At 37.9% G+C, this 268,330-nt stretch overlaps 8 protein-coding genes across 17 annotated transcripts; 6 read left to right on the forward strand and 2 right to left on the reverse strand.

The window, feature by feature from the left end:
* The first annotated feature begins 32,193 nt into the window (after window positions 1-32,193).
* Window positions 32,194-102,858, forward strand: dapk1 (death-associated protein kinase 1). Its single transcript, XM_026931274.3, has 26 exons — window positions 32,194-32,378; window positions 32,918-33,045; window positions 59,039-59,260; window positions 62,410-62,548; window positions 63,315-63,444; window positions 65,529-65,577; window positions 65,671-65,697; window positions 67,082-67,234; window positions 70,434-70,479; window positions 70,568-70,657; window positions 71,029-71,121; window positions 74,517-74,636; window positions 77,402-77,500; window positions 78,359-78,457; window positions 82,108-82,206; window positions 83,219-83,416; window positions 83,923-84,120; window positions 85,634-85,732; window positions 90,516-90,593; window positions 91,033-91,249; window positions 92,553-92,738; window positions 93,477-93,674; window positions 95,724-95,862; window positions 97,199-97,319; window positions 98,479-98,667; window positions 99,631-102,858. The coding sequence occupies exons 2-26, from the start codon at window positions 32,951-32,953 to the stop codon at window positions 100,894-100,896; spliced, it is 4,350 nt and encodes a 1,449-aa protein (XP_026787075.1). The 5' UTR covers window positions 32,194-32,378; window positions 32,918-32,950; the 3' UTR covers window positions 100,897-102,858.
* Window positions 102,859-104,632: 1,774 nt separating this feature from the next.
* On the forward strand, window positions 104,633-109,003 carry ctsla (cathepsin La). The gene is made up of 8 exons (XM_026931382.3): window positions 104,633-104,769; window positions 105,585-105,719; window positions 105,840-105,962; window positions 106,498-106,650; window positions 107,128-107,352; window positions 107,500-107,668; window positions 107,896-108,013; window positions 108,381-109,003. The coding sequence occupies exons 2-8, from the start codon at window positions 105,594-105,596 to the stop codon at window positions 108,478-108,480; spliced, it is 1,014 nt and encodes a 337-aa protein (XP_026787183.2). The 5' UTR covers window positions 104,633-104,769; window positions 105,585-105,593; the 3' UTR covers window positions 108,481-109,003.
* A 754-nt stretch (window positions 109,004-109,757) lies between these two features.
* fbp2 (fructose-1,6-bisphosphatase 2) lies at window positions 109,758-125,426 on the reverse strand. The gene is made up of 7 exons (XM_026931008.3): window positions 125,171-125,426; window positions 122,100-122,262; window positions 120,142-120,234; window positions 118,069-118,209; window positions 116,868-117,005; window positions 113,470-113,589; window positions 109,758-110,549 (listed from the first exon to the last, which is right to left on the reverse strand). Exons 1-7 carry the CDS (start codon window positions 125,341-125,343, stop codon window positions 110,361-110,363), a joined length of 1,017 nt encoding a protein of 338 aa, XP_026786809.1. The 5' UTR covers window positions 125,344-125,426; the 3' UTR covers window positions 109,758-110,360.
* A 599-nt stretch (window positions 125,427-126,025) lies between these two features.
* On the reverse strand, window positions 126,026-132,378 carry fbp1a (fructose-1,6-bisphosphatase 1a). The gene is made up of 7 exons (XM_026930955.3): window positions 132,090-132,378; window positions 128,978-129,140; window positions 128,779-128,871; window positions 128,401-128,541; window positions 128,120-128,257; window positions 127,045-127,164; window positions 126,026-126,604 (listed from the first exon to the last, which is right to left on the reverse strand). The coding sequence occupies exons 1-7, from the start codon at window positions 132,257-132,259 to the stop codon at window positions 126,416-126,418; spliced, it is 1,014 nt and encodes a 337-aa protein (XP_026786756.3). The 5' UTR covers window positions 132,260-132,378; the 3' UTR covers window positions 126,026-126,415.
* A 3,125-nt stretch (window positions 132,379-135,503) lies between these two features.
* Window positions 135,504-183,217, forward strand: kank1a (KN motif and ankyrin repeat domains 1a). 8 transcript variants are annotated; one of them, XM_034298885.2, is made up of 14 exons: window positions 135,504-135,813; window positions 151,119-151,223; window positions 152,161-152,224; window positions 164,252-164,374; window positions 171,734-174,388; window positions 175,970-176,113; window positions 177,037-177,136; window positions 177,257-177,454; window positions 177,557-177,644; window positions 178,364-178,583; window positions 180,685-180,827; window positions 181,070-181,270; window positions 181,492-181,590; window positions 182,285-183,217. In XM_034298885.2, exons 4-14 carry the CDS (start codon window positions 164,338-164,340, stop codon window positions 182,345-182,347), a joined length of 3,948 nt encoding a protein of 1,315 aa, XP_034154776.2. In that variant the 5' UTR covers window positions 135,504-135,813; window positions 151,119-151,223; window positions 152,161-152,224; window positions 164,252-164,337; the 3' UTR covers window positions 182,348-183,217. The 8 variants fall into 8 exon arrangements, with proteins under 8 accessions (XP_034154776.2, XP_026786748.3, XP_026786747.3 ...); XM_026930947.3 differs by lacking the exon at window positions 152,161-152,224 and having other exon boundaries at window positions 135,504-135,822; XM_026930946.3 differs by lacking the exon at window positions 152,161-152,224.
* Window positions 183,218-185,375: 2,158 nt separating this feature from the next.
* On the forward strand, window positions 185,376-207,686 carry dmrt1 (doublesex and mab-3 related transcription factor 1). Of its 3 annotated transcripts, none has more exons than XM_034299199.2 (5): window positions 185,376-187,332; window positions 187,998-188,175; window positions 190,112-190,269; window positions 195,320-195,494; window positions 195,929-196,385. In XM_034299199.2, exons 1-5 carry the CDS (start codon window positions 187,108-187,110, stop codon window positions 195,976-195,978), a joined length of 786 nt encoding a protein of 261 aa, XP_034155090.1. In that variant the 5' UTR covers window positions 185,376-187,107; the 3' UTR covers window positions 195,979-196,385. The 3 variants fall into 3 exon arrangements, with proteins under 3 accessions (XP_034155090.1, XP_026787233.1, XP_026787232.1); XM_026931432.3 differs by lacking the exon at window positions 195,929-196,385 and adding an exon at window positions 206,080-207,686 and having other exon boundaries at window positions 186,712-187,332; window positions 195,323-195,494; XM_026931431.3 differs by lacking the exon at window positions 195,929-196,385 and adding an exon at window positions 206,080-207,686 and having other exon boundaries at window positions 186,718-187,332.
* A 5,262-nt stretch (window positions 207,687-212,948) lies between these two features.
* On the forward strand, window positions 212,949-216,872 carry dmrt3a (doublesex and mab-3 related transcription factor 3a). The gene is made up of 2 exons (XM_026931430.3): window positions 212,949-213,504; window positions 215,203-216,872. Exons 1-2 carry the CDS (start codon window positions 213,156-213,158, stop codon window positions 216,153-216,155), a joined length of 1,302 nt encoding a protein of 433 aa, XP_026787231.1. The 5' UTR covers window positions 212,949-213,155; the 3' UTR covers window positions 216,156-216,872.
* Window positions 216,873-221,722: 4,850 nt separating this feature from the next.
* dmrt2a (doublesex and mab-3 related transcription factor 2a) lies at window positions 221,723-225,085 on the forward strand. The gene is made up of 4 exons (XM_026931146.3): window positions 221,723-221,924; window positions 222,158-222,563; window positions 223,018-223,120; window positions 223,682-225,085. Exons 2-4 carry the CDS (start codon window positions 222,243-222,245, stop codon window positions 224,761-224,763), a joined length of 1,506 nt encoding a protein of 501 aa, XP_026786947.3. The 5' UTR covers window positions 221,723-221,924; window positions 222,158-222,242; the 3' UTR covers window positions 224,764-225,085.
* Window positions 225,086-268,330: the final 43,245 nt, after the last annotated feature.

A 268,330-nucleotide genomic window follows, 5' to 3' on the forward strand; every position in this document is an offset into this window, starting at 1 on the left:
AAAGAAATCAAATCTCATATCCGTATCTTGTTTTGAATAGTTGTGTCTCCAAGTTTTGTTAAGAATGTTCATTGAATTAAAGCCAAAAAATAATGGATACAGTTTGTTTGGCAAAATTTTCTTTTTAATTATATATATATATATATATATATATATATATATATATATATATATATATGCACCCAATATTTTAAAAGCTGTCCATTGGGAACTCAAGATGGGCTTAGCAGAGGGGAAGACGGGTCACATGACGCATCCCAGCCGCCTGCCTGCTTTCTCCTGTGGAGTCTGGAACTGGTTTTGGGTAAACCGCAGCAGTTGGAACAGCTTTTCGATTTGTTCCCCTTTCACCGTTTGTCCCCACTTACACACACACACACACACACACACACACACACAACAGCAGCAGCAGCAGTCCTATGAGCACACCCCTCGATTTTCGAGGATAAATCTCGAAATTTGCCTTTGAGGAGCCTTTGTTCCGAGTGCCTCTAATTGCCGGGCGCCTGGATAAACTGTCAGTGCTGTGCGATTTCTTAGGCAGCCATCTTGGCCTTCCTCTAATAGGCCATTAGTCTCGCTTGCAATTCTAGCACATTTTTGGCTCAACTACACAGAGCCGCCGAGATAGCATGCAGCTGACGGCATTCACGATCCCAGAAAATGCCACTGTGCCCACCGCCAACTGTGGAAGAAAAAAAAGGGGGGAAAAGTCAAACAGCCTTCATGGTTCTTATGTTTTAGGCATTAGAGAGTAGGGGCTTTTTTGTGGCTAATTGATGGTGAGGCTAATCGTTCTCTCGGTTTTCATTCAAATATAACTGGCCCCTATCATTCCACCCCTCACCCAGTGTCACAGCATTCTCATGGCTGCTCGAGCAAAAGGCCGTGCAAAAAAAAAAATATGCTAAACCTAAAATCTTGAAAATAAGCAGTCATAAAAACTGACTGAAATCCATTTACACATAAATGGATTTGGAACTCGGTCTTACTCCCACATAACTGTCCAGTATGCTTTAGCAATCCTCCAAATTGAGAAACAGCTATTATGAAACTCACATACTTATCCTACTTCGCTGTTTTTTGAAAAAAAAAAAAAGAAAAATCTGCTGTCAGACTGTGGACATTTTTGGACTTGTGTGGACTTTTTTGCTATTGATATATAAGAAGTTTCATCCCAAAATGTTGCTTAGACATAAAATAAAAATATAAACTTGAAATATTATATCTGCTTTTATATTTCTGAGGGTCAAAACTGTATAGGTCAATCACAAAATTTTCAGATATTACCTTATAGATCCAAGGTCTTGAAATGTTTTGTACAGACTTCTCCCCCTTCTCTAACCCTTGTTTTATATACTGTACATATTACCCTTTGTCATCTGTTTGCAGTTTGTGTTGTCTATTACATAGCTGTAGATTAATTATCGTTTTGCAGAAAAATAGTGGCGGGAAAGTGGAAAAAAAGAGACAACTTTTATTTAAATATTTAAACTTACTGTCTTTGACCACTATGGTTCTTGTTTTAGGTAGTGGCCAACAGGATTCCCTGATTTAGCTTGTAAAGAAAAACTAATTTCAGAATTAACTAAATGTGAGTTTTTATCAAAACCTTTGTTACATATTGCTACATAAGTGAATTACTTATTCTGACAGACATTGTTGAAATTAATATATTCATGTACTGTATAATCCACAGGCCTATAGCTGCATATAAGGTTAACACATGAAGACTTACACAGTACTCAGTTTATTGCACACATTAAATAAACATTCTTCTATGCTCACTGTAGTCAATACTGACAGGGTATACCAGAGTCCTCATTCTGAAGCATTACTGTAATTAAAGCGATACCAGTTCCATAGAGGATCTAATAGAGACCCAACAGTCTTTCTCACTATACAGTGAGTCAGTGTATTTGTTTAAAATTAAGGACCTGAGGAAGTCTGGCTTTATATCTCGTTTCAGTTTAAGGTCAACGCAACATTTGCAATGGCGAGCAGTGTTCAGTTTATTCGACATTCTCAAGAAACACTTTTTCTTTCCTTAAAATCTGATATTCTGCCGAGGGCCTCTTGACTTCACCTCATTACATGGCTTATCTATTTCGTGCGTTTACAAATACTTACGCTGACTCCCAGCCCAAATGTCAACAGAGACCCATTCATGAGCTGTAATGGCTACACCCAGGCCTCTGGTGTCTGAACGTTCAGTCTCTTAGGCCAGGCCAACAAAACAACAGCTACAAACTGAAGTTTACTCTCAGAAAAGCCACAATTTGAAACTCAAACAAGCTTCCTATTGTGCAAACAACAGAGCTTCTTTGTGCAAGAACAATTCAGGCAACATCACTGCTGCCTTTCCAAAAATGGTGATTTTTTTCCCTTCAGAATTGGATTAGCATTTGTGATATAGAATTTCACTTTTTTTTAGACTCATCTGTCAGAATGTCTTAAGTCTCTCGTCATTCTATTTCAGCGACAGTCGTGATGACATTGTGGTAGCTTTTAGTTAATTATTGCACATAATCTGTAATGTAGCAGTGAAAGGGAAATGTTGCTTTTGAATACACTCTTTGTGGTATATGATACCACGCGTAAGAACGTGATGATATTTATTCCTCAGAATTCCGGAAAACTCAACAACTCTTAGGGGAAAATATGGATAAATCAGATTGGCTGGACTGTATTTTCAATTCGTTGCCATAGTAATGTTATGTTTCTTTGGCAGTTATTAGCCCTCACATTCCACAACAAACTTGACTCCGCTGCTGGTAAGTATGATTGCCTGTTTAGTTTGGCACCTGTGTGGAATCTTCTGCATTTTTTTCCTCTGATGAATAATCAGTGTAAATACATTAGCTCTCTCTATTTCTCCCTCACTCTCTTTCACAGCGCTGGCAACTCCGAGATTTCTGTGTAAATTAGGTTCTGTGGGATTCTCACATAAAAACAGTTGCGTGGCACCACAACCTCCTTTCCCGAAACCCCAAATTTGTCAGTCTCATAAGTGACTGCGTGTGTGTGTGTGTGTGTCTGCAAGGTGCAGTATAGGTACTACTAACCACAAACCACATGGCTTCGGTGATGCAGATGTGGTTAGAGGCTTGCTGCTCTACTCTAGGACCTGCCATAATTCTGTGGTCAAACATCCTTTTTAATTAAATTTTCAATATAATTTCAATATTCAAGTTAATACTTTAAAGGAAAATTCCACCATGAAACACATTAAATATTTTTATATTGAATGATTTGTGATGTGTTTGGCCATTCTGGTAGTAATTTGTTGGTTGTTGCTGTATTTTCGTTATTCTTGGGAGAAGTTAACAGCTGGTGTCTCACTGACGTCACAGCGGGACATTGCTAATGCAGATACAACAGTGTTTAATAGGAGAAAAAAAATCAGTGATCTCAAACATAAGTAATAACTGTCAGGTTTGCTGTTAGTTCCTAAAAACAAAAGCACACGCGCTCCTTTTCTCACTCATTTCCAACAATGTTCAGTGTCACATTAATGAGATATCCAGAAGTAGTATCCAGATGTAGAAATAGTGGAGACAGCAAACACTGGATTCAAAATGCGATGGTGTTGATGGTGGTATTAGCATGAAAGTTGAAGCTTTGGAAGCTGATCTCTTTGAGCAAGAGCGAACAGAGATCTGAGGAGGTGAGAGATCTGGACAGACTAAAGGACTAAAGCTCTGCTGCATCACTCTCTTTAGGTAGACATAAAGCAAGAGATAATCCCACTGGCCCCACTATCAGCAAAGTAGGTGAACAGCGTTATGGGTAAAGTTAACGTTAACCAAAGTGAATACAGACCAGGAAAGAAGATGAAAGAAGAGACCATGAAATACAGACCATGAAATTCATTAACAAATTTTTTTATGTTAATTATAAAGATTAATATGCAAGTTGTTCAGAGTGGATTTTTCCTTTAACAATAGATTGTGTTGTTCGAAAGAAGCCTTTCAAAATTGTTAGAGATTCTTTCTGTATTGTGCCAAAAACAGAGTACTTCTTACAAATGAACTTGTTGTTACAGGTCACTACTGACAGACTGTGATTTATACGCTGCATCCATGAGCGGACCAGACAACACGGCTCCTGCTCCCTCGGAATGAAAGCTACTTTATGTATTAGCAGCTTATTCAAAAATATATTACACTGCACTATACATTAGAATAACACAAATTTTAACTTAATAAAATGAAGGAACCATCTACCGACTAACACAAATGTTTGTGTTTTAATACAACTTTGAATCTCAGCCATGCTCATGTCAAAGCTTTCATAGGATATGATGGGTGGTTTAGTTCCTCTATTCCTGTCAATATCGTCAGAATATTCTAGTTAACTGTAGGCACATATACAGTATATGTGGTGGTCTGAGAAAATTTGTTGAATGTTTCTGTGGCTAAATTCTAGTAAGTGGCCAAAAAAGACTGAATGCCTGTAACCTACTTTGACACCTTAAGTTTAATAAACCATAAATATTTTTCACCAAATCAATTTGGAAATGTTTTTCATTTCCTTTTAAATCTTGCCTAGGCTTTCTGTAAAGATCAAGCTGTGTATATAGACATAATTATATCATCTTCTTTGATGTTGCATATCTTTTTAAAAGATACAGATACATTGAGTAACTTCACATATTTTAGAGGAAGCACCTAGAAAACAAGTAGGGATTAGTTAAGACTAACATTGTGAGAAAACTATAAAGAGGGAAACCACAAAATCATTAAGACATCCCTGGAAATAGAGAGCCACTTCCCACTGTTGTGTGTCTGATGTTTCATGCCTGCAGGCATATGGTGGAAAGGTCACAGGAGGAGGGGAAAACAAAGCCCCCATCCACAGAAGTACCTGACAGCAACACATGCAGGCTTCTCTTTGACATCTGCGTTAGCTGTTGCATGGGGCCTGCCTCTACAGGCTTCTCAGTCTCTCCTTCTTTCTTTTTTGCTTTCCCTCCAAAGCCAACAGGAAGCTCGAATGGCTGGAGAACATGCCGAGTCGAAGTGGCTAATGCTCCAGGAACAAATCTCAAATCCCGACCGTACCATCATGCAGATGGTTGGCTTTAAAATGACCAAGACGACCGAGGAAGGTTTAAGCAACTTACCAGGCAGTGCATTCAGCTAGCCAAAGTTTGCTCTGTAAAGTATTTCCATATTGTCTAGACAATGCTATCACATCTATGAAATCTGAATCATAGCCAACACACACAATCACATACACACACACACACAACTAAAATAGCCACTGATGAGCAAGTTTACACAGGTCACGCCATGTTGCTAGGCAACCAGCACGCGACTTTGTTTGATTAGGCTCTGACACGGAAAGACATTGCATGGGAGAGGGGGGTGAGACGGAGAGATAGAGCTAAACAAAGACTGAGAGAGAAGAAAGAGCACAGTGCATGTCGTTTTCTGAGCCTCATTAATGTGTCAAGTGCAGGAAAAATATCGTCAGAGTGTGACTGTGAGGAAGGAAAAAATGAGGCATGAGAAAAAAGCAGTTAAGAGGCTCTGGAAGCATTTTTCAGCATTCTTTTAAGGACCGGCCAAAGTTAGCCTCTAGTCCTAATCTGGGGTCGTTTGCTCTCGATAACTCTTAACACTCAGGGGGGAAAAAGTTCTGCAGTTTAGGGCATAAAGTAATGAGACCTTTGAAGACCAGCTATAGTGGTACATCACAGGTGATGGAACACAAAGCTGAGCTGATAGAAGCCCAAGGGAGAACAGCTGTCCAACTCAAACTGCGTCAAAAACCACAGGTTTGATTATTTTAAGATGGGGCCTCTTTGAAATTCATCACCTGGAGTGTGTGAACATCTTATTTAGCTTGGTTTCCATACCACTCTATTAGACTTTAGGGGCAGATGTCTGTGAAATTGCATTAATGCTCTTCTCCTCACACCTAGGAAGTTATTATCCACACAGCAAGGACATGATCATTAAATACAGTTTTCTGAATATGGTACATGTGAATATCAGCGTCATTAAGAATAAATTATGAGCATTACTTTACTTCACATTAGAAATAGCTTTTTTGATATAACTAAGTTTATTGCTTTTACTACTTTTCTAAGTTTCTAAGTTTCTCTGAAGAAACTTATTTAGATTAAGGTCCTCAGAAAAATATTTATATGAAGGAAAATCTTATATTAAAGTTGGTTTTACATGACACTTTTCATTTGTTTGTTTGTTTGTTTGTTTTATGCTGTTGTCTGCTCTTGCTCTATGCTCTACTTCTGGTATATGAAGTCCCTCAAGCTTTGTTAAGATCAAAAATAAGGGAAAATCTGAGGTAGAGCACCCTCTTGTGTTCATGAGGAATATCATGAATGTACTCAACAGTCTGACTACTGAAGTTCTGACTACTAGACAAAAATCTTTTACCTTGTCAGAATTAACAGCAACACTACTATAAGCTCCACAAATAGGCATATATTAATACTTAACTAATGGTTTCATAATGATCAATTAATACAAGCACTAATACAAACACACATCAGGAAATAATGAAGCACATATACTTTAACAGCCTCTGGGTCATATATGAATTGACATTAATAATAGTTATAGTTGAGTATTAACATCTTGTTAACTCATTCGGTTTTAATATATTGAGTTGCAGTATTAATAAATTACTAACACTTATAATGATGTACTGAGAAAATATTCATAAACTATTATTTACATTATTAAGGGTGAGTTCAGAAATAAAATATAATGTTATAATGTTCAGGCAATTTGTGACCCTTTTGTACTTTTGTTTTCCAGCACCTCCAAATCTAATCTAAACCCTCACACAGGATATATTATAAATACAAGTGAAATATACATGCACCGACCACTTTATTAGGAACACCTGTCCACCTGCTCATTCCTGAAATTATCCAGTCAGGTAATCATGTTGCAGCAGTGATACAGGTCATGAGCTTTCACATAAAACATCAGAATGAGGGAAAGAATGTGATCTCAGTGACTTGGTGACCGTGGCGTGGTTGTTGGTGCCAGTTGGGCTTTGTGTATTGCAGAAACTGCTGATCTCCTGGGATTTTCACACACAATAGTCTGTAGAGTTTAATGGCCAGACTGGTTGGAGCTTAAAAAAAAGCCTGCAGCAACTGAAATAACTATCTAGAGTTTACACAGAATGTTCTGCGAGCAGAAACAGCATGTTGATGAGACAGGTCAGAGAAGAATGAACTAACTGAAACTAGGCAGGCTCACTGAAACTGGGCAGCTGAAGACTAGAACATAGTTTTGCTGAATCTGTGCCCATCATATTCTCAGATTCCTGTGTTTGGCTGATAGAAGTGGAACCCGATGTGGTCTTCTGCCGCTGTAGCCTGCCTCAAGGTTTGACATGTGTGTGCTCAGAAATGCTTTTCTGCTCACCACGGTTGTAAAGAGTGGTTATTTGAGTTACTGTAGCCTTCCTGTCAGCTCGAACCAATCCGCACATTCTTCTCTGACCTCTCTCATCAACAGAGCTGTAATTCACTGGATGGTTTTTGTTGTATTAATTCAGGTATTAATTCATTACTTTCTGTATTAATTCATCATTATGAAATGAATTATTAATATATTCTTATTTGTAAACGTACCTTATAATGAAGTGTTACTAAAATACATTTACTGTGCATATTATTTAGTCTTTTAAAAGTGCAAAAACTAATAATCTACTTGGGTTTTGATGCACTGTATCAATCAGTTATAAAATTAAATACTATATATATATATATATATATATATATATATATATATATATATATATAATAGCAACTCTATTAAGTACATTTTCTTTGTATATGCACTGACAATTTCTCAGGTACACCTGTCATATACAAGACTTTAGTAGGTGTAAAATTACTGACTGTAGTCCAACTATCTACACTTTGTGAGTGGTGCTGCGGTGAGCAACTGGCAATGATGAAGCACTATAACACACTTAACATAAATTGTGCACAGAAGATATGAGCAGTAGTGTCTTACTGTACACCTACAAACTCTACCACCAAGGGAGGTGTGTGTCATAAAGTGTACATTAAGAGTACACAGTGTTTCAGAAAGTCTGCATCACTGCCATACTGATACAAACACACACTAGCATGTGCTGAGAATTCAACTGTAAATAGAAAATGGTCTATGATTGTAGGTACAAAGTAACTAAAAAAACTTATAATTATATTACTTATAATTATAAACTTATAATTATATCCTACAGTATGTGTAATATTACATTTGAGAATAATTAGTAGTGAAATATAACAACAAATAATAGCAATTTATTGTTAATTTTTTTTTTTTTTACATAAAATTGACTTAAATTATTGAAAAGACCATGTGATTTGTTCTGTCGTTTGCATATTATACAAACTATGAAATAAATAAATAATCCCCATTTATTTATTTATTTATTTATTTATTTATTTATTTATAAAAACAAACGTGTACATAGCATTTTTGACCCCTTTAAGCCTATTGATTAATTACCCCAAAACCATTTTGGTGCATTTGAGAGGAAAAAGTGGAAACAAAATAATATATATGGTTTAAAGATTGCATTAGAGTAAAACTTCCAATAAAAAAGGGAGAAAACTTTTAAGAATTAACACTGATAATATAGATCACAGTTACATAAACTCAAATTCCCTTCCTTGTTTAAGCAAAAGAGGCTTGGTTTAACAGGTGAATTATGATTTATACAATCTAAAGAGTGTGAAAATGTTTATCTGGTTATAGTCATTTGTTTATTCAACTTTCTAATTTATTACTGAGGATCTAATTGTTGCTTAGGTCACCAAACATTGCTAATTGTCTCTAACTCTAAAACATACAATTTCAAACTCACCAGAATGAAATTGCTTCACTTTAGATGTTTTACTAAGGAGGCTTTTTTATGTGTTATTGCTGAACCCTAGACATTTGGTATCTATGTTTCACATGTTTCACCTCAGAGATGTCAAATGCCAAGACAGAGCCTTAGCAAAAAAAAAAAAAAAAAGAAAAAAAAGGAAAAAAAAGGCTGTAGATCGATATTTATTAGCTAGATAAGGATAGTCAGCTATTTGGTTTTAATGTCTTGTACCTGTTAGTGTCCAAAAATGATGGTGTCTCACTGCAGTGTTACGTCACATTCCCGTGCCCCTCATTGCTTAATACTTCCAAACATAGATAGGAAATTTCCAAACTTCCAGAAATAGTGTTTTCTGTGTGCTCTGGTAAGGACCCAATTTAAAAAAAAAAGGTATTAACAAGCACAAAATGTCCTACTTTCTGTTAAAGTAGTATCACTGTCCTTTCAATGGTGGTAATGTAAAAGTTATATTAGTCCTTTTAGCATACTGCATACTGAAGACTCCTTACAGAAAGACAGAGAAATTTCACATTAAGTGATTGTAGGTTTTTTGTTTGTTTTGGTTTGGTTTTTTGACGTGTTGTTTAGCATGATTCTTTTATTTTCACATGTTCATTGTTCACATGCAGGGCATGTGGTTTCATTGTTCTGATGTCATTTTCTCATGTGAATAATCCTTTTTTCAATTGTTCACATGATATCATGTGTCTACTTGCACGTTTTTCACATGATCACATATTATTCACATAATCACCTCTGAAAAAATAGATGTAATTTTTCCATAGAGGACTAAAGAAGAACACAAAAGGAAAGAAATTGCTATTCCAACCTACCCAATCATGTTAATGCTAAGTATTAACAGAGTAAGCATGAAACATTCTAATGACACCATTTCCTCCATATGAATCAAAAACATCAGCACAATATCATGCATATGACTGCCAGAAAAACAGGCAAGGCTCTTAACTCTAAACTGCTTAGCTATATGCTTGGATTGGATTCTGTCTTACTTTGTAGGTCACATAAGATCGAAGCATCTGTCAAATGAATGCATGCAAATGTGAAACTAAATGAAGAAGCATGTGACTCATACAGTTCTGGTGTGTGACATATGTGGTAAATGTTCACACGTGCATATTTGAGCATACAGCTGTTTGTGTCTGCGCCCTTGCGTGATTAACGACCCTTTCTTTCCCAGTTCTGCTTTTTTTTTTTTCAGGCAATTACTGTAAAGTTTTTCCAGAGGCTTTACTCAGTGTTTTGGCAGCCTAGGAGTGTACTGTAGGCCCACAGGAGACCTCATTTAGAGCTGTAATGGAGGTGTACTTAAAGGCCATTACTGCGATCAGAGCATAGGTTGATGAGGAGCGCTGGGGCCTCTCGCACAATGAGAGGCCACCTGCCCGTCTGTGTGGACGTGGGAGATGGATGGAGGGTTGAGGAGAAGAGAGCACAGCCCCAAGGCCTGCAAACACACCCGGTCAGAGAGATATGCTCAGGTTCAGATATAGAAGGATTAATAGTTATTAGACTACTGTGAGATTTAGCGTATCCAAGCTTTGGTGTAAAAATCAATATGTCCAATCTTCATGCATCGATGTGTTATGAGGATTAAATGAGGATGAATCAGCAGCGGTTGCTGGTAAACATGGAAAATAAGGCAGGAGTGTGAAAAGTTACTGATAACACAAAGTTCTAACAGAGGGTCAGGGGTGAGATCAGTGTGTAATTGTGGATAACTGAAATTACAATAAATAACAATCAACAACTTCTTTCAGTTGGTCAAGGCTATTACTGAATCAAAGGAGTGAAAAAGTAATCCCTTTGCGAGGGAGCACATGCCTCAAGAATGATACATACATGACAGTTTCAAAATTGTAGAACAGCATTGTTTTAAAAAATGCCGAGTTTATTTGAAAACCAAAGGTCCAAAGGATTTTGGTAAAACATTTTGTAAAACTTTCTATGAAAGCCATAGATGTAATGAACTATATATACATTTATACCATGCTGTGATGTGTTTATCAGACATTTTATATAATACATTATGAATTGTTAACAGGATGCATTATAAAGAGAGTTCATAACAAGTAACTGAATAAAAAATACATTTATGAATGAAGATTTTTGACACACACATGGTATTATAATCTAAATATTATAACTTGTATGTACACATATACACTCCACCTATTGTTCGTATCTGCATTCACAGTCATTTAGGACGCATTATTTGTTCAATCCGAATAATGTATTCATATTCGGTTACATCACTAATAAACAGTATATTAAACCAATGTTTCCAATTATTTTATTCTTCTGATGATTTTCTGAGAATGTATGTGCTATTATCAGGAGAGAAAAAAGTATCAAGGCAGGTCAAACATAATGCACTATACAAAGTGGGGTTGAGTTTCTTTGGTATTGGTAACGCATAATGATGATTGCCAAAATAAAGTGCAGTGCATGTTCATAAATAATTATAACAATGTGTACAGTGCTGTACAGATGCATTATAACATGATAAATGTACAGAGTGCGTTGTAGATATGGCTTTTATAGAAAGTGTTGCCAAGATTTCCTTTTTGGGTATTAAAGTTAGGGTTAGGGATAGTGTTTATTGTTGCAGTAAGTGTGTGTGTGTGTGTGTGTGTGTGTGTGTGCGTGTGTGTGAAATTACACAAAAAGACAAGTGCCTTCAGGAGGTCAAGAAGAATCAGGATCATGTTTTAATAAATCCTAAATGACTGCAGGAATTACAGAGCAGCTAAGGGCTATGATTAAGCAAGACTAGGCAGGGGGTCTCATGGGAACCAAAGTACCTTGTGATGTGTCTAAAGCAGAGGATGGGGTTGGCATCACAAGAAAAAGACGAATCTCACACGACAAATCATCTGTTCCCATTCCCACATGTTGTGGGAGGCTTATTAAACACAGTGCAAAACAAACACAAAACAGAATGTGTGTAAGAGTTATGAATGTGAAATAAGATGGGTAGATAAACTGACGTAAACAAGACACGCACACAGATTAGGAACTAGCAATATCAGAAATTAGTTACACTATTGAAATAGTCAGAAATTAGAGCATATATGTAAAATCTAATCAATAATTCGGAATAACAACAGCGTATATAGACATGGAAATACACTGGGAATTAAGAATGACTTATAGAAAGTCCTTGATTAATGCAGGTGTTATTACTCTAGTGAGATGGAGCAAGCACAGGGCTGTTGTCGAGGCATGCTGGGACATAGAGTTCATTACCCACCTTAGGCTCCTAATGATAGGCTCATAGCATTTTGTTAACTTTGCTGTGAGCCAAAAGTTCAAACTGATTACAGAATAAGATTACAGGAGTTGGGTGATTATCATATCACTGAAAGAACAACTTAAAACATTTGATATCATGATGTGATACGTTAAGAATACTTGGCTACATGTGGACTTAGAAAACATGTGAAAAAGGTTCTCTGATCTGATGAGATCAAAACTGAATGTGCTACATTTGGCAGAACCCCAACACTGCCCATCACCTTGAGAACACTATTCCCATAGTGAAGCATGGTGGCGGTAGTGTTACCTTTGGTCACCTGGGTGTTTTCCTGACTAATGCCCTCCTTACTCAGTCATTGATTTTTGTTGGACAGCTTCCTCTAGTCTCCTTTAGTTGGGAAATGCACCCCTTAACAGTTAAGGTTTGGGTCAGGGTTCATACATTTTTGTACAAAATGCATTTGATAGAATTTCTGTGAATTTAGCATGAAGCTGACCTAATGCAAGAAAATGTTGACTCAAAGCATTTTGCTCTATATCACAAAAATGCTTTAAAAATCTCTATTTGGCAAATAATTTAGATGTGTTCTTTTGACCAATGGTTTTATCTAGAACACCTTTAAATACAGAATACAAGAAAATACAGTAAGGGGAAATAAGTATTCAGTCACTTTTTGTTATTTAATATATTTCCAGTGCCTATAACCACTTCAAATTTAGACACATAATGTCGTTTGACTTTGTACTTACAAATATGAAAAAAAAATGTATGTAGCTATAAGTATAACCAAAGACAACATTATTAAACAACACTTAAATGAAAAAAGCTACAGAGCCATAGCATAAACAAAGACCTCCCTGTCAGTACAATTGGTTAAATAACATGTTAAATAGCATGCAATTTTATGGAAATCATGCCTGGACAGGTGTACCATGCAAGATTTCATAACATGCTCTCAGACTAATAACAACGAAGGTAAGAGAGAAGCCAGCAGTCACTTGAAAAGAATCGCAGGATGACCTGAAAGCAGCAGGAAGAACAGTTACACAGAGAACAATAAGCAATGAACTGCACTTCAATCATCTCTATTCCTACACCCAACACCAAACTTCTGCAAAAATGAAACACTGAGTTGCATGTCTAAAAGCATTTAGACAAATCAGAAAACTTTTGGAACAATATACTCTGGTCAGAAAAAATGGGTTGCACGTATGATCCCAAGAACACCATACCTACAGTGAAATTAAGGATGTGGCAGCTTCGTTATATGGAGCTGTTTCTCTAAAAACGGTACACATGAATGGAGACATGTACTGGGACATATTAGAGGACAATTTAATCTCATTGGCCAAGAAACTGAAGAGAAGATGAGGTGTTTCAACAAGACAACAAGACCAAACATTATTACCGTCTTAAGTGTTTATGGCGTCCAAATACTTTTTTCAAATTCAAATTTAAACATATCTTTGTTAATGCTTATGAATACATTGTTCATATTCATACATACATTATAAAGTCTAAAGATGTTATTTGTGTAAATTTGTGTGGACATGCATTAGAAGCACTGTATATTAAGTAACACAAACAAAAGTATCTTATACTTATAAGAATACTTATTTCCCCCCACTATATTTAGCTGAACAGTTGAGACTAAAGCCCCAGCAGTGGCTTTCTGGAAGTAATCTGAATTGAATTCAAACTTTGAGTCGCAGCATAAAACTTTAAGTGGGGAATGACCACTTCCTTGATATATGATTATTTACAGAAGGATTAAGACCTAATTATTGGAATAATTTGGCCTTTAGGGGATCCTTTTCATGTTATCATGACTGTACACTGACACCGGAGTGTCAGTAAGCCTATAACCTTCTAATGTCTGATTTTGTTATAAGAAAAAGTCATTAGTCCCACTGCTGTAGCCCACATGAGTCATGGTCTCATGTTGCTTTTTTAGAGTCTTGAAAAAAAAATCCCACACCCAGCGAAAATTACACACTGGCCTTTTTGGAGAAGCAGAACTCGTTACATAAATATGCAAACAAACAAAGCCAAAGCATAGCTAAGGTCGCCAAATTGCTATGTGTGCAACCATCAAATTACAAGGTAACATCATAGTTTATACAGCAATAAAAGCAATAATTATGTATTGTGGCTTCATAAAAGCGTTGAATATCAAATTTAGGTCTAAAAGCCTTTGCTGCTTAATTTGTTCCATCATATCGAGGGGAATTAGTGTTCTTCCACTGGCTTTGCCTCAATAATAAAATCTATAATTTTCAGGGAAATGTTGAAAAAGCAAAATTGACTTTACAGGACTGTTCTTGACCTTTGCCTGACCACTTAGAGTTTTTGTTCAATTGCTGTGTTTAATGGTTTAAAATGGTCATTTTATATGAGTATAAACAGATGTATAGATATATGGTTCTGCCAAACGTCTTTTATGACATGCCTGCCACATACTGTATATAGATTTTAAGAATTACAAAACACTTAAGAAGGATCCTGTCTCTCTGCATTGGATGAACTACTAATGCTACCATAAGTAGCACAAAAAAGCTGACACAGCCTCCATATACTGTAAGTACCATTACTTTCATTTGTTGGTATTTTGATTATAACTAAAGTACCCGACCACAACAGAGCTTACTAATAAAATATTTTTGGTTTTCAGGGCTACAGGGTATCTGATAGCATCCAAAAGCTGTTCAGGTGACCCAAAACATGCTGGAGGCAGTTATAACAGCAAAGGATGGGGATACAAGAAAATATTTGTATTACATTCAGAAAGGGAGATGCAAACCATGCAAACTGGTGTTGTTTAAAATTGGTCACTATTAATATCTTATCATACACTATTTGACCATTTTGTGATAATGAAGGAACATCTGTGAAACTGACAGAAGTTTTATGTAATATGACTTTGTTGGTATATGAAGTGTAGAAGAAGACAATAATTGTTATGGGTAGGTAACAAAATTGCTATAAATATGTATATTTTTGATACTTCCAAGTTGTTAGTTTGTCTTTACTTGAAACACATTCATGAAGCTTTGAGATATCTTCTGTGAAGTACTCTCCAGCCATGTTACCTTTTGGGTAGTGTATCTACTGAATCACATTCATATGATACTCATACTGAATCATTTTCATATGATAATCATACTGAATCACATTCATATGATACTCATACTGAATCATTTTCATATGATACTCATACTGAATCACATTCATATGATGCTCATACTGAATCATTTTCATATGATACGCATACTGAATCATTTTCATATGATACTCATACTGAATCATTTTCATATGATACTCATACTGAATCATTTTCATATGATACTCATACTGAATCATTTTCATATGATACTCATACTGAATCACGTTCATACGATACTCATATGAAGCACTAATCTACACCTTCTACAATGTCATTTATTAAAAAAGGCCATGTGTCAGCTAAATGAATAGGAATGGAATGGTTGCTTCATAGATGTCTTAAGGATTAATGAATGTGCTATTAGTAAAGAGCAACTAATAGCATGCAAGATTAAAAAAATAAAAATATTTACAGTAACTACAGTATGATAATTAAAGCCTCTTCTCTTCTTTCATTTAGACCTCTAATGTCAACTTACTAGTTTTGAAAGAAGCCTTTTATAAATCCTGCAGCATTGCTTTATAAAGGATTTACGCAATGCATATGAATGCGTTATGAAGCCCCAGTGTAGATACCTTTGAAATACAGTGTTTATGATTACATTGTTTACAATTTAAAAAATCTTTTTTTAGTCTTTTTTTAATTCACTAGAATTCAGCAGTGTAATTCACAGTGTAATACTCAATTTTTTTTTTCTAGTGGACCTCCACACCCCTGCTCAAGGCTGGAAATAGTCAGTTTTTGAAAGAAAGCTGGATTGATCTCCTGGAAGAGCTTTCGTAAGAATGCTCAGTTCTGGCTTGCACATGCTGGTGTGCTGTATTATGTGAAGCAGCATGAGAAGACTTTATGGACTTCAGTAAAGCAGTGTCTGATCGCATTAGCCGAGACACTGGGTCAGGATACTGGAACCACTGAAGGAGGCAGAATGGAGTTAATTGAATAGAGGAGAGGAGCTCAAGTGGTGTGTTCTCTGAACTGAGACTCAAGGTCAAGCCTCACTGAGCACTTGGATAGAAGCTAAGTGCAAAAGTTAAATGTCTTTTTCTTATAACCATCCACTCTTAAAACTAAAATGATTAAGGTCTAAATAATTAAAAAATAGAAATGATAGGCCTGTTCATTCAAAAGTATGCATTTCCCTTTCTGAATATAATATAAATATTCTCTAATTCTCTAAGAACGTGTGTGCTCACACTTTGTCTATAACTGCATCCAACCGCCATCATACCTTTTGAACAGCTTTTCTACTATCCTGGTTGTAAAGATAAGCTGCTGCCTCTGTTCTTCCCAACATTCAGTATCTGTTAGGTGTCATACCATAGTATGCCAGATCATATGCCTGAGCGATTCATGTCAAAACCTTCTGAAAAACTATTTTTCTGTTGATTTTACTCTATATTTTAGATTGTTGTCCTGTTGCAAGATACAACCACATATCATTTTTGATTTCTTGAACTTTTTTGGTAGATTATATTGATTAGATTATTTTGTATGTAAATAGACTATTTTGGTAAATTGTAAAACTTATAAAGAAGCAAGGCTGGGGCTGATTTCATTCTAGCCCAGACTGTAGATTCATGCAGATTCATCAGTGACAGTCATGTCAGGTGATCGCACATAATGAAGCACCTCCTAGATGTAATCTCCATCTACGCCAGTATTTTTCAGACTGCTTCGCTGACACATCCATAACACATCATCAGCAGTGATTGAGAAGGCACAGGAGAAACACAGTTGTGGGTTTAATGAATGCAGGCAAGACTATTTACTATTTACAATAAGGCTTTGGAAGATAAACTAAAAGTATATAGACTAAGCACACGTTGTCAAGCCAAAAATGCGAATGACATAAAAATACAGACAAGAGAACCATTTTTGGTTTGAATGAAAGGGTTACAACTTTTCTGTTTAACATGTATGATATTCAGGGGAAAGGTCCTGAAAATAGTAGTGCATTACAAACTTGAAACACTTTTAAAAAAAAATTAGAAATTACAAATGCAGCTTTTAAGTATGCACGTGTGCAATCTTATCATTCTTATTATACCACTGATGTGACCTCTTGATATAATGCATTGTTCAACAATAATATCATTGTTGAGCTATTGATACATATTATATTTTAGCTCTCCTATCTAAAATCCTGAGCATTCACCAGCCCTCCTCTACTTCACCTATCAATGAAACAGATCCACCACAGAAGCACCAATGAGCAGATATCTTTTGGATGGATATTTTTCTGTGTATAGAGATAGTGACATAGTAGTGTGTGTTGTGCTGGTATGAGTGTGTCAGGTAAGGTAGTATTGCTGGGAAGGCAAAGGAAGAGATGTGTACCTATACACATTGGTGGATAATCCCTCATCTGGTATACTGTACATAACTATTACACTGAATAGAACTGCAACACAATATACAGTACTTCTTGCACCTTAGCATTGCTATAGATTTATATGATACATACTATATTGGTTTACTATTTACTGTATATCTATGCTATTCATACATTTTATATTTTTACCTTTAAATTTTCTTTTTCAATATTTTCAATATTTCAATTTATTTTACTTTTATCTTATTTCATCTTTAGTTTATTCTTTCTTTATTTCTTATGTGTATTTGTGCTTTGTCTTTGTCTTTATATATGCTGCTGCAACACTCTAATTTCCCCTTGGGATCAATAAAGTCTTATTATATCTTATCTTATCTTATCTTATAAAATTAGATATATTAGAAAATGAGTATTTTCATGCTGTACCCGTAGGTTTACCACACACCTTGAAGAATAGAAGAACACCCTTTCTCCTGTTTTAACAAGTAGTGCCAGAGGCATACACACTCTATCCTGTATGTGTGTGGATGTGTGAGATGGGTGTAATGAAGGGGGTGCATATTGTTGTGACAAGAACTGGAGGGGTTTAACCCTGATTCATCCCTGCTGGGTAGCCCCACTCATCCGAGCCAATCTGCTGGAAAAATGTGGGCCTCGTTCATACTGGAGGCCACTTCACACAAAAAGCACCTCTAATTTCCTCCATTTCCTTTTACTTCACTGCATATGAAAGCAAAATGGGTGCATCTGTTGTCTCTGGGTACTTTCATTTTTAAAGATGATTTTGATTCTGAAAGGTTTTGACATACTAAAGATGTCAGCAGATATGAGCTTGCATTCTTCTCTGAGTACTTACAACATTTATTCCGACAAGCTGGGCTCTTTCATTGATCAAAAATAAATATAAGATGAAAAAAAAATCCCAAACCTTCAGCCTATTGTAAACCTACAGCCATTTATTTAACGTACTAATCATCCACCCTGTTTGTGGTTACAGAACTATAACATTTTTTTTAGCATGTCTCATTTTATCATTTAATGTTATCATTTAATACAGATCCACCTCTTAAATCATGGGGTAAAAGAAAGGAATTTTATTGAAGTCATGGCTTAAGATATTATTATTATTATTATTATTATTATTATTATTAATTGCCCATTTTTAATATTCACAGATTTAGGCAAAGTTAATCACTCCTTAATAAATATGGAAAGATTTATAATCAACGCATATTCATTTTGTGGTTAATTTATCAGTGAACGCTTCCAAAAGAAATAAAGCTATCGTGATTTGTTCATATTTGAGAATTTTTTCCCAGGGTTTGGCTGAATTCTTGGCTTTTCTCTTGTGTTTTCTTTCCTGGCCCATGACCTGTAATAAAGAAACAAAAGTAAAACTGAGTGGGACTAGCTTCCCAAATACCACAAGAATGAAAACCTTTCCTGAAATATATTTAAACATCCTTTTGTAGCATGCATTTCAAATACATGAACAGTTCATATCCCCTTAGTTCTGAAATATGGCTCCCATATTAACAGATGTCACACCATCATCAACTCCATCATTCATGTCCCACTATTATGACATCCTGCTTGCATTATTCCTAAGCTGTTGGACAGATATGTAGTTGTTTTCACTTCCTAGTCCTAGTTCCCTGGAGCTACATGTCTTCTGTAGCTAAAAGACATTTATTTCTTTTAATTCTATAAAGGCATCATCATGCCTGTTATCTGACTTGAAGTCTAAATTCATAAAATACTATTTTACACTTATATAAATCATAAATAAACAAATTCCAAATTACAATTAAACAGAATTGCCTAAAACAAGATGCAAAATGCAAAGTTATCTCTGTTATTCAGACACCAAGATTGCTAAACCAGTGAAGTAATAATAATAATAATAATAATAATAATAATAATCGCAAGACAATTAGAGTGTGTGTCCACATTTTATACAGACACTAGGCAACAAGTCCACTAAGATTTTTTGCTAAAATAAATCATCGAAATGTTTTATCTGCAGCCCAATTATTGATTGTTGGCTTTGCAGAATACATAATCAAGTCTGTAATACAGATTATTTATTGATCCATATTCTTTTTTGAATAATAAAATATGTGGTCTGTCTATTGTTTTTCTATGTAAATGTTTATCTAAATGGGCTGTCTGTAGCTGGAATGTTAGTTTGAATACAAAAAATGCAACCTTGGAGAAATTTGAGAACTAAGAGAATGTGACAGGAACGCTCCCAGAACGTTAGTTTGTGGTTACAAAAATGACACCCATCTGGCAAATGTCCTGTTATGAAACCATGAAAGAATGTTACAGGAATGTCCCCAGAAGGTTAGTTTCTAGTTACAAAAAATACTGAAAAATAGCTTTGGGCGATAGTTCCTTTTAATGAGGCGGGATACAAGGATCTGCAATAGCTGTTCTACGATAGAGCACAGTTTAATAAATAAGTATTGCTTGCATTAAATAGTGCAGGTATTGGACTGTATACATAGAATAAACATGTCAGTGGTGGAGGAGGAGTACAAATAATGATTTTTGAAAGAGGTATTTTCTTGCATGTAAAACGTTTACAAAAATAATGATTTTACCCTTTTCTCCGTGATTTTATAATGATCATGTTCTCACTTTGTTTCACCTCACTGTAGCGTGAGACAGGAGACATCAGGCGATCACATGAACAGCGCATGACGGGTCCTGAAGCTCGAGAGGGAGTGTGAGGAAGGAGAGTGTGTGTGTTATTGCCAATAACACTGTGATTCCAATGTCCATTGTTTCACTGACTTTAGCTCAGTTTAATTTCAACCATATTCCATCACAAAAAAGTAATTCCGTCACATAACAATATCGTTTTTTGGCAAGAAAAAAAATACATTTTACAGTCCAATCTTTACACACAGCCATCAGTGTAAACTTCTCTGTCAGTGTTGGAGAAAAATGAATTGCTGTTGTTTGCCATCTAGCAGTAAGAGTGATTAAAGATATGAAATAATACCACAGCATGATCTAGATATTGAATCTGGACATTCTCTACAAAACATGAACTGCAGGTTATAACATTACTCAGTGCTCATATTTAAAGTTCAGAGTAAAATTTTAATAATATTGCATATGGATGGCTCAGTGGTGCAGTTGGGAGTTTTGCCACCTCACAGCTACAAGGTCCCTGGTTTGTTCCTGATGGTTACTGTCTGTGCAGTGTTTTGTTTTTGTGTGGTTTTCTTCTGTGCTCTTCAGTTTCCTCCCACCTCTTAATCTTATGACTCCTAGGTGTGAATGTGTGTGTGCATGGTGCACCATGTGATGGACTCACGTCCGACTCCGAGTGTGTTCATGCCTTGCTTGCAGTGTTAACAGGATAGACTCCAGATCCACCACAACCCTGCCCTGGATAAAGCGCTTACTAAAGATGTATAAATGAATATCATCAATATGTTGTCTTTTCTCATACTCTATATTAATTTATTTGTATTCGTTAAAGTAATTGTTAATAATTCAAAACAGCTTAGTGTATTGCAACTGTTTCTTAATTACTTGTGGACAGCAAAATGCTATATTTGGTGAAAGAACATTTTAACAAAGAGCATTTCAACAAATAAGAATCCATGGCCAAAACTAACTGTTGTATATGCAATGATTAAAACATGATATGATGAGTCCCAATATAACCGAGTTTGAAATATAACAATATGGAGAGACTCCCAAACACCTCACATTACTCACTCCCAGCTGTTATGAGTTCACAGTGTGAATAAATGTAATGACTGTCTGCTGACAATAAAACGCTGACTATAAAAGTTGGCTATCATTCACGTGCTTCCTTAAGTGATCCGAGCTGTTTGTTAGTGTGAATGGTAAAACATGTTCAACTCTCAGCTACGTGTATAAGGCAGCATGAGAGGACCTGCACTGCTGTTGTTGAAGGTGTTTGTAGTTAAGTGTATGAGCAGAGGTGATCAGTTATCAGGATAAATGGAAAGGAATCTTCTTCATGAAACTCAGACTTTACAGTTATTTTAAGGTGTAGTACATTTTTATTTTTTTTTTAAAAATACAGCCAAAGAAAATATATTGGTCATTATATCACAAACCTTTAGAAAAATAATGGCAATGAGCTGTTGGGGGCTGAAAGAGTTAGCTACTCAGCTCATTGCCATTAGTTTGTATCTTGTTGGTGAGCTGAGCCAAATGATCTGACAACCAAAGAGTCATAATTCCCATTGCTATTGTATAATATCAGACTCTTTCACTTCTTCACTCACATTTATTTATACACTCAAATTCTCTCTCTGTGCCTCATATAAGCATAATTCATGTGATCTTGAAATCTAAGTAGGACTCTAGGAAAATAAGCTCTCTTATAAGTATCTTATTATTCAAAAGCAATTAATTTGGCATTCCTAGCTTTGTGGGAAATAAATGCATTCCTTTTAATTCTGTCTCATCTCGAAGGAATGTTTGCAAATTCTATTAAAATATTCTTTTTGTTGTGTAAAAGACAAATAAGCAGCTAGTGATATTTCTAAGCATCTTTCTAAAGCTGCTGAAAGCATCTCTTTGTAAAACCAGAGTTACAATAGCTCACTGTTTCCAAATTTCCCTTCCAGGATGCAATCATTAGGGGCTTGTTCTTGATATTGAACCCATTCGTTTGATCAGGAGAAGGCTAAAAGGTGGTTGAAGTGTGAAATATAGTCTTATCCCTTGTTTGGCTTGATCAAAGTGGTAGTTTGTGCCAAAACTTTCTAGCTTTGTTAGATCATGCTCTTTTTATATCAAAAGAAGCAGAATGACAGCAATAAGAGATTGTATTACATAAAGAGAAGTGTAGATACAAAGGCAGGAGTCATCATTTTCTATCTCAGATTTAAAGGGTAAAATTCTTGTCAGGTTTATTTGTAATAAAGAATGGACTATGTATGTGTTGGTATTTATTGCACAGGTTTTACTACATATCATATCCTTTCATTTAAAATATTTTGTGAGAGATCACACATGTTAGAAACAGACTGATTAAACTAAACTTTTGGACTGAGATAAATGTAATAGAGGAATGGACAGTATAGTCCCAAAATCTCAGCAGATGTGTTTCAGCAATCAAGACCAGAGTTCGTGATGGCCCTAAAAGGATTTGTTACAGCAGCCAGACTCAAAGATTATAGAATGGCTTAGGCTTTTATGACTGAAACAGCCACAGTGATAGTACAAAACCCAAGGTTATTATAGAGATTCATGCATTCATTCATGTTTAGTAACTGCTTTATACTGGTCAGGGTTGTGGTGGATGCAGAGCCTATCCCAATCAATGAAATTATTCTGATTAACCCCAAATAAAGTTCAGCTGTTTCTGTAGGATTTTCTTGATATCTTCTTGGTTTCATTTGACTGCTGGTCCTCAAAGACCTTACAAAGCATATAAGGGATCTCATTGTTGAAAGGTATCAATCAAGAGAGGGGTACAAAAGAATTTCCAGAATGTTAGATGTACCATGGAACACCGTGAAGGCCATCATCAACAAGTGGAGAAAATTGGGCACCACCTCAACATTGACAAGAGCAGAATCTCCCACCAAAACTGACAAAAGGACTAGATGAAAACTTATCAGGGACGTTGCCAAGGGAAACTATGGCAACATTAAAGGAGCTGTAGGAATATCTGGCAAATATTGGTCACAACAATCGATCATATTCTTCACATATGGGCTAGGGTGGTTAGACAGAAGCTTTTTCTCATGAAAAAATAGCTAAGCCTACCTAAATCATCCCAAACCATGGTAGAACTTTTTGGGCATAATTCTAAAAGATATGTTTGGCACAAAAACAAGACCATGTATCACCCAAAATACATCATACCCATGGTGAAGCATGGTGGTGGCAGCATCACGCTATGGGCCTGTTTCTCTTCAGATGGGACTGGGGCTCTAGTCAACATAGAGAAAATTATGGATAGCTCCAAATCCAAATCTATTTTGGTACAATATCTGCAGGCCTTCCAGCATGATAACACCCAAATCACAAATCAACAAAGGAATGGCTTCAGAAGAAGAAGATCAAAGTTTTGGAATGGCCCAGTCAGAGCCCGGATCTAAATCTGATTGAAAACCTGTGGAATGACATGAAGGGGGCTGTGCACAGGAGATCCACTTGCAATATGATAGATCTGAAGCGTTTTTCCAAGGAAGTGTGGAATGAAATTGACAGATCAAAGTGTACTAAGTTGGTAGACTCCAAAAAGACTGAGTGCTGCATTACAAGCAAAATGTGCTATAATGAAGTATTAGTTAATGGGTGTGTGCACTTATGCAACCAATTTATTGTAATTTTTTTTCTTTTTCCCCATAAAATGTTATCGCATTCTTCAAATGTTATTAATGTTACATTAAAAGTGGGGAAAAACTGACTGATTTATCTTGGTTTCATTTTGGTTTCAACTTTAACAGGAGTGCATAGTTTTTATATCTACTGTAGTAAGTGATGTACCAAAATGATGAACACTGTATGCTGCCTTACATAATAATGTAAATGTGTGTATTGTGTGTTATGTGCACACCCACCTTTATGTGGGTGCTCAGACAATCATGTGTATGTGTGTGTGTGTGTGTGTGTGTGTGTAGCCATGGATATGACCAGCTGTGAAAACACCAGTGATTAATGATCACACCTGTGGGGAGTTAATGGGCCGAAGGATGGTGAGGCACTTCAGTCTCTCAGACGTCTCTCAGCCTGCACTTGATCTTGTTGTTTTAACACTGAGTGTCTTGCAGAGATGCAGAGGCCTGGAACTGTGGGCCAAGGGTGGCTATCCATCTGTGGTCAAGACAAGACTAGCACAAACTTACTGTTATGTTAGAAACCTTCACCCAAAAGCACCTGTTCTGCACATACGTTTCTGTTGTCATTAGAAAAATGCTATAATAGATACTATGTGCCTAGAAAAGTAGTGGGAACCAGAGAAAGTAGATTTTATTCAGGGTTTTCCTAAATTCATGTTCAAAGATCATAGCAGGGGACATAGTTTAGACAGAGTTGACAAAGGAAAATATCATAATACACATTTAAACACACAGGCAGACAGGGGGTCAACATTAGAAACTATGAAACTAAGAAAACTATAAATGATACTAATAAATACCGTGAACTAGTTTGCCATGAACAAGGGGAAAGGCGAGATATGAACTCAACGCTGGCTTAGAAATGCAATGTACCTTTTAAAAAAAAAACATCCTAAAAGATTCCTCTGCTTGTCTGTCTGAGTATTTTAAGCCCTACACCAGAAGGTTTACTTTAGCAAAAGCTTTAAGTAGAACTCTTTTAGAAACCTGGAACAGTTAACCTTCCAACAACCCCATTAGGAAGCCTTTTTCTTGGATATGGAATGGATATGTATACACAACCAACTGAGCCCTAACAAGACCAATAACAAGAAACAGATGACAATTAAAGTTGGATAAGGCAGAGGTGGCAAAGTGAGGAAGTAGACAAACCAAGCAGGACCCAGGAAGTTACTAACCATTTTTACCTAAGGAACTTGCTAGCTAAGTTAACCAACAATGTTTGCTGTCTCCTATGTGTTCTTCATTTTAATATACAGTTCATTAACTATTGGAGGTCCATGGTGCTTGATAGGATGGGTTAATGCAAAAAAAATGTCCATTTCTCCACACTTCATTTGTATAGCACCTCATCTGGGTGTTTTCAGTATACATTTCCTGTTCTCTCAGACACTAGACTATTTTGAATGTGCAAAAATCATCTAGAACAGAACATAGTAAGTATATATTACGTGAACTGAGACATAGATACTGTCCCACAACAGATATCTCAGCAGTTGAAGCATCACAGGAAATCTGATCAAATCAAATACTGAGAAACTTCTCAGATCAGATTTAGAATAGGTTAGAATAGGATTGGAGTACAGATTCAAGATGAACAGAGTGGGATATACAGCTAAAAATGCAATCACCCAGTGAAGGATGGAAAAAGAGAGAGGCAAAAGGAGAGAAAGAGAGTAACAAAGAAAGACAGAAAGAGGAACTGTGTGTATGAGAGAGGACGTGTAAGAAGAATTGTGATGCTCTGGATTAATTAAACAAAAGAGTGGTGGAGACCACACATGCACTCACTCACGCTTTTTCTCTCTCTCTCTCACTTTCTCTCTCTCATTCTCTTATCCTGGAGATCATCCCAGCAAAACTAACAAAGATAATGAAGGAGACAAACGTCAAAGCATTAGAAGAAGCACTAAAATTCATCGCAGAAGGGCACACCATCCAGAAAGCTCAAGTGATTTCATATAAACACTAATTCTTAATTATTAGGGGCTATGTGAATGTACCATGTCCACACAGATCCCAGGTATCGCTTATTTTAATAAGTTCTTGACAAAACAGAACTGATCTGCCATCTCTCCTATGCCCATAGAAACAGATACGACTCTTGGTGTGATTCTAGATGACCAGCTCAACTTCTCTGATCACATCAACCACCAGAGTCTGCAGAATATGACTTTTTCCTAAATACAGAAACCACATAAAACTCTCATAAAAAAGTCTTGTTTTTTCCCCCTGGATTTCTTATTTCCAGTTATTCCAGGTATTTCCATTTGCACTGATGCAGTACACTGAGCTCAGCCGGCATTTTTGGCTCAAAAGTGGCTCATTGCTGGGTTTTATTCCCCATAATCATTGTTTAAATTGTTTAAATCCTTTTGATTATCAAAATAGAGCAATACTTTGCATTGCATTTGTTATAACATCTATTTAAATACACATAAAAAAGCTTAAAAAACACTCATTCCTGCGTTATTATTGTGATGTTGTCTACACTTAATTGTTGTTAAAGTACAAGTAAACAATTGAGAAGTTGACATTTTTCGCTGGATACAATCACAGTCGCACTGTACGTGATTAATGGTGTTAGAGAATTATGAATACAGAAAGCTAAAAACTTTCTGGAGAGATAGTCACAGGATCTATTTATCTTGTCCTCATTTGCAGAAAAACTGCTCAGTTTCAAATTTCACCTAAAAACCTAAAAGAAACAGCACAAATGAAGCATTACTAGTCTCTACTTGCTGGTCTCTTTTCATATGCTACAGTCAACTCCAGAAATATTGGCACCGTACATCAAAATGAATTAAATTGATTAATGGCTTCAATATAGCCCCAAAGCATCAAAGTCCCAGCACCATATTTTACAGTGCATATCATTTTCTTGTATGCCAAAGATGGTGTATATATATATATATATATATATATATATATATATATATATCTTCACCACGTTACTACATACTCTGGTTCAAGAGTACACACCTGCATGCCAGCTCAGGTCTTCAGACCTCTTGGCATGTCCTTCTTTAAGATATAGACATGCTCATAACTCAAGATCTCGCTGCTTTAGTGCTCTTCTTCATCCGAGGCCATCCACAAATATCTGAAAAACCTAGCACTTTGTGCTGGTTATCCTGTATTTTCATGCTCCATTTCCTCATACATCTGTAAAAATGCCTGAAAATATAAAGCCATATAAATTTATGTTCAGTTTTGATGTTGCTAGTTGCTAGCTTCTGGACACACCGTGAAGACATTGTGGATAATTGTTGAGTTCAAAACTTTAAATCAAACACTACCCTACTAATCAAAGTAGTAGCAATGGTCCGATGACAGACACGATGTCTGGCTGCCTGGTGAATTTATGTCTTTCTGGCTTTTAATTAATAGGATTAAAACTCTCACCTTCTCACACATCAACACTTCAGCTTCTGCATGGAGACGAGAATGAAACCCCGTCATTGAACATCTGAATAAACCTGACACCATGGCTGCTGGGACCAGCAAGTGTTGAGTCACATTTCAGTCAACACATTCTATCCTGTCAGCTTGTTTTATGTTCTAACTCATGTCTTTGTGCTGTTGGATAAATTACAGCCCAGCTCATAGGATAAGATGTGTTATCATCAAAGGTATTCACACTAGATTCGCTAACATACACAGGTATGACTGCTGACATGGACACAGGTTTTTTTTTTATAATATGTAGAACACATACAATTAAATATATTTTGAGCTTAAACATATCGTGACCTTTATATTTTAAGGTTCTATCTCTCATTCACACTTAATCCAGATAGAACTTAAACCATAATATTAAGGTCACAATATGAGGAAGCTTTATAATCCAATTATAATGCAATCATTTTTCAAATATAGAATGTTATCTAAACTAGTGCAATTTCTTGTTAAAATCACTGGTTTCAAAATTATCTGCACCCCCACAGCACATCATCTTGTAATATTTACAAGGTTTGAGACATATATATATATATATATATATACACATATATAAAAATACCCAAAGCCTTAATTGCTGATCTTCCACTGCCCCCTTGAGGAACCAAGGACAACATGCAAAACATTTTAGTATCATATTCTTCTTTTTGCACATCTGGACTGTCCTCTAATTTAGACTACATTTCTTCAGTACTCTGGATATTACAATGTTTGAGTTCCTTTTGTTCATTCAGTAGTTCATTCAGTCGTACAATATGAATTACAAATTAAGTATTAATACGTTTGCACTAAAATGTAAATATCTTCACACTCACATGTGCCTTGAATGTCTATAGTGTACATATTTTATTTTATTTTATACACCATGGGTCTGGGGTAAACGAAATTTCAATCCTCTGTGTGTCCTGTACATATAGCAGAATTGACAATAAAGTTGACTTTGACTTTGACTTGAGCTGCAGGGGAGAAAGACATGTACATAAGGCAAGATGAAGGACTCATTTCAGAGCTCAAAGCTGAATCAATAAAGATATTACATTAAAGACATTAATTCTTTGCTCAAGAATCTCTCTGGTTCTCTGGCAGTCTTGAGATTTTGACCCATAAACTATGTTAACCACTGAGACACCACTGTAATGTCTAACAGTGGTGCAACATACAACAGTACATGTATTTCATCCAGAAGGGCTTGTGGAATAATTTATAGTGATTAATTTAGTAACCTTTCTGCCCTCTATTTCATTATTGCAACAACACAGATGCAAAAATGATTTTGTCATAATAGTATTAATGATATTGTACATAGATATAATAACAAATGTATTACCTTAGCTATACCTTTGGTATTCTCTAGTTATTTTCTGGTCATTGCTGTTTGCTGAGATCACTTCACAAAATTTCCAGAAGGCAAAAATGCTTGCAATGCCCATATCTGCCACTAGATGGCGCAAGTGTATTGCATGTTATCTATCAGGACCCTGCCAATTTGGGTGCTGTATATCCTATATAATTTAATATAAAAATTGTTATATAAATATGGCACTTTCCACATTTTGTAACCTGGAAATTAAATGGACTTAATTGGGATTATATGTTATGAATCTACACAAAATAATATTTAAGAGTAGGGAAAATAATGTAGTTTTCAAAATTATTTACTAGTTAAAAAAAAAAGTAAAGGTTGTCACTGCATAAGTATTCACCTCCATTGCTGTGAAACCTAAATTAGTTTTGGTGCAACCAGTTGTGAACAGAAATCACATAATTAGTTGAATGGAGGCCACTTGTATGCAAATAAAGTGTCACATGATCTCAATATAAATACACCTTTTCCTGGAAAGCCACTGAGTTTGTTAGAGGGCATACCTAAAAAAGAGCAAGAATCAGGTTTTGGTGACAAAAATCCTAAACTTTGAACATCCAGCAAAGGACCATTAAATCCATTATTTAAAAATGGAAAGAATACTACATGACAACGATTCTGTCTAGACGAGGCCATCCACCAGAAGTCAGTGACTCGGTAAGGATAGGATTAGTCAGAGAAGCAACCAAGAGGGCAAGGTTAGCGCTGAAGGAGCTGTAGTGATCCACATCTCAGATAGGATAAGCTGTTCACAGAACAAACAAAGCCTGGACAGTGGACACTCCACAAAGCTGGGATTTATGGAAGAGTGACAAGAAGAAAACTATTATTGTAAAAAATCTATATGAAATCCTGTTTGGGGAAAAAAGTTATCTGCTCTGATGAGACTAAAATTTTACTTTTTGGCCTTTTGTCACAAAGCACTCTGTTTAGCAAAAACCTGACACTACTCATCACCCTGAGAAAACCATCCCCCAGTGAAACATGGTGATGGTGGCATCACAGTTTGGAGATGTGTTTCATAAGCAGGGACTGGAGAACTGGTCAGGGTTGAGGGCAATCCTAGAAGAAAACCCGCTCCTGTCTGCAAGAGTACTGCATCACAGTAGCGGTTCAAAACGAAGAACATTAATGTGTTCGAATGGCCCAGTCAAAGCCCAATTTGAGAATCTGTGGCAATCTGTTCGCCAATTATCTCCATCCAATCTGGCAGAGCTTGATTTATTTATTTTTTTTGGCAAAATGAATGGGCAAAAATATATGACGATCCATATGTGCAAAGCTGATAGCGACATATCCCTGTAGATTTAGCAGTTGTAATGGTAGCCAAAGGTGATTCTACCAAGTACTACCCAGGGGGGGAATGCTTACGCAAACAACAAATTTCTGCTTTTTTGTTTAAGTAACAGAATCTAAATACATTTTACATAATTGTGGATAACTGAAATTGCAATAAATAACAATCAACAACTTCTTTCAGTTGGTCAAGGCTTATACTGAATCAAAGGAGTGAAAAAGTAAGTGTGTGTGTGTGTGTGTGTGCGTGTGTGCGTGTGTGTGTTAGACATATTAAGGAAATCAAATGGGACAAATCTTAATTTAGTTTCAAATTGTATAAAATTACAACATGTGGAAAAGCTCAAGGGGGGAACATTGTATTTATTTTGCTTATGATTTTATCCAAAGCTCCTTACAACTGAGGCAGAATACAATCCAGCCAGTTAAAGGGTGCTAACGGGTCCAGCATTTGGCACTCTGGTAATTCGGGGAATTGAACTTTCCTCTCAAGGGTTCTTCCTTGTATCATCTCAGAGTTTTGTCCTTGCACCACTGTCACATTTGGCTTGATCATTAGGGATATAAATCCATGTACTGATTTCTGTAAAGCTGCTTTGTGACAGTGTTTATTGTTATTCATTGTATCTACATGAATAAAATTGAATTGAATTGAACTAGCAACATTCTGGTCGCTAGCACTATATACTGCCTATATACTGTAGACACAGTAATTGTGTAAATCCCTGCTGAAAAAAACAACAGAAATCATGGTTTACACTACAAATACCATTACAAACGATCAGCTAATCATTAAAACCATTACCATTACTGGTCCTTAATGGTATCCACTAGACATAACATGCCACCAATAGAAGGCACCAAATTACCAGTAGAGACCCATAGGGATTATTACAGTTTCCATTAAAACCAATACAATTCCCAATATAACCATTAAAATCATTACAAATTCTATGAGGGTTTCTATTATTTTTTCAGCAGGGACACTAAGTGCTCCAGTAGACCGGTTTGATAGACTATGTAGTAGTGGAATAGTGCACAGGGACACTAAGTGTACCTGTAGACTGCTTTGATAGGTTATGTAGTACTGTAATAGTGCACAGGGACACTAAGTGCTCCTGTAGACTGCTTTGATAGACTATATAGTAGTGTAATAGTGCAAAGGGACACTAAGTGCACCCGTAGACTGGTTTGATAGATAATGGCGTAGTGTAGTAGTGCACAGGGACACTAAGCACACCTGTAGACTGGTATGATAGATTATGGAGTAGTGTGATAGTGCACATGGATACTAAGTCCAACCGTAGACTGGTTTGATAGACTATGTAGTAGTGTAATAGTGCACAGGGACACTAAGCACACCTGTAGACTGGTTTGATACACTATGGAGTAGTGGAATAGTGTAATAGTGCACAGGGACACTAAGTGCACCTGTAGACTGGGTTGATAGATAATGGAGTAGTGTAATAGTGCACAGGGACACTAAGTGCACCTGTAGACTGGTATGATAGATTATGGAGTAGTGTGATAGTGCACATGGATACTAAGTCCAACCGTAGACTGGTTTGATAGACTATGTAGTAGTGTAATAGTGCACAGGGACACTAAGCACACCTGTAGACTGGTTTGATACACTATGGAGTAGTGGAATAGTGGAATAGTGCACAGGGACACTAAGTGCACCTGTAGACTGGGTTGATAGATAATAGAGTAGTGTAGTAGTGTAATAGTGCACAGGGACACTAAGTGCACCTGTAGACTGGGTTGATAGATAATAGAGTAGTGTAGTAGTGCACAGGGACACTAAGCGCACCTGTAGACTGGGTTGATAGATAATAGAGTAGTGTAGTAGTGTAATAGTGCACAGGGACACTAAGTGCACCTGTAGACTGGGTTGATAGATAATAGAGTAGTGTAGTAGTGCACAGGGACACTAAGCACACCTGTAGACTGGGTTGATACACTATGGAGTAGTGGAATAGTGCACAGGGACACTAAGCACACCTGTAGACTGGGTTGATACACTATGGAGTAGTGGAATAGTGGAATAATGTAACAATGGCGCCCCCTGCAGGCTGAAGCACTGCGTGTCGTTTCCACACAGCGCTCCCTGCTCAGGCAACGCCGCACACCTACATTGTTAGAAACCTCCCATTTCCTTCAACATGCCATTTTCGTGTCTCTCTCGGACGGTATGCCGGTTTTAACGCTTTCCACTGGACTTTAGCCGTTTTCTGCGCGCTGACGACGGCGGAGGAGTCGAGGTAATATTTTCTCTGGTTTTTATTGAGATGTAATGGCCAGTGTTCCGGGTGAGCGTATCTTACTCCGCTCCTCGGTGCTTAAGTCAAATGAAGAATACGACTGCGTTTGTTTGGTTGACATTAAACACAACATTGGAACATGGGCTTAATGAAAACCCGAAGTGACACGGCTGAAAATGCAAATGCTCTCCGTTCTTGAGCTGGCACACTTGTGTACGTCGTGGTTGATAGTGTGGTAATGTTCCTAACACACACACACACACACACACACGCACACACACACCCCTGTGTAATAGCGTGTTCAACGCGTTCACTAGGCAACTGGCTGTCTAATAACCGCAACACTTCTTCACAAAACATCCCATAATTTAGCTTTTATTTGTCGTTCTAATGTACACAAGTCGCTCCATTGTCGAAAAAAAAAATCTCCAAAGTGACGCGGCTCGAGCTTAACCAGGCCGGTAGAACTGCAGAAATAAGAGACCTCCCTTCCTTGTTTCGTCTTAAATCGGAGATTTTGTGTGTCTGTCCTTTTTTAGGTCGAATATGAGCAGGTTTCGATGTAAGCTATCATGAGGGTGCAGGTGATGGAAGCGCCCAGCACCATGACCGCCTTCAACCAGGAGAACGTGGTGGAACATTACGAGATTGGAGAAGAGCTTGGAAGGTAAGGACCAGAATTTCCATGTTTTCAGAAAATGAAATGGTCTTTAGACTTTTTGGGTGAAGTTGTTTTTTTGGTGAGCCATCTCCATCAGGTTGCATGGAGAACCCTAGCTCTAACTGCTTATAATTCTTATGGATATGTTTAAATGCTCCATGTGGACAGTTTGTAATAACCCAGAGAGAGAGAGAGAGAGAGAGAGAGAGAGAGTGAGAGTGTGTATGTGTATGTGTGTGTGTGTTTTGAGGGAGTGTGGATCATGTAATGGTCCTCCATGGTCTCCTGGTTGAAGGCGGTCATGGTGCTGGACACGACCATCACCTACTCTCTAATGATAGCTTACATGGGAACCTACTCATATTTGACCTAAAAGTGGATAAGAAAATATAGAATTTGTGAATAAACTAGGAAAGGAAGTCTGTCTTTTCTGTGAAGGTATATTCATTTTATTGACCTTGTTTAAGCATCATGACCACCTTCAACCACGAGAATGTAGAGGACCATTATGAGATTAGAGACGAGTTTGGAAGGTAAGGACCAATATTTCCTTGTTTTCAGAAAATGAAATGGTCTTTAGACTTTTTTGCGTGAAGTTGTATAGAGTAGGCAGTTTGTAATAGGCTACAGAGAGATTGTTGGCATTGTTATGAGGGATTGTGGATCTTGTAATGGTCCTCCACAGTCTCCTGGTTGAAGATGGTCGTGGTGCTGGGAACTACCATCACCTCTTATGATAGCTTACATTGAAATCTGCCTATATTCAACCTAAAAGATGATAAATACAGAAAATATAGAAGTTGTGAATAAACTAGGAATGGAAGTCTGTCCGTGGATGTGGTGGTTTAGTGGTTAGCACTGTTGCCTCGCACCTCCCAGTGTGTGAGTTTGAACCCCACCTCGGCCCAGTGTGTGGAGTTTGCATGTTCTCCTCGTGCTAATAGGGTTTCCTCCTTGTACTCCAGTTTCCTTCCCCAGTCCAGAGGCATGCGTTGTAGGCTGATTGGCATTTCCAAATTGTCCGTGGTGTGTGTGTGATTGTGCCCTGCGATAGGCTGACACCGCATCCAGGGTGTGCCCCGAGTCCCCTGGGATAGGCTCCAGGCTCCCTACGACCCTGTTTAGGATATGCGGTACAGAGAAGGCAGAGCAGATGGAAGTCTGTGATGGTATATTCATTTAATTTCTTCAACTAGGAGAATGTGGAGGACCATTACAAGATTGTAGAGGAGCTTGGAAGGTTACTAGATTTTACAAAAATGAAATATCATTCTCTACATCTGAGACTGGGCTTTTTGGATGAGCATGACCTGCTATGAAGCATGTGAAGGAATAAGAAGGAACCATGATGTTTATGTGAGCCTACACTATGGACCATGGAGAACCCTAGCTCTCATTAATATTGCTTAATATGGATATGTTTAAATGCTAAATGTGGACAGTTTAAAATGGACCAGAGAGATACATTGGCAGTGTTGGCAATGTTATAAGGTTTTTCTAGTATCAGTGATAGTATCATCCAGTGATTATGATGGTATACTAGACATCTACTGCATTTTAATGAATTTATCTGTATGCCAGTCATATCAAATTTTACTAAGTCACAGCTGAGCACTAAGCCATGGCTTTTATTGGCTACGCTTTTAATACGTTAACTCCTGTGAAGTTGATGCTCTTCGAATCATTATCATCGATTTGCACGGTCTACTTCTTTCTCATTGGTTGTCACTTATATTATGGGTTTACTGTCTGGCCATTGGGTCATGAGTTAGCTTCATTTGCTAAGGTGACCTCCCTTTGGCCACCTGATCATTGTGTTTGTTTAATCACGCGGACTGTGTTTCTAGTGAAACCTTGTCGTGCGTGATTGGAGATGGGGTAAGACTCTCCAGCTGAATATCACAAGCTTGTGCATTCTCACTCACTGCCAGGCATGTGGGTGGTGTTGCTCAAGCCACATGAAGCTAAGTCATGCAGTGGGCTGCAGCAAATTGGACTCTATATGTTTAAAAGAAATGGTTTGTGTACCAGCTCTCATGTAACAGCCTATAAGGAGTGGAAAATGCCCTACATTTTGATATTGTGTGGGATAAGTGGTACTGTGCCAGTAAGAGGATGCTTAGAGACTCTTGAGCTCACTCTTTTTCTCTTCAGTGCTACAAAATGCAAGCTTATATCTATTAAGCTGAACTGATTTGTGTAATTGATTCAGTATTGCTGTTATGGAGGTTCTGTAGAAGATGTTGCATTCGAACAGGTTCAGTAATAGGGAAACCACAGGACTGTATTTGATTACATTGAGGAGGAAATGATACGCATGCTTTCTCTTGCTCTTTCACACTCTCCTATTTCTGTCTCAGTGCTAGGTACGGTGTAAAATGTCTCTTTTCGGAATATCTAAATAAACACTGATTACAAGGTGAATGAATGCATTTCAGTCCATTTCTGTCCATATATTATGTATACTGTATTATAGATAGGTATTAACTGTGTGTCTTGGGCCTGTGCATGTTTTGCAGCACATAAGTGTGGATTTTTAATAGTAGACGCTTTTACTTTTCTCGTCTGTATAGCCATTAGACTGTAACACCATGCTATTGATGCGCAAATCCTCAAACAGCGCTCAGATTTGTCTGTAGATCTTAGTGCTGAATATTTTTGTCTTGCACATTTTACTAGCAATACATGAGCACTTGGTAAAATGATCATGCTTATCCAGACATGAGTAGATCCTTCAAAATCAGTACGATCATTGACATTGACCAAAGAGGTTCGTCACCTTTGTTATCAACCACAGGCCTCCAAGAAATAAAGAAATCTATGGTGCTTATATAAGTGGATCAAAATATATCCGATCAGCAGTATGCAAGTGATCAGAAGATTGTGGGATTCAATCCCAGGACTGAGATTTGCTGTTTGGCTTATAAGCAATGCCCCAAACCTACATGGACTGGACTCACTTCTAAGATGATTTGGATAAGTGTCTACCAACTGAAACCAAATCCCAGGTTCATAGGAAGTGAACAAAAAGCAATATTGCTAGTCATTGCTTGTGGTTCAGCTTCAGCCTTCTGGTTTGTCTTTAATGATAGCATCTGTATGCTCAAGCCTTATCTCCCCCCTGCATTCAGAGCTGGAGCCTTAACTAGCCTAAATCAGGTTCCAGGGTTGAACACACAGGCCCATTTGATGGGCTTTAAGAGACTACAGCCAGGGTAAACTCTGAACACTAAATAGGGAGTCTTTATTTTGCTAATAGGCCCTGCTCAGGGTGGTCCAGCTGTAGGGGAAGAGCACCAAAGGTTTGGGACACCTTAGTTGGCAAGAGCATTCATGGATCTGGGCTGCGTTGCTACTTGGACACGATGCTGGGATTTACGACCAGCTTTTGTATGTCAAAGAAAGTTTTACTGGCGTTTACGATTGCGTAAGAGGGCTTTTTGTCAAGCTGTCACCTTGATGAGGGCTTAATATTGACCAGATTGAATGTAGTACCACACTGCTTCCCTTATTAGGGGGTATTGACCATATTACACAACAGAGATCCTGTTTAAATGCCAACGAAAGAGAAACAGAACGCGCTATACTAAAAGCAATGGCTAGACTGAATCAATGTGGCTGGACAAATTGGTTGCATGCCAAATTTCTCATTACGCGTTAATTCCGCTCTCACCTCATGCGGCATGGACAGACTACACAGTTTAACATCAAGTGTTTAATTTTCTTGTACAAGTTTCATTCTGCGTTATTGTGGCATGTTGTGTAATATGTAAGAAAAATGATGGACAGTTTTGTTTTGAATGCATACAGCACATCTGCATTATAGTTTATGGGATTCAGGCAAATGAGAGACGAAGAGAGAAAACCTCAATAATATTGACACCATTGTGTAATGATATGCAGAAGATGCTAAGATGCATGTGCTATTAGAAGGTGCAGGCTGGACTCTTGTATTAGCAGATGAAGGGAAACCCCATCCCCCTAAAACACACTTAGGCCTATTACATCATTCTGGTGAACTACAACTGATATATGATAAGGATCCGGTGCTTGGAAGACTGGTCATGGTCTGTAAACTGGAGCGGATGTGTAGACTTTCTGTGGATGTTTAACAGGCCGGGAAGCTAAACATTTATTTGATCGCTGCAAAGGGTTTCTGAGGTCCCTCCTTCGATCATGAATGAACATCTCATGCCACCTTTTTCATTTTTAATTCCATAAATACTTCATTATTAGACTAAATCTTTGGAGTATGGAACTCATTTGGGTTGAATACGAGGCATTTTTGGGTACATTCAGATAAACTCTTTCTCTAACCAGATAGTGCAGCCTGGCTAGTAATTTATCTAGTGTTTTCCATTCAAACTTCATTTAGTTCTGTACTGTCATTATGGTAGATTTTGCTCTTTGGAAGTCTGTGTGTGTAAAACTGTGTGTTCTTGTGAGGGTGAGATGAAAAGAGTGTGTCAGAGAGAAATAATTTTCTTTTGAGACAAGTCTAGTGTGAAGGGTAAGCGCTGACCAGCCAAGCATGTCAAATACCAGAGAAAGAGGATTCAGCCTTCATTGTTGAATTTCTTACTGGTGTGTGGAGCAGTAGAGCTGGGCAAACTGACAATATACTATTAATATCACAATATATTTCATTACAATATGAGCGAATCATTAATAACAAGTAGTGTGATTAATTTCGCATCATTTTTGATGGATCAGACTATACTCTTCACAGGTTTGTTAACTGTGGTGGCACTGTTTCCCAGGCACTGAAATACATACTGTATATTGAAAATTTGAAAGATTATATTAACACACATGTTCTGATACATTATTGTTTCTTTAGTAACAGCTCATTCACAGGGACTTGTATGCCAGATGGTCTACATAATCTAAAGCTAATAATAAACAGATTAAAAACTTTACAAGGAAATTTGTATAATTGTCATATTTTTGTACAGAGATATTTATTTAACATCCATGTAAGGAGTCCCCTGTGTCAGCACTTTCTAAGTTTTCCACCATGGGAAAGTACAGAAGACTGTCTCTGGTAAAGTTAGTGATTAACAGGAACTAACTTGTCTCACAGATGTTCCATAACATTAAATGCAACTATTAACGATTAAAAAGCACAGCTTGTCATTCATTAATAAATTAAAAAAATGCATTGGCAAATCGCTTTGGTAGAAGGGGAATAAAATATTTCAGGACGTGCTTTTATTGGAAATCTGTATCATACGTCATATAACAGCATGCCTCATCGTTTTATTCCTTATATATACCGCCTTCCCCCTCGACCTCTAGGAGCGTGAAAAATTCGATTCTGTTTTGACCATCACATTAGCCATCTAATGCAGGTTCTCCAATTTTGCATCCATTATTCAAATTCAGATTCAAATTTTATTTGTCACATGCATAACCATACACAGTATGACTTGCAGTGAAATGCTTATATATATATATATATATATATATATATATATATATATATATATATATATATATATATATATATATCTATCACTATTTACAATATTTACAGTATTTACAATATTTACAAATCAAACATATTCTTTTATAATCTTTTATATTCTGTATAAGAATATATAGAATATAAAAGATTATAAAAAGAATATGTATGATCATACTGTAAATATTGTAAATACTATAAACTATTAGCCACAGCCCAAGGGCACACGCAGCCCCGAGGCGACTAAATACTTAGGAGCAGCACCTCTGTTTTTTAATCATCGAGTGGCTTGTTCCAGGCTTGGGCTGTTTAGGTGTAAACTGACATCCTAATCAAAAGGCCCAGACGCAGGCTATTGTGCCCAGCTCCAGTCTACTGTGATTAATGAAGAGCCTGGTCACAAAGGGATTGCCGTGAGCTTAGACACAGGAGACGCTGTGAGAGTGTGCGTCTGTGTGTGTCAGTACACACTTCCTGCAATGACCCACTCTTAGCATATAAAAACACTAACACTAAGTGTGTGATTTTATGGGTCACACATCCTGTCTTGCAATCTATCGTCCGGGTGTGTCTTCTGACATGGCTAGAGCTTGACTGAGCATTTCAGGATCACACAAACTTAACATGTTAGCCTTGTCAATATATTTATGGCTCTGACTTCCATAAATACAACATTGTCACCTATTTATAGACCCAGTGCTCTCGTAAATTGATGCCGTGTGTGCTTCTGCAGGCTGTTTTATGGCAGCATCATTGTCATGATCATCTAGTGCCCGGTGCTTGATGGAGACAGCATGTCACCCGTCAGGTTTATAGCATATTCACACCTTGTCAGACCTGAGCAGTGGAAAATGAGCGCATGCCCTTGGGATACGACAAGTGATGAATCACGTTTGCAATCGCAACCGCAACTGATAGCTCGAGTCCAAGTGATACAGTGGCTTGACCACAGGGCTGGGAGCAAACATACTGATTTATTAATATTCGGTAACAGTTCTGCGTCTCATACAAGAGGCTGATAGCAGTGGTTACGCTGTTGCTAAGCTACAGTGGGAGTGATATTAAGTAGCAGGAATTCACACTCTTATAACACAGAGCACACTTTAGCTTATTAAGAGACAATTTGTGGGCTTAATTCTCATTTAGGTTGTATTATTAGCCTCAAGGTTTTTTTTGGTTTGTTTCTAAAAATAGCTAATAGCTAAAGTAGTAGTGAGTTTACCAGTTTATCCAGTGTAGCAAATGTAATATCTACCATTGTACTGATTTGGGACACTTTTAGAATACACTGTATTACACTAAATCCACACACAACACAATGTGTCAGAGTGAAAGACTGATGTAAAAAGAAGAAATTGCAGTGTCCACACTAGGCTTGTGCGATGTAATGATATTATCCTCCCTACACGATATTAAATTGTGAGGATATCCGGTGATGTATATCGCTGATTATATTATATTACCAGATCTGGCAACCATTATGCGTTTTGCGTAGGAGCTCCGCAAAAACTTCTGAGCGCACTAGTACGAGTTATCACTCATAAAATGCCTAAAGAGCATTCTTTTTTCCTCCATAAAAGAAGAGATAAGCCAACAAACACGTGAATTTGGAACGATCTGCGCAGGTGCTTTGAACTCTCCAATATTAATAGACTTTTCCTGGAAGCCCCGCCCCCTTCCCCTACCTCATATGCTCTCTGTTTCCGTCAAGATTAATGGTAGAATAGTTTGAGATCAATAATAATATGAAATAAGGCGTCAGGCCACTACAAGCCACGTAAACAGCTTCAGCGCACCTTGGCTTGGTACAAGTCTCTGGATCTGTAATGGAGGGATGAAATCATTCTTCCAAAAAAAAAAAAAATCGCCTCGGTTGGTGTTTTGATGATAGTGGTGGAGACGCAGTGTAACACCTCGGTCCAAAGTCGCCCACAGGTGTTCAACAGAGTTCAGATCTGGTGACTGTGAGGACCATAGCATATGATTTACATCATTTTCATACTCATTAAATCTCGTGCCCTCGTAAGCCCTCGTGCCCTGTTGCTGGGGGCGTGGTCATCCTGAAAGAGACATGATGCATCATAGGATAAAGATGATCAGCCAGAATAACTTTATTTAATATTGAATTGCGGAAACTCTTCCCTCTAAGGGCACAAGCGGACCAAAACCATGCAAAATGTTTTTGTCCTTTAGTTTGTCACACATCTCTCTCTCTTGCGTATGTGTGTGTATATATATATATATATATACATATATATATATATATATATATATATATATATATATATATATATATATATATATATATATATATATGATCATTTTAAGGTATTCTAAAAGAAGTTCTCTCTTTTAGAAATTGCTTGTGACGTTTTTGCCAGTAGACTGTGTGCTATATAAAAAGCTACATGATCACTGTCTCTGCTGTCATGTTTTTACAGTAAGCATGCAGGCCGCCTCGAAACCAGGCGAATGTCAGTTTCAGTCTCAGAAGTTGCCCTTTAAAGACACCTTTATGGCTCTGCTTCTTCTCCTGTCACTTTACCCAGCCTTCTTACCCCACCTTTATGCAATCAGTTCAGCACATGCATCTGTGGCTCATCCCTGATTAGCCTCGCTCTCCCTGGCTTGCCTCGTGCTGATTGAAACGGCTGAGCACGAGACACACACTCTGCCTCCAAGCTCATTTAAAAGCACAAAGCATCCTCCAATGCTCATTTTGTAATTAGTTTCACCAGTTCGATAAAGTTACAAGTGAGAGCTTGTGCTTTATGGGGTGAAATTTTTTTTTTTTTTTTTGGGCACATGGCAGACTAATTGCCTTTTCACATAATGTGCCCTTTGTGGCCTTAAATTCTCAGGAAAGGAGCAAATTACATTCCACTGCCATGTTGAAGGCCTCGTTCTTGTTAATCATAGAAAAAAAATTGCACAGCTCCTTGTGTCTATGTCCTTTATCTTACTACTATAAGTATAGCCCAGGGCTGTCAGGTCTGCATTATAAACTGACCCAATGGTCAAATAACCAGCCCAATGCTAACGCTCAGAATACAAGCTTCCAATCCACAAAGTCCAACATCATGACTATAATTGCTGAACTTATGATAATATTTGCTACAATATATACTTTGCGCCCTTGTCAACAGTTATGAAAAGATATTATTTGAGTCTGACTAGCTGGTGACAGCTTTGCACTACAATTTATTTGGCTCGGTTTCGTCAGTGTTTTCACATACCTGTGTGTTCCTGATTCTGAAAAGAACATCGGTGAACATTACACATAGCTGATGTGTGTAGTGCAGCAGGTGGTGGGACGCGCAGCCAGTAGCTTAGTTACAGCAGCGAGCTGCGTCATTCCATCTGAAAAATAAAGCAGGTTAAGTATAAAAATATGCACACCAAACAAAACCTTCTGTTGTGCAAAAGCCAATAAGGGATAGGATTTTTTCTGGTCCACCAGGCAACTACATTTAAAAAACAAATAGCCTGGACATGAAAAGTACTCGTCCTGAGAGCATGGGCTACTGATTTGTAACCTAGAACATTATCGAGACACACGTATCAGGGAGTTCACTTTTTGTGTAGAAATAGTAGAAATTTAAGAGTACATTGCCCATTTCTGTAGCAATGAAAATGCTTCCCACAGGTATGACCTAAAGCTACTAACTTCATGCTACTAGCTGCAAACAAAATGTCCATGACGTTTGTTTTCTCTCCTCGTTAGTTTCTGTCAGATTATAGCTGCTCTGCTCTCTCTCCCTTCTCCTCATGCTGATGTTGCATTCGAAATAACTCAGAAGTGGGAATTATGATCTCTGAACTATGGCATTTTCAAGTTTATCATGTTCAAACTACAAATTGGGGAAAAAATAACATTGATGCCTTCATGAAAGCATGTTTTTTTAACAGCAAGCTGTCCAGCTAACATTAGTGATCATGAGTTTATAGTGTATTTCCGTTCTCAAAACAGCAAACTCTCTGGTCAGTTTTATAGATTTAACCAACGAATGTGTCTGTGTTGATTGATCTAAAGAAAATGTTAGAGTGAGTATGATCATTTCACATAATATTAATGTGATCTATTTAAAATAAAATCTTGCGAGGATGTTGGCGCTGACGGGAAGAAATAACCATAGTATTAAATTTACATGATCATATCATGTGCGGTAGAATAGTGCAGCGGTAAACGTTGCTGTTTCACAATGCCAGTGATCTGGGTTCGATCCTGAGCTCAGTGAGAGTGCCTTGATTCAGGGCCTTGAAATTACATGATTAAATTATATTGGATGTACGAAAATAAATTGTGTTAATGTAACTCAATTCAATCAGGTGGAACCAATGTACATTCCCGACTCTCTGAGTTGAGGTTGTGTTTTTTTTTTGTTTTTTTTTTCTTTTCTTTTTCTAGTTGGAGGTCGGAAATTCTGAGTTACGAGCTTCAGATGAGCACACCATGACCTGGAATTTTGTAAAAATGGGACATTTTTTTAAGGAACTGTGGGAAACAGCAAATGTTAGTTTCTAATGATTCTGAGATCCGAGAACAGTCCCTGTAGGATTTGGGTATAAGTAAATTATTTTATGTGAATGTAAATATGGTTTCTATATAGCTATAACTAATCAAATGTATGCAAAACACCCTTCTCGATGATTTTAAAAAAGAAACCTGCTGTTCAAAGTAACCCAATTCCACAGGAATAGCAAGTGCTCGACCAAGACAGCAAACAAAAGCACTGAGACACCAGTTAGAGAGTTTACTAGATGTCATGAGAGGATGTTAAAATGACTTCTTTACCCACTCCAGTTCTGCTCTGTAGCTTAAACCAACCTGAAAACCTGTTTTTGGCTGTAAAGTGTGGTTGAATTTGGAGTGTGAGTTTTGGGTAAAATAGGTTTATATATCTATTTACTGCAGTACATGTAGAAGGGAGGGTATTCACTTATGGTGAAATTCATGCACCATGTTTACATCACCGTGTTTACATCTGACATGGTGTGTTTGCTCAGTATCAGACTGGGGTTCATCTGAACGCTGACGGAAAACCCATCCAGTGGTTCTGGAAATAGTTTCTGAGTATGCACCAGGCACACTACTGTGGTGAGCACTTATTACAGGCTTTTTGCATTAAGCACAGGTCAAGGGTTAATATCGCAAATTATGTGGATCTCCTCTCTCAGTTTCTGTTCCTGAAAGAGGCTTGCCTGTGAGAAAAAAAAATGTGCCATTTAAGCAGTTTTTTTGGCTGCAGTCAGGGGAGTTCTGATAAAATGGCGCCAGGGGATTTTATTTGGAATTTCATCTTTGCTTGTAAAGTGATGTAAAAGGGAAACTAAATGTACACGCACGCACGCACGCAGCCAGCCTTGTAAGCAGCATTAGAGATCAACTCCTGCTGCTTGCCTGCATGTGTCTCCGGTAAATCCCACCAAAATTTTGTCTTCAGCAAAAATGTTTGTGTGTATGTGTGTATATATATGTGTGTGTGCGTGTGCTCCACCACACCACAGTTTCCTTGGTTACTCCAGAGCTGTTGCATAATGCGTGTGGCTTTGGCACGCAGATTAGCCGGCTCAGGATCTGCTCTCCCTGAACCGTCCTCCCACACTCATTTTCCGCTAATGAATCAAAATGACTCACGCAAATAAACCATTAATTCAGACCATGCATATCCATGAAGACCCCAATATGGGACCTGAGGTCACTATGCTGAGGTGAGGAACTGAGCCCAAACTGTTTCATTAGAGATAGAGGTGCTATGATTTGAGGATTTCTTTTGCCATTGTCAGGTGTAACATGATGTTTAATGAGTTATATCTGAGCAGATGTCATTAGTCTGATTTGATACTTGAGGTATGAACTTGGGTGTAAACAACCTAAGGCTGTTTTCACACCTTGTTTGTTCGCTGAATTCTTCCCAAGGGTTTTTGTTGACATTATATTTTTTTTTCATTTCACCTGATTGTTTGCAGTTGTTTGTACATGTGAGTGTTCTTTGCTCCTTGATTGGTCATGAATTGGGCAGGGATTCAAGCACTCAGAACCTTTTCAGGTTTGCCGCATTAGTACCTAATGCATTATTTTGTTTTTCCTTTACTGCTCATCTGGCATTATTATCAGCAGCTCATGCTGCAAGAACAGCAGGAGTGTCTGTCAATAGTCCAGTGTTTGATCTGGTACATTATGCGGACAATACAGCACTAGTGGGCTGCTAGAAGGGAAGGGAAAGACATGCTCTGATGTTCTCTCATTGCCACAAGGCTTGATTTGTTACACTGGTGTAATAAAGAATATCCTCTTTTCAGTATGATAGACATTAAAAAAGCCTTACAGGCGGACCTCCTATAAAATTCCACTATAATACAGATCACACACAATTCATAATGCAGTACTACACAGACTTGCCTTTTTAATAGGAACACCTGTACCCTTGCTTACTTATTCAGTTATTCAGCCAATCATGTGGCAGTAGTGCAATGCCTCATACAAAATCATACAAATACAGGTCAAGAGTTTCAGTTAATGTTCACATCAAACATCAGAATGGGGGAAAAATTTGATCTTAGTGACCGTGGCATGGTTGTTGGTACGAGATGGACTGGACTGAGTATTTAAGAAACTGATGATCTCTTGGGATTTTTACACACAACAGTCTCCTACATTTACACATAATGGTGGGAAAGCCACAAAACATCCAGTGCGTGGCATTTCTGCAGGTGGAAATTCCTTGTTGACGAGAGAGGGCAGAGGAGAATGGCCAGACTGGTTTGAGCTGACAGGACAGAGACAGTAACTCAAATACCCACTCTAAACAACCACGGTGAGCAGAAAAGCATTTCAGAATGCACAACACATGGAACAGCATAAGCTAAAAAGGCAAGGGTAAGGTGTAAGATAGTAGTATGTTGGAATTTATTATTTGGGGCACAGGTAAGACGGAGGAATAAGACAAATATGAGAACAAGGTACAGTATCGAAGAATACATTAAGAGATTCTGAATTATATAGAAAAGGAAGACACCAGGACAAGCTTCCAGGCAGACTAACATCAAAAGAATAAACAAAACCAAATGCTATTTATGGTACAAGCTACTTTAACTACTAAAACAAAAACCAAACAGAAAGACAGTTAGCTTACCTTAGAACCAGTGAAATACAGCAATATATGGAAATGTATGGAAATGTTTTACAGGTTGAATGTTTACATAGACACGTTTTACAAAAACCATGTGAGTGATAGAGCAATAAAGGAGCCAAATATGGGTAGGGTCAAAACCAGACACATCAAATATAACTTAGCACAAAGCACATCCGAATGAACGCTGAGTTAACACTGATCCAGACTCAAAGCTTCCCACAGCGGCTTAATATTGCTTAAAAGCAGAAAGTTAATATAAAGAAAATCTTATCTGATTTGAACTTATTAAGAATCAATGCTTCATGGCTTAAGATATTGAAGTCACAGAATTGCCAGACAGAACTTTAGAAATCAAAGGTCCTGATTTTTCTACACTCTTAGAAAATAAGGTTCTATCTAGAATCTTAAAGTATTCTTCAGCTTGTCCTTCTGTGGGAACCTTCTAAAAGGTTATATACAGAACCTTGCAGCAACAGGGTTTCAACTGCACAAAAGGTTCCAGATAGTAGTCCTTAATAAATTGAGGACCATGAAGTATCCAATAAACCCTTTCTTCTGTACATTTCTGTAACTGGAGTGCATGGCCATCGTAAGAATGTTTCCACCAACAGAGTACGGAACCATGGTTCATGTGGTAGGAAGAGGACCAAGACCCTAGATTGGTCTGGTGGACAGGATTCCAGGTTTTTTTTTTTTTTTTTTTTTTTTTTTTTTTTTTTTTTGGTATGCACATGGAGCATGGAGTGTTTACACTGGCTGGAAAGAAATGGCCTAATGAAATTGTTGGATTGGTTAGCCTCAGAGTAGTTATATGTGAAGGCAACCTGAGAATCTGCATGGAGTTAATATAGCAGATATTGGTCCAGTTGTACAGTTAGTGTAAGACATGTATATTATTACTAGCCTAAGACTGTTCTTGGAGATATATGTTGGATAATGATATCTGATGATGGGTGTATGGATGTCTGTGCTGTGCTTGGTTGATAAAATTGTCAATTTCCCCAGTTAGTGAAACTGGTCAAAATGGCACTTAATGATGTAACAGGCCATAGGCAGGAGATATTGAACAATCAGAGTGAACAAATGATCAGTCAAACTAGAAACACTGTCAATTTGCCAGTTGTTTCCAATAGACTTGGGTCCATTCCAGCAAAAATGGATTTAATGGAAGAAAAAAATGTTTGCTGCTTTTAAATCTAAACTTCATGTGCAAGAGTTCACCGGATTGTTACTCTACTTGGGCCTCCTTCTTCAGAATACTCCTCATAGTTCCTCATCATATTAAGCCTAAAAGTCTCTTACCAAATTGCTTTCTGGATAGATTGAGCGTTGAGTGGAAAGTTTGACCTGTAACTTTTGATCAAGGATTTATGGCTAGTTAAGACAGCTAAAATGAAAATTAATGGGGCCTTAAAGTAAATTGGTCTTCTTCACATCAGAAGGTCCAGCTTTAACTGAATCACTATTGGAGGAAAAACCTAATTGCTGAATGAGAGATCAGATTAGTTTGCAGCTCTCAGGGGGATGGAGAAAGCTGGGCCATGAGCCTGCAATCTCCCGGCTGTCAGAATCCCTCTGCTGAATCTGACCGAGACAATCGTTTTACCATTTTACAGTTATGCACATTGATGCCGAGTGAAAAAGAAAAGCAGTGCAAGAACTCTAATCTTTTTTGAAGACATACGCCTCCAAAGTGAAAACTGGGCTGCTTTTTAAAAGAAATTTTACAAATTAAAAAAAAAAAAATCTGATGGTTCTTTGCCTTTTCCATTCTTCGATCCAAAGTAATATCTTCCAGGAAAAACTTTTAAAAATTACATTTTCTGCAGTGTGTAACGTAGGTCCAAGTGCTATAAAAACACATGTTGTGTTTTAAGTCATTTTCTGATGCAGACTGTGTCTTTTTTTAAGCTCATTACCTTGTTTTGACACGATTAAGGTTAGCTCTTGTAACACTTAAAACACTTTTTTCCCACAACATTGAAACTAAGAAAACATATATTTTACCATTCAGAAATGTTTTAATCCATTTTGCTCTTAAATGAGGAACAGATTTGAAAGTAACAGGGTTGAGTTTTTTTTTTCTTTTCTCTAAAGCATGGAATTAGCAAATACACAAAAGGTAGATAACTACTATCCATGCTAATGGTACGAGGACATTAAGGACATTCTAAAGATTTAAATTAATAATTTACTGCAAATCTGTGAGCCAAATAAAGTACCCAAATTATACTTTCAAAGTGACCTTGTCAGACAATATCACTGAAAATAAAGAAAAAGAGTGAAAAAACTTCATTTTCGTTTCCCAGCCATCTTCAGGGAATTCAGATGACGTAGCTTCCTGTCGAACATGTGACTTGTGGAATATTCCAAATATTTCATAGGCGTGAATGTGTTCAGGTAACAGGGTTGATGTACTCTTAATGTACAGCTGAAATGTACATTTTTCATAACCTATAACGGATGACCCATGGAAAAGGATGTTTCAAGCATGAGCTGTTAAATGGATTCACACATTAATGCAATAATATAAAGATTTTTAAAGCATTTCAGCGATTATATTTCAAGATAACGTATAGTTACGGAGGGCTGGGATATGGGCTGGGACAGTGTTAGTTTCTAAGTGTTGTAGGGAGGTTTTATTATTGGTTTCGAGGTATTTATCTGAAATATACACATAGATTGTTGTGGAGGACACAATACAATATCTTATACCTTCAATTTCTATACATATGTGTAAATGGCACACCGATCATGGAATCACCCAGATAATTTATAATTTAGCGCCAGTTAATATTGTTTCATATAAGGTTGTCATTTTGTGTTTCTAGCCCACCAGCTGTTTTTGCATATTCTTAATCTCAAATGGGCTTCATACAGAACCTTGGTCTATTATTTGGACAAATTTGTGTTAATCAGTAAATCAGTTATGAGAAATCTGAGGCTCTGTACAGTAGAGATCAAGCTAGCTAACAAATTCAGTCATGATCACATCAGTACTGCTTGATTCATCTGTGGGGGAAAAAAAGTCCAATTCAGTTAGCTCGTAAAACACCATGCTTTGTGCCTAATGATGTTAGCATATGCATTTTTGTCATAATTGGAATATTTTATGCCACAAAGCTTCTTAGGGGTTCTGTTGAAAACGTGCCAGTTAAGCTGAAAATCTCCTAAACCTGTGGTGCTACATGGCTAATCTGTAAGTTGGCTAATATGCTGGAATATTCCTGGTGCAATATATTTTTATCCGCATGTCTCCTATATTCTTTAATGTCATGCTAGCAGACCAGACGTATGATATTATGTGATATTTCAGCAGTATGGCATGAGCAAAAAGGCAGGAGTTCTTGAGTGAGCCGATCCACATGCAAGAGAAAAATCATGGAACATCCCTGTTGTTCACTGTGTACATGTGGACACACACTTCTCTCAATTCACCCAGCCGTCTAAAGATGCAGCAATGTCGACTACCATTTTCTGCACCGCCTGTATAACGTGCATTGTTAATTTAGCCGTAACGGATATGAGCATACCCATAGTCTTTAGTTTGTGCATTCAGTTGCAGTGTTGCTCATTCTTGTTTTAATTATTGAGTAATATTTAAAAAGGATTGCCTGAAAATCATTCAGGCCATCGTGCCAAGCATCTGCTCTGTTGTTTTTTTAGTATCCTTCCTGCAGTTAATTGTCAGCCAGTCAAGTCAAGCACCAAAGCTTTTTTTTTTTTTTTTTTTTTCTTACCATGTGTACTTGGAGGAAAATTCAAGACAGACCCTGTCTCTGTACAATGCCTGAGAAACTCACAGATAGCAGTTTGGCAGGGGAAATCATTTGTCTGAGCCTTGCCGCAGAGACACAGCTCTCTCTCTCTCTCTCTCTCTCTCTCTCTTTTTTTTTTTTAATTAACGGTGCCAGGCTGGACAAAAAATGGCTCCAAGAGACGTGAAGAGAGTAACGTAACAATGCTGTCGAAACAGGACGGCAGTCCCAGGTGTTTCCTGTCCGTGTAGAATTCAGAAGTGTGAGGTTTTAACCAAATAGAAAAAAGTACATTAATGCATGAGTTGTTATTAACCGCAAACATCACCTGACGCTTGGGTGTGTAGTGGTTTGGGCTTTTTCAGATGTGACGGCTGGTGGGGGCTGGTGTTGTGTTGACCACGCTGGCACCCCACTGAGGAGCCATGACGGGGCAGTGAAGGGCCAACACAAAAGCAGCTTTGTCGTGAAACTCGCAGGGGTCAAAACCCAGGCGACGTGATTTATACAAGTGGGGGTTTAATCGAAAGACTACAGCCACAGGCCTGAAATGTAATATCATTTACAAGAAGAAGTGTATATTCTCTAATCTGTGAAGCTGACAGGACAGTGGATATGTCAATAACAAGGTTCTCTGAACAATAGCTCTACAAGAAAACACCCAAAATCTAAAAGCTCTTTTGTTCATACATCTGGTGCCTGACTGACTCTGGCAATCTTTCTGATGTGCCTTCAATATCGCAATGTCTGCCATTCAAACTAGCCGAACAATGTGTATGTGTATCATATGAATATTGAATATGTTTCTCCATGTGTTGTGAAGGTTTACTACACACCTTTGTCCCAATGCATATCCGTTTGATATGTTATCTGCAGCCGTCGTGAAAGGAGAGCCTTTGTGATCTCCAAAGCTTTAGTCCCACGGTTGCTTTTCTGAGCTCGCGTGACGTTAGTTTGGCCCCAAGTGAAAAAGCGGCTCATGCTCGCAGGGAAAGTAGACCGTCTACAAACGACCTGGGAACAAACATGTTATATACCAGGTACATTTTCCCATCAGAGCACAACCATTGATAATTAGTTTTATGGAAATGGAGACAAAATGGGTAGCATGCTTTGTAGCAGTATATTCTTAGACATGCACTTACTGGCAGTTTTATTAGGAACACCTGTACAGCTGCTCATTCATGCAGTTATCCAATCAGCCAATCGTGTAGCAGAGCAATACATTAGAATTGAATTAGAATGGGGAGAAATGTGATCTCAGTGATTTGGATCATGCTGTGGTTGTTGGTGCCAGACAGGCTGTTTTGGATATTTCAAAAACTTCCGTTCTGAAGATTAGAAAATAGACCAGGTGACATTTTTCCAATCATTGCCCTTTGTGGTCATGACTCATTGACATTGTGTGCAGAATTCAATGTATGTTTTGAAGCATTCATCCCACTTACTTTGACTCGGATTATGGCAGGATTGAGGCTAAAGATTACGGCGATGATTATTTTGTGTTCTTCAGTCCCAGTGTTGTGCAACTGAAACCTTGAGACTTGAACTAAGGTCAGGATGGGACTTTTTTTTTTTTTTTTTCCAAGCAGGAGTCTGGGGAACATGGTACAAATGCTGTGAGTCAGCTAGTGTCAGCTGCTTTTGGGGTTTTTTTATAGTGCAAGATCTGGTGATGAAGTCAAAAGTCCCTAAGTGAGATATTATACTACCTCCTGAAGCATGTGGGAATTTTGTGCATAATCATTTCATCACGATATAAAGGTTTAATAGTCTTTGTCTTTGTGTTAAGAATGGATATGTTGTTTCCATTTGGAAATAAATAAATGTCCAATCTTCACACGAGTCTGTGGGTAGACATGCTGCAAGGCACTGTGCGCTGCATTTCAGGAGATCCGCAGCAATGCTCTGAATACTAATGCTTCACTATGGAGATGAGGGGAAAATTGGTAGAGAACACAGGAAGGGGAACACTGCCAGCTCTAGAGGAGAAAATGATTTCTCTACTTCCCTTCAAACGGCGACATTTGACCAAGTCCTGTTCATTATTGTTTCTGTACAAATTGCCCTAGCACAAGGCTGGGTTGATGCTTGTGGTTTGGAAGAATGATATTCAAATCCAGTATGAAGGGCAAGCCACGGCAAAGCTGGTTCAGACATTATGCATCTCCTCTGGATTAGTATTCAGAGCACCAGCTCTCCTTCTTTTGGCTGGCTCTGCGTACGTTTACATCACTAGACAATATGATATAACTGTAAAAAATTAGACAACTTTTGGCAATAATTGATCCAAAACTTGCATTTAAGTAGACTTGTAATGGAAAAACTCCAGATCTACATGAGTTAGTTATTAATCAGATTTTCTAAATGCATGTATGCATCTCTTCAGTTACATTGCAACTACAGATTAAGGTTTGGCAATAAGGTATCAAGATATCATTATCATACTACAATACAATAACAAAAAAAACAGTGGCACTTTTTATAGCTTGTGTGTTGCTCACTGTAAACAGTAAGTGACTGGATATGAAAACTAGCTTTAGACCATTTGTTTAATTTTTTTCCCATCCTTTACTTTGTAAAAATTCTTTCATTTTTGAAAATGTTGGACATATACTGTATATCTCCGAATCTATATCCTTGTCGGTGCTTTGTTAGCAAAACTTCAACCAAAGTATATCAGTAGACATATTGGGTATCATAAAGATGTCTTCAAGTTATGCAATGATATTGTTGACATATCGCCCACCCCAACTAGGGATTCACCAGTTATCAGTATTGGGGCTGATGCTGGTTTGAAACGCTGGATCGGTATAGGATTGGACAGTTTCCAATCCGATCCACTCACATTTTAGGCCCTTAATGCATGTGCTGTTAACTAAGACAACACACCTGCATCTTGCGTTTAACACTGAACCCATCTTGTCTTAGAGCCCTTCGTCATCATGCTTCTGTTTTGCGTAATAGGACGAAAGCTGCTCATGGAGAGTGGGCGTGGTTAACAGGATGTATTTAGAATGATACTTAGAGCTCTGAAGTTGGGGAGACAAAAATGATTGGTTAATATATTTTTATAATGCATTAATAAACTCACATAAAAAGCAAGACATGATGTAAAATTCAAACTTGCTGCTGTGTTGTTTTTTTAAAAATTGATTGACTTTACCAAAAAAATATTTCGAAGTGTTTTGTCATTGTAATATTGTTTAAATTGTACTTAATACTTTCTTCAAGCTGTTTGTGGTGTTTCCTGTGTCTGAGGCAGATCTTTCCTTTCTGCTTATGTTTGTGTATATACGCAGACATAGAAAAATAATCCAATTACTGCTCACTATCAGTGTTGGTTATGCAAACTGATAGTGTCCTGGAAAATGGAAAGCAGAGGGTTCTTTCATCTTTAATATCACCCTTCCTTAATCTGCTCCTTGTTTCTTTTTTTTTCTTTTCTCCTTCACTAGATGAGACATTTTCATTCAGTGTGTCTTTTCTTCATGGCGATAAATTTCTCATCTTATCTGTTCAACATGGACTGAGCTTAAGTGTAAGGATTGTTGGAAATGCAGCTTAAGCATGTACAGCGATGGAAAAGCTACAGACAATCTTACCACTAGGATGGTCTACGATGGCGCATCTTTTATGGCAGCCATTAACGGCGTTACAGAATGTCCTAGATAATCTCTGGTACCAGTACTACGAGAGTGCGATCAGTTACTTTCCCCGTATAATAAATGCTACTGCAGATAATACATATCTAAATAGCTTAGCTACTGTAGCATCGGATCCAAACACACAAACTCCACCCACTGCTGTTTAATGCAAATCTGTCATAGTTCACTGTGCTTGAGGAGCATCTCAAGTAGCCTACCTAAAAGTACACAGAAAACAGCACTGCAGAGGAGAAAAGGGTGTTGACGTCCCTGCTTCCAGCCCTCCCCCCATGGTCCAGCTCAAGTTTCCCTTTCAGACAAAGTGGGCAAAAGTTGGAAGCCCCATCCCGAAAATGTAACAAAGGACAACACAGTTCTGTGGTAGTTAATATCTTTGTCTGGGTCTCCCACGTTCTCGAGTCCATGAGTAAAGGCAGAATAATGGATATTATTTGCTTAAATGCTAATTAAATCATTAATCGTAGTTAAATGTTTTGCCCAATTGAGTTTAATTCAATGTGGCCTCTTCAGAGGATCCCACGGGTATCATTAGCAAGAGGGATTTTCTGCTTGTGTATGTTGGAAGAATGTGTGTCAGTTAACTCTTTTGTGTTGGAAAAGCTTTTCCTCCTAGCAGACCTGGAGGACGTTATCAACCATAACTCTCCCGCTCTCTCAGATTCTTACCAAGGACAGCCTAGGCTAAGATACCTCCGCAGGGAATCACTTTCATTTGAACCACTGCCAGTTAGTCATCCCTAATAACATCTGTGAGTGTGTTGTTGTTGTTATTGTACATGTTCTGCTTTCTCAGTAGTATTACTCAACACTTTTTTTCACATAGTCACAATTACATTAACTAGCCAACGCTAGAGGTTTTCTAATCTTAGATTCAATACTTTTTTAAACATGCCTTCCAGAAGTTGGTTTTGCGATCAGAGAATGTTTTCAGATTTTTCGTAGTGATCATTCATTGATAAATTTTCTAGCTAAGACCTAACACAAATGCATTGGCGCTTGTCCTCATCTGACACAAAGTTGAAAGTTAAAATTGAACGAGTTATGGGTGAGACGTGCACAGTGGCTTCAGCAGCTAGTGCATGGAGAAAGAAAACAGGTTTCAGGCCCTCAATATCAGGCATATAATTAACTGTTTTTCCTGTGTGAATCTCATGACACTGTATTTGCTTCTTTGAGATTGCCATCACAAATTAATCATCACATTTTTACTTATCCTAATTTTGAGTGATTGGGGTTTAAAACAGGAGGGTGTTAAACACTCAATACACTGGAACATTGCATGCACACTGTGCATCATGGTAGTGTCTCCTTTCACTTGCTCCACCATTAACGTAATAATACAATATATCATACACTTGTCCTCTTCCAACTAATAAAACAGTAAAATAATGAAGTACACTTACTGGTCATTAAATATCACCTGATGTTATTGTTAGTTATTACTTTTTCTATCAAAACTGTTTACAGTATAAAGTCACCCACACGGCGAGTTACATTAATGTCCCATACCCCGTACAGTACATGAAAAATACGGGTGGGGAAGCTTAGAGACGCTAATGCCATGGGCTGTGGGAAACCTTTTGCCTTGACCGATGCACATCAGCGTACACATTCACTTCTGCAGTAACTTCAAATGTGAGGAAATATCTTAATACAGTGTTTTTACATAGAGAGCACAACATTGTATTATTATATTAGATGTCAAAGAAATATTGAAATGTAATTTCACTTACCACTTCATCAAAAAACACTACGTACTGTGCTAAGTAGATTTTTCAGAGCCCACAGTCATTACAGGCAGTAGGTAATCAGTTATTTCCATTATACAGATGGAAAATGCCAAAATAGTGTACAGAATACTGTTCTTTTACCCAGCTGGCCACTAGTTTTAGCTTACCACTGGTGTATTTTGGGGTTATGCAGGATTTTATAAGTATAACTGCCATAACTTACATTATACTGCATGTGTTTAGGGAGAACTTGACATTAATGCTCAGATAAGAGCAACTTACTTCTTGAGTCCTGATAAACAGTCAGCACTGTTTGAAATTTTTTTAGTTACTTATTTGTTTAGTTATCTAATGAAGAGCTTTGTTTTGATAAAAAGTAGGAACGTTTAATTTAACACTTACAGTCTGAATTTAGAGTATGTACCATTTATTTATTTATTTTTGCTCAATGCATCATTTCAGTATTGGTATCAAAGTACTCAAGTGACTTAATTTTGAATTTATTATGCTACAGAATTACACAACTTTAGGATGAGCTTCCTTTTAATTACATGGCACAAAGCTTTTAGAATTTGCCGAGGCTCTCACTTCAGTATTGGTGTTTCCTGGTCATAAGATGCAGAAAATGTGCTGAATTTATATGTTCAAATGGAGCTCTCTGTTACACATCAAGGCTTAAAAAAATCATAGGATATTAAACCTACATTAGTACACAATGGTTTTCAGCTGTGCTCATTACATTTGTTATATAGATTAGACTTTTAATATTAACATAGGAATAGTTTTGGAGCAGCAGGGACAAGGCTATGTTTAACACCAGGAGACCCATTGAAGGTAGATGGGTACCAGTCTCAGTCTCGGCTTGATAATGATGCGCTTGTAGATTTGTACAGAACTCCCATAGTGCCCATGCTGGAGAGTACTTTCACCAGACGAGGCCTTTGAACATCCGTCGTGTTTAACGAGGCTCTTCATCACCATGGAGCTCCAAATCTTAGGAGCACAAGAGCCTTGTCACACTGACGTCTTGATAGGTTTGCCCCATCTCCTTTTCAGATCAGACCTGGATGGCTCTCAAGAGGGCACTGCTTCCCTAACGGGCCGATTCGCATGAGGGGAAGACAACATCGTCTTCTTTGTCAGGTGGTTGCTGGGCCGCTGGTGACGCTAGTTTGCAATTCACAGTGTACAGCAGGGGTTGGCAGCAATTTGCTGTATGAAGTGGACTGAGGAAGCAATCCCTCCTTTTTTCCTTCCATGTTACTACTACCATGGAAACCGGCACGGCTGAGGAAGCCTTGATCCTCTCATTTAAGGGTGTCACTGACAAAAGCATTCAGCCGTGTCCTCCTGCCAAAAGCCAAGCTGGGAAGGTCATGAAGGATAGCTGTGTGTGTGTTTTTTTTTTTTCCTCCATGCAATTATTAAGCAATAACCTTGCAACTGAAATGGACAAATGTATGTCTTCTATCTGTGAACCAGGTACCACTATTGAACTCTCGGTCATGATAAAACAATATAAAACAGTCCTCATAACTCTCAAATTATTTTGTTTATACTAAATATTATTTCATCAAATACTCTAATGCATACTTTCCAGTACATCAGAATATTCAATAAGTATAAGAAAAGCTCAAGGGTGTATTGTTTTTAATGATTCAGTAAAGGAAATCCGGCAGTAGAATACAAATTATATAGGCTATACAATCTAAATTAATAGCTTTAAACATGTACTTAACCTACATTGTTAAAAAAAAATGAACTGAAATTGGTTACTTTCTTTCATGTCTCTGCTCACATCCTTGTTTGAGGGCTAAAATCTGTCTACCAGTATCCACGCCTCAAAACCATTGAATCTGAAGTAGTCGATAGATTCAGAGCATGGCAGAGGTTTCCAAAATTACCCACTTCAAACCATGAACAAGGCAAAATGCTTGCTTAAGTTATAATATGAAGCAAAAAGACACTAAATGTCAGTTATAGATGGTTATTAAATTACATTTCCAGTGAGTTTTTAACTCACGTTTTTTCCACTGTCTTATCAAATAATGTTTTAATTACATTCTTCTGAATTAAATACCTTGCATGTTAATGGTAGTTTTGTTGCATCACTGATAAATGATGAATGACAGAACAGAGCTGTAAATAATAAATGAGATTTCTGTTGGTACCAGATCACACGCTAAACTCTGCGGTCTCGGTAAACAATGCCAAGTTTCCTACTGCTCCAGAGAGCGAGCTAACACCTTCCTGTTTACTTGCATTCAAATTCAGCAGCTCAGCAAGGCTAGATATTGGACTGGAGCAATTTAGGAAACTCCTTTCACCTGGCGTTAACACTGCCGGTGTCATCTTACAGTATGTGTCTAAAACATGGCTCCAACAAATCTGTGTACCACTCACATTATAGCAGCTACAAACAGTCATTCCCTCTTTCTCTTGAAGTTAATAAGACAGAAAGATGCAGCTTGTTACAAAGAAACTTTAAAGCACAGACTCCTCTGTTCTGAAGTCTTTCCCATGAAGGAACAGCTTTACCTCTGACTGTTACTTACACTGACACTGGAGACTCCTTCTATAAATATTAAATAAAAATAAATAAATAAATCTCAGTCACTATATGGCCAAAAGTTAGTGAACACTTAACCATCACACCCATATGTGCTTGTTGAACATCCCATTCCACCTTTAGTCCACCCTGTGCTGTTATAATAACCTCCACTCACCTGGGAAGGCTTAACACTAGATTTTTTAGCGTGGCTGTGGGGATCTGTGCTCATTCAGCCACAAGAGCATTAGTGAGGTCGGGCACTGATGCTGAGAGAGGAGGCCTGAGGTGCAGTCGGTGTTCCAGTTCATCCCTAAGGTGCTCAGTGGGGTTGAGGTCAAGGCTCTGTGCAGGTCACTTGAGTTCTTCTACACCAAATTTGGCACACCATGTCTTAATGGCGCTTGCATTTGTGCACAGGTGCATTGTCATGCTGGAACAGCTTTGGGCCCCTTAGTTCCAGTGAAGAGAAATTGTAATGCTACGGCATACGAAGACATCCTGTACAATTGTGTGTCCAACGTTGAAGATATGGGTGTGATGGTCAGGTGTCCACAAACTTTTGGCCTTGTAGTGTACCTAAACAGTTAGACAGTTTTCTTTGTTAAACGTGTTTTTAATACATTGATCATTAGTAGCTTGGATTATGTGGAGACTTGCAAGTCCCTATGAATTAGCCCTTACTAGAGAAATGATAACACATTAGAATGATCACATTAATGAACCTGTCATTTACCTTGTGATTTACCTTGTGATTTACTACTGTTACAGAAAATTAACCAACACTTCCTGTTAGCATTTTGAATTTAAGCATTACAGTCAGATAAGACAAGCATCCCCAGATTCTGTGTAGCAAATCTTTGGGGTTTCTTTCATAAACATTGATTTGCAGGAGTCTGTGCTTTGTCATAACCTCCTAAGGCCAAGATAAAAATGCAAATGTGCTGTCTCTATCTGCTGTGGGTCTTTTTGGTACTAGGGTGACAAAAGGTGGAGCCCAGTTGAATGGAGGTCATTAACATGAGAAAGCCGCAATGAAAGGACTATCTTCCTTCCCTACATTGTTCGAAAATGTTCCTGTTCCCAAGGCAAAGTGTTACTTCCGCCAAAAGTTCATATTTGGTGTCAACAGCTGTTCAACAAATATATACTGCATAGAGCATATGAATAGAAAATACGTAATAAGTCATATATTATAGTTAGTTATTAGTTATTCATGTATTAAATTAAGGTCCTGAGTCAACCAGTGAAACACAAGAGTTGTGTCCTGTTCTACCAGTTGAGCTGAGATTAGCAGCAGGCCTGGTTTTTACACGATGTCTTCACGACTTGGGTTACTGTGAGCTTCTGGCAGTGGCACTACGTCTTGGAAATTGTTCACAGCCTGCATCGTGACTGAGAGGAGCTGTAAATGTGGTAGAATAGGACTGTGAAGTTCTGCAGACTGAGAACATGGCTCAAAGTTGCAAGATATAAAAAGCTTGTTCCCAGTTGAGAGATTCTGTATTTCACATTGTTATCTCAACCCTGCCTTTATGATGTTACACATAATCATGGTGATAGCTCTATAACAAACTATAATGATGTATTAATAAGACATAAGATCACTGTGCTCCAATCGTGATGAAGGCTTAAATTATTATTTTTTTTGTACCAGTGCATTGACTTGACCACAGATCTGTCGTTCTTCTTCAGTGGTCAGTTTGCCGTGGTGAGGAAATGTCGCAAAAAGAGCACAGGATACGAGTATGCCGCGAAGTTCATCAAGAAGCGCCGGAGCAAATCGAGTCGGCGTGGGGTTTCCAAGGAGGACATTGAGAGGGAAGTGAGCATCCTGAAGCAAATCCAGCATCCCAATGTCATCACTCTGCACGATGTGTTTGAGAACAAGAACGAGGTCATTCTCATCCTTGAGCTGTAAGTATAGGACATTTTGACTTTCAGAACGCAGACAGAAACAAGATTTGTAAATGAATTTACAGGCTGTTAGTATTTTGTGTGCAGAAATGTCAAATAGGTCTAAATCTCAGAAATTAGTTGAGCATGTGCAACATGACATCTGATTCTGGACAATGTTCAAGGAGGGAAAAAACGAGTGGAAATAATTAGGCTGTTAGTCCTTAGGTGTTTTCTTTTCTTTTTACGCCAGATGTTGTATTGTTTCTCCACACCAGATGTTTTTAATATTTAAAAGAAAAAAGGTCTCTAGTGCAGCTGTCAGAAATAATATACACTTTAGCTACTCAGCTAGAGCACAGTCATTCCTCTAAGCAAACTCCGAATACAATCAGTCCGTTACATTGACCTTAAGGCAAACGTGTCACGTGGCTCTTGAAGAGCCAGTTCCTCAAGCGCAGAACCAGCCTGGCCTGTTTGTGCAATCGCATGCAATCTTGTAGCAGCACATGACGAACAGAAAAACACTCTTTAATGTCTGTTGCATTTAGGCTAGATCGCTCTGCAAAGATGAATGCAGTTCAATTTTCAGAAGGTTTAATTGTAGTAAACCCTGTGACAATGCCCTCTGGGAACTCCTCAATGTGTATATGCCTTTGTTTACATGCTAAGCCTTTATTTGCACAGCCTTTTATAGGTCAGTGTGTTACGACTGCTGACTGAAGAGGTTTTGTGCTGAAAGAGTAACGTATAGTATCCTAACCTCCAACCAATGTTGATAATGGGCCTCATTTTTAAACTGGATACAAATACATTTATCTGTAAATTGTTCACATGAGTATTTACTCCAAAAATGTGGTATTCAGGGAAATTCCAGTTTGTTCTAAAAGGCACTCGTACACTACGAAAGCTTCTGAGTTTGTGTAAATGTAAGGATATAAGGAGACTTACTAATGTCAATCTGAATTGATCAACTTCAAATCATATAATTGGCATGAGTTACTGCAATTTTATATATTATATATATATTAAAAAATATGAAAATTGTAAATAATTTAATGAAACTTAATGAAACCATTGCATATTAATGACTTGAAAGAAAGCCATTCAATTAAGACAAAAGAAATGCTGCCATATAACAGGAGAAAGAGTTGGTGTTTGTTTGTGGTAGCTGATGCACTGCAGTGGCTGAGCTGCATTACTGGAAAATTTAACGCATGCTTCACTGAGGAGACGCTCTTTCTTTCTTAGTCATCATTTTTGCTGTTTTCAAACAACAGCTTTTTTTTCTTTTATTCAGTTTTATGTGGTGTCACTTGTGACATGAATGCACTTTACACTTTACAGCTGATTGGTATTTTTTTTATCAACATGCGTATGCGACTACAAAGGAAATCAGTGTTACTGAAACTTTTTGAAATCTCTCTGGAATTTTTTGTTAATTTTTTCCAGACTTGTTTTAAACACAAATCTAATTATCTCAGGAATTTAGAGTAAATGTCTTAAGGCACTTATATATGTGATTGTACAAGACTTTCTCTGCTTTACAATAGCATTTGAAACCTTCAAATGAGTCTAGGAACTTTACCTGTGCATGAGTTAACTTCTTTTAGTATGGAGCTTTTTGACAGGATTGTAATTATGTTCTGACGTTTCCTCATTCACAGCTATTGGAATGTTGAATTGTAACATTGTAATGCAACTGACATGAAAATACACATAATCATATAACAGAGTCTTACTGTGTTAGTTGTGCATGTGTTTTTTAAAGTTGAACCTGTTTTCAGTTATAAATTGATTCCGGTTTCCTGTTTTGTAACCAGTACTGTATTCTCTGAGCTCATATTTTACATATAATCCATTAGCGATGCTACCTTTTTTCTCACACACAACCCTGGAGAAAGGGCGTGACTGAACTGTTGCAGCCTAGAACCTGAAACTTCCTGTTATAATGCTTACACAACACCGCCACCCATCTCTAGTGAAGTGAGGAGGTGTCACTTTTTTGAGCATTGGCGTTTTCTGCTGGAAGGGAGAACAGAAACCTATCTGGGGCGATTGTTTTTGCAGCAGAGTGACTGGTGGCTGCTCCAGCTGGACCTCACCATGAGCAGCCCAAATTATCATAGTCACCACTGCACAGCTGCTCCACTGCTTCCTCTTCCTAAATAAACACACCCAGATCCTGTCAGCTCTCAGCCAAAAGCCATGATTACAGCTTGGCCAACGTTTTGATTTTCAAACTTATGTGTTCTGACACTGTCTTATCTGATGCCTTTTGTTTCATAAAATTTCATGTAGAATATATCATATAGATATTAATCTATATTAAACCTAGACTAAAATGGCTTTTTTTCACCATTGGCATAAGTCCAAGGTTTTAATCCGTTGTTCAGGAGTGTGATGCATCTTGTGCATCTCGTTAGGGTTTGGAGTAAGGCTGCAGCAATTACTCGGCAAAATTTAAAATTGGCAACAAATTTTATTAGTGATTTTTTTGGTCTTTCTTACGAAGCATGCTGTGGCGCACGCTGCGTCACCTCATTTAATTTAAAAGCACATTTGATGGGAAAAGGCTGAATACAAAACAAACAACAGATACAAAGTACAACCAAAGTGCTCCAATGTATGGGAACATTTTATCTTCTACTATAGGAATAATTCAACTTGTTTTTATTCATTTGTGCTAATGTGAGAAACTGAAAGCGCAGTGTTCCCATGTAGAACCGTGTTTATTAACTTCCTAGCATTCTCCTTATTAAGGCTGTAATACAGTATTGTAGCTAGTGATTTGGTATTTAATTAATTCTAGTTAAGTATTAGTTGATAGAAATGCTCAAAAGAAATACGGATCTTTTGGAGTGTTTAGTACCTTTTTAAATAGAATAATTAATAGAGTAATCAAATCAAAGTCAAAATATTCATTATTCATTAGGTCTAGTTTGTTCTGCTTAGGATCTTTAGCCTTCAACCAGTTGTCAGATTACTGTCTTGGGCATGTTCCATGCTGCTTGGCAGCTCAGACTGTTGATTCCTAAATCCTGTACTGAACTTTCTCTATTTTTTACATATAACATTCTTAAATTTCTCTTGCCATAGACAGGTTATTTGAGAGCTGGCTCCTCTGAACTGGAGTACTCCTTTGACAAGTGTTTTCCCTGTTTTCTCAGTGTGGCAGGTGGGGAGCTCTTCGACTTCTTGGCTGAGAAGGAGTCTCTCAGCGAGGAGGAGGCCACCGAGTTTCTCAAACAGATCCTGGACGGCGTCAACTACCTGCACTCCAAACATATTGCTCACTTTGACCTGAAGGTATGGTGCTAGTTTGAGCTGCGGCGTATTTAATTCCCACCCAACCATGGATCAGCCAGAGTTGTTTTGCACCTGATGACTTTGTTTGGTTGGCGTTAGTGTAGTAGGGTTACAACGTCTAAGAGAATGTGTAATGATCCGTGACGTTTTTTTTCCCCCCCATGGTTCCATTAACTTCTCTTTCTAACTGTCATGAAATCCTTAATCGTGTGACAAATCAAACCATACCTCCTCTGAGCTAAAAAAAAAAAAAAAAAATAGCTAACATATTAAGCAACACAAAATGTTCACTACAAAGTAGTGGAAAAAGTGGACATGTCTTCTGATTTGCATGTAACTGATACACACTACTCCTAACCCACCTTGCTGTTATTGCCTGTCTAATAAGAGCTGCCTGAATTCCGTAAGTATTTCTTAACATGTCAGTTTGATATTTTTAAGTCAGTAGAGCTTTTAAGAGATTAGGCTGTGAATAATGCATTCCAAGAGGAGGAAGTATAATTCTCCTGGAATGTCCAGAGAGAACGTACTCTACTTTCTAGAGAAAGCTTCTGTAGATTTGCATGTGATTTCCATGTGTTATGGCATATTTCCTGATCCTTTGTCTTGCACACACTTTCACTTTTTATGTTTTTTTTTTTTTTAATCTCTCTCCCTTGCTCGCTGGATTTTGTCTTTTCCACTCCTCTTTCTGCACAAGAGTTGCGCTGATCACTTTGTCATTTGAATGACTTGAGCTTTCTTTGTTTTTTCTTTCTCTCTCCAGCCGGAAAACATCATGCTTCTGAATAGAAGCGTGCCTCACCCACGCATTAAGCTCATCGACTTCGGCCTGGCACACAAGATCGATTTTAGCAACGATTTTAAAAACATCTTTGGCACACCGGAGTTTGTCGGTTAGTCTTTTAAGTAATTGAGTAGAGTTGCAATTCCTATTCTGTCCCATTTTCCCTCCACTCCCTTCTATCGTAATCTGAACCGACAGTCTGACATAACTACAGAGAATTAAAGTGGATCAAATCCCGATGTCCTGGAACATCGCTGGGGTTCAAATGAGGACGCATTGGCCATGTTTTGGAAATTAACTCAGACTTTGAGTCAGGCCTTGTCTCACACTCAATACAGTCTGCTCCAAACCACATAAATGTCTTGTTCTACTCATGAGTCAACTCTGTTTGGTTTCTGAGCTGTAGCTGTAGCCCCACCCTCCCCCCTCTGGCACGTCACCCAGCTTTGCTTGAATGGCAGCCAGCATAGCCGCCGGGTGTGATGAGACAGCAGAGCTAATAGAGAGACAATTATCTTCCCCAGATTAACCGAAGGCCACTGAAGAGTGGCATCTCTGCCTGATATACCATCGTAACATGGCCATTAAGACAACAAGCCAATACACAGCTACAATATTTACTCTATATATTTGCTGTCATTAAAGCAAAAAGGGGGACATACCAAATACTGTAATTCTGAAATTCATGTAATATTTCTAATTTCTTTTTCAAACTTTTCACTCTTCACACCTTAAGGTCCAGGTTTAAGAGTAATATCTATTTGATAAATTCTATACGAAATTCTCTAAAAACAGAGAGGCATCAGATAAGACTGCATCTGTGAATGCATAGGTATGAAAATCCAAGATGTTGTCCAAGCTGTTGCTGATAATTTAATTTGTGATTTAAAAAATGTATTACATTAGAATAAAATGCAAAATGGAAGCATTTTATCAAATGGTCTCAGACTTTTGGAATCCATCTGTATGTAAGTAGCGTTTACCACAAACAGTAATTTCAAATTTTTCTATACTAAGGAAGGAACAGAAAACCCATTTATGCGAAGCGTGTTTAAATAACAGTCTAAGGGCAGCTGTTGGGGTGATCAGTAAGCATTTATGCAAAATGTATTTTTGTAGAATGCCTTCTTGCGCTCAAACCAAAGGCATGTGTAAATGAAGCTCCCAATCTGTATAATTAATGCAATTATAGGTGGTTTCTTTTTTCAGAGCGACAAATTTCTGGTTATGTGTTACCAATTCAGGCAGTGCTGTTCAAAATATACTTGAAATTTCCTCAGTTTCAACTTAATTGCACATGAAAATGGACGCCACAAAACCTCAGGCGAATTGCATTTAACTAGAACTGTTTTTCTTATTGTATTGCTCCTGTGATGGATAAAACTCTTTACAATGAGGGGATATAAGTATTCGGACACTTCTGTTTTTATATGCACATCCAGTGCATATATCCACTTCAAATCTATATACGTAATACCTTTCGACTTTGTACTTATGATATGAAGAATATAGTATGTATTCATAAGAATAAGTCAATATATGCACTGGAAGTTTATTAAATAACAAAAAAGTGTCCAAATATGTAGTTCCCTTCACTCTTTACCACAGCGCTGCTGAATTTTTGATTATGATTGGTCAGAAGATGTTGATTAATTTTCCATATCAGCAGCTCCGACAATAGTGTTGGCTGTAATTCAGATCACATTTCTTGAAGAATTTCAACAGCTGCCCTGAGACTTCCATTATAATCGAATTCTGTGCCAACACATTTTCCTTTATTTTTGTCGATACGTGTAGTAGAGGTAAACTATTCAAATTCTTGTCCATAGTAATCTACCATATGATAGGTCTGGGAGGCATAGAGATTAGGTTGAGCAATAAGTTTTAGCCCCCTGCTCAGTACTCTTTTTAGAGCTTAGAAGCTTATCCTAATTATGATGAGGCTCACAGCAAGACTTCCTTTTTATTTAGAATCAGCTCATAGACACCATATTCTGAGTGTCCGTTTTTATCATTCACACATCAGAAACTGAGATTTCCCCACTTTCTTAACAAATGACTCATTTCACAGCTCTAATATTTCAGTGTGAATAACAGAAGCCCCCCCACCCCCTTTCACCATTGAGTGTTCCAGACGTGGTTTTTTTTGTACGTTTCAGACGTTTTGGTTTAAAATATCTCTCCTTTTTGCAGCTCCAGAAGTGGTAAACTATGAGCCGCTGGGCCTTGAGGCAGACATGTGGTAAGAAAAATCTCTTTGCAACAAAATGAGCTAAGATTATTTATACCTAATCATCCTATTAGTTAATGAGTTCTCTTCCTCTCTTTTTTCCAGGAGTGTTGGTGTGATTACTTACATACTGTAAGTATTTCAATATGACGATGGTGATGGTGAAATACACCTACATTTTATTCTTTTCCCTAGGCATTGAGTGGCACATTTGTGAGAGTCTGTTACATTTTTACGGAAAAGAGGCAGAACTAGTTTGTTCTCTAGTTATTGTGAACTAGTTTGCAATTCTGGCAGGCTATAAGGCTGGATCGGGAATTATATTAACCTTGGAATTTGATCTGAGTAATATTTTTTTTATTTTTTTTATTTTTTTTTGCTATGGTAGATAACAGTAGATTAATTTGTGTGTGCAATGTGGAAGTGTCTGGTAATAAAAAGTAGTATACCAGAAAATAAAATGCAGCATCACTTTGGTGTTTTCTGCGTCTGAAAACTTAATGAAAACGGTAGAAACTGACTGCAGCTGGAGATAAGGACCAGTGGCGGTGGGAACTTCATTTCCCTCCACCTCTAACGCAAACAATATTGATAAGGCTCTTTGAGCAAAGGACATTCTCTCGGTGACCTGTAGCGTGTGAAAGGGGTTTCTCATTTATTTCTCTTCCTTCTTCTTGTTCTGTCTTTGCTATTCCTGTTGTCATGCCACCTTCTGTTTCTCTCAACCTTTGTTTGGTCTCTCTCACCTGACATCCCCATCCTTCCTTTTTCTGCCTACCCAGGCGAAGTTCAATTCCAGAATAGTTCAAACGCGGCGAGATTTCTTTCTCTGTCTCTCAACCGCTCTCCTCCCATCCCACAGTGCTGTCAGTGACACGCTAAAAATAGAGCCACACATCAGGCTGTTATCATTCCCACCTCTGTTTGCATCCACACCTTTTTTCTTTCATCACATTCATACTCTCCTAAGTTTACTGACTTAACCCATTGGGAATCCCTTTAATTGGTTGTTTTCTCCAGCACAGCTGTGATTAAAATGTATCCATTAATTTACAGTTTGCCATAAGGCACCAAAATGACATTCACTTGACCTAAAGACCTACCAGTATTTGTCCAGTTTAGCCCTATAATTAGCAGTAGAGATCTCGAATCTTTCAGATGCCTGTAATGTGAAAGGCTCACCCTGCTAAATTACCCACATGCTTTAAATTCCTCCCTGTATCAGATTCCTGAAAGATCTATGTGGACTTGAGATTAGCTGCTTGCTTCTCATTCCTTCCTTCTAATTCTCTGCTTATGTTTTGGTACTGCTATAACACACCAATACACTCATTATATACTTTTTGTGTCTCTGCTAAACAGAATGCTCTTCTCCAACTTAAAGCACTAATGCCTTGCTTTCTAGCAGTCCGTTGACTGAGCATTAATTAGACAAGGGATGAGTGAGTGTCCTGTTGATGGATGTTTTTTAAAATCTGGATTTAACAATGAATTACAGCTGATTTATGTCTTGTAGATTAAGCGGCGCTTCTCCATTTCTGGGCGAGAACAAGCAGGAAACTCTGGCCAATGTGTCGGCGGTGGACTACGAATTCGATGAGGAGTATTTCAGCAATACCAGCTCTCTGGCCAAAGACTTCATTGCACGGCTCCTTATCAAAGACCCGAAGTAAGAGCCAAAGCCATCTGTACGAATCACTGGTTTCTATTTTGGAGAGTCAGATTCAGAACTGAATGTTACCATGGAGTTTAGCATGGAGTATAATTTGTTTAAAATGGACCTTCAAGTGGCGCAACAGAAGAATGTTCGCATTACCGTGACGAGTTCAAATCCCAATGATGCCACAGCCACCCGTGGCCGGAAGTATAGAGCAAAAGTGGCAGAGGGATGGGGTTACTCTCTCACCCTGTTTAGGTCACCCGGTAAATCAGAGCGACACTAGCCGATAGTAGGCATCTGTGAGCTCATGTATGTGGAAAAGGGCAGATAATACTTTCTTCAGAGTGTGTTGCTCTGCTCTGTGATCCAGCATGAGCAACAGGTTGTTAGATTCACATGTCTTGGTGGAAGCGTGTATTTGGGGGAGGCGGTGTGTGTGGGTGTGTGTGTGTGTGTGTGTGTATGTGTGTGTATGTGTGTGTATGTGTGTGTATGTGTGTGTATGTGTGTGTGTGTGTGTGTGTGTATGTATGTATGTGTGTAATCGCAATGGTCCAAAACATTTATCTACTGATCAGCGCACTAATAATAATGACCAGAGCTAAGGGGCTGTTTACACGACAATGTTTTCAGCCAAAAACGGGAAACTTTTTATGCGTTTTGCCTGTTCATTTACACGACAACTGCGTTTTGGGGACTGAAAACGCATATTTTTGAAAACGGGTTTCAAAGTGCAAGTTTTTGAAAACGCCGCCATTATCATCTCCATGTAAACACCCAATACGGGAATCTTAGAAAACGGTGACGTCATGCGTGTGCGTGTAGTACGTGTCAGGTATGTAGACATGCGCAGTACGTGTCTATTGTAAAGGCAAGTGCGAACAACTACTGGCCTGGCATATGTAATACAGCGTTTTTGGCCGTTATCGCGGACATGTGTAAACACGAATCGTTTTGAAGACATTTTAACTTTTCGAAAACACAAGAGAAAAACTTTTCCGTTTTTGACTACATTGGTGTCGTGTAAACGTGGCCTTAGTCTACAAATAATCAAATAATAAGCCTTAATAATAGAGCACTTTTCAGCAAAGCGAAAAATAAATGATAAATGTAAAATACATATAGATATAGACAGGTGCATTACGTGCTCTCTTTTTGAGAGAGCTGCAATTTTGTATAATCAGTCAAGGATGTCTTGTATAAGACTTGCTAAGATATATTTGTGTTTTCTTCCATCAGGACTCACAGTTCTACATCTACCACATTCCATGCATAATAACTCTGACCTCTATAATGAGGAACAGCCAATAATGTATAGTTAGGAACTAGCTGAATATGCAGAAATTGAGGACAATAACATTTCCTGTTTTAGCTCTTTGTTCGGTCACTCCACTGGACCGTTTGGTCAGTCAGTCTACTTCCAAACTTCCCCCATTTAGTTCCACTTCACACTGTGTTGACCTTATTGAGATCTCATGTGTTTTGTGTGTGAACAAACTTGTTCTGTGGAAGTCGTGTTCTTGGTACTACCATTCACCACAAACAAGTGTCTTTATCCGAAACGCTTGGGAATCCATTAACAATGTGTGATCAGTTTTGGAACAATATTGTATGCTCAGTGGTATAAACAGTCCGTGTGCCATGACCTGTTGACCTAAAGTTCATTAGATGTTTGGAGTTTTATTATCTCATGGGATGATGTGAGATATTCTGAAGCAGTGTTTGCTGTTTCCAGTTCTCAGGTGGCCTCTCATGTTACACTGTGGTGTTTTTCCACACATTATAAACACTTGATAATTATCTGATGAGCTCAACTAGGTGTGTTAGACTGGGAAAACCCAGGCGCACATGTTTCAGGGCCCCATATGTCTTGGTATGTCCCTTAACAAATACGAGATAAGATTACGTGTACCAGAGCTACTAATTCCAAACCGGTTAGCTCACATGTTCATCCGTGCTGTGTGAACTTTATTATACTGAAGGATTCAGTTGTCTGAGGTAATTGCATATTTCTGTGATGACTGCCAGATATATTAGGTTGTGAAACTGCAATAAGCAAGTCAGTGTTTGGCTAATGAGATTATTTACTGTGGCCACTAACAATTTTTTTTTTTGTGTGGATAATGTAGTACAACTTGAACGTAATTTAGTTGAAGGAGCAGCACAAAATCATGCTTGTACAATTTACTTGTGCTCTCAGTTTGTCTAAAAAAAATATTTGACCATGTGAAATTGGTAACAATCCAGTTAATCCAGTTAGTTAACTCAGTAATCCATGGAGGTAGTACGGCTCTAATCTCTTTTAAAGCGTAAATCTTTAAGGATCGATTAAGATTAAGGACGGAGCTAGGGTTAGAGCAATAATGGTATGCCTTGCAATATATTAGAACAAACTGATGAACCTACAAATTGCCAATTCCCCAGTTTATCAAAACACCCAACGTGAAAGATGGAATTTCTGAGAGAATCAGAAAGCTGTCTAATCACAAAACATGGCTTGTTCAGCTGCTCATTTTGATATTACTGGATTCTGTTATTACAAATGCTTAACAGGGGTGAGACAAGAAGGTTACATGTCACGGCTTTTTTATATATATATATATATATATATATATATATATATATATATATATATATAGTTCCCCGGCAAACATGTAGGCTCAGTAGGCTAGTGCTAACAGTGTGTTCAAAAAAAGAAAAACCCTTCCTATTGACGTTCACAAAACAAAACTCTTTATTTGGTATGTATATTTTTAAAAATTGAGCTTCATGGTGGTGCGACACACCTCAGTGCTTGTCCTATAAATCTCCAGCTAGCACAACACACAATCACTTTCATGATTAAACATATCGAGAAATGATAAAGACACTAGCCAGACTCAAATAATGTGTTTTGTGTGTGATGTGAATAGAAAACAGTACAGCTAATAGCTAAGTGTTGGCCAACAACTTGCTGACTTTTTGATGACGGTGCAAACATGATGCGCTCCTTTCTTAGAAAAGGATAATGACTATTACTACTGTTTAAATATACCATCTGATGAACAAACAGTACATTATACAACCCTACCGTGTATTGTGCAGCTCTTGATCTGTAAAGCCACAGTCTAAAGCATAATTGATTTCCAATGGTCATCTCACTTGTGAGAGACACCACCTGAAAAGAAAGACCTAAAGTGCTGACTAGTCCTTCTTTTGTTTTCCACAGAAAAAGAATGACAATCCAGGACAGTCTGCAGCATCCATGGATCAAGGTTTGTCCGTATTTCAGTGGCACAATGTTAGCATAGTCACGACACCATGAAAACCAGTTCATTAAACAGAGATGTTTTCCTTCTTCAGCCGAAAGACACTCAACAGGCACTTAGTCGCAAGGAATCGGCAGTGAATATGGAGAAATTCAAGAAATTTGCAGCACGGAGAAAATGGAAGGTAAATATGATTGAGTTTCAAGCCACATTAGCATGATTTACAGGAATTTCAAGGAACTTCAGTGTATTAGTGCTGACATAAAAGTACATGACAGCGAATCAAGAAAGGCAACTAAACCTTGCCAGAAGCCCCGTCACTGTTTCAGTACCCTCAAGTGCAAAATATCATATTCAGAATTGTTAGCTAATCATGTTTAGATCGTTAATGGGTTTCCGACTGAGAAACCTCTTTTATTTAACGCAATCACATATAATTGGGTTTCATATTTTGCGAGACACATCACAACCAGAGATTATATTGTTATCCAAAGCATGAGCGTCTGTTATTACTGTCTATTGATTTAACACTGTTTATTTTTGCCTCTTTGGCAGCAATCAGTGCGTCTGATCTCGCTTTGTAACCGGCTCTCCCGCTCCTTCCTGTCCAGAAGCAACATGAGCGTGGCACGTAGTGATGACACACTGGTAAGATTCTCAGTGAGAAACGTCTTTGAGACTATCATGGCTTTCTGGCTCTTTAATGAGGGCCAATCACATCTTTTTCAGCCACATTGTTTGCAGGTGAATGTAGTGTTGGGTGTTCTGAATAATTGCCTCTGTTACTGCGTTTGTTTTGATTTCTTTTTGTGTGGCAGATTAGACAGTGGTGATATGCAGTAAAATATAAACACTATTAACCCATAGTTCTGCTTAATAATTAGGGATTAGTTCTGGTTAATAATTAGTAAGATATTACATGGTCATTAGAAGTGTATTCTATCACGGACAGTTAGATACAAGCCGTTTGTTTTATTCAGTGCTTCACTGGAAATTTTTATGTTTTATAAACATGAGTCCAAAATAGCTTTATTCATGTTTAGCTTAAGCTTCACACTGAAATACTGTTGTTACTGCTACTGCTACTTCTACTAGTACTGCTACTACTGCTACTGCTGCTACAGCTACTACTAGTACTACTTCTACTACTGCTACTGCTTCTACAGCTACTAATAATACTGCTTCTACTATTGCTACTACTACTACTAATGCTGCTACTACTATTGCCACTGCTACTAGTACTACTGCTACTACTGCTGCTACTATGCTACTGCTTCTACTGCTACTAATACTACTGCTACTACTAATACTGCTACTGCTGCTACTTCTGCTGCTACTGCTACTGCTATTAGTACTACTGCTACTGCTATTAGTACTACTGCTACTGCTGCTACTGCTACTGCTATTAGTACAACTGGTACTGCTATTAGTACTACTGCTACTGCTACTGCTATTAGTACAACTGGTACTGCTATTAGTACTACTGCTACTGCTGCTACTGCTACTGCTATTAGTACAACTGGTACTGCTGCTACTACTTCTGCTGCTACTGCTACTGCTATTAGTACAACTGGTACTGCTATTAGTACTACTGCTACTGCTGCTACTGCTACTGCTATTAGTACAGCTAGTACTGCTATTAGTACAACTGGTACTGCTGCTACTACTACTGCTACTAGTACTACTGCTGCTGCTGCTACTAGTACTACTACTACTACTACTAATAATAATAATAATAATAATAATCATCATCATAATAATTAATACTATTGGTCTGCAATTATTTCTACAAGGTTAAGGAAAAGTACAGAGATATGATATAGGTGAAAGTATAGATAATGTGTCAAAATCTTACTCAATTTAAAGTATCCAGCCAAAAATGTACTCAAGCGAAAGTCAAAAAAGTTGCTACTTTAGAATGTAATCAAGTATTATAAAGTAACGTCAGTTACTGTCGTCATCTCATGTGAAAAATAAATTCTGCTGTATATCTGAAACTGTTAGAAGCTGATTTTTGTTTTAAAGCAACTACGCCATTCAGTCTCTGTAAGTTGCTGGTCATATACACGGCTAACACTGCATAGTTAGCTAATGAACTAATCAGACGTACACTGTCATGTAAATAACCAATATTCACCATTAGCTAGAATTTGCTGTCTAGCCAGTTATGTTATTTACTGGAATTGATACTAGTCTAACCTGGCATTAGAAAAGAAACCAGGCTAGCTTAGTTAAATCTAGCTAGTTAACTTTCCTCAGCGTGCTTTTTCAGATTAGATGGCGTTCATGCTTTCTAGCGAGGCAAATTCTTTGCTCCACACTGCAGTCTGGTGGATTATCCGTATTCGAATACACACAGATAGCTGTAGCACTGTCTACATTGTGTAGCCTCACAGCAGTTGATAAATTGGCATGAAACTTGATAGTCTTTTTTTTTTTCCATTCCATAAACTTGGTTACTAAACTGCAATAGAGTTTACAGTTATTGGCTGGATGAGAGACAAGAACTTCTAGATTTGTAATGAGTATAGAAGTAAAGAGTAAAACTTTTTTTTTTAGTAGCAGTACATGTATTCAATTTCAGTAACACTCACATAAAGTATAAATACACTAAGTACAGTTACTCAAGTATTTTCCACCCATGCGTCTCTGATCATCCTTCTGCTAAGAAAGGTGTATCCAGGAAATGAGCTCATGTGTTTGTGTGCTGTTGTGTGTCTGTGTGTGGGTGGGTTGATGGATAGGAGTGTGTTTTGCAAAGGAAATGGGCATGTGTCAGCAATTATTCTTGTTAAGTTTTGACACCCATCCTGCTTGCTGTACAGTGGATGATAGGTGCTTCTGAAAGCTACATGGTTATTATGCTTCACTCTAGTCATTAATTTCAAATGCAGAAGACATCACTGTCATGTTGGGTTGGCAAATCCTGCTCTCGTTATATAATGGCTGAGGTGTCGCTCCTCATCTTCATCTCTCAAACTGCGCTCATCTCGGCAAATTGGAATAATCCAGTTAGAGCATGTTCTCCTGTTGACTGCTTCAGTGGTCTATCTTAGGGAACTCGAAAACTCATATTTATAATAATTCTGGTCGCTCTTGAAGGCAGCATAAGAATATGAGGATTTGGTTGTAAGCATTGCATTAGTAACATTCAGGTCAACTAAAACCTTCATAACCCTGTGTGTGTGTCTGTGTGTGTGTGTCTGTGTGTGTGTGTCTGTGTGTGTGTGTCTGTGTGTGTGTGTCTGTGTGTGTGTGTCTGTGTGCGCGTGTATGTGTGTGTTCCGAAGCTGTGGAATGTTGCAGTGTCCACATGGCTGCACACATACACACTTTACACTCTTTGCTTACTTTGCTTCATTTTCTGTTTCCTACTTTCTCCCTTCTCCCCCAGTTCCTCATTCTATGGCCTGATTGTCAACCTATAAGCTATTGTTTAAAGGTTATGAACTCGAATAGCAGTGTAGCTATAATCTAAATCAGAGGAGCACCCCCCACCCCCACCCCTCCCTGCATTACTCAATAAGATTAGCAGAATACACTCCTTTTTGGTTTGGAGCCTGGCTCATTGACGGCAGCATGAAACAAGATTTGGGCAAAATAGTGACTGTTAAAGGAGATTTGGCATTGTTTTCTCCCCAGTAGTTCTTTCGAACATGGCAAATCCTGTCATTTCTGTGAAACTCTGTTGTTTGATGCTCTGGAGCTGTGTGTAATATCTTCTATCAGCTAATCTTTATACTGTGAATAGTGTAAATAGTAGTGGAGTGTTAGAATTGGAGGTACAGAATGAAAATAAGTAAATTGTTAAGCCTTTAAATACTTTGGAAAAAAAGATATACTCTACTCTGCTCTTTATTGCTTACTGTAAGTTTTGTGATTCGTTTCCCTGTTTCCCAGAGTCTTTGAGTAGCCATATTATCGCTTTTCCAAAGCAATGTGTATACAGGAAATATAACCATGATACAGGAAATACCATTACCCTCCAATATTTTGAGAATATCATCTTAACATCCTCATCATGGTCATTGTTTTCTGTCCAGGATGAAGAAGACTCATTCGTGATGAAAGCCATCATCCATGCCATCAACGATGACAACGTGCCGGGTCTGAAGCACCTCTTAGGTTCTCTGACAAGCTATGACATCAACCAGCCCAATAAGGTGAGACCTCCGAACAAAGGAAGCAAAAAAAGAGCAGGAAGATGAGCAAACTGAGTAGAATCCTGTTCCGGAGTATCTGCTTGGCTTCATTCCAAATAGAGCAGCAGCCAAGGCGAGCTCGATTGACCAGCCGATAAGCTTCTCGTTTACACTTGTTATGACATCTGAGTCACCACGCAGTTTTCATGTCGTCTTTTAAGAGCAACGCTGATATTCAGTGTGTCTCAGTACGAGAACACTTCTTGAACTCTGTCGTACCCGGTTTAATTTTCAGCGCAGTCTTGATTGGGTTGTAATTGTAATGTATTAGGAGGTTTGAACAGAGTTGAACTGTAACTTGGTGTTAATCATTATCTGATTAATCACGACTTGGCAGTGTGTGTGTGTTGATGTCAGGGATACAGTGGGTGTGAGTGCTTAGGTTGAATGAGCTTTAAAAAAAAGTCTGCTTGTTCTATAGTGAAGAAAAATCTTTTTTTTTTTTTTTTTTTTTAATATATATATTTTTCAAACCTGCATTAGCCTGTTGCATTTGTTGTTGTTATTTGTGTTGGAACATTCACACACTGTTCATGTTATTAATAGCAGATTGGAGCCTCTATCAAGGTTGGACATATCGTTAGACAAATAACAAAGAGATTTTGTGTCTCAGCTATTAGCTGTTTATTTGTTCTTGCCTGGACACATTGCCTAAGGTGCAATATGGTTGTTAGTAAAGCAATCTATAATTAATTAATTTGTGTTCATGGATCAGGAACATGCAGGTTTGTGTAAACTGACAAAACAGAGCAAAATAATGCACAGTCTAAAGCTGTTACGTAACACATCTACGAGAACATGCACAATACGTCAGCTCACAGTTAAACATATAGAAAGAAAGTAAGGACACTAGACTCAAATAATGTGTTTAATGTGCAAACACCAAATCGCTGGCCAGTGACTTACTGTTGAGGTCACAAACAGGATCAGAAGTTAGTCCTTTGTTAGAAGAGGATAATATAGACTATATAGACTGCATTTCACGATTTTGCAGAATGCAATTTCTGGCAATAAAATGATAGTTTGCACTTTTTTTAGTCTTGCCATCACCATGCAGTTCCAGCATTAACATTTGTTTATATAAGTGACTTGTTTTTCTTTCCCATGTTCAGGTATGTTAATAGCTCATCCCCATAACACAGGCCAGTAAACACTTTACTCAAGGCTAGTTTTCATATCGCTCTATGGCATCTGCGTGCACTCTTCATGACAACTCATATACAGCTATATAAATATTTATAAAGCTTTATTTCATTATTCTGATATGTTTGAAGTTGAGAGAAGGTTGTTATTATACTTTTATTATTTATTTTTATTTTATTATTTTATTGTTATTATACTTTTATACAACTGACTTTGAAGTTTAATTACTTATGGTATGGTGATGACGAACATGACAAAATGACGAAATGGCCATGCTTATGGTATCGTGATGACGAAAATATATATTACTCTGTCATCATGGCGTCATGATTGTTCCAGTTAAGAAGTACATTTTATCAGGTAACGGTGTTACACATCAGGTTTTTATACGCTGAAGTTGTTACCACCAAATTCAGGAGACACTGTAGAAAATCTTTTGGAATTACTTGTTCGATTGTTCATAATTAAACCTTAAGTCATGTCACATCATAACTATTATGTGAGATTGAGATATCAGAAGTGCAATATCATCATAACTCGGACTCAGGTGTTATGTCAGATTGATAAAAGCACTCTTTGTCAGATAAGGCGTTTTGAAATAAGCCATAATAAAGTTTATTAATAAGCAATAATGTTTATGTAGCTTTATGTCAGTTGTCCTGCAGAATTCATGTTGGTGTTATAACCACTACCCTTAGTAAAATGTTATTTGTAGGTCTGATGTCTGAATCTTTAGGGATAGCGCTAAAGTAGTAATGTAGTGTGTATATACTTACTGCACTTTGTTCTTTAAGTGCGTATTAAAATGGTCAGGTTTTGGTCTGCAATAGAGGTATCTAGTGTTTATAGCTGTATTGCACTCCCTCTCCGTGTTATGACAATCATCTATTCAGTACTCAGGATTTTCCCATTGTTCTGTTTGATATAAATTATCCACAATATTCTGTGTAATGGGAAAGTTATTTGAAGAAGCATTTACTATGACATCAGTTTATCTGTCACATGCACAGTGTGCAGCTTAAAATTTCAACAAACCGGCTTCTTTCTCTCTGGTTGAGATACTTCAGAAGGGATTGTGTTTGTCTTTAAGGAGAAAGAAAGAGATAAGAGGGGGCGGCGAGGAAACTCTAATCTATCCACCAGAGTGAGAAGCGAGGCTTGCTGTTGATTGCCTTGCTTGGAGCTGTCCAGTTGTGTGTGTATGTGTGTGTGTGTGTGTGCGTGTGCGCACACTCTAAAGAGCATTCCCACGGCTAATGCATTTATGCATGCCAAAGTATCACCTCCAGTCACATATAAACAGCTGTAATCATGGGCATCAGCGAGAGCCTTTAAGCAATCGCATTTAAGCCGAGTTCAGCAGAAAGCCTGCTTTCCACAATTAAAACCGCAAAGCAAACATGGCAGAATAATTAAGGCTCATTTGAATGACAACGTTCTAAGACTGACTCTGCTTAATTAGAGACAGGGTTGTAATACCTGTCCTGCTATGAGGAACTGCTGGAACTCTGTGTGAGCTTAATTAAGCCATATTGTTTCTCTCTGTCTCTGTATGTGTGCGTCTGTGTGCGTGTGTGCCACAGCATGGAACGCCTCCGCTCCTGATCGCAGCTGGCTGTGGGAACATCCAGATCATAGACGTTTTGATAAGAAAAGGAGCGGAAATCCAAACCCTTGACAAGGTGTGTCCTTATCCCACTGCTTAGTCTCATCAACTGCAGTAAGAATCCAAAACACACTCACTCATCATTCCTTAGCGTATTCTTAATATTAGCTCTCGCTTTCATGGTAAACTTACCTTTGTCTTCGAAAGAACGAATGAATAATTGAAAGATTTTTATTTCTTTAGTTAGTTTTCTTCTAAGTGATTAAATTGGCCAGGTCTATATTGGGAGTAAGTGATGTCCGTTGATTTCGTCAGAATTTATGTAACAGTGCAAAACTATTCACGCTATCGTCAGGAGGTATTTGTACTAGTGCACTAGTGGATAGTTCTACTTCATTTGTTTTTACAAGCTGCAAAAGGAGCAGGAATTGTGTTAATTAGCCTGTGGGTGCAGCTGTGGTGCCATCAAGGTGGTGATAAGCAGTTAAAGTGCAAGTACGGTAAAGCTTCTTTTAAATCAGAAGAGCAATCAGCATGTTTTTACACCATTGCAGTGCTGCTTGCATAATGGTGTATGAAAACTGTACCTCGTTTTGCAGCTTGTAACACACATGCCTTTAGATACATGTACAAAATACACTCTACAGCACGAGTATTGGATAAACTGCCATTGCCAAGTATTATGCCATCTGACAATCCAGCATAATTCTGATTAGCTTTTATCTATAATTAAATCTTTGATTAAATAGTAATTAAGGATTTTATAGTTTAGTATATGGCTAGACACCATCACTGGTAAATGCTTATTAAGAACAGCCATTTGGTGTTAAACAGTTATAATGTTTGAAGAGGCTTTAAACACCAGTTCCTGTGCAAATGAAAAGTGAAGGGCTTTTAGATGCAGCCAGAATAGCCTGGTTTTGCTGTCTCGCAGTCTGGAGCCAACGCTATCTACTATGCAGCTCGACACGGCCATGTGGAGACCTTGAAATTCCTCCATGAAAAGAAGTGCCCTCTGGACATCCAAGATAAGGTGCCTCTCTCTCTCTCTCTCTCTCTCTCTCTCTCTCTCTCGGGCTCATCCACACACGCGCGCACACACACACACACACACACACACACACACACACACACACACACACTGCCATCACTAATAGTCTTCTGGCAGAGGATACATCTGAGATTTTTATTCCCCATCCTTCCATATGTGACACATTTTCACCTTTTCCCACTTTCCCTTTTCGCAGTTTCTATGGTCTCTTTGGACTTTTCGCAGTTTCCATGGTCACTCGCTGGGCTGAGAGCCGCTCACTCTATAAAATAATCGTTGCTCTGTTTACAGAAGCACCTCTCTAGACTCAAGAGCGTGCTCGGGCATACCAAATTGCAGCATGAAGTGCTGTCGAGTTTCTGAAACACAACAAAGAGTCACGCTTTTCAGTGTGTGTTCTTTTATTAGAGATGGAAATTGCAAGTCTGCATGATTCACCGGGCTTAAAGTAAAGTAGCCCCACTAAATGCTCTTATGGCTTTAGTCATGTTAACATATAATGCCACTGCTGGAAAAGACCGCTATTTTGAACATGTGTGATATATGGTGTAAGTCCGACTGGAGTTTACCTTTGCGGTGCAGTTGGAGTAGCTATTTCACACAGCGTATTTTTAAAATGATCAGTGTTTGAGTTGCACTGACTGATGTTAAATTAAAAGGGTCCAAAAGTCTAAATCCACAGTTAATGATCAGTGTGCTAGATTTGTAAAATAAAAAATTAGTAAAGGCGAGTCAAAGATGTTATAATGAAGTCAGTAAAATGATAATACTTAGAGCAGGGCTTGTGTAACCTTTTACAGCCAGGGACCCCTTAACTGTGTGTGTGTGTGTGTGTGTGTGTGTGTGTGTGTGTATATATATATATATATATATATATATATATATATATATATATATATATATATATATATATATATATATATATATATACAGTCAGGTCCATAAATATTGGGACAGTGACACAGTTTTGGTAATTTTGCCTCTGTACACCACCACAGTGGATTTGAAATGAAGCAGTCAAGATGTGACTGAAGCGTAGATTTTCAGCTTTAATTCAAGGGGTTTAACAAAAATATTGCATTAACCGTTTAGGAATTACAGCCATTTTTTACAGAGTTCCTCCATTTTCACAGGCTCAAAAGTAATGGGACAATTGACTGATAAGCAGTTTCATGGCCAGCTGTGGCCTGTTTCCTCCTTATACCATGATAAATTAAGGAGATAAAAGGTCTGGAGCTGATTCCAAGTGTTGAATTTGCATTTGGTAGCTGTTCATGGGAACTCTCAATATGCCGTCCAAAGAGGTGTTGATGCAAGTGAAGGAGGCCATCATTAGGCTGAAAAACCAAAACAGACCTATCAGAGAGATAGCAGAAACTTTAGGAGGGCCAAATCAACAGTTTGGTACATTCTTAAAAAGAAGGAATGCACTGGCGAGCTCAGCAACACCAAAAGGCCTGGGAGACCACAGAAAACAACTAAAGTGGATGATTGCAGAATTCTTTTCTTATTGAAGAACAACCCCTTCACAACATCTAGCCAAGTCAGGAACACTCTGGAGGAGGTAGGCCTATCATTGTCAAAGTCTACAATCAAGAGCCACCTTCATGAATGTAAATACAGACGGTTTACCTCAAGATGCAAACCGCTGGTAACACTCAAGAACACAAAGGCCAGATTAGACTTTGCTAAAAAACCTCTAAAAAAAAAAGCCTGACCAGTTCTGATGCAAGATTAACTTGTACCAGAATGATGGGAAGAGAAAAGTATGGAGAAGGAAAGGAAGGGCTCATGATCCAAAGCATACCACATCATCCGTCAAACATGTGGAGGCAGTGTTACGGCATGGGCATGTTTGGCTGCCAATGGAACTGGGTCACTGGGGTTTATTGATAATGTGACTGTTGATAGAAGTAGCAGGATGAATTCGGAAGTGTACAGAGCTATACTTTCTGCTCAGATTCAGTCAAATGCTGCAAAACTGATAGGACAGCGCTTCACAGTACAGATGGATAACAACCCAAAACATACTGTGAAAGCAGCCCAAGAGCTTGGAAATTAAATGTTCTTAAATGGCCGAGTCAGTCACCTGACCTCAACTCAACTGAGCTGCTTTTCACTTACTGAAGACAAATCTGAAGGCAGAATGACCCACAAACAAGCAGCAACTGAAGAGGGCTGCAGTAAAGACCTGGCAAATCATCTCAAGGGAGGAAACTCAGCATTTGGTGATGTCCATGGGGTCCAGACTTCAGGTAGTCATTGACTGCAAAGGATTTACCTCCAAGTAATAAAAATAATCCTAATATTTATGATTATATTAGTTTGTCCCATTACTTTTGAGCCTGTGAAAATGGAGGAACTCTGTAAAAAATGGCTGTAATTCCTAAACGGTTAATGCAATATTTTTGTTAAACCCCTTGAATTAAATCTGAAAGTCTACGCTTCAGTCACATCTTGACTGCTTCATTTCAAATCCACTGTGGTGGTGTACAGAGGCAAAATTACCAAAACTGTGTCACTGTCCCAATATTTATGGACCTGACTGTGTATATATATATATATATATATATATATATATATATATATATATATATATATATATATATATATATATATATATATATATATAAAAGAACATAAATGAATAAAAATATTGGGCCCCCTCAGCACAGATTTATTTTATGAACATAATCTAGCTGTTCAGATAATAGACTTGTTATTTATGTGCGCAATAAAAATGGAACTATTCATTGGGGCCATATAGCCTTGTGTTCGTGAACTTTCCATTTGCAGAACATATTTTTATTAATATTGTCTTTAGATTCAAGTCTAATTTATCTAGTTATTTGTAAGACTACTTGTTTTTGAGTAATTAAGGTTTGGATTGATTGGCTAATAACTATATGAATTCAATACATAATACATAGTAATAATACTAACTAAATAAAAACTAAAAAAAAAATTACAGACCCCCAGCTATGCTTCACAGATGCCACTTTGAGAAACATGGACATAGAGGACCATACTAATGGAATCAGCATCAAGTGTTGGGGATTAAGATATGACAACATGACACGTTACCATTTCAACTAAGTATTTATTACAGTTTAAAGCAGCTGATGAAAAAAATAAGGCGAGTTATATGAGGATATTTTGATAGAATTCTGTTTCATAAGAGGATTTCTCAAATGAAATGATTTGTCTCGGTTTCAAATAATGTACTCTAGAAAGATTAGAATTAACGGAGTAAAGCTATAATGAGATTTTGCAAAATGCTGCAATAAAGATGATGAAATAGTGGACTCCAACTTTGTAACCCATCGTATAAAAAAAAAAACAGGAACAGATTACGATTCGAAAATATATGATTCAGGTGTTTTATATCAAATTACCCATTAAATAATAATTATTATTATTACAGTTACTTTAAAGCTGCAATTAAGGCCTTCATGAATCATATAAAGTATAATAATGATGCACATTTTACTGATTGATGTTCAAAATTATATGCTGGATTTTCTTGTCGTGGATTTCTCAGATAGCTCACTGAGCCATATCATATTAAACCATTAGCTTTCCAGTAAGCATATTATGAATCTTACAGTTTCCTTTTTTCCTTTGTGCTGCAGTCAGGGGAGACGGCTCTGCACGTGGCCTCTCGATATGGCAACATGGATGTAGTTCAGTATCTTTGCAGTATTCACGCCAACCCTGACCTGACAGACCGGGTGAGTAACACCAGAGAAACAGGAAAGTACAGAATACTTCACTTAAAAACAGGAATAATGTCCTACACACAGTATTACTCTATTAAAAATGGAAGTCCAAAGAAAATTCAGTTTACATTAAAATACTACAATTAGGCTATACTGTAGTGACAAAAAGTTGGAGGTTATTTTATAGGTAATGCTTGTAGGATGGTGCCTTGCATAAGTATTCACCCCCCTTGAACTTTACCTCATTTACTACATGGAACTTAATTTGGAAATGTGTTCAAAATTAGAAGGAATGAGTTAGAGTATAAATATAATATAAGTACAGTACAGGAATAGAAGTACAGTAATGAAGAATTTGTCACCATTCCTGTGTTAGTTCTGTAACAGGAATGGCTTTTCAAGCAGAGTTTCATTCTTCTGTATTACATTACTTGTTGGATTTTGGGGAGGGGGGGTTAATTATGACATTCTGCATTTTCTGTGGTAATTTCCATGAAAGCACAAGTCTAATACTAGCAGTTCTTGCAGAATTAGCTGCAAATGTCATTCACTAACTTGATAATTATGCTCAAACAGCTTTGCTAAAGCTGAAAGCACAGATTGATTTAGCACTCCGTAGCAATAGCACGCAGATTTAGCTAATCTTGTTTGTGCTTCATTTCACTTGGCATACCTTCCAGTAGTGACTTCAGCACACAAATAACAGCTGTTCTTACCCAAGATTTCAGGATGATATGAACAGAGACATGAAAGCAAGATTTTCAATTTCATATACAGATTTAAAGCAAGAAGTACTGTTAAATCTGTTGTGTCAAAATGCCATGAACTCAGTATCTTGTTATGAGGTACTCTCTAGCCATTTAAAATTGTTGATTATAATATCAACATTGATTATATTATAATCATTTTTGGAGGAAGCATTCTATTATGGAAAAGAATAAAGTTCCCAGTATTTAAAGCTCTTCTACTGGTTCTTTGCCCTTTCAGTATACGACTAACACATTCATTTCTCTTTGTCCTGCAGGAGCAGGAGACTCCTCTGCACTGTGCTGCATGGCACGGGTACTCGGCAGTGGCACGGGCCCTATGTCAAGCTGGCTGTGATGTTAATGCCCGTAACCGTGAGGGTGAGAGCCCACTGCTCACAGCCTCGGCCCGTGGCTTCCGTGACATTGTGGAGTGTTTGCTGGAGCATGGAGCTGACATGGACTCCACTGATAAGGTACACGCGCACACACCCACACACACACTGGATAAGCAATAGTGAAAATGAGTGCTGTCTAAATCAATAACAGAAACTGAGATCAGACCTCTTATGAGATATATACTAGGTATATGAGCATTTGCTGTGTACTAGGGCAGCTCCTATATACCAGCACTTTTATGCCATTAGAATATATGAATTATTCACTCTCAACAACACTACTAAAAAAGTGATATGGATTTTAAACAGTACAACATTAAAGACTTTAAACTTTTGTCTAATTATATTGCTAATGTCTAAAAAGAATTTGGTCCATGGAGTTTAAACTTTATATCACATTGTATAGGAAAATGGGCTCCTAGGATTGCAGGGTTCCTTAATTTCCTCTGAAGAAATTAAGCATCTATAGATTGGAGACATGTTTGTACAGTAGCTACACATTTGGCTTTGGATTTGGAAATGTCTCTCTGACAATTTTCTTCTATTAGCAAGTTCTTTATTTTGCATGTGCATGTGTGCTACAGGACAACCACATCGCACTGCACCTGGCCGTACGGAGGTGTCAGATCGAGGTGGTAAAGTGCCTCCTCAGCCACCACTGCTATGTGGACCACCAGGATCGCCATGGAAACACACCACTGCACATTGCCTGCAAGGATGGCAGCCTGCCATTGGTGGCGCTGCTCTGTGCTGCTAAAGCCAATTTGGACATTCCAAATAAAGTGAGTAAAGTGGAAACTGGTTCAACAACAGCAGCACGCATATGCAAAGTGACCCTTTACTCAGGAATAATTCAAAGATCCAAGAGCATGCCATTCCCTCAGTAATCATCAGACATTAGGTGGTTATGAAGTGCACACAAAATGGTATATAAACATATAAATTTTTTTTTAAATAAACAGTCTTCTTTTCAGTTGTTATGTTCATTTAAAGACTAGTTTTAGTTACAAGTAAAGGAACTATTCTCAGATTAGTTACTGCACATTAATATGCATACATTATCAGATCTGATTCGATATAATATACAGTATTTGAGTCATTTTTTTTTATAACAGTAGCTCTGACAGTAGTAACTACTATAATTCAAATCACAAGTTTATGTTAATGCATTCATTCTACTACAATGTTTCTGTAATAACAGCTTTGACAGGGACTTTTATGGCAGACGATCCATGTAAGTGGATTGTTGATATTATGAGATTTTCTGTGAGGAGATGTTTAGTTATCATTTTTGGAAGGAGTCTCCAGTGTCAGTGCTTTTTAACAGTCAGAGGTAAAGCTGTAACTTTAAGTTTTCCGCCATGGGAAAGTCTTCTTTGTGCTTTGCGGTTTCTCAGTAACACTACAACCTGCATTTTTTTTGTCTTATTTTTTTGTCTCAAGGGAGAGAAAAAGAGAGGCTGGTGAAGGAACAACTTTTTATAGCTGCTACTACATAAGTGACAGGATCTAACTTGTTTCGCAGACATGCACAATATAATATCTATATAATATTTTTTTTGTTGGGATGCTTTATTACTATTTGTGTAAAGTGCAGATATTTATTCATAATATACAGTAGATACAGTATGTTTCCATCGCTTGTCCCTAATAGACAGCGTAGGTGATGAGGGTTGAGGGTTTACCTTCATGGTTGCCTTTGCCAAACTTTTAAAACACATTATATTAGCATTTATTTAAATAACTTGCCAGGATCATTGCAAGACTTTTAATACATGGACTAATATTCCACATTTTGTCCACAGGCATTTATCTTACTTGAGGGTTTGATGGAATGTTATACTAAATAATTAGATTTCCACTTCCTTTGTTTCATGTCTGTCCCTGCTTCCTTCCTTTGTGTTTTAGTTTTCTGCAAGATTTCAACCATTGCATGATTTAAAACCATTTGTTAGAGCTATGATCTGTTGAACAAATGTACTTTTTGTTCTTTTGTCCTGAGTTTATTAGAAACAGCACTTCCATTAGCCAGCAGGCAGAAGATAGATGGTGGCTCTCATTCAAAGCTTTAACAGGAACAAAATGTTATTAGTGTAAAATTGATCTGTCAGCACCAGGGTTTCTTCTGAGCCATGAATGGAAAGTGCAGGTTTTTTTTTTTATTTCCATTTTAGCTGTTGACTTTGAATTTTTAGAGTCCCCTGACTACTGTTTTTCTGTATTTGTTATTAATGGGATGTTGTTTGTGGAGTGGTATAATCTTAAGTCTGGCTTTGTTTTGTCTTTTTGTCACAGTTTGGGAGAACTCCTCTCCATGTGGCAGCGAGTAATGGAGGACTGGAGGTGGTGCGGCATCTCTGCGTGGCCGGAGCTAACACAGAGGCCATCACTAATGTGAGTCACGGGACTTTCCATAAATCCATGCTTTTACATGTGTTACCAAATAATTTAGCAAACCTAAGGTACAAGGTCTTCAAAAGTAGAAGTAAACAAGCAGATGACAATTCAGAGATGTATATAAATGCACTAGTAAATCTGAAGTATGAAATAATGGAATGGTTTACCAGCTGTTGGCTTTCACAACACTCCTGCTTAGATGGCCCAGAGATCGTTACTAATATGAGTCACCAACAAACCCACCAACGTTCAGACATTTCCGATCAGAGGGGGATGGGCTAATAAAAAAAAAAAGAACTTTCTGAAGTAAGAGTGCTGTTACTTTAAACACAGATTCCCAACCCTGGTCCTGGAGTACCTCCTGTCTTGTACAGTACTGTGCAAAAGTCTTAAGCACCCTATTTTTTTAATACAAACTTTGTTATCGATTTTTATTTTATGACTTCTACATTATCAAGTCAGTACAAAAACATTTTAGATTTCCAAACATTAGTTTTCCAGCACAAAATTAAATGTTACAGAAAAATGTTTGTATGTGAGTAAAGAAAGCAGCATATTACATAAGAGACACTTTTCAGGTAATAAACATAGTGAAGCCTCCTGGGTTTTGCTGCAAAAATAAGAAGCAAGTGACAGTCAAAGTCTCCAGAAGAACTGTGGCTGCTTCTGCAAGATGCTCAGTAAAACTTACAGCTCATTTCCTTATAAAACTGCACAAACTGTACCTGAGACGACTATTTTTTTTTTTTAAAGCGAAGGATCGTCACACCAAATATTGACTTTGTTTCATTTATTACTGTTTACTGCTCTTTATAGTATTTCTTTTATGTAGAAACATTTAATTTCATTATTTTTGAAGGCATCTTTGCTCTACAGCATTTCTTTGCATGTGCCTAAGACTTTTGCACAGTACTGTACATTTTCGTGTTAGAGCAGAGAGAACTAGGATTGGGAACCTATGTCTTAGAGAACAATGACTCATGACTCATAAAAGCTGACATCCTAATAACTGGTTGAGTAAAAGGAAGGAAATATCTGCTGAAAAAACTACTTAAGTAGTGCGTTACTCATTACACAGGATTGGATTTTCAGAGTAAGCAGTGGTGGTATTAGTAATGAGACAAAAACCATTCACTGCTGATAAACGGAAACCAAAATCACATACTGCTTATCTTATGTATTGCATCATACAGAAAGGACACCTCTTGTCTGTTAAAGAATACTAACAATATGCATAGTCTTCTCTGCTAACTATGTGACTAATGTTAGCAGTCACCATTTTCATAGGCACAGCTGTGCTAGGCTTTTCACGTGGGGCATTTTTGACAGTCGAGAGCAAGGGCTGTGGGCCATCTTGGATAAAATCTCACAATAAAGGAGCCAATCACATTCCTTATTAATTTTATAAGGTTCATTCAAATTTGTGAGAGACTGCCATATTCTGTGATGTTCTTACTACTTTGTAATGGTATAACATTATAATAACAGACGTGGTAAAAACCAGTCTTGTTGATATTTGCTAACCATCACAGCAGCATCAGTCTCTGAGTGAAAACAGACTTTTTGAGAACTTTTTGAGAGCTGCAGTTAGCCTTGTCTGTCCATAGCAGCACAGTCATACTTTTTTTTACCATGATTGGTTCCATAGTGCGTTTGAATATCACATTGTTTGGGCACAACTGCTTGGTGGGAAATGCAGTAAAGCAAAATGTTTTGTGGTTTATTTTCCAGGAGAAATATGCCATTGTCCATTTCGCTAGAGCACTCAGCATTCGGAATCCACCTTGCGATTCTACGACAAAGCATTTTTTTCAACGCATTGCAAAATGCTAGCCTGTAGCTTTATGCACGACGGAGACAGAAATGGTGCAAAATAATGCCAGGAATGGACCAGATCAATAACTACAAATTTTAAAATGAGCAGAAACAGCATAGTCAAATGTAACAAAGAAAAAGAAAATGTGTCTATAAATTTACCCAAGTATGAGTGAAAAGTGCTCTTCATTATGCTACTCTTGTAAGTGCAGTTTATTATTTGTGTAACATAAATGTAAGGCCGTAAACGTAAATGTTACTTCCCAACTCTTTTTTCAGTGTCTGACAAATGAGCACATTTAAGCTTGAGAGGGAATTAGAGGTCGTATTCGTCCTCTCTTTAGCCAGAGCTGAACACCGAAACTTTTACCATTAACATTACTGATCATCTTATGCGATAAGTGTTGTAAGAGTATATCTGAAGTTGTAGTTCTTCTCTAAGGTATCAGTATGACAATCTGGAAGTAGTCATGTTCAGTTCTATCTGTATTCAGCTCTGTGCGTAAGAGGTATTTTAAGGGCCTCTTACATACAATTATTAAATTATTCCATAAATGTTGTAGTGCACTAACATTCACCTTCCATTACCTGAAATCCAGTCCCTGCGGAAGCTTAGGAAATAAGATTAAGTCAAGGGAAAGCTAATTGGCGCATGTGAAATTGAGTTTCCAGTTTATTTTTTCCTTGGTATAAATGACTCCTAAAAGAACACAATTAAGTATGTAGTTCAGCTCTCAAGCACTGATTGCTCACTATTACTGGCTATATGCAGTTCTATAGTGGAATTATGACTGTGTGACTGAAGAAGTATGAAAACAGTACAGGTTGAGGTAGTTGGGTCTGTATTCATGTAATCGACTGTGGAGTGTCTGCTTCCAGTAGAGTGTGTGTGTGTGTGTGTGTGTGTGTGTGTGTGTGTGTGTGTGTGTGTGTGTGTGTGTGTAAGCTTTTCCCTGGGGAGCAGGTGTTATTGATGCTGCTTAAACAGTCTCCTTAAATGTGTGTGTTTGTGTATGGCATTATGCATCCACTCGATCATGTGCAGATGATTTGTGCGTATATGTGATGGAAAGAGAAAAGGTCTGTATCTTCCCACTGTTCTGTCAACCTTGAGCGATTCTCGGAACTCTGTGGCTTAATTAAAGCACATCAATTATCAGCACAACTCAGCCTCTCTTTGTAGATCTACGCTCAACACGTGAAGGACATCAAGCCTTACCCAATCTCTCCGAATGTCATTGCAGCCGTGTTCCCCATCACTAATTCTCACTGGCCCTCATTAGTCAGGCACCACTGCGCTCCCAGGCCAGCATGCAGTTACACTGTCCTAAGGAACTGACATAGTACTGGATTCAGTATTGTGTTTTTGTGTTTGTTAATGTACATTGATGGCTGATACACTATTCATGGACGTTAAAGGATGTCTTTTGGTCTGTTTGTGTCTTGTGTGCTTTCCAATCTGTATTCCTCTGTCAGTATGAGAACCCTAGCCTCATTGTGTCAGAGGAGTCTTGCCCTCTATGAGCACTTACCTCAGTCTTCAGCTTGGAAGGCACCTTCAGATGTTTTGAGACATCTAGTCGCCCATAAATGAAGAAAAATACCTCCCTCACTGGGTACTGTACAAGCATTAGCCTGAGAAATAAAGCAGATGGAAAAGAATACATTATAAAAAGAATGGGAGTAAAAATAGGAAGACTGATGGACAAAGATGTGGCTTTCAACACACGACACATGCCGTTCACACGTTTCTGCAAAGACATCTGACCTTCAAAAGTAGTTTTATAACTGCAAACAAAGAGCTAAGATATCCTGTCTTAGCTTACATTCACTAGATAGCTAGCAATATTCTAGTGAATTCCCTCAGAATTAGCTAGTTCCCTTAGCTAGCTAGCTCTAGTATTCACACTAAAATTATGAAGTTTTTTGAATATTTTGTAAAATTCTTCTCCCTAATTGTCAGGTTAGATTATACTAGCTAGATAGCTAGCATTGGTAGTTAATATTAGAAACATTTATTAAAATTCCTCTCAGAAATCCTGTCAGGTTAGGTGGTATTAGTTAACTGGCTCACATTCATGTTTATATGCAAATAGTTTGAACTCAAACACTATATATTAGTTAGCATTTTTGCTAGCAAGAAAGCTTTTTGTTTATCAAGAAAGCATTAGCTAGTGCTATGTTCTAGCACAGTAAAGCTGTGGTTTTTAACCCTTCTTTTCTATTCTGTTCTCTTCACTTGTGGTTATACTATGGATTTTCACACCTCTCTCACATTGACTGAATGTTTATTAGTGTGTATATGTGGCTGTGTAATGGAGAACGTTGTCTATTCAGAGTGCAGCTTTGAGAAAGAACCACAGCTGTTTTTTAGCTGTGTGATTAGCAGTATGCTTGTGGTCTCAGGTGCTGGCTGATTGTATAGAAGGGTGTTTAGTGTGGGGACTTAGGATTTACTGGTTTCCTCTGTAAGCCCTTGAGGTTTTTGTGTGTGTGTGTATGTGTGTGTGTATGTGTGTATGTGTGTGTGTATGTGTGTGTGTATGTGTGTGTGTGTGTATGTGTGTGTGTGTGTATGACATGCTCTTGGCCTTTCCTATTAGCAGGCAGCATTCCCAACACCCTGCGCTGTCCTTATGCTCATAAATCCAGTCTGTCTTTAGTCACAAAAAACCCAAATCTGCCATTGTCTTTGTCAGCTAACAGCTATCATCCTTCTTCTGGACCTCTATAGCGAATCAAGGACTCGCTGTTCGGATGTAACACCCTTTTTTTTTTCTCTCTTTCTTCTTCCTTCTTGTTCTTATAGTAGCATCAGAGCTCTGTAATAGGGAAACTGAGTTGTAATTCAGAACACTAATGGACTTTTACTTTCTCAGCCTTGCTCATCTGGACAGCTCACATCATTCTTCCCTGAAGCTTATTTCTTTTTGTCATCTTCATTTCTTCTTTTTTTCTTTTATAGGATGGAAAGACAGCAGAGGAAGTGGCAATTGCAGAACAGCAAGAGCATATAGCACTTCTGTTGGCCAAACTGAAAAAGGTTTGAGCTTTGTTATCCCATCATTAAACTACACATATGAAACTGATTGCTTTTGGTGGTTCTGCATTAATTAATTGTACTTTGATCACAGTTTGTGTGTGTGTGTGTGTGTGTGTGTGTTGTGCATATGTAGGCTCATAATCTATAATAACTGATTTCTGTTGTTTTATTATTATAAATGGCAATTGGCTGAATAATTGTGATGAACTATCACAATTTCTTAGGTTGGGTCCTGGTTTTATAAGCTATTCTAATATTGCATTCTTTACACCTACACTAATGCTGTAGGCAGATTTTCAAATTAGACGCAGGTCACGTTCGGCCTCTGAGATGCATAATATATTGTTCAACATTTTTTTTTTTTTTTTTGACTCTGCTTAAATCTGGTTCCATGTGCACTAATGGCTTCCTTTAATTTCCTCTGTGATTGCTCCCCTAGGACAACCACAAAGGCGGCTACATCCAGCAGCTGAGACCCACTCAGACACCTCAGCCAAGGATCAAGCTGAAACTGTTCGGGCACTCTGGTTCTGGGAAGAGTACGCTGCTAGAATCTCTGAAGTGTGGCATCCTGAGAAGCTTCTTTAGGCGTAGGAGACCCAGACTCACCAATCCTGTGAGACACCCAGCCTCACCTGCCACATCCAAACCTGCAGGTATGAAAGGCATTGCCACTCCAAAGAAGCCATTGTTCATGCTTCTGAGAACCGCCCCAAATAAGCGTGGAATGTTTATGGATTTTCAGAGTAGTAGATGGTTCTTGGTTATTGGTAGGCAGACCAAACAGCAGCAAGTAGTAGTATTGTACATGCCCTTTGCTTAAGAAGTTGAAACTTTAAACATACTGTATCCGTAGCCCCTAACATCTTTCATTTTACATTTCTGAATTTGATCATTTTTCAGTTTAGTACACATACACAGCAGATGCAGTGCATTTCCTTGTACAAGAGACCGTCATGAAACCAAGCCTCTTAAAAGGAAATGAAAGTTTCAGGGAAAGAAAAAGAGTTCTGTGGAAACTGTTGAGTGCGGTAGAAATATTCAGCACAGTGTGACTAACACATTCTCCAAATCCTCATGCAGGTGTAAGAATGAAGCCTGAAAAAAAAAATCCTTTTTTTGGGTGACACTGATAAGAGTGTTGACTGTAGAGCTGCTGCCTGTTATTCCACTGCTCCAAACCTGACTCAAGTCTGAGCCGGATTGGTTGAGTAACATTTCCCACAGTGATGTCATTCCTGGTCTGTCTTTGCAAATCAAAGAAGCCTGGGTATCGTGTGCTGTGACGCACACCTGCTTTGTCAGTCACTCTGTAAGTCTGTAAGGGCAGTGTGTGATAATCACTGAGGATCTCTTTGGAACATTCTTAAAGCTTTACATACATATATGTGTATATATATATATATATATATATATATATATATATATATATATATATATATATATATATATTATTATTACATAATCATCTTTGATAGTAATTAGCACAGTGATTTAAAAATTTGCCGGGTGACTTCACGCCCACTGTAGACTTTGCGCTCTGTACTTTGCATCACATAGCCATAGATAATACAATTCAGTTGTTTGAGCACTTTCACTCATAGGTGTAAATGCTTGTGGTCTTTAGACTAAATAAGATTTTTAACCCCTTAAAATCTATGGATACAGTCTTGCACTCATCACTCTTGTAACAATGCTTTTTCCTGTTAGGCTCTCTATAGTCACTAAATAATTTAAGATAGTAAATAAATTGTAATGGATCACCGAATAATAAGACGGGATTTTAAGAGGTTAAAGGATTTTGAATGATTGTACTGCCCCCTTCTGATTATAGGTTGTTACTGCACAATTACCAGGATAATCCTTTGCTAAACTTAATCCTTTAAAAAATATTACAGTGATTTGTCAGTGTTTATTAAATTTGTGTGTGTGTGTGTGTGTGTGTTTACTCCCATCCAGTCTCTGTGAGTATCTCCAACCTGTATCCAGGCTGTGAGAATGTGAGTGTGAGGAGTCGCAGTATGATGTTCGAGCCCAGTCTGACTAAAGGAGTGCTGGAGGTGTTCACTCCCGTCCACAGCAGCCTGAACACAGCCGATGACACGGCCACCAAGGCCATCGACATCCACACAGCCAACGTCAACGGTTAGACGCCCACTGTCCTCCTGATTTTCCTCACTCATTTTGTATTTTTATTATAAAACCTCATGAGTCATGTTATAGTCTGGATACAAATCTGAGATGCTTTCTAACATTTTATTGTATCAAGAAATGATTTGCTAAATGAATTGAAATATTTGCCAGAGTTTATATAGTGTCTTTATTATTCATGTGTCATTACTAAGTTATGAGCATCCATAGTTTTCTGTCAGAGTACATAGAATTATTACCTTTATCTGCCTGTAGGGTATAGGTAATGACCCCAGATTAGAAAATACATTCTGCAACTATATAATTAATTCAGAACTATTACACTTGAATGATATGGCTCATTGTAAGACATTCTAATTGCACATCCCAGCAGTACAGTAAAAATGCACTTCTGTGTTTGCACAGTGCATTAATATAAATTCTACTCTCTGAAAAAACAGTGCTATCTCTCAAAGGATTTATATAGAGATTTCGAACAAATACCTTTGACTGAAAAATTAATGAAAGTGTCTTAGAATAATATGTGATTCCCATAAACATTGATTGACCGCACCAATGCTTGCTCTTAGATTTTTTACTAAACCATTTTTCTGTCCTTTTCTCCGTACAGCATGTATACGCTATGGATGTAGTAGATAGAGATTAGGTTGGAAAATAAGGAGTCAAAAAATTCAGATTTAAGGAAATTGTGAATTGTCTGAATATTTCTGTCTACATGTGTGTGTGTGTTAGGTGTTGGAGACTTCAGCGTGTGGGAATTCTCTGGTAATCCAGTGTACTACTGCACCTACGACTATTTTGCGGCCAATGACAGTACAGCCATCCACCTGGTGACGTTCAGCCTGGAGGAGCCGTATGAGACTCAGCTCAGCCATGTCACCTTTTGGCTCAACTGTCTCAAGGCTCTCACGCTGCCTGAGGACAACATCGGTGAGTTTGGGTTTATGTGTGTAAGATAGTAAAGTAAGAGCATGTTTTGAGTTTATGTGTGTAAGATAGTAAAGTAAGAGCATGTTTTGAAGGCCTTCTTTAACACTACTACAGCAGGTAAGGTAGGACCAGACTATGTACGGCTGGAAATCCTTTTTTAAGACCATGTTAATTCTGTTTCATCTCATAATTCACATCAGGAGCTCTCAGCAGTGACCTGTGTGTCCAAGATTGAAATCATGACTTCAAGATTTTTATTAGAATTGAGTTTGATATCAATAGTTTTTCTGTCCTTACAGGGAACACAGGCTGTGCATGTGATATATAGAGATTATGCTGCAAAATAAGGACTTGTAATTCCTTATTTAATAAAAGTCACTTAATGGTTTAGGGGTTAATTTATGGAAATTGAGAATCATAACACAAGTACACAACTATCCAAATGAAAGCCTCTAATTTGTAGAACATCCAGAATGGATTTGGAAATAAATGTTCAATTAAATTAATGATTTAATGATGAAACATTTCCATCCTGATAGTAGAGGTCTCTTCCAGGATGAGCCTGCCCACATTCACAGGGCACGAGGGTTCAGTCAATGGTTTGAATATGAAATTGATGTAAATCATATGATATAGCCTTCACCAGATTTCAATTCAACTGAACACGTCTGGGAGACACGAGTGAAATGTTAGTGCTCTCCACCATCATCATCAAAACCTGACTTGAGGGAATATCGTTTGTACTGCTGTTCACCTCTCCGGTACAGTTCCAGAGCCCTGCAGAATTTATGCCGAGACATATTTAAGCTGCTCTGGCGGTTTGTAGTCCAACTTTATGTATAATTTCCTTTATTATGTAATATATACCTACTATAAGTACGTTAAGTACGTGTAGTACTACTACATTATGTTTGAATATTCAAATAGTTATGTGCCCACCACATGTGCAAGAAGATTCCAAAATTACAAATTACTCTGAAAGTTGACATTTTCTGACGGTGTTGACATTTTTTAGATTCCATGCTCTGTTTCGTGTTTTCCTCAGTTACTGCTTAGCAACCGTTGCTATCTGCCATCATCTTGGTCATGCTTTCAGCCCTTTAGCAAACACATTATCATTTCCTTGGTTATGTTTTGTATTTTAATAGCTAGAAACAGTCAAAAGACATGTCTGGGGGACTCATAGTAGTGAGTAGAGAATCTTATTTTCTACTTATTTCCAAATCCAAAAACAAATAGGACAAAATTGTTAGCTTTGGATTTGTGTGTTTAGTAGATCTCACTATCAGCTGAACACAGACACCAAAATTAAATTTCCCTCTCTTTGCTTAGGCAGGTCGTTTCATATGTTAAGTTGGATATATGAACTGGGTTTGAGTGAAGAATAAATACTGTGCATGAAATCCTCCATTAAAACACCAGTGCCGTAATAATTTATGATGAAGCGTAATCACAGTGTAATTCTAGCAATACAGAGAATTGCCTGTATGCTCGTCATTGCTTTCTCTTGCAGCTGATATATGAAATTCAATTTTCTGTGAAAAGTATCGAGACAAAAAATGGAAACCTTTTGTCGTGAAGACTCTTCTGTGGTGGAAAACGTATTGACTGTTAGAAAGCTCTGACACTCGAGACTCCACAACACAGTGGTTTATCCATTTATTGTTAGGCTTAAATTACATAGATCATCCACCATACCAGTTCCTGTGAATGACTATAGAAACGATAATGTAATAAAATGAGTGCATTAATACGAACCTATTATTACAACTGAAAGTATTTATACTTTCAGATTTGCGAATTCAGCACCACTGCGGTATAAAGCAACTTAAACAGAGCATCATTGTACTTCCAGCACCAATCTCTAACAGGATTGAGTGCAGTAATCATTAATGCTCTGCACTCTTTATGCTCTATGCTGTAAAAAACACATTTTGTAGAAACACTATCAGTCCATTAGGCTGCAAGACAGATTCTGGATTTCTCATTACTTGAATGGTAATGTACAGTCTTGAATGGTAATGTAATGGTCTTCTGCTGTGTTTCTAGCTTTTGGAGGGAAGATCAGAAATCCTCTGCACGTGGTGCTGGTGGCCACTCACGCCGACATTGCAAACCTGCCTCGCTCTTTTGGTGGAGAGTTCAGCTATGACAAGGAGAGATCTTTACTGAAGGAAGTCCGTAACAGGTAAGATTGTTATAGGGAGGTTGTATCTAAAATGCACAGATTACCCTTCACATTCACCCGTGCGTTACACGACATGACTAAGATCTGTGGAAAGTAGTCTGTCTTTGTAAAAATAATGATTTTGTTTAACTAGCTTCAGCTCTTTAAAATCAAGTAGGCTTTATAGCTGTATATTAGCTTTATTTTTCCATAACTGAAGACATCAGATCTTTAAGGTGAGGCAGCTGAGGCTGGTTAAAAGTGCCATTGATGCAGCTTTACTACAAACAAAGGACACCAGCATATAGTCTAACAGTACATGACCTATATACACCCTCATAATAGAGGACATAAATATGGGACAATACCAAATGCAGAACAAATACACATACTGTACAGTACACACAATACAGATCACTTGATCTTAACATGAGCAGTGAGTGAATAGTAGGACTGTCATGTGACAGGAACAGATGCAAATGCAGGTAACTGAAGTTTTATTTATATAGCTGGCAGACAAATCCAAAGGGTTAGGCAAAATCATAATCGAACAACAAGCAATGGTCAGGTGATCGACAAACCACATGGGCATACAGGATCAACATCAGAGATATGTGAAAGCAAGATACAATAGGCTTGTTAACAACAGGTACGAGACACTGAGCATATACTTCGCAATGAGAGTGAAGTGAGAGTCCTTATATACTGTGAGTGCGTAATAAAGTCCAGGTGCGTGCACTCAGAATGACGGTGAATGTGATAGAGTTTGTGATGGATGGGTGTTGTAGTCCTTGGCAGCCATGTTTGTAGGCCGCATTGTACACTGGGAGTCATAGTTGGACACTGATTCCGGCGTTGATGTGACAAGGACATTAGGCATATTACTAAATATCTAAAGAATTAGTAAAACATTAACAATTGTGTACTTTAAGAGTAATCGGGAAGAATCTCTTCTTAAAACATCGGTTTCAGTTTCATCTACATGAGGAGATCAGTTAAAATGAATGATATGCATACTATGACCAGTAATAAAAGTCAGATTAAAAAAAGAAGAGGATGAGTTCACAGGGTTTTGAATGTGGTTCATCTCGATGTGTCTTCCTCATGTTTTCTCAGGGAGTTTTTCCTCTGGCTTGTTCATTAGGTATCTACATTTCCATAAAGCTGCTTTGTGACAGTGTCTATAGTTAAAAATGCTCTACAAATTATTGTGTGTTGACTAATGTTGTTCTCATAGTAGTTCACTTAGTACACAGGTTCTTCAAAAGTCTTGCCTAGCAAAAAAAAAGCACGTCCCATTAAAGTTTTGAAGGTCTTCAATACTTAATTGTGTGAAATTGATCTTAATCTCTCGCAGGTTTGGAAATGATCTGCAAATAGCTGAGAAGCTCTTCATAATGGATGCTGGAGCCTCTAACTCAAAAGACATGAAGTTACTAAGGAACCTCTTATTAGAGCTGCGCAACTCCATCGTCTCAGTAAGAGCCTTCTGTTTTGGTCTTGTAATTGAGGGTGTGTGGTTTTGTTAGAACATGGCTTTTAACGATTCTGATATTTACACTTTAAATGCTCTAGCATGTACTTAGTATTTCTGTGGTATTTATTTATTTATTTATTTAACTGTGAAGTTTGCACTACTGACATGTGTAATGTGTGTGCTACGGGAATTTTCATGAATGTGTGGCAGCCTGGGAAAACTTTACACACTTTACATAGTGAAATTTTGACATTTTCCACTATATATCGTTCTGAAATCTACAGACTTTCCTGAAATAAAGTATGTTTGTTTTTGCATGTATTTCATCCATGACGTAAAGTCTGCTTACCCCCAAAAGTGAAAAGGGAGAAAATTAATGATTTCATTCTGATAGTGGAGCCTTACAGATATTTTGATAGTCTATATCTGATTACAGACTGAATGGATTAGGCACATAGCTATATAACAACTTGATCAAAGCTTGAAAAAGCAAACTGTGTGAGAATTTCACACTTCACTAGCAACGTTTTAGATATCTTTAGGCAGACTGGTCGGTTTTTACCACCGCATTTGTTAAAATGACTCCTTACCTAACGTTGATATATCATGACCATCCAAGATGTATTAGCCTAAAATGAGAGCTACGTGTAGTATAAAAAGCTTTGTAAATGTTATTAATCACAGTTGTAACATCAATACCATTGTTTTAGAGGAAGGCCATTAGTCACTGCTAACAGTATGAAATAATTCTGTTGAAAAATGTCCTTCCTACTGTTGTTAAGAGTTTGTGAGTCTGTGTGTAAGTGTAGTATGTTATGACTCAATATCAACCCACTCTTAATAATAAGGCCTGCTAGTCCTCTCCTCTTAGAGATATACACAGTCAGATGCCTGTATTCAAAGCACAAAGCCTATCCTACACATTCTCTGTAATGAGACCCTCTCTCCTCTCCTCCTACACCACTTTTTCTCTTCGCCTCCTACACGTACCTGCAGCCGTCTCCACTTAATCTGCCTTTCTGATCGAGAGAACACTGCCTCATACCTACAAGCAATTGAAAGAACCATTTCTTCTAAAGAAGGTGGAATGAAAGAAACATGACGGTTCTGCTGTTTAACATTCCCTTGTGAAACCCGTGTTGTCTTCCTCTCTTTCTCAGAGCTGTAGGCCAATGACTCAGCTAGCAGAGAAATTGTTGTCCACTCTTCCCTCATGGCGTAAAGTGACTGGACCAAACCAGCTCATGTCCTGGCAGCAGTTTGTGGTGGATGTACAGGACCAGATCAACCCTCTGGTCAGCGAGGAGGACCTGCGTGAGCTAGCTTTACAGCTGCACAGCATGGGAGAGGTGTGTGTATGTGTGTGTGTGTCGAAAGAGGGAGTATTGTGTGTATTCGAGTATGTCATATCATGTGCTGCACTCAGTGAACCCTGTTCTGATTGTCTGTTTATCACGTTAATCACGACATACATATACAGTCAATGCCAGAATTATTGACATCCTTCGAGAGAATGGAAAAAATGGTTGTATAAAATTCAAATTTTCCACCACCTCTAAAAACACATAAGCATACTCCAGCCTCATCAGACATTGCATTACACGTGGTACTTTTTCTCCAGGAGAGGTTTCACCCAATATATTCAGTGTAAGATATTTTGTGGGGTGCCAGTAGTTTTGAGGGGGGGTAGTATGTTAAGCATATGTTTGAAAAAAAAAAATTAATTGTACAGTGTCCCCACATGCCTATAACATCGAAAATAATACCAAAATATCACTTATTTGATGTGTTATTAAATTTGGGTGCCAGATATATATAACTGACAGTAGGAATGGTTTTGAGCTCATGCATATTCAGAACATGTTTATAAATATGCATCACTTATATATTTATGTGTATGTTAATGGATGAGCTGTGGGTGGCATTGGTTGAATAGCAATCCCTCTGTTGTTCCAATTACACTGCCTACACTGTTTTTAGCAGTGTAACAACATCAAAACAGCCAGGGTTAGTCATCTGGCATATTATGTAAGAATGTTCTCATGTTGTGCTCTGCTGAACATTTTTTAAAACAATTATTCAACCAAGGACTTGAACTGCTGTTACAGTGAAGTGACTGGGGAAAAAATATTTTCCTGTCCACTAGATGGCAGTATAATGCCATTTGAATCTCTTACCATTTGGTATTAAATTGTTCTATCTGGTTTTAATACTACACCAATGCTCTAGTATTCCAAAGAAAAAGAGATGACCAGCACTGCCCTGCTTGGGGATTTTTACCATTTCTCTCTTTTTTTTTTCCTGTGCATTAGATCAACATCATACAGAGTGAAACTGTCCAAGACGTGGTTCTCTTAGACCCCCGCTGGCTCTGCACCAATGTTCTCGGCAAGCTCCTCTCCATCGAAACTCCCAAAGCCATCCACCATTACAGGGGGCGCTACCGCCAGGAAGAGCTCCAGACTCTGGTCTCTGAGGGGGATGTAGATGAGCTCCTTCAAGTCTTGGACGCCATGGATGTATGCGCCCGTGATCTGGCCAACCCCGGTATGGTGGATGTGCCCGCTCTCATCCGCACCGGTGACCTGCAGCATTCCTGGACTGATGAAGCAGATGAAGAGGTGGAGGATTCTTTGCTGTATGGAGGTGTCCGCATAGTCCCAGCCGAGCACTTGACACCTTTCCCTTGTGGCCTTTTCCACAAACTCCAGGTGAATCTTTGTCGATGGAGTAGGCAGCAGAGACCGGAGGCCGAGGCAGAGGAAGTTAGGCTGTGGACCGGAGGTGCACGGGTAGGAGTTGGTGGAGCCGATGCTTTAGTACTGCTAGTTAATCATGGACAAGGTCTGGAAGTACGGCTGAGAGGACCGGAGTCTGAACGTAGCCGATGCTATGCTTTGCTGGATACTCTGTGTGGAATGGCAGAAGGGCTGCTTGCTGCTACACTACCAGGCCTGCTAACTGCCCGTCATTACCTGAGTCCTCAGCAACTGCGAGAGCATCACGGACCTGTCATGCTTTACCAGCCCAGGGACTTCTTTAGAGCTCAAGCCCGGGGTGAAAACGCATTAACCAACACCATGGGCGGCTATCGGGAGAGCTTTGCTAGCATCGTAGCGCTAGGTTGCACCCAAGTCTACAAACAAGGAACCCTTGGCGGGGATGTAGCTGTAGCTGAGGTTAGCCTCCTGGCTCGACGTAAGCTCAGTCGCATGCTTGACCCACCTGACACCCTTGGCAAGGACTGGTGTCTTCTAGCCATGAACCTGGGCCTTAGTGAGCTAGCTGCTAAGTACAGCCCCGGCACCAATGGAACTCCTCCGGCCGACCCATTTTCTGTCCCAAGCCCAACAGTGGCGCTCCTTTATGAGTGGAGCCAACGTTCAGACTCTACCATTGGTGTCCTGGTAGCTAAGCTAAGAGAACTTGGCCGCCGTGACGCAGCTGATTTTCTGTTAAAAGCAGCACCCGTGTTCCGGGTCAATATGGACAGTCTGGGGACTCCACCAGAACCTTGCGGCCCAGTCTGCAATGGAGGGACGTCTTACAACTCCATCAGCTCTGTCATCTCACGCTAGAGCGCCACCTGTGTGCATGGAAGAACATGTGCAATTTAACCTGTGGAGTGTTGTTATCTTTCAGTTCCTGTGTTACATAAGACTGTAATCTGTGAAGTTTGATACTTTGTACACATCAATCTTCCTGCTCTATTCTTTCTGAATGTCTCATTTCTGTGAGGGTGCCTACTTTAAGAATCATTTTTAGCTCAAGTTTTTTTTGTTTGTTTGTTTGTTTTTAAGTGACAGCATTGTAATATCAAGGAAAATTTAAGGATTTCTCAGTTTCGGATTCTTTTATATGTTTAGATATGTATGGCAATGGTTTTATACACAACCTTTTGAGAAAAGGCTGCATAGTTAAGTGCTCGGCCCTGTTACTTGGTAATGATTCAAGCAATTGAGTGCCTTTACGATAGAAAGCCAATTCTTTATGAGCCATTTTGAAATTGCCTAATGCCCCTTATTGAATTAAAGACCCAGTGTCTTCTAGCCATAAACTTGGGCTTGTCAGTATTTCAGTCATCAACTCTGAAATCCATTTTCTAACCATATTGCTAATTTGATAGCGATTGAGGTTTTGAAAGGTGCAGTTTACTATCATCTTTTTCTCAAGTTTATATTTTCTTATGCTAACAGTTTTAGCATACAACTTGAAACTGTACCTGTATCCACACTGGAAATTTAACTCAAATTTAAAAATAAATAAATAAATAAAGGGTTATTTTAGCCTATTCTCAAACAGTAGCCAAATTAATATTTTTAAAATATTCTTATATACCACAGGTACATTTTAAAGGGTACGGTCCTATAGACGGGGTTTGAATTAACATAGAAAGTAAATGGAAAAACTTTAAACAAGATGCTTTGAGCTTTTCTTTGACATGAAAAATCCTCTGGTTGAATCGAAGGGCCATTTAATTTTGAAAACAACCGGAGGATTTGCTATGACAATGCTTCATTTTTCATGAGTTTTAATTATAAATACAGATACAGACGACGTTCCTTAAATATTGCTCTTAGGCTGCTGTATCTATCTTGCTTATTTAACAAAAAAAAAATGTTTCAAGGCAATTTGTATTATTAATGTGATTCCTTTTTTTCATGTGTTTTGAAGCATGTTCTAAATATTGTTACAGTTATCAGCTTTAATATATCCTTTATTTCCTGTGTGTTAACAGCGTCCATGAGGAGCTCAGACAGTTTGTTTCAGACATGCACTTACAAGCTAATGGTGCTCTTTTCAGTGGAACTTCAACCAAAAGAATGCCTTTCTGTAATGGATTGAAATTGAGCAAAGGTTTTGTGAAATGTTTCCAGTCAAGACAATGTATATTCAGTCTCATTTAGATCAGTGACTTGTAGAAACTACGTGCCCTCATCCGAGTGAGTCTTTAGCTTGGATTAGCTCCCATTCCATCATACTTGTACTATATAGAACTGATTTTCTTATGGAACTGAATGTATTTCTTGTGTCAGTCAACCACAGTGGCAAACTTTGTCTTGGTGTCACACACACATTCTTTCTCTCTCACTTACCTTGTGCGAGAGACAAAGAAAACGACGGACACCAGGAGGCTCCATGAACTTCCAAACAATCCCATTGTAGTTTTTATCACATCTCCATTACTTTCCCAGCTACCCAGTTAAAAATAAAATAAGAAAAGGGAAATGTGCGTACTTGCTATTCTAGAAAGCACATTTTTATATATTGTGATTGTCTTATGTATTATTGAGCATTCTCTTTTCTCTGTTTTCAGTCAGTTGTTGAGGTTCATGCTTTTCCTCTTTTTGAAAACCTCTGTGGTTTCATAAGTGGGAATGTGAACCGGGCGTATTAAAGACTTTGTACAGTCATCTCTTTGCACAAAATGTTTCTTCTATTTATATTATATTCCTTAAGCATGTCTCTGAATGCCATGTCCTTAATACTTCCTTAAAACGGTGTAGTACATTTTTATAATAAATTGTTTACCTGATAAAGTTTGGCTGTGTTTATTTTTTAAATCAGTGATTTCGAAAAGTTGTTTTGAACATCACATGTTCTACCAGTTTCTTTTTTGAAAAACAATGATTGGATATCATTGAACCTCTCTTTGCTGCTGATAAACACGTTGTGATAAAAGATAAGCTTGTCATGCAGGTATCTTCAAGTGTTCAGAAAAGTGCACTGCTGGAAATTTTAAGCAACATTAGTTTTTTTTTCTGTACGGCTACAGTTGGGGCTTTGAAGGTTTTGAGAAATGTGGGTTTTTGCACGAAACTTTTTAGCACCACAACCATTCAACTCTACACTGTTGACAAGACACAAATCCATTTTCTCATATTCTCTCAGGTTTATGGAATTCTCACCATATATTAACATTTCCCCAATATTTATTCATTGTCAGTATATAATACAGGGATGTCATTTTATATATGTACTACTACAAATAAATGGCATTTTCTCATCTAGTTATCTAAACGATATTTGGATTTTATTTTCACCTACTTTTATATAATTCTTAATATTTTGAGCAAAATTAGAACTTCAAAATAAGGACAGATTATTACAGTTTTTCTTAGGTGGAGCCTTTGACAGTAAATGCAGGGTGTATATTTTCACAAATAATTAATGTCTGGTACAGGACATGTCAAGGCATTGGATATTCTCTTATGTCTTCGTTTGTGTTGTGGAAATTATGGCTGACTTGAATTTCAAGCTGTGAACAGCTAGCGTTAACTCATATTGGTTATTTTCTTAAAGGCCACATTTAGTCTCTCTTAAAACTATAAGAATTTGAAAATATACTTCATAAGTGTCGTGAAGTGTATGTATTAAAATAGGCACAAGTTCCATTTGCATCAGAACACATGCTGAAGCATTGTGGCCAGGTTGGCTTACAGACCTAATGCTAGTTCACATCGTGGTTGTCTATGATCCAGTCAAAAGAAGACAATGGTTCTTGTTTGAGAATCTTGAGTCATTTCCACTAAATTATGAGGCTGCCTTAGGAGGAGATTAAGGCGAGTGGTTTAACCGGCAGGTAATGGGATTACATCAGGCACATTAGGATATCAACTTGACGTCTTTTGGTGGCTTTATCTAACCTTTGACATTTGTGTTATCAGGTATATTGACAACTACATCATCTATGCAGACAAGTTGATTGATTGTTGAAAATTTGCATGACACAGGAATCCTAAATTACCTAAACTCGAATCATACTTTTTATGAACAATAGTTCATATAATTTGCTCCTGCCAGTAGACTTCAATGAATGAATGAATAGAAGATATAAAAACAAATATGGAAATTGTTTTTGTGTTGCTTGCCCTATTTATTGATTTAACTGTTATACTGATGTATAAGGACAAACTGGTACACAATGTTCTGGACAAATGAATGTACTCCAGTCTGGCTTTCATTGCCAACTCCAGAATCAGCCATGTTTATTCTGTAAAGTTGTGGTAACAGTTGCAGTACTTGCAATGTTTCAGTATACAAGATTTAAATATATTTAAAATCAAAAAGCCATTACTTGAGTCTTTATGTAAGCTGCTTAGACTCACTTTACCATGCTATTTTTTAATGTGATTTGGGATATCATCCATCTATCCTTTGATTTTTCTTACACAATTTCAGAGATCAACTACAAACGATGATTAAATGAATTCTTCAAAGACGTACCCAAACCCTATGTTTCAACATAGTGTGTGAAAAACACAATCCCATCAGCCGGGAAGTGGATCACGTGCTTTCAGATCACATGCTAGATGATTAATGTAGGGAGGCGGAGTCAAGAGGCGTTTCGACCAATAAGAAAGCGTGGAATTGCGTCTTTGAAGCCAGGCTTTATAAACTTGCAGTTGTTTTCGACATAATACATTCTCTTCAAGTTTACCACAGAGAAGGTAAGAATGGGTTTTTCTTAAAAAAAACAAAAAACAAAACAAAACAAAAAAAAGATTGTGCCTTTTGTGTGCTGTTATATTTTTAATGTTTAGGCTGGCGAGTGTCTCTGCGGGTATGTTTGCATTATTGGTGGTGAATTTAAACATGGCTTTGTAAAGAATGCAGTCTGTATTTAGAGTATGGAGCTGTTTATTGTGTGTGTTTACGGCAGACCGTCGTGTTGTTTCGGCGTCTTGTTTTGTTAGGAATATTTTAACCGTCTACACAGGTCTGGGCTCTTGTTGGTGTTTTTTTTCCCTGGTAATTGTTTTGGCTCCTTTTAAAGCAGAGGTATGAATGTTGTTTATTGCTAGCAGTATTCATACAGGTTGTTTTAATTCCGTGCCTGGGTTTCAGTCTCGTTTTCGTTTTCCGGGAAACTCTTCCGGCGCTGTGGATCCTGACGGCCACAAAAGAACAGCGCGTCCCTGTTCTGTTTTCCCTGCGCCTTTTCTCCCCACACACGCCATCATGTTCTTACAAAAACTCCGTTTGTGAGACGAGTCTGTTGATATAAACGAACCACATGTATCAGCTAAACAATATAAAAGCCAGCCCTGCTTGTTTATGAAGGATATCAGGGTGTTTGTTGTTTTTTTTTTTTAAAGCTAGCTCTTATCTTGTGTACTGCAGAGCCTCATGTGGTGACGTCACACCAACCGTTTCTGAGTGCTTATGATGAAACACTGTGTGTGTAGTGTAGTGTAGTGTAGTGTAGTGTTTGGACTTCAGCTCCATGGAAATATGTTCATATCTTTTTATTTGATTGTTTCAGCTCTTCACCATGAGGCTGTGTTTGGCCGTGCTGACCGTGTGCCTCAGCACAGTGTTTGCTGCCCCCAGTCTGGACAGAGAACTCGACAGCCATTGGCAACAGTGGAAAGTGTGGCATAGTAAAAAATATCATGAGGTATGACTTATTTTTTTTTGTCCTCAATTTTTTAAAATTTATTTATTTATTTTTTTAAGTCTTTTAATAGTTGTACCTTTTTTAAAAATCTGATTGTGGTATTGCTTTCTCTCCTTGTAGAAGGAAGAAGGATGGAGGCGGATGGTCTGGGAGAAGAACTTGAAGAAGATTGAGTTGCACAACCTGGAGCACTCGATGGGCAAGCACACCTACCGCCTGGCAATGAATCACTTTGGTGACATGGTGAGCATGTTAACAAAACAAATTACTTTCACACTGCTATCCTACTAATTGCTTAAGAATGTAATAGCTGTCCACTTGACTCAGTCTCCTAGCGTAGTAGTGTCTCGTATATAAAAATACCGCTCTTCCCTTGACCAGTGCATATTGGTTTATTGTGGAGTAGCTGTTTTGTTGGTTGGTTCAGAAAGACCAAATTGTTTACGATAACTTTAGCTTAAGTAGTATTTTTAATTGGAAGAACAATGATTGCTGTGAAGTGTAGTTGAATGTAGCTTCTGGTGGAGCTTGTTTTAGCTAGCTGCATTAAACTAAAAATTTACACAAATCAAAGACTTTTTTTTTTTTTTTTTTTTTTTTTTTTTTTTTAAACTCATACATGTACTTCTGGTGCCTGTGAATTTACGTGGTGCTATTACACTATTCTACTATTGCAACAGCAGAGAGAAACAAGTTTGTTTGAGCATGTACACTTTAATAGTGTCATAATTTGCATAGCTCCAGGCCTGACACCATGTTTCAAAATTTCTGTCTTTAGACCCATGAGGAATTCAGGCAGATAATGAATGGATACACGCACAAGAAGGACAGGAAGACCAAGGGATCTCTCTTCATGGAGCCCAACTTCCTGGAGGCCCCAAGCAAGTTGGACTGGAGAGAGAAGGGCTACGTTACTCCGGTCAAAGACCAGGTGAGGGATCTTGCTCATCTAGCCTGAAAGACAACTTGACTGTTGGTTCATGTCCACAATTTCTCATTCTTAAAGAATTCTTGTTCTGTAATCTTCCACCAAATGTATATGACCACTTTTCATCTTAATAAATGATGGCCATGAAAACTTCATAGGTAGGGAAAGTTAACCAATGGCAGGTTTCACCTTCCCCCACCATTGGTTGCTACTGAGCAAAAATGCTGGGGCTGTTTAACATGGAAATTTATGAATCATCACATTTGTCTTTAATTCTAATGTGTATGTTCAGCAGCACATTGTGCATTGTTTAAGAGAGAGACTTCTGACATTTAAGATTCTTATAAGGTAAAACTGGTTGCACTGCTTTGGTACAAGGGGAAATCAAGTTCGGAACCAGTGGCCTTTACCCCAGTTGTACTGTGCCTTATGCCTGAAGTAAAAGCAGTATTTACTGTAATGATTTCCTTGTTCCTTTAGGGCCAGTGTGGTTCCTGCTGGGCCTTCAGCACTACTGGAGCCATGGAGGGTCAGCAGTTCAGAAAGACGGGCAAATTGGTGTCCCTCAGTGAACAGAACCTGGTTGACTGCTCTCGTCCTGAAGGCAATGAGGGCTGCAACGGTGGACTCATGGACCAGGCCTTCCAGTATATCCAGGACAATGGTGGCCTGGACACTGAGGAGTTCTACCCCTATCTCGGAACTGTAAGTTGTTACTTGCTCCAAGTTAAACTAGAAGTTAAGGGTGTTGTCTGTATTAGAGTTGTTGTAAAAAGTGTCAAACTGTTTGCACTTATTTGCCAAAAAAATGAGCAAATGTTAATTGATTGTACTATTACATTTGGTTTTCAGGATGACCAGCCCTGCCATTATGATCCCAAGTATAGCGCAGCTAATGACACTGGCTTTGTGGACATCCCCAGTGGTAAAGAGCGTGCTCTGATGAAGGCTGTGGCTGCAGTTGGTCCAGTGTCTGTGGCCATTGATGCTGGACATGAGTCCTTCCAGTTCTACCATTCAGGTGAGGTTTAAGGTCTATTTGCTCTTATTCATGTGACATTTAATGAATTGGCTCCAGCTCATTTTGTCTGCACTAGCTACTATGTATTTTTGGTTCAGCAGTTGAAGGTGCTACTACAGATGTAGCTTAGTGACCTGCTTGTTAAATTGGTGAAGGTTTGTTGTAGTTGTGGTTAACACAATTCTTTTCTCTTTATGTAACAATCATTTATTGTATTTTGTCTTCAGGTATTTACTATGAGGAAGACTGCAGTAGTGAGGAATTGGACCACGGTGTTCTGGTGGTTGGCTATGGCTATGAGGGTGAAAATGTAGATGGGAAGAAGTACTGGATCGTCAAGAACAGGTATGAGTCAGCTTGCAAGTTGTGCAACACTGGCTAGTGGGTGACTCTAGACAAACTTTAGACATTGAGGGGTAGTTTGCTGTATTGAGGGCTTGTAAGAATTGTGGACAGGCCTATCTGAAATGGATATGTGACAGTGTGCACGCATGCAGGTGATCAGGTTGTGCCCCACCCCTCACTGTAGTGGACCAATGCCAAACTGTGCCCCTTAAACTCTCTTAAGGTTGTTTTATGGTAATACTATGAAGCCCAAAATTGAGAATGAAAACAAGTAGTGGCAGTTGCCAGGCTAGATTCTCCCCCCCCCCCCTTGTCTTATTTCCATTTTGCATGCACCTAATTCTTCATGTCTTTGTTCTGTTTACAGCTGGAGTGAAAATTGGGGTGACAAAGGCTACATCTACATGGCCAAAGACAGACACAACCACTGTGGTATTGCTACAGCAGCCAGCTACCCACTGGTCTAAGAAAAACCTCCAGCAAGGCTTTCAGAAGGCCTTGTCTCAATCTGTTCAGTAGTTCACTACCATGAAGTGTCTTCACTGGTGTTGTGACTCACAGCAGCAGTGCAGTGAAGAGCTAGTTAATTGTGATAAAAGGGAAAGTATTCATCCCTAATTATGTTAGTGTGTGAATGAAAGCTTATAGAACAGGACTGTATAGGCTTCTGGTTTTACATGGAACACTGTTTTAGACATTTTATGCAATTGTTTTAAGTAGGTTCTTTTTATTACTTTTTTTTTTTTTTTTTTATTGCTTATTGTAAATATAAATCAGTGTTGCTTGCCAAAATGTAAATGCCTTTCTTTTCTCTCTTTTTTTTTTTTTTTTTTTTTTTTTTTTTTTTTTTTTTTTTTTTTTTCCTCTTTCTTTCTTTCTAGTTTCATGATCACTTAAACCAAACAAGTGCAACATGTGCAATAGGCAGTATCCAGTTGTTTTATTTACATCCTGTGTAAATCAAGCAATTAAACCTTCTACTGGAACTAATTCCATGGTGGTACTTTTCTTGAAGTGGATATGTTTGCTTGTACATTGATCTGCCTTGTAAATTAATTATGTGATAGTTAAAGATTTGCTTTTGATTATGAACATGTACAGTAGCTACCTAAATTATTTTTTTTCCTTAATTTGTTTGTCCTGACTCTGTTCATTTAAGCCAAGAAATTTGGGAAACAGGAAGATTAGTATGCAGTGTCTGAGGGAAGGAACATGACCCTCCCCATTTGGTGCTGTTGCTCAAAAAACAAACGGTTATGAACTTTTGATTTTTGGCTTTAACATTTTATCTAAAGTAAACGGCCTCCAGTACAAGCCAAGCTTGTATACCATTTTACTTGTTTTTAAATTCTAAATGAACAGAATGACTTACAATTCCAGTACTTGAAATGACACCCTACAATTTAATATCATTTTTATTGGGATTATTCTCTTGTGCTCCTTTCTCTTTTTTGCCCCTTTTCTTCTTGCTCCTCTTATGGTTCCTTTTCTTCTTCCCCCTGGCTTGCTTAAAAAAAAAAAAAAAAATTTTCTTCCCCCCCCCCCCCCCAATTTTTCATCCACATATCACCACAAGGGAGCTTCAAGAATATTTATTTTTTTAAAACTCTGATCACTTTCATTTATACCTATGTGACATGGTAGATTTACCTGAAAAAAATGACAGTGTATGTTGACCCTGAATTTTTGTAGATTATTGTCCTGTTTAGTGCAGTGCTGTGTAACAAATGACAATGTTGCAGTGTACAGCATATTATCAGTGTATTGTTTTAACATACAGCATATGCTACATTACAATGTAGCCAGCACTCATTACATACAGCCAGCGTATTTTGGGGTTAGTGAATCTGGACAAAACAGTTGAAGATCCAGGAAAAGGAGAGTTGATAAACAACCTCATGATGAACTTGATAAATAAAGCCAACAACACCAACCACAACATTCTAGAGACCCAAGGCAGGGTGGGAACACTGCCTGAGGCTGTACTCTGGAAACTGAAGGGAAGTGATGACTGAGTTAGATGATTGAATATGATGAATAAGGTTCAAATTTTGAGATGACTGCAGTCAAATACTTCAAAAATGACATGTAGACTCTGGAGGTTACAATTAATGAAATAAGTCACTAATACTAGCACTAATATTAAACCATGTTTTCTAGATTGTTACAGAGCCTAGGGCTTTTTAGACTACAAATTAAGGCGTAATTTCCGTGTGTGATGAGATTCACATGTTCACCCGTTGGTGCATGCCTGTTTACTGGCAGGATGTAATTCACATCAGAAATAAACATAGCTAAACTGCTCATTAGTCTGCAGTGAACAGACCAGATATGTATAGGGAAAACTCTATTTCTGATATTTTTTGACAAAGGACAGGTATTCCTCCACATCATCCGGAGACCCCACTACGAATGGAATCCTCTGATGCACAGACTCGGGCTTTACGTCCAGGACTCTCTGCGTGCCTGTGGTGGCTATTCCTCCAGCCTGCTCCACTAGGAAGGCAATGGGGTTACACTCGTACAGCAGCCGTAGCTACACCGAGAGGGAGAGATGGAGGACGTTTAACACATGTACACTTCAGCCCAAGACTAATCTGCAAACCTTATTTCACTTCCTTCAAAAGGACACACTAAGTTTACTGACCTAACTTTAAGTATTATAATGTGATTTTTACATGGTAACTCCTTTTTGATTGCTTATTTAGATTGATGTTTGAGTCAAATTTGTTGATATAGACCTAAATTTACATTTAGTATTGATTCAGTGAGCCTTAGGCATAATCTTTGATGTCATGTCTGATATGCACATTATAAGAATGGTACAAATTATGGGAGTGGCAATCAGAAACCACAGAATCTCTCCGCTAAGCTAGCTAGCTAAAGTAACTAATGGTATTGATGGACAAAATGATGATTGTATTGACAGGTTGTGCCAAGTTGAAAATATAGAAGCACAAATTTTACAGAAAATACAGATTTAGGTACTACAGTCCCACTTGTATCTACCTATGACACATACAAGCTAGTTTACTAGCAGCTAATTTGCCTGCTAGCTTTTTAAGAATGTGTAGAAGGACATGAGAGCATTTTCGATGCATGTCATGTTCCTAGTCCAATTTTCTTGGCATTAATAACATTAAATAATGTATTATGCTACATACATATGATGTTTGACATTTAATTTGTGTTCAGTCTGTAAACTGCTTTTCATTGAGGCTAGTCAGTTTGGCATGTCAGTTTCAGTCATGCAAAGTTTCAGAACTGTTTTTCTGTCAGGTTTAACAGAAACTTACAACCTTTTCGTCAGTGCAGTTGCCATACAATCCCTATTTTGATAGCTTGCAAACATTTGAAAGGATTTCTTCTCTTGAGACCTTCTTTTGTAACCAAATTGGATCTTAAAGGCTAGCAATGCCACATAGGCTTTTACTACAGTCTCAGATGAACTACAAATGTTTTTTTTTCTCTCTTTCTGCTGAAAGTTTGTCTCCAGTTTTCTCACAACAACATGATACTAGAAAAGACTGCCTGTACCTGCTGACAGGAGCAGATCTGGGTCACAGATAACAGGCAGATCACACCAGTCCTACAATGTTTGTTTCAGCCACTGCTCATTGATGTATTATGAAACACATCACCCAAAAAGTGAGATCTCTTCTATCCTTATAGTGTTTTACAGTCAGAACGCAAACATCCTGATTTGCTGACCGTGAGCTAATCTATGGACTGATTCAGTAGAACACTGCACACAACTGAGCTTCGACATTCAACATAGAGTTAAATATTTACATTTCACAAAGATTGCCTAATCTGTCAGTGCAGATAATGATGAAGTCCTTTCTGAAAGTATTGGAACAGCAAGGCCAATTCTTTTGTTTTTGCTATACACTGAAGACATTTGGGTTTGGGTTTGATAACTGCATCAAGTCGGCGACCCACTGTATATTTCTGCTCTCAAAGTCTTCTTTGAAAGGTGGATTGTGATACTTTCACCTCTGCCCTTTGGAGGTTGTTGGTGATGTTACTGACTGTTGTTTTTGGGTTTTTCTTCACAGCTGTCACAATGTTTCTGTCATCAAATGCTTTTTTTTTGGCCGACCTGTTCGATGTCGACGGTCGTTAGTACATCAGTGGTTTCTTTCTTTTTCAGGACATTCCAAATTGTTGTATTGGCTATGCCCAATGCTTGTGCAATGGTTTCGATTTTTCCTCTTTTCTCAGCTTCAAACTGGCTTGCTTTTCTCCCATAGACAGCTCTGTGGTCTTCATGTTGGTTTATCCTCTTTAACAACAAATGCAGTCTTCACAGGTGAAACCCAGGGTTCAAACCAAGAGTAGCTATTCAGAGCTGTTAATTGTTTAAACAATCAATCGACCAGGGCACACCCGGGCAATAAGAAACAACTGTCAGTCATATGTTCCAATATTTTTGATCACTTGAAAAATGGATGGGTTCAAACAAAAGGCCATGTTTTAAGTTGTTTAACACATTTAGCTGTAAATATCAAGAAATGAAAGCTGAAATTCTGATCTATCGTCTCATATTCATCTTTTGATCTCGAACCCAAATGTCTTCAGTGTATAGCAAAAACAAAAGAATTGTCCTTGCCTTTCCAATAGTTCTGGAGAGGACTGTATTCAGATTTTGAACCTTGGCTTATTTACATTTGTACAATGCAAAATACAAACCTACACATAGCCAAAGGCTAACTAGCAATAATTATAAACGATAATAATAATGAATGTGAATACAATGAATATGTTGGACATGAAATTTCCAGATTGGGGAGACAATGAACATTTTATTTTCACTTTTTAAATAATGCATATTTGAAGCAATTTATTGCAAGGAAGTTGAAGAAATTGGAAAGCTATTAAGCTATTGCTGTTCTTTTTTAGATCCCCAAAGATACATGGGAATTGTAATTCAGGTAATAATATAGGCTTGTGTGGCTTTTCAATTTTGGGTCGAAATTGACCCAGCTGTAAGCGCTACTCTAAAATAATGGCTTACCATGCCATGGTTGTAGTTGTGTTCAATCCAATTCAGTAGAGTTCATCACCATCATTCCAATGCAATATGTTGGCCAGATGTAGAAATAAATGTGAACCAGCATTGGGCCAGCACTCATTTTCTAACAGGGTAGCTGTACTAAAATTTGGAGACATAGCCACTACAACTTCGACTGAAAAATGGAGTGAATGATCAGCTGACGTTCTGTGTTCTTCTTGGTTTGTAATTTAAATTGGCGTCTGTCCAAAGTGACACAGTGAGTTCCTTTCGGCAAACTACAGAATGCAGAAACAGAGGCACATCCTGTTTATGTTCTTAGTGCCTACGCTCTAGTGTCTGGCCTTTAGATGCTTCACTTGTTTCAGCACAGAAACATCAATGCAATCTTTGGCTTTCTCTCACAAGTGCTGTAAATAAATTGCCATGCTAAATAACGCACCTTTCCTTTAGGGCTCTTCTCGTTGGCAGGGTACAAGAAGATGCCGCCATAAGCAATGGTACGATGCACATCTGAAACCATGGAGCCCACGTATCTGGCACCATATGGAGCACTGCCATCCTGCAAGATACAACCATATTTACTGTATTTACTGTACAGATAAAGTATGTGTTTTCTCAGTGCATCTCAGTTTTATTGCAACATAACCCATAGTCATAACAGCGCATTCCAAGAATGCAATGTCAGGGCTGCAGCACTATTACTACATCCAGAATGTTAAGAGTTTCCGAGATGCCAGCTCATGAATTTGCAGGCTTGGTGTAATTTGTGTCATCTGCAAGCCTGTGATACAACATCTTAAACCACTGAACATACTATAATTAAACACAGGTTTCATTTCTGCACAGGGTTCTCATGAGGAAGTGAAATGTGACTATTCCTGTATATTACAACCCAATGAATGTTGTTTTGGTACATCAAAGTATATGCTTTAAACTTCACATTTTCTAGGATGGTATGAAAAGACATCTATGATTGCAACATTAAATTACATGGTTCATCGTAAATGTTGTGTTTAAATGTTTAATAAAACAATGAATAAAACAACCAATGTTAGCCTTTTGTTTATCAAAAAGATGTAGCTTCTTAATTGTCTGACTTGTAGCATATATATAGCTATAAGGGTGATTTTGCAATCAAAGTGCCATTTGACCTTGAAAGGCTTATAAATTAAACTTTTTAAAAGTCATTTTTCAACATTGAATCTCAGAAAACATGTATTTAACCATTTTTTAAAAATGTGTTAACCCATCTCAGGCAATAGTCTAATTTTTCTGCTGATCCTGGCTGTTAAAATAAGTAACATGCTGTTAAATTAATAACATGGTTGAGAGTTTATTTATTTATTTATTTTTAACAAAGAATAAGCAAATACACAATGTTGTAGCATTCATGCGAATGAGTACATTAAATATGAGTTCATGGTCATGAGTACATTAAGGATGTTCTAATGACTTACTTAAAAATTAATTTTGGGAATCAATAATTTACTTTTAATTTAGAAATTGGGTAACAGTGTGGTACGTTCAAAGTAACCATTAATGAACAAAAAAGATAATTTTGAAATATTTTCATTATTATATTTCAAGGTAAAGTGTATTTATAGTTTTTTAGGGTTGATCAGCTAGGGTGCAAACTGAGCATTATTGTCAGACACTTAGACAATGTTCTTTTTAAAATCTTTTTAAATTCTTTTTAAAAGTGTCAATGTTTTCTTTCATTTACAGTGGGGATATTTGAAATAGTGAGCTTGTGGCCAATTAGGTGAGCTTTCTTGATAATGTTAAGACTTAAACAGGATTGAACTGAATTATAATTATAATTGAATTAAAAGCCCGTGAACATTGGAAGACTGCTAATCTTAGTCAAAGAAATAGCAGGGTGAAAAAAATGCTTAGCAACTTAATAAGTTTCTTATTAAGTTTCGATACAGACAGGCTGATGGTGAATCACAGACAAACACTAATCATGATCAAAGTTCATACTGGAAGAGAAGTCAAGATCTGAAATCTTTCTACATCACTTTTCAACATAGCTGTGTGTGTCTGTGTGTGTGTGTGTGTGTGTGTGTGTGTGTGTGTGTGTTTTGGGGGGTGGGGGGGCAGAGGTTGGTCATGTTTTTATATATTAATGTTGTGTATATTAAGACAGGAATATCTGACAGTTTTGACCTTGTGGGGACATCAGTTGAAGGTCCTTACAAAGATAATGTGAGTGTGTGTGTGTGTGTGTGTGTGTGTGCGCGTGCATGGGTGTGTTTGTGACATAACATGTTTGCACAAATCGACATACTTTTCTACCATCTCATTTCTGCTATATCATGACTAAGGGGCACCTGACTTTCCTTTACACACACATACACACACACACACAAGTGAATACTGAGCTCTAAGGTTACCACAATCCTGGAAACAAGTTCCAACATCAACAGTTAAAAATTAAATGTTAGAATCTGTTTTAATAGCAGACTAATATATGGAGATAAGGAATATGTATGAAGAGTATCTTGACATTCAGCATAAATTCCAGCTGTGGCTTAATCCTGAATGAGTTGTTAAGGAGGAGAGGCTAACAAAGTTCAAATGTAAGCTAGCAATGCCACTTAATCATTAATAATCCACAATTTCATGAGCTGGCAGCTGGTAAACTATATAACATCCACATACAGCATTTTTTTTTTTTTTTTTTCTGAGGAGCCTGTATCATCATGTGAGTAGTGTGCTTATGCTGCTGATTCTATCAATTGCATACTGACGCAGTTAACATGTTGTAACCTGTGGGGTAAACTTTACATCAGCACTCTCGGGTGGTCTATCAGTGCTGACTGAGCGTCAGCTGATGCAGGAAACTGTCAGGCACAGAGGAAACTGTGTCCTCACATGTCCACTAGCTGTCTGGGTCAAGGACACAGATTTGCAAATGGACACGACCAGTTTATTCCCTGTATTTGTCTTGATGTGTTATGAACATAAATAATAAATAGTGCTTAACAATAGTAATTGGTGGAGTCCATTAGGTGGACTAATGAAGAACCATTATTGTGCACTGCTGAAAACGGACCTTTGTTTTTTGTTCAAATCAAATGACCCCTTTTATTTCAAATATCATGTATTAAAAAAACTATTATTATTATTCAGGTTATTTCGTGCTAAAAGTAACACATTACAATTAAAATAACAGTAATAAAACTGTCTAGTTGTTGTAAAGGTGAAACAAACAAGTAATTTCAGTCCTTGCCACATGATCTCCAGCTCTTATACTCACATCTGCCATCAGAAGAATCCCTAAGCATACAGAAAGTTGCCATGTCACTATTTTTACAAATACTCTTCATTTTGCTGTCAATCTTTTTTGGCTATTTTAGAATAAATGTCCATTTTATTGCTTGGACAGAACTGGATAGAATTTATTCATATACACACATACACATACATACACATACATACAGTGCATACATGGATCACCATCACTTGCTTGTTGTATGAATGAATGAATGAATGAATGAATATCTTCTGCTATTCCATACCTTGTTGTAGTTTTGCAACTATTTTTTGTTATTGTTATTCTAATGCTGTCCTTCTGCACTTTGGATTTTTGCACATAATTACTGGTGTCTCTTTCTACTGTGTTAATTATTAATATTTGCTGAATGTTATACCTTTGTGTAGTACGTCAGTGTCCTTTGCTGCTGTAGCACCCACATTTCCCCTTGAGGATTAAATCTATCTATCTATCTATCTATCTATCTAAAATTGAACTGAAGGACCTTGGTCAAAGGGACATTGCTAAACAGTAGAGAACATGAGCATTCAGAAATCTGGCCCTGGGTTTACTCCTACCTCAGGAAATTTCTTGTGTTTTATGTACTCGGTCACTGCAGGATCGAAGTACTTGGCATAGCCTTCGTTTAAGCTGTAGGTCTTCCCCTTCTTCTTGATCTTCACGTTTCTGTCTGTTAGGATGAACTCACCTATGGCCTGAAAGAACAGAACAATGTTTATACCTGTGCATTCTTTTTCACTTTAAACTGAAACATACAATATGTGGGAGGTAAAGGGGAAGCGAGTGTACATTTGCAACAGAAGATATTCAGTACTGTCCTCTGAAAGTAGCTCTCAACCAATTAATTAAGAAGTGAAAATAAAATACTGAGCAGCATTAAACCACAAATGAAAATGAGGGCTGGTTCAAGTTCAGCACCACTTTAGCTGTGTGCCATATTATTTTAGATAGAAACCAAGTGTCAGGAGCTGAAAGACAGAGAGTTTTTGGTCAGTGACTTGCACTGGCAGAAATTAGGTGAAGTGAGCAAACTCAAAATACCCTTCCTTCCTTCCTTCCCAAAAACACACCTCCAAAACATTACTGTCTAGGCTAGAACACCTGACATGACTGACAGCTGAACAGAGACCAAAAACTTGCCATGATCGGTTGGAGAACTGCATTATTCCTTGTTTTTTTAATCTCAGAAACTACATCGAGGTGCTGACCTAAAAATTCCTGACCTGGCTCTTAAATCCATTTGCACATGAAATACTAAAAACTAATCTTAGTTCTGATGCATTATTTGATGGATCAGGAGACAGGAGACATCATGAAAACATTCAGTGTGGAAAAATATACTATCACTCTGACAGGTTTAGTGACCATAGGACTTGCGATCATTAATATACAACACAATATGGGCATATGAGCATAAAAAATGAGCATATGAAAGGGTTTCACGTGACTATTTCCATAGATAAAGCTCTGAATTTTTCTTTACAGGTGCATAATATTATATACTCATATATATATATACCTATAGTCAAGCTTTAATGAAGTAGCAGTAAATCAGTAAAAATCTAACTCAAGCTATAAACAACCTCTTTCTTTTTAATAATCAAATATATCAGAAGATCTGAATATCAGCTGAAGCACAAATTGCCTGTATCCATTTTTTTCTCTTGTGAGATAACATGTGACTCAGTGAACGAGGAAGATAGCTCTAGGTATTTTTCAATTTGAAATAAATGCTACAATTGTCTTGCTGGTACTCACTGGATCTAACATGAAGAAGTTGAGTCCAGCTCCAGTACTGAGAGCCACTATAGTGGCACTGCCGTACAGTGCATAACCGGCACACACGATTTGATTGCCTGGTTGGAAAGCATCCTTCTCTGTTGGCTCACCTTCTGAAACCTGGGAGAAGAAGACCAAGGGACAGAAAAATCTCTATAGTCTTTACATCACATAGTGTAAATGAAGTAGGTGCAATTAATGGGACATTAACCAACAAAAATAACCAGACTGAGTGATTTAACAGTTATATGAGATCATACAATATGGATGATTTGTTGGCTGTGTGTTAATTCACACGCATATATACTGTAGGTCAGTGTGCTTTCCTCTGGAAAAAAAACAACCATCTTTTCCATGTATCAAAAACACCTCTTGTGTTACAACACCACCTAGTGAATATTTTTAGACAGAATTATGTGGTGTGTGTGTGGACAAAAATAACACTAACTTTGAAGCAAGTTAGCCAAAATTACAATAAACAGCTGCACACATAATTTATTAGGTTGACTGCCAAATAACAGCATGTATGAGCTCTAAAGAGATGTGATATAGCACTCTGATTTCAAAGAAAAATGAAGCAGCTAACATATTACAAAGAGGCCAGTCATCCATGTTCAGGGAGCCTGTCCCAGGAACGCAGGGCATGGGGTGGGAATACACCCTGGATGGGACACCAGCCCATAGCAAGGCACCATGCACACACACATTCACTGCTAGGTGTAATTTAGAGTAGTCAATCCACCTACTGGCATGTATTTGGGAGGTGGGAAGAAACCGGAGTATCCAGAGGAAACACATACTCCACACAGACAGAAACCTGAGCTCAGGATCCAACCAGTTTCCCTGGAGCTGTGAGGTGGTAACATTACGTGCTGCACCACTGTTCCACCCTTTTATTTACTGTTAGTATTTACTGAAGATTATTCACTGTTTCAAGGGAAAACAGTAGACTTATGGCAGCTTATGTCAAACATGGCCAAATGGCATCAGTCAATTTGTGACAATTACACTGTGACACTATCACAAAGGGGCCTTAAAGCCCAATACGTGAAGATGAAAAAAAACCTTAACAATGCGAAAAAGTAAAGTGGTCTGATGATTCAACTATCTCCATACTTCCTACATCTGGATGGATTTACGTTTGGAGGAAGCCAAAGAATTCCTTCAGCCCATAGTGTCTGCTGCCAACTGCTTCAGCACAGCGGGGGATCCGTAACAGTACAGACAGCCGTCTCATGGAAAACATTAGGTCCAGTGATTGCTTTGATGGTTGTATACCAGCCAACACATATGTGGCAAATTAATAGGACCTGATGCACCCTATGGTGCAAATGTTCTTTCTTGATAATGCCCCCAGAATGCCCCCAGATAATGCCCCCAGAATAATCCTTTCATACATACAGCTAGAATTATCCAAGAGCAGTGTCAAAAACACCAAGTCAGTTTCAACTGCCTTTTATGGCTTCCCCAATCACCACATCACCGAACCTTTATCCCAGATCCCAACACAAACCGTTCAGGACTTGTACTGTATGTCTGCATTCCAAAAAGGATTAAAGCTGCTTTTGAGGCAATGGGTGGCCTGACTCTCTAATGAGCCTATGATATTAATATGTTGTTACACGTTTGTCCACCCACTAGTTTTGAATTTGGGAACTTAATCTGACATATCTTTAACATAACAGGAAATTGATTTAATACAATTATTATATTTTACATATTGGTCTGCAGGTATTTTCCAGAAGTTCAGCTCTCAGGTTTTTCTTAATAGCAAGACAGCAAAGAACAAAATTCCTCTGACAGCACACTAGCCCATGTATCTTTGACATTTGTGTATGATCGAGAAAAGTTTTACATAATTCGATGTACTTGTGTTCGTCACTCTGTGAACTGAAATTGAGCCATAGAAAATTATGTCAAGCACCAGAACACATCGAGAAACATCATAGAGACATGCCATCAGATATTATAAAGAATTTAATCAAGGTATAGTTTAGGAATTATGGCATTGATGTTTGTTTGTCCACTCTGTTACAATTGGTTATAACTCACCTTCCTGTAGATGGCAAAGATGGTGCCTATAGGTGCCAAGCAGTCGATGTTGGAGGAGCCATCCAGTGGATCAAAACACACCACGTATTTACCCTGCAAGCAGGAGTTGGAGTGGAGTTGCAACATACATCATACATCATCTGGGATCAAACTCCAACCAACCAACTAACCAACTTTACTTTAAAAAAAAAAAAAAAAACACCCTGCAAGGCATTTTTAATGCAGTTTTGTTTTTGTAACAGTAGATGCCGCCAAATCGTAACTCCACACCCTTGTTCCCCTCTTAACATGTATTGCTAAAAACATTTAGCTCCATCCAAAGCCCCATTCTTCCACAATATTGTAGATTAGTGGTTCTTTCAGTGGCTCTTCTTCTTCTTCTTTTTACAGTGGTTGGTCATCACAACCCACTTTTATCAAAGTTATTATATTTATTATTGAGTTCTTATTTACTAGCAAGACAAGAAATCAGACCGGTCACTTGAATGTGTTTAATCCAAACCTCAGTCATTCAAAAACAAATAGGCCTCTAAATAATGTCAACCTGGATCTAATATACTCTCTCAGTGCAAAGTTCAGGAACAAAAAGATCTATGGTTACAATAAATAGCCACATATAGTATATATTTAAATAAAAAGCCTAATATTCGATTAGATGGATTGTGTTGAGAAATATGAAATTTATTTTAAAGTAAAAGGGGATCCTGGCTGCAGGATAGTGGTGCAGTTACTATCTAAAGGTTTGCTCTAGCAGCCTAAAAGAGTTCTTCAGTTTGTCCTCAAGGTAAACCCTTAAAGCTACAAAGGTTTACCTTTTAGAAAACACTCAAAACAGAGCCCATTGAGGCCCTGATCAGTATTAACATCTGAGTGATCTGATCCCAAGTGGACAGCCAAGATGGAGAGCCATTTCACACCTACATTCATTACATTCATGTGTCTCTGTAACAGAGTAAAAAATTACTTGTACTGTATATAATGTAGTTTTGTGCAATTCCAGCAAATAGTGCACCATCTACTGTTCGGCTCCTGTTAATGCTTATATAGGACAGAGAATTCTGCAAAAGCAGCAGAGCAAGCTGTGCATGCTGAGTGTACACATGCCTTCATCTCTCTCAAGTAATAATATTAAAACACTCTAAAAAACAAACAAACTTAGTTGTAATATAATTGGACTACTGGTAGAACTACATATATTTAAAATTGAATTCACTTTTCCAGACTTATAATTCTTTCCACTGCGCTAGCATTCCACACATGCAAAGATGCTAACATTAGCATGTTCCATTTAGGCTAGCTTAGCTGACCACTCCGTCATATGTGTCATTTGTCGTGGTTGCTGAATTCTTTATAGCATTGGAATTTTGCCATTTTGCACTGGCTGCAATTTCATATAACTAATGCCATGATGGCCACATTATTTTGTGCTAGCGATTACATAACCACTAGCTATGCTATGGAGCTGTATTACAGAATTTTCTTGTTTCATAAAATTGAAAAGGTAAATATGTATCCTACGGGCTGGGTTAGCTGACCATTTGTTCATATGGGCTGTAGGTTGTGGTTGGGGAATTCTTTGCAGTGAGATACTCAGACTCTAGACACACAGCAGATCGAGGTCACATCTCGAATGGTCACATTTGGTCAGTAACAGGGTTGCCAAATCTGCCACTTCAAAACCAGACCCAAAATACCAGCTGATACCAAACAAAATCTCAAACATGTGTTTAGGAGTGTTCGTATTTAGCTGTTGGATGGAATTTGCTAATTAAAGTGGCGCGAACTAGTGGCGGGGACCAGTCTACTGTCACCTAGTAGTATGGCAGACTGTACAGCTTTTGTTCAGCTATCACATTTTGTGTGATTTTAAACAACAAGAGAGAGAAGTAAAAAAAAAAGAACCATGAATTTAGTCACATTGCAAGCACTATGTCATTCATGCACACAGTGGAACCTACCCGTTTCTCTGCGGAGGTGATAATGGCTTCTTTGTTCTCCTCAGAGACGAGGACACAGGTGCTGTAAGAGGCCTGCAGCATGTTGATGACCAGATCATTGGACAGCACATCCAGCTTTTTCACCTCATCACCGGTGACGTTAATGTGCCCAGCGATGCCCTGACTGAAATATACAGAAATACAGAAAGAACACATGGGTAACTTTTTTCCGGTGTCTTTAGAATCACAATAACCATAATAAGAATCAGGGCCAGTTTTATCAGCCAAACAAGACTCACTTATGAGGAATTTGACAAAAACAACATAACAATTACAACAGTCCAATGAATTTACAGGAATATACTTATATCTGTATCATAAACCAACTGGATGCAAGGATGGAGAGGGATACAGGGATTTGTGGAGGTATGAATTCTTTAATTTAATTTAATCATTTCCAGAGGACACAGTAATGTGCTACAGCAGATAGAAGGTACTGTCTATGTTGAGTTTTGCATGTTTTCCCCATGTCCGTGTGGGTTCTATGGTTTTCTCCCACCTCCCAAAAACAAGCAGGTAGGTGGAAAGGCTACAGTCACTTGCCAGTAGGGGTGAATGTACTTGTATTGCATCCAGGGTGCATTCGCTCCTCACACTATGTTCCTGGGATAGGCTCCAGATCCACCACAACCTTGACCAGGATAAAGTGATAGCTGTCCAGTTTGGTAAAGATTTTTCCTTCTTTCCTTTCTGTACCTTCTCCAGGCTTATAGTGAACATGTTTACTTACAGTTTCCTAGTAGCAAATATGAAATGATCTTTATTACTACCGGAATGGATACGAAAATATGATCTGATCTTCATCTAGTCAAAATAATCAATGAAGACAATATTCTTGAATATTCTTGAATTCTTGAATCACCATATTACCCCATTGGAGAAATTCTGTTTCCAGTCTTCATGGGAAACAACCATTTTAACTACTTCTAAAAACAACATACATTTATTGTGCCTTTAAGTAGTGTTTCTCAGTTACAAAGGTCAGAGATCTCAGCTATCGTACAATGGGTCAAATAAAAAGGCTATGGCTATTTTTAAAACGATTAAATAGAGTAATCCAGGGGGTGAATTTGATAGATTTTGTACCAACATCTTTATCTTCAGAATTCATAATGGCATACATGAACATTTTCTATGTTCACCAGTCACTCAGAAATGATATTGCGCACAACACCGTCATCTAGGCTTCTCTGCAATCTTGCAAGGAAGCAAGTAATAGCGACTTTTGGTAGAATGGAAGGCTATTAGGTGAGTTTCTTCTTTGAAAGGGCACACCAAAGGTCATGCAGCATGGTGGACAAGGCAACAGCCAAATGGCAAATGAGATTTAGGCATGCTTAGATAAGAAGTAAAGACAGCTTGAAATATAACAGCAGAAGACAAGATGGACACAGATGAGTTGAATAAAAGAGTTTTTATCAAGCACAGTACCTCCATCACTGTTTTACTTGTTCTTACTCATTTTAAGATGATCATATATCATATATTCTTAAATACATCATTTTTATGATGTATTTAAGGGAGATATTGTTATTAAACTCATTATCAATTTTCTGAACATAAAGCATGAAAATAAATTTCCAGAGGCATACTCAAGAGTAATTTGCTTCATGCTTCAAGAGGCAATTTTGATTCTTTAATATTTTTAATATTCTTTAATATATCTTTTTTTTAACCCTAATCCATGACTATTGCTGTCGCAACCTCTTGTATAAATATTTTTTTAAGGAAAACCTATTCCTTTTTATTTTTATTAAGATTAGCACCTGACTGCAGAGTGAACATATGTAAGCAGATCCACTAGGACTACAGCCTCGTAAAGAGACAGGCTGAAGAAATTTTCTCCCTTGTCCAAAGAAACAGGTAGCTCCAGTATTGCCAGTAGTGCTGTCTCTTCTTGTGAGGTGCTCTAATTTCTAAATCTGCAGCACTCCTTTTGGCACATTAGAAATGTTCTGACAGGTTTTTTCACAGACATTGCAGCTTGTTTGGCTCGCTTGTTATCAATGTCTCCTCCTTATCACAGGACTGAAAATAGATTGGTTTTTGTGCACAGGAATGTGGCTGTCAGATTTAGTGAATACTAGGTGAAATACAGGCTGACATTATCTAAGATTGGCAAGTAAATCTAATAAATCTGCTATCTGCATGATTGATCTGCATAATTCCCTGGCAACAATAAAAAAACATTTGATGTTTATTTTGCATACATCTCATGCATGTGCTTCAAGATCAATGAATTAATTCATGCTGAGGGACAATGTAGATTTCTATGGATATAATTTTAATGGTACCCCTCGGTTTTTGGGTAAAGTACCTGACAACACCATGGTCCGCATGGTTCTATGGCATTGAGGAACAACATGGTATACTTGGTCAAACCATGGTACTATCATCGTATAAGCATCATAGGAGAACGTTCTGTAACTGTAGTGGGTAAACGCTAAAAAGAAGAGAAACAAGTAGCATTAGAAAGTGTCCAAGAAGCTAACTAGGTAGAACAAACACTGACCATATAAAATACCTTGCCTGTTCAGCAAAAAAAAAAAAAAAACTAATCCCACTTTTCTCTTGGATCTCTTAAATTCTGGAGCTGTCACCACCACAAGCCAGTAATTTACTGAATTTATGGATTTGCACACAAAAGCTGTCATAAATTTTAACTGTATTTAGAAATCTAAAACATTGCATTTGGAGTTATTTTGTTATGTGCTGAAATTGTGTGTGTACAAATGATAACCTGTTGCCTAGCCAAATGCTCTCCCTTAAGAAAAGAGTGTAATGATTTTGGCATACATGTGCATGATGCTATTTGACGGCCATAGGCTTCCATTTCTTGTTCACTAAATCAGCATTAAAGCTTCAGTGCACAATTAAAGAAACAAAATCTGCACACCCAAAACATCTTGCCTAATTGACTAGATTTGAGGTAGGATTTTTCCCTGAAACACACCTTTGGCACAAATTTGACATCATCCAACCCTCCCATTCCTCTTCCCACTGCAATCATAGAACATCAAACTGGGACTTACAGGTGAGCGAGTCCAGCTTTCCTCACAGCAGATGAAATTGCTTTGATAGCTGTTAGCATGGAGTTGATAAGCTGGGTAAGTTCTCCAGTCGCACCCTTGGCTTGTCTCCCCGTCTCCATGACAAACCGTGTGAGAGTCCACACATCTGTGTCAAAAGCAGATTGATCTGACATGTTGCTGTTTTTCAGTTGTTAAACTGAGTTAAGGATGGAAGAGAACTGCAGTCTGGAGTTGAATTTTAACATATGCAGGGCACGGGTAAAAGTCACGGGTAAAAGCCACGGGCTATATTTGTGAGAGGTATCAAGTGACAAAAGAGTGACTTGTGAACTTGGCAAACTACAGAAGAGGGCTTCTTCTCATTGAAATAAGTTTAGATGATAATTCTTGTTACAGTCAATTACTTGAGTGCCTACACTTTAAAGTATTAACATAGAATGAGCATAAAATCCAAAAATGTCATGAGCTTCTATGTGGCAAAGTTAGGAATATAATTGTTAGGAATGCTGGATTAGAGTTTAACTTTCATTAATTTATTCATCCTAATTTTTTATTAGATTTTTTTTTAACTATAGAAACTCATCAAGAGCAAAATTCATAAATGTCAGAAGCCTCCACTTTTTTGACCTTTCCAGAAAATGTTGTGTTTGCAGAGAGCTCAGTCAAGTTCCACTCTCAAATTTGTTCACATAACAGTAAAGGATCTTGCTGTAATCTGCTTACCTGAACTGCAACATATGCATTTGTTTTGTTTGTTCATTCCTCTCTATAATAGCTACTCTTCTTATTTCATTATAAACACAAACTCATTATGGTGTAAAAACCTTAAACACAATGTAACAAACTTTAGTCGACTGTTTTGGCACAGCTGAATTTATTATTTTCCTTCACAATAAAAAAGGCACTTCATTTTTATTGCATAGATATAAAACATGGTCAAGGGAACTGTTCCAACGTGCTGCTATCTCTATCAGCAACACGGTATTCAATACCTACTGCAGTATTACTAAATCACAGATTTGTGACTTTTGTACAAAATGAGTCTTTGTGTAAACATTTTCCAGTGAGTGCAAACGTGACAATGATGCAAATAAGGGGGACAAGCAAAATTTACAGAACGTGAGTGTGATTATTTGGTAAGCATGTGGTAAACTTCTGTGTTTATTTTTTTAGACATTAACTCAGATAACAATGACTGGAATTTGATGTTTGTTCTCTTAGTAGGCTTTTGGTTTTAAGATTTGGTCACTTGTGATGTTTCTGGTAGATGGAGATATACTCTTGAATATCATCCGGGGATCCCAGGACCACCGGGGTCCTCTGATGGATGCTCTCGGGCTGGATGTCCAACACGTTCATGGATCCTGTGGTGGCCATTCCACCGGCCTGCTCCATGATGAAGGCCATGGGGTTGCACTCATACAAGAGTCGGAGCTACCGCACAGAAAATCAAATAATTCTTATAATTCTTTTAATAAAAAGTTGTTAATAAAGGTTTTATCATAACTTTTTGATAATATGAAGAAATATTATCATAAAATTATGATAAAAGATGTTGACAGATTCTCAGAGCTCTCTCAGAAGGTAAAACCTGATAATATTTTTGTGATTACAACAATCTAACAACCTCAGTATCCAGAGTCAGCTGACCAAGGATTAGACTTTGCTTAAGGTATTTCACAAGCAAATCTCATATCAGAGGCCAATGTTGATTTTATGGCAGAGTCCTGTTGATGCAGCTAGAAGGCAAAATTCTGTGGACTTTACAGGGTGTGACGTTCTTGCAATAAAAGTAGAGTAAAAGCATAATAATGATTGGAAGTCTTTAAGTCTTTCTGAAGAAATAAAAACCTGCATGTCATCTTTCACTATACCTTTCCTTTGGGACTCTTCACATTGGCTGGGTAGAGGAAAATGCCTCCATAAACGAGGGTCCGATGCACATCTGCTACCATGGAGCCCACGTAGCGTGCACCATAGGGTGCACTGCCATCCTGCAAAAATACACAAACTACATCATCACATCAGCCACCTGCAGAGTGAATGCTGGCATTACAGTAATATATCTGAGAAAACACTAAAGCATCAACCTATTGACTAAATCTTGCAATGTAAGACTGGGCCTAACCAATGAAGGCAAAATAAAGTCATATGTGATTCAGGCCAGATTTCAGGATACTGCCAAGATTCCAAGATTAGTAAGTAGTAAGAAGTTAAATGGTTCAATATTAATACTTTCAGGAAGTGATATTTATCCACATTAAACTGCTGAAATGCTGATTACAAGCTTAGGGTTAGTAGTACATTTTAAACGATGAAACGAAACAAAAATGAACCTTTGTAAAACATGTAGTTGATGTTATACTTGTAGAACACTTTGAGAGAGCTGTTAGCTGAGCAGACTACATAACATTGCAGCATTGCAAGGTCAGTTTTGTCATGGGACTACTTTTGAGCTTCTGCCAAAGAAAACTGTACTTTCAACACCACCTCATTAAGGTGTATTGCATGGTATTACTTATATCACAGTTAATATTACATTGCATTTTGCAATAGTAGTCGTTCTGTTAGACTGGTGTAAAGGGGTTTGAAAGGTTCATGTTTGGTGTATTGAACTTGTTTTGGGCTGCGTTTTAAAGCAGGCATGGCAGCCCCATCAAACTGAACCAACCAACAAAAAAAAGAGATGGAGAAAGAACATATTTGAAATTTTCATCAAACATGTTTTTGCTACTGCTTCTACAACTGCAAGAGAATGTGTATTAGGTAGAAATCAAGCTGCTGCTCTGTGCAGTGAACATGCGATATTTAGATGAATAATAGACAAGGGAAAGACTAGTAACAAAAGTCGTAGTAGTTAGGAATTCTGTTTGGATGCGCACACACACTGCAAGCAAACCATCTGCTTATATGCTTGCTAAAGCTCTGTGCCCAGGCGCAGGGCTGTACCTCTGGGAATTTCTTCTTCTGCAGGTACTCAGTGACAGCAGGGTCAAAATACTTAGCATAGCCCTCGTTGAGACTGTAAATATTCCCCTTTTTCTTGATTTTCACATCCCGGTTTACTAGAATGAACTCCCCAATTGCCTGCCAGACAGAAAGAGATAAATACACCCAAATAAGGTCATTCCACATGTTAAGATACTTTGTATTTCCTTCCAACAATTTTCTTCAAACACAAATATTTCTAAACTATCAAGTGTAAATTCAAGAACATTTTTTTTACTCACGGGATCCAGCATGAAGCAGTTGACACCTTGACCGGTTGAGAGCACCATCATGGTGGCACTGCCGTACAGCGCATACCCAGCAGCCACTATGTTTCTGCCAGGCTGCAGGGCATCCTTCTTACTTGGCTCATCATCTGTGCACTTGAGAAAGATCAATGTGTGAGAATATTTTACTAAATAAACTGGATATATATAGATATTACTGGATAAATACTGAATCAGCTGAACAGGACTTTACGGCAAGATGCTTGTGCTGTGTTTGAAAATGCTACAGCAACTTCAAAAATCCAAATAAGATAAATAATTACTGTTCTAGTAGAGAATCATACATTACAACTAAAACTAGTTGCAAACCCTTTGCAATAACTCAAACTATACCTTTCTATAAATAGCGAAGATGGTCCCAATGGAAGCCAGGCAGTCAATGTTGGAGGATCCATCCAGAGGATCGAAGCAGACCACATATTTACCCTTTGAAACAACACATGGACATATTTCAGTCAATATTTAGGCTTGAGCAATGAAGAATCTCATGAGCACCAGGTATCATCTATTTCCCTTGTTCTCCGACTCATACCCTGCTGTCCTGCTCCACTATAAGAGCATCATCATTCTCCTCAGTGACCATCACACAGGAAGTGAAGGAGGATTTGATCATGTTAATGACCAGGTCATTGGAAAGGACATCCAGCTTCTTCACCTGGTCCCCTGTCACGTTTGTACTGCCAGCAATACCATACCTATGCAATAACATCAGCAGTAGGGTTTTAATATACATTTTGAACAAACTGAATAGTTTCTGAAAAAAAAAAATACATAGAAAATTCCAAAAATGCAGTAAACATTCATAATTTAAATTGTGCACTGTTCTGAGTAACGTGATGAAATCTTGTGTGGTTCCTCTCAGGATGTTAATCATCCCTTTGTCCATGCTGTATATGTGTATCCACGCTGTATACACTACCTAGCTGTTTTATATAGTGTTCGCTACTATCTGCGGTTTCAGGCATCCGCTGGGGGGCTTGGAATCTATCCCCTGTGGATACACCATTTGAGTATTTATTCTTAAGTATTTTGAACAGTTAACTTTTACTTCATTCACTTTAAAGATGATTTATGCTATTTTGACTGTACTAGTTATCTAAAATATTGTTACATTAATAAATTAATAGACTGTAAAATATTAACATTAAAGTGACTATGGAGAAAAAAATACAATTATTACATTAACAAGGAAATTCAAGTGTAATCTGGATTTTCTGGACAGAAACACATCGATTCTAATGACAGTCACTTGTACTCTTTATACTTTGTGAACTATTAAGTTTTGATACTTTGGTGCAAACAAGAGTATTATTACATTTATAAGTTATTGATATACACAAATCAATTTCCTCACCACTGTCAATAAATATTCCAACATTTGCAAAATGTGTGCCCACAGACTAAAACCCACCTGTCTGGTTTTACTGCACTCTCGAGAGATGTCTCATATTCATCGGTAAGATCTTTGTTGCAAATTTCACCAGGTTGAATTACAAATAGGACATTTACCCAAGTGGTCTTTTGAAATCCATCTTTATGCAAGTATGCAAGTGATGCTGCTGAAATACTGCACTGTATCCTCACAGCTAGTGCAGTGTGTATGATACAGTACACACTGCTTACATTATTTTATTTATTTATTTTTTTTTTTACTTTTTCCCTGTAACTGTCTAATTCACTGCTTTGTTTCAGTTTGTTTGTGTTAATTGTAAAATAGTCAAGACAAATTCCTTGTAAGTGAAATCTTACTTGGTAAATAAAATTCTTTCTGATTCTGATATTTTTAGTATAAAAAATCTAGGGGCGTCACAATATTCTGTGCCATGATAAGGAAATTTGAAATTATTATGCTAGTAATATGACGCTATACCGGTATAGTTGTGTCTATTGAAACAAGCTACAGAATTTCTTGTTTTACATTAAAAATATGTAAGCTTATACAGTGCCTAGAACTTTAACAATCCTATATAAAGTATTGTTATTGAGGCTGATACAGGCCTGAATCTCTTGCAAACACAGCACTGGACATATTTACCAAACCAATATACTGATGCACCAGACAAACAACTGATGATGTTTCACATAGCTTGGCAACAGAAGCTTGCAGAGAGTTAACCTGAGTTTTTATTTATATAGCAATTTTAATAGTAGACACTGTAACAAAGCAGCCTTGCAAGAATTTGGGTCTTGATCAAAATCCATAATCAACAAGTGAGAGGCAAGGAAAGCTTTCTGAGCCAGGGTTAGAAAGAAACCTTGAAAAGAATAAAACTTCTAAAGAACAGAACCCATGAACCACAACAGTCATGCAGAGGAAAGGCAAATAGTATTAAGTGTTTTGAAATATAGGCTCTAAAGTATGAGCATATGAATAGGAGTCTTGATATATGCATTAGGTATAGGTGGAGTGCAAAAGCTTCTAGTCATAGCAGAAGTTTTGCAACACTTTGGATTATACAGGTGAGACCATCTGGTAAACTGTAGATGCAAACAACTCCAAGATGAAAATGCAGAAGGAGAGCTGACAGACACTAAAAGAACTCCTAACCCTGATCCTGGAGTACCCACTGTCTTGTGTATTTTATTGTTCCCCTGCTCTAAAACACACGCACACACACTTACTTTAACTCAGAAAGGGCTGCTAATTAGCTGATTGGATCAGGTGTGTAGGGAGCAGGGATAACACTCAAATACGCAGGACAGGAGGTACTCCAGGTCCAAGGTAAGGAACCTGTGGTGAATTGTATCTTAAATGGAAAAGTGGACTCAATGTATCTCTGCATGTACCACAAAAAGCATGATATTAGGGTGCACAGTTATCATATATTAAATTAACATACCAGTTCAAATCCAGCTTGGTCTGATCCAGCTACCACTACTGCTAAAACACAGACTGACCTGGTCAAACTGGTACACAAACTTTGCCAGGTCAAGCTGGTAGACAAACTTTGCCAGGTTAAACTGGTAGAGTGTCTCTGCAGGTCAAACTGGTGGACAAACTGGTAGACAATCTTTGCCAGGTCAAACTGGTAGTCAATCCTTGCAGGTCAAACTGGTACACAATCTTTGCCAGGTCAAACTGGTAGTCAATCCTTGCAGGTCAAACTGGTACACAATGTTTGCAGGTCAAACTGGTAGACAAACTTTGCCAGGTCAAAATGGTAGACAGTCTGTCAGGTCAAACTGGTAGTCAATCCTTGCCAGGTCAATTAGTAGACAATCTTTGCAGGTCAAACTGGTAGAAGGTCTGCCAGGTTAAACTGGTAGACAATCTTTGCCAGGTCAAACTGGTAGACAATCTTTGCCAGATGGTAAGTGCAGGTAGATGGAAATAGTTTCTGAATTACTGCTACTAAAGGCAACATAGAAGGTAAGTTATTTTTTAAGAAAATAATACAACAGTAAGGAGATTAGAAATCTCAAGCATTTGTTGATCAGTTTACACAAGTGATAACAATGCTGGAAGATCTGGTCAGACCAAGCTGGAGTTTTCAGCAGGGAAGGTATGCAGGTGGAATGCATGCAGAGGTGGATGTTTTCTACTCAAACACAACCTGCACTGGCAAAGTCAGACTTTCAGAGGATTGAAAAGCTGTGTGAGGCTGTATGACTGAGGAGCAGATATTCGATGAATAGAAACTTACAGGTGAGCGATGCCTGCCTTCCTCACAGCACTCGAGATTGCTTTAATAGCCGTACACATGGCGTTCAGGAGGGTCGTCAGCTCCCCTGTGGCTTTCACTTTTCTTCCCTCCTCTAACAAAAATCTGGTCAGAGTGATCGCATTGGTGTCGAAAGAGCCGCGTTCCGACATGTTCAGTGAGGAAAAAAGACACCCGACAAGGTTTAGAAAAGTAAATAAAAGAAGTACTAACTCTACTTATTCAACTATATTTACAGCACGGAACTAACCAGGAAGAGGGCGTACGGCTGAAAGTAGCCAATCAAAAGCGTAGAAACGCCAGAGGGGCGTGGCTGCTGCTACAATGCTGTTTTGTCAAAATTCAGCCAGGAATAAAAGATGCCTTCATGCTCGAAATTGGACACCTGATTTGACGTTTGTTGTGTCACTGTCAGTGTCACGCATTAGATATGTTAAAATTAAACCTAGAAACTTGTTGGGACTAAATAATTAGATTTAAAAAATTATGAAAAAGGAAATTATCTTGTTTAATATCACATTAATAGCACCTAAAGGTACTACAGTAGAGCATGAGACACTCAGTTGCACTGAATCTCCTTAAAAACAACAGAAGCTTTTTATGGTGAAGAGATGTGTTTTTTAAAATAATCCTATAAGGTGAGAAATATATGAATTCCCTACGACAGTTCATAAAACACATGCAGGGCAGCAGCATTGAATATCCTTTATATAATAATAATAATAATAATAATAATAATAATAATAGAGGCATGATACCACTTTTTCTTTTCTGATACTGGTACTGAAACCCTGAGCATCTGCTGATATCGATACCAATCCAATATATAAAAAAAACTACTAACTTTTAAAATGTTTTTTTTTTAACTTAAGTACTTCCTGTAATAAATACAAGGAAATAATAAATAGCTAAAAACTAATTCAAAGACTTATACAAAACAGCAGCTTTTTTTTTATTCAGTTTAAGTCAAACACACAATCACTTACATTACAAATATAAATAAATATAATAAAGTATAAAATATAAATATAATAAAATCAATCCTAACTAAAAATGTTAGTTATTTGTTACAGGATTGGATTGAATTTGCTCCGATATCTGATATGATTTTTTTGCTGGTATCAGCCCCATACTGATCCAAGGTATCAGATTTGTTGCCATCTCTAAATACTACTACTACTAATAATAATAATAATAATAATAATAAGAAGAAGAAGAAGAAGAAGAAGAAGAAGAAGAAGAATACAAAAAGTATCAGTTATCAGAAATCCCTTTTTAATTTAAATTTAATTTAAGTGCATTCAAGAAAATATATATTCTATGCATTTAAGCAAATGAAAATGGCACTGTAACTAATTACGCATCATTCAAATCCTGGTTGTACACTATGTAGTGGGCAGTGTTATTTAATTGTATGCTTCTGTGATCTTGGATGTTACTTAGGATATTATGGTGCAAGTCACTGTAGACTGATTTTTGTAAACCTTCTTCAGACACTAGATGTCAGCCTTAAGCAAAACTTCTCTGTATTCAAACCTGTAATGAAAAACATTTGGTGAAAAATAACCCAGATTTGGAGAATTTCAGCTTGTATAATTGCATCATATGAACACAACAACATAAAATATGAAAATGTGAAATATGAAAACCATTACAGAGTTATGTCCTTCTTATTCTTTTTAACAGTCGCTAGCACAAACAAGTAGTACTGAACACACAAATAATGTGTTGTAACATTGTGTTCAGGGTACAAAACAGGATCTCTTCCTTTAAGGATTATAATGGTTCACCTTCAGGTCCACTGCTCTTAAGATAAGCCTCATTAATCCCTTATGTGAAAGCAGGCACACAGTCATAGTCGTATTAAAGAAGCATTATAATTGTACTATGTCATTAGTAGTTGAAAAAGACATAATGTTTATGGTAAAAAACAAAAAGTATATAAAATGCAAAAATCTGTGTAGTATATGGCTTTTGTTTGAAAACACTCAGTGTCATGCCTCACTGTAGTAAGCTGTAAGACAACACATGCTGTGCTTCTGCAGAATGTTCACTCTCACACTGCAGTAGTAAACTATCTTTTACTTAGGATGCTATTACATGTAATCGAACTCACTGGATCCTAAGCTTTAACACCTTGCAGCCAGCAACAGGGTGGAACAAAACCAACCATGAAAATGTAACTGTAACACAATAAACATTGCTAGTCAGAGAAAAGAGGCCTAGTAGAGTGAGTGTTCATAAAGACCTCACACTGATTAGAGAAGGCGCTGCCCAATCAGATCTTCACTATATAGAGTCTATATCTGAGCCTAAAGATCTTCTATGTATAAGTGAATATCACAACATTGAAACCAATTAATCGGAAATTTAAACGGAAATTTAATAACAGAACGTAAGCTGTGATATTTCAATTAGGTTAATAATAAACACATTTTAAGCAGTTCTTTTTCAGTAAAAGAAATGACCATCATCCTGCAGTAGAGCTTTCACCACAAACCTGCTGGATGAAACTGATCTAATGGTCTGAGTAAATGGATGGATGGAAACTTTCAGAAAAAGACAGACTATTTTTGTAAGCAGTCAGCTATTAGGACAGTATTAGAGCGAGGTGGACTGGAACAAAGTTAATGTTTGCCTGGATGTAGAGCTACGTGTCCTGTGTCTTGTACACCTGAGAGCTGTAGTTGAAGGACAGTTTCAAGGACAAATCTTTTGTTTACTTTTTTTTTTTTCAATATATTTTATTACGTATATATAATCACATCCTTCTAAAAAAATGTCCACAATTCTCATAAAAGCATTAAAAATTAATAAAAATATAATGTGCCCACACTTCAAGTGCACATTGGCACAAGCATAGATGATGATGATGATAATAATAATAATAATAAGAAGAAGAAGAAATATGTTGATTTAATCATAATTAAAGTAAGAGTGCAACAGATTTCTCTTTCTTTAAATGCACATTTTTATAAAGGTGTACATTGTACACATTTGAAAAACTAACTGAAAAAAATTCAGTTCAACTGAAAATAAAATTCAGTTAGACAAATCCTAAAATAATTCTCTATGCAGAAGGACATAATCCAGTTTCAGTTCATTTGCAGAGTCTTTGACTTTTGGTTAAAGGTCATTTCCAGAGTCACTATAAGCTAGTTATCTGGATATGACCAGCAGCAGAGTTCAGTTTATTGCTAACACACAATATGCACATACACGTGTGTGTCTAATCTGTACAAACCTTTAATGCAAATCTAATTAAAAGTCAAAGTAAAAGTCAAACCATGTTAATTCGGCGTGTTTTACAGACAGACTGATAGTGCAGCGCGTGTTTTAATGCGAGAAACCGAGTTGCTTCTCGATGGAGGAGTAATTGGAGCACCTGAGCTCGCGCGCGTCACGCCATGTTCATTGTTGCACGAGAAGCAACAATGCCGCGTTGCGCGCATGCGCACTGAGGAGCCGTTTCACCGGACAGGCGAAGTGAGAATGCAAAACTGGCAGAGCTAATAGGACAGAGATGTAGACTTCTGTAGACGGGGTTTGTGTGTTTGTTTGTTTATTTTTTAATGCTAAAATATATAGATAAAACCAAAAACTTTGGCTGCTTTATAAAGTGTAGCAGTGCCAAATAGCTGTTGGGGACAAACCTCACTACTTCATGCCGGTCCTCCAAAACAAAGCACGCGCCTTTGGAGAAGAGGTGAGTTGAGTAAGTGTTGCTGTGAAATGACTAGTTTGTGCCACTCTGTTAGTGTTTCCATGAGCTTGTGTGCACTATGTAGCGCTCATTAGCTGTGCTCTGATGCCGCTCTGGTCTTTCTGATGGCGTCTGCGTTCACTGGTTTCGTTTTGGTAAGAAATTGTGTGCAGGTTTCTAACACACCTCCAGAGAGTCCAGCTTTTGTTTGACCTAAACACTGCGTGAAGACGCTTAAAGCACTCTGAGTGCTTACTTACAGCGAGCTGGTGTTCCTCTGCCTGTGGCGTGCTTTTCCCTGTGCCTGTCCTCACACACCTGTTCACACACTGGCCATTATAAGCTTAACGTGCTTACAGGTTGCTTTGGTTGGTTCTGTTGGATTATGTTGGTGAAAGCAGGAAAGTCTGTTGTATGCACTCAGTGTGTGACCTCGTGCTTGGACTATTAACCCTGCATCAGGCACGTGCTTTCTGCACTGTTCGTATGATATGGAAAATTGCATGGAAGTGTTGAGAAAACACACCTGGCTGTGAATTTTTAATTGTCAAGTAGGTTTCCCTGATGAGAAAAAAAAAAAAAAAAACAGAATAGACACCCTCATAGAATCTGTAATGGTTATAATGGGAATTGTATTGGTTTTAATGGTTATAATGGGAATTGTATTGGTTTTAATGGAAACTGTAATAATCCCTGTAGGTAATTTGTTGCCTTTTATTGGTGGCATGTTATGTCTAGTGGATACCATTAAGGACCGGTAATAGTTGTAATGGTTAGCTGATGGTTTGTAATGGTATTTGTAGTAGAAACTATTAGAATTTCTGTGATGGTTTCTACTGTTTTTTTTTTTTTTCTTTTTTTCAGCAAAAGCGTTTAATGGTAGGATACTAACTTGCCCTGGAGAGCAATTCAGCATTCCTCCATGTTAAAAGGCTACTAGGGATTTCATAATACCACAATTTTACCCTTAAAAAAAAAAAAAAAATCCTACTTTCATTGTCTGTCATTTATTATACTGTGTTTAAATATATTAAAATACAAAATGGATTGTACGCTTCAGTAGTGTTAATTGATATAACCTTACATACAATACTGAATAAAACTGTTGACCTCAGATTTAAATGCTAAAAGACTCAGAAAAAAAGGGGACAAACCTGTAGCTTTAATTGTGTATCTTTTCCCTAGAAATGTGCAAGTAGTGTAACTGTAAATCTTTACTCTAAAAACAAATCGCAGTCTACTTATGTATGTACCTCAAAACACTACGCTATATCACTATAACTATATATAGTTTCTAGGTGAAAGATATATTAAGGTACAAAAGATGTACCCCTGAGAGTACCACCCCAGCATCAAGGAAAGGTAGAGTTTAGTGCTGTTTTTTCCTGAGAGTCTAGAGCTAATGACTATAATGAAAACTTTTCCCACTGGATTGCCTAAAACAGCCTTTTAATGACAATTTAATACTGAATACTAATGTGCAATCAAGTTTTGTTAACTTATTATTCGTGATTTTTGTGCTGCTCTGCTGAGTCGACTTCACAATTTGGCTTGTCTATCAGCATAACACAGTGTGTGAAATAATGTTAGCTTATTTAAATTAAAACTCGAATATACTGAATTGAATAAGTATTGAGCTTTCAATAATTCGTGCAGCATCTGCTTTTGCTGCTTTTTTTTTCCCTTTTTGTGTAGACAAAAATAATAAGACAAATAAGTTTTAGTTGTAACAGCTATTTAAATTCAATAATAAAATTCTAATCTATAAAATAAGTATATTAATAATGTATAATAATATAATACTAAGTGCAGCACCAGGGTCCCCTGTTCCATCCTGAGCTCAGGTTGCTGTCTGTGCAGTGTTTCACATGTTTGCCTCTTGTCTCTGTGGGGTTCCTCTGGATTCTTCGGTTTCCTCCCACCTTCCAAGAACCGTTCCTAGGAGTGAACATCCAGTGTTCCTGGGACAGGCTCTGGATCCACTGTGACCCTGACCAGGATAAAGCGGTTACTGAAAGTGAGCGAGTGAATATAATACTGTATACTCTAATGCAGTATATAATAATACACAGTTTTCCTGGTTTCATTTATAAATGCTCCTGGAGAGGGTTAAGAAATTCATGACTGCCAGTTGAGTGAAACAGGAATTCCTTAAGGGTCTTCAGATCCCTGGAGAGGATGTAATTTACAGTGTTTTTTGTGAGAATTTCCAGGAAGTTTTCCACTTATCTTCAACACTGACCTCAAAGTGATTTCAGCCAGAAACACACGATGTGTTAAGGGTAAAATTTGGCTTTCCTGTACTGTAGGGGTTTCTAAAATAGTTCCCAAATGCACATCTTTTGTGTGTTGCTCCATATTCAATAATAGAATTCTGAGATTAAATTACTTTTTTGTAAAGGTGGTTGTATTTTGACCTTGGTGTTTGGATATGCTCATTTTTCCAGCACTGAAACAGAGGAACGTAGCCATAGACTGTGTGTGTGTGTGTGTGTGTGTGTGTGTGTGTGTGTGTGTGTGTGTGTGTGTGTGTGTGTGTGTGTGTGTGTGTGTGTGTGTGTGTGTGTGTGTGTGTTAGAGAGAGAGACCTGAACTAAACAAAAACATCATTATGCGATGGTGAAAGGGGTTGTCATCGACTTTCACATGTTATCACCAGAGAAAATGAAGCCTCTTGTTGCGCACATCTGAAGCGTGGGACCGCACTCCTGTATTCTCTTAGCGTTTCATCAGAAGACAATTTTTGGATTCTTTCTTTGCCAATTTCTCTAGTAGAAATGTGGGAACAAGTCCACATCCAAATCTGGGCAAGCCATGTCCTGTAATGTTGGAAGATTAGGGATGAAAATTGGCTCATACAGAGAGAATCAGTTTATTTTTTTCAAGATAAAAAGAATGGTTTCAGTGTAAAAGTTGTAAATCATGCTTTCTTCAAGGACATAATGAGAGACTGCATTAAAGAATGGAAAAAAAAAAACACGTCTTTCAGCTTTTTTGTCTGGAGCCCAAAGATTTTCTTGTACGGAAGGTACAATGGTGCTCCGTGGTGCCAGTCACTGTGTGGCTGTGCTTTATTAAAGGGATAAATGTACTGGAGACATGGAAAAAAACACAAGATTTGTGTTTGGGGCCAGTAGTTGCGTGTGTGAATATTTAATTGTTTCAGGGTGCTGGTTTGAGTTGCATAATTGTATAACTGAGGCTTTGAAAAACCTGTTGTCAAGGTTATGCCTAGTATCTCTTTAACTACGTAACCTGCACATGACTAACATCAAGTGTCAAAGTCAAAAGGCTAAAATATTAGAAAGCTTGGTTAAACAGATGCCATTTGCACAAACATCCACTTAGTGTATATGGAAAGGCCCCAATGACCATTTGGCTGGAGTCCATCCAAGTTATCACCTTGCTGAGAAAACTCTGCATATGGAGATCAAAGATCAAGTGTGTGGACAAAGGAAATGTCACCTCTGGCACCCTGGCAGGCTGTAAAACCGCTCCATGTTTACCCAGGTGAAATTACTTCCACTTTGCTACTTGATTAGAACAGTTTGCAAATCTAGTCTGTGTTGTTTCTGCCACTGCAAGCCTACTTTAATGGGTTTTCAGTATGTGCAGTGTGGGAATACCAACACCTGTCCTGTGTTCCTTTTGAAGAGTTTTGTTGTTCATGATTTATTTTTTTTTTCCATTGTATTTTTTTTTAATTACCAGTTTGGTACAAACAAGGTTTGAAATGAAGCTGATCCCCAGTGTAGTGAGTTTGAAGTTTTTTCTACACCATTTTCTGCCATTTATTTTCTGTCCTATTAGAATTGAAGTGATATCCCAAAGTGGTCAGGGATTAATACTGTGTGAATATTTCAACCTAATCTGTTGCCTAGGCATGACTGCAAATGTACTTCTTGTATAAAAGAAGTAAACAAACCCTCTGAACTCTTGCTGGTGCCTGTTACCTGCATTGTGATTCACTCAATATACTCATATTGTCAGAGCACACAAATAATTAGTAATGGAAAACCAATTAGACTCATCAAACATTGGCGAAACCTGATCTTTTTGACTCATAAGCATTGTAGAACAAATTGCTGAATTTTAGTCTAATCATGGCAATCCCTACAAAGATTGTGATTACTTGAGTAAATTTTACATTGCATAAGCTAAATAAAAAGCATACCTACTGAAGTCTTAGTGTAACACATTAAATTGAGAATGAATACTTGAGAAAAGGATGACACAGTGTTACTGTTTGGAGGTCTTGTCACGGTTTTACCTCTGAATGAATATTATTTAGGATAAATATTATAATTAGAAAATAATAGTAATATATGAGGTGGTGCCCACTGGATTTATTTAACAGTAAGTCATTTAAATTTGGTTTCTTGACAAAATTTGATAGATGTAATATTCTGAAGAAATTAGCAAAGGTGATATAAATATAACTTAACTAACTGTGATGGCAAATGCAACTCAGATGCATGATTTGTTTTGTCTTGCTAGTGAATCTATGAACAGTCGTAAATAGCCCATTGAATTATGTTTAAAATCATTAAAAAGAATAATGTGTTTTACCTCACAGGATGTAACGGGATCTTAAGTAGTTATGTAACTAGTGCCGAGTCCATTGAGTTATGCCTTATCGTTTGAGAGTAGAAAAAGCTTTTGCACGGCACTAGTTAATTTTAGTTCATTCTGAATCCCCACAGCTAAGCCAATTATCAAAGGTTTGGCATCCTGTTCATTTAGAGCTCACTAGATTTACAAGATTACCCAGAATTCTGCCAGAGGTTGATTTGAAATCCTTGTTTGGTGCTTATATTGTGTAATGCAGTCTCTAATTTTCAAATTATGGCATAGGTTTTTATGGAAAAATTCCTGTTCATTCAGTTTTTTTTCTTAGTTTGCTTACATATTGGTTCACAAGGGTATTGAATTACCGAGCTCTCAAATGAATTGTCTTTAGGGTGTTTGTATAATGTTGGAGTGAAATGAAATATTGTCTAAAAATATGTTAGAGCTGGTCTCTTCACTTGTCAGCAGACATGATCAGACATGGCTCTTTAGGGATTGAGAGCACCCTTTTCTTCCATCTATTATACAGGGTTTTGTTGTGTGTGCATTGCAGTGTTTTGTCTTGTTCTTGAAACAGGAACGAGCAAAGTGGATATTCTCGGTAATAACAAGTTTCACCATCCGCCCAGGATCATGGTTACATTGTGGAATAAAGACTGTCTGGAGGCCAAGGTCTGTAAAAGTTGGCTCTTTTCCAGTTTTTCCTCAATGGAACTTTTATGAATTGGTAATCACAATAGCCATCAACAAGGTGGCCAAACAGATCATCCGGCGTAAAGTGAATGACCCATGTTGGTTACACCAGAGGTCTCTTGCTGTGGTCATTGTTGCCAGATAGGCTTGAGTGAAGGGTCTTTTGTAAAGTAGACAGAATCGCACTGGTTCTTGTTTAGCTTTGAAGTCAAAGTCTGAGCTGGAGAGTGTCATGGGCTTTTGTCTAATTGTCATGTCCTCTTGAGGTTTCTGAGAACTGTCAAAACTGTCAAAGAGGGTATATTTCCTTACTTTAAAGTGTTCATAGAATCCAGTTGCTTACTCAAGATCTGATTACATGCATATTCAAGTGAAGGGTAGTGTTACTAGGATTTAAACTACAATGCTTATTTCAAGTATAGTGTCAAAATATTCACTACTAATACAAGAAAAAACCTGTCTGAGCAGCTGATATAGAAACACTTTAGACATAATCCTATCATGATCTGATTTCAGCAGTTATTAGATTATTCAGGAAGTACAAGTAATATCTTAAATCGGATTAAGACCGTTATCATATTTCAAGAAATCTGATAAACACCTGTATTTTAGGTTAATAGATAGGCTATTCATTGCATGTATACTGTTTTTCTACATCTGTACATAAGCACAATAAGTACAAACAACCGTCTTTGGTTGAAACTGAGAGCAGACTCGCTAGCTTCTAGTAACCTTGAGCCCATTGTGGTTACATCTGACAAACGCATAACATGCTAGTTTAACAAATTTTTTGTGTACATTTAAAAGATATAAAAATGATTTTCATGTACAACAGTCTCTAGACTTTACTCAAAATGGTACAATAAAGAAAAAACACAGAGAAAACAAAAATCATCTCACCACACACCAGCATCTCAAAAGAATGTTTCGAACATCTTGTGGAATCCATGCCATGAAGAATTGAGGCTGTTTTGAGAGCAAAGGGTAGCACTAGTATTAGTATAATGTCCCTAATAAAGTGTTCAGTGAGTCCCAAATATGATACTCTAACCCTGATCCCTCAGACAGTGTTCTCCATGTCAGATTATACAATGAAGAGCCGCTAATGACAGACCTGTGATTAAAGAAATTTACTAAGATCTGCTTATGTCATCACTTATCGTGATTTGGGCTTGCATGAACAGAAACATTCTTCAAAGTGAACTTTAGGTAATAAGCATATTTGTTCTCATAGGTGCCTGAGTTTTGCATAATCATCGTAGCAGCAGACGTAGATTTAATACACTTTCAGACACTTCCTAAACAGTGTAAACCCGGATTAGTGTGTGCTAGGTGTGTTTTACATATAAACACATTCATTTACTGTTCTTGGTTTGAGGGCTTATACTCGTTTATGGACGTGTACCCTCAAGTTCCTTTATATAAGACCATGTGGTCTTTACTTTACACGTAATTGAGGGGTACATGTTTAAACATGGAGATGTTATTCAAGTCGAGTGTGACCTCTGTCAGCTGCTAGGATTACCTTGTGTACAAAACTCCTACATGGCAAATTTGTCAGACTTTTGGTTCTTTATGACATTAAGACTTTTCTTGCACAGGCACCATTTTTGCACGCTTAATCACATTCCTTTCGTGTTTGAATAGATAGTGTTAAGCTGTTAAATGATGGGTGAGCTCAATGCTGTGAACTTAAAATGCATGCATGATGGATGCCTAGTTTACAGTTTTAACTCGCGTGCTACCTCTAAAGTTAATGCATGAATGCATTCTTACCTGTTTTGGTGTCCTCATGTTTGTCTACTAATTGATCAATTTATGAAGAGAAGTATGCTCGAATGCTCTATGACAAATTAAATGTTAGTCCAATAAAGATTGTTAAAAAGGTCATGTTTGATTATAAAATTAAAAAAAAACAGATGGGGAATGCATTGTATGCCTGAATCAACATTTCCTTTGTAACTACTTGCAACTTGATGATTAATTGAATAAAATAAAAAGAGACAAGAGTGAAGTCTTAATATGCCCCCTATCTATCATCCTTATGAGCTCTGAAAACATATCCTTTTATAAAGAATGGGGTGTCTTCTTTTAGATCCCCAAAATTCCCATGCAGCACGGCTTAAACTAAGTATTATGGATTTGGTAGTGTGCCACCAGAGCCACTGCAGAGAACCCCTTCAGCTGCCCCGCTTTTCAGCTCGGCTCTGAATAGATTGCCCCTGGGAAGCGTGAGGAGCGCCTTGCTTGATGAGGCCTGCCGTAATTGAATGTTTTGATAGCTCTTTATGATGGAGCTCGCTGAAAACATGAGGGGGTGAGTCAGAAACTGCAGTCAAGCAAGGAATCCAATTGCTTGTTAAGCTTTAAACTTGGAGCTTTCTCTACCATTGCTACTTATTGAAGATTTGAATGGAGTAGAGAAGAAAGTCAAAGGAAGAATCAACCCACCAGAAGCCTGTGTTTAGGTTCACCAGGGAAAGGAATGTAGCTGGGCGTAAATCGAGTTGGTGTATTTCAAGGCTCAGGTTTTGGGCAGGAACAGGCAAGCCTGAAAGAAGAGATTCTCAAAAAAGGAAAAGCGTTCAGATAAACTAAACATTTAAATATAAATGGTGGGAAGAAAGTGTTCATTAGAAGGCTCTAATGCTGTGCTTGGGCCCTTGCAGTCAGTCGGTTAACATATGTAGTACTATTATTTATTAACTTGTGTAATAATATTAATTTACTTATGTAAGCAAAAGAAAAAGTCTTTGCTTCAGACAAAGTAGCTTTGCCTTATACACTCACTTAGCGTTGTTTTACAAGAAATCAAGATTTCATTACTTTTTATGGCACAAAGTATACATCTCGGCATACAACTTTTTTGATGCTTATGTATTTATACGTTTATAACATTTCTGGAAGGATACTTTTTTGTCTTTGCTTAAAAATTCAAAAGTGGACATAGGAGGATATTTAAAAGCAGTCTTACAGTATGTGCTATGGAAAACTGGGCTCTTCTGTATTTAGGCCAATAGGCACCAGTGTCCTCGGGTTTCAGTTGTAGCTGCTTGCTACGCCCAGTCGGCCTGCTCAAATTACCCTGTACTGTCAGCTCTCTATCTGTATGGGCTACGCTGCTGACCTCACACTTGCTGTCCCTTTGGGTATTCCTGTGTTCAAGAGCTATACAGTAATGCTAAGGAAAGGAGTTGAGTGCTCTTTTTTAATCCCACTCCCAATCCCCCTACCCGCTCCCAAAGGAATTCTGCTCCTACTGGAAAGTTTCTGAACTTCAGTAATGAAAATGTATTATTTTAGCCAAAATATATTCTACTTGAAGCCTGTAAAATGCTGTTCAGGCCAGCCCTAGTTCTTTTGTTTATACGATATGCTCTCATACTAACCCAGATGGCCATGTGATAACTACACTATATGGCCAAAAAATTGTGGACACCTGACAATATGTAGTCCTTCGCCAAACTGTTGCCACAAAGTTGGAAGCACACAATGTTTAAGGATGCCTTTGTATGCTATAGCATTACAGTTTCCTTTTTTGAAACTAAGCGGCCCAAACCTGTTCCAGCATGACAATGTCCCTGTGCACAACGCAAGCTCCATTAAGACATGGTGTGCCAATGTTGAAGTGGAAGAACTTGGGTGGCCTGAACAAAGCCCTGATTTCAACCCCACCGAACACCTTTGGGATGAACTGGAATTCCGACTGCACCCCAGGCCTCCTCGCCCGACATCAGTGCCTAACCTCGCTAATACTTACTGTTATGGCTGAATGAGCACAAATCCCCACAGCCATGCTTCAAAATGTAGTGGAAAGCCTTCCCAGAAGAGTGGAGGTTATTACAACAGCAAAGGGGGACTAAATCTGGAATGTTAAACAAGGGTGTGGTGGTTAGGTGTCCACAAGCTTTTGGCAATATAGTGTATTTATGATTTCAGCATCATACTTTTTGAACATGGCTGTCCTTCCTGGCAGACCACAGAAGTATAGCTCCCTACATTAAACTTTCAAATTAACAATGACTTGATTGAACTTCAACACAAAGTTTTCATTTGAAGTTGAGACTTTACAACAACTTGCAACAAGTTTCCGGATGTCTGACTTACACATTTTTATTGTTACTGATCTTGTTCTTTAAGACTTTCCAGCATATGTTGCTTTGTGGCCAGATTTGTTGTATACTATCCAGATGTCTTAGAAGTAGTCTGCAATTAAACATCATACAGTTGAACGCATTGAATCCATGTTGAATCCTACAATCTATACTCTCAATTGCGGTACAGTCTGAAACGGTCACCGTTCAGCCCTGTAATCAACAGATGTTGTGGCCACCCTTCTAATTTGTTAGCATACCCAGCAATCATTGTGCTCCCCTTTTAAACACAGCTGCAAGACATGGTGGAATGTCATATCTCATGGTGTTGATTGGCATGTAGGAGCAGAAGGTGAGGAGGAAGCTTTAAAATCTTCATTTGTGGAGCTTTCAATTGCACATAGACTTGATGAAAGTTCTGAGAATATGTTATGACTCTATATCCTCAGTGTGGTTTCAAGCAGGGGCTTGCAAATGGCACAACAGTAAAGTGTTCACTGGTTTGAGTTCTGATGATTCCAGAGCCATTCATGGCTGGCAGCCTAGGAAATGGGTGGCATTCCTCTTTCCTTTATCAGTCAGAATAGAGCAGTTAGCCCTTTCAGATGCCATATGATGTTGGTTAAGCAGCATTTAAAAAAATAAAAATAAAATCACCCTGGCTTCATACGTCTCAGAGGAAGCATGTATTGGATTTAAATTTTCCAAGAGTGCACATAATTGCAAAACTACAGTAAAGCCTTCCTTTCTAGTTTTTCCTGCCAAAGCCTGCATTAGGCCTCTCATATTTCTGTTTTTTCAAATAAGGCCAGGTTTGCCGTGGTAACAGAGGATCCATGCTGATGATGCCTCCTGGTGGGGTGTTTTCATCCCTCCCTTTCTGTTCCAAGAAAGAACATTAATAAATGTTTACTGAAAGCTCATATCCTTGTGTGTGCTTGTTCAGAGTAATGCTCAGGGCTGTGTTCCTGGATTGAGCCTAGTTTGTTTATTGAAATTAACGTGCAGCGTAACATGCTCAGTTGGTCTGACGAAGACTTGTTCTGCAGGGTTTTTATCTCTTTTCTTGTTAATCGTTTAGTGTTTCCAAAACTATTTCGACAGGAATACTGACATTTTTGCTGATAGTGATGATGGTTCAACAGCTGATTCAACATGGCTGGAGTCCAGATTTTATCGTGTGGCGTTTCCTAGGGGTGTTATTCAAATCTCTGCTCCCATGAGCTTGGCCCTGTTATGTAAATGTTAGGTATAGAATGCTCTCTGAGATCTCTAGGCTTCTCTAGGCTTTAGATCATCAAGGAAAATCTCTGAACCAGATTCATTTCATTTTTTCTTTAAATTGTTCTTCATTTTTTGCTAGTATGCCACTTTCTGTACTGATTCTGGGGACTGGAAAGGTTTTAAAGTCAGGTGCTTCAGCTCAATTGGTTCTTGTGAACCATGTATTGGATGTTCCAGGAAATGATGCTTGGTTGCTTGGTCATGGGACCATGGAATGATGGCTTAATTAAAATTTCCTTGACCTCAGTTGGCAAGACGATCTGCTCTCTAACTCCAAGATGTAAATGTGCCTCAACACATACACACACACAAAAAACAACTTGAAAGACAGTGGCAATTAAGGCAAGTAATGTGGTGTGAATTTAGCACTTTGGAATACAGTTACAAGCAGATTCAAAATTGTTCACCACTCCCAGATCTCGTTTCTTACATTATATTGCAATAAACACTGTAGTTTCATTGCACCAATTACTTCAGCAAAAGACAGCTGAGCTCCATTTATTGAAAAATGTGTTCCAGGTTGCAGTATTCATTCACTGAAACTGTAATAAGGATATTCTAAATTAGTTCTTTTGAAATTAGTGTAAAACCGATATAAGGAATTTCTCATCAGTAATCAAGCCAAAGGGTTATTAAGTGGAAACACTAAAGCATCCATTCTCATGGCATTGAACTAAATTACCTCATGCAATTATTCTCTGTTCATCACTTGTATAGGCTGTGTAACTGGTTGCTGATCAGATAAAAGGAAAGGAACAGTGAATGAATTGCAGGGGACTTGGCAGGAACAGAGAACGACCTCAACACTATAAATAAGGATAATTACATCAACTAGCTTTTACTTACTTGAGATCCTTACACAGATTTCTAGCCACAAACTATTCTGGTCGAGTTTCCACAGTGTTTTTGCAGTGAGCAACTGACAAAAAAAATCTGACCCCAGTTCAGCTTAATACGGCCCTCAGGAATCCGGTCCGCTTTGTGCTCTCAGCGGACAGTGTGTCTGCTAATTTGATCAGTGCTCACTGATTCGTTAAGCCCTGCACGCTGTTACTGAACTCATTCCCAGGCATGGAATTTGGGTGTCAAGGTCATACACTTTGCCTTGTTTTATAAGAATAGACCTCTCAGGGTGCCATGTCTAATGAATGCATCTTGAGTGTGGAGTGACAACACCATCTGACTTGTCTCAGTCTTCTGAAGGAGAAGCGAATTCAGTTTAATGAACCCCTGATCTCGCAAGCCAGAGCAGTTTACACTAGAGAGTCTGGTATTTTTCATCATTAATACATATTTTGACAAGAGGAGGTCTGGCATTGCAAATCACCCACCATATTTATTTGCTACTATTTCAAACAAAACTCTTTGTAAAGACTTTTTCCAGTTTAGTGATTATATCTTGCTATGTTCAAAAGTTGTTGTTTTTTTTTATTTGGCATGCAGAAATGCATATACAGGGAAATGCTGATTACAGATTTCAAGAATCTGAAGCTTGTGGTCAGCTAAGTGTAAAAAATGGTACAAGATGCTGTGTGAGGCACAGGTGCAGTGTCTAAAGATATTACTTGTAAACTCAGCACTGACAATTTTTGAAAAGGAGTGCACAGATTTTGTTCATTTCCCCGATACTGTATAGGCATCAGAGACTTTTTTTGTTTTGTTTTATTTTTTATGAACACTTTCATCTGTAATAAAGAATAAGGCCAGGCATGACCCTGAAGTTCAGAAAATAAAAAAGGAATAAAACACAACAGGGTGTACTGTTATAGGAAAATAATGAACAAAGCCGAAGGCCATTATCACCCTGAAGCGGATTACTTTCCAATATCTTCACATCCCGAAGTGTTTTATTCCTCTCATACCACATCAGTCTGTCAATGGTTACAATTTTTAATTTATTAATGAGTGACACAAATTGCTTTTAAGCATTTACAGTTACATTCAATGTTATAAAATGTCTTTGAAACAAGTTATTTTATGTTAGCACTTACGCTATAGCAGCTATAAACAGTGGTTCCCTCATCAGCCTCTCTTTTATCTTTCTCGTGAATCAACACCTTCTGACCAATTAGATTTGAGAATTCAGCAACCCTATAGTATAGCTAGAATTAAAGAAGATACATTTTTGTATCTGAAACACTGAGATAGTGTTAATGATATAATACTCAGGTGATTTTTCATATACATTACACTTCTTCACCCACTTTTCAACATGCATGTCTCTGGAGGGATTTTTCCTGTGGGAACATCAGACCTGCTGTACTCAGGTCTCATGTAATTGCGGGCCTGGATGAGGAGTGAGGTTTCCACTTTGATGTTTAGAAGCTGACTTCCAGGTCACAAGGTCACTGTTTATCTCCATGGCTCCCTTATTACCACTGAACATCCTCCCGAGAGCGGAGTTCCTCCAGACCTGTTCACCATGGCACTATACAAAGCATTATGTGCATGAGGGCACAGTAATATCATACCATCATGAACACCTGAAACCTTTTGAGATTAGGACTGAGGCACAAATGAATATGAAGTTAAAGACTGATGGAGCTAATAATATGGAAAATATTGCTTTGTTGAAGTCTATGACCATTATTCAGGCAAATATGGGATGTTATTGTTGAAGCATGTACTATGAAGGACAAATATATATTAGGAGATGCATTATGAAAGCCTCATATTATTTCATAATGACTATTCACATCCCTTACACTGAGATATGAATGGAAAGCTCAGCTGTGACATTAGCAGCAAAATGTAAATTCAGCAAATGAAAGGCATTTTGGTTTTTGCCATTTATGTTCCAATAAATACTTCAAAATGTTACATGTTTATATAGATGCATATTTAAATTTTTAATTAAAACATCCTTAAATGCTTTTTAAAAGTATAAACCAATACAAAAGAAAAACACAGCCTTCTTGACATGATAAACGCCTCCTACAGCCTGCACTACTCCCAAACACTGTGTGCTTAGATTAAAAAAAAAAAAAAACGGCAAGATAAACAGGCAGTATTTCGCCGAGGACTGAGCTCGTAGCAAAGAAAGGTTCACGTATTACTCCAGAGATATGGAATTGGTACATGTTTAAAAAGTCAGATGAAGAGGTTTATGTAAAATATAATGCTGCATTACATCCTAAGCAGTAATACACCAGTTGGAATTACGTCATTTTCCACTTCGGCACATTAGACAGACAAAGTGGGAAAATAGACGCCCCTATGTTTGTATTTTGTTAGCAACCAGTTAGGCAGCTAACTCGGATGAGTGATGTACATTTTCTATCTCAAACAGCGAACTGTATCGTCAGTGTTTTAGATTTAACAAACTAATATGTCTGTATGTAGATTAATCTAAAGCTAATTCTTGTATATACAGTATAACTCATTTAAACGTAAAAAGTTTTACTTTGTTTATTCCTGATGCTGTGCGCAGCCATGTTGATTTGACGTCACACTATAAACAGGGAAGACAGTCGGAGTTGAGAAGAATACCCCAAGTTGACTTCTCAGTTGCGGTGGCATCTCATGTCCCGAAAGACATGGTCCGTTTACTCTGTCAAGAAAGAAAGGCTCACTAAGTTGTGAAAAACTAGTGATAGTGCCATCTATAGCAAATAGTGCAAACAATGGTTTTTTAAATATTCTTTCTTTAAAAAAATTTTATTTAAAAGAACCATTGTTTACACTATTTGCTGTAGATGGTGCTATTACTATTTTTGCACATCTACATTTTCCAAAGTCCATTCTAATAAATAAAGAAAAAACTTTAAGTAAATTGCATAATTTTTCAATTGCATTATGTAAGAACAAAAAAAAAATTAAATCACAATTGAGAATCATTCACAAAGTTGAAAAACAATCAAGTTTTTTTTTTTTTTTGGGCCCAGGCCTATCTGGAGGATACATGCTGTATACAAAGGAAACCAAAATGTGTGAGCATTCCTGGTTCCGAATTGTAAATGAACACAGTGCATTTTAGCGTTCTCAGTTCTTTTCTGCATAATGGCCATCACTTTAGATTATGGTGTTTCCTCTCTGACTCCTGATGGGGCATGTAATGCAGAAGAGTACCTAAGGCTTAGGTCTTGTCACAATGATTGTTCATACTCATCTGAGTATTCTTTAGTCCCACTTTCTCTTTCAAATACTACTCATTTGTGATTTATTTTTAGTCTCTGCACTATACAAAATCTAATAAATTAATGAGTTTTTACATGAATCCAGAATTCTGACTTGAATGTGTGGTTTTTTTTTTTTTTTTTTTTTTTTTTTTTGTGAAAAATAATTTTGGATTCAGAATGGCCCAAGCACAATCTGTCAACATAAGTTTTCCAATCATGTCCTGTTTCACTAATTCACAAATTGAAACCGATGTAATAGCATGAATTTGGGAAGTTTTTACATATAATGAAGGAACCCTTTGCATGGATGGTGAAATGTCTTAAAACAGAGGTTCAGTGGCCTTCATTTACTACTATTTGGCATTACAAAATATTGCAAATGACTGAAAAATTTCATAAACATATCTGGAATCGCCTGTGCTTTTTTACAAGTCAGTGTAAATTTCAAGTACAAATACAAACATTTTCACTTTGCCTGTGAGAAATATTTCTGTACCAAAAAGAAAAGCACAATGACTTAAGGTTTGCAACTTTTTCCACTTTTCTTTAGGCAAAAGCTAGCTGTCTATCCATGAAGAGTTTCCTCTGGACAACACAAAACACTTTTAAGGAGTTTGCTTTCTGAAAGTGGAGGGTGCACACCTCTCAACAAAAGGTAATTCTGTCTTATACTTTTCAGTTCTCAGATACTCACTTTAAACGGTTTGTACTGGTTACTTCTTACGCTCCCTTCAACCATTCCTTTTAACGCACTTTGTTGTGCTTTGCAGTCTGATAACTGTATGACTCAACATGTTTGAAGGTCATGTGGCTGTGGGCTAGGCACTTTATGCCGAGTTAGCTGTAGCTGGCTAATATAATTCAATTTGGATGAAAGCATTTACTATTTACATTTTTTTTCTCTCATTTAACATTCATACATACTCTTTCAACATCATGAGGCCTTTTTTCCACATAAAAAGGCCTGATGTTTTTAAATTGGAGTGTCAGTTTGTGGTTTCACCGTCCTACTCCTTTTGCTTGAGCACGTATTCTTAGACAGAGCTCCATTGTGAAGGTGCTATCTTTGTGAATGGATGTCCGGATGCTTTTGACACACTGTCAACCACAGCACTCGGCACACATCATGGTGTAACTGCACACCACAATGTGCTTATAAAAGAGCTTGATTTGCCATAGTGTGTATAAAAAAAAAAAATTAAAGCACCTAAGACATTTCATATTCTTGTGCACTACAACTAACAGAAAAAGGGTAAGATATGTGTATGTGTAATGCTAGTAGCTAATATTGAATCTCTTTCCCAGTATTTAAAATTACTGGGAATCATATTGTCACATTAAGTTTCTATTTGGATTAAGAAAGAATGAGAGGTAGAACTGTGTAATGCTAAGGTCACGATGTATTAAATTATTCAGCTCTGGGTTTGTTTGATTTTTTTTTTTAAACAGGTTAGGTGGTAGACATGTAGAAACCTGTAGGCTTTAAGTGACTCCTTAAGCAAATGTGTACACTAGTTTTTTTTTTTTGTTTTTTTTTTTTCCTTCCATGCCCAACGCTAACATTGTCCAGCAAACTTTTTTCTATGCCAAAGTGCTCACGAAGATATGTCTCCTGAGATGCGCCACCCATTGGCCACAAGCTTCAGAATCTTGAAGGTGGGAGTCTGATTCTGTTTGAGGCTATTCTTTCATTAGATTTGAGCCGATTGACATTGGTATCAGGAATCACTGATAGGTTCCATCTCTCGTGATTGCTATTAAATTAGATGATTTAAATGCTAGATGTTTCTGCAGCTGGGGACAAATCACTCTTTGCTCCACCAGTCACCCTACACTTTGTGTATTAAAAGTCAGAATTCGTGCTTTAGATATGGCAGGTGAAAAATTGTTTGGGACTCTTAAGTGGAGTCCAGAGTAACAATACAACTATAGATAGCACAACTCCAGTGAAAGTTTCAGCCCTCCAGGCTACACATCTAAGAATGAAAACATTTAACTATAAATAAAACCAAAAACGTTTGACCACCTTTCACCTTTTATTGTGTTATTTCAGCCAAATGTAATGCTTAGTAATATAAGGTTCTGTCCTGTTTAAGAATGAACAAGAGATAGAAAGTATGGTAATGAAAATATAATCTGTGGAGGTGATGAAGATGAAACTTAGAAAAGGACGGCCATGTGCTCGTCTTGAGGCACATGTGGAATGGTTTTTGGGGTCGAGCTTGTTTGTACTCTGTGTCTCTCTGCTGCCTGCAGCATTTGTTCCAATGTTATTGTCTTCCTGACATATTGAACAACACCATCTGTCAAGTAGTAGGACAAAGCTATTGTGCACTTCTCCTGTGTGGGTTATGCCATCCTGCCATAATGCCATAATATTCAAGAATTAATGTGTATACCCAAAACAATGGGTAAACACTGCACCCTCGCCCTGACCAAACTGTCCTTAATCTGTGGCTGGTAGAGGACAGATTGGACAATGGCATATTTAACACAAAGTCACAAGCCTGATTTCTGTGCGCATATGCACATATTTGTGCAGTGAAAACCTTTTGAACTTTGTGACAACAAGCTTTTAGGAGCAATATCTAGTGACTGGATTGAAAAAAGTGTAAGACATTCTGTCTCACTGGATACGGGATAAGTCTGAGTTTGGTCGTTTGCAATATCATTCAAATAGACTCCTACTTGTAAAGTACTGGCAGTTCTTGTCCATTTTAGTTGACAGAATGTACTGTACAGTCTAGTGATAGGCTAGGAGACTGGCGTGTGAGAGTACATGAGTTTAAAAACACTGATGTTCAAGACCACACACAAAATGTGAGATTTTAATCTGTCCTATCTAGGGATGTTGTGGTCTGTGAAACTGGCAATCTTTATGATCTTTATCAAGAGCTTGAAGTTTGGACTATTTTAGTAAAGCTTTAACTGGATGGCCATTTCTCTAAGCATAATGAAGTATTTTAAACAGTGCAGTATTTTGATATTATGATTAAACATTTCCTTTTCTTATAAAAACGTTAATTGTTAATGCATTTGACTCGTCAGACTTTTAACCACACCTTTAGTGTTTGTATTGTAATCTTTCTTGGTTCTGAATTGAACATTAATACTTGGAAAATGACTTTAGGACTGGCTGGTTTGCTTAATGTGGTCATTTCTTAAGAAAACATTACATTTTCTATAAACAGGTGTTTTGTCCCTGCAACACGCCCTATACACAACTAGTGCTTCCATTATTGTGCCAGAGGCCATCTTGGCCTGTCTCTATTTTACCACAGGAACTTATTTCTGCTGTGATTGCATGCACCTCCATTCAATCCTGCCATGAGTGGTGATGCAGCACACTAACAAGGGAGCAAACCCCAAAGCCCCAGGACTGGTAGGATAGGGACAACAACCAAAATTGCCAGAGTATGCAGGATGTATGTTCTCTTCCTTTCCACATTGCACTAGGTTGAAAATAGAGCTAGTTATAACAATGTGTTTCATGGATCCATCTTCTGCAAAAAGTATTTAATTATTGAATGTAGATTTATCACTTGATATCACCAAGGTCATATGTCTCAGCAAATTGGAAGTGTCAAGAAAACAGCATCTTTGCTTGTCCCACCCTCCAGCCCTAGGGCTACTCTGCTGTAGGGCTCTGAAAGCATATGACATATTTATTAGCCTAGGGAATATGTATATGCTCATGTCGGTTGGTCCTCAACAGCATCAGTAAGCCCAGTCCAAATCATCATGCCTCCTGATATCTGTCTGAATAGCAAAGAAGGTATTTAATCATCCCTGACCATGATGTCACCTCATGTTGTCCCTCTGGGCTGTCTTCACCACTGAAAACAAAAGGCTAGCTATGACAGGGGGAAATAGTGGGACGAACAGCTGCTCTGCTCTAGCAGATGGAGAGGCATAAACAGTAGATCAGAGTCTTGAATATGGATCCAAGCGAATACAATAGGACCAGCCACACGGCAATGAGCCGTTTCATGATTATGCAAAAGCATGCCTGGTGGAGTCCTGTGTCAGTGATTGTGTAATGCGTGTGTTTTCCAGCTGAGTTGTTGAAGGTCATTATTCTTCTTGTCAGTTGCTATTTGAATTTATATATATATGCAAAGTGATATCGGAAATGGCCATTAAAGCACATTTGAAGACCAATCCACAGGTGATTTGTTATACATGTATAGGGGATGCTTTAGTTGTTTGTTTTAGGAGCATGGGAAGTCCTCCTTTGTAAGGCAGAAAGGGAAACTGGTTTTTAATGTGCTGCTAGCAAAGGGGCTCACATTTGATGGATAAGATTGCCAGTTCCCTAGTTGGTCCTTTAGCTGCACCTGTGGCTCAGAGGTAGTTTTGTTTGCATAGTACCATTTGATGCTTGGCCAGCTCAAGTGACCTGGTCAGACAAATCCCACTTGTTTTTAAACCCAGCTGTGTTTAAAACTGGCAAGGTGAGTTTGGTTGGAAATTCATTCCACTGTAGACTTATGGGTTATACTTTTTGATGTTTTTCAGTTCAGTTTTACCAAAGGTTAAACTCACATGTTCTCACATCTTGACATAATTATTTTCCTTAAGATTTGTACTGAATTGTAATATTTGCTACATTTGCTTTCTCCTCATATGCAAGGCCAGACTTTTTTACTTGTTATTCTCTCTCTACTTTTGGATTCTCTCTCTACTTTTTGGATGATGCCTAGGAATACTGAAAGACGTCATGCGCAGCCATTTAGTTTAAAAAGTCAGACGACTTCTTAAAAGGCTGTTTTGGAATAAACTGGCCTTTCGGTTCACTTAAAGTCAACCATCCATCTCCATAGGATTCCAGGCCGAGGTAACCGGACACTTCACGGGTCAAACAAGCATGCTGACAGGTTGCTGAATACAACAGTTTGAAGTTGGGCGAGCAAAGCCCTCTGTTGTTCCTTGATTTAACTACAGCTTTCTTTTGGAGCTTTGGAGCTAAGAGTGGACGACAAGAGCTTCGGAAGGTCACCCAACTCATTAAGCGGTGGAATTCCTGGGTGCTATGCAAACATTTGCCATTGTGTTTCAAAAGTTAAAAAGTACAAGGTGACCATCTGAATCAAGCTGAATTTCTAGATTGAATCCCATCTGACTCAGTGCTCAGTGTGTATGTTTTTTGTGAAAGGAGGTTAGGGGTCTCTTGTTGTCTCACCATATTTCAGAGCTCTGAAGTAGGGAATACCAGCCGTGGGCCCCTCAGTCTGCCTGGCTCCACCGGAGAGCTAAATAAATAACTGGCTCCAGCCTGTCCTTGGTCAAATGGACAGAGGGGAGCTGATAACAAAGAAAAGGGGGACAAAAGGTAAAAGAAAGGGCATGAGCAGCAAAGAATGACCATGAACTAGACAAAGTGTAAGTCTAGGCGACCTAAGATCTGAGTGATTATTGAAAGAAAACCTGCACTGAGGAAGAGCTGAACTTGTCACGATGTCTATATGTGTCAGAAAGAGAGGGCGTAAGCGATTTAGACACCTCCCAGCCCCTGCAATTGTCTCTTGGGTATGCAAAGGGGGAGGTCGAGCCATTGTTGAATGACACCGTGAGTTTGTCCAGAGCCCATCTGAGCCTCACTGCATGCGGTCTCTCTGTTAGCGATGAAGAAGATAACATCTTTCAAGCACATTTTGCAAGCACATTTTGTGTTCTTCTGAATTGCACATTATAGTTTGGTCAAAAACGTTTCATTATTTCATTTTTATTTGGATATCTTGGGCACCTTTTATTCACCCAAATTCTTTGGACTGTGCTGGAGAATCATGGGACAAAGCAGTTCTGAGGTAATTTTGATCTCTTTTTGTGAATGTGACACCTGTGTGTGGTGGATAGAGACTATATAATAGAGTGAAACTTTCTTTTAGGTTACATTCCACAGTCTCTTAAACAGAAGAAGGCCAAATCTCTTTCATAGCTTGATATTGTCTTGTTAAACATAAATGAGCAGGTGATTTTTTTTTTTTATATATATATATTTTGTCCATGTCTCTAGATGGCAGTGTTGCCTGAGTGTAATCAGCCAAACCTGCAGCAGCAAGCAGCACAAATTAATCTTAACACGTACTGCTTTAGCCCATTAGCTCGGCATAGGTCTAGATAATGTAATGTGTTCAGTAGATTAGATCAGTTCAGGTTTTTAACCTCCCCACCCTGAACAATAGTAGTGTCTTATTCAGTAGACTATATTACTGCTTTGAGAAAATGGCTGGACTGAGGCTTTTTGGCACATGAGACGAAAGAAATAATGAAGGTGCCAGCAGACTGTATATTTAGTGAGTGAATACTCTTTCATCTGAAAGGTCGATGTCTTCCAGCTTTTCTTACACACTGCTTTGAAATCCACATTAAACACTGCATGTTTCTTGTAATGTTTAATTTGTCTGACAGAATCACAACAATTTCTCTGAGGAATAGCCCTGAGAAATGTAAAGTGACTGTGGCCTTTTTCTGTTATTCTAGACCTGTAATTTAGCAGAAAGAAAATCTGTGTTTTTCTGCTGAAGTCATTTTAAGCTCCTTACATTCTTGGAGTTGAGTTGTGTGTGTGTGTGTGTGTGTGTGTGTGTGTGTGTGTGTGTGTGTGTTAGCGAGCGAGCGAGAGAGAGAGAGAGAGAGAGAGAGAGAGGGAATTTTAAATTAAATGAGGCATTGAAATCCAATCCAGTGACCTAATCCTGAGATGTCAGTTATTACTGCCTCCAGACACATTAAAATTCTTTATTCCTATTAGAAAACAACTGATGTTTCTAGCTTAGTTTCGCCTTTCTTGGGCGGTTTAGACTGATCACCTGCTACACCATACCATGTCCACACCTTGAGGTTCTGCCTCTAAAGGAATGCAGCTGTCTTTTATGCAGGAATGTTGCTTGAATGTTAAGCAGAACTTTAACTTGTGCAGAAAGGAGGAAGGAATGCCTTTTTTTTTTTTTACTGTAAACTAATGTGAAATCAGATTTGCTCTTTTAATAATAATCAATAAATGGTCAAAACATCCATAGACCACAGCTCCATTTTTTTTTTTTTTAGTTAAAACTTGGCTCATCGATTACCTGAACATAACGAACTGGTGTTCTGCTGTTTTTTAAGCACCGGCATGTTCAAAGACAGAAATAGGAACGTTTCATGGAACATACACATGATGCCCATTTCATTAATAAACAGACCTTTTGCCTCTCCCCAAGAGAGCTGTTTATTGCTAATACATCTGGGCGTGATGGTGATCAGGACAAAAGTAGATCATGATGAAGTCATTCTCACTGCCAGGCTCAAATGAAGGTGTATATTTAGCATGACTGAATTGGGGTTGGCTCCACTTCGCCAGGCCTCTTTTCATTTTGAAATCCTTGTGTTGCCTGGAGTGCATAGTCATCTTTAGTAGGAGGAGTGTGACTGCTAAAAGATTTGACTTCAACAAATAGATGACAGACATTTTGGATAGCGTTGGTGTATGCTGTTCTGGAGAGTCGGGTAATCCAGTGTACTTTTTAAAGGCAGGTTTTTGACCAAAAGTTAAAATCACAAGATACCCCGTGGTGCCTTGCTTGGGGATTTATAGCCTGTTGATTGGAATAGCTGTGAATTGATTCTTTAGCTTCTTGCCTTAGACTAGCATCGATTCAAAAATTAAATAGCCTTTAAGAAATCCCATTTTAATTTGGAAGCCCAGCCCTTTGAGCAGAAAAGACCTAAGAAGGGAGGAAAGGAGGTAATTCAGGAAAGTGGAAGGGAGAAAGAAAACTCGTCTTTGATTCTGGGTCTTCATTGTTTTCTCGGACGCTTGTCAAGATAATTATATCGCTTTGAAGCTGGATTTGAAAGGAGAGGATGGGGCACGGTATGGTGGCTTTGGTAATAAAAGTGTGGTTGTTGTAGCACTGCTAAGCTCCAGTGCCTTGGCCCAGACCAAGCCTAATGCGAATGCACAGGTGTGCCCTCCTTCCTTTTTTTTGTACTCCAGTCTCTAGAATTGCCATGCTTGGGTTAATGAACTCCAGCTGCCTGCATTCAAAGACAAATAGCTGCCAGTTAAGCTTCAAAATCACGTCTTCATAAGTGGGGTAGGGGTAGCTGGTGAGGGGTAGGAAAAACATGGCGCTTGTATACACCACACAGTTTTTCCATCACTGGAAAACAGCCGTGCATGCTGGAAAATCAACCACTTTTATGAGGTGATAGGAGCAGGCTTTTTCACTTTTTCACAGTGGCTGCTAATGAAGAGGCAGACAGCTGTCTGAGTTTCTGCTGGTAACAAGAAGATGAAATTTGTCTTTTTCCTTCTATTTTGGCTTTTGTCTAAGAAGGGCAGGGAATACATTGGTCATCACTCAAACCTCTCCTGCATCCTTGCATCCACTCTTTGGCTTTGATTAAACCAACTAAGCCTTTAGGGTTTGCACAATTTGCTCAGCGCCTGCAGCCTCCATACTGTATGTCTACAAAGGACGCAACAGTGGTCTTAAGTCAAAGAACTGGCGAATGAACTGGAACGACTATGTGTTTTCTAATGGTAGAGCTCTTAAATGCCACTCCTCCCTCTGAACCTGGGGTTTCACATTACTCCCATCACAGTCTCTTCGTCAGGATAATTGGGTTGAAATAGTTGGTCATGGTTCATAGTTAATTTAGCTTAAGTGTTGATGTCTTGATGGTGTAAAATAGTGTAAAATTGATGCTAAATTGTTTGAGACTGACAGACCATCACTGATTGACAATTCTGTCAGGGATAGATGGACGATTTCTGAGAATTAACCAGTGTGTGGTGGGTCTGTTATTTTTCTTGATGTTTTTTTCTTTTTTTATTAAGCTGGGTTATTAGCTACTACTTGGCTCTGCATACAAGGTGGTCATATGTTATTTTAATTAAACAGGGCACACTTTTAAAAATAATCCATATATCATCGACTTGATGTCAAAAAAGTGATGTCGAATTGGTGTCTTGTGTGGGATCGTTCTGCCATTTTGGTCAGCTTCGTTCTTTGTTTACGATACTTAGGGGAATTAGTAGAGCTTTTGTTCTGCAGTTGACTGTACATGCTGTGCACATCTACACTCGTGGAGGAGGGACAGAGATACTGGGTGTGGTTCTTGAACATTTCGAACCAGTCTGTTGAGTGGTCAAACATGAGGAAGCAGATTTCTGGACAAATGCATAACAAAATTGTGAAAAGACAATGATTATAAAGTCTTGGTTCGACACCCTGAGCTACATTTCAAATTACTTAAGAAGGAAAGTAGGCTAAGGCTAGTAGAAGGAAGTTGGGTGAAAAATACATGAACGAAATTGTGACTGGGTGATTAAGTGGCATTGCTGTTTGCGTCACATTAATGACATTCATGTTAATAGCTCAGGTGGTGTTTGGGACGGCATAGAACAAAGTGTTCAGCACCGATTTACTGGCAAGAAATAAATTAGGGAGGGTGTCTTGTTGGCTGGTGGAATTGTCTATTAAGCTTCACCCAAAATGTAGACGCATTTGGCCACTGAGTGAGCAAGCTGTGACAGGTAAAGGGAGGATGGAAATATCACAGATATGTCTAAATATTTCCATATGAAGATTATGTGAGAAGATTGGATCTGTGTTTGAATATGGGCTCCTTTCTTCAAAGTGGGCCATGGCCTTATGATTAGTCATAAGTAGCAAAAAGCCATGCCATGTGTACCTAATTCTGTTTCAAACAGCTTTAGTATTATTATTATTATTAGCTTTAATAAAATCCAGCATGTTCACTTTTGCAAGAATCTATTTAAATTTCACGTTGATGTCTAGCTATCTGAAATGTAACAATGTTATCCCTACGTTTTTAATGCTCTTCTCCTCCCTGAGAGATCTGAATCAGTACATTGCATAGACCTGCACACGCCTGCAGCATTTTGCCTCTGCCTGGGTGGAACTGTCAGGCGATTCCTTTCAGCTCTTTAGAGACATGGAATGTGTTAGCTGAGCTCACTAGTATGCGTCTTCATCTTGACTGATGATACCTCACACCAACAGAACTAGTTCCACTTTTTTCTTATTTCATGAGAATAGTATTAGTAAGAGATTTGGGGCAGTACAGATTACTCCTGGAAGGATTTTGGTGATCCTGATGCTAGTCACAGGTATTGTTGTACTAGCATGATGCTGTTATATGAGTACAGACTAAGTTGTATTAACATTGTTAATTTAAAAAAAAAAAAAAATCATCTTTTTTTTTTTCTGCAGCATTAGTTGAGGAACATGGCCTGGTCTACTGGTCATAAACTGCACCATGTGTGCACACTGTGCTATTTGACCCAGACAGACCATGTCCAAGTTGATTTATGGATATTTTGACAACACCTGTGATATGATACACCTCCAACCCTTCTTCCACTTTTAAATCTCACTTGCTGGTAATGCATGTATAACCTAAATGAACCTCCCTGCAATCAGGTCAGGACATAACTGGTATTAGACGTTTATGGGTTGGGTGTTGTACATATAGGTGTGCCCTGCAAGTTTACACAGATTCGCTAACTCTCCTGCACATTTTAACTTCTATTAATAAGCTTTAGTGCTGTTACAGTTTTCAGACATGTCTCGATGTTGGTCGTGGCATCCCACCTAGTCCTTCTACCTGAGGGTCTTTTACAGGGTGCAGACTGCTAGACAGTTCACTGATCTGTCCAGGCAGGATGTGTCATTTCCTGATATAGGACCTAGATCATTTCACTGTCATCTCAGCAACTCGGCTAATTCTGGCTGCAACACATTAGACACAGCACTAAGTGCTTTGGTGCAGGACTATGATCGGAGTAGTCTCTGCACCTAACCGTTGAAGAAGTGGAGGGATTTTAGGATGAAGGAGGACGGTAGGTCCATCTAGCTCTGTATTTTGACTATTGTTGTATATTACTACATTCTAAATTAAATTTCTGTCATTGATTTTAAAAAATAATAATAATGGAGTAAATTAAACATGCACAGCATTGCTTTTCAGAGAGTTTAGGATTTATTGTAGAATAAAAAGTGTTATAACTTAATAATCTCCATTGAAAGGCTGAACTTTATAAATACTGCTTAAGGGAATCCAAAGTCAGAGTTATTCTGGTTCCAGTTTAACTGTCATATTTATTTAAAACTTGGCATCTTTGATGTTTCATAATTAATGATAGAATTAAATAGGACTTGCATATGAGCATTAGATATCATGTACTCACCCAGTTCAAGTCTATCCCTTATATTGTGAGACTCCTGACAATATTAGGATTCCTTACAATATAAAGACATTTTGCCAGAGTGCTTATATTGTGAGCAATCTTGCAAAATGATATGTATTGTAATATCTTTTATTGTAATATCTTTAATCTAGCTTTAATTTAAAACGATGTATCTTTGAGATTTATTCGATTGCATGTAATATTTGAACCAGACCATGTGCTACCATAGTTGCATTTTATGCTGCTGTTCTGTGAATTCCCCAAAAGTTTTAAAATAAGAAAGAATTACTTGTACATAAAAGAAGATGAACATGCAGTAAGCTTCTCTGTGCTGTAATATGTCAGTTTTCCCAAAGTGAATCAGGTTTAAGCAGCATTATTATGATTGCTGTAATGTTAATGCTGTCCTGCAGTATGTAATTTCCACACTGGTGATTTTGCTGGGAAAGGAAGTAGCATTTTAGATCCATTTGCCCTCCTTTGGCCAGAGCGTGGCCGGATATTATTGAGTCATAGAGTATAAGACCCTAGGGAGTTTTGGCAAGTCTTCACTTCAAATAGCAGAGAGTTTTGTTCATTGCACAGCTGTCTGATCATGCTGTTCGTTATTGTTCTATTGTTGGGTGCCTAAATGAAGCATGAAGTCAATGTGTGTTTTGGGATGAGTGGTTGAGTTTTTGAGAAAGTGTGCCCTGAAACTGCTCAAGCAAATGAAAAATGGTGCAGTCCATGTTTGACAATGTTCTTTCTCTAATTTTAATGACATTCTCACAGTTTTGTGCATTTTCTGTGGCTTTATAGAATGACGTACAGTGATGCTATTTTGTACCCTAGGAAGTGAATAGGAAGACATTTGGGTTACAACCTTGTTTGATTTCAGAAGCATTTATTTGAGTAACTACTTAAAAAAAAAAACATGCCTATCACTAGTCACCACCTGATAACTTCCAGAGAAACTCCTAATTCATGTTATATGATGATAAAACAACACACACCCAGCCAGGATACGGATAATCCCGGGTTTGCACTCATTGCCGAGCTGTGCCATGTAAATTGGTTCTGCTTTGGTATTTTCTATTATTTTCTATTTGTTTTAGAAAGTACCATTTTTGATGTGTTTCTTTTGGCATTAGTTATAAAGATTAGCATCTAGCATTGTTTAACGTGGTTCTGATCTGCTCTTCTGGGAACAGCACCTTAGGCTTCTATATCCTACTGGTTTTTCAGGAGGTAAACTCAGACTCGACCTCATCTGCACATGTCTGTGTGACTCTGCCTAACATGAGTGATAACATCAGAGTGTGTAGTAGTGACCACCATCCTGGACACTTTCTCACCATGGACTTTAGCACTAGAATTGATGACCATGTGTCGCGTAATCAGCGTTACATGGTCAAAGAGCCTCATTCTGGCCCCTGATTGGTGGGATTCATGTCTGCCTCCTTCCCTGTTTATTTTCACAACAGAGATAAACTAGCTATTGAGCTGGCTCAAGACGAGAAAGTATTTTGTTCCAGTCTATATTTGACCTCATTACTTTTAAAGTTTACCCAGGTTTATTTAGAGTCGCTCTCAGGTGCCACTCTGGAAATGCAGCCCTGTTTTGTTGCCCAGCACTTAAAAAGCAAAGAAGAGCTCTGCTGTGCCCGGATATAGGGGCCTTATGTGCGGAGTTCATACTGACCTAGTTTGCTTTTTCTGCGTATACTACATTGTGCCTTTACGTAAGCCAAAAAATGCAATGTTTGGATACTGCTGAATGAAATCACTTGTGTGTGCTCCATTGGAATGATGATCTATGTAAACTTCATTTATAATTTCCTCTTTCTCTTGAAATGTCCCTTGAACTTCACAGAAAACATTGTCTTAAGGCTTTATAACCATGACTTCTATCTATCTATCTATCTATCTATCTGGTTGGCTGGTTAGTTGTTTAGGTAGTTTGTTAGTTTGTTTGTAGCTATCAAGAAACATGAACATCAAAACAAAACACTGTTCAGCACTATTCACTATATCATAATACTAAGATATAGGCATCAGGAATATGGTTAAGGGTTGGGTTTGTATAAAAACAGCAATAATAGAAGTAACAGAAATAAGAGCAGCAATGCTAATACACACTGTAATGCTAATACAATGTTTACCCACAATCTCCAACAGTACACACAGTTCTAAGCTTGTTCAGTCTGATCTCAGGAGAAAAAAAAATTACACAAATTTGTTGTAAGAAAAATACAAATGCTAACCTTGTCACTAACCTTATTCTTTGTATATATAATAACATCTGAATTGTGCACATTGTTAATAATTTTTAAGTGTGTAACCAGACTGACATTAAAATTAAGCATGTCAAAACACTAGCACTAATTATTTTTTTTTATTATGTGTGTATGCCATAAGCTTTTCTGACTTTGACCTTGCATACAGACAGTGTGCATTGCATGATGTTTTACCTTGCTGTGTGTGTTTCCTGTCGTCAGGTTGCATGGTAAGCTGGATTTGATGCATGGCATTTGCATGACCCCATTCAGCACCTGTGTGGGGTTGAAAGTGATTGGCTGTAGTCATGGCCCAAACCACGCACCTTAACGGCAACCCTGCAGGTAAGACTGCTTCCTAATGAATTGTAGATAAAATTATAGTACTCATACTTTATTTGCCATGAGAGCTATTTGAATGTATAGTTTACTTCTCTAACACATCCCACTGGTGTGGATCAGTGCTGTATTCACTGTGTTTTTTATTTTTGACCCATTTTGTGGCACAAAAAGTGTTAAATGATTGAGACTTCTTAATGAGTCTTTTTTCCCCCCTCATTTTCTGCCAAATTTGATCATTTGCCAGTTAGCATCTGCTAGCTAACTCCCTTATCACACAACAGCTACCAACTGGGGAGAGGCTTTTTCGAACTACTGCATCAAAGGGCAGTGTAAAACACTCGGTTAGAACATGCTGTCTGCCCTCTTTCTCATACCTGATCTCAGGGATGCCCACGATTGGCTAGTGTCACTGTGATTGACAGGGTAGAGAGTAATGCCATCCATCCCACCCAGAACTGGCACTGCCAGTTTTGCTCTCTTGGCCTGCCGGACATGGATGGGAATATTCAATAAAAGCAAAGTTACATTGAAAAGCCAGCAAATTTTGTTAAAGCTTCACATCAACCCATGATAGTATACTTGAACTTCTTAGAGAGACTACTCATAAAATTTAAAATCTCTAATCAGGCTGTCTTCTTCAAACCATGGTAAAGTTATAATAAAGCCTTAAATCCACAGAGTTTTAACACAGAATGATAAACAATACATCTGTCCCATGTTCAAAATGGCACACAGGAATTTTGAACTGTAGAGTTCAACTGGTTTTAAAGAGCACACAAATGCATAAGAGGTGGATTTTTTCACTGTGGTGTAAAATATGCGCTGGCAGCTATGCTAGGCCATGTGCACATACCGTTCACCTCTTTACACATGGGTAAGAAAAAAAGGCAACGAAAGAAATGTGCATTTTATTATGCAGTATATTTCATTTACTTGGACTTCCTCATGCATTGTTTCTTGAGTCACAACTCTGTTTGCCAAATCCAGTGTTAATGGTTTTAAATTAGTTTCTCAGACTTACTTGTGGGTTGCCACTTATCACTTATTATTGTATAGGATCATATGAAGGACAGATCATTTGCCTCAATTTTATTCACTGTTTGTACATCACCAGTGGTTTTCCCTAAAGCACTGATCAGAACCTCCCAAGCACTGATAGAATTATCACACAAGGAGACAGAACATAGATGTCTCAGTCAGCAGTCTAGCTTGGACCATGCTTTATGCATGAAATGTCTTCACTTCAGCCCCTTTGGCTCTGGGAGGTTTGCACAAAACAGTTTATGTCAGTGATAGTTTACACAAGAGTCTTGATTATTCTATAGAGTTCCAATGAAGCTAAAGCCAAGGAACTTGTTAGAACCATGTTGCTAAGCTGTGCCTCTGGGCAATGTGGAGCCGTCACTGATTAACAGCTCTGTAAATAGTGGAATCCTTTCCATTGAGAAGGGTCAGTTTTGTTACAGTGGCTTTATAATCAGCAGTAAAGCTGTTTTTCTCCCCTTTGGAGGACTCCATCTTATTTAAAGACAATTAGCTTTTTTGCTTTACTGTATAGTTGTTTTTACTATTAATGATTTTGATCTCTCAATAACATGAAAAGCTATTTTTTTAATTTACTTGTTTCATGTATGTTCCATAACATCAAGTGTAACTACAATTAGTTAAAAACTGCAAATTGTTTGTTCATTAATAAATTAAAAATGGTAATCACATCACAAAGCAGCTTTGCTTCGGGCCATTTCATACTACCACAGCGTGGATTATTTTCTTATAACAGCACAGTCGGTTGTGTGTTATTTCTTACTTATACTATAGCGCCAACTGAGCAGAAACATCTAGCAAAGACTATGGCTGTCACAGAGACCAGCTAGCCCATACATTTTGCAATTTAAATGAACATTGTTGAAGTACCTGGTGCTAAGACATTATTCCCATAGTCCAGTGCACCTAGCTAAACCTTGTGACGTGACTGATATTCATGTGCTGGAAATCAGTTGAGCTGCGAAATCTCCCTTCCAAATTCCATGTATATATTTGAAATCCATTTTTATGTCTCGGTTCTTGGATTCTCCTGTTTTCTCCGCATTATGAAGATCATTGAGACTTACAATTACCAGTCATAGTTCTTCTGCCAAACGTCAATTCAAAGAGTCAATCCAGTCATAAGTAATCATTTACAATGCAGAATCTCCTGTCATCTTCACTGTCTGGTCATTTTTAATGTCTCTGTCACAGTATGTGTGTGAGATAAACAAGGCATGGTTATTATATTAAACCACCGACTACAGTGTTTGCCCTCTTGTCTCAACCAGTTCCATCCCGTTGCACATATGGGATATTGCAGACTTTTATTGCTGAAACCTGGTAATGTTTTAGTTGTTTCTTCCATGGGCCATCAGCACTAAATAGACAGGAACAAGACAACTGAGCATCATTTCTCAGTACCCATGATAGACTTTCATATGTACCTGGTTTAGCTGTTAATAATAGTGGGAGTCTTTAGACATGCAACTCTGTTACCTTAGAATTAGGAGTATAAATATTCTCTGGATGTGTATTACTCTTGAGTCTAGCCTGTATAGCCATGTAGACACATTTTGCATTGTTGTGTTTTTTAATGAGCCAGCTTGTTTGTTAGAGTATGACGTGAATTCCTAGGGTAGTTAAACTTCGGGAGCTGACGTGGTTTCCCTGGGACGGGTCAGGAAATACCAGACCAGCGTGAGGAAAAAGGGCCCTTGTTTTCTCTCAGTTTAATGTGTGTGTGTGTGTGTGTGTGAGCAGTGTCTCAGTGGTAACCAGCTACAGCACCACTTGCACAGCTCTCGTCACTAAACGGAGATTTCTTTCATTCATTTTTGGATTCAGAGGTGAGTGTGTACTAACACAATGGTCTCCTGTTAACAGTTTCTCTTGAATTATGATATTAGGCAAAAATGTTAGAAATTTGTTGTGAGAATTGCAGCAAATGCAACTCCACAGAGAAAAAAAATAGTATCAGACTTTTATTGTAGAACTGGTATTACTTATGGCTTTCATGTGCCACTTTTCTATCTTGTTGTAAGTAAATAGATTGGCATATCTACTTTTATCTTATAGGTGTGTCAGTACAAGTTCTGTATCTTATAGGTTATACAAGTTCTGGTGATTTAGCTTTTTTTCTTTTACAATGAAATTTTACCCAATCTTATTGGTTCATTTTGTCTGCTTGAGGTCTGGCGTGTTATTGAAAATGTTTTTCACTTCTCACATTGTCATGTAGAAGATATACCCAACAAAGGTATCAGAATTATGAACTGGCCATTTAAAACAACAACATCAAAAAAAAAAAAAACAGATTATCTGTGGCTAATCTATGTGAAACATCATGATGCATGTCTTGTATCTCCGGGTTATATGCCTTATTGCCCACCCCTAGTATAAAGTAATTTTTTCAAAAAAGCTTAATCTAAAAGTCTTTTTTTTCCCATTAGGTTTACTTTACGATTCTGTTAACATTATTGCATTAAAGGACAGATGTGACCGAAAAAGAGTACCATCAAGGTCATTGTTGAAAGCTGAGATACATCGCAAGATATTTGCAGTTTGTGAAAAGATCTGGCATGCAATGTTTATTTTTCTCCCACATTATGAATTTAGGCTCAATCAAGGCCACACATGACTGTCTGCCTTTTATTTTCATTGCAAACATTTGCCGGATTCCACTGCCTAAGGTGACCTGGCCCTCTAAAAGCTTGTCTTAAAGAGTCACACAGGTTCCATTGTGTGAAACTGGAACGTTGTCTACAGAAGAAAAGGATTTGGTTAGCCAAAAACTTCTGGTTAGTGTAGAAGTAGAAGGAAAGTTGTCAGATCTGATGAGTAAAACCATGATTAGTGAAACCTAATCATAGCTTCCTGAATGTAGATAAACAGCTGACTGTTCATGCAAATGGCTATAGCTAATGGCCCAAATAGGAAGCTGCATTTTAAATGTTGCCACATTTAAGAGAGGCTGGTAAAAATAGTTATTGGCTGTGGTCTCAAGATCTGAGCTGAGTTTTTCCCAATCAGCGATGATTTTTTTTTTTTTTTTTTTTTTTTTTTTTTTTGACCAGATGGTTAAGTGGTTAACATTCCTTCTCAGAGGCCACTGTTAACATTCCTTCTCAGTGGGATTACTAAAAACATTAATCGGGATAAAAATAGAAATTCAGTTTAGAGACCATATGTATATTCTTTTATGTGGTAGAGTTCATTTAGTGACCTCATCAGGACACTATAATTACAACATGTTGAAGTTAAAAGGTTATGATGTATCAAATGAATATCCTAATATCCTATAGCATGTTTGTCTTGTATAAAGAAAGTAAGTTTCAGCTTGGCTGAGATGGTCAACCATAGAAATGTAAAACACTTGCAGATGTTGCACTTAATCTTTTTTTTTTTTTTTGCGTGAAATATTCCATACCTCAAACTTTATCTTGGCTTGACTTCACTCGTTTGCAGCTACGTGCTAGCAAAGCTGCTTTGAAAATGGTGCACATTTACAGTGCAATTTGAGCAGGTGCCACAGATCTGGTAACAACCACTTGTGTCATCTTTGGATTTGGGTCAAATAGTGCCCCGTCTAAAAAACTTTTGATTAGGAGTTGCGTCTTTGTTGCAGACATTGAGTTGAGCCTCAATTTTTTTTAAATTCCATGTAACTGAAATGAATGTTTTGCAAGGCAAATCTACAGTATGTAATCATATCCCTTTAGTGACTGTGAAAATAAGGAGTTAAAATTGAGCACATGCTCCATGCCATTTCAGTTGCAATCTGTAAATGCCATATCAGTTTCTATCTATTTTGAGTTATTTACTTTCCAGTAATGTTGTATTTGGTTCATTGTAAAAGTAAATTGTCTAGCCAAGGCAACTCTTATTTTTATGCTCGTAAATAAAAGCTGAATGAACACAGTGACTATGTCCTGTGGAGATGAGTCTCTAGGAACAGATAAAGCTCAGTCATTATTCAAAGGTCACTAGGCATTTTGAAATCCAAACACTGGCTTATACCTTATATTCCCTCACCAGTCTTTTAACCAAAAAGGAAAATTGTCCAGGATGGTTTATTGAGATCTAAACTTATACCACAAGCAGTATTTTCTAATTTTGAGGTTTGGAACGAGTGTGTTCTTGCACTTACTCCTTTATATTGTTCTGTATTAGACTCTTCATGTTGAATCTGAGTTTGTACACAAACAGCTCAGTGATGACACAATCATGCCACTCTGTCTGGTGTGTTTGCTAATCCAGCTGGAGCTATCTTTGGGGGTCATCTTTTACTGCAACCCTATTGGCTGATTCTGTTTCCTTATTTCTGCTTTAGCCACTCACCTTTAAATAGTTATCTAGATGTGGCTTCTCAAAAACATTGCGCCTTTACAACTGGAGCCATTATGACTTGCTCAGGAGACTAACTAAACAAACAGGTGAGGACAAAAGACATGGTATTGAATTGAGATAGAACCAAATAATCACCTTCCTTTCTTTACAAATGTCTTGCGTTGATCGCGTGTGTATCTTCTGAGCATTTTTCTGAATCCAGGTTGCAGAGATAGCTGGTAGTTAAATTTTAACCAGGATTACACATGGTCTTTAAATGCTGCTTGTGGTGTTTTATTTTTTTAAACACACTCAATCCAGCCAATTCAGTTGATCTAACACAATATCTATAAGTTTTGTGTATTTGTCAGTGTTGTCGCATTGTGTCATTTATACTGGACATTGTTATGGTGGATTATTCTTGTCTTGCCTGCTGCTTTTGTTGGACTTATCTCTGGTGCACCCTATCTGTCACAGGTCTCTTGCCCTCCTGGGTTGCACACGCTGAGGTCAGAGCTCAGTTGTTCCTTGTACCATACTGTCCTGTGTCTGCCTGTTTTCCAACAAGCTAGGGATTGTTGTCATGCATGTACTGTATGATGGCTGTTGTCCAAGAGGTTGAATGGGCATTTTATTTGAAACACATTTGTCTTTTTGGTACAGTAGACTAGAATAACCTTTTGATTAAATGTTTGAATGGAGTCCTGTTTTTATTTAGTCTGTTTATATATTTTATACTTATAGCCTGAAACATTGTCTTGAAGAAAGGCTTCCCTGTTAGAGCAGAGTGGGTATGAGGCATTTTCAAAAAAAAAAAAGAGAGAGAGAAGCAGAGGCAGAAGAATGAGGCTTGTAATTGGCTGAATGGCTGAAGCAGTCAGCCTATGGGAGTCGAGTTGAGCTTGGCTAAGTTTACACCAATAGTGGAATTTTTCCCCTTATGGAGTGAAGATTGAGAAAGTGCCTGCCTGTAGCTTGTTCTGGTTTCTACAGTCTGTTACTGCCTGCAGGAGTGCAAGGAGCTCTGAAATAGGGACTGCTGTTTCATGCACGGTAAGTTGGGCTTGAAGAATTAGGGGTTAAATTACCAGACTTCCCTTCCCAAATTCTTTCTCGGTTTGAAGGAATTTGTCTGGCAGCCTGCCTTGCTGAAGAGTTAGAAATGGTGAGGTAAATTAAGATGATTTGCATGCTACTTTTAAGCAGAATATGCCAAGAGAATAATTCTTAATACTCTGTAGATCTGAAAAGTGGCTTGGCTGAAAATGTCAGGAATCCTCAGTCTCTTCAGTGGAGTTTGGAATGTGATATACATGAGGTTGATTACATTTTTTGTTCCTCTGTCATGGCATTCCTTGAACGAAATGTTTTAATTTTCTAAGCAGTGTCATACAGATAGATTTTAGGTGCAGAGAAAGATGTCTGTTCTCAATATTCGCTGTAACCCCACCCCCATTAACCCACTCTGCCAAAATTGTGAAAAACAGGGTGCCATATTAGTGCTTAGTTCTACCTCAGTGGTGTTCAGCTATCTACATTGTGAGAAGTTGAAACATTAAATTAGTCCTAATTGGAAATTTGTGTTCTCAGTGGCATGCCTGAAAGGTAAATTTGGTTCATTCAGCCATCTTGATTGATGTGTGCAGCTTTCCAGACATTGTTAAAACAGTTAACATATTTCCACCTGCAAGAGTACATTAATTTGGTGGTCAGTCACCATAGAGAGATTGTGCATTTTTTGAAGTGTTTGTGCAGGTCACCTAACTATCTGGTTCAATAAAAACTTAAGAGAGACTTTAAAAAGTTCATGGAAATATACATTAAATGAATGTTACATTTATAGTTTACTTCCAGAGGCTTCATAGACTTGTAAATTGCAAGAAGAAAATTAACTAATAAAAATCCAAGATCTGTTTTTTTTTTTTTTTTTTTTTTTTGCTTATGTGAATTTTTATTTATTTACAGTTCTTTTTATTTATTTATGGTCTCTGTCTTTCTTATTCTCCATAGAAAAGGATGATGCTGACAAAGACCCTGCAGCCTCCTATTGTTTGGAAACCCCATATGGTTATCAAATAGACTTGGACTTCCTCAAGTATGTTGATGACATAGAAAGGGGCAACACCATCAAAAAGCTGAACATTCAGAGAAAACCCAAAGTGACCAGGTCTGTGCCACCCCCTCAGTCTGGTCAGGGTGAATGGACTTCTACGGACTCTCTGTCCTCATCCAACAGTGATGAAAGCAAGCAGTCACCAGTCTTCTTCGCAACTCGGAACCAGCTAGCCTCCCTGGGCCACATTGTGCAAGTCAATGAGGCCCCCCAGGCCTTTGTGAACATTCTTGAGGCCAAGCAGCAGCAGCTGCCACCACCTTCACCCCGTCTCCCTCGCCACAACCTCCAGGTGGAGAAAACACTAATGGAGACGCGGAGGCGGCTAGAACAGGAGCGGCTACTCATGCAGCCGCCAACAACTGAGCCACCCCGTCGGCGTCTGGCCAGTTTCGGCGGAATGGGCTCCAGTAGCTCCTTGTCGTCCTATGGTGGCTCATTTGGGGCAAGCCAGATCTCACCTAGTTCAAATTCTCTTCAGCATAATGGACATCTGGCCAATGGTGAATACAGTCTTTATGTACCATCCTCCATGGGCAGCTCAATACGTCACAGCCCACTGAGCTCAGGTATGACCACACCAGTAACTAACATCAGCCCCCTGCACCTTCAGAACATCCGTGACCAGATGCTGGTGGCTCTCAAACGACTTAAAGAGCTTGAGGAGCAGGTGAAAACCATCCCAATTCTTCAGGTTAAGATCTCGGTCTTGCAGGAGGAAAAGAGACAACTGGTGTCACAGATAAAGAACTCAAAACTACCTGGGCAGGGCCAATCTGGGGGCTTTCGGAAGCGATCCTACAGTGTAGGAAGTGCTGATCAGTATGAGCCTGTGGCCCAGCTTCAGTCGGGTTCTGAGTTGCACATTGCTGAGTCAGGAAACATAGAACAGAGCTCACAAAGGCTGCAGGAGTTTCGGCAACTGACAGCTGAGGTACAGGCTTTAGGAAAAAACATCCAGGACACCAGCATGGAGTCAGAGCATGCCTTACACCATGTACAAGACAGTACAAACCAAAATGCCTTGCAAAGACAATGGAGCCGTGAAAGTAAATCCATTGGTGTTGGTGCAGATGAGAACATGAATGATGTAGTAATCTACAGGAAGTTGCCAGGACAGAGCAAGGATGTTGCTGTAGGAACTGAGCAGGAGACAAGGAGTACAGGAGTTGGGGTGACTGAGGCCATGCTGGGCATGAGCAGTGAGACTGAGGCTGAAATAGAGCTGCAGCACCAAACCATTGAGGCCCTTAAGGAGAAGATCTACAGATTGGAGGTACAGCTGAAAGAGACCACTCATGAAATGGAGATGGGCAAACTCAAGCTAGAGCTTCAGGTGGCTGGCTCAAGGAAGAAACTGGACAAGGGTTCGCTGGCAAAACCTGAAATGTACAGCACTTCAGTAGAGGCCAAGGTCTCCACAGAGAGTCAAGGGGTGGGGAACCATGCAGAATGTAATGACATCAGCACAGGTCATGTACCACAAACAAACACTGTTGCTGTCTGTTGTAAACCAGACTCAAGGCATATTGCTGTGGGTCAGGATTTGACAATGGATAGATGGGTTGTACAAGAACGTGTGGAGGTTCAAGATAAGTGTGTTGGAAAGGAGGTTATAATGTGCCATCAGAAAGTGGGGGTAGAAGTAAGTAAGTGTGAAGTGGGAGTCAACACTAAGTTGGCTTTGGAAAGTTTAGACCTTTTCAAGACAGAGTCTGAACCGGCAAAAGAATTCAGGTCCATTGGATGTGGAGATTGCACAGTGGATGTATTGGTTAGTCCCATTAAGGAGATGTTGTCCAAAGGCACAGCGACTGACACTGTGGGTAAAATGGACTCAGCTGTAATGGTTTTACCCACAGTGTTTTCTCAACCTACAAACACCGAAGTGAATACTGTAGATAATTTCACGAACACTGAGAACGTTGTTCTCACTGATTCTTGCATTAACACTCAACAAAATTCTGAAGACAAACAAACCAGCACAGTACCATTGGAGACTCGCACTGTTGCTGTTGGTGATGGCCTTGTAAAAGATATACAGACCACAGTAAAGTCTCGCTCCATTGCAGTTGGTACCACAGCTTCAGGTGAGACTACTGAAAAGGTGACCTGTTTCAAAACCAAAGAAAGTGGGGTTGGGCTTACTAGCATAGATGAGAACTTTTTGGTGGGTCTTAAGACACGGAGCATAGCTTGTGGCCCCTTTCAACCCCTAAACCAAGAAGTGGAGAAGAGTGTAGCAGCTGAACAAATGATTGCTGCAGAGACTGTCAATTCACAAAACAAGGCTGGTACTCGATTTGACTTGGATCACTATATAGAGAGAGTGCAGAAGCTTCTTCAAGAGCAACAAATGTTGCTGGCTGAGAATTACAGTGAGTTGGCAGATGCATTTGGTCCACCACAACAGTCCCAGTTCAACTCCATCAACAGTGAGTTGGTAACCACCCTGTCATCCATCAACTCAGTGATGAAGTATGGCAGCATTGAGGATCTCCACAACATGGACCTCTGGAGTCTGCAAGCAGACTCTGGTAATGTCAGAAAAGGTTAGTCATGTTTGTTTATCAAAAAAAATTTTATTGTTATTTAGATATCATAATTGTTGGCTGTTTACTGCATGCTAAAATTGTTGAACAAAAACAAAGTAAATGTTAATATTACTGTGTCTTTGTATACAGTGTTTTTTGCCATGTGGTAAATCTAAATGTGTTAATTCCTTAATTACAAGTAAACAGTGATTATTAGCCATTACTTCCCATGAGTCACTACACATTTTAACAGCAATGCACATTAACATGACATTGTTATGGTACTAATTACATCCAAAACATAAGCCATAATTTAACAGAAAATCCTTTAACCCATTTAAACATCTTGGAATAAATTTGGAGTAAATTTGTTCTCCACACCATAGACACCAAGGTTGTCTCTGACCCTGAAAATTGCATGGAGCTTTAGTCATAAACCAGCAATGAGCTCATCTCTTTTGGGATGCAGCAGCCTGCTCTGAATGTTTAACTGTTGTTTATGGTGATACTGATTCATAACTATTTGGTATTATGTAATAGACAGTTGAATTGTGGGGTGATAATGAATAATTTATGAGCATGGTCTGTTTCGTGAAGAGTGAGATATTCAGCATGTCCTATTATGTACTGAATGTATTATTTAATGTTAATAAACTCTCCTTAATCTCAAACCTACTCTGTCAAGTATATATTCATTCTTGACTCAGTAACATGGTACAACACTCTGTAATGTTTGACCCAGTATGACTCAATGTCTCGGTATAGGGAAAATTTCCCTGCTGCTTGTACCAAATGCTGGCTTTCTTAAGTGCTGTGCCACAGTTACCTTTTTCTTCGGATAGTTTTTCTTTCTCCCTTCTACACAAATTTGATGTAAATCAAAATGCTTTAACTATTATTATTTGAAATAAATTAGATGAAGAGAACCTCTTAATAGATTTCATTTAAAGTGGACCTCTTATTAATATATTGCAGATGCTGTTTGGAGTTTGAAAGTGAACCAGTCAAGGAAAAAGTTGGTCCACTATTAGCAATATTATAGAGTGTTGTATCTTCCTGGCTTCCAAAAAATTGCACGTAAAAAAATATGCATGTTGGCACATATTAAAAGCAATGCTGTAAAAGTCTTCAGATGTAGTGCCAAAGAATTTAAGACAGTACAGCTTTTATTGCCAGTATAACATTCAGTAATTCAGACCGGATTTGTTTTTCAGGGATCATGTCGTACACAATGAATCTCTGCTGTAAAGATAGAAACAGTGCTTGCATTTCCTGTCAAAAATATTCATTTTGGACACAAAAACGTCAGAATGTCTGCCACTAAAAAAAACACTTAGTCAGTACAAAAACATAAAGCGAGAGTAATTATAGTGAATGTGGATGAAGTTGTGTTCTAACTTGCCTTTGGCTTTGTAATGTTGTAGTTCAGCTATTTTTGCCTAAGCAGAAAATAGAGCTGGTCATTTAAATACATCCACATACTCTTCATGCTGTCTAATTATGCACATTTATTTCAAAAGAATGCAAGTTTAGTCTATGAAAAGATTCAGTTCCCAAACTGTACATGGCTTTGTTCTTATCCTTATTCTTTCTGTTTAGACTCTCAGATTGCCAACTCTCATTTGGTCAGTGCAAAGCTGGAGGTCACTCACACAGACAGTGTGTGCGCTGAGGTGACCCATGAGCAGAGTGCAGCCTCACAGAAGAGCCATATGGACCAGCAGATGTCCACTGCTCTGCATGGTAAGAGCTTATCTAATACTGTGTATAAATGATCTGTACACTTAAACATTTATGTATTTTTATTTTAGCACAAAATATTTCCTTGTAATCCCAGCAACTGGCTATGTTAGAAAGGTGGCTGACTAAAGTAGGCCTTGTTGTGTGGAACTTAGTGCTACAGGCCACAGACCTCTATTCTTAGCTGTTAAAATGAAGGAAATGTCCATAACGACTGCCTTTGCCATATACAGTATGTATACAGAGAGAGGCAGGCAGAGGCCACATGTGTGAGGCATGTTCTGGCAGTTCACAGGACTGTGTTTTTCTCCGTCTCTGTGGAGAGAGGCGGAGGTCCTCTGGGGTATTTGGCAGCACAGAGCCTGTACTTAAAATGTTTGGGATAGTTTGGGTTTGGACAGGTTTCTGTTGCTTGTCGATTTTTTCTTTTAGCCCTTGTGTTTAATTTTATAAGATATTACTTCTGCATTACTTCTTGGTCTGATTTTGTATTTTTTAAGAATATTTTGTTTACAATGTGAAGTAGTTCATCAAATGTTTCTGTCGAATAAATATGCATGACTTGGCAGAGTACTGCCCTTGGTCTGATTAGTCGTTATTGTTTGCTGAAAATGTTGAGGAAACTTGCTCATTTCCCTGCAATGCCAGTAAAATGACATGGTTTGCTTTGCATGCCAAGTGAGATTGTCAAGTGTTGAAAGGTGGCTCATATCAAGTCCTGGGGATGACTTGTTTGTGTTTCTGTTCACTTCAGCAGTACATATTCTTCTGTGCTCCACCTTGTGGCTTATTGAAAACCTGTCTGAATATCAAACATAACTATACACAGAGCTAGGTACTTTTAAATGTGTAATGTGGTATGGCCATAATACAATTATAGCATTCACTTTAATCACTGCTAATATATTAGTTTACTTTCCATGTAGGTAGCCAGAGCACCCTAAAGTCTATCATGAAGAAAAAAGATGGTCGCCAGGGTAACAGCAGCACCAAAAAGAACCTGCAGTTTGTTGGTGTGAATGGAGGGTAAGAGCTCAAGATCTTAAAATGTATATTATACAGGATTGATATCTACTGTGTATGTGCACTGTATGTTCTGTGCATTTTTATAACCCTGATGTTCCATGTAAACTGATGTTCATCAAGGTATGAGTCAACATCAAGTGATGACTCCAGCTCAGAGGAGAGCAGCTCTTCAGGCTCTGAGGGGGAAGAGGATGAAACGGAGAGGTTGGAAAAAAATATAAAGGAGAGGAGGAACGATCAGTTTAGTAATGAGGGAGCAGAGGATGTAAAGAAAGATGTGGAAAGTTCTGGCCAGGAGAATCAGGAGACACGAGAGAGGTAGACAGTCTGAAATGTCATCATTATCAAAGTCAATATCTCATCTCCATTAGAAGGAATAAGCTCTTTGGTATAATAAATGTTTTTTTTCCAACTCTCTAGGTACGAGTTGAGTGAAAAGATGCTGTCTGCATGCTATGTTCTTAAAACCCACCTGACCGACACTAAGGCGTTATCCAGTAAAGATGTGGTGAGTTAAAAATTTAACTGCTAATCTAACTGAATTAAACATAACAGTCCTGATAAACAACCCCATCTGCATAATCCAAATGCACATTGACTGACTTGGGGCCTGGAATCAAATTGGGGTTCTGAATAGTTCCTTATGCCCTACTTCACCATTCTGTTGAGGCAGTTAGGGGTAATGGCTAATGGGCTCCTTTCTGGCTAATACGGTGAAAAAGAATGTTACAGGAACGGCAAATCAGAGTGAGAGGCAAAGTGTAGGCCCAGATCTAGCTGTGCACTGGCAGGGTCCAGCATGAATCAAAAACCATAGCCAACTGATGTTCCCAAAAAAGCTTTAATGACCATGGTTAGTACTAATTATGATGCTTTAGAGAGGCTTTAGACTGCCCTGTGAGGATTGGAATTGATGCCAGGTTGTGGATTTGCTTGGATTTGCTTGGATTTGAGTTTTGGTGACGTTGGAAAGAATTTAATACAGTTTCTGTTTTTTGGCTTTAGTTAATCAGAAATGATTTGTTCATTTGCTTCTTTTAGCCCAGTAGTCTCATAAATGCAGTTGACAGTTCTGCATTTGACTAGCATAATTTCTGCACATCTTAATGAGCGGTACAAAATCGTGCTAAATACTGATCAATTGTTCATATTATTTTGACAGTTCAATGAATGATGCTTTTAGGTGTGTTAGCACTAATTCCTAGTTTCATTTGTCCCATATCACAGAGGACATGCATGAACACGGTGCAGCACGAGTGGTTCCGTGTATCCAGTCAGAAGACAGCGGTGGCAGCTATGGTGGAGGACTACCTGAACGCTTTCCGTAACATCTCGCCCGCCCTGCTGCAGCATGTGGTCAACATGGCCGACGGCAACGGCAACACCGCCTTGCACTACAGTGTTTCCCACTCCAACTTCCACATTGTCAAGAAGCTGCTGGACGCAGGTAACCAGTTAACACCACTTTTTACAATGACAAAATACTAAAGACAGAAGTATGTAAAAGATGTGAGGAGTTTACGTGCTGTCATTTTTAATTTGATTGTGAAACCAATTGGTGATTGGGTCTACCTTTCTTTTCTTTTTCTTTTTTTTTTTTTTTACATTTTGTCATTCGTCAGATGCTCTTATCCATGGCAACTTATGAAATGTGCAAACAGTCAAAGGCACAGGAATACAAAGCACATATAGAATCTGAAAGGATTTATAACCTGAAAGAAACTAATGCTGGTTTATAGCGCTCAAATATTCAGTAAAGAAAGCACAATTTGAATCATAAAAGCACAAACTGTAATACAAATAAGGTCTGAAATGCTCAAAACAGTATAAAAGCCAGTCAATAAAAAGAGTAAGTTCAACAACTGAAAAAAAAAAAGTCACCCTGAGGTTGAATAACGGAGATGGCACGCAGGTGTGTAATTTTTAACCACAAATTGCAAAACCACAAACACCGTAGATAATGTGGTGCAGAGCTCTTGTGAGGACAAGTTTGAATTTGATCCTTGCTGCAACAGGAAGCCAGAGGAGTGACCTTATTAGAAGGGTCAAATAAAAGAATGTCAGAGTTTATGAAGCAGGTGAGCAGCCCCATTCTCAATGCTCTGTAGGGGACATATGGGGTAAATCTGCAAGTAGAGAGTTGCGTGAATAAGTCTGGAAGAAATTAGAGCTTTCTTTGGAGTTGAGCTGATTTTGTAGTCAGAGAAGCTAAGGTTTCTTTGATGTGAAGAATATCATGTAAAATCACGTTTGAGAAAGGCAGTCGGATATATTCTGAGGTTAGATGAAGGAAATCATGTGTGTCATCAGCATAGCAGGAATAGGGAAAGACACAAGATCTGATTACTGAGTCCAGAAATTCTGTCTATAATGACAAGAAGAGTGGACCAAGAACTGATCCTTGGGTAACTCCAGTATTGAGGCTGTGGGGATGAAACAAACTGTCTACATGCACCGTGGTAGTATAGATCTTGTAGGTATTATGAAAACCAGGTCAAAAAACAGGGGTCTGATTTATAAAACATTCCACATACACAGGCAGAGACAGAAGAGCAGCAGGCCATAAATAGTTTTTTTCTTTGAAATGTACATGTATATTGTCATTTCGAAATGTGTTATAAATAAGTTAACTAGACTGTAACTTTGACCTCACCGGTGTAGTGAAGTGCAACACCAGAGGAAACAAACTGTTCGTTCTGCAAATTACATCTTGTGGGTGAAAGTCTAATTGACACGGTTCTCTAACAAAGCAAGTGTCATCACAGCCATGACACTTGACTAGCCCTAGACTGCCTGTGATTTAAGATGATTTGTAATTAATAAACAAGCCACAGGTAGGAAGCATTTTGGAACTTTTTTGTGCTTATGAATGTTTCATAAATCATTCATAGGAACTTTTAGGAAACAGTCATACATCCACATTTAGTTTTTAAAAATACCCAGGTTTTACATTGACTTTATCAAATACATTCATAAAAGTCTATGCAGCAAATCAAAAATCAGGAATTTCTAATTGGAATTTTTTTTTTTTTTTTAACTTATGGTACCTACATTGGTACACACTGAGAAATTTTACTATGCAGCATTGCAAATGAATGCATACTATTTGCTAATCCTCCATTAGAAATGCCTCTGAAAGAGCTGGAGAAGTGGGCTTCTCCAAATCTTTGTTCTCTGGTTCTTCTTCAGTTCTTTTATGAATATCCCATAATGCTGTTCATGATGAGGTGCCAGCATTTGTTAGAGAGAAAAGCCCATTGTCAGCTTCCTTTTGAGCTTCTCCAGTCCCTGATACCCCGTGTCCCAAGTGAGGCCCCCCATTCTCTGCTCTTATTCTCAGAGCTTGGACCAACTGCCAGTCAATAAATCAGTGCTTTAGCCCTAACCTTCCTTTTTTTCCCCAAATATATGCTGTCTCAATGGTTTGCATGTAGAGTGCCTTCCCCTCTTGAAGGCTAACAAAGGAAGCCCTTCGTCCCAGAACATTGACTTGAAGGGTGGCCTCTGGACCCTCTCTGATATTCTGGTTCCCATTCTTTTTGTCACAGATGTATGCAACGTCAATCAGCAGAACAAGGCAGGCTATACTCCCATCATGCTAGCTGCGTTAGCTGCCGTTGAGGCCCCTAAAGATATGAGGGTGGTGGAGGAGCTGTTCAGCAAAGGGGATGTCAATGCAAAAGCCAGCCAGGTGAGTCTAACATCAGTATGACCTTTGAATATGAAAGCATTTAGCATTAACTTTTAAATGGGTTGCAGTTTGACACTATTTTTATAGTGCCTATAATGTGGGAGAAATCTAAAAATGGTAAACATTAGACGTGTTTAAAAACATGCTTAAATAAGCTCACTACATATATCACACACATCACATGTAAGTCTGGTAAATATATAGTATTGATGATTTCCGGCCTCTTTGATTCTATCCTCTAGGCTGGTCAGACAGGGCTGATGCTGGCAGTCAGTCATGGCCGGATGGACATGGTGAAGGCACTGCTGGCCTGTGGTGCTGACGTCAACATCCAGGACGATGAGGGTTCCACGGCACTCATGTGCGCCAGCGAGCATGGCCACGTGGAGATAGTCAAGCTGCTGTTGGCCCAGCCAGGCTGCGACGCCACACTGCATGACAATGTGAGCAAAAAGAAATACCACTTTTAAAGCAGTCTTTCATACGGAAATGTTGATGTGACTAACAACAAACGAGAACTGGTTGCAGTAGTTATTATTTCATTTGCATTGTGCTGACTGGCTTAAGTGTTAACTACTGACTGATTAATATTATAATTAGAGAAATGTAGCTGAATTTGACAATTAATAAAATGTATGCTACTATGCATGTGTGTGTGATTCAGGATGAAAGTACTGCTCTGTCCATTGCTCTGGAAGCTGGACACAAAGATATTGCAGTGCTGCTGTATGCCCATGTCAACTTCTCCAAAGCGCAGTCACCAGTAAGTGCCTTCCCGTCTGCTCTCTGTAACATTACCCAATTTAACTCCCAATACTGTCTCATTTAGTGCACGCTTGAGTCTTCTGTTGATCTAATCACCATCTTTTGTATAGCCAGCTATTACATAACTATTTCTAACACAGCAGGGTTTGTCTTAAGACATCATAACATTGGTATTGTAATTCTGTCTGGGTGATGAGCTGTTTTCCCTTAAAATTAATTATTCCCTTAAAAATGAATTATGAAACATTTAAGAATATTAAAATGCATTAGACCATACAATCTGTGTTTCAAGAGAACCACACAAACAAATCTTCTGTTTATTAAGCATATTGCATATAGCTAGGTGAAGTTAGTAATATTTAATGCTAATGTTATCTGATGTTGGCCATAATATTAACTTTCTTCTGCACTAGTTTCTAACGTGCTAGAACATTTCTACGTTATAAATCCAGCGTGTCCAGTAGTCCCATATTGTACATGTTTTGTACGCTTTTCATTACTGTCATAGAGAATATGTAGAACATCCACAGCTAAAAGTTACTTTGGTTCTTTTTGTTTCTGTCTTAGTGTAAATAGAACATGTGTATTGATTAGATAAGGCCGCCTATGCTATGTGCATCCTATGTTTGTCTGTGGATCATGATCTAGAACTTGTCAGAATGTTATTTCAGTATGTCTGTTTCTTTCCCCAGGGAACACCTCGACTTGGCAGGAAGACTTCTCCAAGTCCCACTAGGAGGGGCATGTTTGATTAGACAAGCCCCATACCTCCTTTACTTTTTCTCTGCTGCTATTTATAGTTCATATGTGCCTAGCATTTAGCGACTCATCAAACGCTGATGCTCCGAATCCATCACAGACTTTGAATGGACATTTATTCAGCACTTTTCTGCCTTCAGTGTCATGTTCTCTTCTACTTCGAATTTTTGTCAGTGGGTTTCTGGTTATATTTGGGTCACAGCGAATGAGTTCCACAGTACATTTTATTTTGTGCCTGAAATCACAATGAAGTGATGCCCGTAGAGGAGTTTTGACATCAACTGGAACATGGTCATAATGTAAGCTCAAATCAGTGTAGATATTAAGGTTCATGTTATTTCTTGTCAATATGTCTACTGTGTATCTACAGATTACTTTTGTTTTTAATCAGGAATCAATTCTATGATATCTAAGATGATCTGAAGTCTAGCTTTATATTTTAACCCTGTAAATATGACTCCGATTCACAGCAAAGTGGATGTATATCAGTCTTATTCTCAGTGTCCCCGTAGACATAGTGTGGCAGGCTGGACTACAAAAATTGGACAATATTTTAAACATTGCAGGAAATATCTAGATTGAACATAGTCCTTACTTTTATACATGCCGTTTTTATTTAATAATCACAGTATTTACCGATTTACTATCACATCCTAACAGGACATGAAGTTATATATTTATCAATTAAAGGTTTTATTAAAAATAATTGTATTTTCATGATATGTAAATGTTTACAGTCAATGGTTATCGTAGGTTTGAGTCCCTTTTGTTAAATAAATCTCTGTCAGACTTTATGGTACTTTTGTCTGAAATTCAGTGGTTAAAGTTCGTATCACTTTCCACGTAATAAAATTCTTTAAAAATGACCTGTGCTCAATTTTTCATTTTTGAAATGAAAGTACTGGATATGCTTCACTGTGCAGAACTGTGGCAGTGCCTCCCTCTAGTGGATTTCACCAGTAAGTGCCACTGTTCTGTCAGTGGGTTTAATTATATTAGATGTCCTCATTAAAAGTGATACCTGTGAAAGGTGTCAACAATTCAGACCACCCCCATGTTCTGGATGTGCCCCCGACTAACAGATTTTTGGTCTGAGATGTTTGATACTCCTAAACAAGCCTCTAACAGGCTTGTTTGGAAACCCCTCGAAGCCTTGCATGCCCACTACAACACAGCGAGTTATTGCCTTTATTATCCTACTGGCATGGCATGCCATTCTCCTTAAATGGGTGCATGCTTCCCCTCCAACGCATGACAGATGGATCCAGAAAATTTTAGCATGTATTAAGCTTGAAAAGCTATGATTTTCTCTGAAGGGATTCCAGGATCCTTGGGATCTTTTCATAAGACCTGGAACCCTGTCGTTGAATTTATCAATGACAACATTGTCATAACTGAACAGGACAATGATGCTTAGTGATCTTTCACACAGAGAGACCCTACTTTCTTCTTTTTCTCTTCTAAATTTGGTTTTGTCTACCTGCTGGACTTGGGCAGAGCAAATCCAATAAAAAGATTGGGGGGGGGGGATCTTCATTAGCAATGTGTGTATGATATGTAATGAACAGAAGTCAGCTCAATTTCCTCCATAGAATAACAAAATGCTATTTACATAAAAGCCTAATTAATTTTTCCAGCAGTTTGTTATAATGCATTGAATGTCCTGTGCTACCATTTGTTCCACTTAATCTGCATACTAGTATAGTATCGAGACAGCTGCCTTGTGTGACCTGAACTGCTATTTCCACCAAAAACAGTAATTGTACTGTTTATAAAATGGAACGAAAACCAATCAGGTGCTTTTCAGAAAACTGTCTAGTGCAACCACTGAGTATGCAATATCACAAATATTTAATTGCCTGTGCTTCATCCTTGTTCTTTTCTTGCAAACTTATTACATTTCACAAATGTAAAGATTATTATGAAGAAATGTTCATTTATGGGGATTAATAATACATCAAAATTACATAAATGAATCCAGGTTCTGCAAATCCAAGTTACAACCTGTAAGTGAATGCAAATCACAACTGAACAAAATGATTGTTTTCATATATTCCTCAATATGCAACAATATGCAGCACATTTTTAAGTTAGTATTCTGCCTGCAAAACTAAGAATTGTGATATAGAAAAAAAAACTCCATTTAATGATTTTCATCATTAATTTTTTAATGATGAAATTAGGAGAGGCAGATGTGCAAATAGTGGCATCTGAAAACCTGATCAGTAAGTGTAGCTATGTTTCCATTTGCAGAAGTGTTTCGTGCTATTTTTCAAATATAAGTAAGCTGTAAAAACATGGATTTTTTTTTTTTACTAACACAAAGCTATAACAGCTTGTGAACATTGGCAACAAATATCACACTGGTAAACTGGCAAACCTTGACATTGCTTTAACCTTGCAAATTGTTGATGCAATTAAGTAAATAAACTTTGGAACCTCTTGGAATTCATTCATTCATTCATTCATTCATCCATTCATTCATCCATTTATCCATCCATCCATCCATTTTCAGTAACCACTTTGTCCTGGTCAGAGCTGCAGTATATCCAGAGCCTATCCGGAGGACTCTTGGTGTGAGGCAGGAATACACCCTGAATAGTATACCAACATCGTGGAAACATCTCAGGGCTGATAAAACAAGTACACATCAAATTTGGAAATGGATATTTGCTTTTGGATTTTTCTGCTACTATTTGCTCACAAACAAATCCAACTTTGCATATTTTAAGGATGCAAGGGAACCATGCAAAAACAAAAACAAAACAAAAAAACTGTGAAGGCACATGTGTAAATTGTATTGAAATATAAGTCATGTGTTCCACATCACATACACACAGGTTACTTAAAAATTTCCACTTTAGCATTTGTGTAATATTATGTAATATATGTGAATGGTGTGTTTCACTTGCTGGTCATCTTGCAGGTGCAGAATGTAGATTATTTGTGTAGCTTTGATATGTTTGTTAACTCTACAAGCTACATTGGAAAGATAGAAATATACCAACTAAGACCAACCACTTTTTTTTTTTTTAAATTCCCACATAGATTGGACATATGAAAAAAAAAAAAAAACACTTTGTCACTCATCACCAAGGGAAAACTAAAGAACTTACTATAAACAATATAAAACAGACAGGTCATTGTGGATCTAGACTAGTCAAGTAAATTATATATATAAAAAAAATACATAAACAGTTGAGAGATCATTAAGCTCAATCAGCCAAGGTCATTAGAACTATAATTGGGATCATGTGCTGTGGACAGATAAGACCAAAAATAAACTTTTTTAAGCCAGGTACACCATGTGCACATAAAAATGGACTGCCTACAAGAAGAGTGCCCACGGTAAAATATGGATTTGGATCAGATGCCTTGGATTTGTATAGTTTTAGCCCAAAATCGGGTTGTCTCTGCCTGGAGGTTAAGACTTGGCCATAGATAATAACCACGAACATTGAAATCAACGCAGTCTCAGTCTCTTGATTTAAACCCTCTTAATCATATTCTGTCCACATTTACACACCTGAGTTTCCACGCTTTGTGCCTGGTGTTTCTGGATTAGGCTTCAGATCCACCAAGACCCTGGTCAGGATAAAGTGTTTAATGATGATGCACAGTATTCACATTTTCTTAAGCTCACTTCATGTGTATTTCATCATTTTTGCTTATTTTCCTTAAGGATAACAACATTTTTGGAGTATATCTGTGCACACGCCAATCTGCTTACATCAGCTGCACATACGTCTGCTTCAAGTACTGCCACGTTTGTGCTTATCTTCTAAACATCAAGGAAACCATCATCCTGAAACACTTTAAATATGTTTAGATCGAAATATACGTGATGTGTTTAGTGCTTCTCATGTTAATTGGCTGGATGCTGCTGTATTGTTGTTATTCCTGTGAGAAGTTAGTGGTTGTCTGCATTGGTAGTGCAGTAAGAGTGGTGTATATTAGAAGAAAAAAATGGCAACGAGCTCAAACTTACATAATGGTCAGGTTCTGCTGTTAGATCCTAAAAACAAAAGAGTAAGATTCTCACTCACCACTTTACAGTGACGCTCATCGTCATTAATGAGAAACCCAAAGTAGATATAATGGAGAGTTAAAGTTCCAGAAAGCAATAGCTAGTGACCTGTGATGGTACTCATGGTGGTATTATAATGAAAGTGGAAGTTTAGGAACATTATCTGTTTAAGCAGAGTGTACACATGAGGAGGTGAGATGAGGAGCTGGACAGACTTAAGGACTAAAGCGCTGCTGCATCACTTTCTTTAGGTAGAGATGAAGCAAGAGCTAAATCCCACTGACACCACTCTAAGAAGGCAGTGGGTAATGCAGGAAACTGTTAACCAACGAGAAAATAGACTGTCAGTGAAAGAAGTCCATTCAGAATTTAATTTACAGAACAAATCCTAGATGCAGTTGAAGATCACGTGTTCGTAATGAAGCTGCATAGCCTATGCGTGTCGTTTAGGGTGAATCTGCTAGATGTTTGGCTTGACAGAGGTTTGAGGTACACTGCACTTGCCATTAGAACCCTGTGGCACATGAGCACTCCCATTTTATTAGAATTATTTTTTTAATAATGTGTCCACCAATGATAGTAGTGGGAAGGCCGCTCGGTGCTGCTCTCCCACGCGCGTGCTGGAATGTTGAGGTGACTCGCGCCAAAGCGGAGCGGCACAACACGCGCGAGCCGGAGAAGCAGCTGCAGCACGAGCTCGAGCACGAGCACATTTCTGCTCGTTAAGAGATGAGCGACGACGAGCAAAGCAAGCAGCCGTTTCTGGACGGCTCCACACCTCTGTCCCCGGCTTTGGTGGGCAAAAAACAGCCTCGCATGCCGAAATGCTCCCGCTGCAGGAACCACGGCTTCGTCTCGCCTCTGAAGGGCCACAAGCGCTTCTGTAACTGGCGGGACTGTCAGTGCCAGAAATGCAAACTGATAGCGGAGCGCCAGCGCGTCATGGCGGCTCAGGTAGCTAAGTTAAGCTAGCTGTCGTTAACTCCTCTCAAGAACCAGACTCATTTATCCCGTTTAAGCAACACCTTGGCTCTTTTGTATTTATTTTCTTTTTAAATATAATTTCTTTCAAAAAAGAAAGTCAAACAAACAAACAACTCGTAGTACTTCCTTTCTTGCTTGTTTCTGTTTTGTTTGTTTAAATATTTACCATGCTAGCTTTAGTAAACACTGACGATAACGTTAACGTTAGCCAGACAATATATTTATCAATCAAAAGTCAAAAACTATCAAATTGTAACCTTTGTAAACCACGTTAACTTGTTAATGACTCAATTAGCTTGTTACACTAAAGTAACCCATTGTTTTTCAATAACAAAATGAATTGTTTACTTTAAGGATACAGTTCTTAGCTACAATGTTGAATAGTGTAGGATTTTAGCTGCCTGTTTTTTTTTTTTTTTTCTTTCACGCCATGTTGTCGAGCAGAGGAGAGTAGTGTGTGGTATAGCATAAAATACAGAATTAATAAAATAAAATAGATAAATAAATACAGGTAAATATAGTTAGCAGTTCACTTTTTATATATATATATAAAACTCTAAACAAAAACTCTCAACAATAGATCTTCATTAGAGCAAAAACAGTCATTAATCTATACTGGTAATGCTTTTCTTCAGGTGGCTCTGCGGCGTCAGCAGGCTCAGGAGGAGGAGATGGGCATCTGCACTCCAGTGAACCTCTCTGGTCCGGACATTGTGGTGAAGAATGAGCCCGGAAGTGATTATGGCTTTGCAGTGGGAGCGAGATCACCTTCCTCCACCAGCACTGGATCTGCTTCTTCTCCTGCTGCCTCTGGTGAGATTAATTACTTTTAATCCAGCCAGAAGGGAGGTGAGGGAGTCCAGCATGCAGTGTTAATATGCACTTATGGAATTGCTCATGTTGGCTTGAAACCTAGTTTACCCACTAAGACATATCTAATTAAAAGGCATGTCCAATTAAAGTGCTGTATGGCCAGATTCCAACACACTTCCATTCTCAAACACATGTACAACTCATCAGGTTAGGTAGGTGTGTCATACCAAAGAAATCAACAAACGTTTCCTGGATTTTGGTTCTCCAGTTTGCACTTCTGTTTTAAAAGAGGATATAAAGTATGGAAGGAAAATTAACAGATGCCATTAAATAAGAGCATAACTTTTTATATAGCTTATATAAATATAAAATGATTAGTCTTGGATTTTTTTTTTTGATCAATTGAGCAATTATGATTGATATGTCTAATTAATATCAGAGCTGAAAAGTCCCTTGAGATCAGAAAATCATTACAAATTAAAAACCTGTAGAATAACCACTCTGAATTAAATAGTTAAACTTGATTGAAATCAGCATAATGTATGCTAGTAGTACAGTAGTAGTAGTAACTGTTATTAACTAGTATTTCTCCCAGCTTCTTAGCTGTTAATAAATTGTACATTTAGATTTTGTGTGATTTAAATTAAAATTATAGCTGGAATGATACCATTTTTTCTTTTCTGTTACTGATATTAAAACCTTGAGTATCGGCTGATGCTGGTTCCAAAATAAGATTCTTTTTCAAATCCAATTCTGATTTTTGTCATTTGCTACAAGATCTGATACGTTTTCTCTTATAGGCGATCTTTTTTTTTTTTTTCTCTCCCCCCGCTGGTATTGGCCTCATACGGTATTGGGTTGGTGCAATGTCTAATGAAGATGCTATGAACCATGAATAAAACAGCAAATGTGTTACCACCAAAAGTAGTTATTTGCTTGTTTTCTTTCATAACAGAGATTTCTAAGAGAAAATCTGAATAATATAAAGAGCTATACTAATAAAAAATAATTGGTGAAAGAAAAAAAACTTTTTACATTTTAAAAATTTAAATTTTTCACCTAGCACTATGACCCACTTAACTTGTGACTTTTGAGAAAGTATGTGTTGGGGTGGTTCAAGTAGAACTGTGACCACGGACAGCTTGTACCCATCTATCCATTCTCCATTTTAGTGACCTATTCTTCTTAGAACACAATACAGCCAGTGAGGTACTCTCTTCCTTTTTCAGAAAACACAAGGAGGGGGTAATGAAGGAGCAACATTTCCTGTAACATTCCGTCACTGCACTATGTGCCTATCTCTAGCTCTGGTGATTGCGCCTTGGCATGTTGGGCAATCGTTTTGATGGCTCTCTGGCCAGAGATGTTGAGTCAAGAAGGGTGGGAGAGAGACAGGCTGTTCCTGCTAGTCTGATAGGACTGAGCTAGGAGGAAAATATCAGCCCGGTCAAGGCTGCCAAAATTTGATCTGCTGCTGTCACAGGGGCAAAGGAGAGCAAAGCGGCACTTACTGGTCATCTTCTGACATCAGGCGTAGACGGCACATTCCAAATCTGCACATGAGATAAAGAGGAAGGTGAAAAGATAAAGAAATTGGTTGCAAAGACAGTGTAATGACGCATTAGTGAGGAATAATGCAAGAACATTTGTACTAGCAGGATCACTGGTTTGTTTCACCAGCAGATGGGGCCATAAGCAACGACACTACCGATCTTCCACATTGCTTTTACAGTTCAGAAGACGAAGACAGCACACAATTTAACAAAAAGTTGAAAGCATCTACATTTTTAACTTGAATTTTTGAATTTGTAGTCCAAGCTGCCTGTAGATACCTGAAGCTTTTAGGCTGTGTAATTATTCATGGCCTTTATTCATTTAGTACATTCACTTCAAAGGGGTTTGAATGGCTCTGTAAGTGTAAGATGTGTTGTTTCAGGGAGCCGCTCTTCGTTGTCGCCGAGCCCCACGGCAGCCAGCAGGGGACACACTGAGGGCTCTGCTGACCTGGTGGTGGATGCCTCCTACTACAACTTTTATCAGCCTTCCCGCTATCCAGCGTACTACAGCAATCTCTACAATTATCAGCAGTACCAGGTGACAACACACATATGCAGTCATTTGTTTTACCATAATACAGTAGTAACAATAGTCACTTGTACACTTCTAAAAAATCGTACTAAACGATATCTTTGCTAGTATGCACAAGGGTATACCTTTTTTATCCATAATTTGTATCTTTCACCTGGAAATGTTTATATAGTGTAACTTTAAAAAGTAATTTACGGTTAGAAATTAGAAGTAAAGCTTTAAACACACACTGCGTACACCTTTTCTTTTTAGGTATTTTTAGGTAAATGATAAATAATAAAGGTACAAAAGTTTCCACACCAGCAACAAAGAAAGGTATGATTTAGTACCCTTTTTTTCTGAGAGCGTATTTTAAATATGCAGCGTTTATTTTGTTTAAATCAAGCCCTGGTGAGTTTACCCCCTCTGTGCAGTTCATTTGGACAGCAACACAGCAGTCGGTTGCAGGCCAAATCAACGTTAATTTATTTAATTACTTGGTTTCCATGGTGTTTTGATTTTGTGAAGCTTTATGCTTACTGGGTTGTGCAGTGTGAACCTGAATTGAACCATACCTGAATGATTCAGACTAGGCAAACTAATAGGTGTGAAAGCTGCAGCAACTTATTGCACAACTTGATGTTTGTACATTGTGAACGTAGTATAGTAAACATGGCTGCAGAGCCTGTCCCCATTCTACATAATACTGAACAGACTAGAACTATCATAATCATGTAAAGTGAAATAAGTTTGTAGGGGGATTCATGGGTATGAATATGTGGCAAGCTTGTTTACCATTAAACACAGTGGCTGCAAGTTTTATACACAGTGAGTGAATAGAATTGGTTTTGATTAAGCAGAGAGTAGGTCTCCCAAGAAGCAGTGTTGCAATGACTTTCTGTCTAGTTTTCAAATCCCACTTAAAAATCCACTCCAAACAGGAAGGATTGCTCCATATTAACTCAACACCCATGAAGAAGACCACCATGGTACACTCATTTCCCCACTCACCTAAGCTGTGTCCCATGTAGTCCAGCAGTATGTGGTAATGAGCTGATTAAGTGGGTTAGAGCGCTTGTTTATACGGGTTCCTGTCAGTGAACCCAGCTGCCTGTTCTAACTTGGCACGGTGGCACAGTGAGCTTTTACGCATAGTGCCTGTCCTCTCGTTCCGAGCCAGTGGCTGAGTACAGCAAGGAAGGTGTGCAGTCTTCATGCCACGCTGTCTCTCTTACAAACTGTTTACATTTCCCTGCTTCCCCCAGTCGGAACTGCAACTAACGCTGCCACTGGGAGTTCTCTAACCCTTATCCAAGCCATGCAATTACACTGAACAACACTGAATTTTCCCCCTTTAGTCACTTAGTTTGGCAAATGATTTTAATGCATGTCTTAAAATGCCTGAGCTGCATTTGATGGTGCTTATGTTTTCTGGTCAGTTAGAGATGCTGACCTCTAATCGTTTCCATGCAGCAGTGTTATAACAACTCTTTAATGTTATGTTATGTGCACATATACAAAAGCTATGAACAGGAAAAAAGATTAATTTTGCTTTACATCAGTAAATATTAATTGTATTCAAACAGCTTTATACTACACAGAGGTCTCTTGTAATATTGTAATATAGTTGTAATATACTGATGGATTTTTTTATTATATTGCTCATTATATTGGAAAATATTTCTGAATACAACACAAATGAACACATGAAGTGCATGCAGCTTAGTATAAACAAGGATTTTGGTGACTCTGGTTCTTACTTTTAATAGGCTCTGAGCTGTGATAGAGAGCAAAGATGAGTCTTTTCACAAGGACGAGGCTGGCGGAGTAATAATGGTATTATGTTTTATGTGAATAGGCTGTAAAGGTATGACATAGGATGCTCTGGACTAGATAGTGAGATGGATGTAGATTGGAGTAGGATGGTGAACCATGTATATAGTGTTAGAAGACAGTTTTTTTCATCATTGTTGTAAAAACAAATAAAGAGCAAGACCCAAGTACTAAGGTTACTGTGTTTTATTCAGTGATGTAATTACTGTGATCTGAAAGCTGAAGGTGTCTACTGTCTAATTAAGGCATGATTTCCATGATGTTGCATAATGGAAAGATTTCCATTTGTTCATATTGAATTGGACAATTTGAAATTGAGGGCATCCTCAAAGTCATGGCCCTTCAGCTTTGATATCCCATCAACTTGAGACACTTTTATTAACCTTTATCAATAAGCCAGGAAACCACTGACATACGACGCGGTCTCAACACTGTGACATGATTGTAGTATGGAGATCATCCTGTATATTTGCTCTGATTTATGTTACAAAGTATCTGCATTGTATCCAGTGTGATTTACTCATGTGTGAAATAAATTAAACCAGTATTTCTTCAGGGACAATGACTGGTATGTCCATGTGGGCTGTTGATGGAGCCATATTTCAGTACGTGTGTGCAATAGGGTGCCTGACAGCAACATCCTGCACCACGGTCACTGCTTTTGTCACACTTCTTTGTGCCATTTGAATTGCAAAGGTTAATGATATTGCCATAGTGTTTCAGTACGCATGAATACTTTAATGTTGATCTCATTATGCATAATGGTACTACCTGCTAGATTGCAAGGATTTATTTTCACAGCGTGTTGCATTGTAAACAAAGATGGAACAGATGTGAGCTGATGTTGCTTAGGTTAAACTGATGTTGCCTAGATGTAAAAGCTGAAAATATTAGCCTTAATTTTGCAAGGACTTATTTTATATGGTCATTTTTAGCATTCAGCTTTATCAGTCAACGGAAGATATTTCATTTTTGTTATTGTCTTGTAAGACAAAAGCTTGGAGTATGTTGTAGTCAGCCTAAACATTCATATTTAAGTTTTCAGAAATCCTCCAACTAAATCTTATTACAGTTTAAGCAGATCCATTTTTAATAGTTTGCATTTCCTTAAGAATGTAATCCGTTACCATGGTCTACAGTCCCTAAGTGAGGTTGATACAAATCGATTTAGCGTTGCTGTAGGGGAAAAGTTAATGGGTGAAGAAAATGCTCCCCAGCTTGTCTTTATCTGAGCACGTCCATCTCCTGCCCTCTCCCACCTCAAGCAAGCAGGGCTGCGCTGCACTGCAGGTGGAGAATGAAAATATGAGGGTGGCGTAGAGGATCCAGATAGCTGATGGTGCCAGATAAGAGCCCTCTGAGGGAGGTAAGGGAGATGAGCCAGCCCCTATTAATGGGGGCAGCACTGGAGCTTTCACACCAAAAGTAGCATTGCACCCACACCTTACTACTCTAACTTTCTTCCTGTTGAAAGGGAAAGTCAGACTTGAACATATATACGCTAAATGAATTCCCACGTGAATATGATCCAGAGTTATATGAATTGTAATTTTTTAAGTTCAAGAAATTTGTCTTGAGCTTAAACTGAACATACCAGTTTTGTACATGATCATGAGAGGTGGCAAATGAAATACTAATACTAATGAATGAGGGCAAAATGAGGGCAATGGATTAACGTGAGCATAGAAATTGAACTGTGCCTTAGGCAGACCACAGTACCTCTTAATTCCTGTTGTGACACATTTCAGATGCTTAGCCATGTGTATTCCTGTTTTTCAATGCATGTTTCAGTGGAGCATGTCCAGAAAAATACAGTTCATTTTTTGTTGTATTTGTCATAGGCAATATGAGAAGCCTAGCATAGCTTAAATAACAGTTTATAAAGCTGTCTAGAATTGATAGGGTGAACAATAAATGGTGACATATTACTAGCTGACAGAAATCAAATTCCATAAAGCTGAAATTGAAAAACCCCTCAAGCCATTGTGCTGCTGACTAGACAGCTCATTTTAAAGTTCTCAAAAGATGGTAGAAGAGATGTGTTGCAGTTTATTTTTACGGAATAACCTATCTGGTCTGAGAAGCCAGGTGAGACTCGTAAGGGCTGTAGACTATATCTTACTTTTTTCATTTCATGATGAGACATGCACAACTTTGTTTTAAATAGCAGGCTTGTTTTCAGAATTTGTGATTTGTAATACAATGTTTCTGTATGTACTATGATCAAGAAGGCATATATAGAGATTTTCTGGAATTGACATTATTTTTCACATAAATTTGATTTGATACCTGATGTGATCCATGTTATAGAATTATTGGCACCCTTGGTTAAAAAAAGGTTATGAAAAAATGTTTATTGTTAACTAGCTTAATCTCACACTGAAAATATCAGAGGATTATAACCATTAAGTGAAGTAAAGATATTCTAAGCAAATTAAAAAATATATTCAACAAAACCACATGCATCACAATTACTGGCACCCCATCCTGTTAGCACTGTATGCCTTCCTTTGCCATCACAACAGCACTGAGCCTTCTTGTATAATGATCGATGAGATTTGAGAATACAGAGCAAAGTTCTCTGTGATCATTTAACCATTTTTATGTGGATTTGGATGTATGATTTGGATCATTGTCCTGCTGAAACGTCTTGGCAGACAAAGCCAGATTTTCATTTAAAATATCCTGGTACTTGATGCCATTCATCCTGACCAAGGTTCCCAGGGCCTTTGGAGGAAAACCTGTCCCTCATCATCACAGGCCCTCCGCCATAATTAACAGGCAGGAATAGGTTCTTTTTTATATAACCATTCTTCTTTTTATGCCAAACTCACCACCAGTCTTTGTTGCCAGGAATGTCTTATCTGACCATAGAACCCAGTTCTAGTCAGAAATGTGTCACCTCAAATTATATATATATATATATATATATATATATATAAATAAAAGATCAATTCAAAAGAAAGATAAATCAATTGCATTTTTGCTTAAAAGAATTCCTAGGGGTGCCAGTCACTGATGTGGTTTTGTTAAAATAGATTTTAGAATAATATCTATTTTAGAATACTTAAATTATAGGTTAGGCTTCTCATTTTTCCATAGCCTTTTATACTCTGCTTTACTGTGGGAGTAAATAATTCTGGAGATGACTGTATTCTTATTTCATATTTCCAGTTACATTAATCTTACCCCTGTGTGGGTGTTTGTGTGTCTGTGTCTGTACGTGAATCATTTCACTTTGAAGCAGATGCCCAGTGGAGATAGCCGCCTGTCCAGCCACAACATGTCCCAGCAGTACCGTATGCACTCCTACTACTCTGCAGCCTCCTACCTAAGTCAGGGCCTGGGCACAGCTGCCTGCATGCCCCCTATTTTCACCCTGGAGGACAACAACATCTGCCCCGAGCCCAAAACTGCAGGTCAGTGTCTTCATCATTCTCCCATCCCCCTCCTCCTTTCTCTCTCACATACACTCACATATGCCCATTCCACTCACAGGCCCATAAAGTTTTATCCAGAGTTTATCAACAGCGTGTGCAAAGTACATCTGAGGGAGGTTCACTCTGCAAGTCAAGAGCGCCATAAAATTCACACAAATAAATAAATTCAAAAGTAAAACTTTTATTATGGCCATTTGTTCTTAGGCTTTGGGATTTAAAGTGACATGAGCTGCATGTACAAGTGCAGAAGTCACACTGTTTAATACTCTAGTTTCTTCATGTTGCAGATATCAGGAATTCACACAAATGTCTGGCTGATGGCTAGTTCTGAACTACCCAGAGCAGATCAATTTATAAATGAACGCTTCAGAAGTGATGTTGACAGAACTCTTGCATGCTTTGTGTTTTAATAGACCCAATGTTCCCCCATCTCCTGAAAGCCTTTACCTGTTCTGGTTCTTGATGAATTTTACAAGCTGCTTACCCATGAGGGTGCCTGTCCCCCTGCACTCTCACTCCAGGGTGTCCTACGCTCCACTACAGCACAAAAGCGCTCCAGTCTGGGTGGTCTCAAAACACTGATACTAACTACCCAGTTACTGGAGTGATAGCAGGCTGATGGCTTTTGCCTGTGACTAGCATTAAACACATAATATGAGACCTGCTTGCACCAGTTTGATGTATAAAATACCCCAGTGCTGAAACAAAGTGATGTATAAATGATTAAATGCTTTTGGATTACTGTTTCAGACTATATAGATTAGTGTTTAGTTGAAATTTGTTCATTCCAGATTTTCTGTTTATGTATGTATGAGCTCATTTACGCATGCAGTTCAATTAAATTTTATTTGTATAGTGCTTTTAACAATTGACATTGTCACAAAGCAGCTTTACAGAAATAAATAGATTCAAATGAAATTAAACCAAACTAAATTGTAAATATGTGAATTTATCCCTAATGAGCAAGCCAGAGGCAATGGTGGCAAGGAAAAACCTTGAGAGGAACCAGACTCAAAAAGGCACCCATCCTCATCTGGGTGCTAACAGATAGTTACGCATCCAGTGTGCAGATGGGTAAAGACACGGTATCTGGAAATTCTTTTGCCACAGAGCCTATGTGCGAAGCCATTTAGATAACCTATCTACTGTAATATTAGTAATGAATAAACTTTTGGTTGTTATGGTATATTTTGACAGGTCTGGCTATTGTTAAAAATTGCAGAGAATGTGACAATACAAATCAAGGCCTGAATACATAAATCTGTGACAAATGCTAGTTTACTAGTAGTTAACTACACAGCTAGCTTGGATTAGCTGAACGAAACTGCCACATTTTCAGTTTGCATATCATGCATTTTTTATAAGGAGTACAGGTGAAGAGACATTCCCTTGCCTTTTTAGTTGTTTCTTGGGCTTCTTGTGTTTCCTGTAAAAGCATCATATGAATGATTCATCATAGATTTTAAAATGATATGTTCAGGGATACTTGAAGTATAACCTTTTAGGAAATTCTGTTGACATGGACTGCGATGAAGACAAGAAGCTTGTCAAAATAATAAGCCATTTTGTGCTTTCCTTCTGCCATTCTACCCTGCTTAGATGGTCTTCTTAGGAAAGGCATGACCATGACCTTGCATGCATGGCCAGGCTGGCATGGCCAGAAAAAAGCTGTTATCTGCAAAGAGTTGCCTCCTATTCTAGTGTGGCATGCATAGATTTCACATGCTTTCTGTCATCATTATTAGTACAGCCAGTACAACTAGGCTTGATTAACTACTTAGATTAGATTCCTGAGCACAGTTCCCAGCATGACTGTACCCTGTATATGCTGTATATGCAGAAATAATGATTTTGTGTGTGTGTGTGTGTGTATATATATCCCCTTCAAAACTTTACTGATATTTACATTTAAATGTGTCCAACAACTTAGAACGTGGCACCTTTTGTTTGAACTCACCCATTTTTCAAGTGATCAAAGATATTGGAACATGTGACTGACAGGTGCATCTTGTTGCCCAGGTGTGCCCTGTTAAATTGATTGTTTAAACAGTTAGAAGCTCTGAATGTCTGTACTCTTGAATTGAGGCCTGGGCTTCGCTGTGAAGACTGCATTTGTTGTTAAAAAGGATAAACCAACATGAAGACCAAAGAGCTGCTTTTGGGAGAAAAGCAAGCCATTTTGAAGCTGAGAAAAGAGGGAAAATCGATCAGAGCCATTGCACAAGCATTGGGCATAGCCAGGACGTCAATTTGGAATGTCCTGAAAAAAATAGAAACCACTGGTGTACTAACATCCAGACATAAAACAGGTCGATCAAGAAAAAACAAGAGCAGTTTATGACAGAAACATTGTGAGAGCTGTGAAAAAAACCCAAAAACAACAGTCAGCAACAACCTCCACAGGGCAGGGGTGAAGGTATCACAATCCACCATTCAAAGAAGACTTCAAGAGCAGAAATAGAGGCCATACCACAAGATGAAACCACTCATCAGCAGTACGAGAAGGCCAGGTTGGAATTTTCTGGAACTGAGCCACTGATTTTCTGGAACCAAGATTAACCTCTACCAAAGTAATGGAGAAAGAAAGAATCTGCTCATGATCCAAAACATACAAGCTCATTATCAAACATGGTGGAGGTAGTGTCATGGCTTGGGCTTGCATGGCTGATTCTGAAACAGGCTAACTAATCTTTATTAGTGATGTAACTCATGATAGTAGCAGCAGAACGAATTCAGAAGTCTACAGAAACATCTGTCTACCAATTTAAAGAGAAATGCGTCCAATCTAATTGGAAGGAACTTCATCATGTGGCACGACAATGACCCAAAAAACACTTCCAACACAAAGGACTTCACTAGGGAAATAAAATTGGAAGGTTTTAGACTGGCCAAGTCAATCACCAGACCTTAACCCACTTTTGGATCAGAGGGGACTCTGTGTGTGTATATATATATATATATATATATATATATATATATATATATATATATATATATATATATATATATATATGTATGTATGTGTATATATACATATATATATATAAAGGTCTTTAATGTTGGTGTATATGGTGTAAATAAGTAACAATTTCTCTCCAGATTACATTTTGATATTGATGACAAAGTTTGATCCTTGGTCCTTGAGATGTAATGCTCTTGTAGACATATGTCTTTCTGCGAGAAGGCTTGTGAGTGCCCCATACACCTGCTGTGCCTCCTGTGCTCCCACCCTGCACGATGTGTATTTATTTCCCCCTTGCTCCATGAATGGGGTGGCGGTGGAGTGGGGGGAAGTAATCAGTTGGCCAAATATGAGGCCAAATAACCTTCAGGAGTGCCATGCTGTCCTTTCTGAGTGGCCCTCTCTGCCGGTGTCTCGGGAAAATTGCCTCTGGGGTTAGTGAGCGGGAACAGTTAAGATTTACAAACAATGATGAAGCTTGTCATGCGTCTTTCTCCATCCGTCACGAGCGGCGGCCCTGCCGGGGCGTCCAAGTGTTCTTCATAAAAGCCAGCTCGCTGTGAAATACGCCCCTGTGCGCACTTTACTGCCGCGAGCTCGTCAGCAGCGCTTTGCTGTAAATCGTCCACGCCGCTAGTGACACCACACTCCATCACCCGCCTGGGGTTGGCTTACATCCACCCCACATCTCTCTCCCAACCCATCCTCCTGCCCCGTCATGCTCCAAGATGATGTGCTCGCCGTGAGTTATGTTGGAATTTTAGTGTTATACGAGACAGGTTTAACCATTTTCTTTCTCTCTTGTTCTTTTTTTCTGTTGTTGAATATTTCTGAAAGTTTCATGTAAGAAGAGAAATAATGTAGTAAGCAAATTCAGTAAGTAAATCCTTTTTAAGTAAAGTTTTAGCCATCATTGATTTGGGTCTTAGTAGTTTAGTCATGTTTACACATTGACTGAATTTCAATCTCAAGTGTTTTATTTTCTAGTAATAAAATGGAAAGCTTATCAAAGCTATGGATATTTATTGATCTGACTGTTCCCTATGCTGTCTCTCTAAGCCACAAAAAGTTAATGGATGAATCCCATTATTATTCACACCATATTATTATTTACACTGTGTTAAAGTAAGACTCCTGTCTATTCAAGGAATTTGCTAAGTGTATTCATACCGGTTGCTTGAAATCAAATGTTGAATAAAAGCAATTTTCTTTAATCATTTGAAATCTTAAAGTAAGCTTATAATTTTTCCAAAAGCTCTGCTTTACCAAAGGAATACAGTGAGCAGTGAAATTGACTACAAATTAACAGAAATTAGCAATGTAATTCTGTCAGTTTATCCAGTTGTTGTGGGTGAAATGTAGGAATGAACTGTTCTTCATAGATTGTGCAGGACTAATATTTAAATCAGGTTAAAATGACCTCACTGTTACAAGGTGTATTTCACAATATTTTCTATTATTTACTAAAAACTGTCATGCAGCACTTTGCCAATTAGTTGTCTCTGTCATTTTCCTATGACGAAAAGTAGCCCTGTGTTTGGCATTACACACACACAGACAGGATGAGTTGTGAAAACTTTTCCTTAACTGAGATCAGAATTTTTGATTTACTCTCTTATTTCTTATCAGAAAACATTTCTTTTAAAAATGTAATTAGGAACAACACATTGTTTAACTGGTTATTATAATTAATAACTTGAATGCAAGTTTCAGTGTGGTCTCAACTCAGTTTACATGGGAACCTTCAAAAACACAGGTTATGACACAAAAAAAGTACATGCAGATCAAGTACAAACAAACTACATTTCTGGAAAAACACAGTTTCACAGAAATAATCAAAGGCCCTATTCACTCTTTCAAACTATGGGATCAACAATGAAAACTTTCTTTAAATGCAGTGAAGTGGTAGTAATTGAACAGGAAGAGGTGTAACGTCTCATGTAACAGAGAAGCCATACAGCTTTTATCAACATCGCTAATCCATTCTCTTGACATCCCACCTAGCAGAGCAGTTAAATCTACTATAATGCTAACTCAGAAGGTGAAATTTTCTCCTTTAAAGTAACAATCTGTTATGTATATTTGGCAAGGTTTAAGATTCATGGCATTTTCTTTTGCTCTGACACACATCAGATTGTTCAGGGCACCGAAATTTCAGTCCTGTATTAATGTTATTACTGAAACATTGTATTTTAGTTTATAATTAGCTTTTGTTTTTTGCCTGATCAGTTGTGCTAGGATAATGGTCATTTCAGTTGGCGGCTCTCTGTCATTTTTCATGTTATATTAGCACCAAGCACACAATAGTGCACTTGTTGCACTGGATTGATGTCTGTACTATTAATATGGGTCCAGTTATATCTGTAGGACGTATTCTTTATATTATTTACATCCCTTATTTTCCAGAGTTTTCATAATTTTGGTGTCTACAGATACGTGAACATTTATATGGGAAGTGCTTGGCTTGCTGAGTTATCGTATCTCATAGCTGTGATGCATATGCTGTGCTTTGGTTTCCAAGCATGAAAATTACTGACGCACATAATTTTACTTGCCAACATATTACAAGCCTGGATCAAACATATTATGCACTATATGGCCAAAAGTTTGTGGACGCCTGACCATCACACCCATATGTGATTTTTGAACACCCCATTCTACAACTAATCCCCCTTTGCTGTTCTAATAACCTCCACTCATCTGGGAAGGATTAACACAAGATTTTTTTTAGTGTGGCTGTGGGGATTTGTGCTCATTCAGCCACAAGAGCATTAGTGAGGTCGGGCAAGGAAGCCTGGTGCACAGTCAACGTTCCAGTTCATCCCAAAGGTGTTCAGTGGGGTTGGGATCAGGGCTCTGTGCAGGTGACTCGAGTTCTTCCACTCCATCCTTGGTTCTTCCACTCCTCCTTCATGGGCCTCGCTTTGTCCACAGGGGCATAGTCATGTTGGAATATGTCTGGGCCCCTTACTTCCAGTGAAGGGAAATTGTAATGCTACAGCATAGAAAGACATTATAGACAATTGTGTGCTTCCAACTTTGTGCCAGCTGTTTGGGGAAGGCCCACATATGGGTGTAATGGTGAGGTGTCCACATACTTTTGGCGATACAGTGTATCTCAAAGCTGTGATGGATATGTTATTTTGTGATTTCTGCTTGCCATGACAACTGTTCTTTGGTTTCCAAGCATGAAAATTATTAAAGCACATGATTTTACTTGCCAACATATTACAAGTCTGGATCAAATATGATATATTCATTGATCAAAATAATAAAGATGCTTCTTTATGTTGAGGTCTCTTTTGACTTGCATGAGGAGATAATTTTTTATAGCTAAATTCAGCATTTTAGAGATACAGAATAAACACACCAAATGGCACACTTTTGCTATTCCGTTTTAAAAGGACTCAGTGGCCTGGAGGTGAAATCCATGACTGAAGTCTAACTACAGTCTGCTGTCTAAAAGCTTAAGGCACACTTAGTGACTCCTCCATTTCATGCTGTCTTGCCCTCTCTCCTGCTGATGCTAAATGCTTTGTCTTTTCTCTCTCTATAGATTGGTTAAATACCAGTGTAATTGCCTGCTCTGGGCTCAAGCACTGTTGTAATGTGTTGTAGAACATCTCCATTAAGACTTGCCTGAGGCACTGGGGAGATTAAATGCGTAAGAAGCATTGCTTTATGTTCTTCTCCAGCCATTTCCACTGTCCAGTGCTCCGAATGGTTGAACCACTGGGACATATACATATATTGAAAAGAACAAGCTATAGTGGAGAATGACCAGCATTAGTAGATATCTAAAGATATGGATATGGAAATAGATATCTAAAAATATTTAAAAACTGCATCCGGATGTGTTTATTATATTCTTAATATTTATAGTGAAGCCCGCCATTGAACATTGATAGAGCCCTGTGATGTCAAAATGCAAACAATGAGTGAGGAATAAGAGCTGAGGAAGTTATAAGCTCCTAAAGGCAGTTTTGTGTTTAATTTAAAAAACATTGCAGTGTTTTCAGTTTCAAATGTTAGTGTGGCTATGAAACGCCTGTTTTGTATGGTTCTGATCAATTCTCTGTCTGACTTTCTGACATTAAGAGCCCCATCTGACTGCAATGACACACTTATTTCACCCTTGGGACTGTACTATGTGCTCCACCCCATGACGCTGTTCTTATTTTAAAATCTCTTATTCCACATTCACAATTATTTTTGCCCATTTTTACAGAATGACAAGAAATCCCTCAAAGCATTGATTGCACGTCTCAGGTCATTATAGTATATCCATAATGTTTCGACAGATCAGAGCGTGTGTCCAGACATGGACAGGTCATTTTGTGGGAGCTGGCTGAGTGCCAGTGATTTAGCATGGAGGAGGGCCTGTCAATTCTCTCAATGACACTCTCCGTCTGGGGACAGATTGGTTAACAATGCGGGACTGGAGGTGCTTATGTGTTTAATTAGCCTCTGACCCTCACTTGATGCCTTCTGTCAGACACTGCTGGCCACTCATGCCATTCTCTAATAGTCCAATAATGGTCATTGAAGGTGTCGGTTCTAATGATAGTCACGAAAAGCTGGTGATGCAGTTCAACTGATATAGGACCTTTTTGCAGAATTCTATTTTGCCACGAGTACTTTGAATATCAGAGACTTTTTATGATATGATTCCAATTTACATGAGAACAAATGTATTAGTAGTTTCTTGGTTTTGTTCTCAAGGTTCTTTTTCTAGTGTGATTGATCCTTATGCAGAAAAAGCCAGTCTTAGGCTGTGGGAGAATGTCTGTGAAGCAGCCATTGGCTGGTTTGAGGAGTCAGTGTTTGTTTAAGGTTTAAGTCTCCACTGAATTTTCTGCTCCATAAAGTCCTGCCACAGCTCTAATGATGGAGAGAGATGCGCATGTCGCTCCATACGACAGAACTCCATCTCTAGCTGCCCTCATATCTTCCTTGCCGCCTTAGAGGGAAGCGTCACACAGTGCATAACTAAGACTTAATTATTGTTTGAAACAGCAGTTTGTCAGCCTAACCATATCATGTGTTTTAAAATTAGTTTGAAATATGTGCATTTTATTTATTTATCTGTTTATTTTGATTTGATTGTCTGTTTATTTACAACTCTGAAGCATACAGACCCTATAGGTAAGTGCATGGCAGAGTGTGTGTATCTGTGTTTATCTAAGTGGAGGGATTAGGCACCCTCATGGCCCTGTGCAGGTAGTATATGAGCTCTGGCAGAAAAGCCTTATCCACAATAGATCAGGCCTAAATTACCATCTTCTCTCACATCTGGGCTTTTGTTCACTTTTTGTTCAGACTGCCAGAAATGATTGAGCTCCTTTCACCTTCTCCCCTCCCCTTTTCATGGGCTTCAAAAAAAAAAAAGACTTCCTTTTGTTAAACCACACAAAGACAGGGTTAATAGTTTGGAAATATAAGATATTCAGTTGAACAGAGGTGAATAGGGCAAAAGTTCAGGGAAGAGAATAAGTTCTTTCTGAACAACACAGAGAAGGGTAAATCTTCTCTTGTTTCAGTACTGTTCTATGCTTGACAGACGTGTACAAGTTTTTAAACTATCAAACAAACTTGAGTTCATGCCAAGTCCGGGTTTTTTTTTTTTTTTTTTTTTTTTTTTTTTTTTTTTTTAAATAAAACATATACTGTTTGTAATCCTGTATAGCCTGTAATGCCTCTGGAAATTATTTACTTTTCTTATGGTTACTGTATTTCACTCCTAACTTAGAAGTCCCTCCCTTTTTATTTGACTTTTTGAACATTGTTTTGAGGTGCTAGATCGTTTAAGAACACTTAAGTATTTTAAAACATTTGCTAGGCTCCACATTGATCTGTATTAAATGGTAATTAGGTGATAATCAAATGCAACAAAGCTGTGACACAGAACATGTTTGCCTGCCACGCAAGCCCCAGTTTGCAATTTACCTTCTATACAAATGACCTACCAGTCACCCACAAGTGCTTTGGCTTTTAATTACACCATAGTTTTTTTCCCCCCGATGAACTCCTTCAGAATTAACACAGCCACAGCTAATTCCAAATCCCTTATCTCTCACACCATGTTATTGCTGTTCAAAGAGCATCTGTGCAGTTTAGCTACACAAACATTAGTATTAACGATTGGTTGGTTTGGGATGGGTGACAAACTGCAGACAGCGTGCCGAGTCCTGAAGCCTGAACCAATCAGAAGGTTAATGAGGAGAAAAATTACTCCTTTTTTTTCACCAGTGCTCCTTAATTACCTCCAAGCCAGAGCAGAGCGCTGGGTACAAGGAGGAGGAGAAAGGGAAGAGTGGCATGGAGATGAACTCTATATTGTCTTTTGTGAGTTACAAAGGTCAGGAAAGCAGCTGAATTAGATTTATATGATCCCCCTTGTATTGTAACTTTGATGGACCTCACAGACACTGTAGTATCAGTTTTATATGCGCAGTTAGTTAAACACTGAACTGACCTGGCTCGGTGCACAAGCCATGATCCATGAGTTTATAGTAATGTGGATTATTAAAATAGACTGTGCTATCAGTGTTTTAGATTGACATTAGCATCACAGATAATTTGTCATTACTTTGAGTACAACGAAACCGAATTGTGATGCATAACCCATGTGTGGGGGGGAAAAAAACTCTTGTAGAGAATATTATTCATTTTATTCTTATTAATTTAGTGACCAGTACAGTTTGCATTATTTTTCTACTTGTGTTTTCTTCAGAGAGCATTAAGGAAAGCTCAGTTTAGTTGATACATTGCTTATCCAGCATTGCTCGTTCTACACCTGTTTGTACTGTGCATGCTCAGCACTCATGCTGGCTCAATACGTCATCAAGTTCAATGGTTCTGCCCAAGGGGCTTGAACTCACCTCAGCCTGCATGATTCATGTCTGCGAGCACTTTGTCTACTTTGTTGTAATGTTGAGAGCTGTCACTATTATAATTGCAAAAAGCTAACAGATTGCGTGTACACTGACTTTCAAAGCTGGGGCAATAAAAATGCTTTCACTCACCCATTTCTCATATTAGTATGTACTTTGGAGGGCATTTTGACTTTTTGCAGATGTTGTTAAATTTACAGTGAGGGGCAATAAGTATTCAAACACTTTTTTTTTTTGTTATTTAATATACTTTCAGTGCATATATCCACTTCAAATTTATTCACAAAATGTGTATTTATAAACATAAACAAAGATATGTTTCAAAAACAAATTTGATAGGGGAAAAATATTCTGAGACCACAAGTACCAACATTAGTACTTTGTTGCAAAGCTGTTGTTGGCATTTACAGCTTTGAGAGAGCCAAGATAAGACAGAATTAACTTTTTTCAGCATTGTGGTTAAATTTTGGCCCATCTTGGCAAATCATCTTCAATTCCCTGAAAATATAAGGGTCGGACTCGGAATTTCAAAATTCTCCAAAAGCTTTCAGTGAAAGTGATTGCCCCAATACTGTTTGCAGAGAAGCAGCCCCATATCATGATGCTCCAACAGTTTATAGTATGAAGGAGTTATAGTAGTCTATGTTATATATACTATAATAGTAGTTCTGCTGCATTGTTCACATGTCTGAGCTTCTGTGCTTTGCAGCTTTCTCTGCTGATGGAGTTCCTGACACCAGCCTGGCCTGCATGCCCATCAACCCTATGGTGAGCGTTGAGAACAAGGCAGAATGTGAACCCAACTCCGACTCTGGAGCGTTTACTGTGGACTCCATCATAGAGGGAGCTGCCAAGTAAAAGTCTCTGAGAATATACCAAATGCACTTGACTTACCTCATGGCACTTAGGGGGCTAAGGCCATGTTGTTGTTTTTTTCAAGAGATCAGCATTATATGCTAAAATAAGTTGTGACATCAAGTTTAGATTTTTTGCTATTGAATATCATTATCATTTGTTTCAGTTTGATTTCTCATAATATCTACAGTTTTTAGTGATTGGCTTTTGGATTTTTAAAATTTGGTTTTAGGCCAAATTGTATAAGAACCTTTATATGCCTTTATATAAATATTCAGATTCATTTAGATGCCTTCATCTATTTCAAAATCACAAGACAGATAAGGAGTTTGAGCAAACAGAAGACCTTTTAAAAATGCATTTCTAACCAGACTTATTTTGATCAGTCTACAATCAAAAACGTGTTCATTGTTTTTTTTTTTCCTAAACGAGAGTTAATTCAGTGTTTGGACATGAAACTGCAATCTGCAGTACATGTCAGCTTTATGACTGTTATTACTTCTTTAATAAATACAAATGTTTCAGCAAATTATTATTATTATTTTTTTTTTTTTTTTACCATTAATGTACAGCAAATGAGGTTCCACCCATACTGTGATATTCAGTCTCGGATCATTTTAGCACCTTTCATCCAGACAACAGGGGATGCAGTTATGGGTTAGTATGCAGGAAGGAATACTAATGAATTATGCTTCAATCTCACTACAAACAGTGCGTTGTTTATTTATGGCCACCAGCAAAAGGGCATCATTTAACTTCGGATGATTTGCATCACTATCTACCTCCTTGAATTGTGAGAGGTTCTTTACCACACTTTAGTTTATAAGCTGAATGCTTCTGCCCTTTCTTTGCATATCACAGAGTTGTCACTGTTTGCCCTTGACCAATAATACCCCTGAATAATGCTTGATAACTTGCCTTAATTAACAAAAATACTCTACACAGCCCCAGAGTAGGACTCTATTTTATTTTAAATATATTTTGACATAATTAAAATAGTAAAATACTATGTACGCATATCTGTTGCACAGATAGATCTCTACCATTAAACTTACAGTCAAAGAAAAAATGTATTACCCAGCAAAATATTTTGTAATTTATCATTTTTATACTCCAAAAAATGAAATATCTTACAGTTAAATAAGGCAAGTTGAATTACACATGCAAGCCATTATTTGTATTTTTATTCTCTTAGTAATAAAGCAACAGGATTGAACATCCCTCTTTTCTTTCTACAGTTATGAACAGTGAAGGTGTTATTACTTAGACAGTTTGTTCCTGTTAAGATTTACTTTCTTAATTACTGCAACGCTGAGTTGTGAGCTGTACCACAAAATGGTTCTATTGCTTTAACCACTGCACTATGTTACTGTGACTGACTGTTATGGAGATTAATTTCAAATGCCATGTTGCAAAAGTGCCAGTTATTGTTATGTCTTAATAAAACAGCAAGAAAACTTATTTAAAGTACTCTGGTGTTTATGTAGCTGTGTGCCCTGGGAAAATAGAAACTGTTATTGATGACTGATTTTCACACTGCTTGTGAATACAGTGCACCACATAAAGCCAAAAATGAAAATTACTTGTATTTTCTTTGCCCAAGACACTGAAAACATTTATTCGATTCTGCCCCATCTGCTATAATCAATAACCTGACCGTCTTGTTTTTTTTTTTATCCTTTTTTTATTAAACACACTTAACTCTTAATTTCATCCCCCAGTGGTTTTAGTGAGAAGAATGTGTAGTTACCTATATGGCTCTGACATTATAAATCACTGCCGCAGAGCGGATCGGGCAGCAGTATCGATTGATCCTGATATATCACAGAAATTTACTGTCACTTCTGTTTTCAATTAAAGATACAATCAGTCAGATAATGACTTAATTGGATTTTACAGAAGATTGACTTTTATTGCTGTGTGCTTTATGAGTTTAGTTAAGGAAGGCCCCTTCATCACAGGAGCTTGTCAGAGGCGCCCGTGTCCTTCTGTTGCTACGAGCCCAGACCGTGGGCTGAATAGTGTCGCCCAGTTTGTTTTCCTTGAGCTGCTATTGCTCCATCAATCACAGCCACCGAGTGCAAGACAAAGCTATGATAAAGCTGTACTCATCCTCAACACGCACTCTTTTGGGTGGGGTGTGCTTCTCAGGTGCATTTTCGCAGTCAGGAGTTCTGGATTGAAGGGAAGTGGAGCTCGTAAAAGTGGTTGATGATAGAGTGGTCTCGGACAGGGATCAGTGTAATGCAGTTCATCCTTATATATGTGGTTTAGGGTGTGGTAGAGGTGTACATGCTTCAAAAAAAGAAACACTGCAGTATTCCTTGAATTTGTTTGGTGAGATTCTGTAAGGAATTTTGTGTGCATTAGCTACTGCCATACCAAAAAAAAAAAAAAAAAAACCTGCTGTACAAAAAAGAGGCAAAAACATTTATGTTGCATTTCGGCCAAAATAGTGAAAATTTTGAAACGTTTTCAAGATTAAATAAAAGTGTACCTAAATGTTTTATTTGTTCTCCTGAAATGGTTTAGTGTTGCCATATTAGAAAATAGCCTGTGTGCATTTGCAATCACTTTGAGCTGGATAAAAATTTCCTTGGGCTGATGGTTGTCTTTTAGAAAATTTAAAACCCTTAAGAGTTCCTCACTTGTCCTTAAAGATTCTAGGCAGCACGCTACAACAGAGTGTTTCCTTATCTAAAGGGTCCCAAGTTAAAAAAAAAAGGATTCCTCAAAGGGTTTTTAAGTGTCCTTTAACTTTCAGAAAGGGTTTTTGAAAATAAAAGAACCCTTGAAAACCCTTGAGGAATCTTTTTTTTTCTAAGAGCATATATTCTGTTCAGAATTGTGTAGTGTATTAGTGCAGTAACCATTTGCATGTTTTCATATGGCTAAGCTTTCTTAACTGATTCATAACATATAACTAACTTTTAATTGCAAGGTAAAGGGGACATTTGTAGTTTGAAGCTTGCATGGATATCACAGATGAATTTTAATGTGTGGAATCATTCCCAAAATGCAGTATGAGTGTGCCATTTTTTGGGGCCATTTTTTTGTACTAGTCTATTAAAACAGTTCATTCGGTTGAGACCAATGGCAATGTGAGAGTGATGAGTTTCCCATTGTCACTGTTTATAGTGAGATAGAGAGGGTGTGACTGGGAGGAGATGCTGCTGTCAGAACTGTAGTGATTTGGATGCTCTTAGTGCCTCGGAAATTAGCAAGACATTTCACTGGACAGATGTCCTGCCATCACTCACAAGCGGCCTTTTGGCTGCCTGTCAGCTGGATAAACTGATCCACTCACCAAAATAGAGACAACAAGGCCACTGGGTATGATCCTTCTGTCTGCACATCATTTTCACTAAAATGCTAAACAGCTCTGAAAATGTGGAAGTACTGAAAGGGATTTATTCTCTTTAACGGGTTTTGTTGCGTCTTGGTAGCAGTAAACTTGACATGACTCTAATTAGACTAAAACACTACATTTCAGAAGTTTAGGTAACATATAAAACAAACGAAAAAAATATAATAAATATTAAATAATACGTTTTTTTTTTTTTTTTTTTGCTAGTTTGCAGTACCTTATCTCATTGCAGTATAACCAAGATTGTTTTAAGGAAAATCATATAATGTGTGTTTAAACAAAACAAAACAAAATAAAAAACTATATACATTTTTACAGTAGCTTACAGAGGTTCGTGGAGCTGTTTGGTCATTCTCTCTCTCTCTCTCTCTCTCTTGTTTCGTTTCAACTCCACCCAGAGCAGCTAGATTGGGTTAAAGTTGGATGACTGGGCAGGTCATTCCATTATAGATGGCACTGCCTTCTTCCTCCCTGAATATGTTGTGCAGCTTTGAAATAATCATCTTCAAATGTAGTTTAAATTGTGTAACTGTCTTACTATTTTTACTCAAGCTGGTCCCACAGCATATTTCCAGTCATTAATAATTTTCATCACAATTGAACCAAAAAAAATTAGTGAAGAAACAATAATGGGTATCAGGTCATACTCATCAGAATCAACATAATAATAATAATAATGATAATAATAATATTAATAATAATAATAGTGTTAAATTAAGTCTGTCATATTTGTTCTGTGTGTTTGCATGGAGTTACATCCAGGGTATTTTTCCAGAGTAAACAATAAAACAATTATTAAAAGTGAATGAATGAATATTCAGTTGAGTATTAGAAACTGGACATTTATATGTATACATAAACACTGTAGTTTTCAGCAGAGATTTTTTACATTAATAATATTTTGTAGCTGGTCAGCATCTGTGTGTACACTAGTGATTAGAGCAGGACACTGTCAGTTTCCAGTGGAAGGTTCGCTGTTGGTTTTAGCTAATAGGTGTTTGAATTTCAGGCTTGGAGTATTTATAGTCTACTGTCTTTGACCTGTAGTCCACCTGTCTCCACATCCCTTCATTTCCAGTTCAATGAAAGATCATGTTCTACATTCAAGTGCCTTTTTTCTAACATTTATAGAATCCTAGAAATCTTTGCTTTATCCATAGCCTTAAAAAGGATACTGTTTTCCCCAACTACCAGTTCTAATGAAATATTAGATATTAACGCACACCTTTTCTATTTCTTAATATTCATTAAATATTCTAATGGATAATTTGCTAAACCCAGTATAGAGCTGAAAATGGCTGTGGCAGAAATTTACTGTTTGGTCAAAAGTAGCATGATTAGTTTAATTATAGGTAATTAAGTCATCTGTTTATGATTAGTACTTGCTTGTTTTGTGTACAGATGTAACCACTGCTGTATCTTTGCCTTTGGAAATATTTTAATATTCGTTTTAGAGGAAAAGACGAGATTAGTTTTGTTAATGAATTTTGGACGCACTACACACACAAACAGAAATAATTTGCACTGAACTGCTTAATTTAAAAAATTTAATTATCTTTGTCATTATTAATTCATAACTGCACTTCTTCTTTACTCAAAGCCTAAATAATGGCACCTTGTGTGCACCATAAATTAAACAATATCGGCTGAATTGTTATTATCATTATCTCACTTGGATTTGGAAAAGGCATGCTTGGGAACTATCATTCGATATATTCTAGCCTATGTGTAGAACATTTTGTAGAAATTTATCAGATGCTCTGCTCAGTATTTATTCAAGCTTTCTCTTAACCAAATTAGCCTCATGCTGGCCTGACGCTATTTCAGTATGCTTTTTAAATTATATATTCATTTAGACACCTTTATTTAGTTTTAATAATATCACCAGAAAGAGAGAATACTTAGACATAGTCTATATTAAACACTGTATACGTGTTCCTTGTGTATGTCCTGATATGGGCCTATTGGTTTGAATATGTGTTATTAAAATATTATAATATTTATTATATGATTTTATAGTCTCGCGCACTAAACTACTGGGTTCAGGATTATAATATTATTCTTGTTTTTTTTCGTGCATCATCAGTAATGTAGCTGTGACTTTGGCCTGTTGTGTTGGCCGTCACTGTTCTCGTGCGCATCATTTTGTGGACAGCAAACACAATGCGTTTTATGCGCAATAGGTCTATACATAAAACGTAAATAATTTGATCACACATCGCTGCTCGATGTGCTCGGCCCGATCCTCCCCTCCACATTCACACAGCGTATTATCGCCACCTTGAATTTTCCTCCGCTGTTTTCCAATTAAAAGCTTAATAGCCCTGGAAACGGAGTTCATGTGGGGAAGTTTGAGAGCGGCCCCTGTTCTCAAAGTAGTTCTGCTGCGATCCCATTATGTGCTTGACTAAACCCTTTTAGGGACAGAAACGGGACTCGAGCTGTACGGTGTTCGGTTTCAATGGACGCTTAACACTGTAAGACACATCTCAACATCTTACACACTGCCGTCGTTTAAGGTGTGCTAGCTTTCTTAGTGTATGAGAGTTTAAAAAAATGTCACTCCGGCACATAAAGCAAGGGTTTAATGAGGAAATCCCTAAAACACACTACCTGAGTGAAGAGTTTATTCCAAAATAGCATTATTACTCTGACTGTTGCACCTCGGTCCAGCCCAAGTTATATATTTCCCATGCAGGTCCATATTATTCTTAATATTTGTTCCTCACTGAAAGCCCATCTCCCGAATGCAGTGGCTCAATTAACCGGCATAGCGCTCATTGTGGCCCGGGAAAAATTCCTCATGGGAATAAGTTAAGCACGCATTCAAATGCAAACCAGCGTATTATTTCTTCTCTGTTTAATTCGGATGCGCAGCATGTGGTTAAACAAAGTAGCCCTGGTGAGCGGCTTCATGCAAAGCTCTCAGCACTGCAGGCTTTTTGGACATTCCCAGATGATTTCTGAAATTACTGCACTGTTAACACCTTGGAGCATGTTGAACTAATTGCTTAGGATCAGGTTGCTGGTTGCCTAACCCTAAAAATTCACACAGATTATGAACTGGCCTGCAGTTTGGGCGCCAAATCGGCAGGACTACACGGTGGCGTTGCGGTTTTTTTCCATATTATTTTACACAAAAACGCAAAGAACTGGATCTGCGGTGTGACTGATTGTATTTTACTTAAAAAAAAAAAAAAACGCTTTCTGTTAAAATGCTGTTATAAGCCGACATATCATATAAGCCTGAACCTTTGTCACTTTAGGAAAGGTGTTTGCTGAGACCTCCCTCTGCGGATTTGAACACTATATGACGTGTGATGTAAGCGCGCGCGTGAAGTTGCTCCCTTTTGTCAGCGCGTGTCTGATCGCCTTGACGCGCGCCTTTATTGCAGGCCGAAAAGGTGGATCCTCGTCTTTGAGTCAACGCCTCTTTATCACGAGTGTAGCAAGCGGGGAAAGAGGAGGGGGTCCTGAGCCTGACAACTGACATCCACTCTCGCCTCTCGCCGATTTTATCTGATGCTCTTGTGGAGGCGAGCGTCCGTCTCGAGTTGCGCGACATGAACGGCTACGGCTCGCCGTACCTGTACGTGGGCGGCCCGGTGGCGCAGGCGCGCGCGCCGCTCCAGAGGACACCTAAGTGCGCACGGTGCCGCAACCACGGCGTGCTGTCCTGGCTCAAAGGCCACAAACGATACTGCCGCTTCAAGGACTGCACGTGCGACAAGTGCATCCTGATCATTGAGCGCCAGCGCGTCATGGCGGCGCAGGTCGCGCTCCGGAGGCAGCAGGCCAACGAAAGTCTGGAGAGTTTAATCGCCGAGCCGCCGCCGCCACCACACAGAGCCATGGGCACCGGGGAGTTACGCTGGAGCGCCGAGCCCATCATCACAACACAGTCACCAACAGGTAAAACACACAGACTGCAATTACACGCCACTATCAGCATGCTTAACTCAATCACCCCAGTTTCCTTGGGCTTCACATTACATGTCGCAAAATAAATGCAAACAAAATTGCCATTTTATTTTGCGCGCAGCTTGCATGCTCAATTATTTATTTATTTATTTTGTTTACATTACATAAACAACTAGAACGCATGCACTTAAACGCAGAATGATTGTAATGACTGACAACTGCTGATGCTGGAATGGAGTCTTTTCCCCGTTAAACAAACAGATCCTGAATAAGCGGCAATATTATTACAGTTATTTTCTTATTCAGACATCGAGTTTTCGTTGCAGAAATATAAGAAAACGTTTAATAAAATACCCTTGAGTGGTTAACACATCAACACATTGTATTATCATTTCAGGTAAATTATAATAATGTAAAAATAACAAACAACAACAACAATAATAATAATAATAACCAGCTATACTATTATTACTATTATTATATAACAACCTAATGTTTAGTGTATGAGCACAATAAAGCAAGTCCTCCACTACATACGAGATAAACTGTTAAATTAAGTGGTCTTGTTTTGCATTTAAAAAGTGTTGTTCCTGCAGTTCTGCTGTAACCCAACTGATCATCTAAGTATTTGGGAAGAACATGCTAATTTTTCTGTTATTGGTAGTAAGTCTTTAACTCCTTTTCCTTTCAGTAATAAAGCTCAGAAGTGAGAGTGAACTGGCATAATGTAATTAAATGTGCATTAAATTGGGTTGCATTGTAAATTAAATGGTGTTGCAGTGGCTGGCATTCTGACAAAAATACTGGAGAGCAGAGGCAGAAAAGTGGCTGAGGAAAATAGCCATTGACTTTCCATCAGACTTCCCTCAGAGCAGATGATCTTTGTTGGCTCTAAAGATTACTGTAATCAAGGCTGGACAGGCCGAATCGAAAGCAATAGCAATAATTTTCTGGAGAGGTCAAAACTCGGGTGAAGTGTTACCAAATAACAGGCAGCTTTGCTAAAAGAGGAGAAGGAGAATCGATGACAAATCTCCACGTGGCAGCCAGTCAGCACTTTTGTGTGAACAGCTAGAGGAGAAAATAAAGTGAGGGAGAATAAATCAGCCAAGTGCTGACAGTTTAAGCCGTCACAGAATGTTGCTCTCACTGTGTGCAGGACCAGCAGTCTTAACCTCTGAGTCTAGTGCTCAGTGTGCTAAAACTACATTTCCCTTTGTATTTACCCTCTCCTTATGTGCAGTAGTGTATAAGGTGTGTACTATTACTTTTTAGTCTCAGCTGTAAGAAACACAGACCAGAGTTGAGGTCAGCCATATGCAAATTATGATACAGGTTTTAGTTATGCTGATTGACTGATAAAAATATTTTAGGTTCTTTGAAGAAATAAAATGTTCAAGCGTTTTCAAGCCCAAGTGTTTTTGTAAATATTGGACCATGTTCACATTTATACGTATTTTTACCTCATCGGGAGCACAAACAAATGTTCTTAGCCCATCGTGAAATTATTTCTATTGTTTAAATTAATCAGCTCTAATTTTAATACAAGTTTCCGATAGACCCATCTACGACTTTTACAGGGTAACACACGTCTAACCTCTTGTCATTCTAATGTAATAGATAAAGGACATAGGACATATCTCTTCATCATGCATATATATACACCATCCATCTCTGTCTGTTTTTTAGACCTAAATGAGGACCTCTCAGGTGAGCAATCTGGAGGAGAGAACAGCGGCAGCACCAGCGACCGAGAGCAAGAAGCTGCCAGCTCACCGGAGGAGCCCAAACCTAACTCCTGCTTCACTCCTGACCCCCCGGACCCACCTTCTAATCCTGAGGAGCCTCGTTACCTCTCACCCAAACCCTGCACTGACCCAGAACAAAAGCCTGACAGCCCCAAGTCTCCCACTGAGCAGAACCTGCTAATTGAAGGCCTCACAGGATCTGTGTCCCTGCCCTTCAACCTGCGAGCCAACCGTCCTCCTCTGGAGGTACTGAAGAAGATCTTCCCTTCCCACAAGCCAGCTGTGCTGGAGCTGATCCTGAGGGGTTGCGGAGGTGACTTGGTGGGTGCCATTGAGATACTTCTCTCCAGCCGTTCTACTACAAAAATGGATAAGCCCTCATCCGAAAACTCTGAGGCTTTAATTCTGCCCACCAATAGCCACCTTTTTGAGCCTCTAAGCTCTTACCCAGTCTCTTCCTCCAAGTGGTCAGTGGGTTCGGCCTTTCGTGTGCCAGATACACTTCGCTTTACTTCAGAATCGCCTGGTGGGGTGATGCCGACTCCCTTGGGTGTCCCGCTGCAGCCTAGCTTTCCTCAGGCACACCGTTACCCGTTGATGCTGCGCAACTCGCTGAGCCGCGGTCAAGCTGGGCCTTTTATGTCCAATGACATGACTTTGTGGAATACCATGAGCTTGCAGCAGCAGTACCAATTCCGCTCGCAGTACGTCTCACCCTTCTCAGGGCCGTCATTCCGTGGATCACCTCTCCTGCCCTCCAGGTCAGCTCAAGAGGAACAGCGCATAAGCATTCAGGAGGATGCGGCCAAACACACTGTATATGCCGCCGCCGACGAGGAGTACGATGAGAGATCTGACTCCTCAGATTCGAGGATCCTCAATACATCTTCTTAACCTACAAAAGTGGCAAACATACCAAAAATGTGTTATGAATGGACAAAAGAGACAGGGCGGACTGTGCCTGTGTAGGAGCTTTATGAAACATATACTGTACATTATTTGAGAAATTGTGTTGCTCTCACAGTGAAACATATGAACAGTTTGTCATCAACATCTACCAAAAAAATCCTGAATGATTAAATGACTGAACATTAGTTTGTAAATAATAACCACAAATTGCTCTTTGCATGAAATGTACTGTGAATAGTAATGCAGTGTAGAAATAGGCAAACAATATAAGCATGTAAATGGATATGTCATATACCCAGTCTGAATTCTTATTGTCATTTATTCACATGAACTAAATATAGACAGGATGTGTGTGTTAACAGGAAATTCACATTAATTGGGAAATGAATGTTATTTAATATTGTACTTACAAAAAGGTCCATGAATAGAATCATTTCAGCAGATTTCTGTATCCTGGAAATACTTGTTAGGTGTAAAATATAACACAGTCTAAAACAAGAATTGGTTTAATTTTTTATATTGGGACCATAAGAAACACCTTTTCAATTCATCAAACACATAAACCAAGAAATGTATTTAAGCATTGATATGACATTCATCTGCTGAACTGACAGTAGAAATTGAGCTCAACAGTTTGAATTGGCGATGTTGTAAACTCTGGACTGTACAAAGTAATATATCTAAAATAATAAAAGCAGAGTGTGAGCATATTTTGTGTGTGTGTGTGTATTATTTAGACTGCATTGCCAAGCCTTGTCCTCTAGTCACAATGTAACATTATTAAAGGCCATATCGCTTAATAACTGCACCATAGGAATGCACTGCATACTTGTCATTGAGCACAATGATGTTAAAGGAAAAAAAGCTTCTGGATGAACCATACAGGGTTCTTCATTTGTTCCAGGTGAGAAAGAAAGGTTTTCACAATCTTTTTGAGAATTGTGAAATAATTCTTGTCAGTGCTGTAAAGGTGTTAGAGGGATGTGAGCCTACGGATGTTCGGCGTATCACCAGTTAAACAAATGGTCATATTGCTTTGATTTTCTAGGGAACTCGATTAATGTTAAAAGAAAATAATATATCTACATGTATACAGGCTTATATCCAAACAGCCTAAACCTCAGGAGACAAGCTGTGAAAATATAAGCTTTATGGTTCTGACAGCCAAAACTGAGCAAATAGTGCCATCTAGCGGTGAACTTCAGATAATTACACAAAGCTTCATTCAGTCAGTGTGTTACAGCTGTGTACAGCTGCACAATAAACGTTTAGCACTGTATGTTAAACAATTAACTACAAATAAAAGTACCAATCATCTGGAAAGTAAAGAGTGTTTCAGTTAGTGGGGCTAGCTGTTAAAAAAATGGTCTGTAATAATTAAAAAAAATATGTCGTGAAGAAAGTTTGCAGTTTTAAGGACTCTGCTATTTCAACTTTTGCCGTGAAACTATAGATTTGTGTAATACTCTACCATGTGTATACACTGACCATGTGTACAGTTAATGTCCATTCAGCACAATGATCATATATGATAGAGGTCACCTTCATGGTGACTGGTGACTGATCTCTATTCCACTAGGATGGAGAACCTGTCATTTCCCAAAATGACACAGAAAGTCAGGAGCTCACTGTGAACCGTTATCGCCATCTTGTGGTCATTGGTATAACTGCACTATACATTTATCTGCCCACCTCTTATTTCCCCTCATCTCTGGCCACTTTCCTATGAGTTTGTTTGTTAAATGAAGCATAAATTCAGTCTGGATATATGATTTATATAACTGATACGATTTATATAACAAGCAATCATAGGGATGTTTTAATTTATCACACTATAATTACAGTAGACTGGCGTTGGGCTTTAATATGGAAAATTCTGTCATTTAAATATATATATATATTAATAGCACTTTTCGTGTAGTTAATGGGCTAATAAATGGATTACAGTCATCTAATGCATTTATTAGCACAATAGTTAAAAGAGAAGCGCTATTAATACTTAAAAAAAACTGGTAGCTGAAATATAAAGTTATTATTTAAAATAAGGAACACTGTAAATTATGAAAATTGTTGGAACAAATACAAAACAGCAATAAAATAAGGTAAAATAATTAATTATTTTACACCAGTAAAATAATTGCAAAACAGCAGTTTATTATTGTTTCTATTAAAGTTTATTATTGTAATACTATCACTACTACTACTACTACTACTACTACTACTGGTAGTAGTAGTAATGGCCTAATAATAATAATAATAATAATAATAATAATAATAATAAGACACTCTCAGAAAAAGGGGTACTAAACTGTACTTTCCTTATCACTGGAGTGAAAGGATTACTTTTCACTGGAAAGTATTTCTCTACATACTAATTAAAGTTAAAATTAAAGTGTGCCACCTCAGTGAAAGGTACAGTCTAGTGCTTTCTGCTGAGAGTGTATACTTATTAATATTATTGTAGCTGACTCTTGCTTTATAATTGGGAAGCTGATAGTCGGAGTCTTGCAGTCCCACGCGTCATTTGTTTCCAGTTGGACTTATATAAACAGTGTTGGATTTAATTCTGCTGTGTGGCTAAATGCGAGTGTGTGAGTGTGCAGGTGTTGCACTACATTAAACACGCGTGTTGACTTAACCGACAGAAAGCTTTTCGTGCAGACATTTGAATACGCGCCTCTAAGTCAACACATTTAGGTGAGCTCGAATACATCACATCTAGACAGATGAATTATGGGTGGGAGAGAATTCAACACAAAGCACGTGCTCCCAATCCATCAGGAGTTGCTTAAGGTGCTTATGGAGCTAACAGGCCATCAGTGAACACACACACACACACACACACACACATCTCATTCCCATTACACTGTGATCGGGTTGTGTGTGTGTGACACTCTCAATGGCTCTATCCAAAGCTAACACACACAAAAAGCACATTACTGTAGGCTAGCAAACAGTCGGCTGTATAGTTGTCTAATAGTATACTATTTTGACATGCTATTTATTAGGGTAGTATGCACGTGCTGCAAATCTGATGCCAATGGCATTATGGCAAGGTTTTTTTTTCGCCTTTTTGCACTCACATTTCATATCAGTATATTTTAAAACTCCCATTAGGCCTATATCCAGACTCAACTAAACCCAAATGGAAAAGAAAATAGAAAATGCGACTCCACTTTGCATTTTTAAAACGCCCTGATCATACCTGCCTAATGTTTTGTACTCACATTTTTGGCTAATGATTAAGTGCCTTTCAGTTTGGCACCCAAATCCGTGTTAGAGATAGGACAAGCTCAAGACGATCAAAGCATTCCTCTTTATGTGGAGATAAATTTATGGTGCAGTGAATTGGCTTTTGGGTTTTGACTGGCTGTGCTTTCAGCTGGAGGAGGGAGCGACAGAGCTGCACCTGCACACCTAACACACACTACAGCACCACAAGGGTGTAAAAACTGCTGCATACTGTTGTGCTGCAGTTACTGAATTCATAGCGCTACTTTCAGATGCTTTTACTATACTAGTCTCTGGATGTAGACTGTACACTATGGGGCGGAAATGGATTGATAATGTGATCTTTAATTAAAAGACTCAGCTATAGCTCAATTATAGTGTGTGTGTGTGTGTATATATATATATATATATATATATATATATATATATATATATATATCTGTATATATATAGATATATAATAAATTTTATATATATATATATAAAATAAATTTCTAGTTTAATATAATGTAAAATAATAAATATAATATAGATAGAGATAGATAGTGTGCGCATAGTTCTCAGTAACTGGTTGAACTATAGCCACTGAAATCATTAACACTACACTTAGTGCCAATAAACATATTGTGTAAGGGAATGCGTTTTATTTGCATCGAGGGCGTTCGCGCGCACGCATGCGCAGTAAATAAACTTAAGTTAGCTGGATAATTTCATGAGCTCATTCATCCCCTAATCATTTTAAAGTATGATAGACCATATGCATTCATATTCATATATCACATATATTTAATCATGCCGACAGGTTTTAAAAATCGTATCACACTGCAGAGTTTAAATGTATTTTTATGCATCTGTGTCAACATTTCCTGTTTTTAAACTGTGGCCTGAGACTTTTTTTTTCTCTAAAACACTACAGGTATTAGATTGTGGTGTTTCAAAATAAGGCGTAACCAGTTCCTAAAGTAAAACACTTTATGTATGTGTGTATGTATGTATGCATGTGTGTGTGTGTGTGTGTGTGTGTTTATTTATTATTTTATTTATTCATTCATTCATTTATTTATTGATTTATTGATTAATTTATTTATCTCTATCTATCTATCTATCTATCCGTTTTTTTGTTTGTTTGTTTGTTTGTTTGTTTGTTTACTCATTTATTTATGGCAGCAGTGCATAGTGTTAAATACCCGCAGCTTTCTCTGATGATCACCTGGGTGTCAGTTCTTAGGTGTAATGTTATTTTACTTTGTTAAGAGACACTTCACACACTGGGACTAAACCCGAGGTGGTGTGTGTAGTTTCCCGGAATGCCGCTCTGATGCTTTTACTCATCTCATGTGTTCCAGCGACCAGTCAGTGTCCCACCATCCTTTATCACTTCCTCACCGAAATGGTGGGAATCATCAACAGCGCTGTGATTAATAGAGGCATTAAAGAACAGGGAATACTAAAGAGAATACATCATGCAATGGCTTGTGAAATTACTGACCGCTGAAGTGCATTTCACACATGTCATTTCTGATTTCGTCCCTACAACTTTCCGTGTAAGATATCCAAACCTCACATCAGCTAATAACTCAGAAGGAGGCGAGTGTTCTCTGCTTAACCTCTGGCACCAATCAAAGCAGCGCCTGTGTAGCCTGTCGTCTACGCAAATAACAACTTGCGGAATAATTTAACTATTAAACAACATAAAAGAAAACACGAGCTGGACTGTGAGGAGTGTTTGAATGTCGATGAAAATCAATCACCAAATTTTTGCATTCTCGAACAGTCATTTGAATAATTTCAATAGTGGTTACATTGGCTATAACGAACCCATTCTAACGAAATGACACCTTTTTTATATACAGCTTGCAAATTTGGGCCAAATATACGATTAATTTGCGTGACAAAATAGACGTTAGGCCAATTTCTTTCCACCCTGCGACCTTAATGGAAGCGCGTGCTCCACGCACATGTCAACATGAGACTGTTGCATCCTGTCAAAATAACGTTTAGGAAGAAATATGTCGTTTACCCTCTGTGTGTGTGTGTGTGTGTGTGTGTGTGTGTGCAAAATAAACCAGCAACAATCCACTGTATATGAGCTTAAAATGTACTGCGCTTGGAATCCTTCTGTACAGTGGTGTTCAGCACTTGTCTCTTTGTGTTACTACAAGCTGATAATAGTTTCCTGGAATTGCTGTATTTGTAACTTCATCCCAATAAGACGCGGACTGAGGAGGAAAGCCGGAGGCAGCCAATAGGACCGCGCCTTTGACAGAGAGCCAATCAGAACACGCGCGCGGCGGCTCGGCGAGGCCGAGGAGGCGTGGCTTTTGACACACTGTGTGACAGCAGAGCCAGTAAATATCGCACACTGACTCAGTCCTCAGATTTTTCTGTGGAGCGACGAAAACGTGCAAAGCCACCACATCCACTTAAAACACAACAAAACAAAACAAGAGGATATAAGAATCCTGAGCTTTGGTGGACAGGTGTATTTCTTCTTGATCACCACTGGTGCGCGCTTTGGACTTGGTGAGTAGAATTGATTGAGTGTTTTGGCATGCTTAGTCTAAATCTTACACCATTTAAGGAATGAATGAAAGGCGCGAGCTGAATATTAAATATTATTATTATTATTATTATTTTTTAAATTATTATTATTCTAAGGTGAATGTAGGCTAGTGAACGCTGTAGCAACGCACAATTTATTTGGAAAGTGAATGAAGTGAATGAAATTAATCCAGTTGTTGCTTTTTTTGTTTTAGGTAATAATCAGCACAAAAACAAAACAAAACAAATCTAAATAAACAGCTTGTGACTGAGGACGCGTCCGCACTGGACTCTTTCACCATGACGGAGCTCTCCAGTCCTGAATTTGAGATCGACGTGGAGAGTCTGGAGACGGAGGCGGCTGGAGAAGAGGAGTCGGGCTGCAGAGAGGAGGAGGAGAAGGCGGCCCACGCAGGCAACCCTGGAGCAGGGGATCAGAAAAAGCTGAGCCGCACTCCGAAATGTGCCCGCTGCAGGAACCACGGCGTGGTGTCGTGCCTCAAAGGCCACAAGCGCTTCTGCAGGTGGAGAGACTGCCAGTGCGCCAACTGCCTGTTAGTGGTGGAGCGCCAGCGGGTCATGGCCGCTCAGGTGGCCCTCAGGAGGCAGCAAGCCACAGAGGTAAGAGCTGCTTTTCATGTGGTTTACCTGCACAACTAAATCCCCTTATCCCAGTCATTTAGCTGCGGTCATTTGTGTCCAGCAAAACTTAAAAAAAAAAAAATCAGCACTAGCTCTTTATTCAACCTTACCACACCTAGACAGGTCTTATAATAAAGTTATAACTTCCTGTAGTAGTGTGTCAATATTTAATATTGTAATGAACTAAAATCATGCAAGATGTGAAGTGATATTTTTTAATATATTTTTTTTTTAATTATTAAAATGAATACTGTCTAAATGTGAATGTTAATGTGTCTGAACTAAATAATTATAAAAATCTTTACATAATTACAAAAAATAAAAAAAATGATTTTGACTCAAAATCACTATAATGAATAGTCTGTTTTAGAATAGATAAAAAAAGATTTAAAAATTGTATTTCTGTGCTCAGTGTGTCATTTTGTAATTTTAGGATAAGAAAGGAATAACAGGGAAGCCCATACCAGCTGAGAGACGAACTATCTATCAAAGGCACATGCGCCCTTCCACCATGCTGGCTAAAAGTATCTTAGAAGGTAAGTGGAATGTTATAAAAAATAAATATTTAACAGTCATAATGTTATTTTGTACTTTGGAATAACTTTTTCTATAATCTGTCCTTTTTTTCCTATAACTTTGATTCCTCTTTTCTGTCTCTTGACAAGCTAATATAATCCTTTTGTCTCTTCCTCAGCTTTTCTTGGATTTCTGATCTTTTCTCTTTAATTCACTTGGTTGCTAAAGGGACATTTTAATGCAGTAAGCGTCTTTGCTCAGTAAAACGTTTCATGATGCATGAAATATTTACTCCACAGCGGCACTCTTCAGTGGTATTTTACAAAATGGCTTTTATTTAAATACTTAAGTACTTTATTAGAAGAAATTACTACAGTACTAATACATCTTCGTCACAAAATATATACAATACATTTATTAAACCAAGAAATTGTTATTCATATTTATTAATATTAATAATTTATTTTAATATTTTATTGTATATTATTTCTTAAATATTTGTTACCAGTAACATATTCATGTAGATGTATATTTTCTTCTTAATATACAGAATAAATAATTTCAAACTATCTTGCTCTCAGGCTACCGCCCTGTCCAGTCTGACCATTTCCTGGGTATGAATCCAGCTCTGCCACCACCTCTTAGTGACCGCATGAGAAAAAGACGTGCTTTTGCTGACAAGGAGCTGGAGAGCATTATGCTGGAGCGTGAATACAAGGAGAGGGAACTCCTCGAGTCCAACCAGTCTGCTGCCAGCTCTTTGTTCCTACCAGGCAGCGTGGTGCATGCTGCCGAGTACAACTCTTACAAGACGGCCTATTCCTCGTCGTCTGCTCCCACTGTAGCAGCTGAAGCAACGCCAAAGGAGCTTTGCAGCTTCCTGCCTAGCTGTCTGGACCTGCCAATGGGTTACAGAGCAGCCGGTGGGGCAGCCAACGTCGAGCTGATTTCCTCCAATGTGAGCGTGGCTACCACGTACCGCCAGTACCCGCTATCATCTCGCTTTGTCATGTGGCCGAGGGGCGGCAACAACCTGGGCGATGCGCTCCTCTACCAACAGTGCCTCCTCAATGCCACTGCAGTGCAGAACCTCAAACCTGGTGCCGTCTGGGACCCCAAAATGATGCCATCGACTGAGAGCAACTCTCCTGAGCAGGAATCTGCAGCTTCTGCAGCTTCTAGGCTCGAAGGTTCCCGTGTGGCCCCGGAACCAAGTGAACTACCAGCTGGAGATGCCCACACAGGACAGAACATTAGGGAGCGCTCAGCATTTTCACCCCCCAAGAAGGTTTTTGGATCAGCGTTTGGGCCACTCCCTCCAGGAGCTAATGAGCATTTGTTGAACAAGATTAGCAAAGATAGCAGCAAGCACACACTGTCTATGAAGCTCAACTCCTTTCACTCTCTGATCCAGCAGACTCTGAACGAGAAGGGCGCTGATCTTAGGAACCCCTACTGTAAAGATCTGCTGGAAGGGGCTGCTAAGAGGTTCAGGGACAGTGCACCTAAAGACTCAGCTGGTTTTAAAAGCTCAGAGAGAGTGGTAAAAGACATGTTGGTCAAGCCGACAGGCACAAAGGTTTCGTCGAGCGAGCCTTTGTCATTTTCCGTGGAAGCCATTTTAAAAAGGCCCTCACTGCCCATAAATCGATCGTCCCAGTAAGATTACCAATTAACAAAAATCAATCACAAATGTACTTATGGACTAAGATTTCTGTATACTGTGTATTTATTCTTATTCATAATTTTGCTGGTTGTGTTTGTATGTGAGAGTAAACACTTGGGTGAATATAGCACTCATTTATTCCTTAAACGTAGTCTCTTCAACCCATCTAATACTTGTGTAAATAGCCATGTAAATATTATAGTATGTGACACAAGCATGTTGTAAATGCGGTGTGTAGAGTATTTAAATGCATTGGTAATTTTTACTTTCAAACGTGACAATAAAATTTAATTAAAACTCAAAGTCCATATGTTCTCGTAATTTTATCTTACGGTATCATAATAAGAATGCAAATATATAATCTGTAATATATAGCTATGCTAAACTCTTGATACAAAAAATAAATATGTGTGGTAATTTAAAAAAAAGACATTTTTATTATATTTAACCATTTATATAAAATTTGGTTAATAAAAAATGTATCTAAAAAACTAAATAAGCTGTTTTGGAACTCTTCACATAGAATATATCTCACTTTTGCGATTGGATTTGTTATCTTGTGTTTTTATTGAAATAATTTTTAAACAATATAACTAAAACTTTTTAATATCTTACCAAATCTATATTCAAGTATTAAATCTGTTAGTGTGACATTTTAAAGAAGTCATGCAACCTTTACCATTATGCACACTTACATCTGTGCATCCATCTAATGTGTGTGTATATGCTCGAGACTGCAATTATTTACAATAGTTAGGCTGCTGACACAGAACACCTGCTCTAGACATGAATTATGTGAATATGTATCACAGATGCCATAATCCCGTCTTTTCACGGAAACTTGAGACATCCATAAATTGCGTATGGTTTACAATTCTGAAGTTTTTCTCTTTAAAAACCTTTGGGCTTTCAGTTAGCTGGAAGACACATGTCCAAATAGTGCTACAAGGTGAAGACCGCTGATTCGAGAGAACATAATTTACTCATCCTAGGCCTGTGGTTTTTGTTACATGTTAATTGTAAATGTTATCTAATTGTCATATCTATAAAATATTCTTTTAAATTTCACCTATTTTTCACACTATTTTAAGTAGGCATAGAAATAAGCAGAATTTCTGTCATGAGCTGAGAAATACATCAATGGTCTGGATAAAGAAAACTTATAAGTATATAGAATAAGCGAGATATTAACACACACACACACACACACACAGTGTCTCCAGAAAGCCTCTCAGAAGTAGAATGAAATAACTAACAATAGCACCCTACATGTTTCTTGAGGAAACACTCCGTTTTGAGGATTTCACCCAAGGAAGACAATTCTGTGTAATATTTTTTTTTTTGTTTGTTTTTTTCCCCACATTTTTCTTATATTTACAGTAAACAATTCCTATAAATAGCCTGAATCCAAAATATGTGGAAAACAGGTTTAAAAATCGTGCAGCCACCAAAGATTGCAAGATTGAATAGAGATATTGGTCTATTTGTGGTTTAAATAGTTCCAGGCTAGCAAAGATACATGAGCTAGTAGAAGCGAAGTGTTTGGAGATCTTAACCGCTGCTGATAGAGATCTGCTGATGCCATCAAGACAGATGAGCTTCATTCCCAAAGTGTCGAATTTAGCACGTTAGCAAAGTGCACTCACTAACATCGCAAACACAGCCGTTCAGCTCCTGTTACCAGCGTTTCCCATCAATCTAACTCTGCCTGTCCTTTTAAACACAAGGGCTAAATGAGACAGCTTTATCTTCATCGGAGGCTAGTTACCTTATCAGGAGCACTGGCTTTAACAGATTGAGATATTGTGGAATAAGGATAGTTTCTGAGGTAATAGCTTTAAGCTGTCACATGGAGGAGTTTGTATCCATCTTGTACTCTTGTTTTGTTGATTGCGCTCACTCACTTACAAAAGATTAAGGTTTCTGCTGGATGCTATCTGATAATTTATGTTGCATTGCTGATGCAGCTAGTTCTCACTTTCACTATGTGGTATGGAAGGCAGGGCTTTAACAGCAGGACAATGTAATTTCCATCAGGGTTAAACTAAGAAAATGAGACATCATCTTACACAGGCAGAAGAACCTTTTTGCCTTAAAGCTACATGATGCGCTATCAAGCACTGTTAAATATTCCAATTCAATGCGCAATGTTTTAATAAAAAAAGGGAGTTCAGAATTAATTGCACTGATTCAGAGAAATATAATAATGGAGAGTTATTAATGATAATAATTCATTTTGCCCTGGAACATTTCTGTAAGTTTAAACTCTAGTCCTCTGACTGGCGTGTAGCCTAGATCACAGTTTGTGGTGTCCCAATTCCCACCCTCTTCACTTTTTACAACCCTTGCCTGTGCAGGTGCAGAAATATTCCCCATCTTTCAATCTGTTGACTTTGTCGCTTCAGTAACTCAGCACACTAGCTCGGGCCATGCTACAATACGCTGCACATTAAGCACCTATTAAGCTGAAGTGTATGCAAACCCTCTGACACACAGAAGTCACACAAGCAGAGGGGCTATTTTGACATGTGGAATAAATGGCGCGCCATGTATTTTGCATAGATTCTCACCAACGCGTGACCAGCGGGGTAGGATCCCTATTAATTACCCTCAGGTTCTTGACTGTTTTTCTATTCAATATCAGCAACCTTGGTACTAAGTTAGAACATGGCCCAAAATTCCTGCAAGGCAACTTGTAATATAATAAGAAATGTGTAGCATGGGAGCTTTTGACAAGGTAGCAGCACTTAATTACCATGTTTGCTGAGCTGACAGCCGATGAAACCAATGCGGGCTCAGTCAAATCAGGGCTTGGCCTCGGTCACTCGCTCTCTCTCTCTCTCTCTCCCATCACACACCAACAACGTAAACACACTCGTATGCACTTAGCCAAACACACTACCACTATTCTCAGTGGTTCCACAGTAGAAGCTTGTCTGGTCATTTATATCATTAACAACTCGGGGATGTTTTCTCTCACACTTCTCCTTTAGCAATTACCACTCTTTCTGATGTGATTCTTTGAAACAGCAACTGTTCTCCAAACAACACACAACAGCTGAATATATTGAAACGGTGTCACAAGAACAAACAACACCACATCTTGTTGGAAGTGCCCCATCTTCCCACTCTGCTGACAGGTTTATAAAGTAATCAGCCAAGGCAGCAAGAGCCTGTTGGCAGGGGAAAGCTTTGAGTGAAACCTGAAACTGAACACCATTTTCAGATGCTTACACTGAAGCCAAGCTCTTTTTGTTATTTATTCAAAGGCGTCATTTACATGGATAAAAACAACGCTGTCTGTCTTTTGCCCTGACTCAGGCTTTCTGCTTCTTCCAGCGTCTCTTTTTTTTCGCAACAATTCCAAGACAGGCAAGTAGATAAGCAAATTGGCCCAAGTTCATGCAAATGTTTGTAAATCCTTTAGGAACATAAATCTACAAAGCTCTGCTTGGCAACAACATTTTATCTTAAGCTAGACTTGATCTCATTTTTATGGCTCCAGATGTGTGCATGCATGTCCATCATGTTTTGTGTATGGCTCATTTCAAATGTGTTACTGAAAGTTCCATGTTTTAGGATTGGTGCCCGACATTTACAAGATCACCAAACTATCTTCTGTATCCAGCGATGCATGCCCTTCATTTGCTATTCTGAAAGAAGAATGGAAATTCTATGGAAATCCAGGAAGGAAAGACATTAGATTTTACTGCAGAGGTCATTTTCTAAGGTCTTTGTTTCGGCCCATTTAGACTCTGCTCTTCGGTAGACAAGCGCTATGACGGCACAGGGAAATTAAGGGTGGGAATGGTACAGGAGTGGCTCATGACAAGCCTTGTCTTCAGTTTTGTAAAAGGCATCAATCAAACAGAAACACTGTCCACACTCTAAAACTTCTATACAACCACAAATATGGACTCAGATCTTTTTAAAAATACAGTACAATGTATAAAACCTTGTTAAATCCTAGTTTATTTTCAAATTTGAAATTAAAGCATTTGATAATCTAATGAGGTCACACTCTCCCCCATGAGACTTCTCAGCTATGCATGAAAACCAGTGTCAAAACACAACACTGTTGTCCCAAAGTGGTGCACAACTTGTTGTTGCAAAGGCTCTCCATCCCATCATTCTACAACATTAGACTGAAAAGCCAAGCCCATGAGACTATTTGACTTCTGGCCTGGATATGGCCCTCTGATTTCCTTCTAACCCTCTGCTCTCATGGGGTCTGCCCTGCTGTAAGAGGGGACTTGTGTCCTTCACGGGAGCAGGCTAAACAAAGACTTGATGACAGATCAGGTGAAGTGAAAGGGATTGTGTGTCAGGTTGAGAGTGGCTCATGGAACAAACCTGGGGAATCCCTCATGGGCACATGGAGGAGGCGGGAAAGATGGAATGCGAACAGGAGGAGCTGTTTGGGTTTGGCTGGGGAGGTTATTGTTGACTGATGTTGCAGCATGAATTGAATAGCTGGCCTAATATGGCCATAAACTCTTAATAGCATCAGTAAGGTGAAACCTCTGTCAAATTTAGATGGCTAGTATATTTTATAGCTTGTACACATTAACATTTTAATGTCCACCACAGATGACTGATGTCTTGTGATATGTGTTTAAAAGGAACAAAAAAACAAGTCTCAGTCTTTACTGAAAGCAACATAATGCTCTCATCATTATCCTTTGAATGAGAGACTGTTCACATAATGGAAAGGCTCTACCAGCATTCATTCATTTTCAGTAACTGGTTTCTCCTTGCCAGGGTCGCAATGGATCCAGAGCTGATCACGGGAACATTTGGTGCCAGTTGAGGAGCTCAAGGCATCACCACTCATTCACACCTAGGGGCAATTCATAGTAGCCAATCTACCCTCGTGCAGAGGAAACCCACGTGGACAATCTGTGAAAATCCACACAGACAGTAACCTAAGCTCAGGATCGAACCAACAACCCTGGAGTTGTTAAGCAGCAACACTACCCGCTGCACCATCATGCTGACCGATCTACCAGCATAAGAGATAAGACTGTGTTTACCTAGCATCAAAATTTAGCATCCAGTTTCATGAGAACAGGTGAGAAAATGACAAAATGGATAGTTTACCTAAAAAACTTTACTTTAGGAAAGGAGTTTATGTCAACTTTTACACCCTTCATCATTGGAGCCAGATCTCACCAGTCTTTTTTCCTTATCCTGTCAAAGTTTGAAAAATTGCTATGATAAGACATAAGACATTGCTTTGTAAACGTGTAGATTACAATTGATACAAGGCAGACAGAAATTCTTGTAAAATGTAAAAAAAAAAAAAATGCTACGAAACAAGAATTGTTTTGGAAACATTTAGACTGTGATTGAAATAACACCTATATGCCAATTCTTGTAAAATTCATAAAAATGCTACGAAAGGAGCAGAGGTGTTGTTTGGTAAACATCTGGACTGTGAGTGAAATAACACCTCTTGACCATTTGGCCTGTGGGAAGCCCACTACAGCTAACCACTCTCCACCACACCTATCCACTGCACTCACAGAATGATGGACCTCCTAAGAGGGTGCGTGATGGTCAATTTATTCTTCAGTAATTTATCCTTATTGGATTTGATAATGGCCTTGACTAATTTAACCTTGACAGAGGCCACATTTTGAACCGTTGCTACTGTGACACTTATGGTGTGTTTAGCCAACACGAGGTGTGCTATTCTCCATGTTGTCATGTAAACACAGATTGTTTCCTGTACAATGTGGTGTCACAAAACTGGTTTATACATCTTATCTGCTCAGGTTTCTGCAGGGCTTGGGACAAGACGTCCAGATGTCCACCTGCAGGGCTAGAATGATGCTCCAAAACATCTCCAAGGGGTTTTTCCATTTGAATAATCACAAGAATTAATTTTATAAGTTGATCTAAAATTCAACAATCAATATCTCTGTGCAGAACTTTTTTGAGCAGCTTTTGATCTCTGTTTTAGTCCTCACTGATATTTAGAGTATTTTTTTCCACCATACTTTAGCATTGCTCAGTGAAACGGCCAAATGGCACATGATGTTATGAAGGTGATAGTAAAAGTGACTGATTTCCCTCCTCCAGGGACTCACTTTTAGTTTCTTTACACTTGGGTTAGCCTGCAAGCTTACTTACAACCCCTAGTGGCTGTTAGACAAAAATGGTGGTCAAAAAAATACAAAAAAAAATAAAAAATACTAAGAGCTAATAGATAGATACACAGGAAAAGCACAGAACTGATAGCATTTGGTTATTTTGACCAATAAGTTTTCTACAAGTAAGTGCTATAATCAACACTTTTAATATGATAAATTCTGTATATTGGTGCTAATAAAAAAATCTCTGCTGTGACACTCGAAAGTATTGGAGCTTTGGGGTGACACTGTGTTTTGTTATGAATGAACCCAGTTAAGGTAAGGCCTGATTTCATGTCTCTGATGTGGGAAGACATGTCCCATCACCGGTTTATGGTTAAGAAGTAGACATGTTTTACAGGGAAAGACTCAGGAAAAAGTTGGGAAATAATGGAATCCATACCATATCTGCAACGAGGAAGAGCCGGGTAGGTGTCAGGTTCCTCCTCGTCCACGCAGATGTTGGACCAGACCATTGAAGAGATATTCAATTCACACTTATTTCAAGGTAACTGAAACTATAGTGTTCATCTCATGGGCATGACGAAGCGATTCAGTATGTTAGACAGAAGAATTTGAAGATGGCATTTCTTTTTTTACTGTAGAAGTGAATCTGTGTGACAGACATTAAAATATACCCAGTTACAAAGTATTTTGACTTTGTCACCTAACACTTTCTAAAAAAAAAAAAAAAATAGCGTAAAATAATATAGCACATAACATAACATAACACATAAGATGAAATAGCATAACAGAACATAACACAAATGCAAACAAATATATTTCAGAAAAGGTTATATGTTTCTTAAAAGTTTGTTGTTAGGTTATTGATTTAAATCATGTTACATACAAATGTCTAAAGAAATGTTTACAAAAAAATTATATTAAGGTGGAATAGTTATATGTTTATTGTCTTACTATTACAAATATCATGTAAACATACAGTCCAGTTGTCTTTGGTTGTTCCACTGGTGAAACCCTACAGTTTTCCTAGAAATAAGGCTTTTTTTATTCAAAGAAACCTTGCAAAATCCTTGTCTCTGTTGAATACAATTAAACATAATGATTGAAGTAATGTGATTTTAATACACCTTAGAAAAAAATGTTTAGAAACAGGTTTGACACAGATTCCTTAGTTGTGTTTACATGCACCTCCTGACACTTCCCTAAGGGCCTGTTAAATGTTCTGGCAGGTGGGGTTTCCTGTACATGCACATGGATGGGAGGTGGGTCAAGCCATTAAAGCTCATTTGAACTTCACTTTAATTATTTCATGAGAAATGCTGAATTTAATAAAGCTGTATATGAAAGACTTTTGTTACCTTGGACATTTCTCCTGAACGTCATATAATATACAGGGTCATTACTCAGTAAGAAATAAGAAAGTAATGGTTTGGTAGCTGTAGTTACTTTGCAACAGCTAGTAATTCTTTGACAGGTAGATATGACTAGCATTTGATTAGTAAATAATTAATTGACAGATTAGATTAGATAAGATTCAACTTTATTGTCATTGTGCAGAGTACAAGTAGAGTACAAGCCAATGACATGCAGTAATTAGTAGTTAATTAGTAGTTCTCCAAGGAGCTACAGTATATAAGATTAATTAAGGCTTTGTTCATGAATTAAACACCATTACTTTATTAGTACTTACTGAATAATTAGCCAGTTGTTCATTAATATTTAACTGATGCTCCTCAATGTTCCTGCTTAGAGCCTGCATAGTTACATCTGAGTTATTGAACAATACGTATAATATATAATAAACAGTGAGAATATTTAAGTGTAATGTGTTGAATATCAATGGCTTCAATTTTCTGTCAATTTTATGATTAAATTTATGATTTGAAAAACAGGAGATTTGGATCACAGATGTCTCCTATAAATATTTGCGCACTTCTTTTATGTGTAGCCTTTCCCTTACTAGGGAATAAGTAGAAACTGATATGAGGCTCGGTTTAAAATATGATATAAAATATGATGGATGAACGTACTTCCCTTTGATTCTCTGTTCTCTGCTGCTTTAAGGAGCTGCCCGAGTGATTTATGTTTCCGCGCTCATTATAGAAAATCAGCCAGCCTTCAACTCTTCTCACCTGCAGAACAGCTCTGTGAGGTTAGCTACCAGTTGCTATCAAAGGGATTTTGTCGGAGAATTATGAGGGGGAAAAACACACCCCTTTTTTAAGAGAGAGGGAGAAAGAGAGAGAAATTACGTCGTCTTTGTGAAAAATGAAGTGAACCCCAGATGAAAGATAACCAACAGAGTCCCTAATGAAGCTCAACTTCACATAAACATTCCAGTACTTTCTGTTTTACTTCGTCAGCTCGAAGATGAACTACCTGAGCCAGGTATGTTATCTGTGCACGTGAGCGTCTCGCGCTGCTGAGGCTGCTTCAGAGACGCCGCCATGTGCTGCTCAGCTGCGCGCGCACACCGGATACGCCGCGTCGCGTGCGCGTGAAAGCTGCGCAGTAGAGTAACACAGAGAAAGATTTATGTTCTGTGCTCCAAACCTGACCGCTATGAGGGACCTTGATTATTAGTCCCACACCAGGAAATAGCCTGTAATAAACGCTCTAAAATGTAATAATCACTGTGATGCGCTTCATTTGGAGCCACTTAACACCATAGAAAAGAAATAAGGAGCCTTTTTGTGAACCACTAGAGAGTCCTGTGCAGATTTACCCACTATTAAACTGCAATAAAACCCTGCAATGCAATGAATTGCAATGGGTTCTTTTAAAACCTGAAATTGGGTCAATTTTAGACCAGAGCATATATACTGAGATGAGTCATATGGCCTTTAATCACAAAAGTCATCAAGCGAATATGTTAAGTGTTCAGGGAAGTATGTTATGTTAAGGGAAAATTATCAGGCCAACTGCTAACACTTCATTTCTTCTCCTGTGGTAGAGAATAGCCTACTCTATTAGAAAATAGAACTGTTTTGAGTTAAATCTGAACCACCAGAATAAACGATGCATGACAAAATAAAAAAGAGGAGGAAAAGAAAGAAAAGAAAAATTTCATAATGGTTCATGGCTAATCTTAAATTGTCACATGTTTTGAGTCTCAATTCATTTCTTTTTAAAAACATTCAGGTTAAAAAGCAGTAGAATAATCTGAATGCTGTGAACATTTAAGTCAGAGAAGTTTGTTAAAAAAACACAGCTGGTGAAAATGAAAGAAAAAAAACCTAGGATATTCAGAAAGAACAAACAAACCTGTATAAACTCGAACACAATCCTTTTCTGTCACAAAACACCTTTTCAGAGAAACACACTATTTCAGAGATATCTCTGAATATCTCTCAATTGGTAACTTTTCATGAGCATATCTTTAAATGTTAGATATCTTTTCAAAAGCCTATGCACTCAAATCTGTTTTATACAATTAAAACATTTTAAATGGAGACAGAAGGTTTTTACAGAATATCATGCTGTGTTAAAGTTGTGTACTGACTGGACCACATTGGGATATTACAGTGAATCAGGCTGGGAATAAATGTATTTTGAATGTGTTTCTCATACCAAAACTGACGCATGTTTGTTAAAAACAATGGTCTTAGACTGACTGAATCATGTCGGAAAAATGCATCCACAAGGACAGTGCTATCTAGGAGATACATTTTGGAATTGAAACTTTTGTAGACGTACACAGAATAGGTATGTAACTGAATGAGGCAAAAACAATGCTGCTGATTATTCAGTTATTGCTCTCTCTGATCACTGATGTTTTCTCTCAGTTTTCTTTATCTTGAATGTGAATGCATTGTATTCACATTTTTAACCCACACTCCTGGGTTTTCAGGGCTTAAATTTCAAAGAAGTGACATCAGAACTAACATCTAAGATTTATAGTGAATTTTTCTATAACATCAAATTATCCATATGTTTCTTTCAAGCATCATGAATTCAGAGGTTCGGGTGATCTGTTTTAACTCCATCTGTCATGGTAGTCATGTTTCCAGCTGTGTCCGGATGAGCCAGTATTACATTTTTTTCCTCAACATCAACAAGGAATAGACTTTTTTTTCCCTGCAAATCTGAGACAATACTTTGAGACAGTTTCACAGTAACATTACCAGGTATTAAGCTCAGTGTCATGAGAAAAAAATCTGTGAAGATTTCAGGGGAAAATCTGAGAGTGGTGATCTCACTCAGAAAAATGTATTCAGTGTCTCAGTAGAGAAAAAAAACTTTCTTCCTTTGCTCAGACTGTTAGGATGTTTTATTATAATGATTATGCTCTTAGCTTTCACAAGTTGTTAGTCACATTAGTTACAGCATTTTGTCTCCCATTAAACATAAATCCAAGCCACTATTCCAAGTTGATACTAAAACCATTGATAATTGCTGAATGATGATGAAAGACTTGCTGCATGTAATATATTTCCCTACGTATGACTACATTTTACTTTTGAATTAGCTAGTGATGGTAGACTTTAGGGTGTAATGCAATGCTACTCTCTATATCTGTATTTGTTTAGCGCTCTAAATATCCAAATCTGTTTCTGTATTAGGATTGAAATCTACAGTGGGCGTGGTCTAAACCTGAAATTTTACACTAAATTAAATTACATTTTCCCTATCACTATGTTTCCAGAAACACTTGGAAACACTGGAAATAAACCAAGAGGTAGAAATGCCAGCACTGTCAGCATGGTACAGTACGTGAATTCTGGCTCTGATGGTTCCTCAACCTCAGCTATATCACTCCAGTTCATAATTCATCTCAACTGGAGATGTGTGTGAATATATTTTTTTTATTTTGCACAGCTGTTATTTTTGTATATATCTGTATCTGCCAGTGATATTTCCTAACAAATTTAGTTCTATTTTCCAAAATATAAACAAACTAGTTTAACCCACCTGTGACCCTGCCCAGGCAGTTACTAAAGATGAATGTCTGGTTTGTCCCACAACCTTAATATCTGAATTCTCGCCTGCTTGAAAAGAAAAATCTTGTACCACTTGTTTGTTGCGTTCTGTGGGTTTCCAGTAACGATTCACACCTCTAGTGTCAACCAGATTCCCTGTGAACCTTTTTGGCAAGCTTTCAAAAAAAAAAAAACAATGATTGTGAGTATTTTAATACTTTAAATACTTAAAGTAACTTAAAGTAAAAAAATAATAAAATAAAATAAAGTATTTGTGTTAAGTTACATCCCTAGTAGACATGGATAAACCACTCAGTTTTTTTCACTATTTGCTTAGTTTTGGGCTTGCCAAATTTTAAGGATAACTTGTAATCAAACTAGTAAAAAAAGTGTTAGAGGCTTTATCTTAGGAAGTTGTATTGTGTGTATAATAGAAACTGGTTAGTTGTCTCCTCCATTGCTTTCAGGGTCAGACTCAAACATGTATGGTTGTATATGATAAGCAGATGCTATTATTCATTCATTCATTCATTCATTCATTCATCATCACTAACCACTTTATCCTGGACAGGCTTGGAGTGGATCTGAAGTCTATCATGAGAGCACTAGGCGTGAGGCAGGAATACACCCTTTATTGGATGATTGTCCTTTGCCAGGTGCTATTATTTATGTCTTGGTCTTTCATATTGTCATACATATATGTTGCAAGCAGGGACTTTCTTCTTTTATATATGTGTATAAGACACAGTAGCAAAGATGAAGCTGGAAAATGGTTAAAGAATTACAACTGTTTTGTGACGAACAGGATAAGTGGCTTCCAGGATAAAAATCAAATATAAGAAAAGTGACAATATGGGCGCTTTAAGAGACAGGTTCCACGTGGTGGACACACCAACAGCCACCTACGATGAGCCAATCCTGTCTGCTGAACTGATAGAAAAGTTAGACTTTTACAGTGTGCAGGTTATTCCTTCTTCTCCTGGTGGAAAAGAGTCATGCACAGAACACAGGCACTGAGTGACCAGTGAAGGCCTGTATAGGGGTATATACTGTGACATGTGTAAGGAAATATTGGTGCATTTGAAGTTTTAAAACCTTCTGCCTGAAAGATTTAATAGGACGAGCACAGGAGGGAATTGTATATGACAACCCTGAAGGAGCCTATCATATAAATTAGAATATTTTTTTTTCAGAGGAAGTAATAAAAAAAAGTCTTTTCCTTTTCTTCCTGTGCCATGCTGATGGGCGCTTTCCGAAGCTGGCTATCAACATTCTTTTATGATTACGCTCTAATATCCACTTTCATACTTCCATCTCTTGTGACTGACTCTTACACTCTGAGCTAACTTTAAATGGGTTAATTTAACCTTTTTTATATCACGTTATAATATATGGGTTATTGTTTTGGCGGAAGCTCAGAATATTACAGGACTATTGAGGATGACAAAGTAAATTGAGCCAGATTAGATCGACTAACTGATGGGAAAAACAAAGGGCATATAATGGCCTATGTGACTCAAAATGTGGCTCCACATCTTAAAAGAAATGGCAGACTCTTCAGTCTGACATGCTTGGCTGCACTGGTTATAACATACTTGACCCTGCTGAGCTGCCAGTGACGCAAGACACAGTGCTCACAAAGACTTGACTGAACGCCTCCTTTATTTCATTGGGAATCAACTAACATCTCCAAACATATCAGATAGATTTTTTATCACTTTTATTTGATGATGCCTGTTATATTCCACTTCAATAATAACTTCATTTAATAGCATTGCTCAATACGAATGTTCTGAATACTTTGGCAAAGCCTTTATATAAGCAAATCTCATGTGATAGATGTTCTCGCATAACAAGTTTTTGATCAGCACTTATAAACGATCTAGGCTGAGACTCCTTTAACAAGATATCAGCCACTAGCATTTTTTATTAGTGCTCGACAACAGTTCATTTGGCTTGTCTTCTTTTCTCGCAGGCTGTTGAATGTTAATGTATGTTGCAGTCATATTTTATATGGTCTTCCATTTATACCTCCATCCGCTGAAGACTTAATGCTTTCCAAGGGTCATGCTTTAAAAACTGTTCCAGAAACTTTCTCTGAAGCCAGGTCTTGTTACATACCTCTGATTAAAAAACAGAGGGCTCATGTTAACTCCTCTTTATTTCTGGATGATTCTGTCATGTTATCAGCATAATTTAAAGCGTTTAGTAATATTAATGCAGATCAATCAGAAGGGAGTTAAGAGGATCTCTTGCTTAGGGGCTACAAACAACCTGCTACACTTAAGATTCATCCTCAGTGTGACTTTCCAACCAATATAAATCCCAACCACATGCCCTATGTTGCACATCCATCAGAGTTTGCTTAGGGGAAGCTGATCACATTCCTCAGATGGTTCAGTCCGAGACAGTAATCTGTAAAATGCCAAACACCAATTCCCCCAAATATGATGAATAAACCCATCAATTCCATTGAACAATATAATTTCCTTTTCTATGACTCTAGGAGCCTATAAACTCAGTCCTTCCTTAAGAAAATGAAATAATCTGTGTCCCTAATAAGTATCAGAAAGCCCCCTTTCACTCTTCTTCCCATGTATGCTCTCCCAAGAGAAGATGGATGTTATTTATGAGCAGGCTTCTCATTCTTCCGCGCGAACTTTAACACGAGCAGCTGTGGGCTCTGGAGCTGCGGAGCTGGTGGATGAGTAGAGCCGGCTTTTGAGACACGTCCCTGGGCCTCCTCCCTGTGCTCTGGCACACACATTTTCCAGGGACACCCCGATGAGCCCAGCAGGGGTCCTGACAGGCAAAGCTGTCCGCTAAAGCTTTCGTAGATGCGGCTAGCATTGACCTGGGGAAGGGCTAATTGCATCCAGACGTTCACTTTCTCTTCGTTCTCTTTTTCTTTGCCGCCTGCTCAGTTCTTTTCCAAGCTCTGAATAATGGGCCATTGGCAACCTATTATATTGCTTGGACTCATCCATCTTGGTTTCAGTGGAAAGATTTGGCCAGATGAAGATAAAGGTCAAACATGTAAGATTAAACAAGTGAAAAGATTTTTGTTTCAAGGTCTTCCCATTGTGTCCATAATACAAGTCCAGTTTCATGCAGGGGAACATTTGAGTCTGATATTTACCCTTTTTTTGTTTTATTAGTTTAGTCTTGGGTATTAATTAAAATTTAACTGCATGTTTTTCTGCACAAATACAGTGCTCTTTGAATTGAGGTATATAAATCTCATGGTGGAATTATGTTATTTAAAGATTTTTCATGTAAAAATGTACACTGCTTATCTGAAGATCTGACCAAATATTAGTACAAGCTAAATAAAATTTCACTACATAAGTCGCTTAAGTTCACTTAATCATATTACACTATTCATGTAAAACGAGAATGATCTTAGGGAATGTGACTTGAAACCTTAGTCTTCTTAAAGCCTGACGTCCTAAAACCAAACAAACACTTTGTCAACTAGCTTTGCCATTTCTTGAGCATGTTAATCCTGGCATGGGAGACAGATGAGTGAGCCTCTTGTCAGGATTTAGTGGCCCTACAAGCCTCCACAAGCTTTTTCTGGTAACTGTTGGTCTTCATTGGAATTCTTTACTTATACCAATTACACTTATAACACCCTCTGGGGACTGGATGCCATATTAGCATAATGCTAGCTGGTTTCCACTCGCTTTAACTGCCTATTAGCTATGATGACATCTCAGTAAAGTATTGCTTTGAGCTGAGATATTTCACCCTCATGGGTCTGTGAATAGGCTATGCTGTAATGCCAATGCCAAAGATAAAAACACATGTACTGAAGGAAAGCAGTGTGTTCCAGGTAAAGATTGGAATACATCTGAGGTCTACTTGCAGTGAGGAATGTGGCTTTGGTGTGTCTTGTTGCTTGTTTATTTAAACAGATGAAGAGTGATATATTGCCTAGCATTTTCATTTGAGTCTGCACAATCATTGGGTTTTTTTTTTATTCCAGAAAGAATGTCATTTGTATATTGGTACTTAATTTATAGAAGATTTATATTTTATATACATATATGCTTTGCCATTTGGAAGGCAATCCTATCTAGTATGATTAACCAAACAATATAGCTGACAATCTCATTTAAAATAGATAACTGTGTACATTGGAGAGATGTATGAGATGTTTCTCAAGAGGAATGCAAGGCAGGGTTCTAACATGTTCTCTGATATGTAGATCCATTTTTCAAGCTACATCTTCAATAAAAGCACATAAATATGATCTTGCTCATTTCCATGTTGGTGATCAGGCTTCTTAAGTAGGACAGTTGAAAGTAGAAGCTCAATCCATCACGGGATCAGTTACCGAGTCCTGCTGATTACTATAGACAGCTGGTTCAGTCGAGCACACAAAACAGAGTGCTTGGGAAAAAAGGGAAGTGGATTACAACCCATCAGCATTGGATCATCTCTTGTTCCTCTCACCCCACCCCACCCCTCATGACCTCTTAACTACACAATGGGAATCAAGATGTATAGCCTGCATTTGAACTTCCAAACTCTCCCTGTTTGTCTACTTGCTTCATTACTTCTCAGAGGGTGAGTGATTCATGGATAGGACCTTCCTTAAGCCACCAAACCCCAGTTGTATGATGCTTCTGCTGGGTTTGTTTGCCTTTTTGGTATGTTCTCCCCTGGTGTGTGTGTTCTCTCCTGGTGGGTTGTAAACTAGAGAAAACAGATGCTCTCCTCAGCTCGGTTTGTGGCCTTCCTGGCATTGTGATACATCAAGGCTCTAATGCCTAGCACACAAAGAAGCCCAACCTCCCTAGCTGAAGTTTTCACGATGACTAATCAAGCTGTGCTGGTGAGCTACTGTGTAAGCAAGAAGCTTTCTGAGCTCACCAAGGGGTTGGACTAGCTAGATATGAAGGGCCACTGTGTGAAAGAAAAGACTGTAAAGAGAAAAAAAAAATGTTGGGGGCTTTTGTCTTTAAAGCTTGAGGTTAAAAAGGGCTTCTGCTCTTATATCTTTTTATGTCCTGCGAACAGAAAAAAAAGCAGCCAAGCCAGGGAAAATAAAGAAGTGTAAGCTGATGTCCCTGACCTTACATAAGCACTTCCTATAAAAGTTAACATGGATTATTTGAAGAGCCATAGCCCTTTTCACAGGAGCAGGAAGATGAACTCTCCAGACATGCTCACCTCTAAAGAGGGCTGCCTCAAGTGGACTAGGTGTGGTTACTTCAAGGCAACTCACTCAAACGGATGAGGTAGCCATTTCCAAGAGCATCCAATACCAAAGGAATGCTCGGAAAGCTATAAAAGCAAAACTGATCTGGAATCTAGATTATAATATATAGAGGAGCACATTAATCTCTGCTGGAAGTTTCCTTTCTGGAAGACTCTTTCAGACCCCTGTCAGTCTACTACCAAGTTTAACAAGAACTCTTGTTCCCATCTTTTAGTCTTTTTGCGATAACACTGGGGAGGAGAGCAAATCTGTGAAACATGTAGGGTGATGTGATCTACTGAACTAATCTTGTTCTTGGATATGCTAGCCTTTAAGGCTTAGAATAAATCAGTACAGAGATTCTAGTCTTTTCTCTCCCTCCTCTCGCTCTTCTTTTCTTCTCTCACTCTCTCCCACATGTGCTCAATATATCACTTAAAGTGTATCACCTTATCCCTTTGTTTATCATCTCCTAGGATAACCATGTGGAATCCTCATCTTCTCCCCTTTCCTTGTCTATAGTATTTCCAAACATATTTTACAAGCAGCTGGTTACTGAGCCTAATGCTTTGCAGCAGCCGAGCCAGTAGTGCACACAATATCTTAAATGCTACAATCAAAGGAGAATTTTCATATTTCCGTCCCATCCGAGTCCCAAATCTTATAACATCCTATTGCTACAGTGTGAGGCAAGCAGGACGGATGTAGAAGATTGATTTGTGACTTGTGATTTCTGTCATAATGTGCCAGCAGCACTTCAGTGAATATGCTGAAAATGTAAATTGGTTAATGAGCTACCTTAAACTAGCCAGGTTATTATTATCATGCTATTTTAATCAGTACAAAACTAGTGCATATACAGATCCTGTGACATGAGCTAATTTATTGATTTGAGCTTGTAATTATTTTAGAAATCTAGTACTGAGTGCATGATGGATGCCAAAAAATGGAAAAGAAAGTGAAAAGATGGGGTAGACACTTGTGAAAAATGAGCTTCCAGCCTTCCAGAACAATAGCTGTGAAGCTGGAGGTAGAGCAAGGTCCTTGACCGACTTGAGCCAATTAGACAGGGCCTGGAGCTGGCTGAGCTTCAGATAAGTTTTGAGGGATGGAGTGTGTGTTTAGGGGACCCAGAGGACACTTCTGGACTCAGTGTGTCTTTATAAGGTCTGACTGATGAGTGTGGACTTTCTCTCCAGTTTTCTCACAAGCAAGGAGATGAGTTTAGTCTTTATAGACTGGTTTGCTCAACAAAGTTTAAGCATATGGGATTTTAAATCTATTTTATTTTGCGATATAGTTTATGACCTTACTGAATCTACATCCTAAAAAATCAGCGGGTACAGTTTCATAGTGGCTTTGTAGTACAGTGTTGAAGTCAACTTCTATCATTAATGCTTATGGAACTGTTCACAGATGTTTTAAAAAATATTAGGACCATATTGTCTCAGGGTGTACCTTGGTGAATACTGGACATTAAACTGTTAGCACATATGCTGGTGTCTTTGATGCATGCCATTCATATAAAAGGAAGTATATGACCTTCAGAGATATTATTTAGGTACGTGGTTCTCAAAATGGAAGCAAATCCAGATCCACAATTTTTTAAATTTTTGTTACAGTGGATGAAATCTCAACCTACCGTTAATAATTTAGTTATTAATAGTTAATAATTAAGCTATTATATGTATCATTGCATTTTTATAGTCATTAGGCTGTTTGACTGTTTGATCACTTGAACTGAATGGATTTAATCCAAACCTCAATAACTCAAAAAGAAGTAGCATAAATAGCTAAAATGTAATAACAATTTTAACGATAAAGAAGTGCTTTGTGAATAGAAATTTAAGGAAAGCCTGAGGGCTCCAATAAATATTATCTAATAAAATATTATTGTACACGTTTAAGCAATTATTCTGATACTTGAATAATTCACAAAAAATATGTTCATGAAATAAATCTGTACATGGGGGTAAAATTAAGCTTGAGAACCGCTACATTTATGCATTTCCAAGTCTCAGAGTGTGCAGATGCTGTTCAATGACAAAAGCATATCATTTCTAAGTTGGGTATCAAATGTGGAAATGGGAGCATATCAGAGAGTCTGTTTTCAATATTTTCCAGGACAGAGGAAGGATCTTGTTCTGCAAATGCAGTTGCGTGCTTGTTCTGGCTTTGGATTATGTTGCTGAAACACCTTATCAGAGATCCCTCCCACTTCAATCTGACAGAAGAGAAGCTGAACTTTGGAACTGTGAAAAGCCAAAATTCCAAGGATCAGCAGCCAGGTATGATGTGCTAATATGACTAGGAAAAAGGTAATTCATTTTAATGTTTCGCATGCAAATAGTTTTATGGTCTCCCACTGGTTTGTATTACAGGATGCTATAAAGTGGAAAAGAGCAGCCTTTAGATATTGAAACTTTGTGAGAATGTCTATCTGAGTTCCAACTCCATGTTGGCTGAACGCAAGTTGATCAGATTTGGCCTCAAACTTCTGACTGGTCAGTTTTAGCTCCATGACAGAATGTTGCTGTGACCTAATTCCTACGCAAGTTCAAAGTTCACAAAGTTGTTTTAGGGAACACAGCCCTGTTTGTAGAAAACAGTTGTTTAGGTGTTGATACAGGAAGGTTTTTCCATGAATTGGCTGTTTTTCTATGAATTAACCCGTTTTCCATTGCCTGCCAGTGCACTGGTTTGGCCTTTTGCAATGGAAAGTGTTAGCTTTGTTTTGACTCTAAACTGTGTGTGCCAAATTAGATGAGCACCTTCTGTGTGATTTCCTGAATAACAATATAATATTTAAGGAAGGGGTTAAGTGTATTTCATCATTAGACATGTAAAGTCTGTGTAGTTATTATACATGGTTTCTGACATCCACCATTATGGAAAAAACTGTTTGGCTGTCAACTTAAAGGTAAAAAAACTAAACAAAAGAAAACAAAAGAAAACAAAACACACTGGTGGATTGCACTTCATTATTAATCATCATACTGTCACAGATACATTTGACATTGATGGTAGAAATTGTTTGTTTGTTTGTTTGTTTGTTTGTTTAAAAACGGCATTAATCAACTTTTTTGAACAATGACGTCTTAGCTGGAAGGTCTTAAAGAGCTCTCATACCTGAGTTGTACAGTACCGTGGACAAAAATATTAACAGAGATCACATGAAATATTTCATTGATAGAGTCTCTCATGGAGTAACATATTTTATAGGTGTTAGTACATATATATATATATATATATATATATATATATATATATATATATATATATATATATATATATATATATATGTATGTGTGTGTGTGTGTGTATATAATATACATCATTATATGTACATCTCATTCCAGTTGACAGCTAAACTGTTGGAGCTTTAGTTAATGTAGTTAATAAGGAAATACACTCTTAGAAAAATGATTCCCTTTAAGGTTTTTCAATAGAAGAAGCATCTTAATTTCCTATATGCCTCTAGTTGGAACTCTTTCTAATAGAGAAATATTCTGTTATCTGAGTTTACATAGAAACTTTAAAGGTCCCCGCAGAGGGACAAAAATAAAGAACCTAGGAGATCTACATTTAACCTTTTTATTAAAGTGTGTTAAAAGCTAACTCTCTCTTCCCTTTGAATGAAACATTTTTGACACTTACTGTAATTATCCATTGATTATCAACACAATAAAAACAATAAAAATGTAATAGAGTTGATAGGCTTCTGTGGTCAGTTTTGGGTATTCATGTGCGTTATAGTCATTCTAGAGTGTACAAACTGTGTTTAGAGGATAAATATTAGTGTACACCACCACAACAACACACACAAACACATAACCAGGTGTTGGCACCCAAACTGAAAACAACCACATAAAATTTAAATAACAGATTATGCTTTTCTGGTATTTCAAGACAAAATTGTGACCTTGGGCAAGAAAAGCAGAATTAATTTGGTAGATATAATGCCAAATGGCCTGTTTTAGATTTTGCTCCATTTTTTTAGTAAAGGTTTTAGTAAATGAGTACCGAAGCTGCGTTCTCACTTTGCATCCAGCAATTCCATTAAACGTTTTTACCTGGTCAGTGCACATGCAAAATCAAGATTTCTAATGTCATTAATTTGTTGTCCATCTTGTTGTTGTTGTTGTTGTTGTTGTTCTTTCGGCTGCTCCCGTTAGGGGTCGCCACAGTGGATCATTGTTTTGATTTGGCACAGGTTTTACGCCGGATGCCCTTCCTGACGCAACCCTCCCATTTTATCCAGGTTTGGGACCGGCACTGAGAGTACACTCCCAGTGGCTGGGTTGGTTCCCTGACCTGGAATTGAACCCGGGCCACGGCGGTGAGAGCGCGGGATAACTAGTTGTCCATCTTAAAGTATATTATTTATCAACTATCATTAATTATTGAGTAACTACTTTGAAACTAATTAGAAAAGCAGTTATGAGAGTGAACATTGTAAGTCTGGATCCAGTGATGGTTTCTGGGAGTTTAAGAGGTTACAAAAACTACTGGCTACCTTCTTCTTCTTCACAAATATGGAGTAGTTTTATTTGAGACTTCAGTGGAAACAATGGAAGGCAATGAAGATGTACAACAAAACTTAAAGTCTCTCTTTTTTTTTTTTGTTATGAATAACAAGCTTTAGTTAGGACAATCTGATACTGGTTAAAAGCTATGGCTTGTAAAGGAGACATGGCTAAATTATGCAAGTAAGCCCGTTAGCAAAAGTCAATTAATATTACACTGCTGTTACTATTGTAAATTTATTTCATGGCTGGCAATAAGATCACTGACCAAGAAAGAAAAGCAACACTAGTTAAATCCTCTGAAAGAGCCAATGAAATTCACTCAACCTAATTTTATATGTCATTGCAGACTGCAGTATTATCGTCTCTTCCCCATGGGGAATTAAACTGATGCTCCCATAACTTTACTCGTCAATAGAAGAACAGCATGGAAAGGAAAACAGCATTGGATTATGGAGTGCTGTGATTTCTCTCTGGAGGCTGGAGGGTTATATAGCCGTGCAACACAAGATTCCATCTGAGAAAGGGGTTATAGAGAGATTAGCCCGTATTGTAGGCCTCCTAACCACTGCACCACATGAAAGCGGATGATTGTATAAACAGATTGCTCTGCATCAGTTGTGAGAGTGAGAATTTCTTCGTGATGCCACACTGATACAGCACATCAAAACACAGCCATATCATTCTGTTCTGTAACAAAAAGAGCCTTTGTAATACTAGTGTTGATGACATAAATGTTGTAAATCTCAATACTTGAGTCTATGTTCACTAGAAATATTCAACAATGCTGCATAATAATGGTTAACAATTATATAACTAGAAGGAATAATAATATAACTAGAAGGAGTAATAATTTCATGTTATATAAATTTCAAATTGATCTTGCTTCCTGACAATAATTACCAGTATTCTTGGCATCATCAAGGTAGTCATTATGAAATGGCATGGCATATTGTTTGTTTAAAAGATCATAACCACTATTCAGGCAGCAGGTTTAATCCAGAGACGTCGAGGCTTGTTTGAAAGCTACAACACAGCTCCAATTCTCCAAAGCTTGGCTGTGTGATTAGGCACATGTGGAAGTCATTGCTTTTGCTTCTCCTGACTTCCAAGAGTTGTATCAAAGAGATGCTGACAGTCCCCATATAACATAATCCTTTGTGAGAGGAAATAATACAAAAGCTCCAGCTTGACTGCTTGGCCCCATGTGTAGAGAGTGAACAGCAGAGCAATCTCAAATAACATACTTTATTTAGTGGAGGTGTTAATTGGGATAATGTGTGTATTGGCTTGATTGGCAAGATATTGGCTTGAGGAATGAGTTGAACAAGTGCATAGCAAATTTCCTGTTAGAGGTATTTAAAAGAAGATGACACATTTGAGGCAAAGTAAACCTTTCTGTTAAATCACTTGACTGCCTTTTTTGATCTTACTCCTTGTCACTAACAGCATTGTTACATTTTCATATAATTTCCACTAGCGATAGTACCAAGAGTAATTTGGGCAGCAGTGCAGATCCCCACTAAGGTTAGTGACTGTATACGTCATAGGAAAGTGTGTAAGCAGTGCCGACCTCCTCCTCGCTCATGAACCACATGATGGAGGGCTAGGAAAACTAATCATGACCAAAAGAGCGAGAGGTTATGTTGAAGCAATTAGAGCTTGGTGGTGGTCCCGACATCACCCTATAAACCAACAGATCTAAACCAGACATCAGGATCAGGGCACAGAGGGCACAAACAAAGTACATGAGGTGTTATGTCCACTTGTGGTCAAATGCAGGAATGTATTGTATTGTATGTAGGAATACATTACTGGATCAAATACATCTTCACTTGCACTGTATTTCTTTCTGTTTTTGAGAATAGACTGTAGATGAACAATTAAGTAGACAATAATAATAATAATAATAATAATAATAATAATAATAATAATAATTTATTTTATATAATGCCTTTGGGCAACGTACATAGGAAAAGAAAATAGAAACAGAAGTACAGTATATAGCATAATGCAAAGTATATAAGCATGTATCAAAAACAGTTAATAACAAAATATAATTCAATAATAATAACAATAATAGTAATAATAATTTTTAAAAAGTCATCAAGTAAAAGCTATCCTAAAGAAATAAGTTTTGAGAGAAGTTTTAAATACACTAAAAGACTGGGCTTCTCTTATGTCAGATTGTAGTGGGTTCCACAGTTGTGGAGCATAAAAAGAAACCGCTCTATCACCCATAGTACATAAATGAGTCTGAGGAACAGTTAAAAGACCTGAATTGGAGGAGCGGAGATCATGTTTTGGGGTGTAATGGGTTAAAGATCGGCCAAATACTGGAGAGCCAAACCATGGAAAGCCTTGTATGTAAGCAATAATAGCAGCAGGACAGCCAGTAAGCTAAGATATTATGATTCCTATTTATTTCAACTGGATATATTTGTGATTATGTGTGATTACTTCAAGGCAAATTAGTCAAAATAAAAAAAAAATCCAAATTTTAATAACTTTATAATGAACAAATTTGGCAGGTGAAACCACCATTTCAGGCAGTGCTTTCTTGTGTGAAGATTAAAGATATTTCACTATTCTTTTTCTCTTTAGTAATATTTCACATATGAAAATGAACTTTTAATAACACACACTATGTTTAAAGTTAGCATGCTTCTAGCATTACATCAGAATTTTAGGTTATCTCTGCTTTCAGGTTGTATTAAGGAAAATATATCATGGCTGTGATTTATTTCTTTTCATTAAAGCAAATCAGAAAAAAATGTTTAATGATGAATAATGACAGAAAGTTTTAACAGTGGTGAAAAAACACACTTTATAAAACATCTATATATGTTTTATATCATTTCTGATTTTATCCTGCTATTGTCAGAAAAGTGGGTATGAAAAATATGACTCTATTCTTCCATGCAATCGAGAAAGTCAATACATACAGAAAGCTAAAGGAAATTTTGTTCAGTGCAATTTGTATATTTTTTTTGGGTTATGCAGTGATTGGAAAGTGATGAAGCATAGCAAATATATTTGTTACATATTCACGATGGCAAACCTCATTTACTTATACACTGAAATTGGGTATCCACATCAACACTTAAAATTGCACATTGCCTTAACCTCACCTCATTTAATAAGACCAAGACTACATTTACAGGTATTTATGTCTGAGTGAGATATTTAATATTTCCAAATTTCATTCTATAATTTAATTTTGTTCCAATGTTACACAATATTGCACAAATACCTCACAAACCTCTATATAGTCTTTGTGTAGGATTGTGACAAATATGACCAAGACAAATTTATTGTTTTTTAAAAAACATTATTATTATTATTGTTATTATTATTATTATTATTGTTGTTGTTGTTGTTGTTGTTGTTATTGCTAGTTCATTTGTTGTTATTTATCTTTTATTTGAAACCTATCGCAGCATCTGTGAAAATGTGCTCACTAAGAGTTGGACAATAGGTTTCTTTCAGGTTTTATGTCCTCTTGAATAGAGCCACTTAAAAACATTTTCACATTTAACCTGCTTCATATAAGCTGCTTTTCTTTCTTTGGCCTTGAATAGCAGCCAGCTCTCACACATGGAGAAGGCATAGAGGGCAATTAAAAACACACTGTATTTCTAAAGGTGGCCTTTTGCACACACGCTTTTGAAGAGGGAGCGTCTGCTAAAGAGATAAAGAGTTTGCTTAGCTTCTGTTACACTTTGGCCACCGGCAGGCACAAATTACACATCCGTTCTCTTGAACCCACCTACTGTTTATTTGCTTTCACAGCTTTAGGAGAGGCCACACGTTCAGTCGTTAGAGGTTAATTGTTGCCTGCACCTGTCTCAGCCGAGCCTGTTTGTTGCAAAATCTGCTACTTCATTTTGAGACAGAGGGGAAACGTGAGTTAAAACATGTGAGGGAGGCCTGGAATGAAAACATTAAATACCTCCTCCACATCCCCCCTCCTTCAAGCCTTTGCTCTGTCAGTCTGAATCAACCGTTTTACAGAAGATAAATTGGTAAGTCGGGAGGTAATCCTACACCACATTTACCACCAATAGAAGAAGTATGATGAAGTGAGTCATTTGCTTCAGATAAACTAATAAACTAATTCTTCTAACCACCATATGACTTTAGACTCAAATCAATTATAGAGCACATGCTCGATATTCTTCTACGGTGGCTAGAGACTAGACACTTATACCTTAGCTACAAAAATTCACTGCAAAAGAATACATAATTGACATAATTGTTTTCCCTTCGGTAAATTCTTATTTTTATTTCTATTATTTTATTATTTAGAATTAAGAAAGCACAGTTTCTGAGGCCTTGCATTTTATTAATGAAAAATGAAATGATAAAACTGCTCATGCTATATTTTTAAGAAATAAAAATTTATTTGACTTTTTTCAGTTGTGCAAAAAATGTTGTCTGAATTTTTTGTAGCAGCCTTACTTATGTGCAGAAAAACTGAAAGAACTGCATGCTATAAAAAGTGAGCCATAATTCTCTCACTAAAATATTTATTACATCTCCAGCAAGTGGTTATTTCTCTGGCAACATTGTTTTCATATATCATATACAGAACATTCAGAAATGAATCTGTTTCATTTTTTCCATGGTAAGCCATGCCATGCTGGAGCGCATGGACTGTGCATCGATGACTCCCACAAGAGTGCAGCTATCTGATGTAACAAGAAGTAGAAATGACATCTAAATCAATAGGTCTTAGTAACTGCTTTTGTTTTAACGTTGGAGTGACTTGGAGTTTTACTGCCAGGCGGCTTTCTGACTGCAGACTTTCCTCTTTAGAGGCCTAAAACACTCACCAAATGTTTCACATTACCGGTGTGAAAATCCTCCTATTCTTTTGCCTTTTCTTTTTTCCTTTTTTTTACAAGCCCATGCATCCGTGGAAACTTGATATTTCATATTTCATTCTGGTTTGCGGATGTCATTGCGAGGGACGCTGGTTCACATGCAACTGACCGGCCGGTCTCTTTGATCAGCTTGACCACGACTAATCACAAATGGAGAACAAATGAAAGAAATATTGACAGATTTCATGGGAATTGGCAGGATAGCTTAAACTTTCCAATTCCAACGTGCAAATGGTCAACGAGTGCTTACCGATGGAGGCAGTGGACTTTTCAGCATGGGGTTAAGTGCAGATGTCCTTAAAACGGTTTGAAATAGTGGGGGTACAAAAGCAAGTTTGTTTTCTTTCCTGGGTCTCCAGAGGAATTTTCTGGGAGCTAATGTGAGCACTGGGACAAATAACTGTTAAATGAGGTATAAACATTGACATTTAAAACGAGAGCCAAGAGGTAGTACATGAAACTACAACATTTATATAAATACACATAAAAAAAGAAATAGGTTAATGCTTTAATATTCAAAGGTACTGTTGTCTTAGTAAAAAGGAGACATTATTTAAATATAATTGCTTATGCTTATGACAAATAACATGTTGTGATATAAAACCGTGACTAAAAAGGCCAAGTTACTGAAATAACTTAGTGTTCATAAATGATATTCTCATTCCAGAATGTCAGAAAAAAGAAAGGCTTTAAAAGTAGTGCATTAGTCCTTTGGGACTGTTCTGGAAAAGTCTTTGTTTATGTGGCTGGACATGTCCAATAAGAGTTAACTTCCTTAATCCTAAAAATGCACATTCGTACTACATTTGAGCTCCCTGACTGATTTACTACCAAGCAGATTTGGATAACCAAAGCATTTCCACATTTTTATGTGCTCTGGATGATCTAAAACAGCATAGCACCAACAAAAATGGAGGTGTCCAGAAGTGACTCTCTCAGCCCACATGGTTTTTGCATAACATTTCTAAAAGGCCGCAGCTTTTTTTCTGATCATAGATGCCAGTGCCAGGTCACGCCTGGTCACAGCAGCAGGTGACTGGAGTGAGGTCATTATGTGGTTGTTAGGATGATTTGAAACCTCCAAGCAACTGCTGGGTTGGAGGTGAGAGCTATCACACACCCTGTGAGTGTGTTTGTGTTTTTTCTTTTTTTCCCCTTCCATGACTGGGGATGTTGTCTCACACCAGGCTCATGTTTTCAGCCTAACTGGCATTAAATGTGTCCCATCTTCAAAATGAAAGAAGCAGCACAAACGACAATAATTCATGCTGATTTAGGAAGTTCCAACACAGGATGTACGTTTTTCATGGCTATCGCAGACAAAACTGCTGCTTTTGTTATTTCTCTACTTGTAGTAAATCAGGGAATTACAAAGTGCATGTTATGCTTTTGTTTCAGTTGTTCATATGGATAAATCGGGAAGATTCAGTTAATGTGTGAAACCTCTTCTTTTCATGATTTCCTTCAGCCAATTTGTTATTCATCCCTTTACATCTCTTTTTTCCCCCTATATTTTAGCTTCTTCACTGCAACCTAATAGAGACATGGAGACCATGAAAAGCTTTGAAATTCTTCCACCTGTGTATTTACACTTGTGCCCTGTGTACACCCTTAGAAAAAAAGTAAAATATAGAACCATTAAGGGTTCTTCACTTGTCATTCTGGAGAACCCTAAAAGTTTCTACATAGAACCCCAAGAGTTTCCCTATCAGAAATGGTTCCAAACTAGAATTTGCACTTTCTCAATGCTGTATGTAACAGGGGTATTAAGAAAGTATCACTATCACACAATGGCTTTACTGAAGCTGTCTCTGGACTGGTGTGTGGAGAAAAGAAAGAAAACAGTGGTGATGGCTCATAAATTATTTTTTTATATGGAACACCAGAACTCAATCTGGGTGTCATCTTTTCAAAAGTCATTGGCCCAGCCAGAGCCAATACATTCTCTATGCCCATTATTCTGCAGATGGACTGTGAAGTGCTGCAGTACAGACACTATTTCTGAAAAGAATACATTCACGTCTACAACGAACAATTGTACTATGTATATAACAATGTAGACAATGGATAGTTGTCTACAATATAGTTTAATCAACTGAATCTGAAGAAAACCTTATAAAATCTTAAAATTAAATCAAATATATACACTGAATTACATCAAGTGTCACAGAGAAATTATATTCTTGAACCATTTGTTTTGTATTAATTGATAATCTATATAAAATGATAGATATCCATATAGACTTATTCCCACAGAATTACCATCCATCCCCACAGATAAAGTGCTTCTGTCACTAACTCAATTCATTAAACCTGTCAAACATCAGAGGCAGCAGGAAGCAACTTCAACAAGTGCGGTCACTGCATACCACACTATGAATATCTTACCACACTCCTGGTGTAACCAAGGCAAACCAGATGGTCTGAGAAGAAGGGCTCTGAATCTGACAGTCATAGGACATTACAGTTTGTCATGGACAAAGATCAGAGAGGGCAAAGAAAACACACATGGACTACCATAGTCAAAGAAAACCTGCATGCAAGAACTTCAAACGGTGTAGATGACTTATTCAAAGGGACAGATGACGTCCATGGATGTCTCTTTTATAACAGCTTTTATACATACCAATATATCAATTGGTGATATATCAAAAGTACTGTTTAACTGGAAAACATTTACATTTGTAATTTTACAAAAAGCATCCAATAACATTGATACATTGTTATTTGGATGTTATAAAAGTAAACACTATAAATACAACTATAAAGATGTTTGGTGCTGATGCACTGGAAAAGATAAAACATAAAACCCGATTGTAAAAATATTCATGGTTTGAACTAAAAAAGCTGTGTTCAAATTTCCCCAAGCATTCCACAGACATGCAAATCTATTTAGTTCTACACTGCGTGCTCATTTAATGGCCAACCACCTGGCCTTGGTGCTTAAAGTGTGCGGGGGAAAAGCTAATTCCTCTTTTGGAATGTCAGATGGGATCTCAAGACTGTGCACCTGATACTAAAAAGAAGTTCACAAGGCTCCACCATAAGACAGATAGCTCCCTTGAGGATGACCTCAGTTTCTCTGACTTGAATGCTACAATGCACCCTTTTTTCATCCAGGTTGCTGGCACGTCTATGACAACCTCCCACTTCGTGTCTCTGAACCTGGCAGGGGAGAAGATACATAACTCTAAAGCTGGTCAGAGAGGTTCTCACTAACAGTTGTCTCCTTAAACCCCTACTGTGACATTTTTGTGATGGAACCAACCAACAGCCAGAAACTTCTGGAGATCAAGAAGAGATGATGGGTCAGTGGTATTTTGAGAAGAATTCAATGAGATCAGGGTGATTTTCTTCGCACACCTGGCTCTAGGTTCCTGGATGCTGTTCATGAACATTTTCAACATGGTGCTCAAACCCAGGGCAGGTGCTTGTTCTTTTCAGAGTGCGTAACTTGAGGAGGCCTTGGTTCTATCTGGATCAAGGCCATAGCAGACTCCATCAAGCTAAAAGTATAGCATGGACCTCTGGCTAACTGCCACCTTTTAGGGTCCTTCACCCCTGGACTCCGATCCTATCAAGCGATTTCCTTTCTCAGGTGCTGGAGACTCCCAGCTCGTCATTTCCTCAACCCTTAACACCCATGAAACGGAACAGCCAGGGTGCCTGCTGACTGCCTCCAAAGGCCTGTATTACTGCTCAGGTTTACAGAGGTTTGAAACAATGGTGTCATAAAGATTACAAGATTCATACACCTTTCTATAAAAAAAGAGCCAACGATTCAAATGTCAGAGCCATTATTTCGGCAGGTCTTTCTCATTAGCAATGAAATGTAATACTGTTTTATTAACTGGCTGGGGAAAGAACTAGACACTTCCTCTGCCTTTTGCCTGTGTTATACTGGGAAGGCCATGGATTTCTTTATGTACAATACTCTCTACTGTTTCTTACCATTTATTAGTGTAGCCCAGGTGGCGATATAGCAAATGTGAAAGTTCATGCATGATGCATTGTAGTGCCATGGGTGAAGGTGAGGCAAAACTTCAACACATCAATAAAACGCATATCTTTCACATGTAGACATTCCAAACTATCAGTCAAACAGCAGGCAGGAAGGCCTCGTGTGCATCTCTTCGAGATCTGATCGCACATGAGGAACATGCACCATGAGGAACATGTGTTCTCAAAATGTGTGACACTTTACCCATGCGCGTTTCATAGTGCACTATTTCAAAGTGGCTTCTCTGGCATTTATTGTTCCTACCCACATTGCATATTGCTTTACAAAAAAAAAAAATGTTTGATCATGTTGCACAAGGTAAGTCTGCCCTTAGGTGAAATATTTTAGATGGAAATATTTGTAATCCACCAAGCATCCAAATATCACGTGACAGTGATGATATAAAATAGTAAATCATGATAATTTTTCTTTGGCATCTTTTATGACTGCAGCACCTAAATTATTTCATATAAATCAGATATTTGCTGGATTCTGTAAGACATAGACTCTCAACCCTGAGATGCTGATGAAGGTACAGGAGATGTGTACCAAACCTTATTTATAATATAGTTCTATGCACATAAGATTATTGATTTACGGAATATTAAGTCATAATTAAAACTGTCAGGTTATGATTATTAAAATTTTATTCACCTTCTTTCAATTTGGAGCTCGTGCCACGTTAATCAAAATGACCTGGACACTGGCAACATGCAGAGCGGCTATTTAAAATAGAAATAAGCATATTTTTTTATGCGGCATGGGCATGGTTTCAATCTAGAAATATTACAAAGTACAAATTCGAATTCAAATGTTCTAATTCCCATAGAGTGTAGAAGTGAAAATCTCATTGGACTAATTAGTCCTTATGAGATCATATACAGTAATGCATGTTTATAATATTTACAGAGATTCGCACATTATATTTACTAAGGCACTGCAAGAAAGCACAAAATGCTCCATGCTGTAAAATGGGCTTTGCGGTCATGAAAATATTATGTGAAACGCTATATGTGAGCCTGACAAACCCAACCGTTTGCTGGCACTTATTTATGGGACGCAGGGTACAGTGCCCTTGTTTGCATCAAAGTAATAATAATTTTAGGGTCTTAAAATGGTGTCACTGACCAAAAAAGTAAGTTGTCATCTGTAAGTTGACCAGATGACTCCGTTTCACTATCTTGCATAACTTGTTGGCACCCGTATGAATGCATGGTGCAGACCTGTGAGAGAAAGTTTCGATCTCTGCTGTAATCTGAGCATCCCTTGATACAGACATTATGCTTGCCCCAGACCTAAACAGTGTCAGCGTTTGAAGTGAGTGTCCCTGCTTATTCAGAGTTGAACATCAAAATGCCTCCATGAGGTTAATGGAAGCATAAATATATTCCTTGTGTCTAACATACAATATAAAAATCCCTGTATGGTCCAAATCTTGTGTTTGATCAACAACCAGCTGGGGTACCTCTTTAAAATTCCCCAACACCTGTATCTCAGAATATTTTGCCATGCTCCACTGCTGGACAAGATACACCAAGGGGCTTTTTCAGTGAGGCAAATGACCAATCTTACACAGAAGAAGATATCAGGACGCCTTTCCATAACCAGAGTCCATGGCCGATACATGAACCCTATTCCTACTGGGGCTGTGTACAGTTGTTTGAATGCAAAGTGCTTTGGGTACATAGAGGCACTGATTAATGGTTTGACAGGCTTTGAAGATTTAGACACAGTTATGTATCTTCTGCCCTGTCTCTGGGTCAGTAGCATTTACAGCATGGTTGTGTGCTATAATGATGTTTGTAGATGTTAATGCTTGATAATACAGTGTTGACAGTTGTCATGGTAGGTGCAAATGTGGCTTAGACTGAAGGCAGAAATATTTTGTGTGTGCTGTTTTCAGCACAACCAAGTGTAATACCAGCGTGGAAAAAAGTATGCACAAGCGTGAGCAAAATATTTAGAATCTTTTAAATATTCCAAGTAATATTCATGGAAAACAGTTACAAATCAACAGGGCTGGAAAAGTACTGAGAAATTGTGCTTGTGAAAGTATACTTTTAAGTGAAAGTATAGATACTGTGTCAAAATCTTACTCAACGAAAAGTGGAAGTATCCAGCCAAAAATGCACTCATATGACAAGTCAAAAAGTTGCTACTTTTAAATGTAATCAAGTATTAGAAATGAAAAAGGTTAAAAATGGTTTTAACTGATGAAATTAAGGTAATGTCATGTTTATTACTTATCTAAAACTGTTATAAGCAACTACACCATGTTGCCTAAAAACATCATTCAGTCTCTGTAAGTTTGCTGGTCATATGCATGACTAACACTACGTAGTTAGCTAAAGAATTAATCTGAAGTATAATATCATGTAAATAACCAATATTTACCATTAGCTAGAATTTGACTTGCTGACTAGCCTATTACGTTATCTACTGGAATTGATGCTAGTCTAACCTGGCATTTGCAAAGAAATCAGGCTAACTGTGAAACTGCCTCAACATATTTTTTTCAAATTAGATTGAGTTCATGCCATCTGAGGAGGCAAAAGAGACACTCCAGCAATACAGCACACTGCTGCTGTCTCCAGCATAATGCAATTTTAATGAGGTAGGGCCAGGGACACTCTTCTGCAAGTTCAACACTGAAGTTCATTTTCAAATGCGCATGGACAGCTATAGCGTTAACTACATTGTGTAGCATGAGATCACAGCAGATGATGATTTGTCATGATTGTTGATAGTTTTTTCTACACTGATGAATTTGACTGGATGCTTTAAACTGAAATGTAAATAAAATGCATGGGAGAACATTGTATTGACATATAGCATATAGTCACTGGTTTTACGAAAGAAGAAGAGACATTTGAGATTTGTAACAAGTACTTCGAAGATCTAAATAAAAATGTAAGGTGGAAAAAGTATTATTTCACCAATTATCTACCTCTGTAACTCTACTATTAATAATTAATTAAATTCTGCAAAAATATTGCCATAAAATACACACATATCCATTACAGTGTATGGTTTCTGTAATGGAGTGAGAATTGCTGGTCCTGGATAGACGGTATAAAAATGTTAACAGCTCATTTGTCATGAATGGGATACACGTGCTAAAGTACTTTCAGACTGATAGTGCGTGTTCTCATTCCTCAACTGCACTTTACGCTCCGGGGAATTATTAAGGGATACTAGAGTTTATATCTGCGCTTGAAATGGGCTATAAAATCCTCAATGATATCAAGCTGTGCTGGGGCTTATTTAACAGCATTATGAAACCTTTATATACTGTATGTGTTTACCGAAAGGGGAAGTAGAGCAATGCTTTTTTCCATACATATGTAGAAAATATATGAACGGAAACTACATCAAGGCATCCAAATTAAGAATTTTTTCATTTATTCTACAATCCATCAGATTGAGATTTAATCATTTACAGTAATTGCTTCTGGTATTTATAAATAGATTTTTTCCAAATCCTCAGCAGAAAAAAAAATTCCTCAAATGTGTGTGGTCAAAATGGTTATGCAATTTATTCAGTTATCTGTTACAGTTTATCTATTAAACAAGATTAATAAGTTTTATCTTGGAAAATACAGGTAGCATTTGTTTACAAAACAGCTGTGTTGAAGAGTACCGTTTCTTTTTAGCAGAAATCTGTATTTAACATCAAACACAGAACTGGAACATGCAGTGTATTCAGCCTGTTCCATGTATATGTGTAAATATAAGTCTAAGGGGTCTGAGTATTTTTGTGGATTTTTTTCTCTTGGTTCTTTTCTCACTCTCATTAAACTGTTTACATAAGTTGTGGTGATTTCATATTGAGCATATGGAAGTAAACTATGGTTAAAACTCCACAGAAAGTTCTACAGTAGCATTTCTTTACATTAAGCTACATTGTTAACATGCAAGAATGACAACAACAAAGAGTTAAACACCAAACTGAAACCAAAATGAACAACTTTAAATAAAATAAAAATCAGAAATGCCCTTTTTGCTATTGTAAGTTTGAAAAAAAAATGTTGGTCATTTCTGTTTTGGATACACGCTAGGCTATTTGTTGACAGGTTTTACAAAAGAACTGGAAAATGTGTTTTTTTTTTTCAGATTATATTTAGAAAATTTCTGAGAAAAACCAACGTGTTTTGGCAATTCGCAGAATCCAGAAATTTTCCACACAGGTTCCTGCATCACCACACTTTGCTTTGTCAACTTGTTTAACTGAACACATGGTCAATTTTTTAAAAACTTCGCAAACACCTAATTCTATTGTAGTAACAACAAATTTACGATTTTATTATGTAAACTGAAGTATGTTAGTGCCTGTCACCGCTGTTGCTCTATTAGATACTCTTATTCATCTGAATTTACTTTTCTTCAGAAAAAAAGATATTACACAAGCCCTCAGGCTAAAGTTCCATTCATGTGTTTATGTCGAACAACATTTTTAAAGTAGAAAGCCATCTGAGAAACAAACTACCACTAAACCAGCTTGAACGTTCCTGTCCTAATGTCAGCTTATCTCTTTTACAATGGACTGAAAAGCCTTGTTACATGCTTCTCTGACACTTTTCATTAGCACTAACACTAAACTAATAGTGAAAGACAAGCAGGGGAAAGCCCAGCCCAGCCTCTTAGCGTAGTGCAATTTATCATAAGCCGGGGGTGGGGGGTGGGGGGGCATGATGCTTTATTCCAATAAAGCCTTGTGAAACCAGAGCTGATTTCTTGCTAAATTCCGACATTAGTCACAGGTCCGTATTTCAGGATTTGAAAAGACTACAGCCAGTAATTGTCTGGGGAATGAGAGGACCTGGTTGGATTACTGAACTTCTCTATTTAGGCATGTTTGTTTAAACAGCGCTTTATCAAAAGAACAGCCAATGCTTTGATTTTACAAATTTGTGCTATTTTGTTAAATATGTTAAAATTCATCAGTAAAAATTAATGGATCATTCCTGCTGATGACAAAATGAGGGTTTCAGGTCCGGTTTGCAATACATAAAGGTAAAAAGTTGGGGCATGTCCTAAGATCGTCTAATGGTTACCATGCCAGAGTTTAATTGTTACTTACTTTTGCCCAAGAGATTCTTCACATAAAATATCACATTTCATGAGTTTCAATGAGAAGGAGCACAATAGCAAGGCTTTTTTTTTTTGTGGGCAGAGAAGCACTTAAGGTTAGCGTTGATATTTGATAGAACTTCTAATCGCTGTTTGGGGAAAATGGCGCCTGTCTAAGCACTCTTGGATTGAGTTCCGATTTGCTTCCATGCAATTTTTGGTTCTCGCATATACAGTATGTTCCACCCCCACTTCAGTGGCAAGCCAAAGACTCTTTAATTCACCCAAGTTGTCAGCACTGTACTCTGTACCTTAATGCAACCTCTCAAGAGGATGTGATCATTTGCAATTTTAGAGGAGGCGTCTTATTTCCGTCCACGGTGAAACGTTAGTGTCCCCATTGCACCAAGATTCCTCTTGGGCACACTAACCAAAACAATTTAGCCAGTCCTTCTACTGTGGTTTCACTGAAAACCAGACTGCTTTCATAGCCCACACTTAATAACCGTTCAGTGAGAGTTGAACTCTGAGTGAACCAAATGTTAATGATTACGGCAAAGATACAGGTATTAAATAAGATGTGGGTGCTTGGGAAACTCCAGGGGTCTTGTTATGTTATTTCAAGCATTTTCTGCAAGGGATCCTTCACATTAAAGAAATCAGACACAACAATGTTTACTGTGAGCTCAAACCACAGCTAATTTCCTTCAGTCAGCAAAAAAAATATGTTTTATCAAGGCATGGACTTCCCCCTATGCTGCACCAAGCCAAATCAGGGCCAAGTCTGAAGATCCTTTTCCAACAGGTGATGAGCGAGTGATCAGGGCTTGACAATGGGAATCATATGATCAATGCGAACAGGGTAAGAGTGTGTGTGTGCCTTTCAGCACCTTGGAAAAAAAAGACAAACAGAAGAGGCAAAATACAACATTGCGACAGGGGTTACTTGAATCCTCAAATGGAGATTTGCAAGTCAGAGCAACTCTGGAACTGTGGCCTGTAATAGCTTGTTAATGGGGATGGGAAGCAAAAGTAATGGGTTTGACTCTGGTGTGGTGATTAATGAGTGTGACTTGACAGTGCACACTCAGGCTATGCTCTATCAAACACCTGGGGAATACAGATCTGTTGTTATCAGACTATCAGAGAAAGCTTGTCCAGTGGCGCACGTCTAACGGGTGGAGTTGAGACTTGTAGAGTGCTGCCGCCCTCAAATAGGCATTCATAAAAGATTTGTTTGGATTTTGGACACATGATATGCGCCTGCCAAAGAGAAATTGCTGTTTGGGAATGTGAGAGGAAGGAAGTATCGGCCTCGTTTAGGATGTGCTCAATTTATAGTGACTCTTTTTCGAAACTTGACTAATACCTTGGCAGATTTCACAATATACAGTATGGGAACACGGCACAATGTGCACAAATGTCTTGACTTTAAGGGTTATTCGTGCATTTTAAATATGATTCTTAATTGTTGAATAGGGTTCTATTTAGACCCCTGTCTCATACGGAAACACTCATTTACATGGAACCATGAAGGTTTTCATCCAAAGGGACAACCAAAGAACCCTTAAAGGGGGACAAAAAATCCACCATGAATGGCTCGCATATTGATTAGTTGACATTTTTAATTTTAACTTCTTTCACCTATATTTTGACTTTAATTAACGGTTCCCTACATTACCCACAATGCCCCCCGCGGTTATGTCACTCAACTTCTCACATGAGTAATGAAAATACAGCAGCTACCAATATATTACCACCAGAATTTCAGAAATATTTCAATATAAACATATTTGATGAGTTTCGCTGTGAAGTTTTCCTTTAAGGGTTCTAGATTAAACCTTTTTTATCTAAGTGTGTGGCTAAATAGAACAGTAAACTATCACCATGTGAAACTTTTATTCATCCTAAAAGATTTTCTTTTGTTTGCACAACATACATGCACATGTTTTAAGGATAATTTCTTTTCTGAACAGCATTGGATCCATAGCACAAGCTGCAAAGTGCTTAAAACAAACTTCCATAACTCTTGTTTCCATATCTCTTGTTTATGAAACTTCCATATCTCTTATTCATTTAGGTAACCGAAAGGTTTGCAAGACACTGCAACCAAATGTAACATTGCATTTTCCTACACAGGTGCATTTGCAATATATTCCAGTTTTGCTCAACAAATTAAGAAGAAGGTGCAAACGTACTTCATGTGTGTCAATCATGAAAAGAAGTGTGGGAGGAAATGTATCAACACACCTCCGTGTTGCATTGATTACGCCAAATTACATACATCCGTCAGCTTTCCCACTGTGTCAGATTTGTTTCCAGAGTGTTGTTTTAGCAGGACAGAACACACCTCTCCTTATGTGAAGTGTGGACAGGTTGCCACTAGCTAGCTTATAATTCACTGCTCATTGTTTGAACTGCAAAGCAAGCCCTCTCAATGACACAAATTCTTCCATTTAGCTGAGTCATACCTCTGAGCCAAAACCAACTTGCTGTTATAGAAAATGAAAACACAAAAACTAAATGAACCTCCAATTTATCATCTTCTGTAGTACATGAGCATTTAGTCATGTGTTTCTTTTTCAGTGTTAAGCTAATGCGTGATATCAGCTCTGATCTGACTTCTCCTTTGCCCTCGCTCACAGAACTTACAACATATAACACTCAGACTTTTAAATACAGGCTCTCCGCTGCATTTATGATCGAGGGTATATGAGTACCTTTTTTGCCAGAAAAAAAAAGGTTTTATTCCTTTGCGCAACTGGGAGAGTGAAGTTTCATTGATTCCAGGTGTCACCTTTTACCGGTGCTGTCTGTTGAAGGGCAGATATTTTTAAATCTAAGCTCTTTGCCCTGGAAATGTTGTTCATCAGGCAGTTTCAGTACAGTCCTGCGTGTGATTTAGTGATGTGAAACTGACCACAATGCTGAGACAATGGCCCAAGATAAGCCTTTTTTTGGTCTGATTCATGGGTGCAGGTGGGAAGTACTCGCTTTTTGCCAGCGCAGATGAGCTGATGTAATCGTAATGAACTCGTAATGTCATAAGACTTGACAGCAAAATCTTGTAACGTGTGCTCTTTCCAGCATTTCATACTGGACTTCATCAGAATCCCAAACCTAAATCTTTAAGGGAAAAAAAATGAGCGTTGTAGTTTATCATGCACTGAAACGTTGTTTTTTGTGCATAAGAATGACATGGGGTTTATATATGTATAATTTAGGACAGAGTTGACCTAAAGTAAGCATACCTCTTCAATGAATCCTTAATACTTTTAATAAAGTTGTCCTCATATGTCAGCATTACTATGTTTGTTATTCCTGTTCAAAGCTCATCGAGTGCCTTGATGAAGGATGCCCTTTTCGTTTGCTAGCTGTTACATGTAATGTAATTATTTACTCAGGCTCCTATCCAAATGTCATTCAGTCACCCTGATGCTGTCTTTATTAGCGACAAGTTGTCACAAGTATGGAACACGTAAAATGTTACATACACATCTGGATTCCATGGGGGTGGGAGAAGGGGAAAAATTCCCCTGCTGAATCCTTGCTGACTAAAAAAAGAAAACAAGCAGGATTCATCTGCTTCAGACAAAGAGTGTGGGATGGTTTGAGATGAGGTGTGTGTACAGAGGAATCAGAAATTAATAACAGCCACAGCGAGCTGCCTTTGAGCTCAACAAAACAAACAAAAAAAAAACTCTTAACCTTCTGTATAGTTTGTACTGTAAAATGGCAACTGAATTTTCAAAAGAACAAGCACTCTTGGTTGATCACTTATTACAGATCTGTCGTTACACCTAAAACAACATAAGTCCAGGGGTTAGATCGGATTGCAAGAGTTTAACAAAGCATGGCACTGTGCCAAGTCTGCCATCATGCTTTAATACTCAGCCTTTTTAGAACAAAAAATATACCTTTATATTAAAAACTATAACCACATCAAGTGTATAATATAATGTAGTATAAATTATAGTAGAATTTAATAAATTATTATAGAGAAAGAAAAAATTATCAGGCATCAATCTGCTAAATCCAGAGGATAAAATTTCTGCCACTTTATTTTAGCTGCATAATGTTTAAGAAGATTCATTATTATTCTTTCATTGTTAGTTGACACAATCTGTCCAAGAACATAAATATATTCCTGGAGGAATTCTCAGATTATTCACATAAGCTGACAAATATGTTAAAAAGTTCATCTAATTGTTAAAAGATTTTAGTTGACTTTACACTTGAGATATTCCTATATTCCTATATTGAAATATTCCTATAGTCCTTATTTTAAGATTTATATTCACTGATTATTATTTAAGAATAAATCATTACTTTTTCCACATTTTATTTAACTAATTTTATTGACAAAAAAAAAATCTTGTTGTATGTAGATATTTTCAGATTATTCACGTAAGTGCAAATTCTCTCCAGTTTTGTGTGTGTGTGTGTGTGTGTGTGTGTTCCCCTCAAAAAAGCTCCATGTTCATATCCATCAACAAAAACTTTACATATAATAATTAAATATAGATATCCTTAAGATAAAAAGTGATGGAGAGAGAGCGTGTGTGAGAAATTGCTTCATCTGCTTCACACGCAAAATTGGAAGGCACACACACACAACACACACGGAGCGGGTCTATTGAAGACTGATGGTAAGAAGATAAAGTAGCTTTAACAGCTCCCAGATGCTGGTGGCTCCTTGGTGGTGGGCAGGTATTCTGCTGACATCACACATCACGAGCCACAAGCATTCAGTGTGACAAGTTTGAAACACATTGTGCACTTGAATTGCCAGATGCACATGCCCTTAGATTTGGGGATAAAAAAGTGCAAACCCCCTCCTTGTTTTAAACGAAAATAAGGACATCAATTGACAATATGTCCTAATTGAATTTAGGTAATAATAATAGACTTGCTTGGCTTGCTTTTCTTTCTCCTCAATGCAACTTTGACCTCTCTAACCTTTCTAATCTTCAACCCCAATGAACTCTGATCTTTACAACACTTTTTAACGTGTGTTACTAGCGCAGAGAACCTTCCAGGCCTCCATGGTGTGCCTCGAGCTGGCAGATGTGATGCACGTTTTGAGCGGATGAGCAGACCGTGGCGGGATAATAGTGACTGGTAGAGCACCTGCAACAAAGCCAACTACAAAGGGCCCTTCACTGGTGGTGCTTCCTCCCCCAGCCCCTCCGCCCCTCCCGTGACCCTGCTGGAATCCTGCGCCATCTTGGAAAAAGATTTGCTCTCCATCAGACCCCACTCTCCGGAGTGTGTTTAAAAGTGCGGCCTTTTGCAAATTGGACATCCAGTGAGATGACATGCAGGGTCAAGCGATAGACGCCGTTCCACACCTGCACATAAATCCAGTCAGGTTCTTCTTTCATGAGGTTGACATAAAGAGCCGAAATAAATAGCAAATACTGACCTGGCTAGGCAAGATGAAAAAGGGGGCAAAGGCAGACAATTGGCCACGGAGGGATGTTTTAGAGACCTCTTGACCAGGTGGACACCGAGAAAGATGCAGGAGTTCACTTTGCTGAGTGACTTTGTGTCTTTGGTTTCTTCATTAAAAAAAAAAAAGACATATATAGCTTGTTTTATGAGTTAATAAAAGCCATTTTTCCTTTTCAGCTTCACTGTTTCAAAGACAAAACAACAAAGGCAGTCCTGTTTGTGATGTCAATTCCACATTTGCAATTCAAGTTAGTTCTTCCAGTAGCCTGTTCTAATTTACACATCATCTGTTATTTAAAATTATATATAGGTATTCTAAGGTGGCTCAATCTTTTAACTAATCATTTTTTCCACAACTCGTCATCAGATAGAGGTAGGATGTTAGGACTGTCCTATAATGAAGTTACCTTCAATTCCTGTGTGTGTCTAGATCTTCATTTAAATGTGAAAAGGCGCATTAAAGTAAGCTATCCACCTGGCACGCAGCATCAACCGCGCCAGTGGTGTAAAACAAACAAGGCCCATTGACAGACGTCGCATGTAAAACTATATATAACGTGCCTTTTGTTGGCTCACACCTGGAATAGACTGGCTATTAGTCAAAGTATGGAAGCCATGGGAATCTATCTTAAATATAGCCATGGCCGCTGAGCAAACACACACCTTGTGATTGAACAGCAACACTGTTGCTCTAAACGGATGAAGTTATACAGTATTTCTACTGAACGTGCACTGAGAAACCATATACTGTATATATGTTATAAATATAAAAATAATAATAATAATTATTATTATTACTACTACTACTACTAATAATAATAATAATAATAATTATAAAATAGTTCTGTAGTAACAGAACTATTAGTAATGTAATTACTAATATATATATATACATATACATATATAGATATATTTTATATATAATATAAACTAGTAATATAATTATATTTTTAGATTTTCAAAATTATTTATTACTAGTTCTATTTTAACCACTTAATATATCTAGAAGTTATTTGTAATTGGGCTTTTAAATTGTTAGCTGCAGTTTATCTTTATTGCTTCTGAAAAGGCCCCAAATTAGGATGTGCGTGTGATTTATCTTTGAATAATTTCATGGTGGTAAGCCTGAAGAGACATTGGTTTTAAGGCAAACTTACTCTGCAACCACTGTCATTTTCCCTATCAAATGAACGCTAGCATAGCCAATGCAGTAAGAGTGGTGAGAGCAACCACTAAGGTTAATTAGGGGGTTTTATTTGGTTGCATTTACATTAGGGTTCATTGCACACATCCTTTCTGAAAATGCTAAGAAAGGAGAGGATTGTTGAGGAAAGGAAGTTCGGACAGGACTGAAACCATGCACTTTGTATATCTGCCTATGGGCTATTCAAATCCTAATCAGTGCAATGAGCTCACATTGTGTAGACTAACAAGATACTTTTTGATGTTGAACTTTTGACATTTTAGCTTCCACTGTTGAAGGACTCAACAAAGCTTTGTGTGATTTACTGTGCTGTAATAAATATGACTTTCTATTTAATCAGATGTCATTCCAGATAATCAAACTGCCATACATCATACTTAGACTTAAAACTAATTCATATATATATATATATATATATATATATATATATATATATATATATAAATATAAATAAAAATATAAATAAAATATATAAATAAAAATAAAAATATGTGTGTGAGTGTGTGTGTGTGTGTGTGTGTGTGTGTATATATGTATATATACATACATATGATGAAGTATTATGTAAGTAAGTAGATTAGGGCAACTCGAGGTATGGCATTTATTTGCATTTAAGTAAAATTAAGCATTTTAAACTAACTTCACAAGCAAATTTCTAATTAATAATTTATACTATGGTTCTACTCTACTATATTTTTCTACTATATACGATATGCTACTATATACTATTCTACTATAATTTATTGTTGCGTTATAATAATAATTATAATTATAATAATTATAATTTATTGTTGTTAAGTTCAAGTTGACATTATTTATAGACCAAATTGTTTTTGAGTTACCAAGGATTGGATTAAATCTATTCAATTAAGTCTCCAGTCAAACTGACTAATAATTATAAAACCTCAATAATAAATATAACTAGTTTCATAATAGTGGGCTGTGATTTCTAGCAATGTAATTAAACAAATAATAATAAAAAAAAAATCATAGAACCCTGAACCCTACTTTGAGAATCATTGATATAGGACATATACCATACATATATTGTGTTAAGTTCTCTCTCTCTCTCTCTCTCTCTCGCTGTATGTGTGTGTGTGTTTGTGTGTGTGTGTTACATCATTTGGGTTGTGTGTGATGCAGGCTATTACAACAGCAATGTTTATTTAGGTCATTTATTTAAACCTGAGGTCTGAGTGAGAAACTCCGTAAGAGAAACAACCAAAAGCATAATCTATCATTCCAACACTGGGATGGCAATCAACTCATGCCTATCTCACCTGATAGCATCAGCCAGGTGTCCTTTACACACACACACACACACACACACACACAAGGCAAATCTGCAAGGCAAATTATGTTTTGGGAATGTGTGTTAGTAAACACACCCCTGGGGAAAAATACTGAGTCAGCAAACTGATGTGTTGTGGCTAATTTATTTATTTATTTATTTATTTATAAAGCTACCAATTAATTAAAGCCTGCAGTTTGCATGACGTCATTTTTTATTTTAATATGATTACTGTATGGTTCAGTGAAAATAAAACAGATTAAAACTATTATTATTATAAGTATGTTTAATCATCCCATGAAATATTCAAAGTAATATTTTTACATTTCCTACAAATACACATTGATCTATTATGGACAAGTCTATAAAAGCTGTCGCCATGGTGATTTGTTAGGCAGAGTCGCCACCGTGTGGCAGGAACATGCTATTGCACAAACACTCAGGTTAAAGTTTCAGCTCTGAAACAAAGTCCTTGTGGTCGAGTCGTCTCTGTCTCAGCTGGAACCCTAATCATCAAATACATGCATGCATACAACTTTTAACTTGCTAACAATATTTTGTGCACGAACAAAATTGATCAAATAAATCTGATAAATTGAATTTTGGGCTATTTGCCAGATATAGTGCTATCAATTAGCATGTATCAACAGCAACCCTGCTGAAATAATAATAATAATAATAATAATAATAATAATAATAATAATAATAAACAATAGAAACCAAATGGTTTCCAAACAAATACCATTACAAACCATCAGCTAATCATTAAAACCATTACCATTATTGCTCCTTAATGGTATCCACTAGACATAACATGCCACCAATAGAAGGCACCAAATTACCAGTACAGACCCACAGGGACCATTACAGTTTCCATTAAAACCAATATGATTCCCATTATAACCATTAA

Source organism: Pangasianodon hypophthalmus, chromosome 24 (assembly GCF_027358585.1).
Source record: "Pangasianodon hypophthalmus isolate fPanHyp1 chromosome 24, fPanHyp1.pri, whole genome shotgun sequence".
In the NCBI taxonomy this organism is placed as follows: Eukaryota; Metazoa; Chordata; class Actinopteri; order Siluriformes; family Pangasiidae; genus Pangasianodon; species Pangasianodon hypophthalmus.

Bases quoted from the DNA above. Each gene is read 5' to 3' on its own strand.
- dapk1 (XM_026931274.3), top strand. From the start codon at position 32,951: ATGAGGGTGCAGGTGATGGAAGCGCCCAGCACCATGACCGCCTTCAAC. The intron at 83,417-83,922 runs GTACACGCGCAC...TGTGTGCTACAG, and splicing joins ACATGGACTCCACTGATAAG to GACAACCACATCGCACTGCA. The intron at 85,733-90,515 runs GTGAGTCACGGG...TTTCTTTTATAG, and splicing joins ACACAGAGGCCATCACTAAT to GATGGAAAGACAGCAGAGGA.
- ctsla (XM_026931382.3), top strand. From the start codon at position 105,594: ATGAGGCTGTGTTTGGCCGTGCTGACCGTGTGCCTCAGCACAGTGTTT. The intron at 106,651-107,127 runs GTGAGGGATCTT...TTGTTCCTTTAG, and splicing joins TTACTCCGGTCAAAGACCAG to GGCCAGTGTGGTTCCTGCTG. The intron at 108,014-108,380 runs GTATGAGTCAGC...TTCTGTTTACAG, and splicing joins TACTGGATCGTCAAGAACAG to CTGGAGTGAAAATTGGGGTG.
- fbp2 (XM_026931008.3), bottom strand. From the start codon at position 125,343: ATGTCAGATCAATCTGCTTTTGACACAGATGTGTGGACTCTCACACGG. The intron at 120,235-122,099 runs GTAGGTTCCACT...TCCTGCTTGCAG, and splicing joins TCACCTCCGCAGAGAAACGG to GGTAAATACGTGGTGTGTTT. The intron at 117,006-118,068 runs GTGAGTACCAGC...CTGTTCTTTCAG, and splicing joins ACTTCTTCATGTTAGATCCA to GCCATAGGTGAGTTCATCCT.
- fbp1a (XM_026930955.3), bottom strand. From the start codon at position 132,259: ATGTCGGAACGCGGCTCTTTCGACACCAATGCGATCACTCTGACCAGA. The intron at 129,141-132,089 runs GTAAGTTTCTAT...GTTATTGCATAG, and splicing joins AAGGCAGGCATCGCTCACCT to GTATGGTATTGCTGGCAGTA. The intron at 128,872-128,977 runs GTATGAGTCGGA...GTTGTTTCAAAG, and splicing joins TAGTGGAGCAGGACAGCAGG to GGTAAATATGTGGTCTGCTT.
- kank1a (XM_026930947.3), top strand. From the start codon at position 164,338: ATGGCCCAAACCACGCACCTTAACGGCAACCCTGCAG. The intron at 177,455-177,556 runs GTAGACAGTCTG...CCAACTCTCTAG, and splicing joins AATCAGGAGACACGAGAGAG to GTACGAGTTGAGTGAAAAGA. The intron at 180,828-181,069 runs GTGAGTCTAACA...TCTATCCTCTAG, and splicing joins TCAATGCAAAAGCCAGCCAG to GCTGGTCAGACAGGGCTGAT.
- dmrt1 (XM_026931431.3), top strand. From the start codon at position 187,108: ATGAGCGACGACGAGCAAAGCAAGCAGCCGTTTCTGGACGGCTCCACA. The intron at 187,333-187,997 runs GTAGCTAAGTTA...GCTTTTCTTCAG, and splicing joins AGCGCGTCATGGCGGCTCAG to GTGGCTCTGCGGCGTCAGCA. The intron at 188,176-190,111 runs GTGAGATTAATT...GTGTTGTTTCAG, and splicing joins TTCTTCTCCTGCTGCCTCTG to GGAGCCGCTCTTCGTTGTCG.
- dmrt3a (XM_026931430.3), top strand. From the start codon at position 213,156: ATGAACGGCTACGGCTCGCCGTACCTGTACGTGGGCGGCCCGGTGGCG. The intron at 213,505-215,202 runs GTAAAACACACA...TCTGTTTTTTAG, and splicing joins CACAACACAGTCACCAACAG to ACCTAAATGAGGACCTCTCA.
- dmrt2a (XM_026931146.3), top strand. From the start codon at position 222,243: ATGACGGAGCTCTCCAGTCCTGAATTTGAGATCGACGTGGAGAGTCTG. The intron at 222,564-223,017 runs GTAAGAGCTGCT...TTGTAATTTTAG, and splicing joins GGAGGCAGCAAGCCACAGAG to GATAAGAAAGGAATAACAGG. The intron at 223,121-223,681 runs GTAAGTGGAATG...TCTTGCTCTCAG, and splicing joins GGCTAAAAGTATCTTAGAAG to GCTACCGCCCTGTCCAGTCT.